The sequence below is a fragment of the Cnephaeus nilssonii genome, assembly GCF_951640355.1.
Source record: "Cnephaeus nilssonii genome assembly, chromosome: 11".
NCBI lineage: Eukaryota > Metazoa > Chordata > Mammalia > Chiroptera > Vespertilionidae > Cnephaeus > Cnephaeus nilssonii.
The window spans coordinates 41,280,148-41,568,505 of record NC_137082.1 but is presented as its reverse complement, the minus strand read 5'-3'; the positions used below and the strand labels follow the sequence as shown (position 1 = coordinate 41,568,505).

Genomic DNA, 288,358 nt, shown 5'->3' with positions numbered 1-288,358 from the left:
TTTGAATAATTCCTTCAGGTTGTTGCATGTTTTCAGTTTTTTTAATTTATTTTTGCTTAGCTATGTTCCATTGTATGAATATACCACAACTTGTTTATCTATTTGTCTGTCAATGACATTTAGATTGTTCCCAATGGTTGGCACTAATTCAATGGGGAAAGTCTCTTTAACAATATTGCTGGAACAACTGATAAATGTGGGAGAGGGGGATTGAATCTCAGTCCCTACCTCACTCCATATACAAAAGTTAATTCAAAATGGGTCATAGACCTCAATGTAACACACAGACACAAAGCTGCTAGAATAAAGCAACATAACTTCATGGCATCGGGATAGGTGAAAGAGTCCATGGACAGAGTATAAAAAGCACTAACTATTAAGAAAAATAAGTTGGATGTCATCAAAATTTAAAATTTCAGCTCCTGAAAAGATACCATCGAGAAAATTAATAGACAAACCATGGACTGGGAAAAAATACAAAACATATATCTGACAAAGAACTTGTATCCAGACTACATAACAAATGCTGACAAATGAACAATAAAAAGACAAACATGGTGGCGGAAGACTTGAACAGACACTTCACAAAAGATGCATGAATGGCCAACAAATCCACAAAAAAAAGGTGTTAAAAATCTTCAGTTATCCAATTTTTAAAAATTATTGTGTGAAATTCATTGGGTCAGTCATTCAAAGTGTTTCTTATTCCTTCTATTACACTGTAATGACTAGATATAAATGCTAAACGAAAGTGGATTTTGTATTTGAAGACTCAGTCCCCCAACCCTCTCAGACTACGTGTTTTCTGCTTAGTAATTACAAAGCACTTTCTACAATTGCCGGGTGAACATGCCTGCAGCTGCCAGAGTCCTTCTTGTTGTGGCTTAGTGCAATAGAAGGTAAAAACTCAGAGAGCTCGCAGCCCCATCTCATGATTTTTTTTACCCAAAATGCTACTATTCTTTAAACTGTCATTTTGTGACTTAAAAAATATGTTTCTCTGCTTGGTTATCTTGGGTACATGCTGAGCTGCTTTTTCTGCATATTATTTATTTGCTTTAGTGGCAGCTTCTATTTTTCCTGTAACTCTGGGATGGGTATGTCATCTCACTCCGCCTCTCTGTCCCCCCATGTTCCTCCTAGGGACAGTCCCAGAGGTAAGGACAGTGGAGCTAAAACAGATGCCATCTGCCTTTCCCACACCTGCCAGATAGAATCCTCCAGAGTGCTTATTAGGGACCAAGGTTATCAGTACTGGCAAAAATTTTTAGCATTTCATCATTTTAGTTGGAAAACTTTCCAAGATGAAATAATACTCTAAGTCTGCATGAAATTTTACAATTGACAAGATATATTTGAGCCTGACCTTTTTTGATCCTTAAAACAACCTTCAGAGGTACTCTCTTGTCATGTAAGGAAACTGAGAATAGGTGGCTATGGGTGAGTTGCCTGATGTCACATAGCTAGGAAGAGGTGGATATACTTTTGAACATAGGTCTTCTGATTCCAAGCATCTCTCAAGTGTTTAAGCCCAACAATTCATAATTAGAGATTGTTTCCAGCAAATGCTCAAATGATATTGGCTCCAATCCTATCTTTCTAATTGTCAAGAATTAGCACCCCTTGCCTGGCTGGTGTGGCTCAGTGGTTGAGCGTCGACCTGTGTACTGGAAGGTCACAGTTCGATGCCAGGTTGGGGCATATGCCCTGGTTGCAGGCTTGATCCCTAGTGTGAGGCATGCAGGAAATGCCTATCAATGATTCTTTCTCATCAGTAATGTTTCTATTTCTCTCTCCCTCTTCCTTCCATCTCTGAAATCAACAAAAATATATTTTAAAAAAAGAATTAGCACCCCTCAATGCGTCTCCCAGAGAGTTCTGTGAGCGCCCTGGTGCTGTTTCCCACGTGCCAAGGTGCAGGCCCACCCCCCCTCCCCCCAAGCTTCCATCCTGCCTGTCTTGGGGGGAACCTGCCTTTACCTGTCACCACCTCAAAGAGCTCATTGCTCCACTGCATACCTCTGCCCTCTGCTGGTAACCCCTTATCATAGCACCTCTCTGGGCACGTTTGCAGCTTCATTTCAGTGTGGGACTCATACCTTCTCTACTCTCCCCAAAACATCTCATGGGCTAGGTGACCACTTTCAACCAAACTTTACAGAAGTGTTGTTCAGGGAACAGGAAAATATCCAACCCAAAGAACAACCGATAACTTCAAGTAGATGTGGCTACAGGCTGAGCTTCTAGCTTAGACCCATCCTGAATTCCTTGCTTGGTTCTCTACCTGCTTCCAAATATAAGTGCCAGCTCCCGCACTGCTATGCAGGAGGTCTAGAAAAACTAACATACACGTGCAGAGCAAAAAGGGGACATTTCCTCCTCCCTTTGTCTGAAGTTCATCTTCAGATCCTCATTTTTTGACCAAGTATCAGGCTAGTGGGACTGACAGCGAAAAGGGTCACCCCTCTCAGGAAAATCCCTCTTCCTCCACAACAGCTTTGCATTGTGGCCTTGAAAGGGACAAATGATATTACACTGGAAAGTGGTGACCCCACATCTCTGTGTCTGGGGTATTCAGACTTAAATGATGCTGCATCCAAGACATATCCACTTCCTTTGCACAGTCTTTGCTTTCATCTAAGGTCAAGTTTAAGTCTGCAGAGCCTTCCTCTTCCCGCAGAAACTCAGACCTGCATCCCCTGCTTGTTCAAGAATATACACAACTCCCAAGACATGCAATAGCTTACAAACAGAGAGCAATCTAATCGCTGCTGAGGAAAACAAAATCTCCTCTAAGAAAATAACAAACCTCTGCTTTACAAAGACACTTTATTTGCAAAACCAAGAAAAGGCTTAACTTCACAGTCTGAGAAATCTGTATTTGTACCAGTCCAGGGCTTGTCCCTGAAGAAGTCTGTGCTCCACTAGCTTGGTGTCTGCCACGCCCTCGGCGGGGGGAAGAGGGGAAGTGGGGGAAGGGGGGCGGGCTTTCTCTGACAAAAAGACAGCCTGCCCCAAGGAGAAATTTAATATCCACCTCATAGGAAGTAGAAACCGCTTCTAGGCTTAAAGTGATGCTTTTACGAGCTACTAAACCCATCAAGGTTTTCAAAAAACAGATCGCGGTTCTGGTCAGAGCACCTGCTTTACCCCATGTGAGGCGAGTCCTGGCTCTTCCCCGTACTCTGCCCCCTGAAACAGCCTCAGCGTAGACGGAACAGAACCTCACTTCTGTGGGATGACTCAGCATCATTATGAACATCAATTACCACACTGCTCTAATACAATGATGCCTTCAGGGAAACGGGGCTGGGCGGTCAGTGCGCCCTGGTATTAAATGGCCCAGACAACTCTCCTGGAGTTCTGTCTCCCGCTGTGTGGGGTTTATATTTCTTACTCTGCATTCCAGCTGTCACATCTTTCCTTCTTGCTGCTGTTGGTGAAGCTGCTTCTGAGAGCGCCTCTTCTCATTCTTGCTGCAGGCTGAGAACCCTGACACCAAGCTTAGTAGACTGTTTCTAAATTAAGAGTGAATGTAATTCTGAGTAAAGATCTCAGGGTCTCCCATCTGAGTACCAGTAAGAATCATGTTTAGCTTCTGAATTTGTTTCTTCTTCTTCATTTTTTTTTTTTTTTAGTTCTGTTGCTGGTGTTCATTCATCAATCCATTCATGCAACATGTTTATTAAGTGGTTACTACGTGTTAGGTGCTCACACGATGGTTGTCAGCCTTGGCTGCACATTGGAGGCACCTGGAGAGCTTTAACAACCCCCCTGCTGGGCTTTCGGCTGCAGATGATTCTGCTGTAACTGGTCCTGAGTATGACTTGGACATCGGGAGTTTTAGAAGCTCCCTGGGTGATTCTTTTAAGCCAGGCTTAGGGAACACAGCTCCCAAGGCTAAGCCACCTCTCAGAGTTCCTGAGTGTCAGCACCCTGCGTGAACCCATCCGCTTCCTCCCGGGGCACTTGACAGGCACACCCACCTCCAGGAGGGTCTTCAATGCTTTCCTTTGTCTATGCTTTTAGCTGTTTGGCATATTTGAGTCTTTAAATAAGCATGTTCTTTTTTACCTTTATTTTTTGAGTAATGTCCTATAGAATATATTAGAAGAAAGATTAAATCCTTGGATGAGAATCCAGTATTATTGTACTTTGACTGGTCATTGACTTATAATCAAATCATGGTATTTAAGAAATCTAAGCCTCTTCCTAGAACAGAATTTTATCTTGAGCCATAGAGGGCACAATCGGCTCTAATCACTGCTTTCTTCTTCATCTTCTAGAATTGAAACTTGGGATTCCTCTTCAGCACAGGGATCTGATCTAGGAGCCCAAAGACAAGCATCACAAGCTTACTGTGTGCCCGTGGGTAAGCCACTTAACCACCCTGGGCTTTAGATGCCTCATTTTTTAAAAAAATGTTTTTTATTGAGTTTAGAGAGAGAGGAAGGGAGAAGGAAAGAGAGAAACATTGATCAGCTGCCTCCTTTACTTTCCCCACCAGGGATCAAAGCTGCGACCTTTTGGGGCATGTGACGACGCTGAGCCAACTGAGCCACACCGGCCAGGGCTATGTGGTGCTTTCAATTGACTAATGGATCCAAGGTGCAATTATTTGATATGAAGATATCTTCCAGGACAGCCAAAATTGGGTTGCTATTTTTGGAAACATCTCTGTGAGTACCCTGCACGTGGTTAAGTCCCCATTAAATATTTGTTAATGTATTGGTGTTCCCACTAGGGAAAGAAGGGTTTCAGCCAAGCAATGCATTTTTAACTTTGGGTAGATGGTGGATTCTCTTGATTCCGTCCTGACGTTTGCTGCACTAAGAGCCCTGTAAACTTATTTCAGGCAGCTTCACATTGCGTTTGGATTAGCACTGGACTCTTTTAAACCAACACAGATGGTGAATAAAAGGTTTTCTCTGGGTTTTAAGAGCATCTTCTCTATCCATTTGTGGTTTTAACTCCATTCTGAGTCAATCGAATAATTTAAATAAATGACTCAATGCTTTCTTCTTTACTAATCTTTTTTCTCAACCATTTTAAGCCATTTTCTTATTATCCACTCCCCCCTCTCTATACCTCTACCTCTCTATTCCTCTCTCTCTCTCTCTCTCTCTCTCTCTCTCTCTCTCTCTCTCTCACACACACACACACACACACATGCGCGCACGCACACACACAGAGTATGTGCCTGTCCCTCATAATTTGGTGCCAGCTGCAATATGACTAATAAGCAATTACAGTTTCCTCTTGAGAGTCAATGGAATATTAAATATTAAGAGTCTTCTGACGGTGCAAGTGTTTGGGTAATGATTCTAATCATGTTGGAACTGAAAAAAAGTAGTGACCTACTATCATCCTCCCAGAACAGAATCCAACCCAAGGGCTCTCCTGATTGTGCAGGGAGTGCAGGGTCCAACTCCAGGCCTGGCTCTGGCACTAATTCACTGTGTGACTTCTCTGCCCACAGGACTTACCCCAGCTGTTCTCTCTGCCTGGAGCTTTGAGCCTCATCTTTCTACCAGACTATTCTCACTGAGCTCAGCATTAGGTCCAGACTTCATGGCATTCCTCTGGGGATATCTTCCCTGCCCTGAGTCCAGTGTAGAGTCTGCTGCTTCATTCCCCCGGCCTTATCACCCATCATCCATTTATTCATTATCTGTGCCAAGCAATGTGCTAGACGCTGGGCATGCAGTGTGAAAAGAAGAATGCCTGCCCTCATGGAGCTCACAGCACCGAGTGGGGAGGGAATGAAGGGACAGACACACTTGCACTCTGTAGAGTTCAACCATGGTAAGTGCAGCAAATGAAAAGAGTGGAGTATGATGAGAAATTCACCGAAGGACATAAAGATGCTGACCTCAGACCTCAGGTCCCGCCTGAAGGGGTGAGAGCCCTGTGACCATTCTTGCCCAGGGGCCTGCCCCACTGCTCTTGTTCTGAATCTTTTCTTAAAAACTATGCATGAGGCCTGCCGAGTGCCAGCATGTGACTTGGCTCTTCTCCCAGCCCTGGGCCTTGCCAGTCCTAGACACTGCCTAGCTTATGGTGGGCACCTGCTTTGCATTAAGATAGGACACTTCTGGGAATTTAGGAGATTTCTTGACAGGGACCCAAAAAAGGCAGAATGAGGGTAATTAGTGAGAGTAGACTCTGATGAGTGACCAAGGAATCAACTAAGAAGCTGAGGCGGGGACAGGAACCTAAGTAAAGGAAAGGTCTGTGTGTGAACATAAATTGTGGTGGGTTCCTAGTTTCCCTTTCAACAACTACTGAGAAATGGTGGCCAGTGGCCATGCCTGTGCTCCTCAGCTCTGTCCCCCTGGACACAGCTAATAAAACTACAGCTATCAGAGACAGTTAGGCTAGCTTATTGTCTTCTGGCCACAGTGGATTGAGTCAGAGGGAGGACCCATCCCAAAATGGACCAATCAGAGTGTCCCTCCAAGGTTTTCCAAATTGGAGCTAAAGGTAAGATCCAATAGTCAGGTAAGCACCAGCCATGTGGAGGAAGCCAGTCTGCAGTAGGAGAAAGTAGGAGAGAAGGAAGTTGTGCAAAAAAAAAAAAAAAGAAGTACAGGTAGAATTGAAAGAGAGATTGAGACTGAGTGATTATTCCTGGTGTTATTCTAGCTGTTTCTGAGGCCTAGAAGGACCCCCCCCCCACACACACACACACCCCTTACCTTTATTATGGGTTGGTTGTTCAAGTTCTTAAGAAATAAAATCCTTCCTTTCTCTAATCTGGATTCAGTTAGGTATTTGTTACTTAATATCTCAAAAAGTCCAGATATGCATAGATTATTTGCTACAGGGCAAGAGATAAGGCCAGCTCCAGGCAATTAACCAGGACTCAACGACACTATTCAGCAGTCTCTCCTACTTCCGCAATTATTATTTCAGAGAAAGTATTTGAAGATATTATTTTGAAAAACTACCATCTCACAGATATCTGAAGTTAGCCTTACTTATTTTTATTGTAATATTAAGTCAACGTAATTTAGCAAATACTTAGCATCTAGAACATAATCTAGTTCTAGAGATCTGAGAGAAGACCATGACCAAAAAAAAGACAAAAAATCTCTATCGCACCCTGACCAGTTTGGCTTAGTGGATAGAGCATCGGCCTGCGGACTCAAGGGTCCCAGGTTCGATTTCGGTCAAGGGGATGTACCTTGGTTGCGGGCACATACCCAGTAGGGAGTGTGCAGGAGGCAGCTGATCGATGTTTCTCTCTCATCGATGTTTCTAACTCTCTATCCCTCTCCCTTCCTCTCTGTAAAAAAATCAATAAAATATATATTTTTTAAAAATCTCTATCACCCATTCTAGTTGGACATAAATAAACCTGAATATGTACAAACGCATATCTATATGCGATCTCCTTTATCTCCTTTAGCTTTTGGCTCTTACGTAAACTGCATGTAAGCTGTAAAATCAAAATGCATTTACAAATTTTCTAAAGACTATAAAATTGGTCAAATTCAAATTAACACATTTTCATGTGGCAAATGATAGTGTTCTAAAATTAAATTGCTTTCATTGGGTTTAATTATAGAAAGATATAGCTTGGAGTCTGGTTCTATATTTAATTTTTTCTGTGTTTTATTCTCAGGAATGTTAATGATTTAAGAGTATTTTAAAGAATTGTATAAATATGTTCAAGACTTTGCTAGTTTTGAAAATAAGACTACATACATATACCAAGTCTTCTTCCAAGCAGAATCCAAAGGCCTGTTTTCATCATGAGCCACCTGATTACTCTGTAAAATTATCTTGTTCATTTGAACATAGGCTACCTAGTTTGACTGTTAAACTCAGCATTGAATGGGTAGCTATTCTATATAGTCCTGGTACTAAGAACAGAAGAATGTTCTCTTTGCCTAGCTACTACCACAGTTATTCCTGATGGACTGCTTTGACAATTAGTATGAACAGAGAAGCATAAGCATTTTCACTTGTAATTAAAACAGTTATTAGTACTTAATAAGTACCAGGAGCTATTCTAAATACTTTATGGGGATCAACTCAATCAAGCCCCCAAATCAGGAGGTTGCTGGTCTCACTTACAGATGAGGGGAAGCTGAGACACAGAAAGGTTAGGTAGGTAACTTCCTAAGGTCAGACCAGAGGAAGTGGCAGAGCTGGGATTTGAACCCAGGCAAGTCCGGCTCCAAAGCCTCTTGTCTAAATCCCCCAAGGATGCCGAAACCGGTTTGGCTCAGTGGATAGAGCATCCGTCTGTGGACTGAAAGGTCCCAGGTTCGATTCCGGTCAAGGGCATGTACGTTGGTTGGGGGCACATCCCCGGTAGGGGGTGTGCAGGAGGCAGCTGGTCAATGTTTCTCTCTCATCGATGTTTCTAGCTCTCTATCCCTCTCCCTTCCTCTCTGTAAAAAATCAATAAAATATATTTAAAAAAAAATAAATCCCCCAAGGACACTGCTGTAGAAGGTGGTGCCAACTATCACAACATATTTTCTTTATCAACTGGAGCAAGGATTCTCCTGGGTGCCCTGCCATGACTTCATTCCCCCACCAATTTTCTCTCCTGGAACTATTGAGAAACATTCATTTACCCATCAAAGTTTTATGTCACTTGGCTTCCATTGGGCTAGAATTGATTAAAAATGCAGTTGCACATTTTGGCACTAAATTTACATACATCAGGAATTGACAAATATGGCCCATGAGCCAAATCCTGCCTGCTGCCTGGTTTTGTAAGTAGAGTTTTATTGTGAACACAGCCACACCCATTCATTTGTCATATGTGTATGGTCTATGGCTGCTTTTGGATTACAGAGCTGAGTGATGCAATTGCAACAGAAACCACATGGCCCAGACGAGCTTAAAATATTTACTATCTGGCCCTTTGCATACAATGTTTGATGGCATGTAATCTAGATGAAATAAACCGAGTTCATATTATTTTTTATAGCATATTATCAAGATGAGAAAACATAGTTTCTCAGAGAGAACTCTGGGGGCTTGAATGCCAGTCTGAGAAATATTTTAGAAGTTATTTATGAGAAATACAGATTTTGAGTATTTTAGTGGCTTTCAAAGGCGGAGGAAAGCAATGCATTCCGATTTCCTTAGAAGAATTTGTGAACTGAATGCATGCACCAGCTCTGGGGGTTCTGAGTAGCCCTTCACACATAGCAGGCATCACCTCCCCCCATGTAGGGCTGTATTTCCTAACCTCCTTGTGGGTGAACGAGGCCATGTGACTCATTCTGGTCAATGAGCCAAAGAGCAAAAGTGATGTGTCTGCCTTTCTGAGCCAGAGCATTTACTTATCAGTGCAAGGCCTCCTAGCCGTCTATCTTTCTAGCACAACTGGTGACATTCAAGATGGTGGCTGCCCCGTGAGCCTGGGTTCCTGAGTGACCATCATTTGCAAAGCCTTCTCACCAGTCCCCAATGGATACATAACATGAGCAAGAAATAAGCCTTTGTATTAGTTTGTTAGGGCTACTATAACAAAGCACCACAGAGTGAGTGGCTTAACCAACAGAAAAATGCATTTTCTCCCAAGTCTGGAGGTCAGAAGTCTGACAGCAAAGCACAGCAGCATTGGTTTGCTCCGAGGGCTGTGAGGGAGGAATCTGCTTCAAGCCTTTCTCCTTGGCTTGTAGATGGCCATCTTCTCTCTCGTATTGTCTTCCTTCTGTGTGTCCCTGCGTCCAAATTTCCTCTTCTTCTAAGGGACACCGGTCCTATTGGATTAGAGCCCATCCTAATGAGCTCATTTTAATTTAATGACCTCTTAAAGACCCTATCTCCAAATACGATCACATGCTGAGGTACTGAGAGTTAGGACTTCAACATAGGAATTGGGGGGTAAGGGCACTGTTTAGCCCATAACAACCCTTATTATTTTAAGATAATAAGATGTGGGGATTATCTGTTACCACAGCATAACCCAGACTACCCTGCCTGATACAAAGGAGCAATCGCATGTAAAGTCAAAACAACAGCTTCTCCGAGTTGTCTGTGCATATTTATTAAAAGCCACACCAGGGCTTTTTATTTATTTTTTTATTTTATTAGTTACATGTGTCACAGCCATAAATAAATTAGCTCACAGCAATATTCTTAGAGCTGGAACATTATTTCCCGCCCCATTTTAGGAAGTTGAGTGCCAGAGAAGATAAATGTTTCCTCCCAGCAGACAGGAAAGCGCCAGGCCCAGGATGACTGCCAGTCATGTGCCCATTCCAGCTGCCCAGTCACCTTCCCGCCTCCCTGGCACCCAGGCTGGCCACGCCTGTCACCCGGCGGCACTCTTCCCCTCAGGCCAGCCCTGTCCGTGACGGTTATGAACTCGGGATGCCTCTTGCTTACTTAGATGTTATCATCCGACTTGTGACAGATTAATTCCTTAATCACCTGTTTGGGTTTTTTCACTTAATGTGAAGCCTCACATCCTATTTCCTCACGATTATGAAACCATCAGAGATCTAAGAGGTGGTTTATTTCCCAGGGGGACATCCTCCAGACTCTGAAAGGGGCTCACCAGGGAAGGAAATGCCCTCTGCATTAGCTTCCTGTGGCTGCTGTGACTGTTTGTCACAGACTTGGTGAATGGAAACCAAAGAAAGGTTCTCTCGCAGTTCTAGAGCTCAGAAGCCTACAATCTAGGTGTCATCGAGGCCACGTGTCCTCCGGAAGTTCTCGGGGAGACCCCTTCCAGCCTCTTCCCGCTCCCGGGGCTCCTGGCGGGCCTCGGCTTCCTGGGCCGTCACTCCCAGCCCTGCCTCTGTCTTCGCGGGGCCTTGTCCTGTTGAGTCTCCAGTCTCCTCCGCCTGTCTCCTATGGGACGCTTGTCATTGGATTTAAGGTCCACCTGGGTAATCCGGGATGATCTAACCTCACCTATTTACATCAGCAAAGACCCTTTTCCCAAATTAGGTCACACCCACAACTTCCAAGGGTTAGGACAGGGCTTTCTCCTTTGGGGGCCGCTGTGGAACACATCCTCTCTGTGGAGCATCATAAAAACGTAATCACTTGAACCTTCACAAGAACCTTCTGGAAAGTCCATGTGCCCCTTTACAGATAAGAAAATCATGGCAATGAGAGCTTAAGCAACCTATTTGAGGTCTAATAGCTAAGTTAATGTCAAGGCCAGCCTTCTCCCCAGGAAGGTCTAATTCCACTCTATCCCCATCAAGAGGGAGAAAGCAACGTGATTTGTTACGCTTCACACCAGAAGATAAATGTGGGAACAAGGGGCCACCATTGCAGGAAGGCAGAGCGTTGGCTCGATCTAAGGCAGAATTCTGTAACAGTTAAAGGTGCCCGGTAACCAGCAGGCTGCGTGGCTCCCCGAGGCTCCCTTCACTGAGCATCCAACCACAAGCTGACAGCCATCTGCCATGATGTATGAAGGAATCCCGCCCTGGAAGGAAGGTTGTTGGGCCAGGGGAGCTTGATGGGCCATACATGTGCTGTGTTCAATGGAGCACGAACCGATTTTAGGCAGTTCTATAAAAGTCTGGCATTCTGTGATTTGCAATATTAAATCCATAACAGTCCATGTCTTCGTAATCTTACCATTTAGATAAAAGAAAAGCAGTATTTGACCATGTTCATTTCCCAGGCTGCTTTTTATATTATGTTCTCTCTCTTTTTTAGGATTAATTTTATACTCTACTTTTTCTTTCATACGCCGAAGAACAATAGCTCTTATATTCTCTTTAGAGCATTCCTGAGACATGAATGCGGCCTGAATTCTCCATTCCTTGTATGAATTACTCCATGTGTGCCAAATATCAATCCGTATACTTTTTTCTACAAGTTTTTAGTTTCTTGTGCTGTATGTTAGAGAATCTGGTGTAAGGACTTCCTGGCAGCCTCTCTTTGATTATGATTCTCCATTTGCCAAGGTTTGAATGTCTTCATTCTGAAGGCCCGAGAACCCTGACACAGGAGAGGGGCAATGAATTCAACAGTAACAACATAACAACCACGGACCTTCCCTAGTGCTTACTGTGCACCAGGTCCCTGAGTACTTGGAGCACATTAACTCATTTAACTATCGTGGCAAGCCCATGCAGTAGGTACTATTCTAATTATCCCCGTTCAAAAGATGAGGAAACAGAGGCATGAGAAGTTAAGTAATTTGCAAGGAGCAGGGCCAGGATTCAAATCCAGACAGTTGGGCTCTATGATCCCCATCCTTAACCACACTGTCCTGCCTTGTGTTGCAGGCCTGTTGATGGCCAAGGGACCCTGGGTGAGTTGTCCACTTCCCTGGGCAGTGGCTTCCTCGTCTGCGAAATAAAGGACTGACCCAGTGCTCCATCTCTGAGGTTCTAGGAGGCAGCATTTCCAGGTGATGACACTGTGTCCACAGGAGGCTCTGGGTTACACCCGTGAACCAGCGTAGAACCCTCCATTCACCTCATAGGAAAGGCTCCTGGTCTGTTTTGCAAAGCTCTCTGTGCATGAAAATAACCTCACTTGACTCAGAAATCCCTTCCCTTTGTAGCTGTCTCCTTTTCTGTGCAAACTGCAACCCATTTCCCTCACTTACTGCAATGTGCCACTGGAGAACCGGTGCTCAGCATGCATTCAAACACCCTCTGCATCCTTAGTTATTAGTATTCCCTAACTTCCTTTTGGCAAAATATACTATTCATCATATACACTAGATTCACTTACTTATTCACTCTATACACATTTATTGAGTGTCTAAGATGTGCCAGGCACTGTGATAGGCTCTGTGTTTATATTTACATTTCAGTTAAATCAGATTTTGGTGGTTGTATTAGGGTTAGGCTAGCTGCTATAACAGATAAGTCTCCCTATTTTAATGGCTTAACAGGTAAAAGTTTATTTCCTATTCAGATAAATGCAAAACTGGTCTGACCCAGGTTCTTTCCCTCCCATGGCTCCACCCTCCCCTGGGGCGTGGGAGTGATTTACACTCAGCAGCCTGCTGGGAAATGAGCCAGAGTAGAGAAGGAACACCTTTTCTCCCAGTCACCTTTGCCCAGAAGTGCCACTCACATTGTGTGATGTGCTGCCTGGTCTGGGGTGGGTGGAGAGAGGTGGGGTGCTGAGATGTCACCCTAGCTTGTCAGCCTCTTCCCAAAGGGCAGCCTCTCTTGTAGGTGGCAGCCAGTGTGGCCGATCTTTTTTTTACCAGAATGCACCTATGCAGACTGCTGGACTCTAGTGGAGTTTTTCCAGGCAGATGTGCCCTACGTCAGTGACACTGACGTTGCTCAGCACACCTTTGGCAGCCATTCTTGGGAAGTTACTTTGAAAGCAATTCAGGAACAAAAGCTCTTTCTTTGTAAATCTTTGTGACATTATGCATTCTTTGTGGGCTGATTTAATTCTTGCAAATTAGTCATGAGTCCAGTCTGGAGCTTAACGCAGAGGCTCAGTCATGCTGTTTTGAATCAGAGTCAAAATGTATCAATAAAGAGATGGATTCTCCTGTGTGCCCACTGAACTGGCTCTGAAAGCAATTCCCCGAGAGGAGGGGAGCTCCCCGTGTTTTGAGCAAAGGTAGGACTATTTGATTAAGGCGACAGGAGCAAGAAAGCTGTTCCAGGTGTCAGAGGATTTGAATGTTAAATGTGTAACCCGGGACCAACCCCGGGAACCCTCTCTGGGCCTTGTTTCCTCATCTGTAAATTGAGGAGAGAGGAAGGGGATTCGATTACCTCTCACCTTCCCTGGAGCTCTGACATTTGGGATTCTAAGCTAAAGCTTTCAAATACAACCTCTCATCTTCATAGGTGAGTTCCCGGCGGTTTGTTTAAATACAGCCTCGTTATTACTAAAACCCAGCCTTGTATTTCGAGTTATGTACACGCTGTAAGTTCTAGAATCGGAGAAGCCCAGGCTGGAAGACCAGCCGTCAGGGTGCTTGTGGGTCACATGTAACACCAAGTACGACCCAGATCCTAGCACAGTGCCTGGTACTGGAGAGCCCCAGTCAGTACTTGCTGTCAGAACTGGGTTATTTTGATTATTTCTGTCCCCCATCCATTCCCGGGCCTGCTCTGTCCCATTCCTGCCAGTGGATGGGACCCCTTGTCATGTCCCTCAAAAGAGGACTCACTGCTTCCCTCTTTGGGTAGTGCTGTTTTTAATGTTTTGTTTTATAAAAAGTAATAAGTAATAATAATAGCTATTAACTCCTATTCTCTATTCCCAGCTTCCCTTTTCAGAGCCTGCTGTAAAAATAAGTCTCTTCCTTGAGACAGCCCTCACACGCCGAATGCCGGGCACAAACTCCCCACGGTCTCTCCAGAATCCGTAGGTTTGTCTGTTCTGAGTTGTTCCTCTTATAAAGATGAGTTCTTGTTCTTTCACAATGCGGACTCCTCCTCCAACAGGCACCAGCTGGTCTTTATTTCCCTTCGATGGGGCACCTGGGTGAACCGGAGGTGTGACTGGGCCTGAGCCAAGCGGAACAGGACAGTCTCAGGGTCTCAACCTGGGCTGGGCTGGGCCTTAGAATCACCTGGGAAGCTTTTTAACATCCTGATGTCCAGGCCACGCCCCAGACCATTTACATGGGATTCTCCCCAAGTTTGATATCAATATATATTTTTTATTATTGATTTCTTTACAGAGAGGAAGGGAGAGGGATAGAGAGTTAGAAACATCAATGAGAGAGAAACATCGATCAGCTGCCTCCTGCACACCCCCTACTGGGGATGTGCCCACAACCAAGGTACATGCCCTTGACTGGAATCGAACCTGGGACCTTTCAGTCCGTAGGCCGATGCTCTATCCACTGAGCCAAATGGGTTAAGGCTGATGTCAATATATCTTAAAGCTTCTGGGTTATTCCAGTGCACAGCCAAGATGGGAGCAGCACTGTTCTAGATGCTCATTCCTATTAATATGAGCCAATGTTACCATCGGTGTCTGCTAGTCTCATTCATCTCAAAGCTGAGTCACATTTAATCTACTGTTAAGAAAAATCACAACTGTTTTTATGAAGCCATAGGTCCCCAATTCTTTATTGTGTACTTGATTTTTTTTATACACCAATACAAATATTTCATGCAGTTGAAATCTTTTCTGGTTAAATCTGGCCCTTTTGGATAACCCAAAAGGCAGCATACATTTCTGAAAAGGACCAGCTGGTAAATATTTTAGCCTGAGATCCATAGTCTCTGGAGCAACTAATCAAGTCTGCCGTGGTAGCCTGAAAGCAGCCATAGGCAATGTGTAAACAATAGATGTGGCTGTGCACTACCTAAACTTTATTTACAGAAACAGGCAGTGGGCCAGGTTGGCCTATGCTATGGGCGGTTGTTTGCCAACCCCTGGTATAAGTGATCAATTTTATTTTGGTTTCCAATTCTGTCACATAACACATCAGCTATGCTTTCCACCTTCTGTTGATTTACAAGTCAGAAAAGCACCCTTTCTTTACTTCCATCTAAATTACAGATAAAATGAATGAAACTAGTTCCAATCAGAGCTTGTCCAAATGACATTAGGATAGCTATTATTTAAATAAATAAATAAATAAATAAATAAATAAATAAATACCTAAAACAACAGATGTTGATGAGGATGTGGAATGGAAGCCTTATGCATTGTTGGTGGGAATGTAAGAATGGTCTATCTGCAGTGAAAAACAGTATAGTAGTTCCTAAAACAAAAAAAGTTAAACTTCGAATCTCCATATGATCCAGCAATTCCAATCTTAGTATATGCCCAAAGGAATCGAAAGCAGATACTTCAACAGATATTTGTACACCCATGTTCATAGCAGCATTGTTCACAACAGCTAAAACATGGAACAACCCAAGTGTCCATCAGTGGATAAATGGATAAGTGAAATGTGGCCTATACCCACAATGGAATATTATTCAGCATTAAAAAGGAAGGAGAACCCTAGCTGGTTTGTCTCAGTGGATAAAGCATCGGCCTGCGGACCAAAGGGTTTGATTAAGGATCAACGGCACGTATGTTGGTGGCAGGCTCCTCCCCAGCTCGGGCCCTGGTCAGGGCTCATGCAGGAGGTAACCAAGTGATGTGTTTCTCTCATCAATATTTCTCTTTGTCTTTCCCTTTCTCTTCCACTCTCTCTAAAAATCAATGGTAAAATATCCTTGGGTAAGGATTTAAAAAAAGCAAGGAGATTCAGACACATGTTACATGGATGAACCTTAAAGACAATATGCTAAGTGAAATAAACCAGACACAAAAGGACAAATACTGTATGGTTCCACTTATGTGGGTACCTAGAATAAGGCAATTTTAAAAAGACAGAAAGTAGGCTAGAGGTTACCAGGGCCTGGGGGAAGTAGGGAGGGGTGAGTTAGTGGTTAACATTACAGAGTTTCAGTTTAGGATGATGAAAAAGCTCTGGAGATGAATGGTGGTGATGGTTGCACAACAATGTAAATGTGTTTAATGCACTAAACTGTGCACTTAAAAATAATTAAAGTGGTAAATTTTGTTATTTATATTTTACAACAAGTTAAAAAAAAGAAACAGCCTGCGGGCCAGCCCCTGAGGACCTCCCTCCAGCTCTCATCAATGCCTGAGTTGGTACACTTTGCATATAACCATTCAGTCTGTAGCATAGAGCAGGCGATAGAAATTTGTGAATAGAAATAAGTGAAATGATCAGATGTCAATCTCTCATCAACATCATTCTCCTCTTATCGATACGATCATAATAGAGCTCATAAATGCCTTAGTATGTTCACTAATCTATTAGTATATCTATTAATTACAGCTCAGTCACCTGTGAAGGAATTGGCGTGGGCTTTTCATTCTAAAAAGGAACAGCTGGTAAAAGGCGTCAGGAACAGGGTGCCCAACCCTCCGTGTTGAGAAGTTTCCTCTGGGGTCGGCGACAGCCTCCCGACCTGAACAGACACCTGGAAGGGTCTGCCGGGCCCCTTATGACAAATGGAACAATGTACTCCTCTTCCGTGTTTTTGCTTATCTCTGTGTATATAATGCAAAATATCCACAAGGGAGCCGAGTATACAATAGCGGGTTCGGATAGTGAAGGGAGACGGCTTCGTGGTGTGTAGCTCCCTCTAGTGTTGGACGAGGGGAAAGGGCAGACAAATAGCTGTCTGTAGTACCTATTACATTCTAATGGGAACTTTCACGTGTTTATATTAAAACATTTAGGACTACTTAAATTAACTGTCCACAAAAAAAGAAAGGAAAGAAGGACGTTTTTATTTTAGTTCTGTTCCCCAAAACAGTGTTCTATGGTGGTAAAAATCCTCTTATGACATAGGATATATTAAGGAGCAAAACCAATTCCCATTTGTCCCTTAAGCCATTATCCTTTCGCCATGATCCCACAGAGTTCCATAATACTTCTGGTATTGCCACTCACTTACAGGGGCCTCCCTCTTACAGTAAAAGTGGATAAGCCCAATAACAGATCTGCTCTGAAGGCAGAGTTCTCACCACCCAGACAGACCCTTCTCCTCTAAGGTTTGATTTGGTTATTTTTCTCTTGAAAATAAGTTGTCCACTCTTAATATTTTTGAGGTCACAAACTCTTGAGGAATAATGAAAGCCATAGACCCAACCCCCTTCTATGCCCCTCAAATGCACACACACATACAAACTGCACACACAAGTCCAGGAGAGCCAGTCTCCCTAAAGTCTAGTCATGGGCCCTGGATTCCAGGTTAAGAATCCAAAAGGGCCCTTAGCCAGGTAGCTCAGTTGGTTGAAGTGTCATCGCCATATGCCAGCGTTGTGGGTTTGATTCTTGGTAAGAGTGCATACAAGAGTCAACCAATGAAGGCATACATAAGTGGAACAACAAAATTGATCTCTCCCTCCTCCTCCTCCTCCTCCTCCTCCTCCTCCTCCTCCTCCTCCTCCTCCTCCCTCTCTCTCCCCTCCCTCTTCCTTTCTTCTCTCTCTAAAAAAAAAATCAATAAAAATTTTTTTTTAAGAATCCAAAAGGGGCTGACATTCCCTTCATCTGGGAGTGTGGAGTCCATTGAGAACAGAGCTCCATCCTTCCCTCAGGTGCCTGCAGCCAATGTGAGCTAGAGTTGTAATAAACGCCACATGTCAGGGCACTGGCCGTTTTCAGAGTAGCTCACAAGTGTTATCCCGTGATCCCTCACAGCCCTCTGGTGGGATCAGTAAGGGCAGAAGCACTCAATGCAGGGTGACAGCCACCAAGGGAAATATTAGAGAAATGCAGAGAGAAAATAGGGACTAGGTCATTATCATAACCAAATCTTTATCAAATATCTGACCCTCTTCTCCATACCCATGATGCCATCTGCTGGCAGCCACAGTGAAGAGAAACAAGGGTAGGTGATTGCAGTGCCTTGGGAAGGTGACATCCACGGAGGCCGTGCTCAGTCAGTGGGTAGCTGAGCTATACTTACTGAGGTGTTTGTGGGGTCACCTAAGAGGCCTATCACTGAACAAATGGGTGTGTTTTCAGCTGGTGGGATACCCAGCCTGCTGAAAGTGTCATTATCTTCCCACCACCGCTAAGGATGCCCGAGCCCCACCGTGTCTGGGACTGCTATGCTGCAGTGATCAGCTATGCATCTTTATCTCACAGGTTCTCCTGTGGGCTAGGCACCATGTTTACTTCTTAGGCTAGCATAGCACAGTGCCTGACACATAATCTCAGTTTCAAACTCTACTCAAGAACCATCACCTTCTGTATCTGTCTACGTCCTCCAAGAAGCAGGTGCCAAGATGGGATTAAATGTGCAAGGATTTGAACAGGGGAAGTGTCTATGTGAGAAAAAATAGGGAGGGAGATGGGTAGGGCTGGGAGAGCTGTGGAACATGGTTCAAGTCTAAGATGAGTGAAAGAGAATGGGAGAGAAGCTTGGGTGGAAGATCCTGGGATTGTCATGCCATTAAAGGAAGGTCCATCAAAGTTGTGGGGGGTAGGGTCCTTGAGCCAAAGTCAGCCATCTAAGGAATATGTGCCCCTGCGTAGACCAACCTTAATGACCCCGCCACACTTATCAGTTGGCAGTAGCAGCAGTGTGGTCTTGGTGCAAACAGAACCCTTGGTCAGTGACACACCCTGTAGTTGGAGATCTGTGAGTACATTATATGGCCCCCACACCATCTATCTCACCAGCTCGCTTCAATTCTCCAGCCTCATGGAGATCATTATTTTGCTAACCTTGCTTTTCCACTAGCCATCATTCCGTTGTGTCTGTTCCCCTTCTCACACAATTTGGATTTCAGGGCCCAGCCTTAGACTCTCTCCTTTGTAAACACCCTTAATTCTGCTGACTCCTTCTCACTCTGAGATGCTCATTTGGTCTATTTCCACTCCCTCCTTCCTAACAGAACCCTCATTGTGTTAATGGTACTCACCATACTATCCTCAGCCAGTGCTCCTCACATGTCAGAATCACCTGAAAGGCTTGTGAAAGCACAGACTACCAGGCCACACACCATTCCAATTCAAGAAGTCTCAATGGAAGCCCAGGAATTTTATTTATTTATTTATTTATTTATTTATTTATTTATTTATTCATTAATTTTCTTTTTAAAAATCAATTAACTTATTTTTATATGCTTTTATTGATTTTTGAGAGAGAGAGAAACATTGATCAGTTGCCTCTGGTATGAACCCTGACCAGGGACCAAACCTGCCCCCCAACCCCCCCGGGCAAGTACCCTGACGGGGAGTCAAACCATGACCTCCCTGTTCATAGGTGGGCATTCAACCACTGAGCCACACTGGCCAGGCAGAAATTTATTTTTTAAATAAGTTCTCAGGCAATGCTAATGCTGCTGGTTCAAAAACCCTATGTTGAGAACCACTAGTCTAAATCCACCCTCGTAATCCCGTGGCCTCCTGCTGGAGGTCTGACTGAAGCCAAGCAGCACATGGCATTTCCACAGTAGTTTTCGGGATCTGAGGGAAAGCCCTGCACTGCCTGGCTGGTGAAACATTTCTTTCTCTCCCGCTCTGCATGAATGAGCAAGCAAGTAGGCCTATTTGCCACTAGCGGTCATGTCACAAGCAAGACACATGCCATAAGGAGAAACCGATACATGGACAATGGAGTCAAAAAGAAAAGAACCTGGGTCCTTGACGAAATCATTGAGTCGTGGAATCAACCAACCTTGGAGCTTGACCTACCCCTGAACTTCCCTTTAAGTTAAATAATTTATTGTGTTGTTTAAGCTGGTTTGAGGGAGGTTTTCTGTTACTTGTAATCAAAAATATCCTAGCTGATACACCTAGAGAAAAAAAACAAACCCTTGCTTAACCCAACTGTTCCTTGACTATACACTTACCCCTAAACAGCTGAATACATTGTTTTAATCGCACAAACCAGATTGAATTGATTTACTTTAAAACTATGAACATCGCTCTCATGTGGCACCTAGGAATGTCTGTCAATCTTTTTACAATTCCTGAAAACATTCCTTTCCTTGCTGTCTGTGATGGTTATTTCACCCTTTCTCCTCTCTCTTCTAATCACCCTCATTGTTCCCCCTTACCTCATTCAGTGGTATTTTCCCCATATTTCATAGAAAGGTAGAGGTGCCCAGCCGGCGTGGCTCAGTGGTTGAGTGTCAACCAATGAACCAGGAGGTCATGGTTCGATTCCCGGTCAGGGCACATGCCTGGTTTGTGGGCTCCATCCCCGGTGTGGGGTATGCAGGAGGCAGCCAATCAATGATTCTCTCTCATCATTGATGTTTCTATCTCTCTCTCCCTCTCCCTTCCTCTCTGAAATCAATAAAAATATATTTTTTTAAAAAAAGGAAGGTAGAAGCAGTCTGAAAAGAATTGCTTCATCTGTACTACCAAGTCTATCACCTTACCTGTGTTTCTACCTATAAACTTCACCTTGCCTCCTGTTAGAGATGAGGAAGGCTTCCTGCTCTTACTGGAGGCCAAGCCCTCCACTTGTGTTTTAGATTTCAATGCCTTTCTGTTTCAAGGACTCTACTCTTGCAATTATCTATCCCTTTCCCTCAGAGCGATTTGTGCCTCAACCAGACCATTCCCATTGGCAAATAAACATGATAGGGTATCATGGTCTTTCAGAAAATGTTCTCTCTTGACTCCAGGTCCCACTCCAACTACTTCATCTCTTGCCTGCTACCTTTCCCACCTCCTATTAGCTCTTGAACCTGTCCCAATTGGGTTTTCTCAGTGTCTGCCATTTTAGGGAAATGGCCCTTCTCAAGGTCGTCATCATGTTGTACGTCAAAGACAATAGTCAGTTCTCAATCTTCATCTAACTAGAATCTAGTTACTAGATCTTTCAGCGGCAATTGACACAGTTGACTCCCCTTTTATCTCAAAATACTTTTAGGCTCTGTGAATCTCTTCCCACTGTACTGACCTCTCCTATGCCGGTTCTTCCTGAGCTCCCAACTCCAAGTATTGATGTTTATATAGACTTGGTCTTCTTCTCTGTCCTTCTCTGTATCTATACTCCCTCTCTAAGTGGTCTCCTCTGGCCCTGGGACTTTATATATACAAATACATACATTAAATAGATTATTGTTCAACTCATAGATGCCTCTCCCTCAAGTGCCAGACTCACTGTCTACTTGATATTGCCACTTGCATGTCTACTATGCATTCCATCTTTACTTGGTAGGGCCTTTTCCTCTGTGGAATTCCAGCTCCTTCGTTGCCTTGCAACATCAGTTGTGTGAAGTGCTTAAGAAAAGTTATAATGCTGTCATTTACCCAGCTTTCTCTTATTATCAGGGTGAGAGCAATGCTCTTTCCAGCTTTCCATATCCTTGGTGGGAGGAGAGTCATCACACAGAGGAATTGCAAATCCAAATGAAGAAAAATAAGTGCGGTCACTTATTAGATTCTACAGTCTTCATAAAAATGAAAATTATTACATTTATACAGGGCAGCAGGCAAAATCTGTAGCAATGCACCATGATTTGTAACATCAAGCAAACAAACAATGAAAACAATAAAAATGTGTGTCAACCACAGAGTAGATGAAGTGTGATGTGGCCACACTGTAGAATGCTACACAATGGGATGAACACATAATTATACTCACTGATGCTATTGAACATAAGAAACATGTGAGGCTAAGGAAGCCAGGCACAAAAGAGTACTGAGTATGATTCCATTTATAGAAAGTTCAAACATGCAAAAAATAAAAAAAATATATATGTTCAGGTATATCATATATGATAAGCTATAATGAGAAGCAAGACAATTACTAACACAAATTGCAGAATAGTGGTCAATATATTTTAAAATTGGTTAAAAAAAAACACACACACCAAGAACAATTTAGAATTTTTGTTTCCTCATTATCCTCACTGCTTTATGGCACTTTAAGGAAGGTCAGATGTAATAACTGATGATGTGTTGGTCTGATTAAACATTAATTTTCTAGCTCTGGAGATGCAGCCTGAATTAGATCCTTTTCTTGGCGGATGTGAGGACTTTACTCAGTGACAGTGACTCACAAAAAATGTGAGCTTCATTGCCACCTCTTGTTGTCTTGACCCAGAAGGTTAGACATGAAGAATCTCTGTTAAAAGAGGGCATTAAAGGTTCAAGTGTTTCTGAATCTAGGCAAGGTGTGGTATGTGCTGACTGCAGAAAAGGGAGGGGGTGTGATGTAATATAACAGTTTAGGGGGTCCCCCCAAAAAGCTGGGTCCCCTCTTGTCTCATTGAAGGAAGACTAGCCCCTTAGTCAGTGGATAGAAGAGCAGCACACCATTTAGTGACACAATAAAGAAAGTCACATTTCAAAATGTCATGTATTTTGACAGGGTTTAATCCACAGTCCCTCTAAGAGTCATCAAAGACTCCTTGTCAAGACAATCAGAAAGTGCTGTAAAAAGCATTTAATAAAGCATTTACCTATCATTTACTAAATGCCAGACACTATTCTAGGTTCATTATACATATTAACCCATTTAATCCTCATAACAACCCTAAGAGGTGGGTGATATTATTATCCCCATTTTATAGAGAAGAAAACTTTCCCGAGGTAGCCCAGAGAGTCAATGGGGGCTGGAACGTGGGCCCAGCATCTGGGATCTTCCAGTCATAGCTCACGTCACACATTGGTCCAGGCCACCCAGGTCTGCAGCAGCTCTCACAATGCCTGTGGCTGATCTAAGGCTCAGGAGTTGCAAAGTTACCTGTTTGAATAGGCAGAGGAAGGCCTTGCCCTACTTCCTCTGCTAGTGTGTGGATGTGGACTTGTTTTCATAGAATTTAACTACTGGCCTGGAGCCAGTAGCCGAATTTACATGGCCCAGAGGCCAGCGCCATGCCAAAGCCTCTGGTGGCCCTCAAAGCTAGCAGGATTGTCTCTCCTCCTTCAGACTCTCAACAACAGCCGTGGGGCCAAAACTGAAGTACAAGAGACAGGGTTAAAGTTTGCATTGAACTGATAAATTGGAAGAATGATCTAATGAGTCTGGTAGATCAAAGGTCAACAAGAAACTGCTCTCAGCCTTGACCATCTGTAACCGTCTTCCCAGATCTTCACTTGTGAAATGAAAAGCTGGACCAGGAGTTTCCAAATATGGCTATGCCTCGGAATTCCCAAAAACTATGAAAGAATACAAGCTTCTCCTCCCACACCCCAACCCCCACATTTCAATTCAACACAGAAAGCTAGGCACAATTCTGGCGCAATTCTTTGTACCATGACTCAAGATAATCAAGTTTTTAGCATATGTCAGTCTCATAAAAAAGACAGAGGTCTGCATTTTATTTTCATTAATTACAGAATAAAAAATACTTCCAACCAAAATGTCAGCAACTCCAATACCTGTTGATGTGACAAAGTTGGTTAGAGATAAATAGAAGCTTAATCCCCATATCTTATAAAAATATATTATTTTAAATTTTGAATGGGAAGCAAAAGGAGTGTTGTTTAGCTTTTCTAGTCATAGCTCACGTCACACACTGGTACAGGCACTCTTATTGGAACTGCATAACAGCCCTCTGTTATGTTCCGTCATCTTCATTTTACAAGTGAAAAGTGAGATTAGGAAACACATGAATGTTTTCCCAATGATCACAAAGCTCGTAAAGGTCTACCAGACACTGAATAAGTATATTTCCATACAAGCTTTCCATATATTTCCATATACCATTATGCATATTCTTGTATATATTCCATATAGTTATTCATTCATTCGACAAATATTTACTAAGTCATTTGCTTTCCTTAATTCTGAGAACACAAGAATGGATCAAGTAAACTCATAGAGAAGTTATCTTCTTGCTTGATTACTATCCTATTTCAAAACATCCCCAGTTTTTTTTTTCAAAATTAGAAACCCTGCCCAGCTGGTGTGGCTCAGTGGTTTGGCATCAACTCATACACCAAGAGGTCACTGGTTCAATTCCCAGTCAGGGCACACCCCCAGTGTGAGGCATGCAGAAGGCAGCCAATGGATGATTCTCTCTCATCATTGATGTTTCTATCTCCCTCTCCCTTCCTCTCTGAAATCAATAAAAAATATATTTTTAAAAAACTACAATGAGATACCATCTTACACCTGTGAGAATGGCTTTTATCAACAAGACAAGTAATAAAAAGTGATGGGGGCACATGCCTGGGTTGCAGGCTCGGTCCCCAGTGGCGGGGGGTGGGGGGGGTGGGGGTGGAGGCGGTGCAGGAGGCAGCCATGACCAATGGTCATTTTGGAAGCAATTTATTAACAGCCATCTGACAAATATTGAAATCTAGTCAATTCACTCCTTCAGTGAAGCAATTTGGTGAAATACCTTAGAAATGTCTATGCACTTTGATCATCGATGTTTCTGTCTCTCTTTCCCTCTCTCTCCCTTCCTCTCTCTCTAAAGTCAATAAAGACATTAAAAAAAAAAAAAGGAACCCTGAGAAGAAGGGAAAAGATGCAAACTCTTCCCAAATGAACTGCGATGAATCCTTGACTCTCTACTAATAAAATCTTAATTCTGCATTTTAAGAGCACCTATTTTCTTTCTACAATCAATACAAATTTTATTTGACAGTTTTTAAAGAATATTAATAGGGATAATATTGGAAAATGGTCCCCGGAATAACAAAGTTCAGCTTTAAGAGAGTGAATAATAACAGGCATCTATGTGTTTAATAAGATTTTTTCCCTCAAAAAGGCATTAATGATATTGGGCTCCAATCATAGTTAATGAATAACAGGAGTATACACTGCTCAGTCTCTTTCCTTATACACTGCGTATGGGGCTGGGGCACCCTGGTTTTGCATTGTCCAGCTAAACCACTGCCATTTTACTTTGTTTAAGTATTTATTATTAAGACAACTTTTAGGACAATAGATAATTTAAATTATTTTCACCTACACTTTTATTGCCCAACATAAAGACTTTCCATTGCTTCATGTTTCTTTAGCATATTGAATGGTAAGAGCTGGTGTGCAGATCTAGGTAGGCAGGTTTGGGATGCCGCCACAGAATCTAGTCTAACTTTTAAAAACTCTTTGAATGGTTCTGATGGTAAACCCTTATGTAGACCAAATCCACCTAGGGTGGAAGTCACTTCTCATGCAGAGAGGAGCCCCAGAAGACCAGGTAGGGAGGTCTTCAACATTTCCCATGACAGGGAGCTTGAGAGTTTCTGAAAATAAACACCACCGCCCCCCGCCCCATTGAAAAATATTTATCTTTCATTCTAGTTTAGCCATGACCCATGGTTGTTTGGGAAGCAATTTACTAACAGCCATCTTACAAATATTGAAATCTAGTTATTTTACTCCTTTAGTGAAGCAGTTTGGTGAAATGCCTTAGAAATATCTAAGAGATCCTATCCTAAGGAAATAATCTAAAATATTTTTGAAAAGAAATCCTTTGTGAACCAAGATGTTTATTGCACCATTATTCCTAATAGAGAAAAACAGAACAGCTTGAGAAAAGAATGGTTAAGCAAACTATGGCAAATCAACTCAATAAAATATGATGTAACCATTTAAAGGCATACTAACAGAGTTTGAAATCATGTGGAAAATTCCTTTAGTTATACTGTGTGTGTATTTTTTAAAGCAGGATATAAATTTGAAAATAACATGTGACAGCAACTATATAAAACAAAATACATCTTCATAATGATAGCATGTTTAAAGGAAAGAAATAAAAATGTAAGTTGTTGGGCAGGGATACAGGAAATTAATTTTTATCTTCAAGGTTTTTTTTCAAGTTTACTTAATAACCATTTCTTGGATAACAGGAATTATATAATAAACTCAATTAAAGTTTCCATTGGCTCAGTATTGCCAGTGGAAATAATCTGAAATAATTCAAACACAGTCCAGAGGCTTATCACATCAAGGTCCAAGAAAGAGGCAATAGTCAACAGGTTGCAATGCTTCTGATTTGTCGCTAAGGTCAGGATTTGGTGGAGTCAAACACCTAAGTGGCGTAGGTACAAGAGAGAATGGGAGGACAAGACAGGAAGTGTGACGAGTGTGGGGAAGGGGAAACGTTCTCTTTCCCTCTGGATGAATAATCATATCAACAGGAGACAGATTGACAAGAGAAAATTAAATTTAATCTCATGTGCACAGGAACCCCACATACATGAGAGTCAGAGACAGAAAGGGGGTCGAGGTCTATAAGACATCCTGAGCTAGGGATGAGGTCATGCACCTGTGGGTTCAAAGGGTCCCTGCAGGATGATGAGAGCAGCTGTTTAGTAAATGGAAGCTGCCCTGCCACACAGGGTCAGAAAGAGGTTATGCATGATAATCTCTTATTATGGGCAAGTTCTTCTAGGTAGTTGAAAGCAGGGGGCGGTGGGGAGTTTCTCTTGAGACTGAGGCTGAAATTTCCTCTAGCTTAAAATAATCCATGTACCGCAGAGGCACACTGTGGGCTGGCTCCTTCTGAACTCCCACAGTCTTTGGAGAAGTTTTGATGCGAAGGGGATTAGTCAAATGAAACATAGGTGGAGTCAGAGTTGAGAATTGTTTGTTTACCTAGGATAAAAAAAAAAATCCATGCCCTGACTGGTTTGGCTCAGTGGATAGAGCGTCGGCCTGCGGACTCGGGGGTCCTGGCTTCGATTCTGGTCAAGGGCATGTACCTTGGTTTCGGGCACATCCCCGGAGGGGAGTGTGCAGGAGGCAGCTGATCGATGTTTCTCTCTCATCGATGTTTCTAACTCTTTATCATTCTCCCTTCCTCTCTGTAAAAAATCAATAAAATATATTTTTTAAAAATCCAGGAGGAAGAGGGAATTAATGACTCGGGAGAAAATAAAAGGGAAATTACATATCAAAGCCTGGATTTCAGCTCTTTGGTTCAGAAAAGGAGCTCACCGTTTTTTGTTTTGTTTTGTTTTAGCTCCATCATGTTTCCATGATACTTTGATTGCCCCCTTCCAGTTATTCCTTTTTAAAGAATTCTTTTTGATATAGGATTTAATCAATTCACACATCAGTAAATTAGTTTGGGTTATTTACCATCATAAATCAGGTGGCATTTCAAAAGTAACCATAAGATCAAAGCGGGGAAAGAAGAGAGTGATTTTTACTAGTATGTATGCCTCTGGGAAACTAATGGATTTTGTTAACTCTATCCAGGATTCTTGGTTGCAGTGGCATATCTGATGCTGGTCTCAATAGTCCATTAAAACAAGCAACAGGCATTCAGAAGATTCCTTTCCAGGCTCAACCAGAAAAGGCTAGACAATTTTCTGATCCTAACTATTTTCATGGCTCCAATCTTGTTACAGAACCAAGGATTTCATTGTCCCGGCTTCCAGCTCTTTTGTCACCTTCTCTGGTCCCTTAGTGGGAAAATCTCTACTTGTCCAAATCTGGCCGTTAGCAATTGCAAATTTTATTCTGAGAGAGGGCTGCTTATAGAGAACGGAGCAATTTGCAGTCCATTTATGGTACCCTTCATTCTTTAAAAAATTTTAGACCATTTGCTTTGATCCTCATTGTTGAAAGTGAATTGGCCGTGAGCGGGAGAATATTAGCTGCTAAATTGAATCTGTTGTAGATTTTTCTCAAAGACCATTAGCTTTTCATGGTTGGGGAGGGTATTTACTATTTATTGTCTATTTAAACTGCATGTATTTCCCCCACAGGCTGTAAAAGCTTTAAACGCACTGAGACGAGGTTTTTAAAGCCATATGAAATGTACTAGCAGAATGGAGATGGTTTGTGAATAGGAGGAAGAGCTGATAGCCGGGGCTTTATTTTACTCATGATCAGACTGACTTATCTGCCTCCTCACTTGGTATATTATTCCCCTTCCTCTGAGCTTCAGAGTTAATCATAAATAACCGTGCATCAATTCATTTCACCCTGAATGCAAATATCAATCCTGGAACAAATATTTAAATAGCGCCAATCAGAGCCTTTTATGTTCTTTTATCAAACCCCAAAGTAAACACGGCTTCTGAAATGACTCTTTCCTGTGAATACTATTCTGAAATCTAGCTCACAGGTTACAGAGTTTGAACTTAGCCGCTGGCTTTACCATGAAGGAAAGAAAGGCGCAGGGAAGTTGTTGGGACCTGCTCAAGGAGACCTGCGGTAGCATTGGGAATAGAACCCAGGCCTCTTAACCCCCAGCCCCGAGCTCCCCAACCCCCAGCCCCAAGCTCCCCAACCCCCAGCCCCAAGCTCCCCAACCCTTCCTTTCCAAGTGCAGCCACTCACTTTAGAGGGGGGCGGAGGGATGGGGGTTACAGTCAGGCTTGCACCTGCCCTCTCCTGGCTGATGCTCTTGCAGAGAAAGGGGAATTAAAGGAGGAAAAGGAATCTCCTCTCAGAGAGAGAGAGAGAGAGAGAGAGAGAGAGAGAGAGAGAGAGAGAGAGAGAAAGAGTGAGGAGCTTGTCTGTCCCTTGCTCAGGAGGAAGGGACAAAGTCTTTTGGTTTCCAGGAGTGGCACAGAGTCAGGGTTCTTGTCTCTTGAATACTATCGGGTGGGGAGAAGAGGAAGAATCCCTTCTTACAGAAGAATGGAGAGGGGGAGATCACTTTCTACTAAAGCACAAATATGTCTGTTATCTGTCCACTTCTCTATGACATGCCCTGCCCCAGTCCAGACCACCATCACTTCTTACCTGGTCTGTGGCAACAGTCTCCCAGCCTCTAGGGGTGCCCTCTAATCCAGCACCCACAGAACAGCCCATGAACTTCCGGAAATGCAGGTCTGGGACTCCCTTCAGGGGATCCTCTTCTGTGGCAGGCTGAACCCCGAACTCACAGCAGGACTTACCTGGTTGGTGATCTCAACCTGTTGCTTCTTCAGCCTTGTCTCTACCCTCTCCTCAACAGAACCCTCCAGTAGACACACGCTCCCCCGCCAGGGCTCTGCCCCTGATGGTCCTGCTGACTGGTCCTCCTCTCCTGGACCCGGTATCCGTATAATTATTCCTTTAGTGTTTGTCTCCCCAATACATTGCAAGTCCCACAAGGGCAAGGTTACATCTCTCCCTGTCATTGTTGTATTCCTAGATTTAGCATCATTCCTCAGATTTAAAAGGCCATGATAAACATATGAAAATTAAGTGAACAAGTAAGTGAAATTCTGCATGTCTTTCCAAGTTCATAATGGGAGGTTCCCCATGATTCTCAAAGTCCAGACCAGGGATTTTCAACCTTTTTCATCCTATGGCACACATAAACTAATTACTAAAATTCTGCAGCACACCAAAAACTGTTATATTTTTTGCTGATCTGACAAACAATAGGTATAATTTTGATGCATTCACACTGAACAGCTATTGCTGTGTTGGCTGTTGTTTTGTTTTTGACAATCTAAGGGAAAAGAAGTCAGTGTCCCTGACTAAATAGTCAGGTATTGCATGTTTTATAAGTTCTTGTAGCTCGCCAGTTGAAAATCGCTAGACTAGAAGGTACCGACCAAGGTGCTCCCACCAGATCTCACAGCACCATATGGCATGCCCCACACTAAGAGCAATTGCCCATCTTCCTGTCTCCCCCTGGGCCAGCCGCTGAGCTCCGGCCTTCCCAAGGGCCTATCCCACTACCCCGTCCAGGACCCCCCACACAATTCATGCTCAGTATTTGTCAAATGAATGACTCCATGGCTGACTTTTCTTATTCCTAAATTTAAACCAATACATTGCTTTCAAGAAGAGTAGGAAACAATGGTATCAGTATCCTCACCATCCATTTATGGTTTGTTTTGTGTAGGGCATTGTGATAAGCACTTTACCCGCATCCTCAGGTACATTGTCAGGTACATCAGCTTGTACATCCCACTGAGGACACTTGTCTCATTACTACCCGAATTATCATGACCTCGGACATCCACGTCTACAAATACCAATGTCTGGTGACAAGAGCTCTTCCTTTTCTGGTTTGTGAATCTTCCTAATATCTCTCTCTCTCTCTCTCTCTCTCTCTCTCTCTCTTTTTCTCTCCTCTCTCTGTTTTTCTCTGCTCCTTTATGTAAAGCTAATATTCCAGCTGGATGACTTGGGGTAAATGACTCAACTTTTTCTTCTATAACCATAAGTTGGAAATAATAACATACCTCACTGGGGTAGTGTGAGAATTAAAGACCACCACTCAGGGAAGGACTTAGAACAGTGTCCTCCACATGGGAAGCTATGCCATAGACTGCTGTGCTGTGGGCATGTAGACCTGCCAATCATGCCTGCCCCAAGCCAGCTTACATCCCTGACAAGAAGCACTCAGCAAAGACAGTCACCTCTCTGCCCGATTCCAAACTCCCAGGAAAGCCAGCCCAGGCCAGGCACTTAATCAGCTATGGTGTGGGTCTGAGGGGGAGGAGATATGTGCAGGATTATGTTACCTGCTCCCCCCTAAACACACACACACACACACACACACACACACACACACACACACACACACACACATTTATATGTTGAAGCTCTAACCCAAATGTGACTGTATTTAAAGGTAGGGCCTTTGAGGAGGTAAATACGATAATTGAGGTCACCTGGGTGGGACTCTAATCCAGTAGGACTGGTGTCCTTATAAGAAGAGGAAGGAAGACCACGGATGGGCACACGCAGAGGGAAGGCCCTGTGAGGGCACAGGCAGGGGAGGTCACCTGCCAGCCCAGGAGAGAGGCCTCAGGAGAAACCAACCCGTGCACACCTTGAAGTCACACTTCTCGCCTCCAGGTGGTGAGCGCTTTATTTCTGCCCTTTGAGCCCCCCGACCAGCGGTCATTTGTTTGGCGCCCTAGCACAGTAATAGATTACCCAGAGACAGCTGTTGGCCCTGCTTTTTATTTTTGCAAGAGTGATTCTCAGGATGTAGATGACAGAGGAAAAAAATCCCTCTAAACATAATGCCTGGGACAGAGCGAGTTGTTGTGTGGTGGTCTTGCTGTCACTGTTTTTGGAGGTGGTGGTCACGTTGCTGATTTTCTGTTCCTTGTTGAGAGGAGGGACAGCTCACACCACTTCAGACCCAGGAGGCTCAGAGACCTTCAAGGAAAAGGCAAAAGGAACTATGTTCTGCACACACAAGATTTTTTATTGAGGTATAATTGACATAGAACATTGTATTGGTTTCAGGTGTACAACGTGATTCAATATTCGTATGTATTGTGAAATGATCACCACAATAAATCTAGTTTACAGGTGTCACCATACATGGTTACAAAATTATTTTATTGTGCTGAGAACTTTTAAAACTGACTCTTTTAGTCACTTTCAAATAGGCAGTACAGTATTACTATAGTCACCACGCTGTACATCACATCTCCTGAGCTTGCTTATTCTATAACTAGAAATTTGTATTTCTTGCCCCCCTCCCTTCACTCATTTTGCCCACTTCCCCACCCATCAATCTGTTCTCCCTAACCCTACTCTTATCCCTCACCCCTGCCTTTGGCAATCTGAAAAGCTCAGGTTTTCTTTGGGGGGTGGGGTTAGGTTTTACACATAAGTGATATCATATGGTATTTGTCGTTGTCTGATTTATTTCTCTTAGCACAATGTCCTCAAGGTCTATTCATGTTGTCACAAGTGGCAGGATTCTGTCTTTTTGTGGCTAAATAATATTCCATTGTGTACATACACTACAATTTCTTTATCCATTCATCTGTTGGTGGACACGTAGGCTGTTTTCATGTCTTGGCTAAGTACATAATGCTGCAGTGAACATGAGGTTGGATATATTTTAGTGTTTTCATTTCCTTGGCGTAAACACCCAGAAGTGGAATTGCTGGATCATGTGGTAGTTCTATTTTTATTTTCTGGAGGAATCTTCATACTGTTTTGCATGGTGACTGCACCAATTTACATTCTCACCAATAGGCACAAGGGTTTCCTTTTTTTCCACATTCTCGCCAGCACTTATTTCTTGTCTTTTTGATAATAGCTGTTCTAACAGGTGTGAGGTAATATCTCTTTGTGGTTTTGATTTGGGTTTTCCTTATAATTAGTGATGTTGAGCACTTTTTCATGTACCTGTTGGTCATTTGTGTATCATCTTCGGAAAAATGCCTACCTATTTAGACCCTCTGTCCATTTTTTAAATTGGGTTGTTTGTTTATTGCTATTGAGTTGTATGAGTTCTTCATATGATTTAGATATTATCCCCTTACCAGATATATGATTTACAAATATTGTATTCCATTCAGTAAGTTGCCTTTCACTTTAAAATTTTCTATTTATTTACTTTATTATTATTTTGCTGTGCAGAAGCTTTTTATTTTAATTTTAATTCTTTAAAACATTTTTATTGCTTTGTTTTGAGAGTGAGAGATGAAGAAGGAAAGAGAGAGAAACATCAATGTGAGAGTGAAACATCAGTTGGCTGCCTCATGCACAACTCCCACCAGGGATAGAGCCTGTAACCTGGGCATGTGCTCTGACCAAGAATCAAACAGGCAGCCTTTCTGTGTGCAGGACAATGCTCAACCAACTGAGCCACACTGGCCAGGGATGTGCAGAGGCTTTTTTAGTTTGATCTAGTCCCACACCAATTTTTTAATCTTGAAATTCCAATAGATGGAATTAAAGGTATTCTAGTTGAGTTCAAAGTCAGGGTTGACAGTAATCAAGATAGTAAAAAATGGGGAAAACATTGAAAATATCAAAAGCAAGATGGAAATTGTGAAATAATGTGAGAGGGAAAGGCTATACAACCAACATTAATGAAACGAATAAGAAGGAATAAAATCATTTAGGTAAATAATTGATAAAAGTTTATTCCACTATTAATTTATCCTATCAGTGTAACAAAATACTTTCTGTACAAACTTTTCTTTTGAGTCAAAGGGAAGGTCCGTCCCTTTTCCTTTCCGTGTGAGAAAGCACTGGTGGTTCTCTGAGTCGCCCTCAACTACAGGGACTTACTTCCTTTGTCTGCCTCAGAATCTTGCCATCATTTTTATGTTGTTCTATAGGAAAACTGCGTTTTGCATTCCAAATAAAAAACGGGATTACAGCATGTCTATAAACCAGACCAGCTGATTTCCAGTTTAAACGAGGCTGTGGTTCCTGCCAACGCTCAGATCGGTATTTCACACCCCATCTGAGAAAAAACTACCCTATCACAGCAGAGTTGAAGTTCATTCCCTGCCTCTTGGAATGGAAGGCTAACTCCACCCATGTTAAACTCCAATGTATGCATTTGTAAACTTTCCTCTTTAACGCTTTTTTAGAAACAAGAGAAAGAGAGGAGAAAGAGAGACTCTGGAGTTTCCTTTCATGTGATTGTTAAAAAAAAAAAAAAAATCATTAAATTTGAAAAAATTCCATTTAGCACTGAGAAGATTTCATTTGGCCCTGCCTCTCCGGAGCACTGCCACACACTCCCTTTGTGATGTTCTGAGTTTATCTTTGGGTAGGAGATTGCCGAAGAACAGTGAGGAGGGCAGGTGTCCTTTATTTGCACTGAACCTCATAAACTTCAACTTATTCTTTGCCACCTGTTACCAACAACACCTGCATGATGGACTGAGGACAACAAAAGAGGCATTCAGGGGCAGAAAATTATAGTTACACAATTCCAAAGTCAAGGTTGCATTTTTGTTGAGTCCACCCAGATACCTGTGGATCTTTTTTTTTTTTTTTTCCTCAACGACTCACATAGTTCCTGGATTTTCTCTTTTTTAAAAAATTAAATTTAACAGCGAGTCTTAGAAATCTCCTCATCAGTACACAGAAAATTCCTTCTTTTTAAAAAATAGTTTACTAACTTTTAGAGAGAGAGGGAGGGAGAGGGAGAGAGAGAGATACATTGATGGGAGAGTGCAACATCATTAGCTGCCTCCTGCAAGCCTCCTAGTGTGGGATCGAGCCCGAAACTCAGACAATGTGCCCTGACCAGGAATCGAACCGGCAACCTACTGGAGCACAGGATGATGCCCAACCAACTGAGCCATACCAGCCAGGGCACATAGTTCCTGAATTTAAAAATATGAAATGCTTTACAGTGGACATTTTTTGGGGTCTCCTGTCTGTGTGGTTTTCATCTCTGTGCTCTCACCCATCACCAATGACTTCTTTCCATTTCAGGTACATTCTTCCAGAATTTCTTTAGGCAAATACAAGTGTTTATGACCGCATATAATGTTTTAAACTGTGGGTTATTTTTTTTAAAAAAACACCATATCTAGTGGAAGTGGTCTTCTTCCAGGATTTTTTCCCTTTCTTTGGGTGTAAGAAAATTATTACAGTGAACCGTACGTATTTGGTTTTAATTTATAGCAGTAGTAGAGATAGCCAGGCCTACTAACCAGTGCTGGGCTAGGTGTCAATAGATATGCTATTAGTTTAACATTTAACTCTAAACTATAATTCTTTGTGCTTCAGTTGAGGAGAATGTGCATCTGTAACTGTGAAGGTAAAATGGGAACATAGATGTATCAGTGCTGAAAAGTAGCAGCTCCCAGGCATAAAGTGGACTATGGCAGCTCCTAATCTTCCTATGATGATAAATGAACAGCCTTAATCTATTAAACTAGATTTGCAAAGCAAGACATTGCTATCAGATACAATTGCTATAATGAACTCATCAACCGACCTTCTTTATTGCTTGCAAATGTCACTACCATTAGCTAAAGTTTACTGACCCTCCATAATGTGCTGTCTACCATCCAGAGGGAGACAGCTGAGTTGGGAGAGATCTCTGGACGTCTAGAATGTCTAAAAGCGTAGTTGGTACCCAGCCATAGAAGAGATTGCTGGGAATTGGCTAAGGAGGCGATGGCCGTCTACCCTCTTTCTTTCAACATATCTGAGGACACTGGTTTAACTGAACAGGATTTACTATCTGGCCCAGGAGAGTGCATAAAGCATATATGAGTGGTTTTAACCACAGGTTGCTTTAAACATATGAAGCATGTACTTTTCTGTGTGCAGGTGTTGCTAGGACTGTAGGGCAATACAATCCTTAACGGCTATTTGTAAGCTTCCCACCAAAGGAGGACAAAAGACCAGGCAAACCTCCCTGGACACTAGGAGTCAGACCATACAAGGAATGGAAACTGTCCTGAAGGCACCTGAGCACACACCTGCATTCCATCTGTATTTCAAGCCCACCAGCTCAGCCCCAAACCCCCGACGACAAAAGTTTCCCGCCAGTGACTGCACAGAAGGATGAAACTCCAGCTCCCGGGTGCTGCCGTCATGGACCCAGTGCTGTGCAGCTCAGTGCTGGGCAGCCCTTCCCTGTGGATATCCCATCCCTCATCCCCTCTCCTTAAATAAATTCAATTTTTCTTAAGTCATCATCTGAGATGGCTATTTAGCCTGCCCGCACACCCCATCCATCATGTTCACCTTTCAGGTGTATTTCACATTATGTATTAAAGAGAAAAATGAGAAGAAAAGAAAAAGTAAATGGAATTGGTTCCTAATATAGTTAATAGATTTTGTAATCTTTCTTTTTTTTAAAGACACCCTCTGAGGATCAGATTCAAGGATTATTTGGTATAATTAACTAAAACTATGCAAAAGTAGATTTATTATAAAGAAATGGGGTCCCAAGGAACTCAATTGAGCTTCAGGATTGGGAATAGCAACTCTTCTCTTCTTTCTCCCCCCGCCCCCCACCTCCATAGCATTTCATCTTTACCTCTGTCCCCAAGTCTTGTTGGTCTTCTACTCTGCTCGAAGTTTACTCAGTCTGCAGTAACCTGGCAGGTAGGAGGAGCTCCGACCAGCCTATGGGAAGGGAAGCATTTCTAATAAGGGATTGTGTATGGGGAGCCATGATTTTATATATCTAACAAATAGGAAAGGAAGTAGGCTGAACATGGTATAGGGGCAATACACAGATAGGGGTGACTGGTAGATGTTGAAAGATATTGCTGGACCCCTTTAAAGTGTGTAGGAAAATTAAATAGCAATTCCTATTGAAAGAATTGATAAATACTTTTTAAGCTTTTGAAATAAGAGGCTGAATTTGAGGACAGGATGGAAGAGAATGGTGAAATTGCTAGAAAATGTAAGCAAGCAAATTAGGGGAGAGACAGAAAGAAAGGTAAAAACAATGGCATTGAACAAAAGCCTTTGAATAAGATTGGTTTACAAACAAGCACTTGCTTATTTGTCAAATTATATATCAAAATTATATATATTTGTCAAATTATATATCAAAATAGTAGTCTTGGGAGGCCTGCATCTATGATAAATGTGCTGGAAATCAGAATATATTGACTCTTGCTGCAGGTGGTGTGGTGGGCTCTTCACATATGCAAAGCAGAAATCAGCTACAATACCTGGCACTTTGAGATGCAAATGGAATCAGCTGGAACTCTGTCCCCCTTGGGCACTTGTAGGGTGTGGGGAGGGGATGTGGCTATGCAGCTTTTCCAGTGCCTCTCTTTGCAATTTGCAGCCTGGTTTAATCAGTTCCTTTGATGGCCCCACTGTGACTCCCCAGGTCAGAACGTGTTTCCTTCAGCCCACCCCCACCCCCAGCAATATTGCACAATACACTCGTGTGTCACAATTGTTACCAACAGTTGAGGAAATGAGTGTCCAGTGGCCCTCACGTTGGGATATTTATTACAGCTCCATAGGCTAATAGCCCAATACTGAGCAATGGACAGCCCTCACTTTTCTTTAATTGATTTCAAAGAGAGGACGTGAGAAGAAGAGCGAGATAGAAACATAGTGATGAGAATCATGGATTGACTGCCTCCCACATGCCCCCTACTGGGGATCAAGCCCACAACCTGGGCAAGTGCACCAACTGGGGATCGAAACCTAATCACCTGCTTCAGGGGTTGATACTCAACCACTGAGCCACACCAGCCAGGCCAGCCCTCACCTTGGGTTTTTAAAGTCTTGTGGCCATCTTCACCCCAGGTGGACTTTCCCTGAAAGGTTACAAGGCTTCCACCACATTGCTCTGACCTCGCTCACCACCCCCAACCCCAGACTCTATCCCTTGTTTCTGGACCACCTTTCCTGAATCTTTGCTTAATTCAACTGGACTTACTTCATTGTGCAAAATACTTAAAGTCACACCTCAACACAGTTTCCTTCATGGGCTGTTCTTGACCCTTCACTTCACAAGGGAACAGGCAAGGCTTTGACACCGTTCCTCCCCACTGTCCACTGTGACCCCCTAGACTCCAGTGAGAGAGGAGGACATCACAGAGTCCTATGTAACACGCCCCTCCAAATGATTCATGCTCAGCCTCTTAAAAGGCACAGTTGACTGGCTAGATTCCACTGAGGTCTTAAATGACAATAGTGTTCTTCCTGTGTAAGTGTGCAGATTAATGCTTAGAACGCTTAGGCCGCTCACCCAAAGGGAGCAGGTGGGGAGGCAGGATCCTAACCCAGGCCCCAGGTTTCAGATCTGGTGTTCCTTACCAGAGGCCATGACGCTTTGTCTGACGGTGTGTTTGAAACTTGACTTTTAGCCATATCACCTCTTAGTCCCAACTATTTGATCTGATTCAATCATCCATCTAATTTAAGAGACTTGACTCAGGCTTCTGTTTTCTTAATATTTCTATTTGCCAACATAAAATGCTAGAAAAAGATACATTATACTGGGTTAAATAGTGTCCCCCCCAAAATTCACACTCATCTAGTGCTCGCTTCGGCAGCACATATACTAAAAATTGGAACGATACAGAGAAGATTAGCATGGCCCCTGCGCAAGGATGACACCCTGCGCACACTCATCTGGAGCCTCAGAATGTGACTGTTGGGACTGGGGAACTGGTTCCCTTATCCTGTTAGTTTTTCTGTTTGAATAATTCAAAAAACATATAGCAGATTAACAGGACATGCCCATGAGGAATTCATTCTATATAATAAAGAGGTAATATGCAAATTGACCATCACTCCAACACACAATATGATCGCCCCCATGTGGTCAAAGATGGCCACCCCCATGTGGACACAAGATGGCTGCCACAAGATGGCCAGCAGGGGAGGGCAGTTGGGAGGGACCAGGCCTGCAAGGGAGGGCAGTTGCTAGGGGGGGCCAGGCCATCGGAGAGGGCAGTTGGGGGTGACCAGGCCAGCAGGGGAGGGCAGTTAGGGGTGACCAGGCCAGCAGAGGAGGGCAGTTAAGGGCAATCGGGCCAGCAGGGGAGGGCAGTTTGGGGGGACCAGGCCTGCAGGGGAGGGCAGTTGGGGTGACCAGGCCTGCAGAGGAGGGCAGTTAAGGGCAATCGGGCCAGCAGGGGAGGGCAGTTTGGGGGGACCAGGCCAGCAGGAGAGGGCAGTTAGGGGCGACCAGGCCTGCAGGGGAGGGCAGTTAAGGGCAATCGGGCCTGCAGGGGAGGGCAGTTAGGGGTGATCAGGCCAGCAGGGTAGGGCAGTTGGGGGTGACCAGGCCTGCAGGGGAGGACAGTTAGGGGCGACCAGGCTGGCAGGGGAGGGCAGTTAAGGGCAATAGGTCCAGCAGGGGAGCAGTTAGGCATCGATCAGGCTGGCAGGGGAGTGGTTAGAGGGTGATCAGGCTGGCAGGCAGAAGTGGTTGGGAGCCAGCAGTCCTGGATTGTGAGAGGGATGTCCCAGATTGGAGAGGGTGCAGGCTGGGCTGAGGGACATCCCTCTCCCCCATGCATGAATTTCGTGCACTGGGCCTCTAGTAGAAGATAAAAATGCCTAAGACAGAGAGGCAACCTTAGGTATATAAGACATTTTTGGACAAAGGAGAAAATGGGGGACAGAGTATTACATTTCAGAAGTGAGAATGGGCAATTTCCAGGTAGTTAAGGAAGAGCAGACACACATGGTAGGCAAATTCATGCTAAGCAACCCAGAAACAATGGGACACGAGGGGAAAAATCTACTAAACAAACTTGGAGTCTTCCTGACTAATGCGAGGGTGTAAGTTCTTAAGGTGATTAAGTGGAGGGGCCCTTCCTAAAGCACATTTTTCTATCTGAATCTCTTCAAGGAAAAGGGGGAGTAAAACTTCTTCCTGAGTTTGCTGGGCTTTCATTGATTTTCATTTAAAATAATGTACATGCCAGAATGACACATTTTGGGGACACTTGCTCCTGACCTCCACGTGACCTTATTTGGAAAAAAGGTGTAATTAGTTAAGATGAGGTCCTCCCACTGGGTTAGAGTGGGTCCAAATCCAATGACGGGTGTGCTTATAAGGAGGCCGTGGGAGACGGCACAGACCGGAGTAATACAACACAAACCACGGAGCGCCAAGGATTGCCCACAACCATTATAAACCAGGAAAAAGGCATGAAGCAGATTCTCCCTAAGAGAGTCCAGAAAGAACCAGCCCTGCCCATACTTTGATTTTGGATTTCTGACCTCCTAAAATTTGAGAAAACAAATTTCTATTTGTTTTAAGACACCTCATTTGTGGTACTATGTTTGTACTGCCCTAGCAACTAATACACTGATTAAAGGAAAACCGCACATTAATGGTAAAATAAATAAATAAAAGAAAAGCCACGGGAAAATCCACCTCTGATTTGCAGTCACCACTTGGCATTGTGGTGGGCTTCCTTCCAATCATTTTGCTGTACACAAGATATTACACATAACCACACACTATTTTGCTTCCTGATTTTCGTTTAGTGTTATAAGCATTCATCCAGACTCACATGTCATTTTTGAAAACATAATTTCAATTCTTATATAATGTTTCATCAAGAAAATGCAGAATGGGGGGATGAGGACAAATATGTGATACCTTAATCAATAAAGAAATTTTTTAAAAATTCATCATGGTTACTCAATTTATTCCTGGGTTCATATTTATTTATTTATCTTTCAAATTTGAGGGCTTTTTAATAATTAAAAAATTATGGTAAAATACACATAAAATTTACCATCTTAGCCATTTTTTGTTTGTTTTTCAATTACAGTTTACATTTAATATTATTTTGTATTAGTTTCCGGTGTACAGCATAGTGGTTAGGTAGTCATATACTTTACAAAGTGGTCCCCCCAATATTTCAAGTACTGTCTGGCAATGTAGTTATTACAATACTAGAGGCCTGATGCACAAAATTCGTGCAAGGGCCTTGGCTCTGGCTCCCACCTGCTGCAGCCGTGGCCAGGGGGGGCCTCTGCCACAGCCCCTGCGGCTTTGTCTGGAAGGAAGGACGTCCGGTCTAATTAGCATATTACCCTTTTATTATAATAGACTAGAGACCCATTGCAGGAATATTTCCTGCAAGACTTCTGGCGGCGGGCTTCCCTCCCGCCCCCGCACCTCTCCCGCTGCGGTGGGCGGGGCGGGGCAGGCCGAATGGGCGGGGCGCCTCCCGCCCGTCCCGCCCACCCAACCCAGCCCACCTCGCCCCGCACTCCCGACCCTCTGCACCCGCTGACGCAGCTGCCTCTGTGGCCTTGCACTGCCGCCGCCTCTGATCACCCCGACCCCGCTGCGCACGCTGCCGCTCCTCAGCCCCGCGAGCTGCTGCTGCACGCCCCACCCGCCCACCCCGCCCCACCACGCACCACCCGCCTCGCCACGCCCCGCCTGCAGCCACCACCGCCTCCAAGGCCACCAGGGCCTCACACACCACCCGCCATGCCCCGCCTGCCGCCTCCACTGTGCGCCCCGCCCACCGCCGCCACCAATGTGGCCGCGTCGCCGCCGCTCACACTGCCCACCACCGCCTCAGAGGCCACCATGGCCGCATCCTCCACAGCTGCGCCGCCGCCCACCCGCGCAGCCGCCATGCTTTCTGCTTTCTTCACTCCTCCCTCCCTCAGCATATGCAAATTAACCGCCATCTTATTCGCTCTGATTGGCTGTGGGCATAGCGAAGGTACGGTCAATTTGCATATTACTGTTTTATTAGATAGGATTATTGACTATACTAGTGAAATTCATGCACATTAAAAGGGAATTAATTAGAGGAAATATTTTAATATTGCTATTTGCCCTTCCTCTATAATAGAAGTGTCAGAGATGAAAGAAAATTAGTAAAATGTATATGAAAATCTTCCTCCTGTCAGTCTGGGGCGTGCTGAGGGACCCAAAGTAAAGTCCCCACCGACCCGCGTGTGCCTCGAAATTGTGCGAGACCCAGACCCGGCCAGCCCCACCCCCTTTGGGTGAGGTGCAGATCTGGCCGGCCCCACCCCTGTCAAGCCCCGCTGGGTGGGGGGGGCACAGCCTCAGGTCCCCCAGCCCGGCGCTGGGGCAGGGGGTATGGCCTGAGGTCCCAGAGCCAGCACCGGGGCAGGGGGCATGGCCTGGCCTGAGGTACCCCATCAAGCCCTGCTAGGCAGGGGGCACAGCCTCAGGTCACCCGCTCTGGCCCGGTGCCACTGAGCCTCAGGTCCCTGCTGATTGCTCGTTATGGGAACCCCACCTTCGCTGTGGGCGCAGCCATCTTGTGTTACGGGAACCCACCTCCACTGTGGGCACAGCCATTTGTGATGGCGTGAGGGTTAATTTGCATATTACCTCTTTATTATATAGGATTCCCTATGCTGTACTTTACATCCCCATGACTATTTTGTAACTGCCAATTTGTATTTATTAATACCTTCACTTTTTTTACCCAGCCCTCCAACTCTCCTCCTCTCTGGCAACCATCAGTCTGATCTCTGTATATATGAGTCTGTTTCTATTATGTTTGTTTATTTTGCTTTTTATATTCTACATATAAGTAAAATAATATGGTATTTATCTTTCTCTGTCTGACTTATTTTACTTAGCATAATACTCTCCAGATCCATCCATGCTGTCCCAAGTGATGAGATTTCATTCTTCTATATGGCCGAGTAATATTTCATTGTATGTATATACATACCACAACTTTTTTATCCACTTGTCTATTGATGGATGCATGAGTTGCTTCCATAGTTTGGCTGTTGTAAATAATACTGCAAAAAACATACAGGTGCATATATATTTTTTGAATTAGTGTTTTGGGATTCTTTGGCTATGTACCCAGAAGTGGAATTGCTGGATCCTAAGGCAGTCCCATTTTTAATTTTTTGAGGACCCTCCATACTGTTTCCACAGTGGCTGTACCAATCTGCATTCCTGACACGAGGGTTCTTTGTCTCTACTAACACTTGTTTGTGGATTTATTGGTGATAGCCATCCTGACAGGTATGAGGTGATATCTCACTGTGGCTTTAATTTACATCTATCTGATGATTAGTGATGTTGAGCATCTTTTCATATGTCTCTTGGCCTTCTGTATATACTCTTTGGAGAAGTGTCTATTCAGGTCCTCTGCCCTATTTTAATTGGATTGTTTGGTCTTTTGGTGTTGAGTTGTATGAATTCTTTATAAAATTTGGATATTAATCCCTTATCAGTGCATAGTTGGTGATTATGTTCTCCCATTCAGTAAGTTGTCTTTTTGTTTGGTTGATGGTTTCTTTAGCTGTGCAAAAACTTTTTAGTTTGATGTAGTCCCATTTGTTTAATTTTTCCTTTGTTTCCCTTTGATATGTTAGAAAAAATGTTGCTAAGAGAAATGTCAGAGATTTTACTACCTACGTTTTCTTCTAGAAGTTTTATGGTTTCAAATATTACATTTAAGTCTTTAATTCGTTTTGAGTTTATTTTTGTATATGGTGTGAGAAGGTGGTCTAGTTTCATATTTTGCATGTATCTGTCCAATTTTCCCAACACTACAGTATTTATTGAACAGACTATCTTTACCCATTGCATGTTCTTGCCTCCTTTGTCATATATATATTTTTAAATATATTTTTATTGATTTCAGAGAGGAAGGGAGAGGGAGAGAGAGATAGAAACATCAATTATGAGAGAGAATCATTGATTGGCTGCCTCCTGCACGTCCCCTACTAGGGATTGAGCCCGAAACTCAGACCAGAATTGAACCTGGGACCCTTCAGTCCACAGGCCAACACTCTATCCACTGAGCCAAACCAGCTAGGGCTCTTTTGTCATGTATTAATAGACCATATAGGCATGGGTTTATTTCTGGGCTCTCTATTCTATTTCCTTGGTCTGTGTGTCTGTTTTAATGCTAGTACCATGCTGCTTGATTACTATGGCCTTATAGTACAGTTTTATATCAGGTAGCATGATTCCTCCATCTTTGTTCCTTCTTTCTCAAGATTGCTGTGACTATTGGGGTTTTTGTGGTTCCTGGGTTCATATTTATTTAATTAAAATGTATAAACACTCTGTGTTTGCTCGTGCTGGAGAAGCAATTAAGAGTCTAGAGTTGCCCTAGCCAGTTTTGCTCAGAGGATAAAGCATTGGCCTGTGAACTGAAGGGTCCCAGGTTCGATTCCGGTCAAGGGCACATGCCCAGTTGCAGGCTTAATCCCCAGTAGGGGGTGTGCAAGAGACAGCCGATCAATGATTCTCTCTCATCATTGATGTTTCTTTCTCTTTCTCTCCCCCTTCCTCTCTGAAATCAATAAAAATATATATTTTTTAAAAAGAGTCTAGAGTTGAAAGCGAGGTTGCCTAACTTTCCATCTTATTTTATCTCCCTAGCTGTGTGACCTGGGGAAAATTACTTATCCTCTCTGCGCCTCAAGTTTCCCCATTCATAAAATGTATAAAAGGGGAAGGAAAACCTATTTTATAGGGTTGTTTTGAGATTCTGAATAAGTTAATATCTCTAGAGTGCTGCTTTTGGTAAGTACTATATAAGGTTTAGACAGGTTATAAAATGTGTAAATAAAATATATGCAGAACATCTACTATGTGCTAGGTTCTTTGTAAGAGACCAAAGTAAATAAGATAAACTTTATGCCCCAAAAGAGTCAACATGTTTTAAAAATGCATGCAACAAATCAGAACAGAGGTAAAACGTTACAGTAAATTGGGGGTTCCAGCACATTCTGTAGGCAGTGGACTGGGTTTCCATTTCCTTCCATTAGATATTTGCTGCAGTGGATAACACTTTGGATCGACCTTTAAAAACATGGGATACATGCCCAGAAGTGGAACGACTCATTATAAGATATGAATATTTTTAAAGTTCTGGACATACTAGTACACTACATTGCCAAATTGCTTTCCAAAAAGTTGTAGCCATGCTTACTGTCCACAGCAATGCAGACAGTTCCTGCCTCTCAGCATTCTTGCAGGTATTGGAGATGACGTTCTCTAACCAGACAAACGGAAATACTATCTGATTATTTCAATTTGTGCTGAATCACTTTTGATTACAGATAGATAAAGGTGGGTGGATGGATGGATGGGTGGGTGGGTGGATGGATGGATGGATGGATGGATGGATGGATGGAAGGATGGATGGATGGATGGATGGATGGCTACATGGATATGTAGGTAGGTAGGTAGGTAGGTAGGTAGGTAGGTAGGTAGGTAGATAATTCTAAACTTTAAAAGGTGAAAATTTCCACAGCTGGGAGTAGTCAAAAGAATGTGCCACAGAGTCAAAAAAAAAAAAAAAAAAAAACAGCCCCAGAGGGGAGTTTCAGCAGCGCTGTGCGCAACAGCAACATTGCTAGAATAACAGTGTTCACGGATGATGTGTTCACATAAATAACTTCTCATGTTTGTGTTTTAAGAAAAGAAGATGTTTTCATTGCATTAGGGCGAGTCCTAAATAAGATAATATATGCAAAACAACTGGCACATAACAGGAGATCAGAGGGTATTGTGTGCTTTTAAAAAGCCACATTATTTTAAAGACATACCTCAAATGTATCAGATGTATTAGCAAATATGGAAAGTGCAATCAAGATTGAGTTCAGGAAGTGACAGTCATGAAAAACTCTCATAACCCCTTACCCCCCACCCCCAGGGCCCAGCCAGGTAACTACCACCACTAGAAACCACAGAATCTCAGGTGCTCCAGCCAGGTTTACCATGAGGTGTTTACAGAAGTAACCACAGCTCAAACCAGTTGATCCAGTTACTGCCTACATATCTAGATTCCTCTAGCAAAAATCTAGAAAGTCATAAAACAGTCCATGACTGTCATACCAATAGAGCTGTTTAACACTATATTTAGCAGAGCAGGACCAGGAAACTGAATGGCAGGATCAATTCATAAGTAGATATACCTCTCAAAGCAAATTAGTATCTATAACAATCTATAATAATAAAAGCATAATATGCTAATTAGACCTGACAGCCGAACAACCTTCCAGACATCATTCTGGATGAAGCCACGGCGGCAAGGGCTGAGGCAGAGGTGGTTAGGGGCGATCAGGCAGGCAGGCAGGAGAGAGGTTAGGAGCCAGCAGTCCCGGGTTGCAAGGGGGATGTCCGACTGCTGGTTTAGGCCCAATCCCTGCACTCCAGGGAGCAGGCCTAAGCCATCGGTTGGACATCCCCTGAGGGCTCCCAGACTGCGAGAGGGCACAGGCCAGCCCCCCCCACCCCCCCACCCCCGTGCTAGTTTAGTGGTTGCCAACCAGTGGTCCGTGGATCACTGGTGGTCCATGAGGTTCGAAAGGTCTGCGACCGCTGCTCTAGTTAGTTCTATAAATGTTTATGAATACCCTAAGGTGATTTTAAATTAAAAAATTCTTTTATACCCAAATGCAGTTTTAAAATTTTTTATTTTGAGATAACGATGGATTCACAAGGAGTTGCAGGAGAAATAAATAAGTACAGGAAAGCCAGCCAGTGTTGCTCAGTGGTTGAGTGTCGATCTATGAACCAGGAGGTCATGGTTTGATTTCCGATCAGGACACAGGCACTGGTTGCTGGCTCTATCCCCAGTGTGAGGTGTGCAGGAGGTAGCTGACCAATGATTCTCATTGATGTATCTATCTCTTTACCTTTCCCTTCCTTTCTGAAATCAATAAAAATAAATTAAAAAGTACAGGGAAGTCCAGTGTACCCTTTGCCCAGGCTCTCCCTGTGGTAACTTCTATGGTACAATATCAAAACCAGAAAACTGACACTGATATGACCCACAGAGCTTTTTCAGATTTCAGCAATTCTACAAGCACTCGTGTGTTTCCATGCAATTTTATCCCAGGTTTAGCTTCATGTAATCACCAATACAACTAAGATACAGAACTGTTCCATCACCACAAGGCTGCCTCATGTTGCCCTTATACTAGTACTAGAGGCCCAGTGCACGAAATTTGTGCACTGAGGGGGGGGGGTCCCTCGGCCCAGCCTGCGCCCTCTCGCAGTCTGGGACCCCTCGCTCCTTACCACCCACCTGCTCACTGCTCCTTAACGCTCGGCTGGCTGCTCCTTAGCGCTGCCGCAGAGGCGGGAGAGGCTCCTGCCACCGCCACTGCGCTCACCAGCCGTGAGCCTGGCTTCTGGCTGAGCAGTGCTCCCCCTGTGGGAGCACACTGACCACCAGGGGTCAGCTCCTGCATTGAGCATCTGCCCCCTGGTGGTTAGTGCACATCATAGCGACTGGTCGTTCTGGTCATTCCGCTGTAACGGTCGCTTAGGCTTTTATTATATAGACTAGTGGCCCGGTGCATGAAATTTGTGCATTGGGGGGGTGGGTATTCCTCAGCCCAGCCTGCACCCTCTCCAATCTGGGACTCCTCGAAGGATGTCCTACTGCCGGTTACAGGGATCAGGCCTAAACCGGAAGTTGGACATCCCTCTCATAATCCGGGACTGCTGGCTCCTAACCACTCACCTGCCTGCCTGCCTGCCTGATTGCCCCTAACCCCTCTGCCTGCCTGCCTGCTCGCCCCCAACTGCCCCCCGCCTCCGGCCTGTTCACCCCAAATGCCCCCCCAGCCTGATCACCCCCAACTGCCCCCTGTGCCAGCCTGCTCACTCCCAAATGCCCCCCCTGCTGGTCTGCTCACTCCAAACTGCTCCCCCATCCTGATCACCTCCAACTGACCCCCACTGACGGCCTGCTCGCCCCCAACTGGCCCCCCTGCTGGTCTGCTTACCCTCAATGGCCCTGCCCCCCACCAGCCTGATCACCCACAACTGCTGTCCCATCCTGGCCTGATCACCCACAACTGCTGTCCCATTCTCCCCTCTTGGCCTCTAACTGCCTCTACCTCGGCCCCACCACCATGGCTTTGTCCAGAAGAACGTCCGGAAGGTCTCCTGGAAGGTCTCCCAGTCTAATTAGCATATTACCGTTTTATTAGTATAGAAAGAGGCCTGGTGCACAGGTGGGCGCAAGCTGGTTTGCCCTGAAGGGTGTCCCGGATCAGGGTGGGGGTTCCCTTGGGGTGTGGGGCGGCCTGGGCGAGGAGCCTGTGGTGGTTTGCAGGCCGGCCACAGCCCCATGGGGTGAGGGTTCCCGCTGGGGGGGCATGGCCAGCCTGGGTGAGGGGCTGATGGAGGTTTGCAGGTTGGCCACAGCCCTTCAGGGTGGGGGTTCCCACTGGGGTGCCTGGCCAGCCTAGGTGAGAGGCTGATGGCTGTTTGCAGGCGACCCAAGCTCCCAGCCTCTCCTTTTTTACTTTTTTTCTTTTTTTTTCAGTGCCTCCTTGAGCAGAGGCCAGGGCTGGCTGGAAGCAAGTATCTGGGATTTATTTATCTTCTATAATTGAAACTTTGTAGCCTTGAGCGAAGACCAGGGCCAGCCAGTACGGGCGGGAAGATTGGCTTCCTCCATCGCCTGGGGCAACCCAAGCCTCCTGCTTGCTCCAGCTTCGTGGCATCCCCCATATTTGTTGGGTTAATTTGCATACTCACTCTGATTGGCGGGTGGGTGTAGCAGAGGTACGGTCAATTTGCATGCTTCTTTTTTATTAGATAGTATATGCCCCCTACTCCCATCCTTAATTTATTCTCCATATCTATAATTTTGTCACTACAAGAGTGTAATAGAAATGAAATCATACAGTATATAATATTTAAGAATGGCTTTGAGATCTATCTAACTTGTGTGTATCAATAACAAAATTCCTTGTTATTGCTGGGTAGTGTCCCATAACACGGCCGCTCTACAGTTTACTTAACCATTCACCTATTGAAGGGCATCTTGGCTCTTTCCAGTTTGGGTCTATTATGAATAAAGCTGCCTTGAACATTTGTGTACAGGTCTTACATAAACATAGCTTTCATTTCTTGGGATAAACGCCAGGGAGGAAAATTGCTGAGTCATATGGTAAGTGTATGTTTAGTTTTTTAAGAGAATAACAAACTATTTTCCAGAGTGGCTGTACCATTTTATATTCCCACCAGCAAGTTATAAGAGAGCCAGTGATTCCATATCTTTCCCAGCATTTTGTGTTGGCATTAATTTTTATTTTGTTATGGGTGTGTTGTGTGATCTCATAGTGGTTTTAATTTGCATTTCCATACTGGCTAATAATGTTAACCATCATTTTGTGTGCTTTATTTATCATTTGTATATGCTTTCTAGTGAAATGCCTATTTATTTTTTAATTAGATTGTTTGGGTCATGGTTTTTTAGCTGTTGAGTATTGAGAGCTTTTTATATGTTCTACATAAAATCCTATGTCAGATATGTGGTTTTCAAATACAGGAGTGGGCAAAAGTAGGCTTACAATTGTTCATATGAAAAATAATATAATAAAAATAATATAAGAATAAACTCTGTGTTTCGTGTACTCACAACTGTAAACCTACTTTGGCCCACCCTTGTATTTTCTCCCTAGCTTGCCTTTTCATCTTTTGCAAAGCGAAAGTTCCTAATTTTGATGAGGTCCAATTTATCAAATTTGCCTTTTATAGACTGTGTTGGTTTTTTGTTGTTGTTATTTTGCTAATCCTCACCTGAGAACATTTTTCTCCAATGATTTGTAGAGAGAGTGGAGAGAAGTGGTGGGGAGTGGAAGGGGGAGAAACATAGATGTGAAAAAGACACATTGATTAGTTGCCTCTGGGGATCGAACCTGCAACCCAGGTATGTGCCCTTGACTGGGAATCAAACCCATGGCCCTTTGGTGCGTGGGACAACATTCTAACCATTGAGCCACCTGGCAAGGGCCTGGCTGGATTTTTTAAATGGTAATTAACATGACAAATGTTACGCCTCTATTTCCATGACTGAGTACATTGAAGTAAAAGAAATGAAACAATGCACTGTAGGTCACTATGAGAAATGCCCTGCTTTTGAACTTTGTCATTTCTTTCAGGGAGACGTTTTTTCTGGCACTTGTTGGGAGGAAACATACAACTCCTTCCTTTCCTATCCCACACGCAGAAAGATGCTCCTGGACTTAGGTAAAAGAGCATGAGTCATCATTTTTCTTTATCACTTACCATGGTAAAAGGAGCAACCCACACAGACACCGTGGGGCCAAATGATGGAAACGGAGACCCCCTTCCCCCATGCAGCCCAGGGTTCCTGAAGATACCTGAATAAAGTAACTTCTAAGTCGTGAGATCATGTTTAAAACACCCAGTGAGAATGCACCCTTTAAAATGATGTTGTTTCATCAAACTAAATCCCTTGATTTATTTGTTTGGTAACTTCTGGGGGCGGGGGGTTGTTTTAATTTTTTAACTATATTTTTATTGATTTTTAGCGAGAGAGGAAGAGAGAGAGAGAGAGAGAAATATCAATCGGCTGCCTCCTGCAAGCCCTCCACTGGGGATCGAGCCTGCAAGCCCGGGCATGTGTCCTGACCAGGAATTGAACCGGTGGCGACCTTTTGATTCATAGGTCGATGCTCAACCACTGAGCAACACCAGCTGGGCACTCCTGTGTTTTGTTTTTGTCTACTGGGTTTCTCGGTAGCGGAATATAACTGTGTTTATGCACAAACTTTTCAATCATTATCTTGATGTTTACATTATCCTCCATGTTTTTAAGTGCTTATGCCTTCAGTCATACCACCTTCAATCCATTAAACCTTCAATCATATCCCTTTAATACACTTAGGAATCCCATCTCTTTTTAAGACATTGGAATTATGAGAGGGCAGTACAAAGAACTGACCTTCTTGCCAATACCACATCAAACAAATTGTATGACTTGAACACAGGGAAAAGGAAGATTACTATTTTTGTCTGAAATGTTCTTGTGAATAAAACTGATGATTCCAGACTCCAAAGGATGGTGGTCTAATGGTTCAGTGGGTGGAAGAAGGTTCCAATCACTGCAAATGCTATCCTGTAAGAGTAGGTGAGCCTGAGCATCCCTGGTTCTCACAAGCTCCCTGGCGATGCTGCTGCTGCTGCTGATTCAGGGACCACTCTCGGAGTAACACGGCTGGAGACAGTAAATAGCATGCTCCATGACGGTGCAACGAATGAACAACTGGAAGAAAAATAGGCAAGACTTCTTTTTTTTAAATCTTCAAACACATATTTTTATTGTAGTAAAATATGTAAAATCTAAAATTTATGACTTGAACTATTTTCAGCTGTGCAGTTCAGTGGCCTTAAGTACCTTCACGTTGTTTTTGCAACTATCACTACCATTCATTTTCAGAACTTTTCCATCTTCCCAAACTGAGACTGTACCGATCAAACACTCACTTCTCATTCCCCCTTCTCCCCTTAGCCATTCTATTTTCTGTCTCTATGAACTTGACTACCCTGGGAATGTCCATAAATGGAATCATATAATATTCATCCATTGGTGACTGGCTTACTTCACTTAGCATAATGTCCTCAAGGTTCATTCATGTAGCATGTGTCAGAATTTCCTTCCTTTTGAAGGCTGAATGATATTCTATTGTCTGTACAGAGACATTACTTTTTGGTAAATGTATCTCTGTGGGAAGCAGACAGACCAGTGGTTTTGATTACAGGAGAACATACGGGGCGTGCTTCAGGACAAAGGGAAACGTCATTAAGTAAGGCAAACGTCACTCCCCTACATGGGCTGTCATTGTGAAATGACAGTGACGTATTGCCAGGAGCCTGGACCGACCATCCTTTTCCCATGTATCATTAATTGAGAAATCCCTGGTTTGAAAAAGAATTAGTAATGACCTAACCATGTTAGCAAGAAGTCAGCCACCCTCACTGTGATGACAGAGCTCACAGCTGCTGGACCAGGGCCAGAGGATGAGATCACCCATGAGCCTTGGCTCACGTGCTCTGAGGCCACCTCAGAGTGACGGAGAAACTTTCGGGGGAAATGCTTCAGTGACAATTATGCAAAAGCAGCCAATCTCTGGGGACTGCTGTGGTAGCTAGTGTTTCCTGGTAGAGGTACTGCCTCCCTAAATAAAGAAAAGAAATCCCCCCAAAGGAAACGAACAGTTGAGTTCTTTGCTGGACTGAAATGAAAAGGGTAACACCCAAGATTAAAACAATGTAAGAAAATTCCAAAGGAAATACTCCGTCTCCATTTAGATGCGTAGGAAGGGACTTTAAGCAAACCAATTAGAATGAAACTGACCAACCGTGGGGAGGTCCTTCTTATGAGTCTCCAGTATTGGGAAGCTTCTCTGAAGGCCCCATCCTGATACAATCTCTGGTGACCTCTGCAACCCTTGGTTTATGCTTTCCTTGAGCACAGACTTTTGCCCCATTGCTCCTTTTCTGTGTTTAACAGATATTTGGAAACAGGGGCTTATCTGATAACTGTTGAATGGAAGACATTTGTGCTATTGATTCCAGAAACAGTCTGGTAGTAGTGGAAAGATCTGAGAACTGAGAATTCAATAGGCCCAGGATAAAATCCTCCTCTTGCCAAAATGACAGTCTGGGCTCCTCTTGCCAGCTTTGGGCAAGTTATGTGTTTATACTTTCCCAGCTTCATTGATCTCATTGGTACAATGAAGCTGACAGTACCTTCCCCACAGGATTATTATAGGGATTTCATGAGCCAGTGTTTGTAAGCATCCAGTTATGGGGTCACTCCATAAATGTTGGTACCTACATGCTTTCTGTATTTATAACATAGATACTGTTAGGTAGAGGGGATCTATTGTGAGCAAAACCAGACAATGGCCCACCCTCAAAGAGTTTCAGTCTAGAGGGGAGGCAGATCTTAATCAAACACTCACAGATGTCCAGTTGAACTGGGTTAAGCTTGGTGACAAAGGAAAGACAGAGTGCTATATGAGTTATGAGGAGTGTGAACATGACCACCTTGAAACTGGCCTGGGATCTGAAGAATAATCAGGCACTAGGGGAAGAGATGGAAGGCTTCCAGGTGGGAAAAGGGGGGAGTGGGTGGCAGAGAAACCACAACAAGTAAGAGGGCTTGAGAGAAGATGGGGACAGATGGAGCCAAAAGGTAGAAGATGCGATCGGTGTTGAGGAGACCAGACTGGAGGAATGCTGTTGGCCACACCCAGGACTTCAGTCTTTATTTGGAGACCAAGGGAAAACATTGAAGGAGGGAGGTCACTGTTGGCTAACATCCCTGGTCCAGGAGGCAGATGATGGTGGTGATGGAGATGGAGACACGGAGATGAGTTAGAAAGCTTTTGGGGACATAAAACTGTAGGCATCACATGGCATTTGTTCTATTCATGTTTGTAGCACAAGCTGATAATCAGTGGCATATTTTTATGTATAGGACTGATGATTAGCCCAGATGCCAACCTGAAGCACATGAAAAATGATAGATGTGTATAACTTGGCTATAAAAAGGAACAAACACATGCACTACAACACAGACAAACCTTGGAAACATTATGCAAACTGGAGAAGCCAGTCATAAAAACACGTATTATATGATTCCATTAACATTTGATTGATTGATTGATTTTTTTTTTTAAGAGAGAGAGAACTGATGGGTTGATTCCTACATGTGCCCTGACAGGGGATTGAACCTGCAACCTGGTGCATCAGGACAATGCTCCAACCAAATGAGCCACCCGGCCAGGGCTACAATTCCATATTTATGAAATGTTAAGAATAGGGAAAAGCTGTAGAGACAAAGTAGATTAGTGGCTGCCAGGAGCTGAGGGGAGTTGGGGAATTGAAGGTGATAGCTAAAGGGTATGGGACTTCTTTTTGAGGTGATGAAAATGTCCTAAAATTGAATGTGGAGGTGGTTGAACAACTCCATGAATACACTAAAACCTATTAAACTGTACATTTAAAATGGGTGAATTATAGGTTTTTAAATTATATCCCAATAAAGACACACACACACACACACACACACACACACACACACACACACACTTAACAGCTGATAGCTCAATTGATGCTTTTTCCTTTTCAGATTTAACCCATTGGAATGAATAATTATTCAAAGTGTGTGTACATTGTTTGGGGACATCCTGCCTGCATATCCCAGTCATAAACACTGTTGCCAGAGCAGGCCAATGGGCATGACTCCAAGGTGCCAAGGTTGGCATTTCCTGACCCAGCATCCTCAGAGGAGGAAAACAACCCGGGCCCTTAGCCCCTCTCTTGACCCTGGTTTCTGATTTCTTCCGGAGGAAATGAGATGGTACTGTCTGCAGACTTCAAGGAAAGGAAGAAAAAAGGTATTTTATTTTTCTAACCACCTCCTTGCTACCTACTTCACTCATTGAAACTGGAGTAAAGAAATGTCGGGTAACAGCAGTGACTAAAGGGAGGACAGAAACCCCTACTCATCTTCCACATCTCTATTTCGATATCGCCTTCTTCCAGAAGCCTCATGTGACTTCTAAGAATGAGTCAGGGGCCCCTCCTTTCTTCCCATGTGCCTTTCCCCTCGGGGGCACTCACCTCCTGGGTGCTGATTGCTGTTGTACCCCAGGTCTCCTCTGGGGGCTGGCACATAGGTGGTGCTCAGTGAGTCCTTAGTGCAAAAATGAGACAAACACAGCCCTGAATCCCTTCACAGAGAAGATGAAATCCCAGCTTTCCAACGATGGCTCAGGAACTCTTAGACCAGGGAAGATTTTGCAGGCGCAGCAGCAGAAACAGAAATTGGTCTGAGGGAGGAACCGGGATGCCAGATCCTCCAGGAGCAAAAGAACATGAATCATCACATCCAGATGACCTCATGCTTCCCCAGAGCAGGAATGGTGTTCTCGCTGCTCATGCTTTGGGAATCTCCTTTCCTTCCAAAACAAGTCCAGGTTGTAACATGGGTGACACGTGACTGACCACCTTATCTTCTGCCCTGTGAGGGAGAAGCAATATCCACCAATGCTGAGAGGAAGGTGTGTCCATTTTTTACCTTTTTCCTTTAGATACACAGTCTGAGTTTCTGAGATTCGGGGTTTAAAGGAAGATCTCCTTGAGTAGATCCCAATAAAACATTATCTGGAAAAATGGATATATACTAACTTACTTTTGGCTTCTTTAAAGCTACAAGTGTTCAAAATACCCACTATCAGTGACAAAGTGTCATTTGGCATTATTGCTAATAGCTAAAAAGCTATTAATTGAATTGGAACCAATCACACCTACCTGTACATTAAAAAGGGAAAGTGGGCTGTGCAGGGCCCATTGAATCTGTCCATTTTCTTGGGCTCTGCCACACCCTGCCCTCGGGCTTCGGTTTCTTCTGTAAAATAGGTGATTGGTTGAGTTTTAAGGTTCATTTTAGCTCTCATAGATTACATTATATTTTTACTTACTGACTTGACTCTTTAAAATGTGAAGTCTTACCATTTAGTGTTACCTCAACCACAGTGAGAAACTGTATTCAGCCATGAGTGAGAGAACTGAACAGTAGTGGCTTAAACACACAAAACTTTATTTTTTCACATAAAGTAAATCCATCAGGAGGCTGGGATGTTAGTGGCCCCAAGGGAAGGTGTGGCAGAGCCAAACAAAATTAGCAGTCTCAATTAACCTAAACAATTGTGTTAGTACGAATGCCATTCCCAGTGAGATGAAGTTCCCTGGGTCCAAGTTGACACGGCTCTTGTACCTCTGTTGGTCTATTGCTTCCAGAACAATGGTCAGTGACCCCTTCTGACTTGAGGGGTTTGAAAAAAAATGCCTGCTTCAAAAGTGCAAGAAGGATCTCTCAGACTTGACTGCCTAACATTTCACCGTTAAGACTTATGTCACTGAGATAAAACATTAACGTCTATTTTTAAATGAAGAAAACCAGAGAGACATGACTTCACTCAAAACAGCATCAGCCCAGCATGGCTCAGTGGTTGAGTGGCGACCTATGAACCAGGAGGTCACGGTTCGATTCCAGTCAGGGCACAAGTCCAGGTTGCAGGCTCAATCCGCAGTGTGGGGTGTACAGGAGGCAGCTGATCAATGATGCTCTCATCATTGATCTCTCTCTCAATCAATCTCTCTCTCTCTCTTAAGATAAAATAAAATGACAATACCTTTGGGAGGGTAAACGTGTATAGTTATAAGCTGTCACTTCTGTCCACTGACATCTAGGGGAGAGGAGAGATTGAATGTGGGGAAGAGAGAGTTGCCCAACAGGATCACTGAAGTCCTTGCTTGGAGAAGGTGGGCCTGGGCAGAGCTGGGCAGGGCCCTGGGTGGAGCTGGGCAGGGCCCTGGGTGGAGCTGGCAGGGCCTGAGCAGGGCCCCAGATGTCAGCAGGGCAGCGTGAAGTTTTCCAGCATCCTGGGAATGAAGAACAAGTGCAGGAATGGGAGCTGTCATGAGAGAATATAGGAAGTGGCTCCAGTGGACCTTGTCAAAGGTTTTCATTTTCAAAGGGAATTCAGTGACCTGGTCACACACCCGTTTTATAGATGACAAAACAAAGTCTGAGAAAGGTCAAATGACCCAAAGGAGGCACAACAATGGCTCAGAGCCATTTGTTTCATCGCAGGGAATTAGAGCTCCATGGAGAGGGGCTCAGAGGAGAGGGAGGGGAGAGGCTCTGGAACTCTGCTAGGAGTAGGACCAGGTTTCATGGGGCCTAAAGTTTCTTCAATTGGTGGAAGGGTATGCTCTTTAAAAAAAAAAAAAAATACAAAATTAAAACTACAAATTTAGGCACAGGCCTTGAAGGCACTCCCTGAAGCTTAAGGTGATTAGCTTCATGGTAAACCTGTCCCACCACTGATGCAAGCAGATCAGCTCCTCCAACTGCCATTTTCCACGTGATACTCCTGCTTTAAGGCCTTATGGTTAAAAAACAAAACACTTTGCACAAAGGACTGAAAATCACTGCTCCCATTTGCTGTCACTCGGCATTGCTTGGAGCTAGCCAGCATAGCCTATGCCAGCATTTAACTGTCACCATTTTTGAGAAATTAAATGATTTCAGTGAGTCACAGGGCACATGCTTGTACAGGACGTAGGTGCTGGCACTCAGGGAAGCACCGTAGCCTTCAGCTCACGAGATGGAATGTGAATATTTCCTAATCAGGGACCACGAAATCAGATGTCATTGATTGTTCAGGCTTTAATACATGTGGATTTAAAAAACGGCTTTCAAATGAGTCACACCTTAAAAAGCCGTGCATTTTTTGGCGTGTGTTTTAAATGCTGGCATTTATTTCCGTTAGTGGATCGATCCGGGAAGGAGAGTCCGCTAGAATTCTCAGTGCCTGGGAATGGGAGGAACATCTTGGGAAGATCCTCATCCCAAGGAAAGGGGGATTGGAGCGTCAAGCTTTATGCACTATCAGATTTTTAATAATCTAGAGGACAGAGTTGTCCTGCGTGTAACATTGTCTTGTTGATTAGCTCTCCCCCTTGTCCTATGGGTAGGTCTTGGGTTCTGAAAATGCTGCAAGATTCTGGAGTCCACATACAAGTGTTCTGGACCCCACTGAGAATATAACCAGACTCCACACCCGCCCCCCCCCCCCCCCCCCCGCCCATCCCCTCTGTAATTACATTTCTCTTTCTTCTCCCACAGCCCCAGGACAGTTTTCCTTGCTTTGAAACTCGTCTCGGGGCAGGGGCGGGGGGGGGGGGGGGGGGGGGGCGGGGGGGCGGAGGGCGGGGGGGGTGCGGGAAGTGCCTGATAGAAGACAGTGGTTCTTGGTGGATGCGGCATATTTGGAGCCAGTGGTGACTGCAGGAAAGTACTGGGTTGGGGGTGCCGGCTCCTGGCTCTTAGGCGACCTGTCTGTGAGCTCCCTCCTGAGCTGGCCTCTGGGGACTGCCTGTCTTATTGGAGGAATTTGTGGGAACCATGACACAGGGTTATACAGCAGGGGATGCCTCAAGGGGGGAAGCCAAACTGATAAATTATGGGTTTGCCTCTCCTGAGAGAAGCTTGGGGGTTATGTGAGAAATCTGGGGACTTAATTAATGGTAGGAACATGGTATATGGTGGTGGTGGTGGGGAGAACGAGGGGCAATTATTAACTTCAGATCACAAACTTTCTGCGTGAGGAAATAGAATTAGAACATTCCACATGGCTTAGCTGCAAACAATATTTCCATAGTCAGAATAATGTACCCACTGAATATGATTTAGCCATAAATGGAAATCTAATTATGATGAGAGAATGGAGGGAGAGTGAGAGTGTGCGGGCATGCACAGGTGGCTGGATTGGGATGCATAAGAGTTAAAGAGTCTTCACCCATAACAGGACGTCACTAGATAATGTGTAAGACAGCAAAACATAAAAAAATGGCAATACAACCATGTTGTTAGTGATATATATATATATATATATATATATATATATAATGTAAGAACCAACTAAAAGTTAAAAAAATGATTGTCTGCCCTCACTGGGTGACCTAGTTGGCTGGAGTAGTTGGTTGGAGTGTCATCCTGATGGATGCACCAAGGTTGTGACTTTGGTCCAGGTCAGGGCACATGCAGGAGTCAACCAATGAATGCATGAATGGGTGGAGCAGCAGATCTGTGTTGTTCTCTTCTCTCTCTCTCTCTCTCTCTCTCTCTCTCTCTCTCTCTCTTCTCTCTCTCTCTCCCTCCCTCCCTTCCCCCCCCCCCCTCGAAAATCACTAAATTAAAAAAAAAAAAGGTTTTTAATTATTGTCTTTGGGGAATAGAGTGTGAGATGTTGTGGGTGGGGAATTTGTCTTTCATTAGAAACTTTGTAGAGCTACCTGAGTTTTTAAACTACATATATGTGTTACTTTGACCAAAATAAGAAATTAAAACTTATATAGAACACAGTAAAAAAATATTCAGCTATATAAAGACATTTGTAAAAAGTTAGTCTCCATCCATGGAGATAAGGATTTTTTTAAACCAATTTCTTGTGTATCTTTTCAGTTTATCTATCTCATATAAATATACAATACATATTTATTATTTATCTGTTACACAAATGGAGACAATCTACACATACTTTATTTATACACACACACACACACACACACACACACACACACCCTCTTCTGTGCTTTGAATTCCCATGTAATAATATGTCTTGGAAAGGTTCTGAACAACAACATAACTGGATCTCTGTAAATTTTTTTAAATGGCTGAGTGTTATCCCATTGTATAGATGTGACCTCTATTAATCGACGTGGAGGCCACTGCTGGTCTTTGTAGTGAAAAACATGCCACATTGAATATTTATGCACACTCACCTTTGTGTAATATATCTTTAGGATAAATTCTTAGACATGAATTTTTGAGGTACAAGGCATGTGCGTTTAAAATTTTTTTATGTGTTTCTGAATTTTTTCCAAAGAAGTTGCACAATTTGCACATCGACAGACAGCAGATGAGTGCCTGTAACACATATAACAGACTTTTTCTCTTTAACAATGTGATAAGTGAAAAATTGTTTCTCATTTTTTATGCACTTAACTAGAGGCCCAGTGCACGAAATTCATGCACAAGTAGGGTCCCTAGTGGCTGCTAGCTGCTGGCTGCTGGCCAGGGCCTCCCTTCCCCCGGCTGACCAGTCGTCCCCACCCCTGGTCATACTCCCAGTTGAACTCCCATTTGAGGGGACAATTTGCATATTAGGCTTTTATTATATAGGATTTGCTTTTCTTTAATTGGGAGAGATGACCATTTATGTTAGCTATCTCGCTATCTATATATATAAAAGCCTAACCGACCATCACAACAGAAACAACTGAATGGATGACCGAACAGGCTGTGTGGGGTGACCAGGCCAGCAGGGGGGGCAGTTAGGGCTGACCAGGTTGGCGAGGGGAACAGTTGATGGCAGCCAGGCTGGCGGGGGGGGGGGGGGGCAGTAAGGGGCGACCAAGCCAGTGGGGGGGGGGGAATTAGGGGAAACCAGGCTGGCGGGGGGGGCAGTTGGGGTGACCAAGCCATCAGGGGGGGCAGTTAGGGGTGATCAGGCAGGCAAGCAGGTGAGCAGTTAGGAGCCAGTGGTCCTGGATTGTGAGAGGAATGTCCCGGATTGGAGAGGGTGCAGGCTGGGCTGAGGGGACCCCTCCCCCCCATGCACAAATTTCATGCACTGGGCCTCTAGTGTATCTATAATATATAAATATTTTAACATACACACATATTTATATGTTACATAAATAGAGACATCCTATAAACATCACACAAATATGTTTTGTTTACACAAACATATATAAGTCAGAAGGAATTTGGAAAATTATTTGTGCAGAGACAATATATCATCTGTATCTATTTTAAATACCACTTAAAAGAAAGTGGGGCAGACTAGTGCAAGCTTCTAATTTTACTTATGCAAAGACAGGCTCATGTAAGAGGTGCCTCCTTATCATGTTTACAGGTCTGGGGCTAGTCTAGACAATGGCTGTGAAGAATTCACCTTCCAACTGAGTTAATCTTGACTGCCAAGCAGGGGTTACAATAACACCTGGTGAGGCGCGACTACCTTTCCATTGGCATTAAATGCTTTAGCTTAAATGACCAGTGAGTTTAGCAAAGATCTGAATGCAGGCAGTATCACCTCCCTTTAAACATATCTTTTATCCCTTAGCTCTTATCTTGCAGACAATTCTAGAAAATAAATTTTCAGTAAAATTGAGCTATTTCTCTTGGCAAATTTCTCAGCTTTTCTACCCATATCATGGAAATGCACAGGAGTGTTGCCAAAAAAGGAAAAACAAAAACAAACAACAACAACAACAACAACAAAAAACAGAGGAAATGACAAACTACAAAAGCTGAAAAGCAAGCATGATCACCTTTTTTTTAGTGTGTGTGTGTGTGTGTGTGTGTGTGTGTGTGTGTTTAGAGGTAGAGGAAGGGGGAGGGAAAAACATCGATCCTCCTGCATGCACCCACTTGGGATCAAGACTATAATCTGAGCACGTGCCCTGACCAGGAATCGAACCAGCAACCTTTCGGTGCACAGGATGACACCATTGAGGCACACTGGCCAGGGCACACTGTCACCCTTTTAGAAATGACTGTTTCTGTTAAGTTTAATTATTTCCTCCAGCAGTGGCTTCTAAACAAAACCAAAGCAATCCCATCTGAGAATGCAGACAGAGTATCTGGGGCTGGTGGGATCAGGGCTGCTGCCTGGAGAAAGCAGCCATCTCTCCAGTGACTCATGTCAGACACATTTCAGTACCAATCTTTGCTGCATGCATGATACACGTTCAATGATTGACCTGGCAAGGCACCCTGAAATTTGGCACAGTTCTTTCAGGAAGGACAAGGGTCAGAACTTCCAGGTAAGCTACTTCTTTTATCAGCAACATCACCTGACATGCTCTGAGAGTCTCTTTTCAACGACCAAGAAGGTACAGAGGCTTGGTGAGGGAAATGTGCCAGGACAAGGTTTGAACATGCTCTTTTCTGGTGAGATGGGGTTGCAAAGAATTTCTCTCACCAAGGGTGAAACCCCTTCACTTTCTTGCAAGTCTTTCCCAAATGCAAATCTTCATGAAAACTTCTCTGACCACATAATTTAAAATTGCAACTCAAGCTCTGGACTGTGTGGCTCAGTTGGTTAAGCATTGTCCTATACACTGAAAGGTCACCAGTTCGATTCCTGGTCAGGACACATGCCCAGGTTGTGGATTCAATCCCCAGAGTGGGTGCCTATGGGAGGCAAGTGATCAATGTTTCTCTCTCTCTCACTCTCCATTTCTCTCTCTCCAAAATCAATACAAACATTTTTTTTTAAAAAAAAAAACTGCAACTCATTCTCCCACTCCTTTTTTAACCCTGCTCTACTTTTCTTATTTTATAGTCTAGAAATCTCAAGGGTATAGGTTGATGAATTCTCTTATATATGTATAGCCTCACAGAAGCACCACCCAAGTCAAGACAGAGAACTCTTACAGCACCTTGAAGTCTCCCTCTGGGGCTTCCTCCCAGTCAGTCCTGCTTTATTTTTCTCAAAGCATTTATCACCTTTTAAGATACAATTTGCCTGATAAGTTCACTGATGTATCTAAGCAAGTACAACAGTGCCTAGCACATAGTAGGCACTTAATAAATACTTGTTAATATTGAAATAATACCCACAGTTTCCCTTTGTCCACACTTTTCCCCTCCATTGGTCTATAAGAGAAGCAAACTAGCTTGAAGTCTCATTGTCTACACATGAGTGTTAAATGATTGGGCAAGGGGCCCTGGCCAGTGTGGTTCAGTTGGTTGAGTGTTGTCTCATGCACTGAAAGGTGGCCAGTTCAATTCCCAGTCAGGGCACATGCCCAGGTTGTGAGCTCAATCCCCAGTGCTGTGCAGGAGGCAACCAATACTCTCATCACTGTTTCATCTCTCCCTCTCCCTTACTCTCTAAAATCAATAAAAACATATCTTCCTATATAATAAAAGCCTAATGTGCAAATTGTTCTACTGGGAGTTCGACTGCTTGCTATGACATGCACGACCACCAGGGGGCGGTGCACAAAATGGAAGTCGTCGGTGATGTGGCAGTGGCGTGGAGGCGCTGCCAGCCCTGATGGGCCCTGACGAGAGCAGGGCCGCAGCAGGATGGTGGAACAGGTGAGTGGGCAGCGCCAGGCCAAGGTGGGTGTGAGCAGGGGCCGATCCCCCTGATTGCCCTGCAGACTGTGACCAGTGGCGGTGATGGGGGGTGGGGCCACCGCCTGGCTCCCAGGCACTGAGGGAGCCAGGCGGGGTGCAAGGGAGGGGAAGGGGGCCGCCCCTGATTGATCGCCCCGCAGGTGGGATAGTGGAGCAGGTGAGATGGTGGAGGAGGTGAGGGGGTGGTGCCAGGCCATGGAGGGGTGCCAGGCGGGACTGCAGGGCTGCGAGGCTGGGGGTGTGAGCTGGGGCCCAATCCGTGCAAGCCACCCCGAGGGACCCTACTCGTGCACAAATTCATGCACCAAGGCCTCTAGTTTAAAAATAAAATTTTAAAAATGTGAGGGTAGGTGTGGATTGGATGTGTCTTAGTATAGTCTCTCGTCTAGGCAGTGTTTTCCTGGACAGATTGAGCACTTGCTGGTTGATCTACATGAAGAGGAATCCTTCCTTTAGTCGAGTCATTGCTTGATTCCTAGGTTTACAGAGCCCTCCTCAATGGCCTCCCTCCTCCTGACTCTGCTGTTCCTACTAATGCCATCACCCAATCTGCTGAACTTGGCTCACCATCCATGCTTCTGTCTGCCAGTCAGTTGCAAGTTCTGACCACTCGGTGTCTTTGCCATTCTCCCAAGCTGTCCCTGGAAGTGCATCTGTCTTTTCACTTCCACCGTCTATTTTTCTCAAAGCATTTGTCACGTTTTCAGATACAATTTGCCTGATTGGTTCACTGATGCATCCAAGCAAGTAGAACAGTGCCTAGCACATAGTAGGCACTTAATAAATGCTTGTTAATTTTGAAACAATACCCAACTCCTTCAGGCCCACCTTTTGTTACTGTATTAGCCCCCTGAGAGGTACTTCAGTCTTATCCTCTTCCAGACTATCCCCACTACTTTCCCTAAACACAACCTTGATCACATCACTGTCGTGGTCATAAATTTTCAATGGTTTGTAGGTGCTGCTTGCATTCAAGGGCTTCCAAACTCCAACTCCCTCAGTAGCCTTATGCAGTACCATTGCATTGCCAGCCAACTGGTCTACCCCACTGTCATTAAACAGGCCCTGTCTCCAGGCCTCTGTACCTCTGCTTTGTTGTTGGGCTCAGAAAATAAGCCCTGGAGGGAACCATTTCAGATCATCTGGTCCAGTGTCATTTTACAAATGAGGAAACTGAGTCCTAGAGAAATTAAATGATGAGCACTACCTAGACAAAGATCAAGTGTGACGAATGAACAAGAAAACCAGGGCAGTCTAGGGTCTAACTGTATCAGTTGAATCTTTCATATACCTTAAGATTATATGGTGGAATACCCTCTCCATGCAACTCTGATCCCTAAAAGTGTGCATCTTTGAGTCCCGCCTCAAGCATAGCCTCCTCAATGAAGTCTTCCTTCAGCCCCCAGTTGTGAGCCTGAACCCTCAGGTCAATAACCTAAGCCTGTGACCTGCAGGGAACTAGAGTCCTATCTCCCTTACTACATTTTAAGCAACCTCTGATTCATCTTCCACTTTCCTTCATTCTTATCCCAGAGACTTGTCCATTGCAGCTGAGCAGTAAAATTCTGCTGAAGGGGGAGCTTCTGGCGTGTGGAGGAGCATAGTGTGCTGTCATGCCAGGAAGGTGCGGATCACAGGCCGGGTCACCAGCTGTCAACCACGCCTGCGAATCCAACATTTCCAACGACACCGCGCCATTCAAATGCCGCATCTTGGCTCCCATTGACCCCAAACTTGTAAAGGTGAGGAAGTTTGGTCTCGGCAAAAGAGCCTACTTGCTGCAATTACAGGATATGTTTCTCGAAGTCTTTTGGCACCGTCTCTTTCCCCACCCTCCGCGCGACTTGTATTCAGCGACCTGTCCCGGAACGTGACTTGGCATGGAGAGAGTACAGCTCCCCTTACCGAGGGAGCTCAGGTCCCGGGCGAGCCGTGACCGAGACAGCTTTCCGGGCTGGCGCGGTCACCGACCCCGGGCGGCGGCCAGGGCAGCCGAGGGCAGCGGAAAAGGGACGCGGGGCTGGTGGGGCGGGGTGGCGAGCGCGGCCCCCAGGGAGGCGGAAGCATCTGGGAGCCGAGAGCGGCCGCAGCTACCGGGTCGCGGAACTGGCGAGGCGCAGGCCACCCCCAGGGCGCCCGCCTGCCGCGGGGGAACACCGAGGGCGCGGGGCTCTACCCGGGCCGCGTCTGTCAGCCCAGGGTTTCGCTGTCTAGCTCCGCTCAGCCCCCGGGAGGGACAGAGGGAGGGCCGACGGCTGGGCCCGCCCCCAGCCCTTGCCGTGCGCCGCGGCCGTGGCTGCCGGAGGGAGACGGGAGGCACCTACCCGGAGCGGAGAAACCAGTTTGGCCGGTCGCTGGGAGCGGAGAGAAAAAGGGCGGCCGCGGAGGGAGGGCGCGCGGACGCGGGGCGGGGATCGGCGAGGAGCCATTGGTGAGCCGCGAGAGCCGGAGGAGCCGCCGCCAACTGGACGAGCTTCCCGGGGCCCCGGGCCAGCCCCGTGCGCCATGAAGCGCTAACTCGGCGGCCAGAGCTGGGGCCGGGCGGGCGGCAGCGGCGGCCAGGTGCGCAGCGATCGCGCGGAGAGGCGCGCACCCGGCGGATGCCCCAACCGGGGCCCAGCGAGCGCCAGGTACGTAGGGGCGCGGCGTCGGGGGCCTCCGACCTCTCCCCACCCCGGCGCCCCCGTGGGTCTTCTGTCTGTCCCGGGGCCGGCGTTCTCTGGGGATCCGGGATGCGGTGGCAGCAGCTGTCCGCGAGCCTCGGGCTCCGGAGTCCTCTCGCGTGGGACTTGGGTGAGGGGACGGGAGCCTTCGCGGCCTCGGAGATGGGGAGGCACAGCTGGACGGGCAGACGGCACTGTGGAGAGGTCCATGGGGTTTTCACCTGTTGGGAAGAGAGGGAACTCGCGCGAAGTGTTTGGGTCCTTCGCTCACTGGTAACACATGCCCAGGGTTAAGCTCGGAGGGTCAAGCTTGGTGGGGCTTGCGGGTCCCTGGGACGTGCCGCTGGCTTCCCTGCCGTGTCTGCTGCCCCTCCGGAGGTTCTGCTGGAGCCGCCTTTGGGAACCGATGTCAACGCGTCCAAACACTCCTTAGGGCCCTATGTACCTGGCCGCACCTGCGGAGAAGGATGGCGAGGGCGCCTGCACCGCGCCTGCTGCTGGACCAGGCGCCCACCCGACACGTTCCGTGCGCCTTTACGCAGGCTGGGAGGTGGTGGGGGAAAAGTCACTTTTCCCGGTGATTGTAGGGTGGTATCCGCCGGCTCGCATGACCCCACTACAGCCCATCTACTTTTCCCAGTTTGGTGCCCAGTCGTGTCACCTCGTTTTAGGTGTGCGGAGGGACAACTTGTTGCGGGGGGGGGGGGGGGGGGCTTGCAGAGAATGGCGAGTGTTTTCACTTCCCCGGTCCCCACTCCTCCCCAAGCGAAAGAAAAGCTTGAATAGTCCGGACAACTTATCCCAGGGGGTGTGCGCTCAGGGTCCCCGCGGGGAGGACACTCAAAATGCAGATCCGTGACAGCTGTAGACGGGGAACAGAACGGGGGAGCGGGATTGACAAGCGCAAGTAAGGGGAAGCTGGCCACATTTCCACCCAGTGAGCCCCCCTCGACCCGACCCGACCCTCTCCGCCTGCCCGCGCCGTCCCTGCGGGCTACAAGCACTTGGGTAGCTCCGGACGCCCCCGAGTTCCCTTCCCGGAAACCGCCCGCCCTGTTGGCTGGAGAAGAGATTCTCTCCCCTCTTCCTGGCTCCATTGCCTTCCAAGGTCTGTCTCACTCCTTGAGAATGAAAGGACACACCACAGGCGAAGTGCTTGAATATCGCCCGCCACGCAGTAGGTTATGGGCCAAGGGGAGCTGTTTTTAGGAGCAAAAACGAAAAAGTGACGTGTGATCAAGTCTGCAGTGATAGTAAATACAAGCGCCTATAAAAAGAGGAAACAACACAAAACCTGAAGTAGAAGTTCTCATTTTCACTCTCAAGAGTCCTTTTGTGTTAGAACTAAAATGCCATTCATGAACTCTGGGCTATTGTTGCAGGCCTTATTAAAACCCATTATAACTGTATATACTGTGCAAAGGATGATGAATCGTTACTTGCTGGTTACTGTCTGGCCTGCCTGCAATAACCCCTTTGAATTCTCCTAGTGGTTTTCACTAGGTAGTGGAGGCTTTCTTCATTTAAGTGTCCCAGTGGTTGGTGCTTTGGTGCGTTTTAGTGATTCTTTGTGTCTGTTATTAAGGGTCAAACAAGATTCAGGCAGCTCAATACTCTCTCACAAGTGCCATCTGTGTGAGAGCAGGGGTGGCTACCTTCAACGTTCAAGCTTTCCACCTGGTTTTATTTTCAGGAAAATGCATACAGGTGTGTACTTATTACCTGTTGGTTACTGATAGAATTAGAAGGAGGTGGTGGTTGTTGTTGTTTTTAAATATATTTTTATTGATTTCAAAGAGGAAGGGAGAGGGAGAGAAATAGAAAGATCAATGATGAGAGAAGCATTCATCGGCTGCTTCCTGCACTCCCTGTACTGGGGATTGAAACTGTGACTGCCTGGTTCATAGGTGGACACTCAACCACTGCGCAACACCGGCTGGCCGGGCTTGTTTTGTTTTTAAACTGAGGCTTTAAAATAATGATTTGGTAAGGCAAATGGCTCACCAAAAAGAAGCCTGCAGGTGTAAGCCAAGTTTAGGATTAGTTCCATGTGTTACCTGGATTTCAGGCTCTGGGATCTTAGTGCTAATGGCAGTGACCATTACTTTCCCTGTCTGTCTGCAATCCTTTCTTTCCTTTTTCCTTCCTTCTCAAGCAAGGAATAGTGGAAAGCATGTGGATTTAAATTCCCGCAGATTTTGATTCTTTTCCTTACTTTAAGTTGTATTTAATTTTTACAATTTATTTTTAATATATTTATTTACTTTCAAAATTGTATAACCTTAGGTGAATTCCTAAATTTTCTGGACCTCAGTTTACTCATTTGCTGAGGTAAAAAAAGATAGCAAGGTGTTTGGGTAATTGAGAAAATTAAATGAGAGAACAGGTGAAAGTCTCTTGTACATGGTAGAGGTTCGAATGTTGTTTTCTTATTTTCTTTATTAAACATGTGTTTGTAAGTAGTGTGATGCCCAGGTATTTGGGGGTATTTTTAATGATTTATTGCCTTATAAATATGAATTCCATTTTGTTTTTCATAAACAACACTCACGGAATCCAGATGATCCTTATAATCTGCCCCAGAGATATTTTAATCTACTAGTTACCTTTGCTCTCCAGTTTCAATCATTATAAAAGAAGCCTATGCTCTTATGAATGCAGAGGAACTTGCTTTTTAGGCACCAGAACAAGTTTTATGGGGTTCATTCATAACCTGTGTCTCTAAAGAGATGTGCCGTTAAAGTTTCTTAAACAATTTTAGAATTTGCTTCTAGATTAATCTCCTGGGAAGTTTTAACTTATGGTATCTTTAGGTATCTCGTGAGTTTTAAAGCCTGTTTGTTGGCAACATTCAATTAGATTAATTGTAGTCATGCCTGTAGGTGTCATGTTACTTATTAAGATAAGAAAAAAATTAATTTGCTGCCAGAAGAGTTTTAATAACACAAAAAAAGATAGCTTGTCCTTTTTTATTCTGTTAACTGTGTTATTCCTGAATTCCCATCCCTGTCCTAGCTAAAAATAATGCCCAGTCTAAGATCTTTGAGGTCCTGTGTCCCTGAAGACCTGGCATTATGGAGTACACACACACACACACACACACACACGTACACACGTGCACACTCGTGCCTTATTTCTCATTTTTATTCTTAGAAGACAAAGAAAGTTTTACTATCTGGTCATTTAGGAACACATAAGTACTGTTCCTAGTACTTCTAAAATACACTGCACTTTTATTTTTACTTTTTAATTTTTTATTATTATTAATCCTCACCTGAGGACATACTCAGAGAAGAGAGAGAGAGAGAGAGAGAGAGAGAGAGAAAGAGAGAGAGAGAGAGAGAGAGAGATCCACCGGTTGCCTTTCGTGCATACCCCATCTGGGGATTGAACCCACAACCCAGGTATGTGCCCTGACCCGGCATGGAACTAGCAACCTTTCGGTGCACTGGATGATGCTCAACCAGCTGAGCCACTCCATCTGGGCAATGCATTGTACTTTTAAATAAATTGTTGCCAAAACCATGCCCAATGGGGGCTAGATGTTTGATAACTGGTTGCAGTGTGTACTGAGCCCAGAGGCAGTGGTAAATACAGGTGGGTCACACACTCTGGATTCCTTTGACCTAGCCTGGAATACAGGTCTCATCAAAACCTAGAGTAAGTCACTTAATCCCTCCCTCTGGCTACAGTTTCCTTACCTGTAACATGGAACAGCAGCCTCACATGGTTGTATGATGAGTTCCAAATGAAAGAATTAATCAAAAAGGTTTAGCACACAGCTCAATAAAGAGTAGGCATTACTGTTGTGTTGTTATTATCACTCAGTAAATATTTATTGCTCAGTTATCAATTCCCTTTCTCCTACACTGTGAGGAACCAGGAATCACTCTGTTAGTCTTTATTTAGCAAACATAGGTGCTTATTGCTCTCACCCTAGAGTAGGGGCGAGGTTCTGGAGCACGGGCGTCCCAGGGTGACACAAAGGCCCAGGGTGCTCCATGACCTAGGGACATGCCCACCCAGTCAGAGGCACGTGGTCCCTGGTTGCTCTCACCTGGGTGCTCCTCCTCCACAGTGGAGGCCCTTGGGGCTCCTGAGTACTGCTGTGTCTCCTTTGTCCCCTACTTCCTATCTGTCTTTCTTCTCCCTCAGCCTCTGTGCTCATTTAAAAATATATATCTATTCTTCCCTTAAAAATATATATAAATTCAGAATTTCTAAACCTTGAGTGTTTTTATAGGATCTGTGCTCTCCATGTGGTTTCTTAGTGATGGTGCCTGGTGAGTGTTGCTAATGACAGGGACCCTTGGTTCTATCCCATTCATTCAGTCATTAGTTTTTAAAATGACTTGAGCATCTTCTCCAGGCACTACACTATGGATTACCTCCCTGCTTCATGGAAGCCTGTGAGGTTTTCAGAAGGTCTGAGTTGTGTGTTCTTGTTCTTCTTCGGCAGGAAAGTGGATCAGATGTTCTCTCTCTCCCTGCCCTGGACTTTGTTCCTGCATGGAGAGAGGGTTGCCTTAGACCCTGGAGGATGGCCCAAGCCACTTCCAGCTCTGAGCTCTGTTTCACGACCAGTTTCCAAATCTAGTGAATTTGCATCTACTAAGGGAGGGCTGGGCCTGGAAGCCGTGGAGGGTCAAGGTGGGAAGCCCACTGACTTCGGAGGGGACAGAAGTCCCCCTTGTTCTGGGGAAGTCCTTCAGTGGTGACAGCCACCTGCCCAGCGGGACTGAGAAGCCTGGCACTTCTGCATTGAGTGCATGTGTCACCTGACCTTTGGATGGTAGCTCAGGTCGTTATTTACAGGGCTGTCGTTTATGGCTTTGTCTCTTTGCTGAGTGGCTTTTGTTCACCAGAGTTGAGGTTTGTTTGATTAAGCGCAGGCCGTGTTTGAAATCAGTTTTTTAACCTTTACTCATATTGAGTTGAGCTGGAATATCCTCATTGGAACTTCTCAGGCACCCAGCATTCCCCTCACGCAGTCCCCGGAAGCTTCCATGGGTTGGGTGCCTATTGATTTTATAAAGTGCAATGTGACTTGTACACAAACCCTTCCTCTGTCTTCTTGGGACACAGTGAACTCACCCCATTCTCTGAGATCTGTATATGATTGGTGGACCCAGAAAAAAAAAATGTTCAGTGTTCTCTATCAGAAAACAGATCACCATTGGAGGTGGGTGGTTTAAAATGAGGATATGGATGGGTCAGGTTTCCTATGGACACAAACGTGAGGGCCTTTAAGCCAGGCACTGAGAACTTGTGTGGGACTCTAAGCCTCTATAATTTGTGACGAACAAGGAGAATAGTGTGTGGGTTTTATCAGAGTGCAGAAATTGTGAGAATTAAGTGAAAATCTATCCTCTGTTTTTGGGATCAGAACAACTCTGGGAGGAGAGGAGATTCCTCATGATCTCACCTTAGGGCAGAAATTTATTTTATGGGAGTTGTGTTCGTTGTGGTAAAATGTTTATGAAATTTGCCATGTTAAAGTGTGAATTCAGTGGCATTAAGCCCATTCACAGTATCATGCAATTATTGCCACTATCCATCTCCAGAACTTTTTCATCATCCCCACCTGAAACTCTGTAACCATTCAACAGTAACTCCCTCTTTCTCCTTCCCCACCACCCCTGATAACCTCTGTTCTGTTTGTCTCTGTGAATTTGGCTATTCTAAGGTACCATATACCGGTCTAAGTGGCATCATGCAATGCGGATATTTGTCTTTTGTGACTGGCTCATTTCGCTCAGCATCATGTCCTCAAGGTTCATCCATGTCGTAGGCTATGTCAGAATTTCCTTCCACTTTTCCAGGCTAACATTCCACTGTATATACATGGTACTTTTTGTTTACCTGTTCATTGTCGATGAACACTTGGGGTGTTGTCTACCTTTTGGCTATTGTGAATAGTGCTGCTATGAACATGGGCATACGAGTCTCTGTTCACAGTGGTAGTTGAGATCTTATCCGGTTTTGTGAGACTTATCTTTCATAGAAAGTAGTTAAGATGGGCAGAGACATGTGGTGTATAACATCACATTTCAAAACATCCTAGAGATAAGAACTCAGGAAGCTTCGGGAGGATGGGGGTGTGAAGACACGTGTAAGGCAGCCACACGCTTCTCCTTTTCCCTGGCAGCTGCTCTTACGAAGCCGGTAGTCCTTTGGCATGCCATCACCCAATTGCCCGCGGTGTGGCTGCCACTGTGCTCGGTGCCAGTGTGGGCATGAAGCTCGGGAGACCTCTGCAGACCACAGCTGTGCCTTCTAGGAAGGACATTCTGTAGTGGAGGGGAAAAATCCTTCACTTTCCTCCAGAAATAACTTGAATTTTTTAAAAATTATTTTGGTGGTGGTGGTGGGATGGTTTAGAATGTGAGGAAAACTGATATTTAAATGTTTGAAAAATTGAATAATTAAAAGTCAGGTTTTTCTACCTTAAGGGCAGAACCCATGGTTTTCAAAATCAGCTGTAAGGTCAAAGGTCAGTCACAGACTGTAGGATGGCTGTATGAGAAGGTGCTTGTATGCATAGCAGAATGAACCAGAGGCCTTTCTTTAATGATGGGATGTCAGTCTGCGTTAAAGACATCTTTGAATTTTCTTTTCTTTTTTTTTAAAATATATTTTATTGATTTTTTACAGAGAGGAAGAGAGAGGGATAGAGAGTTAGAAATATCGATGAGAGAGAAACATCGATCAGCTGCCTCCTGCACACCCCCTACTGGGGATGTGCCTGCAACCAAGGTACATGCCCTTGACCGGAATCGAACCCGGGACCTTTCAGTCCGCAGGCCGACGCTCTGTCCACTGAGCCAAACCGGTTTCGGCACATCTTTGAATTTTCTAGAGAACAATAGACTCTCATCTGAGTTTATGCTCAGACCGAGCCCTGAAAATTAGCCAACATAAGGATTTGCATGTTTAATATTAGCAAACACCACCATCCTTGGCTATTATTCCACCTTCCTATCCTACGCCAGTCACAGCCACAAAAAAGGATGTTGGGGCTGACATGGCTCATCTCTCGGCTTTGATACTTTGTCTAGCTCAGCTTGATTAAGATCATTGAAATTTTTTAGCAGTCTTGGGCTCTTCCCATTACATAGAAAAACATGGTGATAATTCCAATGTGTCTTTGAGGTTACTCGGACCAACACTCTTCTGAAAGCTGAAGAAAGTTTGCCCAGGCCCTAACTCTTAGTTAACTATTGGTCTCATTTCCTGAGTTCTGTCTTGAATGGCTAAAGAAATAAACTCATGGCTTCTCCTAGAGAACTTCAAGTTTCTCCAGTCAGTCCACATTGGAGACCCTCCTCCTCAGCCTTACAAATTCTGAAACAAGCAGGCCCCACTTCCCCAGCCAGCTAGACAGCCAGCAGATACTTAGAAAGCACATCCTGTGTGTCAGGCACTTGGTGCCTTAGTGAGTCAAGCTTGAAGAGCCTGCCCTCGGGGAGCTCACAGTCTAGAGAGGGGAGAATAAAGATAATAGGTAGATTAGAGGGTGCTTGAAGATAAGTGCTTCAGGGATAAAAAGATACAGCTGAGGAGGGTAAAGGGGATTGGGAGGAGGCCGAGGGAGCGGGATGTAGTTGTAGAGTGGAGGCCGTGGTGTGTGAGCGAAGACTGCACCAGGAAGAGGGTGAATCATGAAGGTTTCCCGGAAGGTGTCCCTGGCAGAGGGGACAGATCTTGGTGCAGAGGCCCCAACATGGGAGTGCCTGGCTCCTCTGATGAAGTCTGATGCTGGTCCTGGTGCCTCTGAGCTGGGAGGGGAGGGAGAAGAAAAGACCAGAGCAGAGAGGTAGGGAGCCCCCTCTGCAGGGCTGCCTAGTGAGGAAGGACTTTGGCTTTGACTTTATGCAAAGTGTGGGGGGGGGGGGGCGGGGGGAGAATCAGTGCAGGACATTGCCCATTGGAGCAGCGTGATCTGTGATCTGACTTGCATTTTCAAAGGGTGCTTCTGGTTGCTAGGTGGAGATCAGGCCGGGGGAGGGCTCCCAGGTAAACTGCCATTCGGGAGGTTTGGACTCACCTGGGTGAGGTGTCTGAGAGAGAAGGTTGTGGATGTATATATTTAAAGGTAGAGCCAACAAAATTTCCAGACAGCTTGGATATGGGATGTGAGAGAAAGAAAAACTAAAGATAACTTTCTTGGCAGAGCCTGGGCTGTACACGGAAATCTGAGTTTGTAAATTCAATGGGCAGCGTTCAGATCACTCATAGTAGGTTACAAAGAGGCTCGTCAGAAATGCGTATATTTATATAAGGTTTTGGGTGGTTCAGAGAACTTAAACTGTGTTTATCATCAGAGCATGTCTTCCTACTGTGGTGAGGATGGAGATGGTGTACATGAAGCAGCGGCCTCTACTTGTATTGGAGGGAAGATGGTTTAGAGGATGGTCTAGCAGGGGCCCTCATACTTTTTAAACAGGGGGCCAGTTCACTGTCCCTCAGACTGTTGGAGGGCCGGACTATAGTTTAAAAAAAAAACTATGAACAAATTCCTATGCACACTGCACATATCTTATTTTGAAGTAAAAAAACAAACGGCAAAAACACCCGCATGTGGCCCGCGGGCCGTAGTTTGAGGACGCCTGGCAGGTGCTGGCTGGGCCCTGCTCCCTTCCTCGCCTGCTGTGCATGCGTTGAGAAGGCAAACTTCCCAACTATCAAACAGGTAGCCCCCCATATTTACAGAGATATAGTTCATATTCCATACAATTCATCTTTTTTAAAGAGTACAAGTCCATGGTTTTTAGTACATTTACAGAGTTGTACAACCATCACCAGAATGTATTTTAGGAAATTTTCATCACCCCCCAAAAGATATCCTGTGCCCATTAGCCTTCACCCGTGTTCTGTTCTGCCCTCAGCTCCTGGCATCCTCTCCTCTGCTCTCTGACTCTATGGATCTGCCTGTTCTGGACATTTTATGTAAATGGCATCATACAATATGTGGTCTTTTGTGTTTGCCCAGCTTAGCATAATGTTTTCAAGGTTCATTCATGTTGTAGCATTAATCAGTACCTCCTTGATTTCTCTATATGGCCGAATATGCAAGTTACTTTTGCACATGATGCATTCTGGGAAAGAACGCAGGCAATGGAGCTGTGTGCCCGTCACAAATAGACTGACTTCCATGTTACAAAGGCAGTTGGTGGTGCCCAGAGAACTAAAGGTGTCTGTGCATGTGTGTGCACGCATTAATTTGTTCTCTTTCACAGTTGAATACAAAGTCCATGGAATTTGCCAGGGAACATAGGCTGGTGGCTTTCTGGTGGCCTAATGATTTTCTTTCATTCAATGATTCAACAATTATTTATTAATTACCTATTACACTCCAGGCCATGTCGGGAACTGGTGATTAATACAGGGATGAACAAAACAGACATGCTCCTCCCCACTGTGGAACTTACAAGGCTGTTAGGAGTGGGGTGATAGGAGTAGATAATAAACAAAATGTTGAACAAAAGAGGTATGAAACAAGCGGATATTAGAATTGTGATCTATGAGAAGCACTGAAAAGAAAATGAGACATTACTAAGATACTAACAAGAGCTTACTTTAAAATGCTCTGAGAGAAATGAGATGGCCTTTGAGCGGTAAATAGATAAACAAATTGTCGGGTATCCATACAATGGAATATTATTTAGTCTTTAAAAAGAAGGAAATTCTGTCCCAGCACGGATGAACCTTGAAAACAATGCTGAGTGAAATAAGCTAGGTACAAGAAGACAAATATTATATAATTCCACTAATGTGAGGTACTTAGAATAGTCAAATTTACAGAGCCAGCCCTAGCTGGTTTGGCTCAGTGGATAGAGCGTCAGTCTGTGAACGGAAGGGTCCCAGGTTTGATTCCGATCAAGGGCACATGCCCTGATTGCAGGCTCGATCCCCAGTGTGGGGTGTACAGGAGGCAGCCAATCAATAATTCTCTCTCATCATTGGTATTTCTATCTCTCCCTCTCCCTTCCTCTCCGAAATCAATAAAAAAATATATATTTTAAAAATTTACAGAGACAAAAAGTAGAATAGGGATTACCAGGGGCCCAGAGGAGGAGGGATGGAGAATTAATGTTTCATGGGCACAGAGTTTCAGTTTGGGATGATGAAAAAGTTCTGGAGATGGATGGTGGTGATGGTTGCATGACAATGTGAATTTCTTATTACCACTGACTGTACACTGAAAATGTTTTGAAATGGTAAATTTCATTATATATATATATCTTACTACACACACACGAAGCTCAGGAGGGTCTCTTGGAGGAAATTATACTTAAGTTGAGACCTGAAGGATGAGAAGGTACCAGTCAGGGGTTCCCTGGTCCAGCCAATGGGAACAGCATGTGCAGAGACCCTGTGGACAGAGCTCAGTGCTGTGACCTTGGAACTGTGAGAAGGAGTGATTGTGGGGCCAAGAAGCCTGGGGTGTAGGCAGGGACCAACCTGATGGGGAGGCATTAATATAGTTTTTAAGCAGTGGGACCAGATGTGATTTCTGGTTTCAGTGGATAACTCAGCAATGATGTGGAATGGTTGGGGGCAAGGCCAAGACCATCAGGTGACTACTGTGCCCATGAGAGATGATGGGGGTTGGGCCAGGGTGACAGGAGTGGAGTAAGAAATGGAGGGTAGAAGCTGCATTTTAGAATTAGAATGGGAATCTTGGTCTTGGAGATACATCAGATTGAGAACCTCAGGGAAGGGAAGTATCAAGTGATTTCCAAATTTCTAACACAAGCAGCTAAAGATAATGGTGTCAGAGACAGAGGTTGAGACTGGAGGATTAAGAATTTAGCTTTGGTCACATTCAGTTCCAATTGCTGGACACCTAGAAGTGGCCAGAGGTCAAGCTTGGACAGATTCAGAAGTCTTGGCTGGAGACATGAAACCTCACAGAGTATTGGTTTGAGGAACTCTATAGGGACAGCCTTTAAATTTTGACTATTTTTGTGAAATCACACATTCAACTATTTTTGAGCAATAAAGCGTTTACATTTGAACCATAAAAGCATTTGTGCAAATGCATAAGCCCTACTTTCTGGATGAAGAGGACAATGGAGAGCTGGTTCGGGGTCGTCCTATAGGCAGGCCCACCATACACCGAGCAAAATGCTTATCAGATTCAGGAGACAGCCAGTTTGTATTCAATGGGAACTCTCTTAAGTTAGGGAATTTCTCGTGGGAAATAGGGTACTTGAATTGGCTTGTGTGGCCTCACTTAAAAACCAAAGTGCTCTTTCTAATAGTGTATATAGGGTGATACGACAAAATGGTGTTGCCTTTGTTAGCGGAATACTGTCCTTTCCACATGTAGCATTTACCCACTCAGTCCTGTGGTATTTGTTGGCCTCTTCTTGTAAGTGAAGGAACTAGAACTTGCCTGAGGTCTCAGAACTAGTAATTAATAAAACCAGAAATTGAACTCAGGTTTCTACACTCTCAAGGTGAGGGTTCTTTCCAGAACCTCACAGCAGATGGTTATTAAAACAGTACAGATGATCCAGAAATAGATTAGCAAATAAAAATAGAGGGCAGTTAAATTTGAATCTCAGATAAACAAATACTGTTTTAACATAAGTATGTCCCATGCCGTACTTGGGACATACTTACACTAAAGTTATGTATTATTTATTGAAAATTCAAATTTACCTGTGTGTCCTGTATTTCATTTGGCAACACTACTCAGGAATGAACATCTGGAACATAGGGCTGTGTATTTAAGCTCCACTTGACCACTCCTGGATCGTTCATGCAAGTTTTTGAAATTTGGGAATGGGGTGGAAGGAGGATTGATTTTCCTAGTCTCTCAAAATGACTGTATGGGGTTATTCTCCTGCTCTTGAATGAATATTTATGATTTGTAATAAACAGTGGCCTGGTATTGGGGAACAGGGCGTGGGTTCAGAGATGTCAAATCTGGCCAACTCATTCTCCAGTTCTCTGGCCTTGGCTGGTAATAACAATGCTTATTGTTGATAGGCCACTTTAAATTTTTCTCATCTGGGAGCAATTAGGACAGATATTATCCCCATGGAACAGATGAGGAACCCAAGGGGAAGCAGGGTGTGGGTGGGTGGTCAGTGGCCTGGATTGGGCTCGAACACTCCCAAAATTCACTTCAGTGATCATCTTCAGTTCATTTTCTAAGCTCCCATTTCTTTGTGCTTCAGATCAAGGCCCTGTTGTCTTACAGGTTACCCTTCTGATGTAATTCCATGACTTTTTGTGGTCTCGTTGGCCATAAGATTCCAGTTTTAAATGTACGTGATGTAAATTTCAAGCATTGCAGGCTAAGAAGGCAATGAAACATATGCTTTTCTGATGGCAGATAAATACAATAGGTTCTGTTTTGATCATTCCATATACTCACATTTAGAAAGTATTTTTATGTTGATACGATGAATACTACAGGTTCCTTTCGGAGGTTTATAAAATTTCAAATGAGGCCTTTTTACTATAAAGGTTTCCCCCCCTCCATTTTGAGAGATTCTAAATCTTTAGAAAAAATAAAACCAACATTCATGTTCCTGATCATGGAGGTTTGACAAAATTTAGGGCATTTTTAAGTGACAAGACTCCTTTTTTTAAAGTTGAAAATTCGTAAAGCTGTGCAATCAATAAGGCACTAAAAGCCAGTTTTGGAAAAGAAACTCATGGCAAAGACCAAGGGAGAATAAGAAGAGGAAATCCACACTGTGCCCCGGCTGCCCAGCCTCAGTGCTCAGGACCGGCTCTTAATCCTCACTTGATGAAGTTATGTCTTCTTACATGTAAGTTCCTCTGCATGTGACGTAAGGAAACCAGTAAGTATAATATGGCTTTAATTGCACTTGGCACAGGACAAGGCAATATAAAGGTTACAAGAACTGAAGTGCATTTTGCTTGCTAGTAAAATTTTGTTTGCTACGTTGTCTTAGGCATTGTGCAATGATCTCCCGTCCAGAGTACCCTTTGAATTTAATATGAATGTCATAACATTTATTGTCTTCAAAGTTTTATATTTGAATGCTTCACATCTTTTAAGAATTATTTCTCCTCTGACTTCCTGTTGGCAGACTTTGTATTCTTTAGAATGTGTCTGACTAAGCTCTAAGTTGTTACAGATCATTTTTCTGTTCCAATGTGTTCAAAGGCAATGTTATCGTCCATATCTGGCTGTATTTTAACCTTTCTTACTAGACAGAGATGATAGTATCTCTCCTTTGTACTCAAGCAACTCTTGATTTTTTAAAACTTCCTTTAACATGTGGGGGGTTCCTATTTTTCATGAACCTTTAGAACACATTCCATTATTGAAAGGAAGGGACTGAGTTTAGAAGATAATCAGCAAAATTCCCAGCTCTAACATCACTCTTTATGTCCAGTTTGCTGGATCCTTCCCTCTGTCCCAATCAGTTTCTATTTAAAAGGTGATCCTGAGATTTTTTATTTCTTTGTTCATTTTCTGGACTGTTGCAGGCACCATCTTTAGGCTAACTGAGCACCCCACATTTGCACATATTCTTAGTAGTGATATTCAGATGTCAGGGTTATTATTATTTCATAATCCTGGCATTGGGATTCACTCTTCTAAAGCTCGGGCTATTGTATAAGGAGGCAAGCATTCGGTACAAAAGGAAGAAGGATGACAATGAAATACTGTCATCCTTGGTATCTGCAGGGAATTGGTTCCAGGACCCCCAAAATTTGTAGAAGGTCCAGTCCCTTGTATACAATGATGTGGTATGTTTGTATAGGTTACAGCAGGGTGTGTCTACAGGTCACTTCATTCACTTCATTGGAGTGGATTCAGCGTTACTGCTTGGCACAAGGCAAATTCAAGGTTTGCTTTTTGGAACTTGCTGGAATGTTTTCCCCCCAAATATTTTCAATCAGTGGTTGGTTGAATCCAAGGATACAAAACCCATGGGTATGGAGGGTCGACTATCTTTGGTCATTAAAATGCTTTCAATAGAAGGAATGTTTTTATTCCTGACGCAGTTGCTTTTGCTAACCTTGCCTGAGATCTTAGAATTCTATTGGGACAGGGTCTGTTCCCTCTGTCTCGGAGCATTGGCTCTCCTTCCCCACCCCCCTCTATCTGCTGACCAGGTGCTGCCTCCCCCTGGAAGATGTCCTGTTCTTTCAGCTTTACTCATCCTCCCTCCCTCAGTCTCTCCCTCCTTCAGTCCCTTCCTCCCACCCTCCCTCCCAGGTCAAAGTGAGGGGCCCCTCCCTTGTTCTGGTACCTGTCTGTCCCATCCCCGTCCCAGCTCGGATGGTGCCATTCCAGAAACAGTAGCCAGCTTTTATCTCGTGTGCCACCTCGGCCTGAGTATTAATAGTGGCCTAGACACTGGTTTTCCTGGACCAGCAGCATGGGCATAACTGGGGCCCCATCGAGACTCACCGAATCAGAAACTGCGGGTAGGACCCAGCAATCTGGGTCTGAATGCACCTTCCAGGGGCCTCTGATGCCGGCTCCAGGTTGAGAGACACGGGCCTAGAGGTTTTTTTGATGAGAAGGATTCCAAGGTAGTGTCAGGCCACTGCAGGGAAAGGTGTGTTAGGATTCCTTAGTGACCTCACCCAAAGGAGGTGAGAAGCAGGACAGATGTGGGTCCAGGGGATGCCATTCCTAAACTGCGTTGTCATTGCTGGTCTGTTTGTCTGTTTAGACTAGACTAGGCTGTGACCTTGGTGAGAAGAGCAGCTTTTTAAGGTCTGCTAAAACAGCCCTGGCCCCAGGCAGTGCTTAAAGTGTAGTAGCTGTTCTACAGAGTAAGCCAGGGAGCCAGAAGCATGCCTTCCCCACACTTCCAGGCACCGGCTTTAGCTGCCATTATTAAAAGACTAGAGGCCGGGTGCATGGGATTCATGCACTGGTGGGGGGCGTGGCATGCGGGGATCAGCCCGCTGTGGGAGCACTGCTCATCCTGGTCAGCCAAGCAGCTGTGGACCTGCCCTCTGAGCAGCTGTTCCATGGTCTGGCATCTTCCTTGGAGCCGGACCACTCACCTGTCCAGGAGACCCGGTTCGGGTCCAGGCCCAGGGACAATAGCACTGAGAGGCAGCAGAGTAGGCCTCAGTCCCGCAGCAGCCACGAACCCACCTCCCAGCCTCCAGGGTCAGCTCTGCGAGCCCGGCAGCACTGCGTGGCCTGTGGGCGTCTGGAGGAGGCAGCAGGGAGCGAGGAGGAGGACCCTGGGGTGAGGAGGCTACAATCGCAGCCTGGTTCCTTCCCATTGGTCCGGGGCTCGCAGCGGGAGCAGCCGCTCATCCTGGTCAGCCAAGAAGCGCTTCCACTCTGGTAGTGCACTGACCACCAGGATGTTGAGCATCTGCCCTCTGGTGGTCAGTGTGCATCATAGCGACTGGTCAACTGGTCATTCTTGTTGTTCTGCCTTTTGGTCACTGGGCTTTTATTATATAGGATGATCTATGAGAGAAGGCTTCGAAGTTGGCTGTATTTGATAAAAAGAACCCACCTTGGCCTGATCACATAAACTCAAAGACTTTTGTTCCTTCAGTAAGATACCAGAAGAGAATAAGCAAGTTCTTGGACCTTGTTACTTAGTAAAAGTGGGTGAGTGAATGAATGGGGACGAGCCTGAAGCCGTGAGGCTCTGGGAACACAGAGAAGGAAGTTACTAACTCAGTTTGGGGTGTTCAGGAAGCTTTCCAAGAAGGCGTTGCATTGGAGTGCAAGCTTGAAGAATGATTTGGGGTTCTTCAGACTTGGGAAATAATAAGATGTTCCAACTGGGGTGGGGGAAATACTTGAAATTAAAGAAAATCTGGCCTCTGATCATGCCCCCATATGGATGCCAGGGACCTTCCAGAAAGTGGCTCCTCCCACAGTGTCCCCAGTCCCTTCTCAAACAAAATTGCATGGGAATCTCCTGAGGGATCCTGTGAAAATGTAGACCCCGGGTTTCGCAGGGGGTGATGTTTTGTAATTCTCACAAGCTCTCGATGCTATACATGCTGCTGGTCTGCAGACCTCACTTTGTGTAGCAAAGACACAGGACATGGAAGACCAGCCATGCTGTTGAAAGGACATCAGCTCTGTCATCACCTGCCCTTTGATATGTGGTCAAGGAAATGGCTTCTGTCTGTTCCTCAATATTTAATTTTCTTTTACACTTTCTTTTGTGAATCATGTAAGCAAGAATTTTATGACTTCATTTTAGGCAGCACCTACCAGGCATATTTGATATCTTTATTTTTTTTAATAGATTTTTTTTTTTAAATTTTAGAGAGAGGAAGGGAGAAGGGTAGAGAAACAGAAACATAGATGAGAGAGAAACATCGATTGGCTGCCTGCTGTATGCTGTCTACTAGGGATCAACCCCACAACCCGGGCATGTGCCCTGACTGGGAATCAAACCTCGACCTCCAGGTTCATGGGCCAATGCTCAACCACTGACCTACACCAGCCAGGCTATTTGTTATCTTTAAAGTTATTATTTTACACTAGAGGCCCGATGCACAAAATTTGTGCTTAGGAGGGGGGCGTCCCTCAGCCCAGCCTGCACCCTCTCATAATCCAGGACCCCTCGGGGGATGTCCGACTGCCAGTTTAGGCCCAATCCAGTGGGACATCCCTGTCACAATCCGGGACTCCTGGCTCCTAATTGCTGGCCTGCCTGCCTGCCTGATCACCTCTAACCACTCTGCCTGCCTACCTGATTGCCCCTTACCACTCACCTGCCTGCCTGATCACCCCTAACCACTCTGCCTGCCTGCCTAATTGCCCCTAACTACTCTGCCTGCCTGCCTGATCACCCCTAACCACTCTGCCTGCCTGCCTAATTGCCCCTAACCACTCTGCCTGCCTGCCTGATCACCCATAATCACTCTGCCTGCCTGCCTGCCTGATTGCCCATAACCACTCTGCCTGCCTGCCTGATTGCCCATAACCACTCTGCCTGCCTGCCTGATCGCCCCTAACCCCTCTGCCTCAGCCCCTGCCACTGCAGCTTCGTCCGGAATGACATCTGGAAGGTCATCCCGCTGTTAGCATATTACGCTTTTATTATTATAGATGGGTCCTCTATTAAAGGAAATGGAAACATAAAAAATAGAGTTGTTGCCCTGGCAGGTTTGGCACAATGGTGAGAGTATTGGCTCAGGACCAATGGAGCATTTGATTCTCGGTCAAGGGCATGAACCTCAGTTGTAGGCTCCATCCCTGGCCCAGGGTGGGTGGGCACGGGAGGCAACCAATCGATATGTCTCCCTCACATCAATGTTTCTCTCTCTCTCACTCTCCCTTTTCCCTCCACTGTCTCTCAAAAAAAAAAAATCAATGGAAAAAATATTTTTGAGTGAGGATAAAAAAGAGTTGTTTTTGAGTCCTCCCTATTGCATGCCTGTCATCACTTTCAAAGGACCACAAGAAGCTGTTAGTATTTTCATTAAACAGAAATCCACCTCAGTATCATCTTAGCCATCCTGCCTGCATTCCTTCAGGTGCACCCTCTCTCCTAGAAACTGCATATTATCTATTTTATGGCCTCTCTGCAGAGCATTTTTAGTCTGGACAGTCTGTTCTCTTGTCATACTTCTGGGCAACCCCCACTCGCTATCAGCCTGAATTTCTTCAGAAAAGACAGCATAATATTCATCCAGGCCAGTCATCATTCAGGGGATAAATCTGTTTTCCTAAAAGAACCATAGTACAGTCTAGACTGAAGACACATGGATCTCATGTTGCCTGGAGGCTTCTTTAAGATGTATAAACCAGAGGGGACAGAGGAATTTCCTGTATGTGGGAGTGTGTAGCCCCTTCTTGGCTTTGCAATAAATGAGGTTCTCAAACTTGGCTTCACATGAGAAATACTTGGGCAGCATCAAATATACTCATGCCTGAGCCCCCACCTGGAGATTCTGTACCCAACAGGGGTACATCTGGGGTGAGTCAAGGCAGAGAACTACTCTTTGGAAGGTAGAAATCGGACCTCTTTGGGATGCCTTTAGTGTATCAAAAATTCACTTGGGTTTAGGGAAATGTCTGGATCTGAACATATGGGAGAAGTGATTTAAATGAATGAGTGGTGTAACTCAGACATTGGACTGGAGTCTGTAATGCATTGGCTGTAGGTGGCCTTGATCAAGTCACTTAACCTCATGCTCACATCTGTGCAGGGATTTGCCGATTACAAAGCACCATCACACGAAATATCTTATTACCACAAGAATTCCAAAGAGAGAGGGCAGGCACCTTTGCCCCTTCTGCCCTTTCTCCAGGGAACACAATTCTTCATTGTTTGGATTTAACATCCTTCTGGCCTGGAGTGCCTCCCCAGCTCTTCCCGTACGGCTTCTCCAAATTTCCACCGAAGCGGGAACACATCACCCTTTCCTGGCACTTACCATATTGAACTGTGATAATCCTGTGTTACGGGTTCTCTCCCCGTGAGAAGAGGGCCGTCATATTTTATTCATCCCAAGCATCTGTTACCTAGTGGGCATTCAATAACTGTTTGATGATTGAATTACTACAATAATCACTACTTTACAGATGGGGATGCTGAGGCACAGGCCTCACATTCACCTCACCTATCCTTTCTGAGCTCCAGATTCTTCTTGTGAAAATGAAGAATTTGGAAATTTTCTCTAACAATCCTCAGAGCTCTCAAATAGGGGCTGTTCTAGTCTACATGGTAGTATTATCAAAAGTCACAAAGCTCTCCAGACCGGTGTGGGACAGTCTCAAGAATAAAGAGTAAAGAAATATGATCAGAGTAACCTGTTTATTGGCAAGAACAGAAATTCATATTTCCACTTCAGCCTAGACCAGTAACCCAATTACTGCTATGCTTCTCATTCACCTCAAGAGAATGAGAAAGTAGAGACTCCTGTGTTAGTCCCTTTGGTTTCTCTGTAGTTCCCCCAAAAGATTGTGATGTAGACTGACCAGCAGTTAAGGCCTACTTTCTGGTGTTCTGGAGATTGCTCACATCTGACCAACAGTGGTTCTGCTTTTATGGATTTTAAACAGCTGGCTGATGCAAACACAGCCCTGTTTGACAGCTAGCGTTGGCCAGCCACACATATACACGAATTGTTGAGACGAGGATGTTGTCTTCTGTCCAAATGAAAATGGAATCAGGGACCTTGCTGCTGAGCCTGATTCCTGACCACTTAGAAACCATTTCCTAATTGGCTAGGGTGAGGAGCAGGCGTGGGTGTTCTGGAATACAGAAGGAAAAAGGAAGTGTGAGACCTCATCTTCTTTCTCAGGGTAAAACTGTTCACAGAAGAAATATGTTTTTCACAAATTGTGGACTTTATTATTTCCATCAGGCAGCCCCTCAGCCAAAGCCAATTAGGAGATTATTAGGGCCTGGCTGGTGTGGCTTAGTGGTTGAGCCTTGACCTATAACCAGGAGATCATGGTTCAATTCCTGGTGAGGGCACATGCTTGGGTGGTGGGTTTGATCCCCAGTGAGGGGCATGCAGAAGATAGCAATTGATGTTTTACTCTCATTAATATTTCTATCTCTTCCTCTCCCTTCCCCTCTCTAAAATCAATAAAAACTATTTTTTTAAAAAAAATTTTTAGGGCTGCAAAATGTAAGGATTAGGCAAGTATATCTGATTATTGATTTTTTTTGTTTTAATTAAAAATAATTTTTTTGAGAGAGAATGCATTATTTATGCATTCATTGATTGATTCTGACCTTGGCATATCAGGATAACGCTCTAAACTACTGAGCTGCCCATCAGGCCCAGTGTATCTGAGAATTTAAATTAAATAATTTCTCTGGCCGGGAGTAGGATTGCTAAACTATTGAAAATCCATATTCAGATGTAATTGCGACCATCACACACACACACACACACACACACACACACACACACATATTTTCTGAGGAGTTTTCTTTTTCTTGGTCTCCCACCAACCCAGCCCTGAATTGGAAGCCAGCCTACCATAGTTCAGCGGATGATAAGATCTGACACTTTTAATTGTTAAGTTCCCGAAGCTGTTACTATATGCAAACATACAGCAGGATGTCCTTACAGCTGCAGTGAGGACTTGGGAGCCAGGCCAGAGGGAGTCATGCACAGGGCGAATCCTGTCAAACCTTCCTCATGTTCAGAGTAAATGTGAACTCTTGCATTTTTGTTTTCAAAGGACTTTTTAAAGAAACGGACCAGTTGAATATTTCTTAATCCTTTTAAGGATTTACGTATGTGAGTAAAGATGAGAAAATACCTTGTTTGCTTTACCTTTCCAACTTCAGATTAAAAAATTTTTTTTCTATGTTTATTGACGTCTCCAAGACAGTTTTACTTATACAGTTTTTTATACACTTGTGAATTTGAAATTCATAAGGATCAAACAGGAGGATCAGCAATGTGGCCTTCAAGGTCAGTTGCTTTATTCAGCGTTTGAACTCTAACATTTATATGCCACAGTGATCTACATGGGCTTAGCAAAAAGACAATGCTTAACATTATTCCTGAGTGTTTCATTTCTCTCTTATTACATAATACAAGAATTGATATTTAATCATTAAAAAAATAAGATAGAAACATCATGTCTAGTGTTGCTAAAATTTAAAAAGTGGGCATAACAGATCAACTTTGATTTTAAAAGTTAACTTGGAATTTTCTTTTTGCCTTCCCTGGATGCCTCCAGCTCCGTCCCTGAGTGCTCATGATGTCTGGCATCTGCTGATGCTGTGTTGTTGTTTTTTTAATATATAAATATATTTTTATTGATTTCAGAGAGGAAAGGAGAGGGAGAGAGAGATAGAAACATCAATGATGAGAGAGAATCATCTATCGACTGCCTCCTGCACGCTCCACCCTGGGGATCCAGCCCACAACCCGGGCATGTGCCCTGACCGGGAATGGAACTGTGACCTCCTGGTTCACAGGTTGACACTCAACCACTGAGCCACACCGGGCCGATGCTGTCTTGCGTGAAGTCAGGTCTCTCTGGTTTTCATTTACCACTAGACCTCTCATGCTTGTTCCATATGACTTTTCAAATGGAACATTCTCAAATGACTTTTACCATATTTGGGATCCTGTTAAATGTCAGGATTCTCGTTAAGTGTAATTTTTGGCTGCTTCTGTTTCTGGGTATCCTTTCTCCTGGAGTATGGCTGGACCTGGAGATGCGTTCTGATGAATAGAATGTGGCAAATTGGAGGGGAAGTCACTTCCAAGGCAAGCGTGCTCTAAGCGAAGCCAGTTGCCGTATATGAGCTGCCCCGTGGAGAAACATGCATGGCCAGGAACCCAACAGCCCAAGGGAACCGAATCCTGCCCGCAGCCCTGTGAGTGAGCTTGGAAGCTGAGCCTTCCCGAGGGAACCTTCCTTCAGATGCTGAAGCCTTTTTTTTTTCTTAAATATTTTTGTTGATTTTAGACAGGAAGGGAGAGGGAGAGAGAGAGAGAAAAACATCCATGATGAGAGAGAATCATGGATCAGCTGCCTCCTGCACGATCCCTGCTGGGGATTGAGCCCGCAACCCTGGGCATGTGCCGTTGACCGGGAATCAAACCCGGGACCCTTCAGTCCGCAGGCTGATTCTCTATCCACCAAGCCAAACCGGGTAAGGCCAGATGCTGCAGCCTTGGCTGACACCGGACTGTGGCCCTGAGAGAGACCCCCAGCCACTGAAACTGAGATCACGCTTATGTTTTAAGCTGCTAAATTTGGGGTAATTTATTATGCAGCGATACATAACTAATGCAGGGACAGAGACTTAAGGCAAGGGCTCCCTGCTTGGGGAGCTCACCATCTACCTTGTAAGCTCCATGGTTGTCTAGCATCACGGGTAAACCAAGATGTGGAATCGTCAATTGTTATTTTTGTATGAAGGGCTCCAACAAAAATAGCTTCCAAGCTTCAGTTTTGTTTCACATATTTTTTCTTTGTTTTTCAGTTGAATTTTATGAATAAGTAATACATGCAAATGATACAACCTTCAAAAGGTACAAAAGGATATAAGTGTATAGTAAATGTAACTGCTCCCTTTCACCTTAGTACTGTTTCCCTTTCCAAAGGCAACAGCCATTACCAGTTTATTGGTTAACCTTCTAGCATTCAACTTTTCATTTACAAATGTGTACATACATGCATACCACCCCACCCACCGCCAAAACAAAGCAGAACAGAACAAATGGCAGTGGAATTTCACTTTCAAGTTCGACTTGAAATCAGGAGGATGGTTGATACACAACAGATTGAAATCTTACATAATTTCTGCCAATGGATTCTACTCTCAACTTAATAGGTAATTACCTTGAAGAAACCGTTGGAAACCTTTGAGAGAAAGGAAGATATCATGTCGCCTAACGGTAGGGCTGGAGTGGGATCTAAGAAGCCATCTGGTTTGTCCACTTGCCTTGGGGCAGGACAGTATTTACAACATCAGGGAGGGCTGCTTTTGAGAGGCTCCTCGGTGAAGTGCCTTGTTGATCTTTGGGGAAGGAGGTAGGGAGAGATGAACATACACTCCCGATCAGAAAATGTCCTAGACGATTGTCCCAGCTGATCAACTTCTCCCTCACTTCATGCTGTGAACTATTAGGGGTGTCTGTGATTTGCTTCTGATCACTTTAGGGAACTAAGCTGACTCCTGGTTAGAAGTGGGATGAGCCCTGAGAACAGGTATGAAGAGGGAAGGGAGGGCATAATCTTACGGCTTTTCTAGTTCTTTCTATTGCCCCAGTGGTGGAGACTGGGTAACCGTTGGTAACTGTGTGGGTGGTGTCCCAGGCTTGCCGAACAGGACTTGCCTCCTTCCCCGCTGGCCCTGAGACCTTGGCCACACATCTTAACCTGTTCACGTCTCCGTTTCCCGCCTGCAAGGTGAAGGCGCTGGAACCAGATGGCGAAATACTTTCAACAATGGTGGAGGTCTAATTATCATGGTGTACCAAGACTAATTAATGCTCTAGAAGAAAGGCTCTGTATGAATATGAGGTGATATTATTATTACAGTCATTACCTTTAAAGATTATAGGCCGCATGCCAAGCAAGTTGCAATGGAGGTAAAAGAGTAATTGGCCAGAATTCAACTGAACACAGATGTTAGTTTTGTTTCCTTAGTGTGTAGTATCGACTTCAGATTGAACTGAGTCATAGAGTGCGTTCACCTGGCTTGTTAAGCCAAATCACAAGATTAGCCAATCCTTTGAATTTATTATTCAGAGAACTGCAGAAGAAAGCAGCCAGAAATAATGATAATAATTATTATTCAGTGACTTATGATTCTTTTGATTAGAATCCAGGGTATTGTTTATTCCTTGTCCTTTCATCATGACTAGATATACACACCCCCCCTTTATTTTTTACTAAAGGAACTCGTGAATGGATCAATTTTAAATGAATACCTACTTATTTCATTGCTTCCTGACAGAATGTCTTTTGTACCAGAAGAACCAATTGTTTCTTTCTTTTAAGCCACTCATCTGTGACCCGGATGATATGGAGTGAGAATTTCTTTGACCCTCCCCCCTACCCTTCCCTCCTGCCTCTCCCCCTCCTCCCTCTCTCTTCCTTCCTTCCACTCACTTACCAAACATGTAGATTCTGTTTCCAGAATCTAAAACCTCTCGCTACCTACCAACTGCCTCCTATAGTGCCAGGCACTGTTCTAGGTGCTCTGGATACAGCCAGGAGAAAAACAGTGGGGGAGGAACAAACTTTCCTCTACCCCAAGGTCCTTCTGGCTGGTCTAATAACCAACTAGACATGAGGCTGCTTAGCAAGAGAAAACCAAATTTAATGCATATGTATAGGAACTCCCGCATGCATGAGAGAGTCAGAGGTTCAGAGACAGAAAGGGGGTCAAGATATACTAGTATCTGACATCCTGAGCTAGGGATGAGGTCATGCTCCTTGGGGGCTTCACAGGGTCACTGAGGAAGATGAAGGCAGATGTTCAGTAAATGAAAGTTTGCCCGGCCCCATTGGTGGGCCAGAAGGGTTATCGCTGACAATCTCTTATTATGGGCAAGGGCCCTAGTTCTTCCAGGTAGTGAAAGGGAGGCGCAGGGGTTTCTCTTGAGCCTGAAGCTAAAATTGCCTTTAGCTTAAAATAACCCACATACCACAGAGGCACATCTTGGGGTGGCTCGTTCTGAACCCCACATGACAAAGTCCCTGCCTTCCTGGAGCTTACTCACATGCTCACATGGAGAGACAGAGAATGAGGCCTCTAACAAGCAGTGTGTCGGTTGGTGATAAACGCAGTGGAAAAAAATCAGCCTGTACACAGGGAGGCCTCGTTAACAAGGTGACCTGTCATCCAATCACAGTATCTCTAACATACTACTGTATGTAGAGCTCTGCTCTCGGTGCTGGGAGTATATCTGAACAAAAACCCCAGGAAGCATGCGTGCTGGCGGGGAGAGACAGGTGGTACATGAACACATTTTGGAGTCTGTTAGGAGGTGAGGGTGTGGGATGGTGTAAAGGAGGGTGAGGGGTATCAGGAAGGTGGGACTGCACAGGTCAAGTACAGAGGTCGTTGGGCAAGTCCCCTAAAACGGTGACATTTGAGCTATGGCAAGGACGAGATGAGGGGCTGAGCTTTGCTGTGACTACAGGAGAGTGTTCCAGGCACAGGGAACAGACACTGCCTGGCCCCCAGAGGCCCAGGGCCAGGAGGGGCAGTGTGGCTGGAGCAGAGTGGGTAAGGGTGGTGGAGGTGAGGCTGAGAGGTTAAATGGTACACGGATGTTGGGTTTTGCTCTGAGAGAAATGAGAATCCATAGCAGGCGTTTGAGCAGAGAAGTCACATGATCTAAATTACCTTTTGATAGAATCAGTCTGCCTTCTGTGCTGAAATTAGGCTGACATGGAGGAAGGACAGAAGAAGCAGGACAGGACGATGGTGGCTCAGCCAGGTGGCCAGCATGGAGGTGGTGAGGTTTTAGATTCTGGAAACATCTGGAAGGGTTTGCTGATGGCTTAGGGACAGGGTGTGGGGAAAGAGCAGAGTCGAGCAGGACTCCAGGTGTTTGTCCTGAGCACCTGGAAGGATGGAGTCGCTTTTTTACTGAAACGAGGAAGACTGGGCAAGAGTGGGTTTCAGAGAGAAAGTGAGGGGTTCCGCTTTGGTTAGGTTTGGTTTAGGTTCTAAATTTAGCTTCCTCTGGAAATGTGGAAACCAACTTCCTCTTGAGCAAAATGCTAGGCCCATTAAAATGCTGTTGCTGAAGGGTCTCTCAATGAGAGGGTAAAACTAAGACTATTTCCCATTCGAGCCGCTTGCTCTGCCTCGGGTGACAGCAGCAGCTACCTGAGCTAGAAGCCCCGAATCTTCCTTGATGTTTGTCCTCCCTGAGCCCTTGCCCCAACCAGGTGAGCTGTGAACCGCTGCTGCCTCTCCCTCTGAGAGGTTCCATGGCCTCCTCTCCGCCTGCACTGCCTTCGCCCCTGTCTCTATCGTCCAGAGGTCAGAGGACCGAGGAACTTCCTGCAGCCTTGTCTTGCCCACAGATTAGCATCGTCTCTCTCTGGTGTGCGTGGTCAGGGTCATTTCCAAAATGCAGGTCTGATCAGACCAGTTCCTGTTGAAGAGGCTGCCGGCCCTTTGCACAGTTCCTACAGCTGTGCTCCCTCTCTTCTGTCACCCTGCGTATGCTTCAAATTCCAGGGTGACCTCTGTGCCCTTACTTCTGTGGGACACATCCCTGCCTGTGTCTTCCCTTTAAGCTGCGGAAGGACAGGAGCCATGCCTCGCCCAGCAGCAGCTACCTGAGTACCTGTCCTGTGGTTTGGAGACAATTGTTTTCAAAGCTTAAGCCTCTCGTGGCCTGTGCTTACTTAGCACACAAGTTCCGAACGCCTCTAACCTGCGAGGCTTCAGTCCACACCTCTGCAGCCCCTTCTGCCAACCATCTCCTCCTGCGCCCGCCTCCACCTCAATAACTCAATGAAGCCTGTGTCCTGTTGTGCCTTAGAACTTTCACTTCCATGGTTTCCTCTCCTGAGAGGCCATTCTCCTCTCTCTCTTCCAATCTCCCAACTGGACCTTCAAGGCTCACCTCAAAGAACTTCCCTCTTCCCTCTGCCTTCTCTACAGTCCCAGCTCATCAAGTATAATTGACAGCTGTCTCCTGTGGATTCTCCTTCTAGCATCTGTCACACCGAATTATGGTGGGCATTTGCCAACCGTGAGCATACGAGGACCAGGCCGTATTTCATCTCTCTCTATACTTATATATACTTCCTATACTATATGTCTTTATATGTCTTTATATACGTTATATGTAACTAATAATTAGTTTATTGCATTGGTTTTGGGGTTAATAGAAAAAAACAGTGGAATTTTACACTTTAGGAGGCATGTTCCTTATGAGGAATCGTAACTCTTTTGTAAAGCACGGATGTAAGCAACAGAATCACAGGTCGGACCTCAGAGAGCACAGGAAGGATTTTGTGGTGGGAACCTGGGGCTCTCCATCTGGTTTATTTGTCTCAAAACTAAAGGTACAGCCTGCCTATTCCCTGCCAGCTATTTTATCACCAGTTTCCAGCCTCAGGCTGTGTTGCCTCCTGTGTTTTTTCCTGGTTGTTTCAAGAAAAGTGCTGAGAATGGCCCTTAATGTGATTAGAACACTAACTTGTCTCTTTGATACCATTCAAATCTTCATCATTATTACTTTTTTGTTAATCCTCACCAAGGATATTTTTCCATTGATATTTTAGAGAGATTGGAAGGGAGGGGAAGAAACAGAGAGAGAAACATCAATGTAAGAGAGACACATCGATTAGTTGCCTCCCACATGTATCCCAATCAGGGCCAGGGATTGAGCCTGCAACTCAGGACCCTTCAATCCAAGAGCCAAACTGGTTAGGACATTCAAATCTTTAGAGACTGCATTATGATCAGCTCACTGGTTTTTATCAGCAGGAATTCCGGTAAACTGTAGACCTGGGAGCCTGAGAGCAGACTGCCTTTAAGGGTGCCCTGAGTGAATCACGAGCCCCTGACAGCTCATCATCACTTATCACAAAGGAAGCTCCACAATCAACTTAAAGTGCTGATGCCTAAGAATGACTCCTCGCTGATTTTCAGAAGCTTAAGTAAGGGAAAGCTGATTATCTCAGATCATTCAGGAATTACAAAAATGAATTGAAGGGTCGGAAGTAAGGCAGAATTAGAACCTGGAGCACATTTTCCTGTAGAAATAAAAAACTTTTACCAGGAGCCTTTTTGAACATGCTCCATGTTTAAATTGGTTCTGTCTGTCCACGTAGAGTTGAGTGAGCCCGAGCAGAGAAGAGTAAAATGCTAGTTTCCCAAGGGGGATGTAGGGCTTTCTTCCTTTGGAACTCAATGAACTGTTCTATCACTTTGTACGCAGAGATGGGGAACCTTCTTTCTGTCAAGGGCCATTTGGATATTTATAACATCATTCATGGGCCAGACAAAAATATCAACTTAAAAATTAGCCTGCTATATTTGGTCAAACATTTAAATAACGCGTTCCTGATGCCTTGGCAGGGCCAGACCAAATGATTTCCAGGGTCTTATGTGGCCCGCGGGCCAGACATTCCACACCCCTGAGACTAACTTCACCTATGTGTTCCTTAGACACAAAATGAACTTTGAGAGTTTTCTAAAAAAGGAAGAAAATGAAGAAGTAAGGCAGAGAACAGAATTGTCTGAAATATGAGATTGCCAAACACAGTGCTGAGGAGTGGACTAGATCATGCTCAGTAAATCGTGTGAGCGGGTGAAGGACTGCTAACCTATCCTCTAAAGTAGGTAGGTACTTTGTCTCCCACAGAAATAGCTCTATTTTGATTTTATGAGGTGGATGTGCTAAAAGATTGACCATCTTAACTCCCCCATCAGTTGTATCAGCACTGAGTCGAAATTTCCTCCTGACAAAAATAAAAGTCCATATCCCTAGTAGAGCAGAGACACTAAATAACCCATGTCTGACGGTCCTCTTTCTGTCCTTCTACCTCTCTTTAGCAGCAGGGCATGTCGGATGTCTTCACCTAAAGGTATATTGCCATGAACTTGAAATCTGCTGCAGCTGACAGGCTCGATGTACCTGTTTCTTACTCCTGGTTTGCCCTAATTTCTCCTCCACATCCCCTCTCGACCGCCTACTTCAGGCCCTCCTTGGCTGTTTCCTGACACTGGAGATAAAGCACATACTGCCTGCTTCTTGCTTTACCCTGGCACGCCCAGTGAGTCTTACCATTCCTGATTTTAACCAAGCCAGCAATTGGTAAATACGTGATCTTCCATTCTTGGCGGTTTGGAGTATAAAAGCCGATGGGCATTCTTAGAAAGGCTCTAGAGAAATAGTTTTAACCTGAGGAAGGATTCTATCCACAGGGCATGGAAGAGGAAGCCAAATAGATCTTGATGTTCATCTCCTCAAAGGGCAGATCCAGGCAGAGATATGGGGCATGGGAGCAAGAGGTGGCTGAGTGGAAGTCTGCATCTCAGCCTCTCCTCCTCTAGCCTCTCTCATTGAAGCTCTTGTCTCCGTGGTTTGGCTCTGGGGCATCCTATTCTCAGAGTAGGCTGTTGGGAGCCAGTGGAAGGAGCCTCGTGTCTCATGAGGGTCATGGGGTGAGGAAGATGAGTGGAGAGGAGGCTCTGGCATTGCAAACTGAACATTATTGCACCTGGTGACTAAGTTTGATGGTGCCATTTGGTGTAGAACCTCTCAAGGCAAAGGAACATTCTGTGGGCTACTCTGGAAATATCCCGTCCAATTCTAAAATCTGGGGTTGCAGTTTCTACTGGCAGCTTGGGTGAGCGGGGCCCCTGGGAAGGCCTGCTGGGCTGAGGTCTTTCTGAAGCCTGAGAGCAAGCTGAAGGAGTCCCAGGCATGACGGTTTTGTGTGCAGGATGCTAGGACCAGGATGCTGGGAATCTGAGCTCTACTGTGTACTGGTTGTGAGATCCTGAGGAAGTTTCTTGGCCTTCATTTCTTCATCTGTAAAACGGGAATAACAGAACCTACCTCACTGGGTCTTTGTGAGCTTTAAATGCATGTATATGTATTAAGTGTTTGGAACAGTAACTGGCACAAAGTATTAGCTCCATAAATGCTGACTAGTGTTACCATTAATCCATTATTAAATCTGAATTACAAGTAAACAATTCTTGGAGGACCCCTGCCATGTACTGTGCATGGGGAATGCACAGATGCCCGTTCCTCCTGAGTTCACTTTCTCCTCCAAATCCCATCTCGACTATCCACTTCAGGCCCTCCCTGGCTGTTTCCTGACACTGGAGATAAAGCACACGCTGCCGCTTCTTGCTTTACCCTGGCACGCCCAGTGAGTCTTACCATTCCTGATTTTAACCAAGCCAGCAATTGGTAAATACGTGATCTTCCATTCTTGGCGTTTGAGTATAAAAGCCGATGGGCATTCTTAGAAAGGTTCTAGAGAAATAGTTTTAACCTGAGGAAGGATTCTATCCACAGGGCATGGAAGAGGAAGCCAAATAGATCTTGATGTTCATCTCCTCAAAGGGCAGATCCAGGCAGAGATGGAGCATAGGAGCAAGGGGTTCCCCTGAGGGCAGGCAGAAAACGGAGCTGGGGGAGTGGGGCGGGGCCGTGGGAGGGAAGTTGGGGGGAAGCTGGGGAAGAGGCAGGATGCCTAGGCTCTCCTGGGCCTGTCTGTGGTTTTGAGCAATGCAGACACACAGCTCTTGTTTCTTTCTAAGATACCCCTCCTTTAACATGCCTGGACTCTCAGAATGCTGAACAAAGCCTACATGTGGTCTGTCTGGGTACTTCCCAAAGCCACCTGTGCCTTGGCCTGGGAGGCCAAGGCAACCTGGGAGGACCATCTAACCATTGGGAACTCACCTACCAGATTCTTCATGGAGGCTTGGGGCTGGGCTCTTGGGCGTTGCCTCTCTACTCCTGGCTGGTCAGTTACTTCCTGAGCAGCTGGGAAAATAAAAACACCTCTGGCTTCAGAAATCATCACCCACCTCTGGCTTCTTAGTTTGTTAGCTAACTTAAAATGAAGGGTTAAACTTTTCTCCTGGGCGTGGGTCTCATTTCACAGCATAACTCATTTCCTCCCTGCATCAATTTCCATTTCTGTCCTTGGCTTCAGATCTGTTACCCACTTGGAATGCAATATGTCTTGCCTTTTATTTTTGGAACTTAGAGTAAGAATTGGCACTGTAATAATATGAATCCTACCAATTGAAATACAAGAGAGGAAAAGCCTTAAAAGCTTAGCTTTTTTGGCTCATAAGCAGTCAAAATGGCCTTTTATAGTTTTAATCCAGGGTGTATTATCCTTCCTCAATTCCTTTGGCTAATTATTTTGAGGATTTAGAAATGGCTTTGGAGAATGAGTGTGATTCTAGGATTCTTCTTAGTGGCCTGGAAAAAATATGCCTTTTATCTCCTTATGTAAGTGATATCTTAGAATATTTGTAGCTTGAATATATATTGTGAGGGACTGCCAGTTGTCCGGATTTTTACTCTGTAATTTAAAAAATTGATTTAGAGCTGTGTGTGTGTGTGTGTGTGTGTGTGTGTGTGTGTGTGTGTTCATGAATGACGCCCAACTCAGTTGCATGCTGGTTTAATGCAGTAAAGCCAAGATGCCTGGCAAGTCTTAGATCCAATCCTGCTTATATATCCTGGACCACTGCTGTCCATTAGAACTTTCTATGATGAGATAAAGGTGCTACCAGCCACATGTAGCTATCGAGCACTTGAATGTGGCTAATGCAATGGAGGAACTGGCTTTTAATATCATTTTATTTAATTAAATTGAAATAGCCTCACATCACTAGTGGCTACCTGCATGGGACCTCACAGGGGACTGGACTATTCTTACCTGAAGCACCCTGTAACTCAGGCATCAGTTAGCTTTCTGAAGAGCTAGAGATTCTATAGGGGGTCAGCTGGGGTGACTAGAATTAGAGGGACACGAGACACAGGCCACTGCCCACTCCCCAACTCTCCAGGCAGTGTCTCTGCTGGACGGAAGCAGTCCCTGAGACAGGATGATCTAGCCTTAGCTCTTAGAGTATAAATCCTTTAATGCTGAAAGCCCTTGGAAGCTTCCTGCTGCTCTGAGGATAAACTCTAGGCTCCTTAATGCTCTGGGTTATCTGCTCACCTCTCACTTCCTTGCTCATCACTTTCGCTGTCACCCTCTGACTTTCCGTCACATGGACAGAGTTGCATCCGTCGCATGGACAGGCTGTGTGCCTTCTCACCTCGAGTCCTTTGCAGATACTGTGCTCTCTCTCAGATATTAGTATGACCTTTCCCTTCCCCTCACCTAGCTCACTCCTACATGGCTTACTGGTCTCTGTTTAGATGTCAATTTTTATGGTATCTCCTCCGGGAAAAGCTTTCTTGACAACTCCTAAGACAAACAGGTGCCCCGGGTGATATATATCCTAGGTGGATCCCCAACGTAGCACCCACCACACTTGATTGGAATCATAGGGTATTTGTCCTTTTGTGACTGGCTTCTTCCTTTCTTCCTTCCTTCCTTCCTTCCTTCCTTCCTTCCTTCCTTCCTTCCTTCCTTCCTTCCTTCCTTCCTTCCTTTCTTTCCTTCCTTTCTTTCCTTTCTTTTCTCTCTCTCTCTCTCTCTCTTTCTTTTGTTGATTTTTAGAGAGAGAAAGGGAGAGGGAGCAAGAGAAACACCGATGGGAGGCAAAACATAGATCAGCTGCCTCCTGCATGCCCCCTACTGGAAGTCAAACCTGCAATTCAGGCATGTGCCCTGACTGGGAATTGAACCAGCGACCTTTAGTGTGCACAGGATGATGCCCAACCAACTGAGCCACACCAGCCAGGGCATGACTTGGTTTTTCACTTAACATAATGTCCTTGAGGTTCACAGTATCGCAGCATGTGTCAGAATTTCCTTTTAAGGCAAAATATTCCACTGTGTGATATATATATCTTGATTATCTATTCACCCATCAATGGACACTTGGGTTGTTTCCACTTTGGCTGTTGTGGATAATGCTGCTTTGAACATGGTGTTCATAGATGGCACCGTTTCCCCAGTCTCTTTAAAAACAGTAACAACAACAAACACAACTGGAGGTCATTCAGCCTTTTTGGCTGGATTAGTCCTCTATTTTCTCTTGTTTCAAGAAAATCCTTTTCTGCAAGCTGCCTATCTGGGAAAGTGAAGCTATTTTTATGACGTCATCCCCTTTTAGTAATAGAGGTGCTCCGTGATTACCGACTCTCGAGCATGTTATTTCAGTCAGACATACTGACCCTTTTAAATATTTTCTGTAGAACAGAAGCAGTTTTTAATTGGAGAGGAAACATTAAGTTAGAATCCATTGGATACAACTTTTGGTGTGTGAATTAGATCTATTTCTATTATGTTTTATTTTTTTTGGGGGGGGGAAGAACTTTGGGCCTTTTAACGTTGGTCTTTGAGGGTCCTAATTTATGGTGACAGGAGAAGATTTTACTGTGGGTACATGGTGGGCACATGGTGCAATATAGAGATCTTATAACATAGAATTCCATACCTGAAACCCATATGTTCATGTTGACCAATGTCACCCCAATAAAATTAATTTTTAAAAAGTTTGTTTTTACATCTTGGTGAACAAAGAGGATAGCTAGCATATGACCATCCTTCCTGGTCAGAAATTTCATGAAGGGGAAAAGATTTTACTGCAGGCCTAGGATTGAACTCCAGGATGTGGTTTCCTCAGGGGCTGTATCTTGTGAAAGCCACTGATTTCTCTTTACCTCCAGGGTTCAGTTCGGGGAAAGTGAGAGAGAAGAGGTGAAGGTGGAGGTGGGCTGGCCATGGGGGAGGCCTCAGGCACCACTAGAGCTGGCTCTGCCCAGCCTCATATTCCCAGCCATTGCATTTTGTGGACAGGACTCTCACTCAACCAGATAGGACAGGGACTGAGGCTCAGCCCCTCAGATATTCCATCCATCCTTAGCCTTATCCGACAGAGATTGTGTTTGTGACATATTAATCCCCTGAGACTTTTAATTTTGACATTAGTATACCTTCTTCCTTTGTGGCTTTCTTCCCTTTATATTTCTGTATGCTCACTAAAATCACTATGGTGGGAATCATGTTTAGTCATTCTTTTTTCTCCTTGACTTTGTATATTGGAGAGATTGGCCAAGTTGGAAAAGCCAAGTACCACAATACTAACCACCTTCTTGTTGGTGAGTAGAGTTTGGAATGCAAGCCCTCTCCAGGGCCTTTGAGTTTGGGTGTGGGCCACAAAGTGGGTAAACTCCTAGCAGCTCTCCTTCTTGGTGGGGAGGATGGGAGGAGTCACGGAACATTAGCCTTGAACTGCAGTTGGCTTGCCAAGGGCAGGGCTGGGAGTGAGTTTTCCAGCAGTGGTGCTGGGTTTGTTTTGAGTCACCCTAATACCTTCTCTTCTTTCCTGGTTCCTTTTATGGCCACTGGACACAACTGCCAGCTATCTGTCAGGGTTTAAAGGTTCGCAGAGTATCTTTCCTTTTTATTCCCTATGCGTGAATATTTACTTAGTTGCTACTATTGGGGCCACCATTTTAGATAAAAATTTTGCCAGTCCTAAGTCCCTGGAAAGTTGTAAGTATCTTACCTGGAGATTAAGAAATTCACTGTAGCCCTGACCTGTGCTCTGTGCACTGCAAGGTCGGCGGTTTGATTTCCACGTCAGGGCACATACCTGGGTTGTAGGTTCGATCCATGTGCAGGAGACAACTGATCGATGTATCTCTCTCACATTGATGTTTCTCTCTTCCTTCCCCCCCCCCCCCCCCCCGCTCTCTACAAAAAAAAAAAAAAAATCACTCTAGCCCTGCTGAAGTTGGGCCCCTAAAGGCAAGCCGGACCTTAGGACATGGAGTGGTGGATGATGACTCCTGTCTTAGAGAACAGAGAGCAGAAAGGGAGCAAAGCACAGTGGAATCTATAAATTTCCTTACAAAGTTTTCCATGCCAATGATTTAGACACATATTATAATGTTTCTGTACTTTGTTTGTAATCAGTATCTGAAAAGTGAATTTTAATGATTTCCAGGAGATTCTAAGTTAGAAAAACAAAGTTCAAAGGAGCATATATATTCAACTTGTGTATAAGAAAGATAAAAATATATATCTGTTTATCTTTATAAAAAGAATAAACAGATCACAGTGAAGCTGATTACCAACCAGAGGTGGGTGGGGACAAGAAGGGGCTATGTGAGGAAGAGCCACTTGGCTAAGTACCTTTTAGCAGTGTTTTGACTGAGGAGCATATTAATGTTCTACATACTCAAAAAATAAATTCTAATCAATAAAACGTGACGGTGGGGGAAAACCCTAAAACTGAAAGCAAAATAAAATGAATGAACCCAATTGCATTTCAAATGAGTAAAACAAGCACAATGAAGAGGGGAAGAAGGAGAAAAAAAATCCAAGGAACAATGGAACTATTTTACTACAAATGCTCAGTCTTAGACAAAGTGTGGGAGAAAGGCAAAAATAAATAAATAAATAAAAATAAAAAAATCCTAAAATATTTTAGTATGTTTTTCATAGTGATATTGGCAGAGCAATTCTGAAAAAATTTTGGATGTATGTTAGCATTAAGCAAATGAATAAATGTATTGATATGGGGAGCCAGGCTTCTCACTAAGGAAGAAGGGACCTACTGGTAATATGGAATGGGAGAAAGTGTGGGGATCAATTGGAATTGGAAGTATTGGTATGAACTCATTTCTGAAATATGTGCATGCAGAAGCATTCTCATGTAACATATATGCATGTATATGTGTTTGTATGTTTAAGATATCTGCATATACATGTCCACCAACGGACCAAGAACTCAAGCCACTCCAGTAGCAATGAGCACTCTGGTGCCCAGATCTTGGTCTCTAATATCATTCCCCACTAGAACTAACAGGACTGGGCAGAAGAGATGCAATGAGCCTGGAGCATGTTGTTCCTGCCGCAAAGTATATAGAAATGCTCAAAGAATGTTGTGGACCTGTCACAAGGATATATGTGCCAGCTTGAAGGGACTCCCACTGGCCCAGCCTGGGACAAGTTGAACAGGAAAGTAATTATGGACAACAAGGTATTAAAAACCATTAGGAAAAATAGAGTGTATGCATTCATACTGAGAACCAATGGATAAGTAGACAAATTAAAGGGAATAAGGGAGACACTCCTTACAGTGAAATGCTCAAGCGACTAATACATGCAGAGGGAATGCTGGAGCTGGGGTGTCATCCTGGCATAGACATCGTAACAATGGGATCAGGCAATATCCTCAGTGGATGCCACATCTAAGAGGGAGTTTTGATAAGGAGCAGGATATTGGCATTGTCTCCCCACAGATTGCAAATTAAAAAAAATGCAGTGGAGAAATCAGATGAAAATTAAAACACCGGTGAGGAGTGGAGGATGTCTGTGCCTCCAGATGTGATGTCCTGGGAAGGATGCAGCATCACCTGTGCAGTTTCCAGCAAGGATGCATCGCCTGGATTCAATCATGAGGAAGCATCAAAGCTCAAATGAGGAACATTCTGTTTTGTTTGTTTCTTTTTAAAAATGGTGGGGTGGGTGGGGGGGGGGTAGGTGGGAACTGTACTCTTTAAAAATGTCAGTGACATCAATGACAAAAAAAAAATAGGTTATAGGAATGTTCCAGATTAAAGGAACTGGCCATTGAAAGTAATTCCTGATTCTAGACTGGATTCTGTCAGGAGGCAAAATCCTATAAAATAAAAGGCTAATATGCAAATAGACCAAACGGTGGAACCACCGGTCACTATAACACACACTGACCACCAAGGGGCAGACGCTCAACGCAGGAGCTGCCCCCTGGTGGTCAGTGCGCTCCCACAGGGGGAGCGCTGCTCAGCCAGAAGCCAGGCTCACAGCTGGCAAGCACAGCGGCAGCGGTGGCGGGAGCCTCTCCCGCCTCCATGGCAGCGCTCAGGATGGCTGTCTGCCAGCTTAGGCCCACATCCCCCAAGGGCTCCCAGACTGCAAGAGGGCACAGGCCAGGCTGAGGGACTCCCTGCCCCCAAAAGCAGGAATTTCATGCACCGGGCCTCTAGTAATACTATAAAAGACATTGTTGGGTCAATGATAAAAGACTATTAGATAGCCTATTAATGGTAAATTGTCTTATGTCGCTAACTTATGATTATGGCTATGTAAGGAAATGTAAGAGACTACCCCTGAAGGATTTAGGGTAGGGAATGTGCTGTAACTTATCCTCAAATGGTTTGGAGGGAAATTCACACACATGCACGAAAGTGACCTAAGATTAAAGCAAATGGTGTAAAATGTTAACAGGTGAATCTGGGTCAACCAAAAAAAAAAAACACAAAAAAACCAAGAACGATTCCTGTTGTAGAAATGGTCCATGGTTCCACAGATGGTATTTTTCTTTGAACATTTAAAGACGTTTATGACAAATTTGTGGCTATCTTATTATTCTAATTCAGATCACCCTATATTGATTAACTGAGAGGGTGCCTTTGGCAAATAAAGAATTTGAAAATTACCCAGATCTATCTATCCTGCCGGTTGACATTCTTGGTCCTTTGCTAAAAGGGGACAAGTGAGCAAGAGTGTGTGAGTTAAAAACACCAATTGAGAGCAAAACAGACTTTGAATGCAATTCCAGCTTGCCACTTGCTAGTTGTATGATATTGAGGGAATCACTTAGCCTTCTCTAAGCCTCAGTTTCTTTTTTGGTAAAACAGGAGTAGTAAGAGTATTTGAGGGGTCCCAATTCAGTTCCTGAAAGGGCTAGGGAGGGGTCCAGGCTGGCTGGGTGGGGAGTGTGGCACTCAAAAGGGGCAGTTACTACCCAGCCCCCATAGATAGTCGTCTTGCTCAAGTGTTGCCAGATTTATCAATTTAAGACAATTTCAGAAATCTGGATTTCATGCGAATCAACAGATTTTTAAATGCACCGAACTACAGTTTAAGTAAACAAGAAACTCCAGTGAGCCAGACAACACACAGCTGCAGGTTGCCTTCAGCTGCCACGTATTGGTTTCTGCTCCAACTCCAGTGGACACGTGGCGGGCCCCACGTGTGTCCCGGGAAGTCCGGCTCCCGTATGATGGTCGGGGGTTGTTGGCATTGGAAGAACCACTGAGGCTGTGCTCTTTTCATTCAAACAGGTTTTTCAGATGACGGGGCAGAACATTGAATTTAAGGCCTGGAAATGATTGGGGCAGTGACCACTTTGGCCCATTCTTTCAACAGTTAAAAGTGAAAAACTCCCTGTGGGAGCTTGCCTGTGTAAACAGGTGAGGCCATCAGGTGATCAGGAAGGGAGGCCAGCCTGGGACCCACAGATAGTGAAGCAATCAATCGTTAAACATGCAGATAATCAAGGATTAACTTGATGAAGCAGTCCATGTGAAGTTGCCAAAAACCATAGGAAATTTTATCAAGGATGTTTGTCTCGGTAGGAAACAAAATGGGAAGATTTCGTCTCTGTTATCATCTTCGTCTCATCCCAAATGTTGATGTGGTTTTTGTAATGCACAGAATTGTACTTTTACATTCCGATGCGATCATAGGAACCATTTAATAAAGCAATTTCGATAGGAGTGTAACGTGTGACTATAAGAATCCATTCGGCTCGGGTTCTCCAATGTACAATTACACATTGTTGATAAACAGCCTGCGACTATTTTGGGCTGCCTGGTGTAGTATGTCTCTTGTTGGCAAGACGTACACCGTATATTGTGGCAGAGGTGTCGGGTGTGGACAGTTTCTGTTTCTGAAAATAACACTTTCTCTTCCTGAAAAATCCCACTTTTATTCATTCTGCAAAGATAGGGACTGTGAGGCGTTGGGTGTAGACAGTATTTTACATTCTGGAGTGTGGGTTTTGTAACGCTTTTCCCCTTTACTCGGGAGATCTGACGAGGAGGTAATGGATACACCCCAAGCTGCTTTGTTGAGAGCAGCTGGGAGAGTAAAATATTTAATGTCTCTCTCACTACTAGGGTGACATTTTCCTGCGGCCCAAGCATAACAGGTTACGAGCCGGGTATTCCCCTGGCTATCAATGATTCAACAAACGAAGGTACATTTGAGCCTCGGCATGAGCTGGAGTACTTCTCAGCTGTTCCCGAAGTGAAGGTCTGCTCACACATTTCCTCTCCCAGGAGAACAACAACGACCAGTGTTTATTGTGCTCTTCCTTTGCGTCTGGTTCTGTTTCAGGAGCTTTCTATATATCCGCTCATTTCATCCTCACAGCAGCCCTAAGAGGCAGGTGCTATTATTTTACCCATTTTACAGATGAGCAAACCAAGGAACAGCAATGTTATTAAATGAGCTTTCTTGAGGTCTCCCAGCTGGCAGTAAGTGTGGCTCCAGGACCCACACTCTTTGCCACTAGAATGAACTGTGGACAGGCTGAGGATGCCGGATCACTGCACAGTGAAATGACCTTGACAATTGGAGACTTGGGACTTGGCTCCAGTTTCAGCCCTATGGCAACCCACTTTGTGACCTTGGGCACTCCATACAACCTTTCTCAGCCTCAGTTTGCTCATCCTTGAAATGGGGATAATGACAATATTTTACTCACACTTTGGGGGAGGAAAAAAATGTGATAAAGGGTGGGAATGGTATTTGAGCTAAAAAGGATTCAAAGAAAAGAGTTAAAATGCACAAAAACAAGTTCTTAGTGATTCAAAGAGCAAGTATGCCTCCTCAGGTACCATACAGGTGAGGCTGCCCTAATTTATACATTGTTGGAACTCTGACATTTTTACTTCATGAACTATTTAGTGAAATTCCCTTTTTACTTCATTAAATATTAAATATTCAGTTTTCTTTAAAAAGATTCTCCTTTTAGCTATGAAAAGACTTGTTATTTAATATCTGAGGTCTTAAGATGGGCCAGTGGCCACACAAAGCACATGGTACCTTCTGAACCTATATTGTGAATTAGGGTATATGTGCTACATAAGAGGGTGACTTAGTGTTAATACATTGGTTTATTTTAAGACTGGTTTTTTGTTTCTTACTTTTTAAATATTTTTCATTGATTTCAGAGAAGAAGGGAGAGGGAGCAAGAGAGAGAAACATCAGTGATGAGAGAGAATCATTGATCAGCTGCCTTCTGTGTGCTACCTACTGGGGATTGAGCTGGCAACCCAGGCATGTGCCCTGACCAAGAATCAAATCATGACCTCTTGGTTCATAGGTAGACGCTTAACCACTGAGCCTTGCCGGCTGGGCTTGTTTCCTTTTTGTTTTAATTGAGGAAGATTTTAAACATATATAAAAACAGGCCTGGCCGGTGTGGCTCAGCAGTTGAGTGTAGACCCAGAAACCAAGAGGTCACAGATCAATTCTGGTCAGGGCACATGTCCCAGCCACTGTTACAGGCTCAATGCCTAGTAGGGAACATGCAGGAGGCAGCTGATAGATGATGTTTCTCTCTCTCTCTCTCTCCCTTCCTCTCTTTAAAATCAATTATATATATATATATATATATATATATATATATATATATATATATATATATATATATATATTTAAAAAGCATATAAAAACAAACAATTGTATAATGAACCCCTCTTGTGCATGGCCATGGCCCTCTGTCTCCCTCCCCCATATTATTTCAAAGCAAACACAGCCATTGCATCTTTTCATTCAAACTGGTTTTTCAATTTGAGTTTGTTTCACGTGGTCATACCAGGATTAAGATTGTTTGCTATGCGGACTTTGAGGAAAGCAAAAATCTGCATTGCAGTTTGAGTAATTAGATCACTAACTATACCTCCCCCGGATGACACACAGCGATAGTTTTGTTGGTTTGTTTTCATTGGGGTCCACTTTTACCCGGTCTTGGAGCTATTATCATCTAGAAAATATATGGTTCTCTGGAACCTGACCCCAGTGGCAAGAGACAGGGCGGTGGAGGGGAAGGGTTGCAGGACTTGGACTCAGAGGATGAGACCTGATTCTAGTCCTCTCCCTGTTGAACTCGGAGAACCTGGATACAGTGTTGACCTTGAAGCTTGATGCTTCATTTATAACGTCCATTCACTTAGTAATTCTTTATGCAAGGTCTGCTGTGTGTCAGCCACTGTTCTGAGCCTTGAAGATATCAGAGAACAAAACAAAAAGAATCTACTCTTCAGTGCCATTGTATGGATCAAGTACATTGACCTATATGTGAAAATGTTTTGCAAATTCTGAAATAAAATATCCAGGTTACTATTACACTTATTTTCTTACTCTGCTTTTCACTTGAAAACTTCAGTTCCCAAGTATTCTAGGCTTATAACAATCTCTCTATATAAAAGCTGAAGTTACCGTTCGACCGTTCAACCAGTAGCTATGATGTGCATTGACCACCAGGGGGCAGACGCTCTACACACAGACATGGAAACATGGAACAGACTGATAAATCTCAGAGGGAAGGTGGGAGGGGGAAGGAGAAGAGATTAACCAAAGATCTTATATGCATACTAGAGGCACGGTACATGGATTCATGCACCAGTGGGGTCCCTAGGCCTGGCCTATGGGGATTGGGCCAAAACTGGCCCAGTGGTTCACAGATTTCTGCACCGGTAGGGTCCCTTGGCCTGGCCTGTGCCCTCTCACAATCTGGGACCCCTTGGGGGATGTCAGACTGCCGGTTTCGGCCTGATCCCCGTCAGCCAGGCTGAGGGACCCCACTGGTGCACGAATCTGTGCACCAGGCCTCTAGTTTATAATAAACTAAGTTTCATTGAGGAGAAAGATATCACTCATTTGATCATATCTACGCTGTCTTGCTGCATTTCTGATGAAATAGATCATGAAGTTGTTCACATGGTGGATGGATACTTGAATCCCAGTACTGAGCACTCTGGTTTGACATAATATCAAAACTGAGCTTCACAGGACCCTACAAAGTAGGCATTATCCTCATTTAATAAGTGAAGGGTCTTAGTGAGGATATTTGTCCCAAAGTCCTATAGGCTGTAAGTGGTAGAGCTGGGATTTTAGCCCTATCTTGTTGTCTGTCTTCAGACAGGGAGCCCTTAACCATTTCCTGGTTCTGCCTCACTTGGGAAATAAGAGAAACAGGGCTTGGTCCTGAGCCTTTGAAATTTACACTCTATTGAAGACAAAAAAATTAAAAACACACAATACAAGGCAGAATACAAAGAATGGGCAGGGCAGAAAGTAACTTGTTCAAGTGCAAATGAAAAGCCATTACTTGGGGATTTGAGGATCTGGAAAAGAATGAGAGTGCCTGTGGCCTTTGTGTGCCCCTGGGTGGAGGTGGGAGGTGGATGGAGGAGGAGGAGCCGGTGGTGGGTGAGGCCAGAGCAGGTACCCTAACCCTCTAATTTCTAATATAGATGTGAAACTCCAATAATTTCCATAATGAAGCACGTCCGAAATCATCTGTCACCAGCTTTTGAAGACAACCGAGTAATCTCACGGATTTTCTTCCTGACCTACAACCCCACTTGAGTGTCATTGATTCATTTCAGAATATATTGAACATTAATTGTATTTGTACCTGTTCTAGAGAGCAAAACATACGTCCCATTCAAATAATTCTTCACTTATTGATAGTCTAAGTATTTAGAACCTGACAAGCTTGAGTAATATGTAAATCCTCCTGTGATATCTGCAAACATCCTTAGGACGACATTGTTTTCTGTGCATGGGGTTTGGACTTTAGGAAGCTAAGCTGCGAATTCACCATAGTCAGATCTCCTGGGTGAAGGAGGAAGAGAGAGCTGAGGCCTCTGAGCATCGGTTGGGCTGGTAGCCAGTGTTGAGCCCAGGGACCCCCTTGCTGGGGCAGGTCTGGCTGAGGAAACTTAGACACTCCTGATAATTGACTTGTTCAAAATCTGACAGCCAGAACAGTTAGCATTGTGACTGTCTGTAGGAAACCTGGAGACTATATGAGCCAAATGCAAGTGCTTCCAAGGGACATATACAATATTAATCACATGTTTGCTCTATGGTCTTGGTCCAAAACTCCAGGTGTGAATTCACCTATCTGGGAAGAGTTTGCAATCTAAGTTGAGTCCTCTAAGCTGACTAAATACAGCCGAGAGGAGAGTGTTAAGCATCAGATGTGGCCTTTGTCCCTAAACTTCTGGGACCCAGAGTTTATGAAGGTGTTAACTTCCAAATGGAATGAGAAATAAGGCTCTATGACCAATCAGAGGTGTTTATGAGACCATGGCAGTGTCTAGAAAAGATCTAGAAGTTGTCCTAAGTATACTCGATATGCCATTCAGACATGGTGCCATGTAGACCTTGAAAGGTATTTACCCATGAATATTTGAAAAAAACCTGCCGCATGGAGGTTTAGTGAAAGTCAATGCTTGTCCTCTAAGAGCCACTCTGACCTGTACGGGCACATAGTACAGGTAAGAGCGGATCTTAGAGGACAAGACAGATGCAGACTGGACTGTAGGCACCTCATGAGCTTGAGGAGAGAATTGGAATCTGAGGTGTACGGATGGACTGGGAAAGAGCGATGATACAAAGGACAAAAATTGGTATGTTTCATCTCTCCTGCTCTGCCTGACATGCAAACCATCCCATCTCTGCGCTCAGAGATGGCCTCTGGGTGAAACGGGCCAGCTTTCATGCTACTGTTTTTGGTTTTGCAGTCACTTGCAAAGAGATGGGGTGATAGCAAATCAAGTGTGGGTGAGCATGGCGGTAAAGACATTAATACCCCGATACAACTCTTCTTCCCCCTTGAAACCGCTCTGTGACAAGTTTTAAGGGAGTTGGGGGCAAACAGAACTGGTTGAAACTTCACTGTATGACCCTGGAGAAGTCACCTGACCTCTATAGGGCCCACAAAACGAGGCTAATCCTTCCTTTTGGGAATGTTGTAAGGATTCCATAAAGTAAGCTCAGCATGTAAGTGACTGTTCAGTAGTCTTCAACAAGGAGTGGGGAGTTATCACCAACTGTTGATTATTTTGGAATGAGAAACACACATTGGATCTCTTCTTTCAGAGCAAAAATTCAGTTCTAAAGTATGCACACATATTATCTACAGAGCTGCAGTAATAGGACCCCATTCTGTCTTTCCCCCTTTTCATATTAATATTGTTTCTATGACTGTTGATAGATGAACATCATCATTTATAAAACCATTATCCTGTTAGACTCTCAGGTGACTTTTATTCCTGCTTTTTAAGCTAACAATGACAATCAAACATTTTGCATGAATAGTTATTTCACTGTTTATTTCTGTTGGAGGGATTTCTGTAGATTGTTGGGTCAGACGTTACAAATATCTGTAGTGTTCTTGGTACATAAAGTGTTGCTCTACTGTTTTCTAAAGGAAAGAAGCAGCTTCCATGTCAGCAGCAGTGTGTATGTGTCTGTGTGTGTGAACACTCATTCTGCTTGGCCACCGCCAGCATTTGATGCCGTCACTGAATATTGTTAACCTAAAGGGCGTAAAAAGGGATCGGATGCTTTCATCAGTCTGCCTTTCTTTGATTACTAGGGAAAGTAATCTTTCCCATATGTGTTCATGGTTTCCATTTACTCATCACATCTGCCCCTCCTACTACCCATTTATTCCGACCAGCGCTGCTGTTGAATCTGAATGGGGCATATAAGTGGTCACTCTGTAGGTTGAAAATTTCCAGGTTCATGTTCAGGTCTGGAGAACTATGCAGATTCCTGTGTTTTCCTGTAGTGTCATCTGCGTTAAATGCATCTAGCAATACCTTGGTTACTCTTCAAACATTAAAATTAATTCAATTTGAATTGTTTTACCTTGGAGGTTCTGCTTCCAGGCAGCTGTCCCTTGTAAAACCCCTATGATTTTATATCATTTAAGCATGAATAAAATTTATAAGCCTAATCAGGGAGGCAGGAGTGATGAAGTAAAAATGGAGCCATTGTCCCTAACAAGTAAGCATGAAGCTTGAATGTGAAAATAACAATGCTTTTCTCCTGGTAACTTTCAGTGTTTCTTATAAAAAATAATTGTGGATTGAGGCTGAGTCTCCAAAATAAACATCTGGGGAATTCTGGCATTATTATCCTATGGGAACCAGTTCCAGTCTTTTGTTTACTTCTTTTCTTAGTTTTCCAGACAAAAGAAGGGCAGCCCCACCCGGTCTTCATTTTATACACATTTTCCTGGTTGCCACCACCCTAACTCAGGTCTGTGTTCCTTCTTGCTGCAGCTGCGCCCACTGAGTGTTGCTGCCGGCCCCGCTGCAGAGCTGCTAGGTTCTGTAGATGACACAATGGTGACTGGGAGACTCAGGGTCCACTGTGACCTCTGGACGGTCTCCCTGCCTAGCTCTCACCTTCCTGGCCTCCCGCACTCCCTCCTCTATCAGGTTCATCTTCCTGAAGCACCTTTTGGATCGTATTTCTTTCCTTGCAGACGCCTTCAGTGGTTCCTCCGGCTGCTGGAACAAAGCCTTGCCAAGGCCTCATGGACCAGGGAAAGAGACTCCGGTCAGCCTCCACCAGCTCATGTACCCCTAAATCTCAGCTGGGCGGGTGACTCGTATCCTGCTGCTCCTATGTCTTGTCTGAAAAGCTCTCTCTCATTCCCCCGGAATTCTTGCTCACACCTGTGACTACTATATGACCCAGCTCAAAACACCTAAGAAATGATTATTGACTTATGTACGCTCTATCGTGATAGAAATTGGGAAGCATTTATGATTTGGGTGCTCGTAGGAGGGACCTGTCTGTAGATTACAAAGGTAGCTTTATTTTGCTTGTCAGTTTCTCCATTTCCTTTGCTTAGGTTTTTTTTTTTTTTTTGTGACTAATGGGGCTTTAAGTTGGTATGGAGAGGGGACAGCAGTTGACACTAGCAGTTGTGGAGCAGGCCCTGATGCCCCCAGACAGAGCTCGAGTTCTAGGATGAATCCTATGCGTTCACTGTGCCACATCTGGACAGACTTGGCTCTGCAGTGAAGCGCCCGCATCTAATCCCAAACAATCTTGGGGCTTAACTCCTTTCCTGTTCCCATTGGTAACATGGCCATGATAGTGCTTGGCCACACATCTCAGAATAATTCCATGATAATGGTGAAAAATACTTAGAGAACTGTTAAGGGCTGCCTGACATTGATGGGAAATGTCATCAGCTTTAGTAGGATGTGATGGGGAGCCCACAGAAGAGGTAGACCACATTACCCAGAAATCCTTTCAATTTAACAGTTTGAAACTCTCCTGTTCCTTCCAGTGATAACCATGGAAGCTGTGAGAAGTGAAATGGTGGTCAGTCTTCTCTGTGGCTGAGGGTTCCGGTGTGGACTTTCGGAGGAATAGAGGATGGAACTGTGGACCCAGAGGAACCTTTTCTCTCATGAGTAAAGGTCTGGGCTTAGTTCACGTTAGTTACCCCAGGCTTCTAAGTTTTCTAGGCTTCAGTTTGGGAGGAAATAAAATATATAACCCTCTTTGTCCTGGGAACAGTAATCATGTTGTTTCTATAACAGTATAAAGTTTAAATTTAATCTAGATCCTAGATATGTTTTATTACTATTGCTTCATGAGATTCTTTGTCTAATTACAACTGTCATCAAGCTTGTCAGATTATGCTCTCGAGAGTATTGGGCAGATTCCAAACAGGGTGTGGCGTGTGTCCGGGTAACAGGTTCCCGCTGCTTCTTAGGTGGGGCTGTTCTTCAGAATATGTTTGAAACAATAGTGGCCATAGAATTATTATTACCATGGAGTTATTATTATTTATGATTAATGATATGTGTATTAGTTATCTGTTGCTACATAACGAGTTACTTCAAAACATGGCAGCTGAAAACGACCCACATTTGTTATCTCATAGTTGCCATTGATCAGGAATCTGAGCACTGTTTAATTGGGTTCTCTGCTTCAGGGTCTTTCCCACAGTTACAATTAAGGTGTCAGCCCAGGTTGGGATCTCATCTGAAGGCTGGAGTGAGGAAGGGCCCATGTGGTTGGTGGCAAAATTCATTTTCTTTTTTTCTTTAAAAAATATTTATTTTTTTCTAAGTTTTATTGAGATATAATCTACACTAATAAATAGAAAGATGCAAATTGACCGTATCTCCACGACACCCACAAGCCAATCAGGAGCGAATATGCAAATTAACCCACCAAAATGGCGGGTTAATTTGCATATGCAGGCACAGAGCAAAGACTGAAGGCTCCGCCCAAGTGAAGACTGAAGACTGAAGACTGAAGGCTCTGCTGTGGCCGGAGCCAAGCCTGAAGGCTGAAGGCTTGGCTCCGCTGAAGGCTGAAGGCTTGGCTCTGCTGAAGGCTGAAGGCTTGACTCCCCTGCGGCCGGAGCCAAGCCTGAAGGCTGAAGGCTTGACTCCCCTGCGGCTGGAGCCAAGCCTGAAGGCTGAAGGCTTGACTCTGCTGTGGCCAAAGCCAACCCTGAAGGCTGAAGGCTTGGCTCCGCTGCGGCCTAAGCCAAGCCTGAAGGCTGAAGGCTTGGCTCCACTGCGGCCCGGGTCCCAGATGCCAGAGGAAAACCAGTGCTGGCAGCCAGGGGAAGGAAGGTCTATTGCACGAATCTTCATGCAATGGGCCTCTAGTTACTAATAAAAGGGAAATATGCAAATTGGTCAGGATGCCCTCACAGTAACAACTGAACAGCAGGCTGCATGGGGTGACAAGGCTGGCAGGAGGGTTAGTGAGGGACAACCAAACGACTGAACAGCAGGCTGCATGGGGCAACCAGGACGGCAGGGGGGTTAGTGAGATACAGTCAAATGACTGAACAGCAGGCTGCGTGGGGCGACCAGACTGGTGGGGTGGGGGGCAGTGAGGGGCGACCAGGCCAGCAGAGGAAGGCAGTAAGGGGCAACCAGGCAGGCAAGGGGGGCAGTTTGGGGCAACAAGGCCAGTGGGAGGGGGGGCAGATGGGGGCAACCAGGCCAACAGGGGGGGCCACAAAGGGTGACCAGGCCAGCGGGGGGGGGGGGGGCAGTTGGGGCAGCCAGGTGGGCAGGGGGGCAGTGAGGGGCGACCAGGCCAGCAGAGGAAGGCAGTAAGGGGCAACCAGGCAGGCAAGGGGGGCAGTTTGGGGCAACAAGGCCAGTGGGAGGGGGGGCAGATGGGGGCAACCAGGCCAACAGGGGGGGCCACAAAGGGTGACCAGGCCAGCGGGGGGGGGGGGGCAGTTGGGGCAGCCAGGTGGGCAGGGGGGCAGTGAGGGGTGACCAGGCCAGCAAGGGGGGTAATTGGGGGAACCAGGCAGGCGGGGGGGGGGGGGCAGTTAGGGGTGATCAGGCCAACAGGCAGAGGCAGTTAGGGGCAATCAGGTAGGCAGGCAGGTGAGCAGTTAGGAGCCAGCGATCCCAGATTGTGAGAGGGATGTCCGACTGCCGATCGGGCCTAAACCAGCAGTTGGACATCCCCCGAGGGGTCCCAGATTGGAGAGGGTGCAGGCTGGGCTGAGGAGACTCCCCCCCACCCCCATGCATGAATTTTGTGCACCGGGCCTCTAGTCTATAATTATAAAAGCATAATATGCTAATTAGACCAGACAGCTGAATGACCTCCTGGACATAATTCTGGATGTAATTCCAGATATCCTTCCGGACAAACGACAGTGGCAGGGGCCGAGGCAGAGGCAATTGGGGCAATCAAGCAGGCAGGCAGAGGGGTTAGGGGCAATCAGGCAGGCAGGTGAGTGGTTAAGGGCAATTAGGCAGGAGAGTGGTTAGGGCTGATCAGACAGGCAGGGAGGTGAGCTATTAGGAGCCAGCGGTCCCGGATTGTGAGAGGGATGTCCAACTGCCAGTTTAGGCCCGATCCCTAAACCGGCAGTTGGACATCCCTCAAGGGGTCCCAGATTGCGAGAGGGTACAGGCGGGGCCGAGGGACACCCCCCCTATGCACGAATTTCGTGCAATGGGCCTTTAGTCTATATATATAAAAGCCTACTATGCAAAGTGTCCTCTCGGGTGTTCGACCAAATGAGATTTTGATCGCTTGCTATGACATGGGCTGACTACCAGGGGGAGGCATGGAATGAAGGAAGGCCCCGGCTGGCAGCCGGCGACCAGGGAAGGGAGGCCATGGCTGGTGGCCGACAGCAGCTAGGGACCCTACCCATGCACAAAGTTCATGCACTGAGCCTCTAGCCAATATCTATACTAATAAAAGCCTATGTGGTGGTCACGCCCTCATGCCATGATGCCCTCATGCCATAATAATCCATCACCAGGAGGCTGCGTGTGCAGCAGGTGCGCACGGGTGGATGGGGACTTGACGCTGCTTGCACAGTGCGGAGGCAGGTCCTGGCGGCTCCGCACCACAACGCCAGGGATCCCAGTCCAGGCAGTGCCGCACAGTAATGCTGGGGGCAGGTCCTGGCAGCTCTGGCCTACCTCTTTGGGGCAATCCATCGAGGAGCCCCGGATGGGTGGGCGGGGCCTACCTCTTAGGAGAGATCAATCGTGGGGCTCCCGCACTGTGAGAGGGCACAGGCCAGGCTGGGGAACCCCCTGCCAAGTGCACAAATTTCGTGCACCAGGCCTCTAGTATACTAGTATGTGTATTAGTTTAAGGTGTACAACATAATGATTTGACATTTGCATAAAGTGCAAAATGATCACTATAAGTTTAGTTAACATACATCACCTCACATAGTTACACATTTTTTTTCTTGTGAGAACTTTTAAGATCGACTCTCTTAGCAACTTTCAAATGTACAATACAGCATTGCCAGCTATGGTCACCATGCTGTATGTGTACAAAGTTCATTTCCTTGAGAGTTGTTGGACTGAACACCCTCAGTTCCTTGCTGCCTGGTGGCTGGATGCTCACTTCATTTCTTGCCATATGAGTCTCTCCATAGAGCAGCTTCTTTCTCAGAGTCAAGAAGGAGAGAGAGCTGGCTGCCAAGAAGGAAGTTACAGCCTCCTGTAACCTAATCATGGAGGAGACATCCCCTTTTCTGTTGGATGAAAGCAAGGCATTATGTCTAGCCTCCTCTCATGGGGAGGGGTTACACAGAAAGAGGTGGGATCAGTGGAGGTGTCTTAAATTCTGCCTGCTAGAGCTGTAACTTATTATATTTAGTATAGAGCATATAATAAAAAGCATACAGAGTCTAGAAAATATAAAAATATAATATACAAATTTATTATATCATGTGTGTTATATATTTGTATTATCTTTAATAATAATAAGCAAATGAAATGAAGAAAACACATTCCAGCCCTAGCTAGTTTGGCTCAGTGGATAGAGCGTAGGCCTGTGGACTGAAGGGTCCCGGGTTTGATTCCAATCAAGGGCACATGCCTGGGTTGTGGGCTCGATCCCCAGTAGGGGGTGTGTGCAGGAGGCAGCCAATCAATTATTCTCTCTCATCACTGATGTTTCTGTCTCTCCTTCTTCCTTCCTCTCTGAAATCAATAAAAATATTTTTTTAAAAAAATAAAAGAAAAACACATTTCAGAAATATCTTTTCTTGTTGAGGACTTTAAAAGCTGTAAAAAAAAAAAAAAGATGACAAAGAATGAACAAAAATGAATACTGTGAACTTACTTCCTGTCTAAGCTTGGGTCTCCCTGGACACAAATCAAGTTACACAACAAAGATATCATTGATCGGGGATTCTCTCCCGGCCCAAGTTCTCGTTGTTGCTGTGTATGCACACAGATCATATCCCAGCAGTGACAAAACTCAACTATTTTTGTCCCCATTTTCCCTTTATTTGAACCTGGAAACCTGTGTTAGCAAAGAAAGTTTGAGCTCTCATTCCTTCTAACTTCAGAATTTTATTGCAAAGGCAGAAAGGTTATTCCTTTTGCCTGGATTCCCTTTTTCTCCCTCCTTCAACACCTCCTCCCCCACAAAGGGGACAGAGGATTTCAAGTATTTGAAGATGACAAATGATGGATGTTAGGGGTTCAAGTTTGGAAATCCTGCTGTTTACCCCTCCTGTCTTCTGGAGTTCATGACTAAGAGGGCTGAATACTATAGGAGGCAGGATGGGAAATGAGGAACTGCTGTATTAAAGTCTGGAAAAACCCCTAATCGAGCTCTGGTGTAAATAAGGCCTATTCTTCCCTCTGTTTCTTCCCCACCCCAGACTCGTTTTAGAAAGCCTGTAGAAAGGTCTAGAGTCCACTACCCAGACAGCTGCATGGTGGGGGACAGAACAGAGAGGAGGGGGACACTGGGGTTACTACTAGAAGGCAGACCCCATCCTGGGGTGTTGCCCACATGGAGATGTCAGGGGGAAATAGCCCACACAGCAGCCTGAACAGGAGATAGAGTAACATGACCCCCTTAGGGCTGCAAGCTCGGGGCCCTCCCTTAGGGAGGAGCAGGTAAGGGGTGGACAGGAGGGCTGAAAGGTTTTGTCTGCCTTGGGGAATGGTCTTTGAGGCTTTATTTTGAAAATCTGTGTCTTTCCTGAGCACTGAGAAGGAGGGGTGGGAACCAGCCTGCAGGGAATGGCAGGGCTCTGGTGGCCTCGTGGAAGGTCATCGCAGGAAGTCCAGTTAGAGAACACTTGTAGCGTTTTAGGAGAGAGAGGATGGTTGTCTGCATTAGGGTGCTGGCTGTGGAAATAGAAAGGGAATGGATGGGAGGGGTGTATTTGGGGAGAAGTGACTATGTCTCATAGCTGTCAGGCATTGTTCATTTATCTGTACTCCTCCATAGCCTAGAACCGTGGTTGGCAAACTGCGGCTCGCGAGCCACATGAGGCTCTTTGGCCCCTTGAGTGTGGCTCTTCCACAAAATACCACGGCCTGGGCGAGTCTATTTTGAAGAAGTGGCGTTAGAAGAAGTTTAAGTTTAAAAAATAATTGGCTCTCAAAAGAAATTTCAATCGTTGTACTGTTGATATTTGGCTCTGTTGACTAATGAGTTTGCCGACCACTGGCCTAGAAGAAGTCTCTAGGGCAAACATGTCAGACTCGCAGCCCACAGGCTGCATGCCTTGTTGATTTGGCCTGTGTTAGCCTTTGAGTTTGACATGCTTGCTCTAAGGCAGTGGTTGGCAAATGCATTAGTCAACAGAGCCAAATATCAACAGTACAACGATTGAAATTTCTTTTGAGAGCCGAAAACTGACTTCTGTGCATGGGCCACGAAGTTTTAGTCGCACTGTACGTCTGCGCCCGCACGTGGTATTTTGTGGAAGAGCCACACTCAAGGGGCCAAAGAGCCGCATGTGGCTCGCGAGCCGCAGTTTGCCAACCACGGCTCTAAGGGGTCTGTTCCCAGGGCCTAGTGTAATAGCCTCACCAAGCAGGTGCTTAAAGGAGGCTGAGGAAACACAGGTGTCTGCAGTGTGCTGCAGTGGTGGTGAGAATGTTACAGTTTCCAAAGCCAGGGTGTACATAGTGCCTGCCTTGTAGGGATCATGGTTTGGACCTGGAAAGCTTTGGCTAGGGTTTCAAAGAAATTATTTCTTCCTTATTTTTCTTTCATTGCCCTCAAGTGACAGAGCTACAGTAGCCCCGTGTGTGGCTGAGTCTGGACTGCACACACATGCAGACATCAGAGAACTTCCCACGCAGCTTTAAGCTCCCTGCCCATGCCTGCTGGGTCACCTGCACAGATCTGGCCTGCGTGCCTGCTCTGGTGGGGAGCTGGTTGGTTATGCAAGGCCTTGCTTACTTTGGATCACATACTTGTGGTTGTCAAATCCCTTTCTTTTTGTGTGTGTCTCCTCCCCCACCTCAAGGACTGGACTCAGTCTTAATATGCAAAATAAGCAAGGATTTGCTTAGAAGTGATATGTTTGCTTACAAAATATATCTATAGAATGCGTTTAATGCCACTGACCTGTGCACTTAACAATGGTTTAAGTGGTGAATTTTACGTTGTGTATGCTTTACTACAATAAAAAACTGTTTGTATAAAGTGCTCTCAGACTTTATGATATTTTATATGCCCCTATAATGGAGAGATTAGATCTTGATCCTGCTACTTACCAGCTGAGCCTCAGTCTACTTACCTGTAAGATGGGATGATAATATCTACCTCCCAGGGTTGTCCTGCTTGACATAGTAAGTGCTTACTTAGTAAGTGGTAACCACTTTATTATTTGTGTTCTGAAAGACTTCTGGTGTAAGTTTTGCCTCTCAGAGTTTGGGAATTTTAAAAAGAGAATGTATTAAATTTAAATATTAGCTAAAGCCGTGGTCGGCAAACTGTGGCTCGCGAGCCACATGCGGCTCTTTGGCCCCTTGAGTGTGGCTCTTCCACAAAATACCACAGCCTGGGCAAGTCTATTTTGAAGAAGTGGCGTTAGAGAAGTTTAAGTTTAAAAAATTTGGCTCTCAAAAGAAATTTCAATCGTTGTACTGTTGATATTTGGCTCTGTTGACTAATGAGTTTGCCCACCACTGAGCTAAAGCATTGATGCCACTATATTACAAAACCACCAAAAGGCAATTAAATGCTTGTGAAGTCCCAAGAAATATCCATTTACAAACCCACAGACAGTTGGGAAAGAGGGAAAACGTTTCACTCTGCAATTAAGAGGTTTTATAGCTGAATATATCTGTGCTTAAGTAGACTCATATTTTATAACTAGAGGCTCAGTGCACGAATTCGTGCAAGGGTGGGGTCCCTTGGGGTGGCCTGCGGGAATTTGGCCGAAATCCTCAATCCAATGCCACCTGCCGCTCCTGCCTACCGCTCCTGCTCATCCCGGCCCCACTGCGCCTGCTGTGGGCTTGGGCCCAGTCAGTCCCGATTGGGAGAGGCTCGCGCCGCTTCAACAGCGCTCACCAGCCATGAGCCCTGTGCCTGGTGCCCATCCTGTGCCAGCCCGGGATCCAGATCCATCCCGCTGACATTCGTGCTAGTTGTCGGGAGCCACCTGGTGACCACTTTTATATCGTTTCTTCCTTGCAGAGCGTCTAGGGAGGGGAAGCAACCATGGTGCGCAAGGCCAACTTCCAGGAGGCTGGCAGCGCTGTCGGGATTGTGCCAGTGGCACCGGTCCGGCGGTGCCTGGCCCGTTCTCCGGAGATTGGACCTACAGGACTACTGAGGGAGGGAGTGGCTGCTGCCGGGCTGGTGGGCCGCTGGGACGGGTCAGTCAGCTGATTGGCGCTCCCGCTGTGGGAGCGCACTGACTACTAGGGGGCAGCTCCTGCATTGAGCGTCTGCACCCTGGTGGTCAGTTTGCATCATAGTGACCGGTCAACTGGTCGTTTGGTCGCTTAGGCTTTTATATAGATAGATAGCCTAATATTTTTATTCCCAATGATGGGTAGGTGCATTTTAGAAATGATCTTTGGAGATGGAAAAGCCTAAAGGGATAGATCCCCATATGGTCCCATTTATTATTGTAAATAACTTTTTTTTATAATTATGGGAATAATAGTTAACAATAACAATGGCTAACGTTTGAGTACTTACAGTAGGCTAAACCCTGAATCAAGCAATTCATGCATCATCTCATTTAAAATCATGCATGCCAGCTGTTGGAATTCCAGAAAATGAATAAATGTGTGTGTGAATAACTGGGACTGTGCTGTACATAGGGATTATAACTCACTTTTCTTTTTTTAATATATTTTTTTATTGATTTCAGAGAGGAAGGGAGAGGAAGAGAGAGATAGAAACATCAATGATGAGAGGGAATCATTGATTGGCTGCCTCCTGCACGTTGGACCAAGCCTGTGACCCAGGCATGTGCCCTTAACTGGAATCGAACCTGGGACCCTCCAGTTCGCAGGCCGACTCTCTATCCACTGAGCCAAATCAGCCAGGGCTGTAACTCACTTTTCAACTTAATGTGTTTAGACGTTTACAATGTTATTAAAAACTCTTATGATCACTATCTAAATAACTAGTTTAGATCTGTCCCCATAGTATGAAGAGGCCACAATTTATGTGCCATTTTAAATAACACTGGACAAAAGCCTCATAAATATTTGAACAGTTCCTGGATGTACACTTGTGACTATAAAAATGTACATGTCCAAGAGGCTAGATTTGGTATAAAGCCACGCAGTCAGCTAAATAGTTACACACAAGGCAACTAACACTCCATTAAAATATATAACAAATTACAACATAAAAAAGTGGAATAGAGAAAATCTCGCTTTGGGAAGCAGATGATTTTGCTGCAAATTTTTAATAATTATCATGCAAGTTATTCAACCTCACAGAATTTAGGCTTTCTTCTCTGTTGAGTAGGAATAACAATAATACCTTCACCAGGGTAGTATGGGAAGTTTCAAAGGTCAGTGCCTATAATGCATGTAGGCAGGGCCTGGTGTGCTGGTAACACTAAATAAATGTGAGGTGCTATTGACAATACTGAGTACATAGCAGTGTGATGCTTATGTAAATATTGCCCGGCTGTATGTCGATCCTGAAGTATTTGTGTAAATATTTTCCTAATATAAATGTAACTAAGGTTGTCTTTGTTACTTGTGGACAGTCATTTTATACAGTGGCATATACACAAATACAAAATGGAGATACAGCAGTGGGTGGTGGCAGTTAGGAAAATGGGCTAGGGAGTGCTCCCAGGAAGTCGTTAGCAGAATTTGAGGACTTAAGCTTGTATTTAATGTATCGGAGTAAAGACTCAAAATATTAGTGTTAGCAGAAACCAGATATCTTAGGGCAATGGGTTTTAAATTTTGCGAGCAATACACAGTACAAAATTCAGTTCCATGAAGACTCACGATGCAAATAAATGTGTGTAAGCATTGTTTTATAAAACTGTCTCACCAACAATACTAACTCTTACTGTGTGTGCTGTACTCTGAAATTTTAGAATCGGTTTCACTTTCTTTTAATGTTGGTTGTGAACCAGTTAAGTTGATTTTGCTGGGTAGAGACCCACAATTTGAAATAAAACCTTAAAGTTTGCCTATCCTTCCTCTTTAAAGAAAAAAATAATTACAGCACCATTTTTTGTTGTTAATTCTCACCCAAGCATTTCACCAATAATGAATGGTTTGGTTCTTATTTGCATAAGACTTTGAACTTTGGGGTCATTATTCAGACATATTTATGTTAGTAAGATACTATTCTATTAAAAGGGCATTGTAACCAGAGGTAGACAGAATTCTACCAAAAACTGGGCACGGGTCATAATTCACTCTGGTTTTCCTTTCTCTTAAACCAGGTAGTTCCAATTTGCCAGCAGAATGAGTACAGAAAGAGACTCAGAAACGACATTTGAGGAGGATTCTCATCCCAATGATGAAGTGGTTCCGTACAGTGACGATGAAACAGAAGATGAACTTGAGGACCAGGGGCCTGAGGTTGAACCGGCACAGAATCGAGTCAACAGAGAAGTGGAGGAAAGACGGGAGACATTAAGAAAAGGTAACTGCTCTGGGACTGGAGACCAGGTACCATCCTTGTCATCCTCACCTGAGCAGTGGCACTGGCTGCAAAGGATGGATGGCCCGTGTTAGATAGTCCAGGAGTTACCTTCCTTCTCTTATCTCAGGATGCAACTGGGAGAGTGGCTTGGTCAAGTGCACGGCGTCCTCAGTATATAGGGCCGGTCTACCTTATCTGACGAGTTCTACCAAGAAGCAGGAGGTCTTCAGTGTTCCTTCATGTCTGTATTTTTAGAAGGGGGTTGTATGTGAAGAATTTGCTTGTTACTGAGCCCAGGGACCTTTGAGTTACCATAGCTTTTGTTCAGTCATTAGTGACTATGAAATGGTTTTGGCTCTCTATTTCTCTAGGAAAATTTTTATGGGTTCTCTGACTGCCACGTGGGGCCTGTTATACAGCAGCTTCAAGGCCGTGTCTAGACCAGGTTTGGCAAATTTCTTCTGGTAGTGGCTTTTCTATTTCATTTCCTGCTGGTTCTCCCACCCTGGCGAATAAATGTGGCCTTTTCCTTAGCTCTTCTGCTCCACGAGGAAGCTGATCCTTTTCTCTTTGGACCCCAGATTTGCTCCAGGTTGAAACCGTTTCCTCCAGGTTCCTAAATTCCAGCGAAAGGTCTGTGGTTTCCTAGTCACAGAAATCTCCATGAAATTGATCTGTTTCTGACTCTCCAGACACACCTCTCCACAGCCTCTATCAGAATGACCTCTGGTTTTATCTGGTTTCTCCAAAGGCTCCATCACCACCAGTCTGCCTTTTCAAGGTCTCCCAGAAGCCTGCGTCCCTCCTGTCACCCTTTGCCCCCTCATCTCTCCTTCCAGCGTTCTGCTGCCTGTTAAACTGGTCTTTTTTCAAAGTTTTCACCCAGAGGAAAAAGTGGCACGGCATGAAATCCCTCACACTTCTGCCATGATTCCTCCTGGTCAGACGGTGCCTCTGCTCTTCTGTGTGGGGAGGCTCTCAGTGTGAGGGGGAGGCGTATGTCCACGCAGGGCCCTCCCACCGCAGCTCTGAAACCTGGGAGGCCATCAATATGTGTATATCGCTTGCCTGTTTCTCAGCTTTCCACATCAAACTTATAGCCCGGCCGGTGTGGCTCCGTGGTTGAGTGCTGACCTATGAACCAGGAGGCCACGTTTAGATTCCTGGTCAGGGCTCCATCCCCAGTGGGGGGTGTGCAGGAGCCAGCCAATTAATGATTCTCTCTCATCATTGATGTTTCTATCTCTCCCTCTCCCTTCCTCTCTGAAATCAATAAAAATTATTATTATTTTTTAATTTCTTTATTGATTAAGGTATCACATATTTGTCCTCATCCCCCCATTCCCATCCCACACCCCTCCCCACACATGCCCCCACCCCCCTGAAAATTATTATTTTTTAAAGTATACTTTTTAGACTTTCTCGTGGACTTCTGGCTGATATTGAGTATCAAGCTTACGTGCTTTCTGCCTCTAAGTAGAAGTCATGACAGTTGAGCTAAATGAAAATGGAACCACTGCCAAGCTGAACAGGAATGTGGCTTCTGTCATAACAGGTCCAGGCTGGGTAGAGTTCAGATGGGGAAAGTTAGCGAGGAGTTCTAGCTGGTTGCCCAAATAGTGCACAACCTGTTTCTTCCTCATTCCTTTCCCGCTGCACTTCTAAGTTGCATATCACAACCTTGGAATCTCTACCGTATAGAGATATCTGGTGAGCTGGCTCCACGGGTAAAGGGTGAACTTGGCTGCTGGTGCTTGGTGTCACGCTATCAGATTTGTGGTTGAGGACACAGCAAAGGGCCTGGGGTTGGGTGCCTGCAGAAATGTCAGACAAGCACGTAGTGGGTGGCAACTCTCACCCCTGGTTTTTTCCAACTCTGCCTTCACATGCTGGTGCTCCGGGCTCTTTCCTGATGGCTGAGTTGGCAGGTCTTATTTCTTGTCGATTTCTATCCTCAGAATATAGGCATTGAGGGGGTTCGGCTTGATCTGGTCTCTTCATAGTCTTTTCCAATGGGGGCTTATATTTCTAGAAGAATTTGGTGGTTCTCATTTCTCAAAACCCCTGTTGAATAACTTTGCTTGTGACTTTTAAAAATATTATTATTCTGACACTTCTGTCTGCCCTTCCAAACACAGAGAGGACATTTAGTAAGTGCTAGACCTCTTCCCCCATTCCTTTCTCCTTCTGCCTGGCATTTGTCCCCAACCACTCTGCTTCCTATTCTCCCCTTCTCCCCTTCTCTCTCCCTCTCTTCTTCCCCTGCATCCCTCTTTACCCCTTTCTTAACTCTGCTTCCCTCCCTATTCTCACTTGGGCATGAACACTCTCTTTTCATGATGAACAAACACACTAGCACAGAACAGTATTAGCTAGAATGTGTTCTGGGAAACACCAGTCCCACCGAATACTCCGGGGCACTGAGTTTCTGTGGTCCTGTAACCAGAAACTCAGAATTCTTGATCTTTGTCTTGGAGTTTAAGGTTGTCCATTGGCATAAAGGGATCCAGGAAGGTTGTGCTTTAAAGAAACCAGTTTAATTCTATTCAGCCACAGCTTCCTTAAATTCCTTGACGCTAGAATGCTGGGTCTTTTTGTTTGTTTGTTCTCTGGTTTACCATCCTGGTGTTACTAGGTTAGCTCCCTGGGTGACCCTGTGCCAGTTGGGAACCAGCTTCGAGAGGAAGTCCTTGGGAAGAAATAGTGCTCCGGAGGGGATCCCTGGATGAGTACAAATTGGCCCTTTCTTCTGAGCCTGGGACGGAATGGAAAAGCTGTCTCCTGCCTCCTTGGCAGCATTGCTTTAATGAACTCTCCCATCTTCTCGCTCTGGCTGGCTTACAGATACACCCACAGCTTCCCGTCTATAGCAGATTCTTACCTGAATCTTGCTTTCTGCCTCAGGCCGGTGTCCTGTCTCCTGTTCTCATGGCCATGCTTCTGGAAACCCGTTTATCTACCTCCACATCCTCCTCTTCTCTCAGGTTCTTCCCCTCCGTGGGCTGCCTGTGGATAGCACTTTCTGAAAGGTCACCAAGAACCCCAGTGCCAAGTCCGGTGAGCTTTGTATCACTCACCTATTTCCAACCTCTGTTTTCTCTGACTGCTTGACCTTTTCAACAGCCTCTCCTTCAGGAAGCGCTGACCTCCTTGGCAGGTGATACCCTCCTGTCCCAGCACTCCTGTTTCTCCTCTCCCCCCACCTTTAAAATGTTCACATTTCCGTTCATCCTCTGTTCTCTCTCCACAGGCCTTCCTTTGGCAAGCTAATCACTTTAATCTGCTTCAGGCACCACACCTCTATGCGTGACTCAAAGACAGAACACGTGTGATGGTGAGGAGGGAGGACCCTGGATGGAGATTGTGGCATAAAATGGCGATTTCATGATGTTCACAGATTCTGAGTCAGGGGTTCAGACAGGACACAGTGGGGGTGGCTTGTGTCTGCTCTCGGGTATCTGGGACTTCAGCTGTGAAGACTTGAACCATTGGGGTCTGGAATCATCTGGAAGCTTCTTCATTCCTATGTCCGGCCCTTGAGCTGGATAGCTCAAATGCTCAACTGGGCCTTTGGATGGAAGCACCCCCAGCATCTTGGGCTTCTCCTGGCATGGTGCTGGGCTGCCATGGGAGTGTCCTAAGCGGGATCATCGTACCAAGAGATCAAAGCAGAAGCCGGTTGTAGAATTCAGGCAGCATCATGAGTGCTACGTTCTCTTGGTTATAAGAGAGCCACTGAGGCCAGCCCTGATTCAAGGGGAGGGAAATTAGATGCTACTTCTTGATAAGGGGGTCACAAGGTCACATTGCAGGATGGGAGATACGGCTGTGGCCACCTTTGGAAAGTGCCTTCTGCCTCATTGGATAACAGAGACATCTGTGGGGATGAGTAATGGGGGGGGGGGTCAAGGAGAGGGTTGTTGTTTTGAACCTGACCACTTGGAGATATTTATGGGACAGCCACTTGTGTTGCTGGCTGGCAATTAGAAGTTTAGGATGAACTAGTAAGAAACGAACAAGAATGGTGCAGCCTTGTACCTGGAAAGTGACAGAATTTTAAACGCTTAACCACAATGTAATAAACAGCTTTGAGCTTTAGTTTCCAGAATGCAGTCCTTAGAGGAGTCGGCTGACTTTGGGGTTTTGCTGTGCCCATGTAAGTCACATATTCTTAGGGAGAGGGAGAGCCAGGTAAGGGCTTTAGGAGAGGAACCCCTTCCGTGAGTTCCTGCCCCCGGTCCTTCCATAAGTGCGCCCACCCCCTACTCCCCATCCACACATGCTTCACATTTGCATACATTCTAAGAGGTGTGACTACTGCGTATTAGAACTGACTGATTCTGACTATACAACTTGGAACTGGAGGTGATTCACACAAAAGCTTCAACATCATTCATTCATTCATTTTAACCTAAATGATAGTGTACAGGGAGTCCCCCAAGTCCTTTCTTCTTGACTGTGTTGGGTTGCTCTCTGTACTTTAAAATAGAAAATTGCATTTCTTTTAAAGCCTTTTCCAACTCAGAATTTTGTGTAGGGGTGAATTTTGTGTTGTGTTGCTTGACTGTTTAGGATGGAATGTTCAATCATGAGGGGTTAAAGGTATCACCAAGAGAGCATCAGGACACAGGGAGGAAGTGTGCTGCGTGTGACTTCAGACTGGGTGTGGCATCAACAGAACAAGAACAGCTGCAAACCCCACGGAAATGCTGTCTTCAGAGAAGAATGGGAATGAAGGGTGTGGCTCTCTAGAGTATCTATGAATTCTCTTCTATCTGGAATCAGAAAACAGACTAAGCTAGCCCATTGAAATATGTGAATCCTAGGAAATCCTTGGAGCATGCTGAGGATCAATGTTTTCTACTCAATCAGATTCGTTTTCAGTTTTTGACACCTAACATGTGGAAATTCCACTCTGATTACTTAATTTCTTTCTCTAATTGGCCGTAAACTGCCTGCCTGTTCTTTAGCCTTAAGACACTACAGTAACTGGCAGCTTGTAAAATAAAGGGTGTGTGAGCGAGGGGGTGGGGATATTCCTGTGCCAATGATTTGTAATGGGGGAGGGGGTGGTGAGACTGTGCCACCTCCTTCTCTGGAACTTGGTTCTGAGTGGTGTCATTCATGACTGAAGCTTAGGAGAGGAGCTTTTGCTCATGGAGACCTAACACGGCTTGTGCTTTTCTTACTGCCTGCTTGGATTCTGAGTCTCTCTCCCCACTCTTCTCTCATTCTCTCTCTCCCCCTCTCCCTAACTGGGGGTGCTCAGTCTCACTGGTGCATCAGAATCACATTGTGGAGCTTTTAAAACCCTGTGGGTGCCTGGGCCCAGTCCCTGGAGATGCCGATAGAGTAGGTCTGGAGTGAGACAAGGAGAGAATCCATATTAAAATGAATTCACCAGTTTCTACCTCGAATCGGTAGAATAATGCATCTCATCCCTACTTAGCACACCTGCTCCTCAGAGCCTAGTGGTCACCAACTAGCATCACTGGGTGCTTGTTAAATGCAGAACCTCCAGCTCCTCCCAGACCAGCCAATCAGAATCTGTTAATAAGATCCCCATTAAGGGTGAGGCTACTTTATTTCAAAAGGCAGTTGAGCCCCCAAAGTCCTGCTTTGCTCCAACCCTGCAGTGTGTTGCTTAGTGACAACGTATATTGCTGGGAGGGTTGTCACTGTCAGGTGTGATGGAGGCAGGAGAAAGGCTGAGGAATGCTGCTTTTGAGCAGTGGATTACGTCACCTGCAAATTAGGGTCACCCGGGACCTTTACTGGGCTCACCCAGACTAAAGCAGAAGGGGTGGACAAGGCTTTGGGAAGTGATTAAAAAAAAAAAAAACACCTTAGGGATTCCATTAGGATCAAGAGCAACTAATCCCACAGCCACGGTGCACAGGAATCCATCTGAGATCTTGTGAAAATACCGATTCTGGTGCCCAAGGTCTGCGTGTGACCTGAAGAGTCTGCATTTCTAACCAGATCTCAGGCGATGCAGGTTGTCCATACTTTGTATAGAAAGGGCCAGAAACAAGGAGTGAAGTTGTTGTTGTTGTTGTTGTTGTTGTTGTTGTTGTTGTTTTTGGCAACAGAGCTGAATGCTCCAAAAGCACACAATCAAGCAGCCATGATAAATTCTTGACTCCAACCTCTGACCTCCTTTCCCATTTTCTCAAAAGCTGGTCAGACCTTCACACTCCCTGTAGGTGCCCACTTTGAGCCACCTCATGCGCTATCCCTTGAGAAACTCAAGGCCCTACATACCCTCCCTCACTCATCCTTCTCTACCCCTCACCCCAGGGGAGAAGCCCTCCCTCTCACCTCCTCTACACTCCCCTCCATCAGCCATCCCCTTGTCTTCCTATCTTCTAACCATCACCCCTCCTGGTTCCTTCAGGCTCCCCATCCTAAAAACACTTAATGAGCTACCCCTTAGTTTCTTATCCAGAAGAAACTTCTCAGTGAGGGCTGAACCAGCTGCAGGCCCCTTGGACATGACAAAAGGAAACAAGTTTGGAGCAGCCCAAGGGGCAGTAGCCACAGCCCCACCACAAAGGATCCTAGGACATACCACAAATCAGAGAGGGGCCCCTCTCCTGCTATATCAGGTTCTGGAAGTAAGAGACCCACTATGAGTTATCCCTTTCCAAAAAGCCAGCCCTACCACAAAACAGTAGTCACTATGAGGTAGAGAGGTAGGTGTTGTGTCTAAAGCCATGGAGGACACCGTAGAGAGGACAGAGGGTGTCCAGGGAACTGGGTCATGTCACTACTGCAAGCTGAGTCCCCAGTCTTCAGTCAGGCTACCCACCTCACATTCATGCTCGTCAGAGCTGTATGAGGGCACTGCCCTGCCTCAGTCCTTCCTGGCTTTGGTTCCCCAAGGCTGTAGCTGAAAGTACCACCACCACCACCACCACCACCTTCCTCTCCTCTTCTTTCTCTCCCCCTCAATGATGACTGAACTCATATCCCTTCAGGGGACGTTCAAGAGAGGGAGAAAGGGTGCATCAAGATTCATGGGCAACCAAAAGATGAAAGTCATCATCTAGACTTAGCAATTCCACTCCTAAATAGATACCTGGGGAAAAATCTTACGAGTTCCAGGAGACAACCACAAGAATGTTTATAGCGAAATAATCTGTACTAGCCAAACACCCCAATCGCATTAACAGAGATTTGATAAATTGTGGTATGTGCATATGATGGGATACTAGGGAACAGTGGAAATGAATAACAGTTCTTCACCTGAATGAAACTCACATAATGTTGAGGGATAAAAAGCAATTCACAGAAGAATGCACATGATATAGCTCAAGAACTGGCCTGAATAATATATTGTTTGGGGCTCTTGTTTGGTAAACGTGTATGAAAAAACAAGAGGATGAGTGGTACACATGTTAGGAATGTGGTTGGTTGAAGGGTAGAAAGGAGGAAAATGTGAGGGGGGAACACACAGAAGATTTCCACAGAGTTGAGAAATGTTCTGTTAAACCAGGAAACATCTTCTATATATATATATATATATATATATATATTTCAGAGAGGAAGGGAAAGGGATAGAGAGATAGAAACATCAATGATGAGAGAGAATCATTGATTGGCTGCCTCCTGCACACCCCTTACTAGGGGATCGAGCTGGAATCGGTAACCCTTGAGTCCACAGGCTAAGGCTCTATCCACTGAGTCAAACTGGCTAGGGCTGAACTTTCTGAAGTGCCCCGGAATTAAGATGTGGTGACTGAATGGTAGATGAGATGTTAAGTACGTAAAATGAACTTATAAAGATGACAGATACTTCAGATCCGGATAAAGCAGTGCATAACACTAACCTATGATCAGAACTCAAAAGTTTGAGTTTGTTGTTTATGCCTTTTTTCTTTGATTTATTCATTCACTAAATATTTAATGGGTTATAAATTAGTTTCCTAGGCCTACTATAACAGAGTACCACAAACTGGGTGGTTTAAAGATAAGTAAATGAGTTCGAAAAAAATAATTTAATTTAGCTGTGACCTTCTGGGGCTCTGGGATTTTTTGTTTGATTATTTAAACAAAGTTTGCTCTTTTAGGACCCTGATGTTCTATGGACAAGTTACAATATGTTAATTAGTGTGCCATAAACTGGGTAACTTCAACAGCAGAAGTTTCTTGTCTCACAAGAAGTTCATGTCCAAGGTGTTGACAATGTTCATTCTTTCAGGGAAGAATTTGTTCCAGGCCTTTTTCCTTGGTTTCTTGGTCTTTCCCCGTGACTTCACATCATCTCCCCTCTATGTGTATCTCTGTGTCCAAATTTACTTTTTTTTATAAGGATATTAGTCATGTTGGGTCAAAGGCCATTCTAATGACCTCACTTTAAATTGATTCCATCTGCTATGATCCTATTTCCAAATAAGGTCATATTCTGAGGTAGGGGTGGAGGGTAAGATTTTGGCAAGTGAATCTGGGAAGGACACAAATCAACCCATAACAACATGCTAGTTGTCTACATCATGGATTTTTCTCTTCTTTCTTTTTTAAAGATTGTTCATGGCAAGTCAAAGCAAATGACCGAAGCTTCCACGAACAGCCCCATTTTATGAACACCAAGTTCTTTTGTATCAAGGAGAGCAAATATGCAGTAAGTTGATTTTAACTGCCTACATTGTCTTCACTAAAAGCCAGTTTTCTCCAATACCCAACCTGCTTGCCAGCTTCATGTGACACCTGCCTTCTAGATAACCCCTGGCCTAGGGCCATGACAGTCATTATTAGTTCTATAGAATGTCATAGCTGTAAGTTTAGCTGCCCTGAGGCTGTCTAAGGGTGGCTTGAAACAAAACAAAACTATGTAGATTGAAAATTTTTCTATGTATTTGCAAAATTCTCTTTACCGTGTCTTATGAAAGAATATACAGTCATATCACAGAAGCCTTATGTTCGAAAGTAAGAAAAAATTGAAAGGAATCTTAACTTATCTCTCCCTTTCCTGCCTATGATAGATTTAGAGATTTTGGAGATATTTTCACCTCAAAAATGCTTATTATCTTTGAAATATGCTAAAGGACACCTGTGCAGCATGGGCTGAAATGTTGTCTGTTAGCTCTCTAGGAGTGCTGCAAGGAAGGACCGTACACTGGTGGTTGAAGACAACAGAAAGCCATTGTCTTACAGTTTCAGAGACCAGAATCCCAAAGGAGGGTGTTGGCAGGGTTGGTTCCTTCGGGAGGATCTGAGGAATGGTCTGTTGCAAGCACCTGTCCAGCTTCTGGCAGCAGCTGACCGTTCTCACCATTCCTTGGCTTGTAGGAGCATCCCTCTCGTCTGTGTCTGTCTTCACATGGACTTCTCCCTTGTTTCTCTGTGTCCCAATTCTCCTTTTTCTAAGGCCTTCAGAATTGGATTAGGGCCCACCTTAATCCAGAATGACTCATTGTAACTTGATTACATCGGCAAAGATCCTATTTTCAAATGAGGTGACAGGCACATGTATCAGGGGTAAGACTTGAGTGTAACTTTTGGGGCACATAGTTCAGCCCACAACGGTGTCTGTTACTCTTTCTCACATAGCAGCCTCCATCCCCCCTTAAACAGAAAGTGTTCCTTCCCCTCCTGCTTTGCCTCCCATGTTGACATCTCCCTTTGTCCTGTTTTCTAAGAGGCTCTAAGGGGTCAAGGATATAGCGGGGCCCGTTTGGTCACGGTTGGATTTGCCAGAGACTTCTGGGTGAAATGTCTGCATCTTGATACCATCTCTGATTTAGGCCTCCAAGGAGTCATTTTGAGACCTGATTAGAATTAGAAGCTTAAAGGAAATCTCAGTATCTTTCTTTGGGATAAATGACGTCTCTGTGTCACTGTTGGCTATGGGACTGAGTGCTTTCGCAGATGTGTGTACAGTGTGATAAATGGGTGGGCGTGATTTAGAATGACTTTCTCCTTTTCTCCAACAGGGCAATGCAATCAAAACGTACAAGTATAATGCCTTCACCTTTCTACCAATGAATTTGTTCGAGCAGTTTAAGAGAGCAGCCAATTTCTATTTCCTGGTCCTTCTTATCTTACAGGTAATGCCCTTTGATATCTTAAAATCTGTTTTGAATCATGGTGACTCAGTAACATTTATGTTGTGGATGCGTATAACTCGACTGATCTTGAAAGTTTTTATATTAACAGCAGGGTGATGCTCGTACAGGAGTATGCTTTATGCACAGAACTGGCTCCATCGGTGCTAAATGAACAGGGAAAGGGAGCAAATGGAAATGTTATTTTAATTCTGTATTTTTAAAAATTCCATTTAATACTGATGTGAATGTTAAAACTGGCTTCCCTGATGTGAATCCAGTTAAAATCTTCACATTGTAAAATTATTTTGGTGCCTTAAAATTAAATCTATTGTTTATACTTCTCCTTTATTTTTTACTTAAATGCCTAATTTCCCCAAGTATATTATTGATTTCCATTCATATTTTAGTCATAAATCTCAATAAATTATTTGTGTGATGTTGGAAAAGGCCAATTTTTTTCCTGAGTTTTAATTTTTTCTTTATTGTGACCAAAAAAATCACTTATCTGGAGAGCATTAATTTTATCTGTTTAGGAGCTGTTATAATCACAGGAACTCTACCACTGGGAGTGTCATCCGTTAGCATCTCATATACAGGTTACAGAGGATGACACATCCTCTTGGTTTTATCACATTCTTTATACCGAGCATTGGATCTCGAAAATAGTCTCAGCTGCTGGGATTCACCCAGGAAGGTTTTGTGAGAATGGTAGCATGTGTGACTGAGTGGGGATGGAGATGCATGGAGTGGAGAGGAGAGAGAGAGAGAGAATGGGGGAGAGAGAAACAGAGAGAGAAAAAAATCACACACACACACACACAGAAACACACACAGAGAGAAATAGATACTCATCAGATTTAGTGGAATGTAAGACCTGCTGACTCCACAGTGCAGGATGGTCACGTTATCACGAGGGACCTTTGAGATAGGCTTGGAGAGATAAACTATAAATTATAAAGTCCCACTGTTATGAGTCGGGACTTTCCTCTTACTTCCTTCTAGCAGGGAAAGGGGAGTTACACCTATTGACAATAATGTGGAAAATGATCTTTGTCTCCTCCAATGGCTCCAGTTTCTGTCAAGTACAGCAATCCAATGTGGGTAATAGGAACAGCCCGAGACAGCCCTTTCCTTGCACTGTTACCTCACTTGCTTCTTGTGCTCTGAGTTGAGTACTACCGTAACCTGCATTTTGCAGAGAACTGAGGCCTGGCAAGACAAAGGAACTTGGTCCAAGTCTGGTGGCCCATAAGTGGTAGAACTGGGCAGGACTTGGGTCCAGGAGCTTGACTGTAAGGCCTGCCATTTTAACCAGTACGCATGGCCCAGTGATCAATTAGATGGTAACAAAAGATCTTCACTAAATTTTGTTTCCAATATTTTATTCCAATTTGTATGCCATCTTGATGGACGCCTGGCTTCCTGCAAGGCCAGCCTTTTTTTTTGCCTGGACCAATAGCAATGACACTGAAGGAAGTGCTTTCTTCTAGTGCCCCCAAAGATGGCCCATCCAATCATTAGCTTTCAGAGCCAGCCACTGCCCACTGCCGTCTTTGCCTGCACCCGAGCCCCCAGGCTCAGCCCCGAGCAGTGAAGAGCCTGCTGTATGCATTCCCTCAAAGTAAAAGGACTCCTTCCACCCACACCCCATGCTATCCCCCCCCCCCCCCCCCCCCAGTTAATTGGGATTTTCGCACAAAAATTGGAGCACTTCTCCTCTACGGTCATGTTACAAAGACTCCTTGGTGTTCAGTTAAGGTCACAATGAGACAATTTCAGGAGCCACTGTTCTCTGGGCTCTGTTCCGGGAGGCTAGAGAGAAGGCAGATAGATGGTAAGAGGACGATTGGCTGGATGTATAGATGCCTTTTCTCTGTTTTCTGCAGGATGCACACTTGGGTGGGTGATGACGGAGATTAGACTTCGAATTAGTAAGCTTAGAATTAGCAGTTACCTGTGAGTTTGCCTTCATGGGCACACATGTATGCCTTTTTGTCTCTTCCAGGCCATCCCTCAGATCACAACCCTGGCGTGGTACACCACGCTGGTGCCCTTGCTTCTGGTGCTGGGCATCACGGCGATCAAAGACCTGGTGGATGATGTGGTAAGGATTTCCCATGAGACTCTCCCCTCATGGCTGCAAGCTTATTTTTTAGTTTGGCATTAACACTTTACACTTTGAGATTATTAAAATAACCTTTCTCCATCTCTCTTCTAAAGGCTCGCCATAAAATGGATAACGAAGTCAACAACAGGACATGTGAAGTCATTAAGGATGGCAGGTACTGTCTGTCAATGGTGACCTACTTACAAGGCTCTACTGCATAAATATGTCTAGAAACAGAGTTGGAGATAACCATCGGAAAAGTCTAGCGGCGCGTTCACCCTCTAACATTCCTGAGGCTTTGTACTCCCTTTGTGACCTGGAGGCTCTACCCAAATTGCATTATGGGAGGTTGCCGATTGGGCTGCGTGATTGGCCTTATGTTTACACAACTTCTTCAGTCTGGAATGTGCTGCTCCCCATCTCTGCTGGGGACAAAAGATGAGACGCCCACACAAATAATTCAAATAAGATTCAGATCTTAATGAGAAAGATGAAAACAAGATGTTCTGAAAGTTCAGTGAAGGAAGGAATCGCTTTAGCTGGTGTCAGGCATCTGAGCAAAGCCCTGCACAGCAGAAGTTAGGGAACAGCAGCAGAGATGGGGAGGCAACAAGGGCCTCCTAAGGGGACCCGAACATCCCATTGGGAGAGTCCAATGGGATTGCCTCTATCGCCTGCAAAGAGCTGTGGCAAGAAGGTGCTAACTTGTTTAGTTATCATTAGAGACCCATGTGCAAATTGCTAATTTACAGTTTTAGAGATATTGAAATGTAAACTAATTACAATTTCATTTATTGAAAGCCAATTTTAAAAAATGCTGGGCTTACAAATTGTGTGATAAATCCTTGTAAAATTAGGGAAACGAGCATGTTAGCATGTATCTAAAATGTATTGTAATTCTCTAGATCTTTTTTATCCATAAATTCATGGAGGACAAGCATAGTAATTGAATTCCTGCCTCCAAAACGTTAAGTTTATTCATTGTATAGGTTCATAATATCTATTGGGAATATCTTTTTTATATGTGAAAAACCTTTAAAACAGACTATATTTTAAAACTTTTAAAAATGTTTGTCAGAAATTTAAATGGGTATTGCCTATGCAGTTTGATGCTGAAGGTAGTCATCGTTTTATTTATTTTACATTTTATCAATACCCTTATTAGACTTATTATGTAAGTGATACAAACCCATTTAAAAAGGTAATTTAAACTTTAAAGTTCCATGAGGATTCCAGGTGGCCCATGTGGGAGTCATAATGTGTTGTTGTCCTGGGACCACCCAGACCTGCAGCTGAGGAGGTAATGGATAATGGAGAGACAGGAGAGCCCTGGCCGGGTGGCTTAGTTGGTTGGAGCATTGTCCCTTGCACCAAAACGTGGCGTGTTCGATTCCTGGTCAGGACACATACCTAGGTTGTAGGTTCAATCCCCGGTAGGGGTGTATACAGGAGGCATCCAATCAATGTTTCTCTTGCACATCGATGTTTTTCTCTCTCTCTCCCTCCCTCCCTCTCTCGAAAATCAATAATAAAAAAAAATAGTTTCACCCTAGCCAGTTTGGCTCAGTAGATAGAGTGTAGGCCTGTGGACCAAAGAGTCCCGGGTTTGATTCTCGTCAAGGGCATATACCTTGGTTGCAGGTTCCTCCCCAGCCCAGGCCCTGTGTTTCTCTCACATCAATGTTTCTCTCTGTCTTTCCCTCTCTCTTCCACTCTCCCTAAAAATCAATGGAAAAATATCCAACAACAAAAAATAGTTTCTCTTAAAAAAATAAAAATAAAAAGAGGACAGGAGTGGTGGGAACACAGGACGTGAGCAAAACCAAAAACGGGTGGCATGTGTCTCTGGCCACATGTTTAAGTAGCCCCCCCTTAACCCTTCATTATACGACGGGAGAGGGAAAGAAGACAATCACCATCATCACCGTCATCACCATCATCACCGTCATCGTTGCTTCCTTCAGAGGATAACACCTTTCTCATGACCACTTAATGGGGCTACGTCATTAAATGGCTGAACTTTTTGCCAAACTTTTCCTGTGATTTTCATGTTCTCCCAGAACCTTTGGCTTCCTGAAAGAATAATGCCAGATTTCTTGTCAGTAACTTTTTTTAAAACACCCATAACATACCTGTATTTTTAATATTTAGATTCAAAGTTACCAAGTGGAAGGAGATTCAAGTTGGAGATGTCATTCGTCTGAAGAAAAATGATTTTATTCCAGTAAGTGAATAAGCTCGCATCTCATTCCTCGTTCTCCCATCTGACTTGGCGCTCGGTCTGGCCTGGGGTCTCCGTGTCACTGGTGTGTTTTGTTTCGAACAGGCTGACATCTTACTGCTGTCCAGCTCCGAACCGAACAGCCTCTGCTATGTCGAAACGGCTGAACTGGATGGGTAAGTGGGTCTCAGGTGGGCCTGCGTTAAAGCTCCCCTTGGAAGGCTCAGTCTGCTATGTTGAAAGCCGTGCCTGGAATGGAAGCCCTGAGAGCTGGCCTGGCCTCTACCACGTGCTCTCTGGCCAGCAGTGTCCCTAATCGACCAGCCTCCCTGTCTGATTCCATTTATAAAGTGGCGCTGTCACACCTGCCTTCCCCACCTTTCGAGCCCTGCCCTTTGTGAACTGCTGAGCAGTGTTCAGACACGTCCGAATGATATTAATATAATCTGTTTTAGAAAAAAAGAACAGATTGTCAAAGTCTTTGCCAGTAGAAGACAGTTTTGAATTCTCCCTTCATTGGTCTTGATTATTGTGCTTCCACTTGAAAGAGAGTAAAGGCCTGTTTTTGACTCGTTTTCAGTACATTTATTGAGTGCCTACTCGGTTACATTAGATTAATGGTTTAGCTCCTTTAATCTCCTCAACAACGATCTGAGACAAGTAATATTATTACCTTGACATTACCCATGAGGAAACTGAGGCCAGGAGGTGAAGTAGCCTGTCCGAGGTCACACAGTGTAAGTTTCAGAGTTGGGACGCCGCTGGTGTAAACCCCTTTCATTACAGCCTAGCGTGCATAGGCCTCTTTAAGGAGAGCTGAAATCACCAAGTAAAACCTAGATCTTCCTCTGTTCTATAAGGCAGTCGGAGGATGTTCCATCTTAATTATGAAACAGCTGTTATTCCCATGAGTGAGAATAGTGAGCGGGTGGGACATGCCAAGATTTGGGATTGGAAAGAGAGGATTATCTTTTAAAGACATGGGATCTACTTCTTCACTCTGGAAAACAATAAGTTGACAGTCTAGACACTTTCTGTAAAAAAATATATGTCTTGTAGAATCTCCTTAGTGTGATGAAATATTAGAAGCTAAGTTGTTAAACGGCAGTTTGATAGTTTAGGCTGGTGTAAGAGTTTAGTTAGAAGCAGGAAGGAGCATTTCTGGGTGCCTCTGTCTGGCAGGAATGTTGGCAACATTTCCCAGGTCAGGAGTTTTTCTTTCCAAATCTGAAGTTCCAAGATGATCAGAGAGTTTGAAAATAAAAAAATAAAATAAAATAAAAAGCTAATTATTTAGTTTTTGCTTCTAGGATTGCCTAATGTTACTTTGAACAATTTTCTTTATATTCCCGTTTGAACTCTAAAATTTGTCTGTTTAATTCTTCCCCCTCTCTCTAGAGAAACCAACTTGAAGTTCAAAATGGCACTTGAAACCACACACCAATATCTCCAAAAAGAAAATTCATTGGCAACATTTGATGGTTTGTGAAAACACGTCTTCCTTTGTTTTAAATCTTAGTTGCTTGATTCGTTCCCTATTCGTTAAAGTTAGAAAATCTTGCATGAGTATTTATGTGAATCTTATCTCTTTTAAAGGTTTTGTTGAATGCGAAGAACCCAATAACCGACTAGATAAGTTTACAGGGACGCTCTTTTGGAGAAACACAAGTTTTTCTTTGGATGCTGATAAAATTTTGTTACGTGGCTGTGTAATTAGGAACACCGATTTCTGTCATGGATTGGTCATTTTTGCAGGTACTTTCGAGGTTTCTTGGGAAATTGATATGATAGGTACTTTCAAAATTTAAAGGAGGGGATTGCTCTTCTGTTCTTTCTCCATTGAAACCAAAGGAAGAGTAATTTTATCCACAGGCCAGTGCATTGACTTCTCCAATTATTGATCATACTGAATTTTCCATTTCTAGGTGCCGACACTAAAATAATGAAGAATAGTGGGAAAACCAGATTTAAAAGAACTAAAATTGATTACTTGATGAACTACATGGTTTATACGGTATTTATTTTCTTTTTCTGTGGGTGAGAGGCTAGATTTCTATCTTGTGTTCTAATTTTGTTGTATGTTTTTCTAACACAAAGAAATCTTACTTCTGTAGGCCAGGTAGAAACGGGCATAAGTCACTTCAAGGTTGGAGTGGGGAGAGAGGCTTCCCTCACTTTTTCTCAGAAAGGCCACATTCTAAACCAGGGGCTAGATAAGTTGGTGGGGCTGGGCTCCTGAAGTCAAGGTAGGGTTGATTTCATGGTTAGTTTCCCATACGGGTAGTTCTGTTAAAAGCAAACTTTTTCCCAACATACACTGTATAAGTCCAAATACAAGGCAAGCCTAAATCTAAGGTGTGTTGAGAATCCACAAGACATGCCCCCAGGTTTGATGACTCACAAAGAGGACTCCCAGAATTCAGCATAAAGTTGTACTCCCAGCTCTGACTTATTATAACTTATTACTCTAAGATCAGCAAAGGCAAAAGGCTCCTGGAGCAAAGTCTGGAGGAAGCCAGGCACAAACTTCCAGAGTCCTCTCCCAGTTGAGTCACACGCACGACACAGTTAATTCCCCCAGCAACAATTGGTGACAGCCCATGTTAAATGTTGCCTCTACCAGAGACGCTCATTAGAGACTCCGTGCCTGGGGCTTTACTGGGGTCTGGTCACGTAGGCACTGTCAGCCTGGGATCACCAGACTTCCAGGTTCCCCGAAGGAGAGCGGTGGTCAGCATAAAACATACACCAAGAGGCATAAGGAGCCATTCTTAGCAGAGCATAAGAAATAAGGAGTCAGGCCCGACCGGTGTGGCTTAGTGGCTGAGCATCAACCCATGCACCCAGGAGATCTGGTTAGATTCCCAGTCAGGGTATATGCCTAGATTGTGGGCCCGATCCCCATTAGGGGGCATGCAGGAGGCAGCCGATCCATGTACTCTTTCATGGATGTTTCTGTCTCTCTCTCCCTCTCCCTTTCTCTCGCTCCCTAAAATCAATTTTTTTTTATTTAAAAAAAAGAAAGAATTAAGGAATCAGTAAACTTCCTCAAAATCTAAGTTCCCAGATGCCAGCTAAGGCCAAGCTTGCAAGCAGGCCTGCTAAGGATAGCAGTCTCAGGCCTGCTCCTTAGGGTAGCCCCACATACTCAGTGCTCCTCCAGGTTCCCAAAGAGAACTAATTTTTTTAAAGTATTTTGTTTAATTTGAATATACTGTATATACTTATAGGGAGGATATAATACTTTACTTGCATATACATATTTAAAATCATAAAAATAATGTATTAATTTAAGAAACAATTCTTTTTCCCTGCTCTCACATTTCATGAAAACTTAATTTGAGTTTTTCATGTGCATCTTCACTGTCTTGCCTTGACTAAGGCTGGAGCACTCACAATGAGCCCATCATCTCTCCTTCTGTGGCAATTTGTTTTGAGATACAGGACTTGGTGAATCTGTCCAGAAATTTAAATCTGTCCCTGGAAATTTTATTACTACCACAAGTATCCAAAAACTACTAAACAGTTGACTTTTTATTTAGCCCTTAAGTATATAATCATAATTTCTACAACAGAATACTTACTATATTTTTTCTTAAATGATCTTAAACATGAAGTGATCATTAAACTTTCAAGAATAATTACCCACATATGTAATACCTTAATCAATAAAGAAAAAAAATTACCCAAATCTGGGTGAAATTTCCTTGCCTTAAAAAAAAAAGTCATTTCCATTAAACATTATCTATAAGCATCCCATTAAACGTTTGAAATCCTTTCATACGAAGGTAAGGTATCTTCCCCAAACAGTGTGTTATTGTTTAAAATAAAAGTAACTGAGAGAATGTGGTACAATATGAGGGTGTTTAAGGATTTGAATGTAAGACACTAGCTGCTCTTCAGAAATATAATTTTGGAATAAAACCTCACCTCATAATGGAATGTAGGATAAGTCAATCATCATAGAAATCAAATAGACTTTCAAAGCATTCTTATGGCACTGTTTCTATTTTAATTGTGTTGTTTTAACAGGCTACTAAATTATCAGAAATGTGTAAAGTAGTTAGTATCTATGAAATGCACCGAGTGGGCAATCCTGCAGAATGCTACACTTCAATGTTGTATTTCTTCTAGATCTTTGTTCTTCTAAGCCTGATTTCTGCTGGTCTTGCCATTGGCCATGCTTACTGGGAAGCTCAAGTTGGCAATTATTCTTGGTACCTTTATGATGGAAAAGACTCTAGCCCCTCCTGCCGTGGGTTCCTCAATTTCTGGGGATACATCATTGTTCTGAACACTATGGTGCCCATCTCTCTCTATGTCAGGTAAGGCTGTCTATACTTGGTCCTTTGCTTTAAAGGAAGAACACAGTACATTTTCGCAACTTGTGCCTTTTCTAGCAATAATTGTTTCAAAGGTCATAACTAACAAATAAGAAAATAACTTTCATTTCAGAATTGGGGGGAATGCAGCGAAAGGAAGTGAACAGTTGATTGCTCTGTGCCAGGCTCAGCTTGTATCTCAGCCTGTTTACCGATAAGACTACTAGAGGTCAGAGATCGAACCCTCCTCCTGTAATCACTCGCTTAGTAAGATCCCTTCTCTGTGCGCTCCAAAACCCAAGCTTCAGAAAGAGCCTGGGAGAAAGTGAAGATTTAGGATGTCATAGGAAAATTTAATTGCTTCCTTTTTAGGAGCCTTTCTAACGTCTTATCTGCCTCTTCCTTATTACCCTCCCCTCCCCCATTGCCGCTGCCACTTCTGTTCCTTGTAAAACTCATTGGACTTCCCAGCCACAAACTTCCCATGGGAATGCCACTCTCCCTGTCCCCCTTAAGCCTCTCAAAATGTTTTGTTCCTAATCTCAATCACAACCACAATAAGGGACAGACTCACGCCTCTGACAAATGGTTTCCTCCTGGTTTTGTGCTATTTCTTCCTTTTTTACTTTTTCTTTCTTTTGTTTGTTAATCCTCACCCAAGGATATTTTTCCCATTGTTGTTTTAGAGAGAGTGGAAGGGAGGGAGGGACTGGGATGGGGGGAGAGCGAGAAAAGAGAGTGGAAGAGAGAGAGAGAGAGAAAGAGAGAGAGAGAAAGAAAGAGAAAGAGAAAGAAAGAAACATCGATTTGAGAGAGACACCCGGATTGGTTGCCTTCTGCACATGCCCTGACTGGGGTACTGGGGTCGGGGATCAAACCTGCAATCCAGATACATGTCCTTGACCAGGAATGGAACCAGCAGCCCTTTGGTGTGTGGGCTAGTGCTCTAACCACTGAGCAATGCCATCGAGGGCTACTTTTTCCTTCTTTAATATCCAAGTTCATTGTCACTGGTCAGTTGGATTTTAGACCTTGGGGAGAGGGATTGTGTCTTGAAATGTACTCAGCAGCCAGAGTCTGCTTTTAGTTCCAGTAGATAATAACCCAGAGGCACACAGGGTCAGATACACACCTGTAATTAGAAGCATTTATTTTATTTTAATTTTATTACATGTGCATTTGTGTGTTTTTTAATTTTATTACATGTAGTTATTGTTGTTCTTTTAACATGAAGTAAAGCCCAGGGGAGCCATCTGTTTGCAGATGGCTTTAAGAAACTCTGCGATGAGTTTTACCTTTGTCAAGGGAGCTCGTACACAGATTATTTTGTCTAAAACTGTAAATGTAATTTATAAAATAAACTGTATGTGTATTATTGTTTTTAAAAAAGTCATGTCATGTGACTACTGGGATTTCTTTATTTCTCTTAGAAATAAAGGCTCTTTTAAGGCATGAGTCAGATCAGGTCATTCCAGATAGTATCTCTGCTTTGTGTTCAACCTGCAGTAGCTCTGTTACCTTTAGAACAAACTTAGTGAGGCCACATCATAACCCACAGGCCCAGCCGATCTGAGGCTCTGCCCTCCTTCACCTCCAACTGAAACCTCCTGGGCTTCCACCACTCTCCCTCCTTTATATGCTCCGGAGTGCCAGCACCTTCATGCCTGCTCTTATGGAACACCCTTCACTACATATCTACATAATTGCTCTTTCATTTCCTTCAGCTCTCTGCTCATCTTATCACCACCTGATCACTTGGCCTTTCCACCCACTCTATCTTAAATGTCACTTCTGTTTCCTGTTGGTCTCCATCTCTCCTTACCCTGCTTTGATTTTTCTCCAGAGAAATTTCACCACCTGATATGTGTTTACTTGTCTTTTTATTTATCTGACTAGAGGCCCGGTGCATGAAATTTGTGCACAGGGGACGGATGTCCCTCAGCCCAGCCTGCACCCTCTCCAATCTGGGACCCCTCAAGGGATGTCCGACTGCCCGTTTAGGCCCGATCCTCTCCAATCTGGGACCCCTCAAGGGATGTCCGACTGCCCGTTTAGGCCCGATCGGACCTAAACGGGCAGTTGGACATGCCTCTCACAATCCAGGACTGCTGGCTCCCAACTGCTCACCTGCCTGCCTTCCTGATTGCCCCTAACTGCTTCTGCCTGCCAGCCTGATCACCCCCTAACCACTCCCCTGCCAGCCTAATTGATGCCTAACTGCTCCCCTGCCAGCCTGTTTGCCCCTAACTGCCCTCCCCTGCAGGCCTGGTCACCCCTAACTGCCCTCCCCTGCAGGCCTGGTCACCCCTAACTGCCCTCTCCTGCAGGCCTGGACCCCCCCAACTGCTCTCCCCTTCAGGCCTGGGTCCCCCCCCCCCCACAACTGCCCTTCCCTGCAGGCCTGGTTGCCCTCAACTTCCCTCCTCTGCCAGTCTGGTCACCCCTAACTGCCCTCCCTTGCAGGCCTGGTCCCTCCCAACTGCCCTCCTCTGCTGGACATCTTGTGGCGGCCATCTTGTGTCCACATGGAGGCAGCCATTTTTGACAACATAGGGGCAGCCATCTTGTGTGTTGGAGTGATGGTCAATTTGCATATTACTCTTTTATTAGATAGGCTAGAGGCCTGGTGCATGGGGGGGGGGGGGCAGATGGTTTGCCCTGAAGGATGTCCCGGATCAGGGTGGGGGTTCCCTGAGGCAACCTGTGCAAGGGGCCTGTGGTGGTTTGCAGGCCAGCCACGCCCCCTGGTGACCCAAGCAGAGGCCCTGGTATCTGGGATTTATTTATCTTCTATAATTGAAACTTTGTAGCCTTGAGCAGAGCCAAGCCTCCTACTTGCTCCTTGGCCGCAGCCATCTTGGTTGGGTTAATTTGCATACTCGCTCCTGATTGGCTGGTGGGCTGGCTTGTGGGTGTAGCAGAGTGATGGTTAATTTGCAGATTACTCTTTTATTAGATAGGATTCCATTAGAAGGTAACCTCCTTGAGAGTGGGGAGTTTTTCTGCTTTATTTACTAATGTGTCCCCTGTACCTAGAATGGTGTCTGGTCAGAGCAGGCACTCAGGAAGCATATATGGAAGGAGGAAGGGAGTTATCCTTCCATCTGTTGAACATGTTATAAGGCATCTTTGCCCACTTAACATTAGCTGGATATATAAACAGTTTCCTTATAACTGGAAATATGTAGTCATTTAGGGTTTTAGAATTGAGATGATCCTCTTAGAATATCTTATTTTGGACATTCAATAGCCCTGTAAGAATTTAGGGGGAAACTGTGCTTTTTCAGAGAGTGGAATCACAGTTTAGGAGTTACTTGCCAAGATCCCTTTTCCCTTCTGGAGAGTGTGCAGGGTCTGTAACCTTGGTGAACTTGCCCTAGAATTGGGGTGATGGTGAACATGGCCATTCCAGTTGTGCCCAAGTACAGTGGAGAATGAGAGAAAAGAGAGTGAGAATAGCCACATGGTGCCCTCCGCATGCCACCAGGTCACCCGTCCCAATGGGCTGTGTTGGAACATGGGGCACTGTGGCCATGGCTGGATGTGCTCAGGAGTGAGTGGGAATGAGAAGAACACTTTGGCCCTAAACCTAGAGAAAGGTATGTTTGGTCAGGAGAATCCAGAAGCTGGGCACTTGGGCTACCGCCTGGCTTGTGTCTTTGTAGGTAAGCAGCTCACTCCTGTACGTACAAGTGAGGATAAAATCCACCATCTGCCAACTCGCGTCTGAGAATTCTGTTGAAAGTAATCTTCTGTCTTCCTAGTGTGGAAGTGATCCGTCTTGGACAGAGCTACTTCATAAACTGGGACCTGCAGATGTACTACTTTGAGAAGGACACGCCCGCAAAGGCAAGAACCACGACGCTGAATGAGCAGCTTGGGCAGATCCATTACATTTTCTCTGATAAAACAGGGACTCTCACACAAAATATCATGACCTTTAAAAAGTGCTGCATCAATGGGCAAATATATGGTGAGTGGAAGCCATTCCTCAGCCTCTGGGCATGTGTGACCAAAGCCTACCTTCCCAGCATTGCTAGTACCTCCCAATGCAGAGCCCGGTGCTCATCCTGGGCTGAATCCTGAAGCCAGAGCACTGGTGGCATCAGGAACACATGGTGGGAGGGGTCAGCCATCAGAAGTAGGCACACATCCCTCAAAAAATTAAACTCAAAATTGCCATGTGACCCAACAATCCCACTTTTTGGATATACACCCAAAAGAATCGAAAGCAGGGATTGATGCAGAGAGATATTTGCACACTGATGTTCATGGGAGCATTATCCACGGTAGTTAAAGCGTGGAAGTAACCCAAGTGTCAGTTGATGGACAAAAAGATAAAGAGTGCTATATATACACAATGGAACATTTAGTTTTAAAAAGGAAGAAATTCTGACGCATGCTTCAATATGGATGAACCTTGAGGACATTATACTCAGTGAAAAGAGCCAGTCACAAAAGAACAAATACTGTATGGTTTCACTTATATGTGGTATCTTATCTAGAGTAGTCAAATTTCTAGAGACAAAAAGTTGAATGGTGGTTGCTGGGGAGAGAGAGTTATTATTCAGTGAGAACTGAGTTTAAGTTTTACCAGATGAAGAGTTATGCAGATGGATGGTGGTGATGGTTGCACAACAGTGAGTTTACCACTTAATACCACAAACTGTACGCTTAACAATGGTTAAAATGGTAAATTTTATGTTATGTGTATTTCACCACAATTATTTCTACGTTGATTTCCATTTTAATATTTTGAAATGTGCTGTATACTTATAAAAATATTAAGGCTAATACTATATTCAATTAGAGTGCTCTTTTATTTAATACAAAAAAATTTTTTTTAAAAAAAAGCTTTAAGAACACTGTATGCTTTCCACTTGTAGCAAACTTTATACTAGGAATGTGTTCTTACTAACGAATATCCATGAGAAAGGTGGGATACCGGAGGGGCTAAGGAAGTGACTATCGTGTGCCCACTGACAGTGCCTTCTGAGCTGGGGGAGGTAAAGAGCTTCAAAGGACATGGTCTGGGCCCAGAGGACATTGCAGCATAGAGGACACAGGCACCCTGTTTGAACCTCCAGGAGTTATCAAGCTTTTTCTATAAAGAGCCAGATAGGAGATATCTTAGCCTTTGCAGGCCATATGCAGACTATATCAAATATTTTTCTTTGTTTATTTTTAAAATTCTTGAAAAATATAAGTAAAAACCATTTTTGACTCAAGGGTTGTCCAGAAATAGGCTATGAAACCCATAGAACCACCACCAACATAGACCCAAAGCAGGGTGAGGAGGGAACTCTGGACACAGGCGGAGACTCAGCTGGTTTTGTCCTATTTGCTTTTCAGGAGACCATCGGGATGCTTCTCAACACAATCATAGCAAAATAGAGGTGAGTCCTTTAACTTAAGGAATCGGTTGTGGTGCGAATTTACTTCCTGGGGCTGCTCTAACAAATTACCACAAAATGGATAGCTTACAACAACAGAAATGTCTTCTCTCACAGCTCTGGAGGCCAGAAATCTGAAAGCAAGGTGTCCACAGGGCCACACTCCCTCAGAAGGCTCTAGGGAAGAACACTTCCTTGCCTCTTCCACCTTCTGATAGGTGCCTACAATCCCTTGTCTTCCTTGGGTTGCAAATGTCTGCCTCTGTCATCATATGGTGTTATCCTGTGTGTGTCCCAATGTGCCTCCTTTGGATTGGGTCCACCATAATGCAGTATAACCTCATTTTAACTGGATTACATCTGTGAAGACCTTCTTTCCAAATAAGGTCATTCCCAAGTAGCAGGGGCTATGACGTCAACATAGCTTTTGGGAGCCATAGTTCCAACCCACAAGGTATCTTTTAGCTTTAAGACAGGTGTGAACCTTTTGACAATTAAGAATATGTTGAAATCCTACAGTGATTTTTGCATAAAGACTTAGCTTCAAATAAAAGTTCATATCATTTGCTAAGCCCAAATTGTTGGGTTTTTTAAATCACATTTTCTTTTCCTTTTCCACTTCTTTCTTTTAGCAAGTTGATTTTAGCTGGAACCCATATGCAGATGGGAAGCTTGCCTTTTATGACCATTATCTCATCGAGCAAATCCAGTCAGGGAAGGAGCCGGAAGTGCGACAGTTCTTCTTCCTGCTTGCAATCTGCCACACCGTCATGGTGGATAGAATTGATGGTGGGTGTTTTCTTTGTACCTCCGATATTAAAGACCAGTTTTTTAGTTTACAGGTAACACGTGCTTTTGGGACTCAAATGTGTATGAAGCAGTTTGAGAAGTTTGTCTCACACTTGAGCAGTGAGCACTCAGGGGCACCTGCCGCTACATGGTAGATGGGGTAGCAAAGCATGAAACAAGGTCACGGCCTCTGAGAACTGGTATCTTCTCCACAGCTGTAGCTCCAGTTGCGCTTATCACTTTGAAAATGAAATCTTATCACTGGAAGAAATGGTTGACTCTTGAATTATAATAGGAGGATCAAAATCCTTCCAGCTGTATTATTACTTACATGGTTTATTGAGAATGAAGAGTCAAACCTTATCTGGATCATAAGTGGACTTTAAACATGGATAATCTTTCTACAAGATAATTTCAGACACAGGCTTTTCTAGATTCAGATATGTTTAGGGTTTGAAACATAATACCAGTAAAAGCCCCTCTCTAAGGTGCCTGTTTCTCATTTGAAAGAGCATAATGAATCTGCATTTGCCCGGGAACAAGCAAAGCTGACTTTAGGCTCCTTTACAGAATTATTATTATTCTTTTATTTTCTGTAGTCTTTTATTTTTCCATGATCATTATGTTACCTTTGTATAGTAACAAAAGAAAGAAGTATCCTGTGTTCCCCCAAAATATTTAATTTAACCTGATGCCAATTTTTGTTTTTATGCACTAAATTGAAGAAGCAACAGTTTTTTGGTCTACATTAAGAATTCAAACATATACTTAAAGATATTTACCTACAAAATTGTTGCAAATATAGTTAGAAAAACAGTTAAATAGTGTCTAAGAGTCTAAACACAATTTCTTAACACTGCTTGTATTTACATTTTTTAAATTAAAGGGCCTATTTCTATTTCATATTGGTAAGATACATACAGAGAAAAAAAAGTATTCCAAGTGAATGTTGACTATAATATTCTATTTGTACATCCTTAATGGAATCTATTCTAAGAACAAAAATTACTGCAAAGAAATCTTAAAACTTTACTAGTTAATTTTATTGCTGATAGTATTACTGGTATTAGAATTAATCAGGACCCAAGATTTTCACTTCCAGTAAAAAAAAGTTCAGAAAGATCCCTGTAATATTAAACATAAATTATAAATCCTTTGCAGAATTCTGAAATGCAACTTGTGCCAGCTTTGTCTCAGCAAGTTTATCCAGAATCTAAGAAAATTGTTCATTTTCTCACATGTGAATGTATGACAAATTATCTGGAAAGACATGCACATTATAGAAAGAGCAAAAGGAACCCTTTGGCATGTCTGCCTGTCAACTCTCCACTTTTCATCAGCGCAGCATAGGACGGTCCCTTCCTGCTTTCTGGCCCTGGGGTTTCGTATGTAGCAGGTATTAAAATTCCAGAGAAGGAATATGCATTAAAGACTAAATGTGTAGAAGCCATTTGTAATATCTTTCAGTAAGTTTCAAAGGAACCCATTCTCCAAGGATGAATCTAATAGGGCAATAAAGAGAGATAACAGTAGAATTCAAATTGGGGTAGATTCATGGAAGGGGCTATTAGCAGGCAAAGTGGGGTAGATAAAGAGGGATGACATCCGGTGACCAAAGCACAGGTCGAAGTCTGTTTGACTAGCCAAGCACATTTCACTCCTATAATGGGGATCAACTATGATATTGTTAAGCAGCTTGGTTCTCTGAGGGTGTTTTTTTTTGTTGTTGTTGTTTTGAGTGTGTGATGGTGTCATTTTCAGCGCTAACTCAGGCAACCAGCCAACTTAGGCAACTGTGCATTAATCTTACTTCTCTATTTTCTTCTCCTCTCCTCCTTCCCCTCCCCCTGGGATATGATGGGAAGAGTCCTGGACTGTGTGCTGGAGATGGGCCTTCCCAGTTTGGGTTCCTGTCATAACACTTAGTACAGAGAGGGACTCTGTCTGAGCACCAGCTTCCTCTGTGTTGCAGGAAGAAGGCAGGAGTTCAAAGTTTCTTCCCACCTAACACTGTGCAGCTCTTTGTCCCACTTTCCGCTAAGGCAAAGTGTTTTACATCCTGAGGAATCCTTCCTCACACAGTAGATGATAGGCACATGCTCTAGCCACTGAGAATGGAGAAAGCTGGATTTCCAGAAGGTTAAAAGAATAATTAGTTTGGCATTGATACCTTGAAAGGTTCCCTTGGAAGGGATCTTGGGGGCACTCCTCCAAATTTTATAGGGAATGAAATTCAGACCCAGAAAGTACAGGGAACTGCCTGAGCACCTACCCATTATTCTAGTTGAGTCCTCTTTGAATTTCGCTATGCTGGTGTGTCTGTGGTCTTTTGCTGCTGTTTTCTCTCTTTTATAAGAATAATAGAGATTGGTTAGCCTTTATTATACATAACGTCAACAAGAGGAAGGAGGAAACCCATATATATATATGTTACCACAATATCTGACTAGTTCGGCAGAGTTTGTGTGACCCTAGTGTTGAACACGTGTGGGGCACAATGGGAGCGAAGTGTGGAGAGGCTGCATTGGTGTTTTATTGCTCTGTAATGAATTGGCATAACTCAACTCATTAGCTCACAGTTCTTTAGGTTAGAAATCTGGGCATGGAAGAACTAGGTTTTCTGCTCAGGATCTCATTAAAATCAAGGTCAGGCCATGTTCTCATCTGGAGCTCAGTGTCCTCTTCCAAGCTGTATGTAACAGGCATTTGTTCTAGTTACTGAGAATGGAGACAAGTTGGATTTCCAAGTGTAGGAGGTTAAAAGAGGTGAGCTTGTGGCAGAATTCAGTTCCTGTGGTTGTTGGACTGAGGCTTCCATTTCCTTTCTGGCTGTCAGGGCTGTTCTCTGCTCCTAGAGGTCTCCCTCCCCCCATCTTCAAAGCTAGCAGTGAGGTGTCTCCCTTCCATCAAACCCCTTTATGTTTTGAATCTCTCACTAGGAAGAGCTCTAGTTTATTTTTTAATGATCTGAGAGAGAGAGAGAGAGAAACATCTATCAATTGCCTTCCACACGTGCCCCAGCCAGGGATAGAACCCACAACCTGGGTATGTGCCCTGACCAAGAATCAAACCTGAAACCTTTTGGTATACTGGACAACACTCCAACCAACTGAGCCACAATGGCTGGGAGCCCTGTCACTTTTAATGATTGACCTCATTGGGTTGGGAATACCCAGGTAATCTTCCTATCTTGAGGTCAACTGATTTTATCTTAATTATACCTGCAAAATCCATTCCCGGCAGTACCTGCATTAGTGTTTGCTTGAATAATTGGAAGAAGATGTGTGGAACCTTGGGGCTATCTTACACTCCTACCTCCCTCAGAGGCCACATGAGAGCAGCGAGTGAAAGAATTGGAGGCCTTTCCTTACCCACCAGGATTAGACAGCTATGTTTTTAGGAGATTGGATGGGGAGATGTGGGAAGTTGATGCACAAGTTGAGGGCCTGGGTTAGTGTGGGGCTTTGAGAAAGATGAGAAAGCCATGACAGTGGGGGATACTCTACAAGTGATTTGAAGAGAGGCGTATTATTGAGGGGAAAGAGTCGTCTGAAAGGTGACTGGTTTCAAGGCTGGTGACCAGAAGACTGTGGGTGCTGTTACTAACCAGAGGAAGCTATGAAATCAGTGTCATGAGAAATGGGATTTGTGTAGTGTAAGCATTTTTTTTTTATTTCAATCAGTTTCATCTTTAAAAGTTCTGGCGATTGGATTCCTGGTCGGGGCACATGCCCAGGTTGCCGGCTCAATCCTGAGAGGGGGGCGTGCAGGAGGCAGCCAATCAATAATTCTCCCTCATGATTGATGTTTCTAACTCTCTCTCCCTCTCCCTTCCTCTCTGAAATCAATAAAAAACATTTATTTTAAAAGAAAAGTTCTTTCTGGTTGACTCTGAGTGTCCAGTAAATAGTTTTCAGAAATGGTTTCAGAGGATCATTTTTTAGTCCTGGTTGCTTCCTGCAAACATAAAATTGGAATTTGGACCAGGTCTCTGAAGTTCCTCCCATTTCTTAGTCTGTAATTCTGTGGTTCCATTGCTAGAACAAAATGGAAGGGTTTTCTTTAATGATAAAAATATCAGTGTTTGCTCCAGATATGATTCTTACTCTTGGGAACTTTACCACCTTTTATCATTGTGTTTCTTTCCTCTGTTGGAAATAAGTTTGCCATCTGTATGATGCAATATTCATATCTCGTTCCTGTTACTCTTGGTGGAGGAGCTGGGGGCGGTGCTGTGTTCTCACTGCTGCTTGTTTAGCTCTGGTTAAATATTTTGCCCTCTGGCGTGTGTGTGTGTTTGTAGAATGGCTGGATTTAGTAAGTGGCATTCGTCACTCCTGCTGTATGACTTTCTCAGTGAACAAATAGAGAGGGAGAGAACCTAAAGTATCATTTCTTAATTACTAATTAGGAAGCGATTAACACTGACTTAATTAGAAGGAACCATCTGTGCAGCATTGAGAAGGAAGTGGGGAGGGAAGAGGTGTTCAGCTCTACCTCCAGCCCTTCACGCCCCAGCCTCCTCCCCTTCCACGTGGAATGATGGTGGGGAACGCTGCCCATCCACCCATGGCTTGCATCCTGGGCAAACCTTGGTGGAAGACCAAATGCCTTTTTCTGTAAAATTCATCTGACCACAGAAATACTTTTTTCCTGCTTTGAGGCAGAAGAACTTGAGTAGAAAACTAGGGGGTGGAGGCAGGTGAAAAGGGTATTGAGGGTGGGAAGTGGTGATGGAAGGAGGCTTGACTCTGGTGGTGAACACACAATATAATATACAGATGATGTGCTATAGAATTGTACACCTGAAACCTGTGTAATTTTATTACCCAATGTCACCCCAATAAATTCAATGGAAAAAAAGGCAAAAAAAAAAAAAAAAGAGTAGAAAAATAGAAAATCTTGGATAGGCAGAGTGGTTGTTTTGTGTTGTTTTTTTAACTTTTTACTTAAGTGCAACATGTATACAGAGACAAGCATGTATAGCTCAACGAAATTTCACAAACTGAATACTCTTTTGTCACAAATACTTAAGATTTTTTAAAACAGAACGTTATCACTCCCCTAGAAGTTCCTTTTGTGTTCCCTTCCGGTCATTGCCCCTCCAAGGGTAACTACTGAACTACCGTCCTCACTTTGAATAGCACAGGTGAGCCTGGTCAGTTTTGTGGTCTGTATACATGGGACCAGATAGTACACACTTGCACTCCACATGGGGAGACTGACTTCTATTATTGAAATGTGTGGTGACTATAAGGCGGTTTTCCATTATGTAGCTTTAAAAAAAAAATCCTCACCCAAGGATTTGCTTATTGATTTGAGGGAGAGGGAAAGAAATATCAATGTGAGAGAGAACATAGATTGGCTGCCTTCCATATGTGCCGCAACTGGGGATTGAGCCCACAACTTTTCAGTGTACTGGACGATGCTTCAACCAACTGAGCCACAGTGGCCGGAGCGCCATTATGTAACTTTTAAAACATAAAGATACCAAAAATATTGGTGAATTGTGAGGTGTTGTTTTTTTTTTCCAATATGAGAGTATAGCTAAAGTGAAATAAATACACTCTTCTAGAGGGGAAGATAAATGTGAACAACACTTTTGGAAAACAAATGAGTCATATATACTAATAGGCTTAAAAATTATCAAGATTCTCTAACTTAGTATTTTGCTAAGAAATACTAAGTGTGGCTCAGTTAAAATATAAAGCCAGAGGTTTTATGCACATATACAGAAGGTTATTACAGTGTTATTTTTGAGAAGAAAAAAATTTTGAAAGTAAACTAAGTACCTGAAATAAGAATATGGTGACATGTTAACTTTCACTAAAACAATGTTTAGAACAAATTTTTAAAGCTATGGTAACATACTCAAATATAATGTTAAAATATTCAGGATATAAGTGTATATTTAGAATGATAGAAGCTGTTACAGAAATAGGCTTTTTCACCTTGTATGCATATATGCATAACCCATGGACTCAGACAGTGGGGTGGGGTGGTGAGGGCCTGGGGTCGGGGAGGGGGGTTTGGGGGGGTCGGCCGGGGTGGGTTAGAGGGGGTCGATGGGGGAAAAAAGGTGACATATGTAATACTTTCAACAATAAAGATTTTTAAAAATATAATAATAGTAATAATAAAACAAACAAAAAAAGGAAAGAAATAGGCTTTTTCAAAAGGACTGGAAGGAATTGTAACAAAATGTCAGTGTTGTTATTCCTCTAATTTAAGTGTGATGATGGGAATATTTTTCCTATTCTTGGCCAATTTTTTTAAACTTCTAGTTTATGTTACTGTTTATAGTTAGAAATAAACCATGAAAGTTTAACAAGTATTAACATTGGCACACTCCTTTCTTGGGGAATGTTGGGCTCTGCAGCTTGTCCTCACCCCCACATGCACCTCAGGGTGAACTGTTGGCGGTAAACTCTGCGTTGGGTCTGAAAGCTTGTCTGGTTTTCTCCCTGCTCCTCTGTTAGGTCAGCTCAACTACCAGGCGGCCTCTCCTGATGAGGGCGCTCTGGTAAGCGCCGCCAGAGACTTTGGCTTTGCCTTCCTCGCCCGGACCCAGAACACCATCACCATCAGTGAGATGGGCACCGAGAGGACCTACACGGTTCTTGCCATTTTAGACTTCAACAGTGACCGGAAGCGGATGTCTATAATTGGTAGGTCTCTCTCAAGGGTATGACTGTGAATCTCTCATTTAGATGCTGCCTGTCACACATTTGCTTTAGGACATCAGGAGAAAGCAGCCAATGAATGAATGACGAGGCTCCTGGAAGATTTCCACAGACTTACTGAAGCCAGTGTTTTTTCCTTCATTCTGCTGATGTCTATTGCCCAAGAGACAATTGCAGTAGATCTGAATCTTGCAAGTGTTGATTGACACTCTTTGATGATGCGGGCTGGCAGCTGCTGAATCTGGGCTGGCAGGTGCAGCGTGCTCAGAGTGGCAGCTGCAAAGCTGGCAGCATGGCCCACATGTGCTTTTACCGTGTGAGCCGCTCCAAAGCCCTCTGGTCTACACTTGATGTCAGAGGAGGAAGAACTCAGCAGGAGAGGAGTTCTGAGTACAGCAAGGATGTGCTTAGGGATAAAAAAAAATTGTACCTCCAGTCCAGGCACATTACAATAGGCTGTCAAATGGAGATGAAACTTGCTTTCTAATAGTGACATTTTTTAAGTCATGATTTGAAATAATTTCAAACTTATAGGAAAATTATAAGAATGGTTAAAGAACTCCTTTATGCTCTTCCATATTCACCAACTGCTAGCATTGGCCACATTTTCCGTCATTTTCATTTTACAGAGGTTCTTATTTTCTGAACCATTTGAGAGCAAATTGCAGCTCTAATGCCTTTTGCCCTAAATACTTATGTAGGTATCTCCTAAGGACAAGAACCGTCACTCATATATCCAGTAGTGATCAGAATCAGAAAATTTCATGTAATACCATATTATTATCTAATCTATGGAATGTTTTAAAATTTTACCAGAAATGTTCCTCATTCCATTACCCTTATCCCCTTTTTCCTCCCTCCCTTTCTTCCTTCCTTTCTTTTGTCTTTCTGTCTTTTGTATTCAAGATCCAACCCAAGATCACATTAGGTGATTGTTACTCTGGTTTCCTTTCACCTAGAGCAGTTGCTCAGCCTTTTTTTATCTTTCATACACTGACAGTTTTGAAAAGTACAGGCTCGTTATTTGTAGAAAGCCCCTCAATTTGGGTTTGTCCGATATTCCCCCATGATTGGATTCAGCTTACACATCGTTGGCAGGATGAATATATAGATGATGCTGTGTCCTTCCCAGCATATCATATCAGAAGGCACATAATTATTGGTGATGTTAGCTTTTGATCACTCTGTAAGGTGGTGTCCACAAGATTTCTCCATTATGAGACTGAATTTGCAACCAAGAAAAGATACAGAGCTGCCTACTGAACTCTGACTAGGCATACATTGCTGAGTACTTTCTGTGTGCCTAGCACTGATTTGGGCTGATGAACATGCCTGGCATTTACCTTGGAGAACTTAAAATCTAGTTAACTGTGAGGCACGTGCTATAGTTAAAAAATTACTTTAATCTATGCAGTAATTTAATAGTTACAGCCCTGGCTGGTGTGCTAAGTGGTTAGAGCACTGGCCCACACACTGAAGGGTCCCGGGTTCGATTCCCAGTCAAGGGCATGTAATTGAGTTACAGGTTTGATCCCCAGTCTCTTTGGGGTGTATGCAGGAGACAACCAATCAATGTTTCTCTCTCTCTCTCTCTCTCTCCTTCCCTCCCTCCCTCCCTCCCTCCCTCTCTCTCTCTCCCTCTCCCTCCCTCCCTCTCTCTCCATCCTTCCCTCCCCCTTTCCCTCTCCCTCTCCCCTCCTTTTTTCTCTTCCACTCTAAAAATCAATGGAAAACAATATCCTTGGGTGAGGATTAACAACAAAAAAAGGTCATGAGGAGTCATATCATGGTCTGAGTATCAAAGGCAGTAAGAATTTACAGGCAAGAAAGAGCCCTATTGGTTAGCATGGACAAATAAGGTTCTATGGAAGAAACTAGCACAGGGCATGGAGTCAGTAAGTATTTGCTGAAAGAATAAGTAAGGATATGGAAAATTAAGTGACCAAAGGAATCTTTTCATATTTACTTCATTAGTACATTCTATGTAGGTAGTGGCTTACCCACTTTCTTGAGAGCAACATTTTTCCAGGTGCATTGATGAGTTTAAACTAATAGGGCATTATTAGCACAGTGATAGTCAAATTAACTTTATCAATGTAGTTTTCTATTAAGAAATCAAACCTAACTTTATTCTTTGCTTTTCCTTTCCTTGCTGCTAGTAAGAACCCCTGAAGGCAATATCAGGCTTTACTGTAAAGGTGCTGACACTGTGATTTATGAGCGGTTACATCCAATGAATCCTACCAAACAGGAGACGCAGGACGCCCTGGATGTAAGTCTCACCTTCACTCTTTATGCCACAGGTTCCAAACTCACTCTCTGCTACTGTTTCTTAAGCGGGAGTGAGAGCTGTATGTTAACTGTTGATCCTTCCTAGTCTTGGTGTGGTTGAGTGGAAAGAACACCAAAGGAGGAACATTTGGTGGCTCCTGCTCTGCCCCTGCTGCTGACTTCCTAGTAAATGACCATGGACCATGCCCTTTCCCAACATCCAGGTCAGCAGGAACGGCAGGATTGGCCCACAGGAATGACTGGTCTCTCTTCCAGTGGCCTTGAACAAGCTACACAACCACACTGAGCTGGAGTCTTAATATCTGTGTGGATCCTAAGAACTCCACCAGCCTCCTAGTATATACCGAAGGAAAGAAAGCATTCATGTATGACAAGGCATGACAAAGCCATGTGTTGGATAACTGAGTTCTGATACCTTGGTTAGGGAATTGGTTTGGTTCTCATTCCTTCAAACTTGTTATCTAAGAGGACTATGTACTTAGTCCAGTGATAATGCGATTGTTCAGAATGCTTCTGGAAATTTCTCTTGTGGAATTGCCTACCAATCCTCATGTTGTTTTGGTTTTATATAAGGATGGCAATGAAGTATGGAGGATTTCCGTCAGACCTGGTGTTCCAGTTCTTTCTCTTTACTTGTTTTGTGTCCTTGGGGAAAGAAAGGGGTTGATGTCTCAGATGAATCATTCTTTGTCGAATGAAAGAGGCAGAGGATAATTCCTACTACCATGGAGGGTTGTTGCAAGGGAAAGTATCTTGCACAGTTCCCAGCACTTAGTAAGTGCTTAATAAAGGGTAGTTTCTTCCCTTTACTTTAAGGCCCAGTTTGAAAGCCACCCAGAGGTCCTTCAGAAAGAAGCCTGATGAATATGTTGTTTACTAATTGGGGTCACATTTTAAGATTAGATATGCTGTTGCCTGGCTGGTGTGGCACAGTGGTTGAGTGTCGACCTATGAACCAGGAGGTCAAGGTTCGATTCCTGGTCAGGGCACATGCCCGGGTTGTGGGATTGATCCCCAGTGGGGGGCATGCAGGAGGCAAGCAGTCAATGATTCTCTCTCATCATTGATGTTTCTATCTCTCTCTTCCTCTCTGAAATCAATAAAAATAAGGGGAAAAAAGATTAGATATGCTGTTAAAGCAGTTACAGTGGGTAATTATTTCTCATGAGGATATAAATTTAATCAAACAAATGCAGAACCTTCCAGAGAACCTTAGAAAGCAAACACTTAGTTGGCTGAACCAGCTCTGCCATCTTGGCTAGACTCATGTTAGTGTGAAATAATGAAACATTTTTACTGGCTCATATACTGTATAAACCATTTAAAATAGCTTAAATCTGCTCTCTATGGTTACATTTTCAGACACTCTTTTTCATTAAAATGTTTCATGTTAGCTTTAACAGTGGCTCATGTATTTCAGAATTGGTTTGAGGGAATAACACTTGAGAGCTCATAGTTGATTGGGCCTGTAACACAGTTTGTGGGAACAGATTATAAAGTTGTCAGTTCTGTGTTTACATCATTAACACCCGCAAGGCATCTTTCTTTGGCTGTTATTTTCTTAGTCATGAAGAGAAAAGGTTGTTTTTTTTTACTCTAGTGACTTGATTTAGAAGAAAGGTTTACATTTCCCTTTAACTAATTTGGGAACTAGAAATAAATAACTAATTTAGGGTCTTAAAGATACTTGGAAAAACAAAGTATTTGTTTAATCTCCTCTATAAAGTATATTTGTCCGAATCCATCATTTTTTTTTCATGGCCTCTTTTTAAACTCTCTTATTGTATTACTTAAGTAAGATTTTGAACTTGATCTTGAATTACACAAAGTTAACTATTCTTTGTGTGGATGGTTGTCTTCTAAATAAAACAGGTCTTTGCAAATGAGACTCTTAGAACCCTGTGCCTTTGCTACAAGGAAATTGAAGAAAAGGAATTTGAAGAATGGAATAAAAAGTTCATGGCTGCCAGTGTGGCCTCAACCAACCGGGATGAAGCTCTGGATAAAGTGTATGAGGAGATTGAAAAAGACTTAATTGTGAGTTTTAACCTTAAAAAATTTTCCCCTTGATATTCTAAACAAAATTGGAAATTTTAATTAAGTTTTGATTTCATTCTTGAAAAATAATTCTAACTTCAGCATTTGAAACTGGTACAATGAAATTAGGTCATTTGAGGGTTTTTTTACTCAGCAAGCAAAATACAAGTTGCCATTATGAGAAACAGAAAACATTAAAACAGGTTCTATTCTGATTATTATATCACTTATTAAAATTATGATTTTTACACAGTAACAAGCCAGACTATACTTAGTACATAGTGAGAATTACTGAAATGATTTCTATTTTGCAAACTCTTGAAACAAGAAAAAAATACCATTTGTAAATTAAATTTTCAGAGTTAAACATTGTCTGTACAGTTTAGATTAATGGAAAATGTTCAGCAAACAGTAATGACCTTTAGCAAGAATTGGCTTATGTCTGTTTAAAGTAACATATACATAATGAAAGTGTGTTTTTATTGGCCTTGATTTTGTTCTTGCATTTTTGACTTGGTCAATTACTTTAGGAAAAACGATTTTGGTTATTTTGGTTTGGGGTGTGCAACACAGCAACCCTCCCTGCTAATGCCAGCCATCCACCCCAGTAGAGAACCGACTAGGGTACATAATTAGCCCTTCTTCTCTATGTAGGTTGGCAAATGGTTATTACAGAACATATTGCTTATTTGCTAATTCATTGTTGTTGTTGTTTTTAATGTTTATTCCAGCTATTGGGAGCTACAGCTATTGAAGACAAGCTTCAGGACGGAGTCCCAGAAACCATTTCAAAACTTGCAAAAGCGGACATTAAGATCTGGGTGCTTACTGGAGACAAAAAGGGTAATTCATTGTGTAGGGAAGCATGTCTGTTAACTCGCAGATATTCAGAGTTCCTGTTTCCATGCCCGAGATGACCTTCTCAGACTTTCCATCCTGCACAGACACTGGCCTTTCTTTGGAACATCCACGCTTTCCCTAAGAAACCTTTCTCCGTTATTCCGGCCCCCCCTGTGTCCTTCCCCATACTCCCTCCTTTATTCCTTGTACTTGAGCTTCTGGTTGTGGTCAGTCTTATCTCTCCAGCCAGACAGGCTTGCTGTCCTGAGGGGCCGTCCTTTGTGTCCCTTCTGTCCGTCCCAGCACTGCCATTTGTTGGCATGGGTTAGAACAACAAACAGTGAACAACTATTATTTTCTTGCCCGTTTTATTGCTTGAAAATAAATTATAATTAACATTTTATACCCAAGGGAAGATTTTAATTTTTAAATTTAGAAATGAACGGAGTTGGTTGGGGTTGATGCTTTAATCCACGGCATTCCACAGGAAACCAGATAATTTCTCTTGCCTTGATTTACATCAGCAGTGGGTCCCACACTCTGCTAGGCTCAGGGAAGTACAGTCCCAACCTTAAAAAAATTACCAATGGATGGTAATGCAAAAGGGGGGAAAGTCTTCAATAGGAGCCTCGTGTGAATGAAGGTTGATGGAACTTGTTATCTCCTCACCCCCCCCCACCCAATAATAGAATGATTAAACCACATGAACTGAATGTGTTTAGGATTGCAGTGAACACTGATTTATTAAATAATCAGTTAATATATTTGATGCTATAGCACATTTTATTATTGAAAAGATTTCAAACCAGACTTTGAGTTATACTTACTTTATTACAGAAAGAGGGATTTTTTAAAATGTGATTTCTATACATTGTTATGGAAAAACAGCATAGTTGATTGAATCTGCCTATTTTATTAATTGAAAAAAATCATTATTCCTAGGTAAAGTTGATTATTAAGTTCATCAGTAGGAATGACATCTGACTTCATTTTTTTCTGCTGTAGAGACTGCTGAAAATATAGGATTTGCCTGTGAACTTCTTACTGAAGAAACTACTATCTGCTATGGGGAAGATATAAAGTAAGTAACGAGCCTACAGGATAAGAATAATGTCTCATTTTTATAAACACAAGACTAGGTGTAGAAGACACAGATATGGAGAGATGAGAGCTAGACTGTCACTTCGGGCAGCTTCCTCTGTTTACATGAAACAAGAGAACAACAGGCAGCTCCGAGTTACCATGGTTGTACCATAGGGCCTTATGTTGTAGGGAAACTTGGGGCCTTTATTTGCCCTTCCAGGGGCCATCGGTCCCCTTTCCTTAGAAGTTCTTGGGACTTGTCTGCTGATACAAATTAATGTGAATTACATTCATGTACTATCTTTTCTAGGAATTTTACCTTTTCAAGGGAAAATAGAAGCCCCCACAATCCTGCCTGGAGGAAAATTTTGGGGTTGGTTACATCTGTAGTCTTGTCTAGTTGGGCAGGCCTGATAGTTCAAAGGTGAAATATCTCATTGGCCCTAAATAAGAGTGCAGCGGACCTGGAAATGTATAAGGACAAAGCCCTGACTTGTTATGAAGCTACACATGTGCTGTACACAGTTACCAGGATGTGTTTGCCGCTGACTTGAGACTTAGTTCCTTTTATTCCTCAAGACTTTTCCTTACGATGCCTCAAGGCCAATTAACTAAGCCAGTGGTCGGCAAACTGTGGCTCGTGAGCCGCGGTTTGCCGCTCTGTTGACTAATGAGTTTGCCGACCACTGTATATACTACCCTTTACCTCTTTGCACACAATATGCCACAATTGCCTAATCCTCACAGCTTCCAACTACATGGTAACATTTAGTTAGTCCAGTGGTCGGCAAACTCATTAGTCAACAGAGCTGCAAACCGCCGCTCGCGAGCCGCATGTGGCTTGCGAGCCGTGGTTTGCCGACCACTGGCCTAGTCTGTTAAGATAATGAGGGAGTTGATGGTTGTTATTAGTCTTCCTTCTAATGATGATGATAGAGTTTCTGAGTTTTTTTCAGTGTATTAGGCACACTGCTAAATTAGACAAACAAAACCAGTAGCCTTATAATCTAAGTAGATCAGTTCTGTTTGAATAGAGGTATATAAATCATGCCTCTTTGTGCTTTTAGGATTTGAAAAATAGCAATGGACAAATAAATACTAATATGTTAACTTAAGTAGTTTCTTGATTTCAAGTAACCTGACTAATTACCATATGTTTTTGTTTATTTCTTGTAGATAGGAGACTTAATATATTTCTTTTTTTTAATATATATTTTATTGATTTTTTTATAGAGAGGAAGGGAGAGGGATGGAGAGTTAGAAACATCGATGAGAGAGAAACATCGATCAGTTGCCTCTTGCATGCCCCCTACTGGGGATGTGCCTGCAACCCAGGTACATGCCCTTGACCGGAATTGAACCTGGGACCCTTCAGTCCGCAGGCCGACGCTCAATCCACTGAGCCAAACCGGCCAGGGCGACTTAATATATTTCTGTTCTCTTTTTTTGAAAGTGTTGAAAGTTGGGCTCTGAGCTAAATTAGAAGAAAAAGTGAATGCAAGTAGCAGATTTTATGATCATGTTCTTAGCTCAATTTACCTTTAAGAAATGAATCATCTTGCTAGATGGGCCATCCTGTAGAATAGTTTGAATGGGTAACTTCATATTTTTCTCTTCCAGCCTTTTAGGGATCACTCCTTATTTCAACTTGAAAATAAAAATTAAATTAATGTGGAAAAATTAGTAGATAACCAATCCTTTAGAGCAGTCGTTCTCAGTGGGAGGCAAGTTTGCCTTCTATGGAACATCTGGCAATGTCTGGAGTCAGGTTGTCACAAAGGGGTGCTCGAAACATCCTACAATCCAATGGATAGCCACATTCAACAAAGAATGATCTGGCCTGAGACTGCAATCGTGTCAAGGTTGAGAAAGCTGTTCTTGAAGGTGCAAAATAATGGCTCAGTGTGTGTAATGAGGAAAGCCCTGGGCTGAGAGTTAGGGGACCTGAGTCTTCATTCTCGTTTTTCCATCAACCTGCTGCAGACAAATCACATCATCTCTGCCAGGCTTCATTTTCTTATTTGTAACATGAAGAGATTGGATAAGATCATTACAGTCTCTTCCACTCCAAAATCCTGTGCTCATTTTGTTATCACATGAATGTGTTAATGTGGTCTTCTAAATAATGTGTTGATAGAAAGCACTGAGCATTTCTCTAAACCAGACTTTATGTGGAAATAAGTTTCTTTCTGCCAAACAGCCCCCATTTATAATACAGTAGGGTTCACCCCAGTATTATAGTTCAGATTAAGATTGCCTTCCTTCTGTTTTGTGTGTGTGTGTGTGTGTGTGTGAATATATTTTCAATTTTATCTTTCTTGTGCTGTTTTTGGCAAATGATGAAGTACCAAGAACATGGTGCCCCCATAGTGGAGGAATTAAGACTTAGTTAGGTTGTATATCACTCATTTAAAAATGGGCAAAGGACTTGAATCGACATTTCTCCGAAGAGGATATAAAAATGGCCAACAAGCATGTGAAATGATGTTCAACATCACTAATTATGAGGGAAATGCAAATTAAAAGTACAATAAGATATCACTTCACATCATTAGGATAGCTATTATATATATTGAGTGTGGGCAAGGATATGGAGCAATTGGGACTCTTTGTTCACTGCTAGTAGGAATGTAAAATGGTGCAGTCACTATGGAAATGGTAGGGTGGTTCCTCGAAAAAATTAAAAATGAAGTTACCATATGATCCAGCAATCCCACCTCTGGGTATTATCCCAAAGAACTAAAAGCAGGGACTCAAAGAGAATATTTGCACACCCATGTTTATAGCAGCACTATTTACAATTGCCAAGAGTAGAAGCAAGCCAAATGTCCATCATTGTATGAATGGATACACAAAATGTTGTTCACCCTTAAAAAAGAAAGGAAATTCTGACAAATGCTACAACATAGATGAATCTTGAGGATATTATGCTAAGTGAAATAAGCCAGACACAAAAAGAGAAATACTGTATGATTTCATTTTATATGAGTTATCTAGAGTGGTCAAATTTATAGAAACAAAGTAGAATGGTGAGTAGCAGGGGTTGGGGGAAGGAGGATTGGGGAGCTGTTTAATGGGTATAGAGTTTCAGTTTTGAGAGATGAAAAAGTTCTGGATATTGGTTCTACAACAATGTGAATATACTTAACACTATTGAACTGTACACTTAGAAATAGTTAATGATAAATTTTATGTTATTTTTTTTAACCAAAATGTTAAAAAAAGATTATACTAGTATGCCAAAATTATCTCACAGTCAAGGGCCTGTTTACAGCCCTGTACTTTAAACACTTCAATTTCTTTTCCCCAGTGCTCTTCTTAACACAAGAATAGAAAACCAGAGGAATAAAGGTGGAGTATATGCAAAATTTGTACCCCAGGTGCAGGAACCTTTTTTTCCACCCGGCGGAAACCGTGCCTTAATAATCACTGGCTCTTGGTTGGTACGTATATCATTAGGGTGTCTGTGCCTTTGGCTCAAACTAAAGCAGTTCATTATGGACCAATTTTAGATGGTTTGCCATATTAACTACCAACCCAAAAATCTTTTAGCCAATAAATGAAAATGCAATTTCCCAAGTTTGAAACTTAATGTTCTAAGGTACATGAAAGGAATTACACCAAACTGGTAATAGTGGTTATACCTGATTTATCAATTAATGGTATGGTTATTTTAAATTTTCTTCTTTGTACATTTTTCTATTTCCTAATTTTTATAGTAAATTTTATATAAATAGAACAATGTAATCAATGCTATAATACAGTGGTCGGCAAACTCATTAGTCAACAGAGCCAAATATCAACAGTACAACGATTGAAATTTCTTTTGAGAGCCAAATTTTTTAAACTTAAACTATATAGGTAGGTACATTGTTATTAACTTAATTAGGGTACTCCTAAGCTGGCCTTTGCTAAAAACTCCAGGGGCCAAAGAGCCGCATGTGACTCGCGAGCCAGTTTGCCGACCACTGCTATAATCCAAAAATTATCCTTTCCCATCATCAAAATCTTGGGAAATGGGACTTTTTTTTAATAAGAATAGTTTATTGAGTTTTAGAGAGAGTGGGAGAGAGAGAACCATCAATTGGCTACCTCCTGCATGTCCCTTAGCAGGGATCAAGCCTGCAACCCAGGCATGTATCCTGACCGGAATCAAACCGGCAACCTTTTGGTGCATGGGATAATGCCCAACCAACTGAGCTACCTGGCCAGGGCGGGAAATGGGACTCTTGATATAAAAACTAAAATGGTAGTAATTCTTTCCCTCTGTGATTTCACAGAATGAAATTCTTCTAGAGAAAAAGACCAAGACAGGTAATATTCTGAAGCTGAAGTTCCCAAGGACAGAAGAAGAAAGACGAATGCGGACGCAAAGCAAAAGGAGGCTGGAAGCCAAAAAAGAGCAGAGGCAGAAGAACTTTGTTGACTTGGCCTGCGAGTGCAGTGCGGTCATCTGCTGCCGGGTCACCCCCAAGCAGAAGGCCATGGTGGTGGACCTGGTGAAGAGGTACAAGAAAGCCATCACGTTGGCGATTGGAGACGGAGCCAATGATGTAAACATGATCAAAAGTGAGTCTTACACGGACAGCCAATGCAACCCGAATTACTAAATTGATGGCAGGATCAGTTTTGAGGGTAGTTTTTTCCAATCTTATTGCTCGGGCTTTCCTAAAGCACATATTTAATAAAGGTGCCCTACCGGGAGGGCTACACCTGTGACCCTGCCCTCGGGTAGTTTACAGCCCATCCGGTAGGAGAGAGCAGGCATGACAGTGCTCCCCACAGAATGCCAACTAGAAAACGAGTTCCATATGGTTGAATTTATCCTTGTTTCCTTCTTTTATGTGTTTGGATTTTTTTTTTCCTCTCCTTCAGCTTCTCCCATGTTTCTTTGGGGCTTATTAAAAGTCCTGCTATGTGATCAGTTTTGTGACGCTTGGTATAATTGTTGAACTCTTTCTGGTATTTGTTTTGAGATTATTCTCCCTCCCCTAAGCATTATTTTCTGGGGCTTTCTTCTTGCCTTTGATAAATCTGTTAGAACTTCACCATTGGGAGACCTGCAGTGAGCTCAGAGTAACACATTTGGCATTGAAGCAAAGCTCCGAAATAGTCTCACCTATTTCTTGACCTCCCTGAAAGACTGCCGAGGGTCCTTCATACAGAGAAACACAGTCGTGTGGGTATTAAAGGATGTAGAACCAAACCTCATCGACACGTCTGAATCCTGGTCCTTTTTCCCTCCCTATATTACTTAAGGGTGATCTTGTAATGAAAATACCCAAAGTAGGGAGACTTGAATACCTCTCATCCTACTGCCAACATGCTCATCTGAAAACAAGAAAATTATCTCCGATGTCACCTCCAGCTTTGTGATGTTATTAGGATGAACGATTATATGACTACATGTGTATATGCATATCCTGTTGTGCTAGGTATCTTAATGCATTATGTATAACTAGATTTTATATTCAGCCTCTGTTGTGACTCATGCATCTGTCTTTCTTTTCTTAGAGTCTCTTCTCCTCCTTGACATATACTAAGAGTATTCCAACTTTATCTTCTTCAACAGGAGTCAGCTGTATGATGTACGTCTTCTTGCTTTTTTATTATGTGTATCTATCGCCACTACCAGTTTAATTCCTCTGTACTGTGTTTTGCATGTGCTTGTGCTACCATGCAAATGGCATTTCTTGCTCTGAATTAGATCTATTTCCTCTGTACCTAGCTCTTTCTCTCCCATCATATATCATTAACTCAACTAGCTGTGCCAAAAAGAGCAAGGAACTCAAACATGATCTGTATTCAGTTATACTGCAGACTCCTAGATGTCTGGGGAGGCGGGGAGGGTTACCTTACAGATTTACCCTCTGGTTTACGATTTAGACTTGAAAATGTTTTGTTCCTCTGAGTTCACCAACTGAGAGCAAAGGGATCACAGAAGTCAACATAGATCTTAGAGACTTGTTTTTCTTAAGTTGTCTTACCAATTTTATTAAGCTGTTAGGGCAGGTGCTTTTATATATAACCTATGGAGCATCCATTTGCGACAAAAATCAAGGAAACTCTGAGGTCTCCTTGGAAGTCAGTAGCTTTATCCAAGTATTTTTAGTGCCTTTTTGTACTTTTCAAAAAAACTAATTTCTTTCAGCTGCATCAAGAACAATGTACAGTGGTGAGGGGGATATTTGTTGTTTATAAAAAAGTAGAGTGAAATTTAAATGTCAGAAAAAAAATCTGACCATTGGCTAACAGATTTCATGTTTAGCAGTACAGTAGAAGTAGAGGAAATTGCAACCCACCATGTTCCTTCCCCTAGCAAGGATCCTAGGATTCTCATAAGCTGCCCTCTCCCTCTTGTGCCTAAAGATGTCTACTGACTGGTGGGTGGTTTTTCTAAGACCCCGAGAATGAACAAGCTTGAGGAAATGATCTGTTTGTTAAGGAATTATGGAGTCTTTTGAAGAGGCATTTAAAACCATATTTGGAACTTCAGAAAAATCTATATTTAGATTTTAGGGAGAAAGCCAGTGTGGCCTTATGAAGTGCATCTGTTCAGTTGCCTTGAATCACCCTGTGAATCATTTCACACACTGTCCTTGGTCTGCTCAGCAGAAAGTTTGGCAGGAACTTCTTCGGCCTCAGCTCCAACATAATCTCAACATTTCCCTCTGTGGCTTGTTCAGGAAAGGAAGCCGTGGTTGGATAGGAAAGAGGAGTTGGTCATCATGATCAGTCAGGTGAACTATTTGTGTGCGTTGAAAGAGGTCATAAATATTGAATGAGATGCAATTTATTCTATTTTTTAGAATTGTATAATATTGTCGGAAACCTTGGTTTGCACAAGTGGCTCCATTTTGAATTTGCCAGACCTCGTGTTCTGCAAATGGGGGAGGGTTTTTGAAGCTTCTTTTAGTTGGAAACCCTGCTGGGTTGGCAGTCACTTCTCAGGGTCTGAGTAATAGGTTGTGTTCTCCAAACACATGTTCTCTTGAATGATCTCACTGTCTGTCTTTCCTCTCATGACTTCTGAGACCTAGAAAAAAATGTGCAATTCTCTACATTGAATATGCAATTTAATGACTATTGGAACGATGGATAAAATGCTGACTCGTTTTTTATCTATTCCGGAAACCTTCCCCACTACATAAAAAAAAAAAGAGTGTCTTAAGGTAATGGTAGGCTATAAATAAGTTTTTGAAAGTTTAATAGTAACTTAATTAAAACTGTTTTGATTACTTGTGTTGGGGAATAACTAACACTAGCTTAAGACAAAAGATATTTATTTTAAAAGATACAAAGTTGTCTCATGCTGCCCAAGAAGGCCAGGCCTCAGAAGATGTTGGAGCCAGGACCTGGGGCTTCCCCAGGAATCCCATGTCTGTCTGTCTCTCCCTCTCTCTAAATGACATTTCTCTGCCTTCAGAACCCCTCAGAAATATATCCATCCCACACCTTAAGAATTTACATGTTTAAGTTTTAAACGTAAACACATCCAAATCCTAATTCCAAATGCCCAGAGACTGATTGGCCCAGCTTATGTCTTCTGTCAGTCAGAGCACAGGACAGGAAACAGACACCTTGAGGTCCTTTAAGCAGAAAGTGATTAATACAGGGGCCAGGGTACTCAAAACAGCTCTGGATGGACTGAAAAAGCTGGTTTTAGGCTGCGCATCTAACATCTAGTATTCCTCACTAGAGGAGATTCTACTGTGAGGGTCCTCTGCAAAGCTTTTCAAGTAAGAAGCCTCTGCAGCTTTCAATGAACCTAAGGCAGTGTCTCTGATTGTCCAAACCTCTTTCAGTCAACATTTGACAGCCGGAGAATGGACATGAACTCTGTTGTAGAAATGCCAAAATAGGAAGTGATGCTGGGCTTCGATTCACTTCTCCCAAGTATTAAGGGGATCAAAACAGTGGAACTTAATTCACAAAGAACCTAGCGGTAAGGGAATCTGGGCAATGTAGGGTTTTTATTGGCATCCCCATCTTCAATTAGAACAGGATGGAATGAAGCTTGAGAGAGTCAATTCATAGTATCCACCTCAGATTATGTGTCTGCCCACAGCTGACTCAGCTGTGGTGGGGAGTCAGAGACACATTAGGGCTCACCCTTTGGGTGAGAAGGATGGTTTATGAGCTGGGCAGATAATCTGACTGGAATTCCGCATTCACCTGAGATCCTTTCACAAATGTTCATGAAGGCACAACCATGTGCACTATTTGGCAACTACTACCTCTGACTTTGAAATTAATTCAGAAGCTGGAGTGGAGGCTAGAGAGCAAGAATTTTCATATTTATTATTCCATGAATGTCTCTTTTTTTTTTTTTTTGCCATGGAAACATTATCACCTCAATGTTTTGCCTTCAAATAGGCTTACGACTAACAGTATCTTCTCCCTCTGCCCCATAGCTGCCCACATCGGTGTTGGAATAAGTGGACAAGAAGGCATGCAAGCTGTGATGTCCAGTGACTATTCCTTTGCTCAGTTCAGATACCTGCAGAGACTGCTATTGGTGCATGGCCGGTGGTCTTACATCAGGATGTGCAAGTTCCTACGATACTTCTTTTACAAAAACTTTGCATTTACTTTGGTTCATTTCTGGTACTCCTTCTTCAATGGGTACTCTGCACAGGTAATATTTATTTATTTGATTGGCAGTTTTTGGTGTTCTGTCTCTTAATAGCTGAGGCACAGATTAAGATATGGATTACTTTTCTAAAGTGTTTCTGGTGCTTTAACAATGTCTTATTTTGCCTTTAAAGGGGTAGGGTTTTTTCCTGGTCTGTTGACTTTTTTTTCTGTCAGTCAGCGCGCAGGACAGGTCCTTTAGGCGGGAAGTGATTAATACAGTGATGAATGCCTTCACCCTAAATGTTTTTTCTAAGTTACCTTGCCATTAAAGAACAGTGATAACAAATTGTTCAACTTTGCTAATATAAAAAAGTATATCGTGACCAAGGCTAAAGGCATTATGCAAATTTTAGATGACCATAGATGACCATATTATGTCTCCGTTTGTTTGGACTTTTAGTTTTTGCTGTAACAGTAATGGTGGGCATATGTAATATGTCAAAATGGTGATACAGCAGTTAAATATCATTAGTGAAAAATGAACCTAAGCCAGTGTCTCTGATTGTCCAAACCTCTTTGATGCTATGTCACAGACAAATGGTTATCAGAACAGCCTCAGGAACCCGGGCCAGGAGTGACCTTGAGCAGGGCTGGCGCCTTCTTCCTGTTCCCATGCAGGACTGTATATACAACTGCTGGTGCTGAGTAAGCCCGTTTCCTCTGCCCCACCCCGAGGATGGGTGTGTGCACAGCCTTACTTATCCCTTTCAGAAGCATAGTTCTTATATTCAGCCGAATTCTGTTTTAGGAAGTGTTTGAATGGCCATACTGGACTTGCAAGATAAAAGTAAAGAAGATTTGAATGGTATTTGTGCGCTTTTGAATGGGTTTTATGTATTCTCATTCATTAAGGGACATAAAAAGGATTCAAACACTGACTCGGTTTCTAACTTTATTAAAATAGAATAGACTCCTTTCCCCAAATGTGTTGGGGTACATCACCCCACTCATTTAGGGGGAAGTTAGTTTCTGTGGAATGGTTTTCTATTCTGCCCATTACATAGAAACAGACTCATGCCGTCTGCAGGTGCAGAGATAGGGCAGAAGTCCCACTCAACATGGGACATCCTTGCTTTGACAGAGCAGATGAATGCATGTTGACTAGGCTGCCAGTGTTTCCTGGTTGGTGACACACTCTGTAATCTCCTCCCAGACTGCGTATGAAGACTGGTTCATCACCCTCTACAACGTGCTGTACTCCAGCCTGCCCGTGCTCCTCATGGGGCTGCTCGACCAGGTAGGGGCCTTGTGCTGACAGGGACACTCTGTACACCTCTTAAAGAAGGTCAATGCAAATTTTTTTTAAATATATTTTTATTGATTTCAGAGAGGAAGGGAAAGAGAGGTAGAGATAGAAACATCAGTGATAAGAGAGAATCAAAGCAAATATTTTGATGCATTCTTTTGGTTTTCACTTGGTTCTGAGTAAACCCTATTATAGTTCTGGTGTCCAGCAACAAGAGTAACTGCTGTGCTTCTTGTTGAATGGTAAGAAAAGAGAAGTTCTGTGCCTGGGTTGAATCACTGACCGGAGTTGATAATCTTCCTTTGGACACTAAGACTTTCTTGATAAGACACTTGACAGTATAGTATGTCTCTATAATAACCTATTCATTTTAAAATAAATTATTTTACAACTTTCTAAGTCTTATGTGTTTAATTCCCAGATTACTACATTATACATTTTATCTAGTAGTAATTCTTAAAGAAAGTGCTTTAATGAATAAAAAGAATAATTTGGAATGAGCTCATCAACTTGTGTATGAAAATACTTCCCCAAATAATTAGAAACAATATATTTTCTGAGGAAGGAAAAATAGCCTCCCTACATTTTTTTACATTACTGATTTATTTTCTTTCCATAAATAGCAAATTACTTCCTTAGACTAATGTAATGATGTTGATCTCTGTACAGTGAAACTATTCATAAGTTATCTTGTTTAATTTTTGCCTTCATAAAACCTAAGTTGGTTAGAGTGTTGTCCCCATATGCCAAGGTTATGGGTGGATCTCCAGTCACAGGGCACATACAAGAAGCAACCAATGAATGCATAAATTAGTGAAACAAATCAATATTTCTTTCTCTCTCTCCCCCCCCCCTTCCTCTCTCTAATTCAAATAAATAAATACCTTGTGACATGTAAGCATGTAAGTTTTCTCTGAGCTCTTTGATTCTTCGTGGACAGTACACAACTCTTCTTGTGTTTCCCCCTTAAGGATGTGAGTGACAAACTGAGTCTCCGATTCCCTGGACTATATGTAGTGGGACAAAGAGATTTATTATTCAACTATAAGAAATTCTTCGTAAGCTTACTGCATGGGGTTTTAACATCGATGATCCTCTTCTTCATACCGCTGGGAGCTTATCTACAAACCGTGGGACAGGATGGAGAGGCGCCTTCAGATTACCAATCTTTTGCTGTCACAATCGCCTCTGCTCTCGTGATAACAGTCAATTTCCAGGTGCGTGGTTTTAGTCACCTGTTTTCAGTATCTGTTGGTGCCTGTATTTCCATACAGACCAGTGTGCGCATCCAGCGGGCTCTCCCTCTCCCTCCAACTGAGCCTCTGCCGTTTTACACAATATGACTGCTGTTTTCACTCCTGATAACCAAACACATTTCCTACTTCTTGCTTGAGCCAAGGATAGTTTGATTGGTCAGTATTCCAGCCAAATCATGCCTACGTTACTGAATTCTGTTTTTCAGAGTCCTTAGCTCCTTTATTTCTTGCTACCTCCCCAAAGTGAATGCTCTGTTTTTCTCTGGTTTCCCAACAGATTGGCTTGGATACTTCTTACTGGACTTTTGTGAATGCTTTTTCAATTTTTGGAAGCATTGCACTTTACTTTGGCATCATGTTTGACTTACATAGTGCTGGAATACATGTTCTCTTTCCATCTGCATTTAAATTTACAGGTTGGTATTTTCTTTCTAAATTCCAAAAATAAATGTACAGAAAATTTTCAAATTATAAATTATTGCTAGGGAAAACTAATATCCTGAGAAGAAATTGAGTGGTGGTAGTTTGGAAGAGTGGTAATGTAATGTGAGGAAAGCAAATTAAAATAAACTTAAGATATAATTGTGTATCTGTTAAGTTAGATAAAAGCCCGCCCCCATAAAACCTAATATTGGTAGCTTATTGGGGAACAGAATACATGTATTGCTGGTAGCACAATAATACAGTTTACTTATTCCAAAACACTATCTGGAAAAAAAAATGAACTATTCAATTATTTGTACACTTTGAGAAGTATTTCCACTTGGGGAAAATACTTTAAGGTAAAACACATCAAATTTTGGAAAGGTAATCTGTACAAACATTGTATCACAACATTTCTAATTATGTTTTGAAAATGGAAATAACCCAAAGGCCTAAGAATATAAAATTATCTAATCCAAGTATGAATTCCATACCATAGAATTCCAGAACTCAAAAGTGGGCTACATTGCCCGGCTGGTGTTGCTCAGTGGTTGAGTGTTGACCTATGAACCAGGAGGTCACAGTTCAATTCCCAGTTAGGGCACATGCCCAGGTTTCGGGCTCAGTCTCCAGTGAGGGGTGTGCAGAAGGTAGGCAATTGGTGATTCTCTTTCATCATTGATGTTTCTATCTCTCCCTCTCCTTTTCTTGCTGAAAAAAAATTTTTTTAATTTTTTAAATATATTTTTATTTCAGAGAGGAATGGAGAGGAAGAGAGAGAAACATCAATGATGAGAGAGAATCATTGATCGGCTGCCTCCTGCACGCCCCCCACTGGGGATAGAGCCCACAACCCGGGCATGTGCCCTTGACCAGAATAGAACCCGGGACCTTTCAGTCCATAGGCCGACGCTCCATCCACTGAGCCAATCCAGCTAGGGCTATAAAAAAAAATTGTTTTAAGTGGACTACATTGGAGATATGTTTTCAGAGCAATAAATACAGTTACAGAAAACACAATAGTTTACAACTGTGTAAAATATAGGACAAATTGACAAATGCTGGAATGAATTTGAGTTTATAAATATAAATATTATAAATAACTATCATGAATTGGAAATTATGAACTTCTTATTTTGGATAGAGTATCTTGGACTTACAATGGCAAAAAATCCCCATAAACTCCGTTTCCTGTAAAAGATGAATTGTTTCTTTTTTTACAACCAGTTTTGGCTTGTAAAAGATGGTTGCTGTGGTAACCCTTTTCTTCTTGGGATTGAGATCATTTTTTAAAATTACATTTTTCTTTAGTGACTTGGTTTTAAAATTTAGTGACTTAGACTATTCCTATAGATATTGGTTTTTAAACCCAGACACATTTATCAATGTAGAAACCACATTTTAAAAACTATACCTGAAACCTATATAATTTTATTAACCAATGTCACCCCAATACATGCAATAAAAAATAAAATCTAAAAAAAGACCATTATTTTTAGAAACTTACAGTATAAATACAATGTTGTGTAAAAAATTTGGCTCTAGTTTTAAAATTGAGTAGTATCTGTGATGATCCGATTGTATTATAGAAATGAATGGTTACTTCCTCTGACATCAACTAGAAGCCGAATTGCAGTGGGAAATGCCTGTCTCTCGTTAGTCCGATGTGGGTCTTAATTAGGGAGTTGCCATAGCATGACTCAATTCCCTTCCATGGCAAAGAGGGAATACTCATCTCTCAGAACTGATTACATGGCATGATCTGTGTCAGACACCTACTACAAAGCCTAGCACACAAATGGCAATATTAGTATTTGGAGTTTCAAACCAAAACTATGAATAGGAAAGAGCTGTTTTAAGTTCCTGAAAAAAGTCAGATTGCCTACTTCTGTATTTTTAATCAATGCATCCTGTCAACAAATGCACTTTTTTCCCCCTTATTTGTTCACTTATGCACATTGGTCTTGTTCCAGAGACTTTAAGCAAAGCAAAATTTGGAAGGTAATCTGATTTTAAAATGTTGATTCCGTAAGCAGTGACGGGATGTTTTGGAAGGGTAATCTGCTTCTTGTAAAACTTCCACAGAGAATCCAATTATGGACAATGGAACAGGAACTGTGTCCCTAGGATGGAAGGACCCCTGTGACCCTTTCTCCACATTTCTTACAGGCACAGCTTCAAATGCTCTGAGACAGCCATACATTTGGTTGACCATCATTTTGACTGTTGCAGTGTGCTTACTGCCCGTCGTTGCCATCCGCTTCCTGTCCATGACCATATGGCCATCAGAAAGTGATAAGGTACAGAAAAAATACTCTTTGTCCTAGCTCTGCGTGCCCCTCACAAAAATCAAAAGAGCATTTCCTACTCTGGCTGGTTTTGCTGAGTGGTTAGAGGGTCAGCCTACAGACAGAAGGGTCTTGGGTTCAATTCTAGGTCAAGGGCACATACATCGGTTGCAAGTTAGATCTCAGGCCCCAGTTGGGGCACGAGCAGGAGGCAATCAACAGATGTGTCTCTCTCACATCGATGTTTCTCTCTCTCCCTCTCCTCCCTCTCTTCCACTCTCTCTAAAAAAAAATCTATGGAAAAAATATTACTGGGTGAGGATTAAAAGAAAAAAGCTTAAAAACAGCTTTCCTGCACATGTCTAAGCTTTTGGGAAGTTTGGTGTGAACATTTTTTTATGACTACTTCTCTTTCGTTAGCTCCATCTTGCAAATAAGTCATTTGGGGTAAGCATTTTTGTTTGCTCACTTTTTGTTACAAAAATTATCAAACCTAAAAGGGAGAATGGTATAGAACCCCCATATATCTATCTTCTCGATTTAACAATTACACTAATAGCATTCTGCCATGCAGATAGGTTCGCGTTTCTTTCTTCATTTAAAGAAAAATGTCACCTTGTAGCTGGATCCTTTGAGATACAAGAAAGCTGTAGCTGAGCAATAATGTGGCTGAACAACTCACAAAATAATTAGCAGGCTTTGGGCTCTGTTGATGAGCAATTTAATGCCATCAAAAAGTACTGGGGTTCTTTTCATCTCTCCCCTCTGCTATTTTCATCTTGAAGTGAAAGGATGGATCCTCAGCAGTTCCAGCATCGCTGCATCCTGACATGTCTATATCCAGGGAATTACTCTATCATTTTCCCTTTAGGAGCCTGGAGACTTCCTGGAAGGGCCAGACCCACTTCCCTCCAGTCTCATTGGCCAGAATTAAGTCACATGCTCATTCCTGGCCTAGTACTGAGCAAGGGAAATCAATCAGTCCCAGCCCTGGGAGTGGCATCCAGGTCCCAGGAGGAATGCGACTGTATGGAGCACAGGGTACCGGAATAAATTCAGTGTCCATCAGAGAGTAGGTGCTAGGTAGGCCACCTGCAGTAACCGCTGGATCTCCCTTTTCCACTGACAAGTGTATGCAGTAGCAACGAGGGAAAGAATTTTCTCCTGAACCCCAATCAGTCTGATTTAGGAATTGGAAAGAGTACGAACTTAGGAGCTTAGGTTCCCCATCTTCTAGCTCCAAGATCTAAACTTCACATCCTCACATAACACTTCCTCCCCATCTCTCTCTCTCTCTCTCTCTCTCTCTCTCTCTCTCACACACACACACACACACACACACACACACACACACACACAATCTCTCTCCCCCTCCCTCCCTCCCCATTTTCTCATCTATAAAGTGAGGGTGGTGATGCCCGCCTCAGCATGTTGTGGGAAAGCCTGGTATAGGTCCTCCATTGACATTTTTTTTTTAATTTCTTTATTGATTAAGGTATCACATATTTGTCCTTGTCCCCCCATTCCCATCCCACACCCCTCCCCACACATGCCCCCACCCCCCTGTTGTCCTTAACCGCTGGTTAGGCTCATATGCCTGCACGCAAGTCCTTTGGTTGATCTCCCCCTTTACCCCCACCCTTCCCTACCCTCCCCCTGAGGCCCGACAGTCTGATCCATGCCTCCTTGTTTCTGGTTCTGTTCTTGTTCATCAGTCTATGTTGTTCATTATTTCCCCTAGATGAGTGAGATCATGTGCTATTAGAAATACACTTATAAGAACCGAAAATGAGACAAGCAATAATGGTTATGGTGACAGGCAAATGAATCAGTGTGTAGTGAGTTTCTTTCTGGGCCAACAGTTCTTTTGAGACCCAATTTCAATGTCCAACAGTTCCTTATGTGTACATGTCGGCACTGACTTTTCAGTTCTGGATGGTGGACAAATGGTGGTAATGCAGGTCCGACTCTGTCCGGTTTGGTCCTGGGCAATCTGCAGTGATGCACAGCTGCTAACTGCTAGTATCCTGTCCCCGTCCTGTTGGCCAGGCTTCTTCTGCCTTCACCTCCATTCCGTCAGCCCGTTCCTTTTAGCCTTGACCCCTCTCTCTCCCTCTGTAGATTCAGAAGCATCGCAAACGATTAAAAGCAGAAGAGCAGTGGAAGCGGCGGCCATACGTGTTCCGTCGTGGCATGTCCTCCAGGCGCTCGGCCTATGCCTTCTCCCACCAGCGGGGTTACGCGGACCTCATCTCCACGGGGCGCAGCATCCGCAAGAAGCGCTCGCCCCTGGACGCAATAATCGCTGATGGGACCGCGGAGTACAGGCGAACTGTGGAGAGTTGATGCACCAGCCTCAAACTGCCCGGAGCAAAACAATCATCCAGAGGAAATGTCTTTTTTTTTTTTTTTTTTTTTTTTTTTGTATGAAACTCTCAGGACTAGTTTTAAAAAAACTGAACTTGTCACAAGGATTTTGAAGACATAATCTTGTTGACAAACTACTTGGGTTGGACTATTAAGCAATAGCAAATCCAAGAATATACCTTTTTAAAAGTCCTATTGTTCAATTGTTTATGTTTATTAGGATTCAAAGGGAAATTTGTAAGCCAGTCTCAATCTAGAACAGAATTAGAAAATGTCTTGTATTTCAATTCAAATGGTATTGCATTATAAAATTTGAATTCGATATTGCAGTCTGGGATCTTCAATGAGATTTTCCCTGAGGCTCATATATATACACATACCACCTTTTAACCAAGATCTTTCATTTATGATGGTAGTGACAAAAGATTCATGAATGTTCATCACCTGGAGCTCAGTGGTCCAATGCTTTTTCAGGGTTGTAATGGTTTCATGTTCTCAAATTGGTTTAATAATTCAATCAAGGAAAATTACTTCAGATTTTGTAAGTACAAGGTTTTAGTCTGTTTTAGTTTACTACGAGGTTAAAATAGCACATTGCATACCTTTACTCTTACTATTCCATATTACTTTAGCCACTTTATGTAGTTCTGGGTGAGTTTGTTCCCTACTTTCTTAAAAAAAAAGGATTTAAATATGTATGGGCTTTTTAAAAAAAGTTTTAAAAAACTGAGGATATCAGTGATAAGTTGCAAAATATTTTGCAAAGCTTTCTTTTGAAAAGCAAACTTTGTGCCTACCTATATGTAAAGTATTTTATAAGAGACTTTACTATATGTAAAGTATTTAACAGAGACCTCATTCTTTTACACTTGTTAGACCTTGAGAGAAAAGGGCTGTTGGTAGCTACATTTCTAAGACTGAGAGGCAAAAGTTATTTTTCCAGAAGCTTTTCTCATTCTGTTTTTCACGGTTTCCATATTTTAGTGAAGATGCAGAAGTGTTTTCAATAATTCTGTTCTTTAGGCTGTGAACATTCACAGTATCTGTCCCATTGAATTGCTATGAGGAAATCTCAGCATGTACATAGTTCATTTTCTAGGTATGATAAAAGAATGTATGGCTCTTTATGAAAGCAAATTTCTGAAAGTTTACAACTTCTCTTTATCTTGTAAATTTAAAAAAATTGTAAGTTGTTTTGTGTGTGTTTGTAAAGAAAAGTTAGCTTGTGTAATTCTGTTTCAGATTTCTCTCCCATTTTGTGAATTGTGGGAAAGTTCGAGAATGCAAATGTGTCAAAGACTTATGTTGCGGGGTGCAATATTAACAATTTTAAAATTGCTTTGGATAAATTATTTCTACATTCTGTAAATCTGAGATTTAATGTATATTTTTGTTTAAAAAAATAAATGATTTAGTAAAATCTTTGGAAAATATAATCTTTTAAAATATCTTTTAAGTTGGGTTATTTATTTTACAGTTGTATAGATGACATAAGAATCTAAGCCTGCAAGGTTCCTAAAGGAACTAAGGGGTCCTCAGGTGGTGAGGAAGAAGCAGAGTACTATGTGTTAGGGGAGAAGTGACTGAGAAAAGGTGATCAGACTTGTAAAGTCTCAGGGTATGGGTTCCAATGGCAGAGTTGAGAGGATTAACTCCCATTGTAAAAGAAATTTTACTGTGGGTCTAATGCTAATGATAAGGAGAAATCTCTCATGAAAGAGTCAATAGATGTGGTACCCAACCTTCAACAACCGCCCTGATTACTCAGCAGCCCTCAACCTGGAGGCAAGAGCTCCACCGCAAGCAACTCGCTGACGGCTCAGAGGATGGTAAGCTTTCTCTTAGCAACATGTTTAAGTTTAGGTATGTGCATTGTTTTGTTTTTAGGTGTAATACTACTGCGCACTTAATGGACTACGTTATAGTGTAAACATAACTTTTATGTGCACTGGGAAACCAATAAATTAGTGTGACTTGCTTTATTGTAACACTCTCTTTATTACAGTGCTCTGGAACCAAACCTGCACTATCAACAAGGGAGGCCTGCGTATCATTTACTTCAAAGGAAGCTGCAGAGAGAGAGAGAGAGAAAAGTGGGTAGTGAGACTTTTAAAAATTGAATTTTCTTTTTAAACTTTTTTAGTTTTGAACCATATGAATAGATTATCCACGCCAAAAATTAAATAACAATATAAATGGTTATTAAGCCAAAAAAATGGTAGTTTGAGTTGGTATTTTTCCCACTGAACATTACAAATCCTCTCAAACTTAGAATCTCCCTAGCCCACAAATTTCTAGACCAGCAACCCATAGCTCTCTACTTTGCCCCTTTGGGTGACCTGGGAAGCATCCTGTTCATGGTTATAGACTGAGCAGTGGGCTTTGTTAGGCCATTTATATGCAAACAGGTTTTCTTTGCCTTCAGAAAAGCCTGGGTAACATTTTTTTAAAAATATATTTTTATTGATTTCAGAGAGTGAGAGTGAGAGAGAGATAGAAACATCAATGATGAGAGAGAATCTGATTGCCTGCCTCCTGCAGGCCCTCTACTGGGGATGGAGCCCCACAACGCCAGTATATGCCCTGACCAGGAATCGAACCGTGACCTTCTGAGCCACGCCAGCTGGGCCTCTCTCTCTCTCTCTCTCTCTCTCTCTCTCTCTCTCTCTCTCTCTCTCTCTCTCTCTCCATATATATATATATATATATATATATATATATATATATATATATGCGCCAAATTCAGGATATGGGCTACTCACTCCAGATAACCTGTTCAGGATCTCCAGTTGGAGAGATTACCCATGTTCCTTTTGGCCCTGATACTGTTAAGCAGTATCACCCTGTAAGTGCTGTCATAAACCCTGGAACGTCTCCCTGTGTCTTTTCCACCCAGGGATTAAAGATATTGGATCTGGCTTGTGAGGCCAACATGGGAGAGATCTTTAGTCCAGCATTTCTCATCAGGAATCAATTCTCCTAGGTGCTCAACCTTTAGAAAAGAGGTTGATTTGCCCACTGGGAGTCGTCTTGCAGTTTCATTCTAAAGTGGTTCTGCTGAGCCAAGGTGCATAATGAATAAGCCAGTCTATGGAAATCCTATAGGAGGTTTGGGGTTACCATCCGCTTTGGGATTCCACCTACCTTCAGCTTCCTTAGTTAAACTTTGTGTGACCAACATGAAAATACATGCTTATTGGAGTGTAATACAGTATCACTAAGGACTATTTCTAAAGGTAGAGTTTTGGTTCCAATTCCTGGAAAACTTGTATCAGGATTTTATCCTTGCAAACATCGTGAATAAAGGCAGACCAAGAAGAGCTCTTTTCAATTGTCTGCGTATGTTCAAGACGGGGACATTTCTTAGCATTTTGTGACTTGGGGTGACCTGCTCCAACAGCAAAAAGCCTCTTAAATCAAGAAAGCAGCAGCAGGGCCTCGGAGACAACCTCGGGGCCTCATCTCTTGCTAAACTGATGCAATGATTGTGCTCTTCATTGCTCAGAGGACGCAACTCCTCCATTTTGACTGCCCTCAACTTTCTTGAAGGTCATCCCAAATCCCACATTGCACCCAGGATAATGCAGTGAAGAAATTAGCTCAGGCTGATGGTAATTGTGTTTTCAGAAAGCAATGACTTGCCAGGGCACATGCAGCCTGCTGAGCATGTAGGGAAATTGGGGTGGATCCCGAGAGCAAAAGGAAGTCATGGGAGGTTGCCAGCTGGAGGATGGAATGGTTGGGTTTGTGTCTGTAAGTGTTCGCCCTGGTTGGAGTGTAGAGATTAGACTGGAGAGAAGAGAGGGATCCGGAACACAGGAGGGAGGATACTACTTGCATTGTAATAGAAAGGATGGGTGTTGAAGCAGGAAAGTTTGACGGTTTTAAGGGAGGGCTGTCAGAGAGCTCCTATTTAACGGCATGATGGAGGAGACAGGTCACTTGCTGAGAGCTGGAGCAGAGGGAAAGATTGCAAAATCTTAAGACATTCTGATTCTGGCCAGAATTCTCCAAGGTGAAGGGGTGGGGTGAGGGTGGGGAATGGGGGCCGGTGCACCAGCAGCCCTCAGCAGTTTGGTTGAAGGCTTAAAGGTTTGATTCATGCAGGAACAAAAGAATAACAGTAATTTGTTATACCATTTATATCCTAACCAGAGACCCGATGCACGAATTCATGCACCAGTGGGGGTCCCTTGGTCCGGTCTGTAGGATCAGGCTGAAACCGGCTCTCCAACATCCCCTGAGGGTCCCAGATTGCAAGAGGGCACAGGCCAGGCCGAGGGACTCCACCAGTGCACCATCGGGGCTGGGGAGAGACATGGGAGGGCTCTAGGGCATATCCGGCCCATTTTGCTCAGTCCCAATTGGCCCGACCCCAGCAGCAAGCTAACCTATCTGTCGGAGAGCTTGCCCCCTGGTGGTCAGGGCACGTCATAGTGACTGGTCGACTGGTCGACTGCCCCCTGGTGGTCGGTACACATCATAGGAAGTGGTTGAGTGGCCTTAGCATATCATTAGTATATTACCCTTTGATTGGTTGAATGGCCAACAGGTCGACTGGACACTTAGCATATTAGGCTTTTATTATATAGAATTCAGAAGGCTCGCTAGATGCCAAGTACATACTAGGCATTTTTGCATACCTAATCTCTTATCAACCTCACAGCAACCTTTCCAAAGAATTATTATCATTTTACAGTAAAAAAAAAAAAAAAAAGTCTGTGGCGCCCTTCCAGTATGGCTCAGTGGTTGAGCATCAACCTATGCACCAGGAGGTCACTATAAGATTCTGGTCAGGGCACATATTGGGGTTGTGGGCTCAATCCCCAGTGTGGGGCGTTCAGGAGGCAACCAATCAACGATTCTCTCTCATCATTGATGTTTCCATCTCTCTCTCTCCCTCTCCCTTCCTCTCTGAAATCAATAAAAATATATTTTAAAAAAATAATTCTGTGCCTTAGGTTAAGGAACCCAACCAGGGTTCAAGGAGTCCTGTGTCCTATGGTTATACACAGGCATACTTTAGGGATGTTGTGGGTTCTGTTCCAGATCAATACAGTGAATATCACAATAAAGCTGGTCTTAATCTTTTTGCGGGGGGTGGGGGGGTGGGGGGGAGGGAGGTGAGGAGGGTCTTGCCTTCAATTTGTTTAAAAACAGCAACATCTGTGGAGCGCAATAAAGCCAAGTGCAATAAAACGAGGTAGCTTGATGATAAGCCCAGCTGAAAAGAATTATTATTCAACCTCCCTAATGGGTGGGCAGGTAGCAGCACCTGACCATCTCATTCATCCTTATTTTTTAGGAAAAGATTCTAGGCAACTCTAGGAAAAGATTCTACACAAACATAAAGGAGCCCAGAATCACGGAAATAAATTAACCAGCAAACCTGGGTGCTTACAATGACCTCTACGGCAGGGAAGAAAGTTACGTTTTCAATTCCTTAAATTAATAGTTACCTCGTTATTGTAAGTCCCACTTTTGTTTGCTGTCTCAAGCCGGGTTTAAATATTACTGAGATTTTTGGACATTTGGACGTCTTCGCTAATTAAGCGAACACTAGGCTTTCCCCCACCGCACCCCCGTTCCCGGCCCTGGGGATACAGAGGAGCCCTCGAGGCACTTAGTGATTTTGGCCTCTTCTGTCTCCAAAGACTGTTTCGAGGTGCAAATAACTGAAAAGCTTAAAGACATCTGTTGATTTGCTAAGAGATGGTGCCGAGAGCCGTGTTCCGGCGACCAGCGCAGCCTGAGGATTCCCTCCTCACCGGCAGGTGGACCCGGCAGCCGGAAAGGCAGGACCGGGAGGGAAGCGCGGAAGTGGCCCAGAGAAAATACGGCGGCGGCAGCATCGCGCAACCTGAGCTCTCCGGGAGTCAATACACTTTTAGGACGGCGATTCGGCGATTCGCATCCAGCGCCAGCTGGAGCGAAAGGGGCATCCACCCAGAGGCTCGGACCACCCTGAGTGGGCGGGGAAGTGGAGCACAAAGGAGCGCGGGAAGAGGGCGCCCCGAGGTGGCTAGACTCGGAGGAGGAGACAGAAGAGCAATAGCTATTCACTCAGTTCATTCCATTTATTCATCAGCACCAACAAACTTCAGTTTGTTCTTGGAAGTGACCCTTTTAACGACGCCGTAAGGAAAGTTCTGCTTCCCGAGGGAGGTTGGACTAAAGGAGACTAAAAGGTAGTTATCAATCGCTTGCTGAGTGCGAGGCTCTGTGCTAAATGCCCTGGAAGGATGCCAGGAACGCATTTTACCTACTATCCAGTGGGGACATGTAAGGTGCCTACCAGATCCAGTGAGCACAGGCAAGTACATGCGGGATGTGGGCAGATAAGGAGAGAATCCCACTGGGAAAGAGGCGGTGCAGCCTCACCACTTTTTATTTATTACAGAGGGAGCAGGGGAGGGTAAAGACTGAGGGTGGTGAGGAGAGGAGATGGTCTGCAGGAGCTGTGTTCCCTAAAGATTCCTGCCTCTTAGTTTCAGGGCAGGTCAAAGACATCGCAGTTATTTTATGTCCATGAAATACCTGGAGACTTCTTTGAAACCGATAGACATACTAAAAAATAATAATATGCATCCCACTATGGGGGAGATTGCACTTTGCATTGGCTACTGGTTTAAGGCATAGATGGCACTCGTTGAATGTCATAACTTAAAATAACAGCAGCTATTCTTTTAAGCCAACTGCTTCTGGGTAACGGGGCATGTGTCCGTCTATTGTTGCAACGATAAGGCTGTGTAACAAAATGCTGCAAAACTCAGAGGCAGCACAGCAATCATTTTTTCTCACTCATGCATCTAGGGGTCAGTTGGTCTGGGCTGAGTTCAGTTGGGTTTGGCTCAAGCTGCAGATTCTCACCTTCCTTGGACCAGTGGGTCGATTGGGGTATGTTCTCATGATGATGGCGGAAGCAAGAAAAGTTCAACTGGACAAGCACAGTTGAAAGCTTTCATTGCATCACATATCCTACGGTCAAAGACAATCCACATAGCCAAACACTACATAAATGAAGCAGGGAAGTATATTTCTCCCATAAAGAAAGGGGAGCATGTGTGAACATTTAAAACAATAACCTAATTTAACACAAGGCCCATAATTAGACCAGTGAACTCCACAGGTGTGAGCCCATCGTCACACTTCGACTCACTAAAATGTGTTCCCTGGCTGGAGAAGATACTATGTACATGGAGATGGGCTCAGCATTCTGTAAGTTCACAGGTGTTGGTGCGGGCACACCTCTACGTGGACTATGTACTCGAGAGGCATATTGTTGCCTCCTCCTCTAGGGGTCTAATGTAAAAAATCGACCTGCCACCAGGTGGCCACCTGGTTCCCCCAAAGATTGGTGTCCTATCAGGTCCTCAAAGTTGGCTTCCGCTGTTGGCGGGCTGGGTGCTCTGCAGTGGCAGCAGCCAGCCAGATCAGCCTGATGAAGGGCAGTCCATGAGGTCAGAGCCATGCATAACCTCCATCCTGTTACTATAGCCACTTTGCACGTGGTTTCTTTGAGCAAACACTGGGGTGTTTGGGGGCAAAGGCCAATGTCCACAGATTACAGAGACCTGCTCCATGTTGAATGCCTTCTAATGGACATTTACATGGGACAATACATCCAATTTTGTGGATCAGGTAAAACTAAATTCATGAAGGGCCGTTCGAATGCCAGTCTTTTATTGCTACCTGACAGGAGCTGCAGCCAGCCTGCCACGAGGGAGCTGGGGTAATATGTACCGACTTCCCCACCTCCCTCTACTCTTCCCCCAGTGCTCCCATGGGTTGTATGGGACCAAACCCAGAGAGCCCACTGATGTGGTCCCCAGAAGTCAGCCTCTAGAGGCCCAGAACAGGATGGAGAGGAGAAATGCATCTGGATGGGCTATGGTAGGCAGCCTCTAAGATGGTTCCCACTGAGCTCTACCTCCTGGTATTCACCCCTGTGTAGTCCTTTGTCGTGTTGCACTAGGGTTGGTCTTTGTGGCCAGTAGACTATAGCAGAAATGATGAAATGCCACTTTACCTTTTAGGTTGCTGTAGTAGGCAGCTAAGGTGGCCCCCATGATCCCTGCCTCCTAATATGCATGCCCTGGTTTAAAACCCTTTCTTGGAGTGTTGGCTGGACCAAGTGACTTCATTCTAATGAAGAGGACATGGTAAAGTGATGGGATATCACTTCTAAGAGTTGGCTGCAAGAGACCGACTTCCATCTTGATTGCACTCTCTCTTGCTGTCTTGCTTGCTCTGATGACGCAAGCTGCACTGTGGAGAACCCCACATAGCAAGGGACTGAGGGAGACCTCTGGCTAACAGCCCATAAGGAACTGATTCCTGTCAACACCCACTTGAGTGAGCATGGAAAAAGGTGAGACTTAAGAATCTTACTACATTTCAATGACTGCAACCCCAGCTGACACCTTGATCACAGTCTTTTGAGAGACCCTGAGCCAGAACCTCCAACTAAGCCACTCCTGAATTCCTGACTCTCTGAAAGTATGTGAGGTCATAAATGTTTGTTGTTTTAAGGTCCTAAAGTTTGGGGTAATTGTTTTGTAGTAATAGATAACTAATATGTGAACAAGAAAAAAAAAATTCAGGAAGGATGGAAGGGAAAAAAATCTATGAAATCAAGTGCAATATTATTGAAGAAAAGTATTTGGTTCATATTCTTAATAGACTCTGAACCTGTGTATGGAGTTATTTTTAGACTTTTTTATGAGAAAAATGTTTTCCTTTGACTCAAGGACAAACTCTGGTATTTCAATAAGTTGAGAATATTAAAAGGCAGAACCAGAATTTCAACCAGGTTTGAAGCCCTAGTTCTTTTCACATTATTATGCCTACCTATAGTGATCCTTATAACTTTATTTATTTTTCTTTTTAAAAAAATATATTTTATTGATTTTTTACAGAGAGGAAGGGAGAGGGACAGAGAGTTAGAAGCATCAATGAGAGAGAAGCATCGATTAGCTGCCTCCTGCACACCTCCCACTGGGGATGTGCCCGCAACCAAGGCACATGCCCTTGACTGGAATCGAACCTGGGAACCTTCACAGGCCGATGCTCTATCCACTGAGCCAAGCTGTTGCAGAAGACCAAAGAAAACCAAGGACGCTTCTGAGAAAAAAAGGAGGGACACTGTTTAATACGCCAGCAGACTCAGGGAACAGCCTTCCAAATCTGAGTTAAGGAACATGCATGGGGCCCTCCCTTATATCTCCCTGTGGTCCTTGTCCCGCAAACATGGATTATGCTTCCGGTCCTTTTCTTGGGCCTTGCAAGGCCCCCAGGTGTTGGGGGTCTCCAGGCCGTATCTGATGGTCTGGCCTGGCGTCAGCGTTAATAACCCTCCCTCTGTGCACTGCACTGTCCACAGCCCAACGGCCTCTGAAACCGGTTCTGCAAGACCAGTATCTGGGAAAGAGGTAGTGACTTAATTATAGGTTATCAGGAATGTACACTGAGCTTGCTGGCATGGATTCAGATCACTAGCCTCCAAATATCAGGGTTTCATTGGAATTAGCCCTTTTAGCCTCCTCAAAACCGGTTAGGCGGTCCTTATAACTTTAAATAAAAATATACCACAGCCCTGGCTGGTGAAGCTCAGATGGTATATATATATACCATATGTGTGTGTGTGTGTGTGTGTGTATGTGTGTGTGTGTATCTCTGAACGCATAATAATCTGGCCACTCAGTATGTATATATATATATATATTAGAGGCCCGGTGCATGAATTCGTGCATGGGCGGGGTCCGGCCAGCCTGGCCAGGGGGAGGGGACATGGGCAGTTGGCTGGCCTGCCTACTGGTCGAACTCCTGGTCGAGGGGACAATTTGCACATTAGCCTTTTATTGTATAGGATATACACTGAGTGGCCAGATTATTATGCGTTCAAATATACCATTGTCCAAATTATAAATACAGAAGTATGTTCATTAATTTAAGTTAGGAAGTTAAAGTGTCATATTTCAAAACAGGCAATGCACGTGAGCAAGGACTACTCTCATCTATGTTCCTCACGCCCACCCCCACCCCCACCTCATTGCTGGTGCTCAATACATCTAATAAGGAAGAAACTGAGGGTTCCTGTGATTTTGATTAAATTCAGTTTTAAATCCTAACTCTAAAAATCCTCTCTCTACCCCTCAGAGACCCAGACTTTCCCCCAGATAATCAGCAACCCGGAGGCAGCAGAAGACAGGAGCTGGGACTTGAGTATTGGTCACACAGTCCAGACCTCTGGCAGCCTAAAGATAACATCTTGTTTCCGGAGCCTTAAGGTGGAACAACCCCCTGGCTACTTTCTCATGAGACCAGACAGAGGGACCCTGGAAAGGTCCTCAGTGATGTCCTCAAGACCCGAAGAAGTGATTCATCACCCCTCCTTCACCTCCCACCCATCATCTCCTAACATGACCCCAAATCCCTGGCTCACGGTGTCTTGTGATTTCGCCCTACAGCCATCGAGTGTGGCTTTGAGCATTAGCTTCCCGCCTCCGTATGGGTCAAATCAATATTAAACTGTATTTTCTTTTTATACTGCAAACTCCTGCTCGTGCATTTCTTTGGGCCAGTAGGTGCCGGCAGGCAGGCTCAAGGAAAAACCACTGACGTTCTGGTAACAAAGACACTAATTCCACAAGCAAGCGCACGTCTGGGGATATGGACCGGAACCTGCGTCTGTTTCCCAGAGGGCCCTGGAGCCCACCGCTGGGGGCAGAATTGTAAAATTCGCCGGAGAAAGTAGAAAGTAGGAGACGGAAGGGAACGACGTGCCGCCCCAGGTGAGTCCGACGGTCCAGGAGTCCCCGGGTCAGGGATAACCCGGAAGTCGGAGTACACGGGGCGGGGCGAGTCAGGGGGCGGGGCGCCGGGCGGACCGGAAGTTGCCTCTGCCCGGCCCAAAGATGGCGGCTGCAGCCACGCTCGCCCTTGTCGCCTAACCTCTTGTAACCAATGGCGCCGCGATGCTCGGGTGACTCATCGGGGCGACCTAGGCACGACGTTATATGATGCAACGTTGGAGCCGAGGAAGCCGCCGGTGCACGTTGCGGTGACAAGGCGGCGGCGTGTTGGGAGCTGATGTCCTTGGAGGTGACTCGGGCGACCGCAGGGATGGTGCTAGGTGAGTGCGGCTTCTGGGACCCCCGGGTGTGTAAGGTGGCGCGTTGCCTCTGCCCGGGGCAGGAGCCTCGCTCAGACCGGTTACCAGCCCTTGCTGGTGGCCTGGCGCTGAGGGGGCGTGCCCCCACTCCTCAGACGTGAACGATGGCTGGGAGGGTGTGCAGGCCCTGGGCCCGCCGGGCCGGGCTGCTGGGCTCGCCCCGGCCTCCCTCCAGCCCTCTAGGCCCCGGGCCTGGTGTGGCGGCCGCTCCCGCCCTGCCCCCCGAAAATCCCGGGGTGCGGCTGAGGTAGGCACTGTCGGACCTCAGGGTACCCTTCATCGACGTCACTCTTCCAAGTGATCGTCAGGAAAGGCCTTTAGAATTGGAACGCTCTTTCTCAGTCCTCACTTGTGCTGAGGTGCCCCGGCCCTCCATACGGAGCAGTGGAAACGGGAAAAGCAGACCTGGTTCCCTAGCAGACTTCCTAGTCGCGAGGCCTTCTGCAACGTGTTTCACCGCAGAGCTTCGGTGTCCTTTAGAGACCAGAAGGAACCGGTATTTATTTGACATCTGGGCACTGACACTGGGGTACCTGATTTGTATGTGTGACTTTATTTCGTCCTCAGTGCAGCCTACAAGGTGGGCGTTGTTTCCCCTATTTTATAGTCAAGGAAATACGCTTGGGAAGTTAAGTGAATTCCCCGGGGCCACCCTTGCTGTGAAGGCGCAACATCCCAGGATTCCAGGCTGGTCTAGCCAACCTCAAAGCCCCTCTTTATTCCTGGGAACTCGAGGAGATGGAAGCAGGGTCACAGATTATTCAAGTGATCAAAGTTCATGAGATGGATGTCATTGAAATAGGGGCCTGGGAAAATCATTGCGGTACATTTTCTTTTGGGCTGTGGCAGTTTTTTACTATCGTAAATCAGCTGCTGGTTCTGTTCACAGAAATAAAGAATGGATGAAGTAGTTGCAGTATGAGATGACGGATAATTATTGTCCAAATATGTAACTTATTCTCACTTTGTAAAACAGCAGAGCTATACGTCTCGGATCGAGAGGGAAATGATGCGACGGGTGATGGAACCAAGGAGAAACCTTTTAAAACCGGTCTAAAGGTAGTGTCTCCTCTCACAGCAGAACAGCTTTGCATTTATGAATGACTTACGTCAATTATTACGTGTCTTGTCAATAATTTATTTCAAGCACTAGGTTTTGAAGAGAGTTTTCAGAAAAAGGAAAAAGATTGTGTATAGAAATGTAGCTTTAACAGTATTAGATCTAAGTCTAAACTTATTTGAACATTTTAAAAATGTCTTCTTTTTTCCTTACGTGGCATTGCATCTTGGAATGTGTCTCTCCAATGAGTCAGATGGCCAGTTTTTTCAGTTCTTGTTGAAATAATATTCAGCTTCAGGTTAAGGTGTGGGTCAAGACATCTCTCCTTAAGTAGCCGTGGGTTTGCCTGTTGAACTGAAATGTTTGCACCTGCCAGGTAATGAAATGTTAAAGCTCCCTCCTTGGACGCGCTAGGAAAAGCTCTGCCCTGACACTTTTTCTGTGTCCATACCTGGCCAATCACCCTTTGTGTTACCTATGTTACAACACTTATTTAGGTTATTATCAAGTGTTCCTCTCCTGGGAGCATTCTCTCTAGTTATGCTTTGGTGTGTCATACATAGTTCTTACTTTTTAACTCTTAGGGGGAAATATTTCTCTCATTTCTGGGCTGTTGGGGTGACTTGAGTTCCCCAAACTAACAACACTGTTTAGGTGAATGTTTGCAGAATGTCGCTGTTAGCAAAAGCATGCCATTCTGATTTGGGGAATTACAGTTTGGCTCCTTCAATTTCAGTGATACAAAAGGAGTGATCAGTAGAGAGTGTCAGGTATTAAGTGAATTCCTAATGATTTGCAAACATCCCTACGAAGTCTGATGGTTAAAAACATGAGTTCTTGGGTGTTTTTTAAAAGGGCCAGGTTTCCCCCTCCTCTGTACCAGTCATTGAGTTGGAACTGCTGTTAAAACCAGAGGAAGGGTGTTTTTTAGGTTTGGAAACTATACTTTTAGAAAGCTTTTTGTAAGATTTAGATCTTATGATTGGAGAGAGTAATTCCTTACAATTATTTCTTGATTGACTTAACAACTTGGGAGAAAATTTGAAGTAGTTAATAAAACATTTATCTTTTACATACTTTAAACTACTTTTTAAAAAAAGAATATATGAATTATAAAATCCTATATAATAAAAGGCTAATATGCAAATTGTCAACCCAGAGTTCGACCAGGGGGCTAAGCCCGCTGGCCAGCTGCCCATGGCCCCTCCACCTGGCCGGCCCCCACCCATGCATGAATTCGTGCACTGGGCCTCTAGTATTCAATAACAGCAAAGCTGATGTGTCCTAGTATTAGTGAAAGAGGTATTCTACCTAAGAGTAATTTTTAAAATTAAATGAAACTTAGCCCTTTGTGTTCTTAGCCATTATTTTGTTGCTAGAGTTTCAGAATTGTCTTATCTGTTCCTTAGCCAGGATTAATCATTTAGATGTGAGTTGTAACTGGCTTTTGCTATCATCTGTCTCCTCTGTTGTCAGCATGACTCCCTCTGGCCTCTATGCCACTTAAAATCTGTTGCTTCTAGTCCACTTGTGGCTGGGAAACTATACTATGTAACTGAGCTTGCTAGAATTTTGCAAAAGGACCCGAAAGGTAAAAAAAAAAAAAAAGTACTTAGTACTTCAACCAGTCAATATATATCAATATTGACTTTCAACTCTTAGGATCTCTTCTTGGCTCTTGATTATGTCCTAGACAGTTGAAGTTGCCTCATAATTAAGGTGTTATTTTGATCTTAAATATTGTACAATGTTAAGCTATTTTCTTTTTCTCTCTCTCCATCCAAGGCTTTGATGACAGTGGGAAAAGAACCATTTCCTACCATTTACGTAGATTCACAAAAAGAAAATGAGGTAGGGTGAACGAAAACCTGTACAGAATTTTATTTTCAGAATATTCATCAGAACATAGAAGTCTTGAAAAACTAAATGTCTGTTCTTCTCTCTAGCGGTGGGATGTTATTTCTAAATCACAGATGAAGAACATTAGGAAAATGTGGCATAGGGAACAAATGAAGAGTGAATCCCGGGAAAAGAAAGAGGTGAGCAATGAATTCTTGACGGAGAACATTTGAAAAGTTAGAACACTAGGAACCGTGTTAACAAACTGCTTTATCATTAAAATTAGGCAGAAGACAATTTGAGAAGAGAAAAGAACCTGGAAGAAGCAAAGAAGATTACCATTGAGAACAATCCAAGTCTTCCAGAGCCGAAATGTGTAAGTGTGACATATATTGTCACAAACACGGCAAACTGTTATTTCTGTGTCTGAGGGCCCTCCCGCGAGGTTTGTTCCTTTGCATTGTCGGTCTTTCCTTTCCTTTATTTAGAAGAAGGGATAGAGAGAAGTAATGTTTTAGAGTTTTGCGGCTGGTGGTTCTTTTGGGGTTCATTTTCTTTTTATTTTTAAATATTTTTATTGATTTCAGAGAGGAAGGGAGAGGGAGAGAGAGATAGAAACTTCAATGATGAGAGAGAATTATTGACCGGCTGACTCCTGCAAGCCCCACACTAGGAATCGAGCCCACAACCTGGGCATGTGCCCTGACCAGGAATGGAACTGTGACCTGGTTCATAGGTTGATGCTCAACGATTAAGCCATGCCAGTCGGACAGGATTTTTTAAAACAAAATTTTGTGATTTTATGAAATTGGATTCCTTCTCTATTCTTTCTAGAACAGAATGCTGGCCTGTGAGTGGGCATGTGTAGATTTCAGATAGTTCTGATTGCTGATGAACTGCCATATTTTCCCTGTTTTTTTTAGTGAGGAAGCTGTTTTCTTGGTTGTATTCACTATCCCCTTTACTCATCTTCTCTACTCTCCTTCATCCCCCAAACAAAAAGCTAGCTAGCCTTTGTTAACTTCTACCTCCCAGAATGTCTGGAGGGACCGTGAGGTCAGGAAAAGGGCTCTGTGTGGATTTGGGTTTTTGCTATTGTGAGTTCATTTACTCGCTGATTTTCTGTAGCCATAGCTGAAATTCTGGATGTTTCTCACAGTTGGTTTTGCACTAAGAGAAAGAAGACTCGGATTTTTTTTAGCCACTCAGTATGGTGAAATTTTCTGGTTCTAACCTTGCAGTAGAGTTACTAATCTGTAATTTTGCACCATTTTTGAAATTTTAATGCTTTACTGTCATCCATCTAATATTAGTGAAAAATTGGTATGTGATAAATGACACAGTTAGTGAAATGTTATTTATTTTAATTTGACAGGTGAAGATTCATGCATTAGAAGGATATAGAGGCCAAAGAGTTAAAGTGTTTGGCTGGGTCCATCGGCTGCGAAGGCAAGGTAAATGGCATAGCTTTCCTTTTCTCTCTTTTATTTTTAATTATAAATAATGGTCTTAGATGAAGAGTAATGTAAAAACATTACTTGGAAATATTTTGATTTTTGGATGCTAGCTTTTTAAAGGAGATAGTTACTTATATCCTAAATTTGTTCTTATCAATATGACTATTAAAAGTTTAAAAAAAATTTTAAATGCTATTTAACTGTAAGCAATCACAGTGATCAGAAGATGTCCAATAAATATTTGTGTAGTTGAACTTAGTTTTTAATGAAAAGCAGGAAGTAGAGAGCCAAATCTGAAACTTACTGATGGTAGTACTCATGACACTTATGATTAGTATATTTGCATTCTGCTTCTCCTGATATTTTGCTTTCTCTTTCTCTATTTTTTTTAAATATATTTTATTTTTTCCCCCCAATATATTTTATTGATTTTTTACAGAGAGGAAGGGAGAGGGAGAGAGAGCCAGAAACATGAATGAGAGAGAAACATCAATCAGCTGCCTCCCGCACGCCCCCTACTGGGGATGTGCCTGCAACCAAGGTACATGCCCTTGACTGGAATCGAACCTGGGACCATGAGTCTGCAGACCGACGCTCCATCCACTGAGCCAAACCGGCCAGGGCTCTTTCTCTTTTTATTACTTTATTACATGTGTTTTATTGTAAGTGGTTATCAAATCCTTAGTAAAAAGAAATGGGACATTTGCCCTGGCCGGGTGGCTCAATTGGTTGAGCGTCTCCTGAAAACTAAAAGGTTGCGGGTTGATTCCTGATGGGCACATACCTGGGTTGCAGGTTCAATCCCTAGTCCGAGCGCGTAGGGGAGGCAACTGATCAATGTTCTCACATTGATGCTTTTCTCTCTTTTTCTCTCTCTAAAAACATATCCTCGGGTGAAGATTCATTTAAAAAGGGAGAGACATAAATAAGAAAAAATGATTCTCTACCACAGTCTTTCTGCACCTCACACCGAGTGCAGAGTCTTTTAGTCATTGCTGGGGCATCAGCGGCTAATAGGACTAATCCCTCATCTCATGTTGCTTACTGTCTGCTTTCCCATGGTCGAGTGGGTCATGAGGATCACATCGAATTTGAAAGTACAATTAAGAAGATAACGTGCTTTACAAACACTGAGTAGTGATAGAACCAGTGACACTTCAGAGGAAGGGCAGCCCCTGGGAGGTCTGAACTTTCAATACATTTCTCTTTCTCACTTTCAGGAAAGAACTTAATGTTTCTGGTGTTGCGGGATGGTACAGGGTATCTTCAGTGTGTCTTGTCAGATGATTTGGTAAATATTTTCTCTTGTGGCTAAAATTTCAATTTTTTCAGTAGCTTCCTTTATTGTTAGTTTTTGGAATTTTAACTATTATTATGGAAAACATTTATTTGTTGGGGAAAAACTGGTTGTTTGTCCTGTGGAATTTCTCTGAATTTGGTCAATTGTATAAGCTGGATGTTAAGTCTACTCATATATCTACATATATAATTTATGTATATGTTGTGTATATAGATATATAGATATCTGGCACCACTATTTCATGGCAGAGCTCTTCCAATTGCATATTGTGAAACACATAATGTCTGGTTGGTGTTTTTTTGTGTGTGTGAGTATGTATGTGTGTGTGTGTGTGTGTGATTGTTTTTTTTTTAATTGTGGACTCGGGTGTTGATAGCCTGGTCCCTCCCTCCATTATAAAGTTCTCCATTACTTGTCTTCTAATGATTTTAACAAGTATTGGTTTCATAGCTCATATTGACTCTGTATTATTTTAACAGTCTGAATTCAAATAAAAATGAATTTTTCAAATATTTTTAAGAGATGTGGGTTAGTGTCATTTATGCCTATGTATGTACGTAAAGTATCTATTTACATAAATGTGTATATTTATATAGAGATAAATATTTTATAAAAATAGCTATTTTTTATTAATATTAAAAATTGATGGCCATCTTATTTTATTAGTTTTGGACCAGATAATTTGTTTGTAAATAATCCCCTTTGCTTTCTATACGTTAGAATATTTTCATGTAAATGTGAATAACTAAGTTTGAACTTGATCTTTTTATAGTGTCAGTGTTACAATGGAGTAGTCTTGTCCACTGAGAGTAGTGTTGCAGTGTACGGAATGCTAAATCTTACCCCAAAGGGCAAGCAGGTGAGTGGATTGACTTTCTCACTGGGTGAATAGCTGTTTGCTTGTTTTCCAATTTGTACTTTTGGTACTTGGCATATAAATACACAAATATGATGCAGTTGCTAAATTTAGTATGCCTTTTCCAGTGAAATCCTACTGTACAGCTCATAAGATGTGACAAACTCAGGGATTTCCAACCTTATAGAATTCCTGAATAATCCTCATAGACCATAATGTAACCACTTTGCTGTGGGTGTGTGAATAACTTTTCAGCTAGGTGGAAAAAAACTTAATCCAAGAAATTTCAGGAAAGAACAGTAATCTAAATCTGAAATTTTCTGAATAGAATTTGAGAACCTCTTTAAAAAGTTAAATATAACTGATATGCAAAAAGATGTTTGTTTCCTAGCTAACAGGCACATAACCTGTACCAGTTAGTTATTTGTTAGTAATTGTTGCTCAAATAACTACCACTGCAGTTATATTCCTTGGCTGGGAAAGAAAACAAAGGTGACATACTAACCACCAGGGTCTACCTAATAGACTAGAAATACTGATAAAAGAGAGTCAGAGCACATGTAAAAGAAGAACCTGTATTGAGAGTGAATATCTGATCCAAGTTCCCTGGATTTTCCTTGGAATTAATGTGATTGGGAAATGGAGTGATTGTTGTGATGTTACTTGCTGTCCAGTGTTTGGCATGAAGAAAGTTATGTATTCCATAATTGGTGGCTTCTAAAATGAATTGTTTTTAATGGAATTGTCAGGGAGAATTTGAACTTTTACTATATATATGTTCCAAGGAGAAACAGCTTGTAGTAAAATCTTTGCATTTAAGGAGTTTTTCAATGTGAGTATTGTGTTACTTTCAATTACTGGTAAAGGCTAGAAAGATATACCAAAATATTAATAGTAGTTAGTAGTTACTCCAAGTTGTTGGATTGTAGTTTTATTTTTTACTTTGTGCTTTCTAATTTTTTAAAAACTTGTATATGAATTAACTCTGAAAGGAATATTAAATATATCAATATAAAAGTGAATTATTGGGTCTGATAGAAGGGAGGCTAATAATGATGATATTTTTAGAAATATCAGCTTACCAAAAATTTTTGTAATCAAGTAAAAACTCAAAGTGTTCGCTGCACAACAGCCAGTAAGTTGAGTGAGACGGAATTGGGGTAAGGAAAGCAACTTTATTCAGAAGCCAGCAAGCAGAGGAGAAGGCAGACTAGCGTCCTAAAGAACCGTCTTGAGAAAGTACAGAATTCAGTCGTCTTTTATGTCAGGGGACAGGGGAAAACAGGAGGGGTTTAAAGTCAAGAGGTTATTAATGACCACAGACGTCTGGTCCAAGGGGGTGGTGAAAATTCTTTGCTTTTGTTCAACAAACTCCAGTTGTCTTGGTCCCAGTTACAAGATTCCTATAAAATTTTTAAAAATATTTTTGTGTGGGTTTTTTAAAAATATATTTTTATTGATTTCAGAGAGGAAGTAAGAGGGAGAGAGAGACAGAAACATCCTTGTTGAGAGAGAATCATTGATCAGCTGCCTCCTGCAAGTCCCCCACTGTGATTGAGCCCACAACCTGGGCATGTGCCTTTGACCGCAATCAAACCTGGGACCTTTCAGTTCGCAGGCCAACACTCTATCCACTAAGCCAAACCGGCTAGGGCGCCTATAAATTTTTTTTTTTTTTTACATACCTTCCTTATCTCTTTGGGGAAGTCGTGGTGAGCGGGGAGGTTGTTTCAGTAATTTCTAGACTACAGGTTAGATCCTTGAATGATTAGCATATCTGTGTGCAGGACTAAGCAGAAGATTCTAATCTACATGTCATAGGACCTGGCAGGTTGGAGCAATGTGGAGTCAGAAAGATAATTTGAATCTATTACATTTTGACATAAAATCTTTACTACTACTGTACATTTTTTGTTTCATTCTCCTTCCCTTTCATCCCTCCCCTCCTTTTTTAAAAATGTAGGCTCCTGGGGGCCATGAGCTGAGTTGTGACTTCTGGGAACTGATCGGCTTGGCCCCTGCTGGAGGAGCTGATAACTTGATCAACGAAGAGTCTGATGTTGATGTCCAGCTCAACAACAGACACATGATGATCCGAGGAGAAAACATGTCCAAAATCCTGAAAGCACGCTCCGTGGTCACCAGGTGCTTTAGAGATCACTTCTTTGATAGGGGGTACTGTGAAGTAAGTGTGCACTCATCTCTTGCAAATGATACCTTGGGCCATTCTTCAGCTTGAATAGAGGTGCTCACAGTAGGCTTTCTTTACTCCTTTCCATTTGAACAGGTTACTCCTCCAACATTAGTGCAAACTCAAGTAGAAGGTGGTGCTACACTCTTCAAACTTGACTATTTTGGAGAAGAGGCATTTTTGACTCAGTCCTCTCAGTTGTACCTGGAGACCTGCATTCCAGCTCTGGGAGATGTTTTTTGTATTGCACAGTCATACAGGGCAGAACAATCCAGAACAAGAAGGCACCTGGCTGAGTATGAATTGTCTTTTTATTTTTGTTTTAAAAAATGTAAAAATAATTGTTTAGAAAAGCAATTTTTATGTAGTCAAACGATGCCTATGTCAATGTGTTGGTATATTAAGAGTATATATATGAAGAGCAGTTGAATAAATTAATTGAAACCATGTAAGAAGTTTTGCCTCTTAGACCATAGCTAGCTAAGGCCTTTTACTTAACCTTGATCCTTTATGTGTTAAGGAATAAACAAAAATTCATTATTTAAAGGAGCAAGGTAGGTGTGTGCTAAAACTAATTTGCAGAGTTAGCAAGGTTGGAATTTTACTTTTCTGGACAATTTCCCAATGTTAAAATCCTTGAATGAGAGAAACTTAGTAGAAACGAAGAGCAGCTCTGAGCTAGTGTCTCGTTCTTCAGATACACTCACGTGGAGGCAGAGTGTCCTTTCCTGACCTTTGAGGATCTCCTGAACCGGTTGGAGGACTTGGTTTGTGACGTGGTAGATAGAGTCTTGAAATCACCCGCAGCAAGCATAGTGTATGACCTCAATCCGGTAGGTCTAGTGTTCTATGGAAATACAAAATTATGATTTCTGGAAGGCAATGTTGTTTTCACCCTCAGTATTTATAGATTAAATGGGTTGGCAAGCTTTGAAATAAGTGACTAATAATTGCCATTTCTCCACGCTACTTCAAAAGGCAACTAACCAAGAATGTGCGAACAGCTTCAAACATACATGTACATACACAAAGAAGAGATAAGATCATCTGTGGCTTTGTTTTTGTTAGGGACACATTAACTGGACTATGTAATAGCAAGATAGTTGGTGCTCAGTGACTGCTGCATTTCGGTAAAAGTGGAATCGCCTTTGGAAATAACAACAATATATAATTTCACACCAATGGTTCAGGGAATAATGAGTTGGCTGGAGTTAGTTTATACTCTCACATGTATTACCACAAAGCTTCCAGTTATGTAATCACCAGTAGTCAGTTCCACTCACCTCCCCCTCAATCAGAGCCCTGCAGAACGTTTGAAACCTCTTTTATCTAATGCTTTTTTGACATCCCTTTCAGGGGAGTACTTTAAAAGTGGAAGCATTTAAAATTAAAGTATTTTTATATTCATGCATTAAAAAAATAATTGTCAGTAATTTCATAACATTTTAACTTAGGAGGAAGTTCATATGTTTTTGTTTTTAGGAATATCCACATTGATTTTTAGTCTGAAATAATATTTTACAATGATACTAAGTAGTTTTTCTTAAAATGGAAATTTTAGTGTTAATGGTTTCTTTATATACACTGTATTTTTCCTTCTGTAGAATTTCAAGCCCCCCAAACGGCCTTTCAAACGGATGAACTATTCAGATGCTATTGTGTGGCTCAAAGAACACAATATAAAGAAAGAAGATGGAACTTTCTATGAATTTGGAGAGGTATGTATTCCTTTCTAATCATTGTTTCAAAGGCGGGCATTGTGCTTAAGTGGATTGCTACTTCTGCTTAATTAACCAGAGATGCAGGAGGCATCTGCTTGCCATCAAATCAATGGTAACTGAACCTTCTAGGATGGCTGAGGGTTCCTTGACTTAAGAGATGTAGAGTAAAAAAAAAGAGAGAGAGAGAGAGAGAGAGAGATGTAGAGTAAGCCTTAGAACAGTGCCTTACTGTAGCGTTCAACAAATATTAGCAAGTTTTTCGCCTTCACACCTCATCCGTTGCCTCTTTTCTCTTCTTCCATGGTCAGTCATAAGCTTGGTTGTAATTCTCTAGGCTGCCAGGATGCCTCAGAAAGTTGAAAACTGTAAAATTAGGTGCAGAATGTTAGCATGTGTATATATTTGTTTTGTTTGTCTGGAGAAAGTATCTGGCTTTGCAAAAAGGATCCCTCCCCTCAAAACAGTAAATCAAAACTCCTGCGTGTGGAGGGGATTCAAAGAAGAAAATAGCTGCTTGTTAAAATGCAAAACCAAGAGAAGCCTTGATAAGGAAGGTGGCCTGGGGCCCCAGGTAAACTGAGTGGGTATCTGTTTGGGGTGTAGATTATTTGCTAAATTTTTTATTTATTGATTTGAGAGAGACATCAATTTGTTGTTCCATTTATTTATGAATTCATTGGTTGATTCTTGTATGTGCCCTGATTGGGATTGAACCCACAACTTTGGCATATCAGGATAGCGCTCTAACCAACAGCTGCCAGGATGGGGGTATAAATTGTTAACACAATTCTCAGCCCTCTTCCCTGTGCATTTAACCATTCCTTGCATAATATTTGCAAATCCAACTATTCTACAGACGAAATGTAATTACTGCTAGCTAGAGGTTTGTTTTGTTTTTAGAAGGAATTTACAGAGAGGACAAACTTATGGTATGAAATGGACCATGTCTGCTTCAGAGCTAGATAAAACTAGCCATTGACAAAAATGACTGAGCAATATCTAGTCACAGTGATAATGACTTGGGTGGGGCTTTTTTGTTTGTTTGGGGGGTTTCATTCCTCAAGCAGCATGGCATGTGAGATATATTGTAGAAGGATGCAGATCATTTTATAGTTTATTTAATAACTGGGTTTTTAAAATATATATATATATTTTTTAAAGAAATTGTCCCTTACCCTATGTGTCTGGGTGATAGTGGGTATGTTGCATTAAGAAGAGGAAGGTTAGCTACTGGGTGAAAGAGCTGCTTCTGTCTTGTTACATTTAGAGCTGTAAATGTTAATAAAGTCTTGTTGAACCTCAGGATATCCCTGAAGCTCCTGAGAGACTGATGACGGACACCATTAATGAGCCCATCTTGCTGTGTCGATTTCCTGTGGAGATCAAGTCCTTCTATATGCAGCGCTGTCCTGAGGATTCCCGCCTCACCGAATCTGTCAGTTGTGATTCTAATAGTATTAATGATTTTGCTTTTTAAGGGGGTGGAGACTGTTATTGGGATAATATACAGCTCATGGCAAATACTTCATTATAAATCTAGAATGACATTTTTTTTTAAGAATTTTTTTTGTTCTCTAATAAATTTACTTTGTTAACTTACAGAATTTGAATATTTGCATTTTGCATGATCATAGTACTCCTTTAGCTATAGGAGCTTAATTGTGATTTTCTTTTTTTATAATATATTTTTATTGATTTTAGAGAGGAATGGAGAGGAAGAGAGAGATAGAAACATCAATGATGAGAGAGAATCATTGATCGGCTGCCTCCTGCATGCCCCCTACTGGGGATCGAGCCCACAACCCGGGCATGTGCCCTTGACCAGAATTGAACCCAGGACCCTTCAGTCCACAGGCCAACACTCTATTCACTGAGCCAAACCGGCTAGGGCTTAATTGTGATTTTCATTTAAACTATAGAGCAATGTCATGCATGACTGGTAGCCTGTCGTAACTGCATTTGATTTACTTGTTGTTAAAGGTCGACGTGTTGATGCCCAATGTTGGCGAGATTGTGGGAGGCTCAATGCGTATCTGGGATAGTGAAGAAATGCTGGCAGGTTATAAAAGGGAAGGAATTGATCCCACACCCTATTACTGGTACACAGATCAGGTAGAAACAATTTTTTAAATACTCTTTACATTTTTTTATTGTAATAGTTTTGTATAAATTGAAATTTAAAAGGTGATGATTTAGGATGGGACTTTGGTATTTAAAGAGCTGTATTCAGTTTCATGATTATAATAATGTGTCATGTGAATATTGCTAGTTTTGGCTTTGGCTAATAATATGTTAACTTCATTTAAAACCCTATTGAACTGCTGGCCTTGCTCATCGCTGCTGAATTTTTAAACATTTGTCATTGGATCCAACCAAATATCTAGTGCTATCTTTCATTTTCCTCTTATAACCAATGACATTGACTTGGTTTTAAAGTTTGAAATCTCTTCTTTCCAAAGTAGCACTTAATCCCTGGTTGTTGTTTTTTCATACCAAATTATTTCTTCACATTTGTTCCATGAAGGTATTTAGATTAAGGGTTGAATTCTTAACCACAATAAGCTAACTCATTTCACAGTAGAAAAATTTAACTATGTTAGGAAAAACTGTAAACTAAGCATATTCCTCTCTCTTTTTTTTAAACAGAGAAAATATGGCACCTGTCCTCATGGAGGCTATGGCTTGGGCTTGGAACGATTCTTGACCTGGATTCTGAATAGGTATCACATCCGAGATGTATGCTTATACCCTCGCTTTGTCCAGCGCTGCAAGCCATAACCGGTGCCTCCTGAAGCACGAAGGCCAGCACACGGTTCCTGAGAGCAACAGACTGCCTCGTCCAAAAGAACAAAAAACCAAGATCTTCCCTTTTGTATTCTATGGGGATGTGTCTGGTTCTGTTTTCTCCTTTTGTTTTTTGTTTTCTATTCCTGCTACCACAGAAAGCAATCCCAAACACTGGAACATAAAGTGACATTGATGTTGCCATTTTAAGAAAAAATATCCATTACAAAATTTGGGAGAAATACGTGGCATGTAACTGCTATTATGAATATATTTCAGCAATTTATGTAATTATAGGTTATAATCTTTGCACATATATACCATATATATAATTAAACAGGTTTTAATTGTGGTCTAAGACATTCCAATTAAACTTTCTGTCCTTTTAATTATAACTGAAATTCTTTAATTTGTATCATTTTATTGTATCAATGGGTTAAACATCTTGGGAAGATTGACACTATGATGTAAAAATTTGCTAGTATTACAACAGAGTACAATTTAACAGTAGATGCTGGGATCAAATGAATAGTCTCTTGTATCATTGTTAATCTTTTCTAAATCCGTGTAGTTGCTTGTAATTCTGAGGTACACGGATGGATATGGAAGAACTTGTAAAAATGGAACTGTCTTAATTTGAAGAGCAAAAATTTTTTTTCAATGCTTCAGTGCACAGCATCCTTCCTAGCATTGATTTAAATTAAAGGCAGACTGGTCTTCCCTCTTTCCTGGTAGTTCCTACATAACTAAGAAGTTCCCAAAGAATTTGCACATAGAATCTTACTAACAGCTGTTAAGTGACTGAGTCATCCCTAGATCTTATCTGTACTCCCTTACTAACTCAGCAGGCTTTTTGAATGGCTTTGTTTCAGATTTGGTTAATTTCTCCCCCAAAATGCATGTCATGTATTCTCAGGTTGTATTCTCAGCAATCAATAAATGGACACATGTAAAAACTGTTTGCGGGCTTCATTTTTTTTAAGCTGAACATTTCTGTCTCACATTAGTTAATGTTTGCATTTTTTATCTTTTATTTTTCGTGTGTATATAATTTTATGATATCAACTTAGATATTACTAAATTTAGTAGGTATTACTAACATTTGCAGTAATGAAAAGGAATGATTTTTAAAAATTAGATGTAGGTCCTAGCTACATCTTTTTGTAATTTTTTTGTGCATTATTTTTGAACACATTAAATTATATCCAATTCTGCAATAAGTAAAATGACAAGGAAATGGGGCATTTGTAGTGTATTTGGCCTATATTGTTAAATAAAAAATACTTGTAAGAATGTGAATAATTGGATTCAAGTAGGCAATTCATTTGATCACAATTTAGGTGGAGGGGTTAGATTCAATTATCCTAAATTTTAATTGTGTAAATTAATTGATAATTATAAATACTGAGGGAGAGGCGTGGGGTTAGATAGGGTAGGAAGTCAAGGTCATGGCGACATCAGGCCCAGTGAGCAGCAAATCTCACAGAGGTGGGCTTTATTTCCCTTCACTGTGTAGTTGTGGTCTAAGTGTCACGACTCCCACATCCCTGCTGAGTGTCGAGCAAACAGACACCCTGGTTCTGAGCCCCTGCTCTCATGGCACTCTCCTCTCACTGAGCTTTTATTTCTCAACTAGAGGCCCGGTGCATGAAATTCGTGCACGGGGGAGGGGGGTGTCCCTCAGCCCAGCCTGCACCCTCTCCAATCTGGGACATCCCTCTCACAATCCAGGACTGCTGGCTCCCAACTGCTCACCTGCCTGCCTTCCTGATTACCCCTAACCACTTCTGCCTGCCAGCCTGATCACCCGCTAACCACTCCCCTGCCAGCCTGATTGATGTCTAACTGCTCCCCTGCCAGCCTGTTTGCCCCCAACTTCCCTCCTCTGCCGGCCTGGTCACCCCTAACTGCCCTCCCCTGCAGGCTTGACCGCCCCCAACTGCCCTCCCCTGCTGGCCATCTTGTGGTGGCCATCTTGTGTCCATCCACATGGGGGCAGCCATCTTGTGTATTGGAGTGATGGTCAATCTGCATATTACTCTTTTATTAGATAAGATAGAGGCCTGGTGCATGGGTGGGGGCCAGCTGGTTTGCCCTGAAGGGTGTCCTGGATCAGGGTGGGGGTTCCCTTGGGGCGTGGGGCGGCCTGGGCAAGGTGCCTGTGGTGGTTTGCAGGCCAGCCACAACCCCCGGCAACCTAAGCGGAGGCCCTGGTATCTGGGAAATACTTATCTTCTACAATTGAAACTTTGTAGCCTGGAGCGGAGCCAAGCCTTCTGCTCGCTCCGTGGCGGCAGCCATTTCTGTTGGGGTTTATTCACCTTCTATAATTGAAACTTTGTAGCCTTGAGTGGAGGCCTAGGCCGGCCAGGGCAGGTGGAAAGCTTGGCTTTCTCCATCACCAGGGGCAACCCTAGCCTGCTCTCTCCAGCTCCATGGCTACCGCCATTTTTCTTGGGATTTATCTTCTATAATTGAAACTTTGTAGCCTTATGTGGAGGCCTGGGCCGGCCAGGGTGTGCGGAAAGCTTGGCTTCCTCCATCACCAGGGAAACCCAAGCCTCCCTCTTGCTCTCTCCACGGCCGCAGTCATCTTGGTTGGGTTAATTTGCATAATCGTTCCTGATTGGCTGGTGGGAGTTGCTGGTGGGCATGGCTTGTGGGTGTAGTGGAGTGATGGTTAATTTGCATATTGCTCTTTTATTAGATAGTACTAGAGGCCCAGTGCACGAAATTCGTGCACAGCGGGGGTGGGGGGTGTCCCTCAGGGCAGCCTGCACCCTCTCCAATCTGGGACCCTTCGGGGGATGTCCGACTGCCTGGTGGGATCGGGCCTAAATGGGCAGTCGGACATCCCTCTCACAATCCAGGACTGCTGGCTCCCAACTGCTCGCCTGCCTGCCTTCCTGAGTGCCCCTAACTGCTTCTGCCTGCCAGCCTGATTGATCATCCCCTAACCACTCCCCTGCTAGCATGATTGATGCCTAACTGCTCCCCTGCCAGCGTGTTTGCCCCTAACTGCCCTCCCCTTCAGGCCTGGTCCCCCCCAACTTCTCTCCCCTGCAGGCCTGGGTCCCACCCAACTGCCCTTCCCTGCAGGCCCGGTCACCCCCAACTTCCCTCCTCTGCCAGCCTGGTCACCCCTAAATGCCCTCCCCTGCGGGCTTGATCGCCCCCAACTGCCCTCCCTTGCAGGCCTGGTCCCTCCCAACTGCCCTCCTCTGCTGGCCATCTTGTGCCGGCCATCTTGTGTCCACATGGGGGCAGGATCTTTGACCACATGGGGGCAGCCATCTTGTGTGTTGGAGTGATGGTCAATCTGCATATTACTCTTTTATTAGATAGGATTAGAGGCCTGGTGCACGAATTCATGCAGGGGTGAGGCCCTCGGCCTGGCCAGCCTGGCCAGGTTCGGGGTCGATTGGGGCCGACAGAGAAGGGGAGAGGGGAGGAGGGACTGCAGGAGGTTGGCTGTGGAGTGCACTGACCACCAGGGGGCAGCTTCTGCATTGACCACCCCTGGTAGTCAGTGCATGACATAGCGACCAGTCATTCAGTCGGCTTTTATATATACTAGTATAAATTCTGCTCCCTGAAGCAGGATATGGCCCTTTAAGTTGTCACACAAAACCCTCTCCACCTTCGGTGCTTATGTAGCAGACTTGCTCCAAGTTTCAGACAGACAGGAGGCTAATACTGTAGCAATTCAAGTGACAAGTATTCACTTTCCCTCTGCAGTGTCCTGCAGCCATGGCCACATCCCAGTTTACTCCATGTTGTTTTTTCTGTTTGTTTGGGTCTCTGTTCTTGTTAGAGGATTTCTTCTGATGTCAGGTGGTGCTTGGTTATTTGCTGAGAATTCCAAATAGGAGATTAAAGTGCTCAAAATGTGTGGGTAAGAGATGTGTACCTCTTTCCAGCGAGCTGCCTGGGCCATTTAGTCAGGGAGGCCCCACTCAATATCAAAGTCCTTAGGTCTCCTTGGGCTGGTCGGGTTCCAGACTCATCCCAGTTTCTGTGGGGAAAAGGAGAAGAGGGCTGGGTCCCTGCACCTTCGGGAAGTCTAGTTCTTTTCAGTGGTTCTCTGCTGTGAACTGTGCCTGGTCTCTTCAGTCCAGAGCCCTCTGTTTCCTCTCCAGGAAGCAAACCTCCAGGCTGCTCCTGGATAGGTCGGCAAACTGCGGCTCGCGAGCCACATGCGGCGCTTTGGCCCCTTGAGTGTGGCTCTTCCACAAAATACCACGGCCTGGGCAAGTCTACTTTGAAGAAGTGGCGTTAGAAGAAGTTTAAGTTTAAAAAATTTGGCTCTCAAAAGAAATTTCAATCGTTGTACTGTTGAATTTGGCTCTGTTGACTAATGAGTTTGCCGACTACTGAGTGAGGGCAGTCGCCCACTGCAGTGGGGAAACCTGACTACTTCTTTAACAGGTTTTCAATCCATCTCATTCTAGCATCTCCTCTCTCATCCCCACTTCCAGAGGTGCCTGGTGCTGCCAACCATGAACCACATATCGATTCTATCATGTAAATCTGGATGGTTCTTGTCTTAGGATGGCCAGCTTAGCACTCAGTTTTCTTGTGTCTGCTAAATCATGAACTATTTAACCATCTCCCAGCTTCCAAAATTATGTTCCTATGGTTCCCTTCCCGCCCCCCCCCCCCGCCCCAATCCTTTTAAGTTTGAGGTTGAAAACACCAATAACAACAACAAACCTCTGTTTACATTTATGTCGGGTCTGGGGGAGGGAGTGAAGTTATATCCATGTTTTGGAATCCCTGTCTTTACCCAAAGGTCTTTACTCTGTATTTGAAGAAAAATCAAAAGGGAGTGGACATAAGCAAAAAGGGGGGAAAGGGCAATTATTAGCAATTGGGAAGGATAAATTAGTGAGGGGAGTGATAACTTCTCTGGAAATTGTTTTGTAAAAGAATGAATGCATGCTCAGTTTTCTATAGATGACCCCTCAGACTTCCTGTTGGGTAGCTTACCTGTTCTTCCTACAACATAAAACACTTGGGTAAAGCTCTAACTGGGTTGGCTCAGTGGATAGAGCATTGGCCTGTGGACTGAAGGGTCTCAGGTTCAATTCAGGTGCACATGCCCGGGTTGCAGGCTTGATTCTGGGTTAGGGGCTTGCAGGAGACAGCTAATCGATTATTCTCTCTCATCAATTCTATCTCTCCCTCTCTGAAATCAATAAAAATATATTTATAAATAAATAAAAATAAAACAGGTAAAAACAAAACAGTATAAAAACAACAGACTTTAGAGGGGCATGGCCCTGTTGATACCTTGATTTCAACTTCACAACTGGAAGACAATAATTTCTGTTGTTTTAAGCCCCCTGGTTGTTTGCAGTACATTATTCCAGCAGCCCTAGGAAACTAATTCAAGTCTCAAATGCGTACCCACACTTGGTTCCTTCGCTTCCACAGAGGGTTTACCTCACTCCCCACAGGTTCTGCTCAAATCCCACCTTTGCAGAGGCCACATCCTGCTATGCCACTGAAACTAGTAGTTCCTGCCTCTCTCCACTCGTTGGCCTCTTTTATTTTTATTTGTGGTTCCTTAGCCATACCTGATATTATATTGTACTAGAGGTCCAGCACGCGAAATTGTGCGAGACCTAGACCCACTGCGCCGGTGGGACCCCAGACCCGCCCTGCGTGAGCCGCGGGCCCCGCGTGAGCCCCACTGGCCCTGCGCAAGGGCTGCCAGCCCTGCCTCACTGCACTGCAAGTCCCGGCCCGAGAGAGGTGCTCCATGCATCTCTTGGTGACGGGTTGTTTGGTCGTTCCGCCATTTTGGAATTCCGCCACAGGCCTTTTATGATATAGATAGCTTTTGTTTATTGTCTGCCTGGCCTTCTAGAATGTAAGTGTCATGAAAGGCTAATTCAGCCCAGCCGGTGTGGCTCAGTGGTTGAATGTCGACCTATAAACTAGGAGGTCACAGTTCAATTCCTGGTCAAGGGCACATGCCCGGGTTTCAGGCTGGATCTCCAGTGTAGGGTGTGCAGGAGGCAGCCGATCAATGATTCTCTCTCATCATTGATGTTTCTATCTCTCTCCCTCCCCTTACTCTCTGAAATGAATAAAAATAAAAAAAGAAAGAAAGGAAGTCTAATTCATGGCTGTAGGCTCAGTGCCTACCATGTGCCTGATATAGGTAGGCTCTCCACACACACTGTATTTGTTTCATAAATGAATGAAATACTTGACAGTCTGGTTTACGTTTTGCTTTTTTTTAATAGCCTTTACATTGCCCTGCTCATAGTAGACTCTCAGTAAATGTGAGCAGATGCACCAAAAAGCCCATCACCATTAGTGGGCATAAGGCTCTGTAGGGTTAAGGGAGGAGTAAAAATGTGTAACACATTGGCCTGGTCAGGTGGCCTCTTTGCTATAAAACAACTGTGGGGACAATCGATCAGAATTCCCCGAGTAATCATTTGTTTGCCGCACTCAGCCACTGTTTCTCTTGCATTGAACATCACCCGCACTTGCCCTATTTTTCTGATTAAGGAAACAGAATTGAGTAATCTAAATTTAGTGTGTGTAGCTCAGAGGTGCCAATCAGGGCACATAATGAATTAGGTGATTCCTCTCACCCCCCTTCCCTGAAGCATTGAGCTGAAACCAACAAACTCATTTCATTTAGGCCCACGGGCTGAACTGGGAGTGCTGTCTGTGACAGGACAGCGCTTTCTTCACTAATTAAGTCACCAGCTCAGACAGCCTCCACGAGGCGGGGGTGCCGCTTATCTGAGTTGGCCCAGTGACTGCTTTGGGCCCTCTGTTTGCGAAGGGAAGTGGTGTATAATTTTGTTACAAATACGTAAGCCAGAAAAGAAATGCACTTATGTAACATAAATATGTAAATAAAATGTACACACACACACACACACACACACACACATATAAATCTCATATAAATTTGTAAATGTCTTTAGTCTTTCAAGGGCCTTCTTTTCTAGTTTTCTTAGGTAACCCCTATTTAGAATTCACAATTTCTGGGTAAAGGGCTGTTTTCTAATCAGTTTTGAAAAGAGCCGATATAAAGCATATTCTATGTGCTTTCATTTCATAAAAACATAAAAAAGTACTCGTTGGAAAGCTGTTATATTTGATATTTGTAAGAAATAAGTCATAGGTTAGAAATACCAATTGTTATGGCACTCTCTGTAGGGGAAAAATAAGGAAGTTCTGTTTCCATTTATAACCTCTGAGTCTTTATATGCACACCAGGTTTTATTTACTTATTTGGAATTTCTCAATGTGTACTCTTTGTGTAGAACTTCTCTCTCTGCATAATGATTCATCACATTTCGCTTGTATCAGTACTTCCTTAAAACATTTATTTCCAATTACAATTTACATTCAATATGATTTTGTATTGGTTTCAGGTGTACAGCATAGTGGTCAGGTCAGACAATCATATACTTTACAAAGTGTTCCCACCAATATTTCCACTACCCACTTGGTACCCTACATAGTTATTACAATATTATTATTTATATATTTTTAATATATTTTTATTGACTTCAGAGAGGAAGGGAGAGGGAGAGAGAGAGATAGAAACATCAATGATGAGAGGGAATCATTGATTGGCTGCCTCATGCATGCCCTGCACTGGGGATCGAGCCCACAACCTGGCATGTGCCCTGACCAGGAATCAAATTGTGACCTCCTGGTTCATAGGTCGACTCTCAACCACTGGGCCACACCAGCTGGGTTATTACAATATTATTGATTATATTTCCTATGTTGTACTTTACATGGCCATCAACCAAGAGGTTTTACACATGAGGAATTTTGACTGGGCTTTTTAAGTCAGTAAAAATGAAAATGCAAGATGTGAATAAAATGTATGAAATGGTGCAAATTCATTTTTTAAAATGTTATTATGTTGATATATTTAATAAAGTATGTTTTGCGAGCTTCTTTCTCCTTTCTGGTCAGATACAAAGTTAGCCCCTCCCAACTGTTGATGATGTGAGGTGTGGCACCTTCATGCCTTGTCACTAATCACCAGCATTCGCCTGGGAGGGGCCAGAAGACCCTGGTTATCTGCACCTGGCAGGAGGGGTGCAGCATTCGGATGGAGGGGTGGCTTATCCAGACTCCCAGAGGTGGTTTGAGAAGAGCCCATGTAGCTCAGACATCTGAAACCCGTGGCCTTTTCCAGTTCTCTGGTGTTGTCTACAGTGTTTTTCCAGAACAGCATTTCAAAATGTAGAGTCTTTTTGTGTAGTTTGTTTAATAGAAATAGATTTAGGGTTTAGGTAGAGAAGTATATTATCTATAAATATCACCTCTGTAAAGGGCAAATTAAACTAATGTTTGTTATGAGAGTAGAGCTAGCAAAATGTATATATAGGAAAGCAGTTGATACTTGGAGCAAGTTTTACTGTCTGCTTTTCAAGAAACATCTCTTGCTTGGATTTGAAGATCATGTAGGTAATAGGAAAGGCAATAATGAGATGTTTTACACTGGTCTCATACCATAAGGAAGGGTAACTTCAATAATAAACTAAACCAATCAAGAGCACTTGTTTTAACTACAGGGAATTAGTTTCAACCCAATCTAGACTTCATCTTGTGGATTGTTCCACGTGGCTTGCCCCCTTACTTTGCCCACATGTTATCAAGGACTTCTCTGACCTATTTCAGATTACATCAGCCTTCCCTCCCCCATCTCTCTATGCCGCTTACTTTTTCTTTCTAATGCTCATCATCATCCAAAATAGTACATATTATTATTATTTTGTCTCTCCCCTAAATCCCATGTAAATCCCTTATCTGTTCTGTTCACTGCTGTTTACTCAGTGTACATAGTAAGTTGCTCAATAATTGTTCAGTGAATGAATGAATGAATGAATGATGCCTGAGACCTTTCTGTTATAAGGGTTGGTCTCGTTCTACACGATGCGCTGAACATCTGGGCACGGTTGGGGGTCGGAGGTGTGGGAGTGTAGGAATGGCTAGAAATGAGGAGGTTTTGCTCCCTGCGCAAACCATTCCTCTAAGAACTGCATTTGCCTTACTGGCTTTCACTTTTCCTAATGTTCCCATGTTAGCAGCGTGATCTTGACATTGAATAATTATGTCATGAGTCTCTAGTATAAAATAATTCCTTTTTCCTATTCTGAAAACAAAGCAAAACAAAACCATGCCGACACAGTTGTGCTGTAACTGGGCAAGCAAACTGGAGAACGGAGACAAAGCATCCTAATACCTAAGTAACAGTGATGGAAATATCTAGGAAGTCCTTGGCTGTGGCTCTGGTTCCTGCCTTCGTCAGGTTGGCACGTGCAACCAGGGCATTGGTCCAGGACCACCGGGAATCTAGCGGACTGTAGTACACGGACCTGTGGTGGAGGCGGGGCCCACGAGCGCAGCCCTGAACCTGGGGGCGGGGCTGGCCCCGGACGGGCTCCCTGCGAGGGGCGTGGCTTCGTCTTGCCCCGCCCCCAATGCCGGGTAGCGAAGGTGGCGGCGCGCCACGGGGGCGCGGGGAGACGCGAGCGAGATCAGGTGCGGGCGGCGGAGGGGCGCCCTGGGCTCGGTGCTGTGGCCCCGCTGAGCGCGCCGCCGCGGCAGGAACCCAGGGCCGGCGGAGGCCGCCCCGGGAATGCTCTCACTCCGCCTAAACATGGCTGCGGCCTTGCGAACCGCGGGCGCTCTGCTCCGCGATCGAAGTAAGTGGGGCTGTCTTGGCAGCAGCCGACGCCGGGGTCCCTGCGACGGTGGGGACAGCGGGCAGCTCCCCGTCTCCCGTCCCCCTGCCTGGGGGCTTCCGGGAGCCGCGCGCTCTGCACAGGAAGCTGCGCGGGTGGGGCAAGGGGCGGAGAAGGGGCTGGAAGGGACCCTCCCCTGGCAGGGTCCAGAAGGGTCCCGGGGTCACCTAGAGGCCCTGGGAGGCTGTGGGGAGGGAGCATGTGGCCCCACCGGTCAGCTGGGTGACTGTCAGTAATGGCAGACCCTTGTAACATTCAACAGTTATTTTTTATTTATTTTCTTTTTAAAAATCCTCACCATTGATCTTAGAGAGGGTAGAGGGAAACATGACATGATCTTAGAGAGAAACATGACAGATTGCCTCCTGATATGCACCCCCTGGTATTGAACCTGCAACCAGGGCATGTGCCCTGACCCAGAATCCAACTGGTGACCTTTTGGTGATCGGAAGGTTCTCAACCAACTGAGCCACACTGGCCAGGCCCATAGTCCTAGCTCTTATCTGTAGAATCAGAATAACCACAGTGACAGTATGGTTGTGAGGATTACTGTGGGACATAAGTTAAGGGCCTGCCATTGGGAGGACTGTATTGAGGGCATTGTCCACCCAGCTCAAAAGACTAGGGAGTCTAGAAATAGATGACACAGTTTAACTTAAGGATCTTAGGGTTTGCAAAGAGGAAACACAGTTAGGCAATACCAAGAGTGTTCCAAAGGAGAAAGAAAAGTTTGAGAATTTTATAGCAGGAAGTACATGTTTGAAAAAAGTTCAGCCCTAGCTGGTTTGGCTCAGTATATAGAGCGTCAGCCTGCGGACTGAAGGGTCCGGGGTTCGATTCCAGTCAAGGGCACATGCCAGGATTGCAGGCTTGATCCCCAGTAGAGGGTGTGCAGGAGGTAGATAATCTATGATCCTCGCTCATCATTGATGTTTCTATCTCTCTCTCCCTTTCCCTTCCCCTTTGAAATAAATAAAAAAATATTTTTTAAAAAATTCAGTCCTGCATTCTTAGCCATTAGGTTGGCTCAAGATGGTAATCTTCCAGATGCCCAGTGCTGTGAATAATGGAACATTTTCTTCTTGAGGTCTTTAAGGTGGTTCACTGAAGGTTTGATGTATGTCCAGACATTGATGCATAAAGAACTAATGTGCATCCAGGTTCTGGCGAAGGATTGGAAAGGTCAGAAATTTAAGTTCCCAGGCTAGTTAAGGCAAGAATAGAATTGTTTCCTTATGCCTCAGCTTACTTTCTTTCAATAATTTAGCAGCTTGACCATAGTGACTCCATTTTATTTCTTCATTCTATTCTTCAACATCATCATCATCATGGGCGTCTACTCTTGGCTTCTCTCCCTGGTGATGGAAGGAAAATGTGCCCACTGCTTCTCTGCACTAGCCCCTGGCTTCATCCGGTGCTCACTTGTCCTTGGCAGCAGGACCCACTAGCCTGGGCTAGTGTTTTCTAGAGATATTTGGAAAACAAAGATGACCCATTGACCACGCCACACATTTCTGATGCAAACCCTTTGAATGTAGGTTGTGTCTACGGGATGAACTCTGGGTCAGACACACTCGGTTGGGACACAAGCTCTGCACCATTCTTTTTTTTAAAAAATATATTTTATTGATTTTTTACAGAGAGGAAGGGAGAGGGATAGAGAGCTAGAAACATCGATGAGAGAGAAACATCGACCAGCTGCCTCCTGCACACCCCCTACCAGGGATGTGCCCGCAACCAATGTACATGCCCTTGACCGGAATCGAACCTGGGACCCTTCAGTCCGCAGACCGACGCTCTATCCACCGAGCCAAACCGGTTTTGGCTCTGCACCATTCTTAACTGTGACCCCTTGAGCAAGACACTGAGCCTGGCATGAGCTTTAGTAAACGTGAAAGGAGTAAGGTAGTACCTCATGGCTTGCCATGAAGATAAGCTGGATACACACTATCCTAGCACGTAATACATACATGGAGACCCTCAAAATGTTCATTATGTAAAAGTCCGCCACATACTAAGATGCTTAATTAATGCATTTGAACCGTGACTGGACACAACTGACTTATTTTTCTAAGAAATTTCTTAATTGGTCAGTCTGGCATCTACTGAGAGGGAATGGAGAGAATCCACTCTGAACCTCCATATCTTATTACAGGTGCCTTTGTTAGGAAAATAGTAAGAACCCAGAAGTACAATGAGGATCAGGTCAGTAAGGGCACTGGGTGACAAAAGGCATGATCATTTAAGAAGAGGAAGCACAGTGGCAGTAATGGGGCCGAAAGAAGTATTAGGGCGGAAAGATTTGACATCTAGTTGTATTACAGACTCTGATGTTAAGATGTAGTTATAATACTGTCATTAACTTGTTTGATCTGAAGGGTTAACATTATCTGGATTAGAAAAAATTGAGTAGTATTTCTGAAAATGAATTCTGAAAGTAAGAGTGGAAAAGCAAAGTTTTACATTCTGTTTTTAGCATGTGGCTCCCTGGTTTCATTGTATGTTGCTTCGCTTAAAGTCGTAGAACCTATTGATGTTAAGTGAGGATTTACTGCATTCTTACCTCTTGCTTAACCACATGCAGCGTGCCTGGTACTGTTCTTGGGGCTGGACGGAGAATGCTTTGTTCCCCTAATCTTATTAACAGCTCTGCACGATTGACCTTATCACCATTTTACAGACAAGAAAAGTGAGACGTGGAGTAACTCACTGAGTTGCCCAAGCACTGCCCTGCAGCTTGTTGGTCCTATCAGGGGTTTCTGCTCAGATCTCTCAGGCTCCAGAACACGTACTCTCTATACACAGTGCTGCCTGTGCCTTTGGCTTGCTCTTCAGCTGTGAGCTGAGTATATTCAGGGCCTCAGTTGGCCCTTCGAATGATCACTTTAAACTCCTTTAGCTAGATGAACACTACCCTGTTAGTAGGAGACACTCTTTGTTTCTCTAGAACCTTCAGATCATTAGGGGAGAGGTGTGTTTTAGAGAAGTCTTTGAGAGGTGGGTATATGAACTCTTAAGTCCTGAGCAGACAGGATCCATGATTAGTAACACCCTCTTTCTCTGAGACTTTTTTCAACCATAGAGAAGAGAATTTTGTAAGTAGAGGGCATTACAATAGCCTGGCAGCTCCAATAGCTCCCAGCTCCCAAGTTGTTCTAGGTACTAGTGGGAGGCTCTTGTCTCACCCTACCCCTTTTTAAGGTTCACAGGAGGAAATTTTATTTCATTACCAGCAGGCATATTATGGGATGCCAAAGTTCTGTTCTCATACTCCATGGAATCTGATAAAATCTCATTCATATGAGGGATTGCAGACATTGTGGCATGATTGAGAATCTGGTTAAATCTCATCATGCAGTTCAGAATTTAGCGTGTCTAAAATAAGGAGATGTGGGTTGATTTGAGACTTCATTTGAGCAGAATTGAACTGCTTTGTGTCAATTGTTGCACTTCCACTTTGAGTTAGTAAGGATTATTGAGCACAACTCATGTAATTGGCTCTGCTGGGAATGGTCACAATCTGGATAGCTGGTTCTCTCAATAGCCTGGAGATACCATTCTCCTGTATTTTATAGACATTCTAGGTGATAAAAATCAGCAGGTGTAGTCCCTATGCTCTAGACACTTACAGATGAAACTAACGCCAGCATTAATCATACGTAGCAGACCCCTTGCAGAATGCTTCACTGAACTTATCTGCTATAATCCTCACAAGGATCCCCATAGCAATGTCATCATTTTACACGCAGGGAAAGTAAGGCTTGGAAATGTAACCCGGCCCTAGTCACATTACTAAAAAGAGGCAGAACTGGATTCAGAGTCAGATGACTCATAAGTAGGAGGAGGAAGGAGACTGGTCTCAAGCTGGTTTCAAATTTGTTGGTTTAAGAATATGAAAGGGAGGTCATGTGTCCCGTGTGAGACTACCGTCGAGTACGGCCCAGGGACGCCTCAATTCAGGTGGGTTCTCCAAGCCCACCACTAACTCTTGTGGGGCCCAGGGCAGGAGTACAAATGGATTGCCGTATATGTGGGACAGCAAGCTAACAAATGTGCCATATATTCTATTTTTTCTACACTGATAAATAGACCTTCGTAACAACCTGGAAGGGTGAACTCCCGAACTCTTCTGAGTTCCTGCAGAAATGTGGAGGCTTTGGGAGACATGCCACTGGCCTGCAGGCCTCCCTGCTCCTCCCGCTGCTGGCTCTGTGCGTACACATGTGTGGACTTTCCAGTTTGTATGTTCAAGCTCCCTTCTTGCCCCTGCAAACAGCCACCCCTTGGGCACCCGACATCATGCTTACATTGATTGCATGATCAGCTCTCCGGAGGGTGGACCTAGAAAAGGGACCTGGGCAGAGCCTGGAAGTGGGTGTGGGACTTTGGGGGTATGGAATTCGGGGTTGTGGGAATGTGGGGTTTGGACTCTGGGGGTCAATTAATCATTGGCCATGCAGACTACACACCCCATGGAGTGGGGTGCAGCAGGGAGAGTGCCAGCATGGGGCCTCTAAAGCGAGGTCCCCCTTGTCAGGGCCCAAGGGCACTGTGGGGCCCTCAGCACTGGTGCTTTATTGGAGAAGGCTTGTGGGCAGATGTGAGGTCTGTGCAACGGGTGGGAAACTGGCCCAGCTTCCACTTCTTAAGTCAGTGGCTCTTACCCTCTTCTGCAGGCTTCTCAGCTTTCATATGAGCAGCATGTTGCCATCAGTAACTTTTAGGAGGTGCAGTGATTCTCACGAGGGATCCTGTCAAATCTGCGGCCAAGGCAGGGAGGGGAGGTGTGTGGTTTCTAAAAAGGCTCCCTACAAGTTCTGATGAGCCATCCTAGGGGGCACCACCATGTCCCCTTGGAGACGCCTTAAGTGCCTTCACCCTCCTGCAGAGAAATAAGGAAGCGGGCGAGGGGGTGGGGCACGGGGGGGGGGGGGTCACCGCTGCTATTACATCTCTTCAAATTTTAAATCTAGGAATTATGCCCTGAGGACCACTTCAAAAGAAATTACTTTCCAGCTAGATTTCATGCTTCCACTTTAATTTTGTCACAGTGGTGCCTGGCAGCTCAAGGGCCCGACAGCCATGGAGGTGCCAATCAGATGCAGCAGCCGCAGCAGTAGCCACCACAGAAACGGCCCAAAGTGCCAGAAGCCCAAACCCTCAAGTTCAACCGGGGAAGAGGTATGAGTCTAATTTTAGGTACTAATAAGGATTCCTCTTTATGATGCAAACACCAGTAGATACAAGCAAGCTCCCCAGGAAAAAAGGTGCTGAGAAAATCCAGTCTATAAGGAGCGGGATGTTATATTCTTGACTTCCTTTCAATAGCTGTCAAATTATTAAACAGATTTCACTCACCCCCTTAGGTCTTTAAAATAAAAAAAATTTTTTTTTACGGATTTTTATATCATTAATTTATTTATTTTTCAGCTTTGTTGAGGTACCGTTCCCACAGGGCTTTTGTTAAAGGACACAGAGTTGAGTACAAGCAGTCTACAAATCATGTAGGAATTTTGTTCTGGAATATGTCACATAACACAAATTATATGTATGCTGGAAATGTATTTATGAACCTAACATAATTATACCTATGAAATGTATGTCCTGTTCAGGATAAAGAATAACTAATCTACCAAGAATTTCTGTAGTGAGCGCTACCATTGTTTTTCATTGCTTAACACAGTGAACATAATTGTAAGTGATGTAATATGGTTTATAATTTATTAAGGAAATAAAGTACATGTTTCATACCTCACCTCTGCTGTTTGCGGACGGATGTCAGTAGGCATAGCATTGTTGCTGGGTATCCTCTTTCATAACAGAAACCACAGCTGTTCTCAAGTTTTATTTTGGTACAGACTATAAAGACAATTATTTAAATGAGTACATAGATAGAATACTGCACTTGAACACTAAGCACAGTGAAAGCAAGTAGTGTGAACTATTTAACCCCTTGATCTTTCTGGTAGACCTGATATTCTATGAAAGTTATACAGCTGTGAAAATATAATAGTCTTTTTTGTGTGTTTTTGTTATTTTTCTTTTTTTTTAGATTTTTAAAATTGATTTTTTAAGGAGAGGGAGAGAGCGAGAAACATCAATGTGAGAGAGCTAAATATCAATAGGCTGCCTCCTGTATGCCCCCTACTGGGGATCGAGCACGCAACTCAGGTATGGGCCCTGACCAAGAATTGAACCAGCAACCCTTTGGTGCACAGGATGATGCCCAACCAATTGAACCACACCAGGCAGGGCATGTTTGTTAATTTTCTTTGTGTGAGCAGGGATACATTGAGTAAACTGAGATTTGTAGAGGATAGAGCATTAGGCGTGGGGCCCCAAATCATCTCCTTTCAACTCTCTGGTTTCCTAAAAGTTTGAGTCTGGTGAGGAAGCACAGCTACTCTCTGTTCTGGCGTGCTGAGCAGGGTCCCATTCTGCCTGGCTACCCATGGTCCCTCTTCTCACCTCAGCCATAGTACAAAGTACTTTAAGTCCTTAGGGTACTTGGTGTAACCTGAAGAACTGATTCGATGTGGAGCCCTGGAAAGAAATTATTTCATTATTGTGTTATTTCAGTGGCAAAAGTCAATAATATAACTGGCCTTCATATGAATTTATTAACATTTAACAAAAATATTAAAAAATAGAAATTCTATTAAATAACTTATTTAATAATTTACTCATTTATGCAAAAGAAATGGGTTCATTTTAGGAACTACAGACAGGTTAAAAAAAAAAGATACAAAATTAGCAGTAATCTCACCATCAGTATTTTGTCTCTATATCTGTGTCTATTACTATTCACTCAGTATATATTTACAAAAATGTGACAATACTGTACATATTATTTTTATAACTTCCTCTTTTTATTTATTTATTTATTTAATTAAAAAATATATTTCCCTATTGATCTCAGAGAGGAAGGGAGGAGGGAGAGAGATAGGAACATCAATAATGAGAGAGAACCATTGATCGGCTCCCTCCTGCATGCCCCCTACGGGGGATCAAGCCCGCAACCCAGGCATATGCCCTTGGCCAGAATCGAACCTGAGACCCTTCAGTTGCAGGCTGACACTTTATCCACTGAGCCAAGCTGGCTAGGGCTCCTCTTTTTATTTAATAACTAGAGGCCCAGTGCACGAAATTCGTGCATGGAGGGTGTGGGGGGTGGTCCTTCAGCCTGACCTGTACCTTCTCCATCCAGGAGCCCTCAGGGAATGCCCTGCTGACGGCTTAGGCCCGCTCCCCATGGTTCTCTGTGGGGCCTGCCTGCTCCACACCACGGCGATGGGCAAGCAGGCCCTGCTGGGTGCTGTCTGCGGGCCGCGCTTGCCTGCTCGCAGGTCGCCGCGGGGATGGCCAAGCAGGCCTTGCTGGGTGCTGCCTGCGGGCTGCACTTGCCTGCTCCTGGGTTGCCCTGGTGATAGCCAAGCAGGCCCTGCTGAGTGCTGCCTGCAGGCCCGCTTGCCTGCTTGCGGGTCGCCGCGGCTATGGCAAAGCAGGCCCTGCGGTCTGCTGTCTGCTGTCAAGTTGCGCGGCTGCCCTCGCCTCCCGGGGCCAGCGATGGTCCCAGGAGCCTGCGGGTGTGGCGCCCGTCCCTGAGACCCAGGCCACTTGGCGCCACCCCGCCCCCGGCTGCTTGGTGCCTGTGTATGCAAATTAACCTTCCATCTTTGTTGGATTAATTTGCATACTCACTCCTGATTGGCTGGCGGGCGTTGCGGGGTTATGGTCAATTTGCATCTTACTCTTTTATTAGTGTAGATATGTCACCATGTAAATATAAACATTGTACATTATTTTAATAATATAGGGTTTTGAATAATAATTTATATATCCAGTCACATATTATGGGGCATGTAGATTATTTCTAGTTTTTAGATATTGGAAATGATGAAGTAATGAGTGTCTTTCTGATGCCAGACATTGTGAAGCCATTGTGCTGCTTAGTGCTTAGACTAGACTAGGCTAGACAATCCTAGACTAACACTCTACTAGACCAAGAGTCAGCAACCTTACCTGTAAGGGGCTAGATAGTAAATGTTTTAAGCTTTGTGGGCCATTTGGTCTCTTTTGCTGCTATTCAACTCTGTTGTTGTCATGTGAGAGCAGTCATAGATAATATGTAAATAAATGAGCTGCATTTCAATAAAACTTTATTTAAAAAACAAGCGGGGGGGGGGGGCGGGCAGGTTGCAGGTTTGATGCATGGATTTTAGTTTGCCACACCCTGTCCTAGAGGCAGCATGGACCTTCAGGCCAGTTACATCTTGTGGGTTGACTACATATAGTAGAGTAGAATTCTATTTATTAACTGATGAGCTAAGTTTCTGTCATGTACTATTAATAGTTCAAAGGAAAACTCTCATATTTTGAGAGTCTCAGAATATGAAAATGGCAAAATGTTGATACCTTTTCAAGTGAGAAGTTTTAAATATATTTTGCTCCATACATTTTTACATTCAAACAAAGGGAACTTGGCTATTCAGATCTTGTTCTCAAATGTGCTCTGTCTGGAGGGGCGAAGAGACAGAGACCCTTGACTAAAGCTTTGTACTTCACATTCTGGAAAAGGGGTGTGGGGCCAGGGCTTACTAATGCACCATTCGTTATGCACAACACAGTTTTGAATTAAGTGCATGTATATAAGGTATTTTCAGATCATGTGCATCTCTTTCATGTGTAAGATCAACATGCTTTACAAAATAAGGGTTTGCAGGGCAGGGTAACGTCCCATTTAAAGCCACTCTCGTTCTGAGCTCAGGTGTAGATGAAAAACAGTTCTAAATCCCATTTGTACATTGATACCCTCCATGGCTTAGGTAAGTCGCTTAGCCTGGGGTTTCTTAACCACTAATCTGTTAACTGGCAGCAATCCATGGAAAAATGCACTTAATTTATTGTGAGTCACAGATTTTGAAAGTGAGAGACAGAATCCCAGGAGAACACTGGTGGTCTAAGTAGAAAGATTAGGGGAATATTACAATTGCACAATATAATGAAGCTGGAATTTTCAGGTATCAAGAAATGAAAACTAAGCACGTTTGTTAATTCGTTGAGAGGACTTCTGGTCAGAGGGGGTGGAAAAGTTACAGAATGATGATGTCTTCAGTGTAGTTGTGTGGTTTAATAAGAAGGAAATTAAACACCCTTGCTCTAATAACAGTGGTCCCAACTAAGGGTTGAGGTATACTTGGTTGTTACAGCTGGGATGGGGTAGTGCTTTTGCCATCTACTAAGTAGAGGCCAGGGATGCACAAAACAGCCCTCCACAACCAAGTGTTATCCAGCCCCAAATGTCAGTAGTGCCAAGGCTGAGAGAAGACAAGGAGGTGAAAAGTGAATTTAGAGAATCTTTATAATGGGGTCTAAACAGGAAAATCCCTGACTCCATTATGATGCAACATTTTCCTTTTCCCAGGAACGGGTTCTGATTTTGAAAATTCAGGCTGTGAATTTAGATTTCTACCTCATTCACCTACGGTATGCTTGATCAAGAAAAGAGTTTCCACCTGTGTGTAAATGTGACACACTCCGCTGTCCACCATTGCCAAATGGTGTTAACAGTTGTTTAGCAGTTGCAAATGAAATGTCACCATGATGTCATTAGCTTCGGAGCACATCAAGGCCGGGCTTCCAAACGAGAGCCCTCTCAGCAGGACTGGCTTAGTCACTGTGGTTGCTAGCAGTGGTCCTGATGTAGGAGATGGAGACGGTGCACTCGTAATAATGGTGTTTTAGGTAAACCTAGGACTGGTTATTTCTCAGCTGCTTTATCAAAAGTGACTGGAGAGTGCATCTCTACAATGGAGTATTAGCCATGAAAAGGAAAGAAGTACTGGTGAATGCTACAACATAGTTGAATCTTGAAAATTTTATGCAAAGTGAAAGAAGCAGGACACAAAAGGCCACATATTATATGATTCTGTTCCTATGAAATATCCTAAATAGACAAACCCATAGACCCAGAAAGTAGATTAGTGGGAGTGGCTCTAATGGGTCCAAGGCTTTTTTTTTTTTTGGGGGGGGGGGTGATGAAATGTTCAGGAATTAGGTACTTGTGATAGTCACATAACTTTGTGAATATATTAAAAGCCACTGAATTGTACCAGTTTAAAATGGTAAATTTTGTAGAATGTGAATTATATCTAAGTTTTTTAAATGAGACAACAGGAATGGAAGATGTACTCCTGTGTTTCCTTTAGTTTACCCACTTGCAGACTCTCTTACTGTCATCACATAGCTCCCCGTTCCTGGGGACACACAGGCCTCCAGGTCATGGTCCTGCCTCAGGCCCTGACCTCATAGTTCCCAGTCTCTGTCATGGTCTCAGGGGGCTTCCAGAAGCCTCCTGGGAGCACGGGGCCCTGTTCTGGCTCCACCGTGCCCCTGGCAGGTTTCTGGCCTGGCTCACTTCAGACTGTGTAGGCTCCAGGCTTGCTCTGGATTTTAGAAGTTTGCATCTTGCATAGGTCTTTTGTGGTTTTGATTTCTCAGATGCTGCTTGACTTAAAACTTTTTTAATATATGTTCTTATTGATTTCAGAGAGAGGAAGGGAGAGGGTGAAGGCTGGAAACATCAATGATGAGAGAGAATCACCGATCAGCTGCCTCTTGCGCACCCCCTTCTGGGGATCGAGCCCACAACCCGGGCATGTGCTCTGACAGGGAATCGAATCTTGACCTCCTGGTTCATGGGTTGATGCTCAGCTGGATTTGACTTAAAACTTTCATTACAGAGTTTTGCTTTCTTTTTGCTCCTCCTTGCTCATCCAGTGCTTAATTCTTTAGGCTGGAACTGATTTGAATAAATTAGACAGTCTTTTACAGGAATTACCTAAAGCAGTAAAGGTAGGTGCTGGAGAAGGAAGCAGGGTAGCAAGAAATAATTTACGTCAGTATTCATTTCATTTAATAACGGATAAAGAGAAGGTATCAGAGTGAGACATGGGCTGGTAGACAATTGTAGGGGAACCCAAGGCTTCTCTGTGTCCAATAGAACTTTCTGTGTGCACCAGTCATGCTAAGTGACTGAGCACATTCTCCATTTAATTCTCAAAATATCCGTTTGAGGCAGGTGGTAGTCTCTCTATTTACAGACGAGGAACCTGAAGTTTGGAGAGATCAGGTAACCTGTGTGTTCATAAGGCATTCACTTGAACAGGTGCTTCTGCCCAGGACAATTTTACATCACAGCTTGACTCAGTCCCCAAAGCAGGGGATCTTTGTTCAGGGCTGACAGTTTAACAGAGAAACATTTTGAGCCTGGTGAGGACCAGTGCCATGGATGGAGCTCCGAGATGAAGGTCAGAGTCTGAGCTGGGACCGCACGGACCTGGAGGCCCCGTGCGCTCCGGGACAGGTAGCCGTGGGATGGCAGCGCACAGGTCTGCAGCTTTTTACCTCGGCATCGAACAGATTCGATGAGAGTTTGCTAGCTGAGCCAAGATTCCTCCGTGGAGGGAATAGGAGTACACATCAACCACTGCATTTTCTCTTACGCAGGAAGCCGAAGACTGGAATACTGATGCTAAACATGGGGGGCCCTGAAACCCTCGCAGACGTTCACGACTTCCTCCTGAGGCTCTTCTTGGACCGAGACCTAATGACACTTCCTATTCAAAAGTAAGCTCCCCGGGAACACCTGTCCTTATTCATAACGTGTCCCGTGCATTTTACCTTACGTGCATCTCAGCTCTATAGTCTCAAAAAGTAAACGTTTTTAATACATGTCTGGTAGTGGCTAGAGCAGCAGCACGATTTTCTATTAGATTTGAGAAGGCTGTGATATTGCAGGAGAGAGACAGCAGGTCCGTGAGTGTTCTTGAGCCTGTCCCGCCCAGAGCTCTAGAGAGCAGGTGTCTGACACAGCCGAGGCCCCGTTAGAGATCTGCAGAGATGGGTTTGTTCCTGGTAGCGAGCAGCTGGTTATTCGTTGGTGCTGCGGGTGTAAAATTTATACATGTGTACAATAACAATGCCAGAGTATAAAGGTGTTTACAGTAAAAAGCAGGTGTCCCTTTTACCTTGGACTCCAGCCTCCCAGTGAGCCACCCTGGAGGTGAGCACTGTTACATCCAGAAATAGTCCATGCATATCCAAGCAGATGTGTGTATACACATATATATCCCCCCTTTTCTTTACACAGATGTGAATGTAATTATGTATATTATTAGGTATGTCACTATTTTTTTCCCTTCAAATTTAATGTGTCTTGGAGATTGTTCCCTAACAGATTATATAGACCTGGCTCATTTTTTTCATGAATGTAAAGAATTGGTTGGGCCTTAATTCATTTAGCCAGTGCCTCATGGATAGACATTTAGGTTGTTTACACCATTATAATGAACATTCTTATGCATACACCTTTGCTCACATATGCAAGTATATCTATAGGATTAATATGCATTTTCTTACATTGAGAGGGATATGTAAGAAAATGCATATTAATTCTGTCTTATACATTGCAGTTCCTGCTAGGTGCAGGACCAGGAGGTGTTAAGATCATAGCTAGCACGCGTTCAGGTTCTCTGCCCACTTGTTTGGGGCCTGAATCTTCAGGATGCCAGGACAACTGCGGGGCAGAGGTGGCTGTTCCTCCGAGAGTGTCCAGTTTTCTCCGTAATCTAGGCTGAGACAGCTGGCGCTTGTCAGTGACTTCCAGCTCCCGTTTTCAAAGGCTTGACCTTCTTAGACTCCTTTTAAAATTCTGCTTATCTTTTTGTTATTGAGTAGAAAATGTTTCTTGAGTTGCTAAGGTCGACTAGAATTCACTCGCCTTCATGTTAAATGATTTAGTAGGCTGGCACCAATCATCGCCAAACGTCGAACCCCCAAAATCCAGGAGCAGTACCGCAGGATTGGCGGTGGATCCCCCATCAAGATGTGGACTTCCAAGCAAGGAGAAGGCATGGTGAAGCTGCTGGACAAGATGTCCCCACACACAGGTAGCGTGTTTCTTAATGAACATCTCACTAGCAGTTATGAAATTCAAAACACTACTGCATGCCACGTGCAGTCTGCGTCCCGGCACCTCTCGCTTTGTGGGGGTTCCTGTGTGACGCACGGTCACTTAGTTCTCCAGGGCTTTTCCCTTGTCCTCGGCTGTATGCCCTTTCCCGTTACTTCCTTACGTGACAAATTAAAAAGCTGAGGATTTGGAACAGTAGTTTCAAAAGGTAGTTTGAGGTGCGCATTAAGTTGAGCTAGATTATAAGGAAGAGGCGATTCACACTGACTCAGCCAAGGTCCCGTTAAAGGTCTGTAGAGATGGGTTTGAATAAAAGACGCACATGTCATTGCTCTGGGAAGAAAGCTTTGGGGAATGGCTTGAGGCTGCTGTGATTGCCTTTTCTTCCTGTGTGGATAGCTAATTATCAGATCAACAAGTAGAGCCAAGTTAGCTCACTGTCGCTGCAGCCATGAGACGAAGCAGCTCTCAGCAACTGCTTGCAGCTCTCGGCAGTACCACCATCGTGAGGCATCTGTGCGCCTCGTCAGACGTGGCACTGACAAGAGGATCGTGCCTGGCTGGGTGGCTCAGTTGGTTGGTGCATCATCCCCATGCACTGAAAGGTGGCAGGGACAATTTCGGGTCAATGCACATACCCAGGTTGTAGGTTCCATCCTCGGTTGGGGCATGTACAGGAGGCAACCGATCAATGTTTCTCTCTCACGTCAATGTTTCGCTCTCTTCCCCTTCCTCCCTTCCTCTCTCTAAAATCAATTAAAAATAAATAAATAAAAATAAAAGGAGGACCACACACCTCTGGCAACTGTCCTCTGAAAACCTCTAACGGAATAATAATGTACAGAATGAAATACTACTCAGATGAACTATAAGTACCATATTTAATCCCATTTAAGATGCCATTGACTGTAGGATATACCATTGTTTTTATGTAATACTGAGACACACAAAACAACTCTGCCAGCTGTCCAGGAGTAGGGAGGGGGAGGAACCTTATTTGTTCTTCCCAGGGTATTTCACTCTCTCTCACTTCAAAATGCAGCCACCACCCTGCCTTTATCTGTGAGGGCAGCCTCTCCCCGCTCCTAGTCTGCAGTATTGAGGAACTCCACACCCTAGGCATTTAGGCTGCAACGTTTCACCGGTGGAGAGGAAACGTGAGAAGCTGGTGGACCTGCAGCATCGGGGATCTTACTATGCCAACCTGATGGTAGTGTGTCTCAACATAGGTTAGAAAGCCAGTGCCACTTCCACTGCACCTCAGGTCGCCAGGCGCGCCTTAAACATGGACTTGACGACACCGTGGAGGTTGGCACTTTTAGGATGAGCCACATAACCTTTGAGCAATCAGTCATCCGTCGTTTGCTTACAGGGTCATGTCCTCTGGTGTGTTTTTAGTCCCAGTTCACCATATTTTATGCAAGAGAACATAAGATGGGTGGCTTAGAAGGACAGATAGCTGAACATGGTTTCGTTTATACCCTTTCCTTCCTCTTTCTGTGGTCCCCAACCAGCCTATCTCGAGTCAGACCCTCTTTCCCACGCACAGACATGCTTCTCTGTTTTTTTTCCTATTCTGCACCTATCCTTGGTAACATGCTCCATTGATCCATGGTTTCTTGGGTCACATAATTGAGGAGTATTTATAATGTGTTTATCTTTTCCTCAAGGTAACCTAAATGTTTCTTATGTGGCAATTTAGTGTCATTCTTTTTTTAAATCCTCACCCAAGGATATCTTTCCATTGATTTTTAGAGAGAGTGGAAGGAAGAGGGAGAGACACACACAGAGAGAGAAATATTGATATCAATGTGAGAGAAATACATTGATTGGTTGCCTCCCCTCGTGCCCCGACCAGGGCTCGGAGCCTCCAACTAAGGTATGTGCTCTTGACTGGAATCGAACTCGAGACCCTTCCATCTGCAAGCCGATGGACGCTCTATCCACTGAGCCAAATGGGTTAGGGCTAGTGTCATATTCTTAGTTTTAGTCCCTGCTATTGGTTGGATAGTAACATTATCTTGGGTTTATTTATTACTACTTAATGTTTATGTGGTGTATTCTCATATTATCCCTGAGCACAAGTTAGGTGTAATCCTATGAAATGACAGGGAAATAAGTCTGGGTAACTTTAGGAAATTCTGAATTACATGATTTATAAATGCCTAAGAATTGTGTGGTTGTCGATGATTTTAAAATGCAGGGAAAAATATTTAGGAGGACAAGGGAAGATTTAGAAGAGGGAACTGATAAAGCTGTGGAGGAAGGAACACAAAGATATGGCTGATGTGGGCCCTTAGGTGCTTAGGTGCCAAGAACAATGATTTGAAATCTCATTTGGTACCTCCAATTTAAGCATAGTTGTTGGGTGTTTTTCCTATATTAATACAGAAGAATCATTTCAGTCATTTGTTATCAGTGAACTTGTATTGAGTATCCCAAAGCTTTTATATACACTAGGTGAGCTTGGGCCTGAAGGGTGGAGGCAGAGAAGGAAGGAACATGACCTCTGGGATGGGCAGAGACGGTAAATTTTCAGCTTGAGCATCTGCTGGGTGTGACTTTGGGGCAGGTTCATTGACCTTGGAGAGTCTCCGTTTCCCTATCTGAAAGGTGGGGTTCAAACAAGAGAGAAGAAAAAAGCAAAGTGTCTGGTACTTGAGAGGAGGTTCCTAGTTCTTTTCTCTCTTCTCTTGAGTCTCTCATCTCAGTAAAGAGAAGAGAACGAGGCACAGGTTTTTCGTAATCCTCACCAGAGGTCAGAGAGAGAGAGAGAGAAGCATTGACGTGAGAGAGAAACATTGATTGATTGCCTTCCCCTGACTGGGAGTCGAACTGGCACCTTTCGATACTCAACCAACTGAGCCATGCCAGTGGGCAAGGCTTGAGTTTTAAAAACCTTTGTGCTAAGAAAAGATGTGTGTATATGAGGGGAGAGGTTGGTCCCAGACAAGAATGATTAAAAGTCCATGTTCTAGCTGAAGACTGGATAAGATCCAAGGAATATTCTAAACTTCCCCCCCGTTTATCAGCACCATAGGAAATTAGCTCAACTATTCTTTGTTCTGGACATTGCATTACGTTTGGCGACTCGGAGGAATCTATATAAAGATTAATACTTTCTCCTTTCCACACATGCTTCCTAATAGCCCCTCACAAATACTATATTGGATTCCGGTACGTCCACCCTTTAACAGAAGAAGCAATTGAAGAGATGGAGAGAGATGGGCTTGAAAGGGCTATTGCTTTCACGCAGTACCCACAGTACAGCTGCTCTACCACAGGTAAGGGCTTCTTACAGTGGGAGGGTGGACAGGGCCCTGGCAGAAATAGCCAGGAAACTGAGTGTGGAAGGAAAGGATAAATCCTTTGTGATTTGAATGGCAAATCCAGCCTGTCTGCTTTAAACTCGAGAGTTCAGGTCAGTCCATTTGAAATCTCATGGTTCATCTGTCCCTTGAGTTATTGGCCAATCGGCTCAGAATTACAAATGGTGGTGGAAGGCGGTGGCTGCTAGTGTTCAATGCTTTAATGCAGCGATTTCAACCAGGGTGCTGCAAGAATTTTTAAAACACGCAGTATCTGACTATTTAGTCAAGGGCACTGACCTCTTTTCCCTTAGACTGTAAAAAAAAAGACAACAGCCAGCACAGCAGTAGCAGCAGTAGCAGTCTGGTATGAATGAATCAAAATTATACCTTTTTCTTGTCAGATTGGCAAAATATATATTTTTTAGTGTGCTGCAGAATTTTAGTAATTAGTTTATATGTGCCATGAGGTGAAAAAGGTTGAAAATCACTGGTATAATGGATCAGGATTAAGCACTTTCTATATTTGTATAATAAACTGATAGTTATGGATACCCTAATATTCTTATGAATGTAGCAAAGGTGATCACTGTTTACATTTTAAAAGCCCGTAGAATATTGGGAACAGTGTTATTTGTTGTTGTTGTTGTTGTTATGCTTCAGTTATGGGTTGGTTACTGGTTAAATCAAAGCCCAATTTGAGGTTTCCTCTGCAAACTTAGAATTCTAGATGCATGTCATTTCCTATATTTAATAGGAGCAGGAAAGTAATCTGCATCTGCCAATCCCTGTCTCATCAGTTGTGGGTGAAGCTTCTGCTGTCACCGACACATACCTTTGTTTGTATTCTGTTTCAAGGATTGGGGTCAGCACACTTTTACTCCCAAATTGCTTTTGGATATCAGTGTCTATTATTTTATTACTCTAAGGAGAAGCAGAAGGCCGCTGGAAGACCTGCTGTGTTTAGGCGCCTATGAAAACGCCTGAGCTCTCAGACATCCTCAACAGTTGGCACTGATTTCCTTTGGAAATCTACCTCTCCAGCTTCAGAATGTCTGGTGATACATTATTGGGGAAGGAATCAGATTTTATAAATACCTAAGCCATACTTTTTTTTTTGGCCTTATTTAAAAAATATATCTCAACATGGAAATGCTCTCAAAATTAGACAACTTAAGAAGATCATTACTTATATGATGAAGGATTGACTGTGGGTGTCATTACACGGCTGGCTCTGTTCGTGTGTTTAAAACACCCAGGTCTGTGCAGTTTTTCTCCAGTATATCTCATGTGTAAGGGCACGCACCTCTTCACTTCAGAGATGTGAAAGCCTTCGGGAAGCACATTCATTCCTTGAAGTCACTAGAGTGTCGTTTTTCTATTGCATCTTGTAGACACACGTTGTGGAAGAGCCAGTATATTCTGTATATCAATCACAAGTGATTTTTTTAGTTATACTTTCCTCTTAATTACTACTTCTGGTAGTTCATGGAATGGTTCTGAGTGACCTAGGGCAACTTAGGTGGCTTCCAGAACCTGGAATAGACTCAGCTTGGATTCTCCTAGTTCACTATATTCTACTCAACAAAGTGAACTCATTTGTTTTTTTAAAGTTGAGTCTTAGCCTAAGAATATTCCTTTGATTTAAATATGGCTCTGTCCTGACTAGCATTATAAGTTGGGAACCTAACTGATGAATAGTTCTCATAGTTAGAGAAACCAGTGGATTGGTGTTGGGAAGCATGAAATGTTTTGGAGCTTTTGCTCTACATTAAGATTGAGGAAGAGTCCTTGTGTTAGGATCAGTTTCATAGGATTAAGGCTTGGCCCCAGTTTCAGCTCCCCTAGGCCAGGATAAAATTGTGTTGGGGTGGTACCATTTACCTCCTGTTAGGCTTTAAATTTTCATGATTTCCATCTCTTCCTTAGAAGTATACGTTTTGTTAGATTCACAAGATAAGGTTTTGATGCCCATTTAACTTATTCTAGGGGATGATGATAATGTTGTAAAAGCAGATAAAAAATAGAGTGCTCATAGAAACCTCAATAAGCTGCTGTTTTTTATCAACAAGCCATTAAAAAGGATAGTTATAAAGCTTTTATTATAATGTGGGAAATACTCTTCTCATGGTATTAACTAAAAATGCCCCAAATACTCAGGATGCAAAATTGCATACATATTAAAATTACAACTTTGTAAAACAAGATAGCTAAAAAGAAATATAACTGGAAAGAACTATGATGGCATAAAACAATGATGTGTTAGTAAAATGGGAATAATGGCTGGCTTCTTTCCTTCTCTCCCACCCCCTACATTTGCTGTAATGGGGTTGATTACCTTCATGGTGGGAAAATAATCTCAACAAGCTTTTAATTGTAAAACTTGGTCGCTGCAAATAACGATCACTAATATCTCATAAATCCACTGCCATCGTGTTTCTCACTAGAAATGACGTCCATAATCTTTGAAAGGCGGTTGAAATGGATTGCTTTTTAGTGATCTTCATTTGCAGGGCAGTGAAGTCTGCAATGCATTTTAGAGCATTGGAATGATTGTGATTAGACTGACTCAGTATAGAAGCAGTTGCCAATTTTGAACTTATAATTACTGCCTTTACTAGTCTTGTTATTTTATTTTCACTGTAGTCAATAGGCATCTACTAAGTGGCCCCTGCCTATTTCAGGTAGCAGCTTAAATGCCATTTACAGATACTATAATGAAGTGGGAAAGAAGCCCATGATGAAGTGGAGCACAATTGACAGGTGGCCCACGCATCCCCTCCTCATTCAGGTAAGACAGAACCTACAGCACCCCATCACCCCAGCTTCTGTGTGGCCAGTTTTTTTACAGGTGTCCCTCTGAGCCTCACGGTTCTCTTGCTTAAATTGTATGCTGGGGATTAAAAAAAAGGATTATTGTGACAAGAGAAAATACTTTCAAAGATTAAAGGTTAGACTCTTTTCTTTCTTCAGGTTAATACTGTTAGTCACAAACCATAGCAGAATTACATTTTGAGTTTTTCGTTTCCCAATGACCAGAAGAACATTAAAGATTACGCAAGGTGTTTCTGCTAATGTACATTCATAGACTGAATGGCGGACAAATAAACCCTCTTGTGTTTAGAACCCTCTGTTTTCTAAATTCTTTAAAATATCAAAAATTTTAAAACTTAAAGGTAATATATCTACATGTTCTCAGACATGAAAAGAAATTTAACATTTCAATCAAGAAAGTTTTATATATTAGAAATTTCAAAATTCTTCTATGTAATTTGTATTTATAATATTTATATTAATAGATGACATTAGGAGAACAGTGAAAAGTACAATTCTAAAGCCAATGGCTTTTAAAATTTATTTTATTTTTCAGTTACAATTTACATTCAATATTATTTTATTTTAGTTTCAGGTGTGCAGCATAGAGATTAAATAATCATATACTTTACACAGTGGTCCCCCAATATTTCCAGTACCCACCTGGCACCGTACATAATTATTATATTAGCATTGACTGTATTCCCTATGCCAGTGGTCGCCAACCTTTCGGACTTCACGGACCACCAGTTGGCTACCGCTGCCCTATACTGCACTTTATACCCCTCAGATTATTTTGTGACTAACAATTTGTACTTCTTAATCCCTTCACCTTTTTCAGCCAGATCCCCAACCCTCCTCTTCTCTGGCAACCATCAGTCTGTTCTCTGTATCTATGAGTCTGTATCGGTTTTGTTTGTTTATTTTGTTCGTTAGATTCCACATATAAGTGAAATCATACAATATTTCTTTTTCTCTGTCTGACTTATTTCACTTAACATAGTACTAAGTCCATGCATGCTGTCCCAAATGATAAAATAGCTTTAACTAGCTTTTATTCATTCATTCATTCATTCCTTTTAATATCCTTTTTTGCCCTCTGAATACAAGAGTGTTGCTATATATGCCCTATAGCATACAGATATAGTTTTGTTCTGCCAGTGGAAGTTTCTGCCTTTCAGTTAGTTGAGGTAGGAGAAATATTAAGTGATTCAGATTTCACCCAGTTTATGTTTCATTCCTTGGACATTCTCTGACTGGCAAAATACCAACTTAACATCTTTTTTAAAAGCCTGGAAGCATTTAAAATCTGTAACCGCTAGATGGTGCTAGACATCATTAAAAGCAGGCCAGCTTGTTTCCTTAGGTTTGTAGAAGTCAAGGGTTAACCCTTAGGTTGAAATTCGGTTTTAAATAAGAAGTGAAAAGAAGGCACCTTCCTAGAGATGGGTGTGGTTTTGCTTCTGAGCCCCCACTCGTCTGCTGGTCCAGTCAGTACCACCGGAGCCCCAGGGAGCTGTGACTCTTGCTCTTGGAGGCCTGGACTAGAAACGAGGGGTGTTTCAGGTCAGCACTGACATGTGGTAGGGAACTGCGGGGTCTGCACAGCATCTGCCTGCCCTGATCCAGTGAGTAATTAGATTTGCATTAAAATTCAGCCATTTGAAAAGGGGGGAAGCAGAAAGATGGAAAGGTCTCTTAACTGAGGAAGTCTCCGTTCACAAAATGAAAGGGGATCTCAGAGGCATTTATCTGCCCCCTGGATGCTGTGATTGAAGGCTCTGAGAGCCGCCTGCCTCTTTCATTCTGCTGAGGGATTGCGTGGAGAAAATACCACAGATGGATTCTAGATGATTTAAGTAGCACTTGGACTTGCCCACGGCTCCTCAGTTTTGACGGTGGCTTAGGGTTTGTTGTAAGCCGGAACAAATTGTGTTTGTACTTGCAGGTTTGCAAGATGAGAAAAGGAAAAATATTAAATTTCTTTGGAAACAAAAAAATTGATACATAGATTTTATTCTTAATATTATGTAGATTACATGAGAAGGAGACTGGCTATCTAGCAGAAATAGGAAAAACACACAAACCCAAACCTAGACCCTAAACTAAAACTATAGTTAAAAACTAAAACTAAAAAGGTTAAATCAACATTTCCACTTACTACAGGCAGTAATTACGTAAAATGGTCATTTTAGTACTGTCACCCAGCTGTTGGAATAATTGGAGTAAGTGGATGTTCCGGGCTCCCACGTGAACTTCGCAGTGGGCCTCCTCATCTAGGCTTTTGTCCAGAAATAATCCTTTGTGAGCATCCTTAGTTTCCAAACACTGCAAAGACTACCAGAAAATCCTGTTTTTCTTTGCATCTACTCCTGTCACATCCTATAAGTCAATTATAAATTTTGAAAAGGGAACTCACTCTCTAGGTGCCATTTTGTGCCTTGGGGCATTTATTTACCAATTTTTGAGGTTTCTGTAAAGATTAATAATATCTCAGTATTTATTGAGGAATAATTTGCTCATCCTAAATTGGCATATATCCACATACCAACAAGTATAAATTTACTTGGTTCTGGTAAATTGTCCTTTATAATGTTGTAAAACCTTTTTATTTGGTGGGTCAATGGGAGAAAAAAGGGGGCATATGTAATACTTTCAACAATAAAGATTTAAAACAACAATAAAAAAAAACTTTTTTATTTGGAAATAATTTCAAACGTGCAGAAAAGTCTACTGTTTACCTAGATTCACGTATTATTAATATAAACATTTATCTCTGTGTATGTATATATCTATACATAATTTTTTTCCTGAACCTTTTGAGAATAAATTTTACACATATACATTCATATATAAAATCACTCTATAGCTAAATAGCAGGAAGATTTTCTTCTATAACCATGATACAATATTCAATTTCAGTAAATTTAACATTGATTCATTTATCTAATCCATGTTTATAATAGAATTTTGTCAATTGGCCCGTTAATGTCCTTTGTAGCATTTGCTTTATAAGTGAAATGACAAAGAATGATTAAAGTGTAAGATGAAAGAAAGCCTCCTCAGATCTGGTATTTCAGCACCTATTGATGTGAGTCGGAAAGTGCCAACTAGACGAAGGGAATTAACTGGTCTGGTCGACAGAGGTTTGGGGGAGGAGGCGGGCCTGCGTTCTAGCCCAAGTTCCGCAGATGTGACTGAATGGGCCCCCAAGTCGGCGCATCTTTCCGCCCTCTGTGAATTTAATGGGAGTTTTACAACCTCTCATCTGTTGTTGTGAAGGTTGTTATGAAGATTGACTCAGTGAGGATATTGGGCTCAGAAGGAAAAGGTCATAAAAATAGATGATATTTTCTTATTCCTCTCCTATTTCTGTCTAATGCATTTTAATGCAATATGCCTGAAAGCCAAACTAAGGAGATTTAGAAAGACCCTGTAAGCTGTTTTCCTGCTAACCGAGCAAATGAGAGGTCTTAAAACAACTTCTCCTTCCCATCTGTGTTTCCTTTCCATCTGGAAGTGTGCCCCGCTCCTCCCGAGGGACAGCCGCTCCAGAGCGTTCATTTTCAGTGAGCCATTAGCGAGCGTTAGAAGTTTCCCATCAAATTCCCCAGGCCCCTGAAACCGGTAGGAGCCATTTTGATGATGAACCAAAGCAAGAGAGACCGTACTATTTGCAATTTTTAAAAAAGAGAGTTCCGAGTTTTGAGGGTTGCTCCGACATTTTTGGTGTGGCTCTCATTTTAAAAATACTGTCTTTCCCTTCCACCTCGTTCTTCCCACTTGCTCCTGACCCTCCTTTCTCGGCATTCCTGCAGTGCTTCGCAGACCACATTCGGAAAGAGCTGGACTGTTTTCCACCGGAGAAGAGAAGCGAGGTGGTCATTCTTTTTTCTGCCCACTCACTGCCAATGTCTGTAAGTAAGAACATTTTGTCGGATGACCTCGTGGCAGAGGATTTCTCAGTGTGTAACATGGACCCAAGTTTCTACCATGTCCTGAATTCTAAAATCTCAGACTTAACGTGGTGCTCATTTAACTTGATTCACTTCTTGAGACCTAATAATGATTCATTCCGATTATAATATTTATAATTTATAATACTGTGTAAAAATCATACCAACCTGAAGATATAGTCACATATAAGGATTTTTAGTAAGTGGCACAGTAGACTGCTCTGACCTGCCTGATGTTTTCGTGGCTTGACCGTAGGCCCTCCATTCAGTGGGGGGCTCTCAATCTCTCTCGTTTGTCCTCAAGACTTGACAGGGGTTTTCTGAATTCCAGGAAACGAGTACAGGTTGTTGTTGTTGTTTTATAGTCCTCACCTGAGGATATGTTTTTGTTTTTGTTTTTAAAATTGATTTTAGAGAGAGAGAGGAAGGGGGTGCGGAGAGAGACAGACAGACAGACAGACAGACATCCATCCATTGGTTGCCTCCCATATGTGCCCCCACTGGGAACTGAAGTGGAAAACTTTTTGGTGTAAGGGACGACACTCCAACCAAATGAGCCACCCTGCTGGGCACGATTACAGTTTTTAAGTTGCTAAGACTGAGGACCACGCTTGGGCAAGCGAATACAGAGTGTATAGGAACAAGGATGATCCAGCAGGTGTGCCGTCGTCATACATGGAAGTGCTTGGAATAAGCAGCCAGTTTCATCAGCTCAGAACTAGCATCCTTCCCTACAGACATTGCTTTCAAAGCTGGAGAGGTGGAGAATTTCATCTTCTTGGGTGTTATCAAGGTTTTAATTTCAGGGCTAATGGAGTTAATGAGAGGCTGGGCCACTCTTCTAATTGGTCTTTACTGCCACCTTGTGGTCACCAGGGTCGAGCCCTGAGCCCTTCGCAGCTTTTTCCACTCCTACATCTCAGCTAAGCAGTTGCCCTTTCAGCAGTATGTGGCCCTGGAGATCAATTTCTCTCCCCTGGAAGCCTGCCTGTTTCATTTGAACAGGTTCCTAGTCTCTTTTTCTGGCATTATGCAAATCCTCTTCACATGTCCATCTTCTTTCTCCACCCTCATCCTATTTATAACTGTCCCGGTGTGTTGAGGCCACGTCTGAAGTGCCAGAAGGGAGGCACTTGAACTGGGGAAGGAAGAAACACATTTTTACACATGAACGTTTCCAGGTGCTGCCTTCTGTTCTCTCACCCTCGGCCCCACTTCTCTTCCCCCGCCAGGCCTGGGCGTGCTGCTCCCAGGTTTTTGTGCTTCCCAGGGTTCTGTGTGGGACTGAGGGATGCCATGAAGTTATGAGGATAAGAAAAGGGTGGGGGGAGCGTGGGCTTGCCGAGGAAGAAAATGGATGTAGCAGGCTATTCTTACCCCTACACTCCCCTCACCCCCCATGGTTTTTTTTAAAAACTTATTATTTGAAAACATTTTAGACTTACAGAAAATTCTCAAAAATAGTGCCATATCCCCTTCACGTGGCTGCGCCTGAGGTTGATGCCTCACGTAACCATAGTGCAGTGGTCAGAACAGGAACTGAACCATGGGCAGTACTGCTTGCCGAAGGCCAGGCTCCCCTTGGGGTTCACCACTTCTTCCACCAGGTCCTTTCTCTGGTCCCGACGAAACCCGGGACCCCTCCTCACATTCAGTTGTCCTGTCTCCTCCGTGTCCTCCCATCTGTCTTTGTCTTTCATGACCTTGATAGTTGTGAAGAGTGATTGTGTAGAACGTCAGCTGTTATGTAGCATGCTCTCCTGTTTGGACGTGTCTGGTCTTTCCTCATGATTAGCCTGAGGTTGTGCCTTGGAGGGAAGGATACCCCAGGGGTGACCTGTCCTCAAAGCATCATCTCAGGGTACGTGATGACAGGTGTGCCTTACTGCTGGTGTTATGATCGTTGGTCCTTCGTCAAAGGTGGTGTCTGCTGGATTGTCCATGGTGTAGTTATTCTTTTCCTTTTTGTAATTAAAAATATCTTAGGGGAGAGTCTTTGAGACTACCTAAGTGTCTTTATTTCTCATATTTTTGCCCTGTAATTTAACATTCATCGCTAGATCTTGCCTGTAGCAATTATTTCTGTGCTGTTCTGATGGTGACTTTATATTTCCCTCTTTCCTTCTACATTTATGGCTTTTTGACTAGTTTTTAGTAGATCATAAAATAGTTAATCAGTATTTCATGTCAACAGTATTTATTGAGCACCTACTATATTTCAGGCACTGTTCTATCCACTGTTACAGGATCTGGGAATGAACAAAATAGACATAATTCTTTGCCCCCAGAGAGTGGAGAAAACAGATAATAAACATAATACATAAGAAAATATTGTGGTATATTAGGAGGTAATAAGTGTTACACTGAGGAGAGATACAGCAGGGTAAGAGTGTTAGGGAGTCAGCATGAAACTAAGTAATAAAGCAGTAAAAATACAATTTTATTAAACACTTTCAAGGTATTAAGCTGTTCTGACTATCAGAAGCGTTTATCAGACATTCGCCATACACAAAGCATTCGTCTGTAGTCCATTGCTGTAGGAAGAGGAATTGGAAGGCATAGGTCAAAGAAAAAGAAGACGGAGAAGGAGAAGGAGGAGAAGGAGAAGAAGAAGGCAGCACCAGTCATATCCTTCAGGACCTTGGAATCTGAGACAATGTGCTGCTGCTTTCGTCTCTCTTATTCCACTGGCCTTTACCACTGTTCTTTCCCTGAACCCCATAAACCCAGTTCTATACACTGTCCATACAGTCCTCTTTTGATTCCTTTCACAAGTCAGCCACTCCAGTGACTACCAAGGTAGAAGTCTCATCCCATATTGACTCCTCCTGCCCAGCTCTGTGCCATTCATTCCCCTGTTTCAGATGGGGGCACAGAGAGACCCACCCTCCATCGTTACCCATTGTCAGTTTCCCACGGATAACGTGGGACATAGAATTTGACATTTTCTTAGGGTCCTTAGAGATGATTGACCCTTGGCCAGTGAAGAAGTGGATCCAAGGAAGTTTGGTGATTGAGCTCAGATTGCGTTGTGTTTAGTGCAGAAGACAGAAGGGGAGGACTCTGGTCCAGGGCTTACCTCCTTCAACTGCACAGTCCCAGGCTCTTGGAACCCTTCACAAGGTTGTGACTGAACACCCATGTGTCTCTGCTGCAGGTGGTCAACAGAGGGGACCCCTATCCTCAGGAGGTGGGCGCCACTGTCCAGAAAGTCATGGAGAAGCTGGGTTACTCCAACCCCTACCGGCTGGTTTGGCAGTCCAAGGTGGGTAGCTTCCACACGTTGCGGGCAGTCGGCTCTCTTGAGGACACCTATTTTAGGACTTAGTTATGAAACGGTTAGATTTGGCTCTTTCATACGCACAGGCTGTGTGTAACCTGATCACTTACCATGGGCAGAAAGAACTCTGCCTGCCAGTCTGATGGGAGGGGAAATCGAGTGACCAGCTGAGTTCCATTGACTTACTGTATTATTTCTAGTTGTAGTGACACAACTGGTATTTATAGCCTGCCAATTTCTAGAAGGATTCAAGCTTCAATGTGGAAATACCAAAACCCATTAAAGCAGGTGTAAAGCATGGCCCTAGCTCTCAAGGAAGGTGTGCCTGGGGCAGTGCTGGGCCCGACAGTGGGAGAAGCGGGGCCATTGGGCACGCATCCTCCTTTCTCCTAGGTTGGTCCGATGCCCTGGCTGGGTCCTCAGACAGACGAGACCATCAGAGGGCTTTGCGAGCGGGGGTGGAAGAATATCCTCCTGGTCCCCATAGCGTTTACCAGCGATCACATTGAAACACTATATGAACTGGACATCGAGTACTCTCAAGTTCTAGCTAACGAGGTAATGCTGCTGTCTGCCTTACTAATCCCACTGCAATTGGTTTTAAAGGGAAACTGTCTCTGTCGGGATCTAATTGTGTCTTTCAAAAATAATGCGTGGTATGTGTGTTTGCAGGTACTCTGTCCTTCTTGTTCTGAATAATACTTAATCTGAGTAAGAAATCTGACCACATCAAGTCAGTCCCACTTCCGCGGTGGGGAAGCACTTTTGTGCCGTTCTGAAATTGGGCCCATTGTGGGCAGTGTCGCGGTGTTTAATTTGGGTATTGTACCACTTGAAAGTAATAAACACTACGTTTCCTTAAGAAAAAATAATTGTACTTCTCACCAATCTGGAGGAAAAAGATTTTATTGTTATATAATTCCTTTTCTTCACTTAATAATGTCCCTCGGGTTTCTGAGGCATAGAGGAGTCATTGTCATTTAGGAAAAGAGCATGTAATTTTCTCAACCACTTTTTTTTTTTAATGCACTTAATTAGCTGTTTACTCCTGTGTTGTTATCAATCTGATTATTGAAATGAGAAATACCATGCTTAGTGTCTTGTAATGTAAGATGGATGTGAATTGTTGTTCAGAGTGGAGAAAAACTATGGCTCACCATCTCACGGCTCCTGAGGGTCGGCCTGAAACCTGAGTCCAATTTACAGCATTGTTTCTGTGGGAATTGTGGAGGCGCTAGGACCAAGAAGCCCTCCCCCATCTTCTGCCAGAACTCCTGTCCCTGGTCATCCGGTGTGATTGATGGAGGCCTGGCCTCGAAGGATCCTTCACCCTCTCTGGGACAGGGTGGCAGGTGCAGGGCCGGGTGGAGAGTGGGGTGGAGGCGAGCTTCAGCCAGTACCCAACCCCACAGGTTTTTGTGTACATGCAGGCCATCAATCAAGTGCTGATGAAGTTAGAGGGTGCCTAAATTACGTGTCAGTAGTTCTGATAAAGAATTTATGGGGAAGTTGTAATTGGCTAAAATGAGGTTTCAGGGCTGTCCATGGATTTCATTTAATGATGCCTTCTGTATCCCACCATGACCTAGGCTAACTGTGAGCTCGCTGAAAAGACTTAAGTGCAGTGTGTACTTTTTTGTTTGTATTGAATGATAATTCACATTCATTCATTTTACTAAACTGAGGTCATTCCTTAGTAAACACATCTTAGTAATCCATGGATTATTAGTGACTAATAAATTAGTCCATATGGAGAATAAAGAAAACCATCTAGCTACAACTTATTTTATTATTTTGATGAGAGGATATACTGTTTAAAGCAAATAACTTTTCTTTAAAAAGTAGTTTGAATGTTTTTCTCAAATAGAAATAACTTTACTGCTTTTTGATAATAAAAATAATAGAGCTCAGACAGTTGAGAGAAGTAAAACATTGAGAGTAGAACTCACTCAGAATCCTACCCTTCAGGCATAATATGTTAATGCTTTGGTAAAAATAAGACCCCTTTTTCCTCTATATGTGTATGTGTATTTTACACGTTTAACAAAATGGCATTTTATTCCTAATATTATGTAGCCTTTTTTTTCCTTAAAAATATATTATGGACCCATATCAATAAATAATTATATCTAAGTAGTAATTTTTATCAAATTCTTAATTAGTATACATTAAAGATGTTTCTATTTTTTTTTACTGTCATATACTGCTCTGTGATAAACATTTCCTTTTTTATTTTCCCCATTATTTTCTGAGGATACATTCCTAGAAATGGAATGTAAATGTTGACATATTTTACCTCATTTCCCTACAGAAATGTGTCCTTCAATGCTCCCATCAGCAGTGTCTGAGAACACTTGGCCACCTCTGGTTACCCTGCTGGTACTGACTTCTCCATGAAGTTTTAGACTACAGTCTCTTGTTGAGAACTGTGTGTTTACTAAACCTCAGCATTTTCCCCATACCAGTCTTCTGATGTTAATGCTGACTTAAAAGATAAAGCACCTGAAAAGCCATCAGCATTTTGGAAAGGGAAAGAGAAGATCCTAACTACCTGAATAAATAATAATGAGATATTTCTCACTTATTTGGGGGATAATTAACTAGATATTTTTTTGGAGAGGAGAGCAGGGATGGTACTGAAACAATGCTCAGATTTTTATTTTAGATTTTTTTAAATGTCAGGGTATATTTAAAATCCCATCTCTAAATTGGATCCCATCTAGGTTCAATATACATTAAATTAATTTACCTCTTTCAACACTTGGAATCAAAACAGGTATAAAAATGTCCTTTATCAACATTCTGCTTAGGTAGAGTCTATAAAGGTGTGCATTAGAAAGATACAATAAAAAAAAGAGTGGTAAGCAGACTTAAATTACTTGGGAATTCTATCAAATACACCCTCAAAAAATGGTTTGCAAACAAAGCACCTATGGGAAGGTACTGGGTACGGGGAGGAATAGAAATTGAAGAGCCATTTTATGATAATGGTTGAAAAATCAGCATATGGCTTGGCCCCGTGAATGTTTCATTTCTGAGCAATGTTAGAATTCTTTTGAAGTAAGACTTTGAATTGTGTGTGTGTGCACGTGCATGTGTTCCGTAGCAGTCAGTTTCTTTAAAAAAAAAAAAACATAAGGAAAATAAAACGTGTATGTGTTTTTCCTCCCTTTTCTCATTTGATGCAGTGTGGAGTTGAAAACATCAGAAGATCCGAGTCTCTTAATGGAAATCCATTGTTCTCTGAGGTATCTCTGGAGTTACAACCCTTTTAGTAGAACATATCGGAGAGTAATCCTCTGAGAAACTCGCTCAGAATATTGGTTTTCTCACATATTAGAACATTTTGAGGTCCAATTAATTACAAAAATAAAATCGAAATCCTTATCCTCTCACTCCTTTTTCCTTTAGAGAGCCCCCCTTTTCTGACTTCTATCCACCTACCACTGTCTGATTTAAAATCTGCCTTTCAGAGACCAATGAGGTTTATCGGCCGGGGTAAGAGGCTTTCATTCTCTAAAGTCTCTATTTTAAGTTTTCTCCAAGCTGAGGATGCTTGGGAGAGAAAGATATTACAGAATGTGATTCAAAGGGTTCATAATTCAGATTAAAAGAAACCCCAAGCCATAGTGATTATCAGGACAGATGGGAGAGGAAATGCATGGATGGGGGAGACAGCAGACTTTTTGTTCTGATGAATCTTTGCCTCTTGTCACCCGCCTTGCAGGCCCTGGCCGATTTGGTGCACTCACACATCCAATCAAACGAGCTGTGCTCCAAGCAGCTGGTTCTGAGCTGCCCGCTCTGCGTAAATCCTGTCTGCAGGGAGACTAAATCCTTCTTCACCAACCAGCAGCTGTGACACCCGCCAGAGGACCCCGTGGGATTAGGCAGATGCCAACCTGCAGATACCTCCGACTCGGAGGACGCGGCGGAGGTCGCATTTAGAGACTGAGGGAGGAAGTCACGTTAGAACACGTACAGCCCTGGGGCACACGTCGTGTGATTTCTTGAGGAACGACTCTGAAATCCTTATTGAGGGTTTTCTACTTTATATGCCAACGTAGTAAACACATGTTAGTAAACAAAGTTACTCATTTGGAATGGCCACTGTGCTGCTTAAACACCGAATTTTAAAAATTTATCTTACGAGATGCACACATATTTTAAATATAGATTTTGGTTTTATTGCCCAAAAAACCTGCAAGGGGACGGAGAGTCCTGGCTGTGGGCTGTCAGTGTGGATGAGGTGTGCTTACAGGTTTTCTGCATGTAGTTGTTTTTTTTTGTTTTTGTTTTTAAGTGAACATAGTTGAGCAAATGCAATATAATTTGAAAAAGAAATGCTACCTAATCTTTTCCAGGCCCATGGGTTACAGAATGCGGGTGAGGCTGGTGAGGCTGCTTTTGCCAGTGCTGTGACCTTCCATGGTCATTTGGTTCTAGTGTGTGAACCGCACTTTCTTCACCATCAAACCAAATCACGGCAGATTCCCCAGGCACGCAAGACTAATAAGCGTGTAAAAATCCAACCTTTGTCATCGGTGCCTGGGGGGACTCTGTGCCACGGGAAAGGGGGCTCCTGCTGCCTCTTGTCTCCGAGGACTCGATGCCGGGGAACGCTGATGATGCCACTCACTGTTCAAGCTCCTCCCAGGACCTGTGGACCTTTCCCTCAATCATCTTTGTCTTGGTTGACTGTCTCCTTTCTGCGCAATATTTGAAGAATTATTTTTATAAAGTTAACTGTGTTTTGTAACCTTGACTTTTCTGAATTTACGATTTTAATTACATTATATTACATGCAATAGGAAATTTGAAAAGTAGAGAAAAGAAAAATAACCACTCTAATGCAACAGCTAGTACATCATATTATCTTTCATGTCATTCTTTTCCTGTGGGTGTTTTTGAGGCCATTGTAACCTTGAATTTGAGTGAAAAGTTCTAAAAATGTAGAAATAATATAGGATCAGAGTCTGATCTTCTGTACTTGGATTTGAATGGATTAAAAAAGTCTCTGATAGATCCATAATGAATTTGTAATGATTACTTTGTCTTTCCTCATTGTCCTAAAACTTTGTTCTTCAAAAGAGCATTGCTTTGATTTTGTAAAAATCCTGTTCCTGAAGTGGAAGTATTAATGGAGTCATAGATCTTCTATATTCAGGATTTACTATATTAATCAATATTATGACATTATTAAGGTTTTAACCAGTTTGATTCATGCTCTCTGTTAAATCAAAACTAATCCAAATTAGTTAACAATCAAAATTATTGAATAGGGACTTACTTTGTAATGCTTGTCCACTCTTGTTCATAGTTTGCTCACCCTGATAATGGCTCTGAAATTTAAGTAGCATCTATATATTTTTTCAAATTGGTTTTGCTCTTCATAGATTGTGTTTCCAGAGAAAGTACAAGGTAGTTCTTTAGAATTTTCCTTATCTGTTTCCATCAGCTTTTTGGGGAGTAGGTTCAAAGCAGACTTTGAGTGGCTATCCCACATGAATTGAATTCTCTGGGTTAGTGTCCTGGTACTGAAGGCAGGTTATACTTGTGGCCATTCTCCCTCCTTCAGGAAATTTCCTGAGGGCTTACCTCACTTGGACTGCTTTAGAGTAAAATATATTATTACTAGAAGCCCGATGCATGAACATTTGTGCCAGAATGGGCCTTCCTTTCCCTGGCTGCCGGCACTGCCTTTGCTCTGGCCGGAGCTGCCTTTCTACTATGGCCCAGAGCCGCCGCCTTTCTGCCTTCCTACACTGCTCAGAGTCCAGGAGCAGCCAGGGGTGGTGCGGGACACCTGTGTTGTCGCCGTGGTGATGATGCAAACATCCCGCCTGCCCCCAGCTGCTCGCGGAGCCCACATTTGCAAAATAACCCGCCATCTTTGTTGGGTTAATTTGTATACTCACTCCTGATTGGCTGGTGGGTGTTGCGAAGGTATGGTCAATTAGCATGTTACTCTTTTATTAGGTAGACTAGAGGCCCATTGCAGGAAGATTCCTGCAAGAACAGGGCTCCTGGCGGGCTTCCCTCCCGCCACCACCACCTCTCCCGCCCCCCCCCCCGTGCTTTCCCTGCCGCCTCTGCCCCCCACCCCCCACCCCACGCTTTCCCTCCCGCAGCCGTCGCCCCCCCTGCGCTTTCCCTCCCATCGCCACCGCTGTCCCGCACTTTCCCTCCTGCTGCCGCCTGGTCCTTTCCCTTCCCTCCCGCCGTCTCTGCCCCCCACCCCGCGCTTTCCCTCCCGCAGCCGCCCCCCCCCCCCCGTGCTTTCCCTCCTGCCACCGCTGCCCCGTGCTTTCCCTTCTGCTGCCGCCCCGCACTTTTCTGCCGCCCGCCTCCACCGCTGCCCGCCGCTGCCGCCGCCCGCCTCGCCCGCGCTTTCCCTACCACAGCTGCCTTGCTTTCTGTTTTCCCTCCCTCTTCCTTCTATGCTGTCTTCAGTCTTCACTCCTCCCTCCCTCAGCATATGCAAATTAATCGCCATCTTTGTTGGGTTAATTTGCATACTCACTCTTATTGGCTGTGGGCATAGTGAAGGTACGGTCAATTAGCATTTTTCTCTTTTATTAGTGTAGATAAAGATGTTATAGAAAACTCCAATTCAAGAGCTCTTGAGAGGGTACCTGAGTCCTCTCATTTGCTAAGGAAGCTTCCAAATTATCCTTGAACTATCTGGAGTAATATCATTGATTCTGAGTTGGGACCTGACTGGCCTTTGTAGGAAAAGGCTAAGGGGGATTTATTGGGATAAGTGTCCATGGCATTAGTTGTTCTAAGAAGTGTTACCTTTGACTTATTAACCAAAGGTGGGTCAGGGTCATACGTGAGAGTAGCATTTGATCGGACAAACTCAGCAATTGTTCTTTTTAAAAAATATATATTTTTATTGATTTCAGAGAGGAAGGAAGGAAGGAGAGAGAGAGATAGAAATAGAAACATCAACGATTAGAGAGAATCATTAATTGGCTGCCTCCTGCAGGCCCCACACTGGGAATTGAGCCCGAAACTTGGGCATGTGCCCTTGACTGGAATCGAACCCAGGGACCCTTAAGTCCGCAGGCCAACACTCTATCCACTGACCCAAACCGGCTAGGGCAGCTATTGTTCTTTTTAGAGCTAATAGGCTTTGAGACTTGTTATCCTATTTGTCAACTTTGAAATAAAAATGTTTGTCCTGGTAATTAGCGATGCCCTGTTGGCAGTTTCTTCGAGCTGCACTTAGGTGCAGACCTGGCTTTAACTGATGAACCAACTTCTACAGAAAACTTGCAGGAGCTGCGACGATGAGGCAGTTTAGCTTGCCAGGGTTACGGAAGGCCCAGCCATGTGTACAGCACAGAAAGAAGGAATCTTCTGAAGAACATGCAGTCTGGAACTACTTACCTTTTTAAAATTAAAAGAAATTTCAACACTCAAAACTTGCTTCATATCAGGAGAAATGAAACTTGTTAAAAAAGCCCTTTAAAGGGTGTATAGTGACATGTTATGCTGACTGAGTAGTCAAAATCCAGGACTTTTCCCTGGAGTACACATCCTTGCTCAAGTAATCCCATGCACAGAGTGTAACCTTCCTCTAGGATTCTGATACATCTTTCCTTATGGCTGAAATTATTCAGACAATGATGGCTACGTAGGTATGCAGAGAAAGTGGACTTTCTGCTCCACGATGCCCAAACTAAGCCTGTTAGAAGGTGCATTATATTAGTAATCCTAAATTCATGTCATTTACCTGTTTAGCTGCTCTGTAAAAATAGGTATTTTTTCCCTGGTGAAAATACACTGACTTGGTGAGATGAGTCTCAGAATGAAGTCATTGCACCCCACCACCCTCAGCTAATCTATTCTCATCAATTGGGTATTTAATTCAAGAAACCCTAACTTAAGGTATGCAAGAGAGTGTTTGCTCAATTTGATGCCGCTGTGTTTATCCAAAACATGCTATTCCATCAGGAGGGTGAGCCCACACCACTGAGTAGGACAGCAGGAAGACTACACCCTCCTGAGAGTAGGTAAGCATGTGGGTCCTATTCTTAATACTCTGAAGATCTCCAGGATTCTTTATGCTGATCCCTCCGTATCCCCCCAGGGCCAGGTACCCATTACCCAGCACACCACAGCCTGTCCATGGGAATGGATGGGGTAGGGGTAAGGGGACAACTTGTGTAGCTGGAGGGAAGAGTTTAGAGCTGACCTTAAGGGAAAAAAAAACATCTGTGTGCATGTGTGTGTGTGTGTGTGTGTGTGTGTGTATGTGTGCGTGCACAGGTGCATAAGCCTAGAACCTCTGACCAAGCTCTTTGCCTTGCCTGAAAGACCCCTCTGTCGGAATCCTGACGGTGGCATTAGAAACAGGTTTCCCAACATTAGGTGGAAATGGGAAATCCATTAAGGTGTCACAATCTGGAAAAGAAAATTCTGAGTCGGCCCCAAAATCAGTGCCTTACATTAAAATCATTCAGCGTCTCAGTCTAACCAGCAATGTGGGCAATCCTCAGAGGAGGGCAAAAGCTAATCATTTCTTTGACGATTTATAACAATTATAAAATTAAAACATTTTGTCAAGGTCGTGCCCTAGAAAGGCTTTGCAGATATTATTCCAAGGAATTCCATTCTTAGTGCCCACTAATTGAGATCCCTATGGTACCGAGCTGGCAGTGGGTACCAGTGGGTGCTTGAGAAATGAGTTGATGCTGCCAGTATTTGCTGAATGGCACTTAGGCAATGAGAGATACCAGATGGGGCCGACCCTCTGTGCGGTCCCCGCCCCCTGTGTGAGATGATTGGCCGTGCTCTGGGAAGTGGGTGCCCGCTGGAGAACACAGCCATAATGTTGTAGGGCCCAGGAGAGGAAGAACTGCTGTTGCTTTCACTGTGGGAATCGGATTAAGCCTTTCTACAGGGAAAAGGAAGTGGAAAACAAATGCACCCTGTGATAATCAGTTTCTTACAATAAATATGCTTTGATAGTGCTGGCTTAGTTGTTTTTAGCTGAAATCATTAGCTTCTATTTTTAGTATAACAACTACTGGCTAAATTAGTCTACAGTAAGCCATTAAGATGGATGTTGGAATTAAAAACATTTTTGGAAAAAAGCCTGGTTTGGGCCTTTATTAGGAGCCCTTGGGCAGGAACTGGGTCCGGTGTCAGCCGCTTGAATGCTGTCTCTGACCTTCAGGCATTTGGTCTTAGCAGCCCGCCCCTGAAACGGGAGCCCACAGGCCAACTTTTCTCCTTCCAGTCCACCCGATGGGTTGAAGTTATACTTTCCTAACATGTTGAGAACAAATATCCCTACCTGGTTTGGCTCAGAGGCAACCAATTGATGTATTTCTCTCACATCAATGTTTTTCTCTCTGTGTCTCTCCCCCTCCCTTCCACTCTCTCTAAAAATCAATGGAAACATATCCTTGAGTGAGGATTAACAACAACAACACACAAAACACAAAAAACACATATAAAAACAAAATAAATTAATTTAAAAAAGAAATAATAGATTTTACCCTGAGAATTCATAAATTATTCTGTATTTTTATCTTTTCCTCATGTAAAAAAATTATATATATAGGACACAATAGGCTACACAAACCTACAAGCAGGGGTGTGCTGGATCATGAGAGTCAATTGTTAAATTTTCTGGTTGTGAAACAGCATTCATTAAAAATTCTATAACTTGCAATTAAATTGTATTAAAAACAAAGGTAACATAAATTTCACCACTTTCCAATTACTTTACTATACTTTACCATCTTTGCTGTAGAGATTACATATTTCTATTGGACCTACATGGTGGAAATCTATACATATGAAAGGCTAATATGCAAAGTGTTCCCTCGGGAGTTCGACCAGGAGACTGGGAGTTCAATCACTCCCTATGACATGCACTGACCACCAGGGGGCGGCATGGAATGAAGGAAGGCCCCGGCCAGCAGATGGAAGGCCTTGATCAGCCCTGATGGCTGGCCAGGCCTAGGGACCCTACCCGTGCACGAATCATGCACCAGGCCTCTAGTACTAAATAATGACCAGCTTCTGTGCCTCTTTCCAACTTTAGTGACATCACATTGGTGGCTTGAAATTAGCTGTTATATTGTGGAATTCAGCAAATACTACAAATGAGTACTTGATTGCTTTGTTGATTCTCTAGACTTAAGAAAGTGATGGAAAAATGTTAATAATGCAGATTAGCCGAAACCGGTTTGGCTCAGTGGATAGAGCGTCGGCCTGCGGACTGAAAGGTCCCAGGTTCGATTCCGGTCAAGGGCATGTACCTTGGTTGCGGGCACATCCCCAGTAGGGGGTGTGCAGGAGGCAGCTGATTGATGTTTCTCTCTCATCATCGATGTTTCTAACTCTCTATCCCTCTCCCTTCCTCTCTGTAAAAAATCAATAAAATATATTTAAAAAAAAAAAAATAATGCAGATTAAATGTTGTGTCTAGAGCCATTACATTGTGAATAGCACTAAAACTAGAACCTTCCATTATTTGAAAACTATTTATCTGACTTATCCAATTGGTTTCCACATACAAAGATGTTATTTCACGTTTGCATTATCATTAATGTGAACATTAATATTAATAAAAACATTCATGTCAGTACTACATGGTTGATTGGTTACAACCATAGGTTGGCTACAGATTTGTTGGCTACAAAAATCAACAAAAGCATTCTTTGAGAATCCAGTGACTATATGGAATTCATAGTAAAGAGCATTGTGCTTTATTATTATTTGTGAATTGCGTTTCCAACCTCTTTTATAGGTAAAATTTATAGCAAACATACACCCACACATACATGCATTGGTGGTTTTTTCAGAGAGCTGGCTGGCGACCATTTCCCAGCACACCACCGCCTTACAGGGACCTTTTCTGGGACGATGGAAATGATGTATGTGGACCGCACACTTGTATTGTTCTCCAGATTCATTATAGAGAGAGGGGCAGCTCTCTATACATCACTGTCTATTTAGAGTGGAAGCTAACCCACAGTGACTAGATATTTTAATCTCCTTAGTAAGATTCCAATTGTCTTCCACAGAATTCCGTGGGCCTGCTGCACTCACAGAATCCCTGAGAAGAACCCTCAGATGGCGAAGGTCTGAAGAGCAGGTTTTTTCCCACTTCTCATCTCACTGGGCCGTGGAGACTGTCAGCGAGGGCCCAGGCTCCCGGGGACACGAGTCTCTCCCTCTGACCATCAGCTGTGGTTCTCTGGTCTCACAGGGGTGGTGTCTTCCATCCGTGCCTCCTGTGGGCCAGACCTTATGACACCCGTGACAGCCGGAGAGACTGAGATGGAGCACAGCGCCCAGAGCAGCCCCGCATGCCGCGGGGTGTCCTCACTGAACCCCGCGGCCCTCTCAGGCCAGTGTCAGCATCATACTCTCCCCACCGCTCCGGCTTCATGGTTCCTATTGTTCCTGAAGCAGAGCGATCTTTTCCCTGGGCTGGGCTCTGCAGACGAGCAGTTTTTTATTTGTGTCTTTCTCGTGTCAAGTCCTTGGCAGAAAGAAAACAACACAACCCAAAACTGCGTGGGACAGTGAATTCCAACCTCTTCCTCTGCCTCAGAATGTGACCAAAATAGAGGTGGCTCCTCTCTGCGGCCACTTCCTGCACCCCCACTTGGCTGCCTCTCCTGCTTCTGTGCTGCTTTCTTCTGATTGCAGTCCCAGGTTATCCTTTGCCACAATCCTTTGATCCTCAGGAGCTAGGGAAATCTTCAGGGCTTTATGCTGATCCCTCCGTATCCCCCCAGGGCCAGGTACCCAGCGGAGCCTGCCTCACCTGCCTACGAGCTGCATGTCTCTCCCCGCCTTTGACTGCCACTGAGCGACTCAAGGTAGCATTTCCAGGGTGTGTGGCAGCGCAGTTATCGTCTCTTCTCAAAATAACTGAGCTGGACTTCCCCAGACCAAGGAGACAGGCTACCCCGTGCTTCTGCCTGTTATTTCCGTCCGAGTTAGCACCATCTGGGCCAGATTATCTCCTGATCACGTTTCACTCTCAGCTGAGTCATCCATGAGCCAGTGCAGGTGGAGCAGAGGTGGCTCAGGGAGCCTCTGGAGGGGGCCCAGGGAGCCTCTGGAGGTGAGTCAGGGAGCCCCTGGAGGGGGCCCACGGGCTGGGAGCCAGAGCAGTGGCAAACCAGCTGCCTCCCCCAGGGGTCAGTCTCAGGGCCAAGGCCCTGGAGTTGTCTGACACGGACATGGCGCCTACTCGGCAGACCCTCTTGTTCTAATCCTGGTTTGGGCCCATCAAGTTTAGAAAGCAAAGCACTATATGGTCTTTGGCTCTGAAGAGAACACAGCAAGAGGAAACATTTAAGTGGCCACAAGGAGGGTGAAGAGTAGGCAAATTGTCAAGGTGTGTAAATATTGAAAGTTTTCTGTGTAATATGTTACCATTTTCAAACAACATTCACATCCTGCCTTAGTCTATGCAGGCTTAGTCCTGCTTAAAGCAGGGGTCTGGGAAGATTGACCCTCATTTCAATATATGGATTTCTATTTCTGAGGGTATGCAGTGGTGTGCTGGTAACTGTTTAACAACTGGCTCTCTGGGGAGGGGGAGATAACGTCTGCTGATTTCCATGGTATAAAGACTCTCACCACGGCAGATCCCAAGTTACCATGGTGTGTCACTGATGGCAGAGCTGGGAAGAGACGCCAATAGTTGGCTTTCTGGAACCAGTACAAGCAGCTTCATCCCACTCCTGGCTCTTATGCCAGAGACTGCTTACCATGTATTCTCGAATGTTCCCTCCCCCAGTTCCTGTCCTGAGCAGAATCCTGGAGAACCTAAGCACTCATGGGGGCGGAGAAAGTCAAAGAAAGAGCGAGGCCGATTGCCTTCAGAACCTCCAGTGCAGCAATGGGAGCTGCAATCAGTGGACAGAGAGAGCTGGGAGCCGGCGCCTGTGGCCTGTGAACGCAGCCTGGGCCGGCCCTTCTGCAGAGAGGCCTGCTCCAGGGGAGGGGGGCGGAGGGGCTCTGGGTTCTTTGTACCATCCTCTCTAATTACTTTTGTATATTTGAAGATCTCCAGGATTCTAAAACCTCTGCTCTGTCCACCTGAAAAGGTTGCTGTGGGGATAAGCTAAGACAGTGCATAAAACCATGTTTTAGACAGAAAGGGCTTTGTATCTGTGATGGGCTTATTAAGCTAATTAACATCTAGGACTATTTGGACCTAGTACCTAGGTCAAAATTTAAAAAAATATTTGTCTCATAACAAATTATAAAAAATTAGAAAGTGAGACAAATGGATATAAGGGAAAAATCACCCATAATCTTATGTTGCCCATAATCATCCACAATCTTATAATCGTGATGACGCTTGTCGAACATATTTTATGCTTGTGCATAACATACTCTGAATTTATAAAAATATCCATATCACGCCCTGGCTGGTTTGGCTCAATGGGTGCTTTGAGTGCTTAGATTCTCCAGGATTCTGCTCAGGACAGGAACTGGAGAGGGAACATTCGAGAATTTGACCTCACTGAGAGGTCCCAGGTTCAATTCCAGTCAAGGGCACATGCCTGGGTTGCAGGCTCGATCCCCAGTAGGGGGCGTGCAGGAGACAGCTGGTCAATGATTATCTCTCAATCTCTCATCATTGAGGTTTCTATCTCTCTCTCCCTCACCCTTCCTCTCTGAAATCAATAAAAATATATATTTTTAAAATATCCATATCGTTCCTATTCTTAATACTCTGTATTGCTTGCTGAATATATCATGTGCATATTTTATTTATCAATATATTTTCTTTTACAGCATAGTTTTAAATGGCTGCACAATATTATATTTTATGGAGATGTTGTAATTTGTTTACTCCTTTTGATTATTGGAAGTTTCTATTATTTTCATTTTTTGCTTGTATTCGATAACCATCCTTGTAGACAAAAAAAAAAAAAATCTTTGAATAGCCCAGCTGGTGTGGCTCAATGGTTAACCATTGACCCATAAACCAGGAGATCACAGTTTGATTCTCAGTCAGGGCATATGCCTGGGTTGAGGGACCCATCCCCAGTAGGGTGCATTCAGGAGGCAGCTGATTAATCATTCTTTCTCATTCTCTCCCATCATTAATGTTTCTCTCTCTCTCTCTCTCTCTCCCTCTTCCTGCCTCTCTCTGAAATCAGTAAAAATATACTTTAAAAAAATCTTTGAACTTATCTTTCATCATTTCCATAGGAAACATTTTCAGAAGTGGATTTTCTGGATCAAAGGATATTTTTGCAGATTAAAAAAAGGGATTATATGAGATCACATGCATAATTCATGTAGTACAGTGCTTCTCTCTCTCTCTCTCTCTCTCTCTCTCTCTCTCTCTCTCTCTCTCTCTCTCTCTCTGTGTGTGTGTGTGTTGAAGGTGCAGTATTACTTGTGTTATTCACTTGGTTAGCAGACTATTGCTATACTGTTCTCAGCGGTGACTTTATTCGAGGTGCTGGAACTTTATGTGTTGTTTTTTCGGGGAGTATTATGAAGCAAGTACGGTGGCAGAATAGATGTTATAGAAGTTCAGAGCTCTCACAGAGCCTCTAGGAACCAGGGATCAATTCTCCGGTCCTGCCTTTTATGTTCCTTGTGGCTGTTTACTTTTGGTCACTTGCCCTGAGTGGGTCATGGGTAGAAGGGGGAGAGCCAGACTATAAAGCTGTCAATCCTGATTCATCAATAACTTTGCAGAGTTTGAATGTTGGGAGAAAGCTGAGTTTCAGGTGAAAACAGCCTGGGGGATTATGTATGGATTTCACTTACCCTTTATGGGTCTGCAGGTACCTGAGCACTTACTTGCCTGTGTGTCCCCCACGTTCCCCTGTCCCTGCGTGGCTCTGAGCCGGCTCCCAGAGGGCAGAGGTGTCCATCGGAGTCAGGCAGGCCTCCAGCTCAGGTGACCACTGCATTTGCACAATGGTCCCTTTAAGAAAGGTCAGCAGGGAATGTGTTTCTTCCTGCTTCTATGCTCCTGAAGGTTTTCATGTCGACAGTAATCCACTGCAGGCCTGGGCCCAGGCCAAGTTGCCCATCAATATTTTAAAGTAGTGGTGTTATAAAATTTATGGAAGACGCACAAAGGACAATTCCCTGAAGTGACAAGCCCGCTGAGAAGGGATATTGGCTAAAAGAAGATTTCCCACTTTGAAACAGTGTGAGATCAAGTGCCAAGCTGGGGAGACCCTTTATGTGCATGGGCTCGGAGCTCAGTGGAGAGGTGATCCAACCTGGTTTCAAATCCCACCTACAATTGTTAATTTATTTGGTTATCTATTAACAGTCTCCTGGCAGCTTACTTTTATGTTTAAAATTAAGTGCTTGATTGATTATTTTCTAGGACAGTGATGGGATGTTGTTCTATACTTAAGCCAATCCATTAGCGGGCTCTCATTACTTCCTTTCTTGGTTCATTGTGCGTGTGCTCGCCTGTGGGCACCCACATGTGTGCCCCTGAAGGTGGGGGCAGTTGGAGGCTGGAGGAAAGGAGTCTTTATTCTGAAAGTGGAGGAAAGTTGGGCTTTTATATACATAGTCCTGAAACTACATTTCCGCAAGGATTTCCCATTGTGTCCAAGGAGAGGTGGTTAATTCTCGGCACCATCCAAGCAGCGTCCCAGAGAATTTTTATTATGGTGATTTCATTTTGTAAAAAATCTTAGTATAAGCTTTTATTTTTAAAAACATCTACTCCCCTTTTATCTGCTTTGGAGGTATCTTCAAATATTTTCATTATTTCCAAGATTTGCTTCTGAGGATTGAGAGTCAATTTTAAAAAATTGGGCTTATTCAATATTGAATGGACACAAAAAATAACATATATAAGGCAGAGAGACCCTCCTGACTCTTGGGCTTGGGCTAGTTTTTCATTGTGTTGGTTGCTTATTGGTCCCTCAGCCCTTGGCTTGTCTAGGTGTGGCCTGAGGTGGCCTGACATCCCGGGCAGTTCACTCCTGGCCACCAGGAGCAGGGCTCCTCGAAGCAGCACAAACAAAGCAGGATCTGACCTGTGTTCTACCTGGAAAAGGTTGGGAAAGACTGGGACACAGAGTCTAGGATGACAATCAAAAGAACATCCGTGTCCACAGCACACAGCTTAAGAAGCCGACTGTCATTCCTTTGTTAACCTGCCTTCACCTGGGGTAGGTGGCCTTCCAATTTGTAGACAAGCAGAGTAGGTACAGGGAAGGATGGCTCAGTCCATCAGCGGTGAAGTGAGGAGGAGCATTCGGTCACGTCATTGGTGTGAGCTGTCCCAGAGCCATCTTGTAAGGAAGGCCAGCTCCTCTGTCCTTCGTCTCATAACCCGAAGGCTCAACAGGCAATGCGTACCATGGACCATGCGTCATGTAAGAGGCATGTTTCTAAACATTTCCATGGAAACAGAAGTTTTGTAAGTCTAATGACACTTAACAGACATTTGGGAGGGATGGGGACTGAAAGAAAACCTTCACTGAAGGTAAGAACCCTTCTCCCACACGCTCCCACCCTGAGCATTTGTCAATCCTGATTTTTTTGACTTCAGGCTAGAACACGTCTGGTTTCATTTACCACGTCTTACTAAGAGAAAGAAATGGGATCCCTTAGGCAAAAGGCAGATGGAATAACAGTCCAAAAAACATCCCTGGAAGCTTGATTACAATGGTAAAGAGCATGAAGATGGCAGGTTGAGGTCTGGGCTGGGTGCTAACTTTCCAGGTGGCCTTTATACTCTCATCCTTTCCAGAAGTGTGAAAAGGATGATCACAGAACCTACCGCTTTGGCCTCTGTCCTGACCAGTCCCAACCAGCCATGTGACCTCTGGTGGTGCCACCGCTCTGAGCATCTGGGTAGGTGATGTGGCAGACAGATGGCTGGCTTCCTCTAGACCCACACCATCCCAAAGGAACATGACTCCTCATTCCACCAGGTTTTGGTTTCTTAGGGCTGCTGGAACAAATCACCACCCACCGGGTGGCTAAAAAATAAAGGAAATGTATCCTTTCGCAATTCTGGAGGCCAGAAGTCCAACATCAAGGTGTTGGCAGGGCCATGTTCCCTCTGAAGTTTCTAGAGGTGGATCTCCCTACCACTTCCAGCTTCTGGTGACTCCAGGTTCCTTGGCTTGTGGCAGCATCACTCCCATCTCCTTCATCAGGTGGGCTTTTCTGCATCTGTGTCTTCTCCTCTTCTATCTCTTATTAGGACACTTGCCATTGGATTTAGGGCCCACCCAAAAAATCCAGGATGATCTCACCTTGAGATTCTTTTTTTTTTAAAAAAAGTATTTTATTGATTTTTTTTTTTTTAACAAAGAGGAAGGGAGAAGGATAGAGAGCTAGAAACATTGATGAGAGAGATACATCAATCAGCTGCCTCCTGCACATTTCCCACTGGGGATGTGCCCGCAACCAAGGTACATGCCCTTGACCGGAATTGAACCTGGGACCTTTCAGTCCGCAGGCCGACGCTCTATCCACTGAGCCAAACCGGTTAGGGCTCACCTTGAGATTCTTAATTATATCTACAAAGACCCTTTTCCCAGAATAGGTCACATCACCAGGTTCTGGGGGTTAGGATGTGGACATATTTGGGGGTGGGGGGCACCATCCAACCCCTACACAACCCTTTTTTTCCTTTCTTAGAAACCACTCCACACACTCCTCAGGGTCTGGTAGGCTCACATCTCCCGCTTGTGTGGTCGGAGCATAGACATGGTCTCAGGTCTGAGGTGGTGGTTCTAAGCACAGGCCTGGAATCCGACAGAACCTGGAGCCAATCCTGGCTCCCAGTGTACCACCTGTGACATTAGGAGGGTGGCATCTACCCACAACTTATTGTAAAGATGAATCGACGTGACAGGTAAAAAGCAAATCCTCTGGACCAGGGCAGTCGCTGAGTGTGTAGCCATTATTATGGCTGGGAATGCAGAAACCTGGTCCTGACCAGTCCCAACCAGCCATGTGACCGCTGGTGGTGCCACCGCTCTGAGCATCTCGGGATGTATAAAGAGGCACTGATCTCACAAACTGACTCCCAGCCTTTTCAGCCACAGTGGCCTTGTACCCTCAACCCGGTGGACACTAGGCAGGACACTCTGAGGCTGTGCCAACTCTCACTTAAAAAAAAAAAATTCCTCACCTGAGGATATGTTTTTATTGATTTGAAAGAGAGAAAGGGAGAGTGAGCGAGAAACATCGATGTGAGAGGAAAGCACTGGTTGGCTGACTCCTGCATGCCCCTTACTGGGGATCGAGCCGGCAACCCTGGCAAGTGCCTTGACCCAGAATTGAACTGGTGACCTTTTGGTGCATGGGAGCCACCCCGGCCAACTGAGCCACACTGGCCAGGGCACTTACCTGTGTTTTTGTTTGTTTGTTTGTTTGTTTGAAGAAATAATACTTAAACATAAAAAGAAATTTAAAAAAGAATTAACCTTTTGCACTCGGATGTTGAGTGTGACTCGACACGGTTAGCATCGGTAGCAGCTCGAGAAAAAAGCAAGCGAGTGCAAAGGGTTAAAACTTCAATAGTCATAAAAAATGGGAGCATCTCTTACCCATCTCCCTAACAATTTGAGTAGCATTTTTAATTAATTCAGAAATTAGTCTGTCCTCTGCCCGGGGGCATGTGTGCCAGGTATTAAGGACCGTTGAGGGACAATCTGTGCAGTATGGGAGGTGACATCTGTTCTGCAGAATGTGACCTGCTTTGTGGGGCCAACCTTTCACCTAGTTGACAAGTCCTCATCTTTTTTTCTCAGCTGCCTGCTCCACAGACTTTCAGCCTGCCTCTGAGGACGGTTCTAGTGGCCACAGGGAAAGCACGAGGGCTTTGACGGGCCTCACGTATCTGTCCGTGGCAGCCTCAGCCCCTGGGCAAACCTTTGGAGAGGAAAATGCTTGATTTTCAAATGATGGCGTGGTATTGACCAGTGTGTGTGTGAGTGTGTGTGCTGTGTGTGGACAGGCGCTGGGGGGAGGAGGGGAGGAAACCAATGTATAAATCACATCTTGCAAATCCTTCCATTCTGAGCCGATTGTAAACTCATCGCTGTGCTTTCCTCGAGCTCTGATTTATGTATTGGGATCATGGGGTTTGTGTCCCTTCTTCTGGCTGTGAGTTTGGATTTAGCAGGGTGCTCCATAAAAATGTTTGATGATTTGCATGCTCCAGGCTGATTGAGTTGCATTCTTTATATGACCATTTTTAGATGGATTGTCTCTGTGGGCCTCTGTCCTTTTGTTTTCTGAGGTTCAGAGGTTACATCAAAAACCTCCCTGCCTGCTGCCTGATGTGACCTTTGAACTCCAAAGGGCACAAGATCATGAGGCCATAAAATCAGGCACAAACACTAAAGGTGTCATTCTGATTGTCCTCTGTGGACAGGAGTTTAGGGCTTGATCACATGATTCAGAGGAGAGGAAATCCCGAGAGAGCAAAAAGCAGGGACACCATCCATCTGAATCTCCATCCATAGCCAGAAGAACATTAAAAAGCCTGGGGGTGGGGCGAACATCCGCATTCTGCAAATTGCTAAAAATGTCAGCTGTATTTTTCTGCAGCCATTTCTGGTAGTTCGGACCTGGGAATGTCAAGCATGCCACATCTGGAGACCGGTTAGGTGGAAGATGCTGTTTTTTCTTGTGTCACCCTAATCAGGTCCATTTTGCCGTGTTTTGCCCACCCTGGCGGGCAGGGAGGCAGCAGGAAGTTATCGGGAATAGGGCTAGCTGCTAGCACACGCTGTTCAAACTCTCAGGAAGGACAGCGGCCCAGATGAAATGTGAGAGCCGGGGGCTGGCACAGCTTGGAAGGAAGAGCTCTAGATTAGCTGTTGGTTTTTTAAAAGGGGAAGAAGCCCTGGCTCAGTGTCAAATCTCCCAAGAGTATGTGATTAGAAAGGGGAAAAATCTATTTGGAATAATGATAAAGGTCTCCTTGGTGGCTGGCTAGCATTTCAGGGCAAACCAAAACAAACATGCTGGGGACACGCAGCCGAGCCCTGCAGGGCCCAGGTTGAAAAGTGAAGGCGCAGGCTCCGGATCCTTGACACCAAATAAATTATCCAGAATATTCAAAAACCATAAATGAGCCTTCTACTGGTTCATGCAGAGGTTTCCAAGGTCTTTCAAAAATGCATGTGAGGAGCATTTGCACTCCCCAGAGGCAGGGAAATTGCTCCACAGCAGCAGAAAGGAGTGGAGCCGAGCAGAAAGCCTATGGCTGCAAATAAGCTGCCATCATGGAAAAAAGCCCATGAAAGGGATCAGGAGGAGGGGGAGGGGTCGCCCTTGGAGAGAGGTCAGGATTGCACTGAGAGGGAACCCAGCCACATGACGAAGGGGACCCAGAGATGTCTGTCCCCTCCAATAGGTTTGGGGTTAGATGTTATCTAACCCCAAACCTATTGGAGGGAAGGGATGTTTTTAAAGAAGTGGGTGTGTAGAAATCTGAGCTCCCCTCAAGGTCAAGGAAAGGGGACACTCCTGACCCAAAAGTCCTACTGGAGGCAATGGGTTTGAAGGCTGTAAAGGGCCAGGCAGATATTTGAGAATTTTAGACTAAAAACTTGAGAGTTGACTGTAGCTAAGGAATGAGAGGCCCAGGTAGAGACGGGGAGAGGGAGAATGAGGGGTTGGGGGCAGCCAGAGGGTAGTAGCTCTCACAAGAATGACTGGTTCTTCTCAAGCTGGGGAGGGATGAGATAGACCGGAGGAAGGACGTTTTCTCTGGAATGACTAGGTTTTATACTTGCTCCAGGGCCTGGACATTTAGGGATTTGTTCCCCAGAAATGCTGAGCAACTGAAGCAAAACTCTTGTCTGTCTCTACCTGTTAGAGCAGCTATTTTGAAGGGAAAGCAGGGTTCAACTGTGAATTGACTGGGGAGTTCAAGTGCTTTGACCAGCCGGGGTCTTTGAAAGGTGGCATCTGCCCAGGAGAGCGCCCAGGTCTTCTGTCTTCTCTGATCACCCGCCTTGTCTCCTGACACCTGCTCTAGGAGATGTCAGAGGATCTGCCTGGGTCCTTGCACTTTCTTGGATTTGGATCAGGGACAATTTAAGCCCATGAGTTTCTCTGGTTCTCTTGATGGGTAAGAAGTCACGCTGTGGGGGAAGGAGACAAATCCCAAGGCTGGAGGACAGTAATGAACAGAGGACAATGTAGATTGAGGAGGGCTGCTGAGAGCAGGTTGGGGAGAGTCCTGGGAACACCTGGTGGGGCCGGTTTGGCTCAGTGGGAAAGGGAAGATGCTCCTTCAAGCCCCCACACTGCTGGTAACCCTGGTCTGTGGGCCTGCGGTGGGCTGCCTGCCTTTTCTACCTGTTTGAAGCCCACCTTTCCTCAAAAGACTAAGTTAAACCCCCCACCTCCAGGAAGTCTTCCTGGTCCAGATTTTTCCTTTGTGGTCACGTGGTGTACCATTTGTTCAGCATGTATTTTACTTGGTTTCCTGTTGTCAATCCAACAGCCTGCTCATGTGTATATGTATATATAGAATATACGTACGTCAACATCTGAACCCTTCCACAGCTTGACTTGAGACTCCTCCAGAGCAGAAACTTCATCTTTCCTCTCATTCATCCCCCTCTAAAAGTATGTCTTGGTTAATTAATGTATTGACTTCTTGAGCCCAGCACACATCTTCCCTTGATGGACATTCATTTTATTAGAAGCTCAGTGGGAGAGCGATGATTAAAAATCCTCCCAGTTCCCTACTGCAATGCTCCATGAGTCCATGGGATGTAGAATAGCCACATGAATGACAGCAGAGTCCTATGTCACTGCCACACAGTGGCACTCTCAGAGGGCCTATGGACAAGAGTTCAGTTCTGATGGGTGTTGGGTGAGCCTGGTGGGGAACACAGGCTCTGACACCTGGACCCCACCCTGAGAGATTCTGATGTAAGTGGTCCAAGCTGTGACCCTGGCATAAGTATTTCTTACAAGCTCCTCAGATGGCTCTATTGTATAGCCAGGGTTTGAGATCACTGGTCTATATGATGAAGTAAGACTGTCTCCTGACTCCTGGGTTTACCTGTTACACTTGCACAGATCAGCAGTCTCTGAATCTCAACTATTAGTGGGAGAGGACATTTGATTGGCTAAGCTTGGGACCAGGTGTCCACTTTGGTCCAATTAGCCATGGCTTGGGGGTCGGGGGCAGGGGCTAGCAATGTCATGAACTATAAACCTGGCTATTGCTACTCCTTTCAATTTGGGGTATAATTCCCAAGAGTGGGAGGCTGTGAGCTGGGCAGATATCTCCAAAGGTGACTGGTACAACTCCTTGTGCCATTATGGTATCAAACTCTACTTCAATGGTTTGTTTTGAGGTCTGTGAGCTCTTTAAGGGCAGAGACTGTCATTTTGCGAGACCCCCTATATTAATCATATTTTATGATGCTAACATCTTGGAGCTTTGCAGACCTAGGGAGGGACTGCCCCTCCCAGGGTTAGCTAATTCCTGGAGACAATAAACATCTTGTTTGCAAGCCTGATTTTGATATGCAAACTAACCAATCCTGTATCCATACAACCCATCTCTCTTCTCTCATCAGGCTCTGGCAGTCCAGGACATTTTCCTCCTGCCCCCAACTCCCCAAGGGCCAGGTACTGGACAACTGGGTACTACCCCGAGAGCCCAGAGCCTGCTGAAGTGCTTCCAACTATCCAATCCCAAGCTGTTTACCCCGCCTCTCCCATTCCTTCCTGTGAAATCAGCAATTCAGACTTTGTCCACTCTTTCCCCTCGTTCCTTCTACCTCCTGACTGAGCCTAGTGCTTTCCCGTGTGGCCCCACGAGGTACGGAATGGTGTGCCCCTCCTCTTAGGAACTGTATGTAACAAACTGTCTTTTCTTATAATAACCGTGCAGAACACTTTAGATATCATTTTTAGCCCCAGAAGTTTCCCTTGTACCCCTTCTAAGTCAGAGATAACCACTATATAAGTTTTAGATGTTCTTGAACTTCATATAAATGGGACTCTTTTTGTTGTTGTTGTTTTTTAAAAAATATATTTTATTGCTTTTTTTACAGAGAGGAAGGGAGAGGGATAGAGAGTTAGAAACATCCATGAGAGAAAAACATCGATCAGCTGCCTCCTGCACACCCCCTACTGGGGATGTGCCTGCAACCAAGGTACATGCCTTTGACTGGAATCGAACCTGGGACCCTTCAGTCCGCAGGCCGACGCTCTATCCACTGAGCCAAACCAGTTTCGGCTAGTGGGACTCTTTTTGTATCTGGCTTCTTACACTCCTCATTATGTCTCGGCGATTCATCCATGTTGCTGCATGTATCTGTAGTTTGTTCTTTTTTAATTGCTGTGTAGTATTCCATCACATCAAGACAGACCCTCCAGGACCTGCTGATGGGGTGCAGCTAACTGTCTTTTCAGTGCCATTCATCTCCTGATCTGTTTGTTGGCCTCACCATACTAGAATCAAAACAACATCTCTTGTGCATTTTAAAGCACCCCAGCACCTGGCACAGTGCCAATAGCATAGAAGGCAAATGATAAATACTTGCTGAATAAATTGAATAAATGGATGGATGGATGGATGGATGAGAAGACCCTTGAGCATGTAATGGGGGCCTGGGTGTGACGTTATATGCCTGATCTGGCCCTGGCTGATGGATGCCTCCCAAGTTCCCTCCTCTGTCATAAGAAGAACCACAGGCAATTACAGTGGAATGACAGAATGGAGGGGCCAGATGACTCCCTGAAAATTAGCAATGAGACTGAAGTCCTAGGGCAGAAGGAAAGGAACGGTAGTGTCTGTAGGTAGAAATGAAGCATTAACGTGCTGCGACATTTATGTCACTGAGCTAGGCCTTTCTCTCTCCTTCTCCTCACATTCTCTTTCTGGGACAAAATGTGCCTGGCACCAAGGAACTGTTGTCCCTTCTAGTCAAAACTGGGGGAAACTGACGAACTCCATCCTGGTTCGTTAGACCCCTCGATGAATGATGGGAAATGGAGGGAAATCGTGGAGCACACTTAATGAACTCAGGAACTCCAGTGATGGATGGATGGAAGCGAACATTAATCTATTCTTACTCACGGCAATGATGTCATTTTTAACCAACCGTGAACATCACCAGAAGCCAACCTGGAGACAGAGCAGTGATAATGGGGGTGAGGCTGCCGAGGGACTAACGTTAACCAGATTTCAGAGTCCTGACGGTCAGTCCTGCTATGAGTTCATTTAAATGCTCTGTTTAGCTCTTGAATTAAAACAAGACAGGGCTAAAACTTTAATCAATCCAGTTCAGCCACCACACTCAGGTACGAGCAGAGAATAAAATGAAGGTCACAGAAGTCCAGCAGAGGGAAGCTGACAGTCTGTGCAGATGAATGGGGCTATGCCAAATGGCCTTTGAGATGAAAAGGAGGCCGAGGCCGGCAGTTCATTTAGAACCCGAGTGGCAATCTGTCGCTAGCTGGTGCCAGATTCCTGATCCCTGTTTTTCTAGAGCATGGAGGGGTGTGTGTGTGTGTGTGTGTGTGTGTGTGTGTGTGTGTGTTCACCTACCCACATGGAAAAATAGGTAAGAAGCTTCTGGAAAAAAACTCCTGTTTTATGTTTAGTTAATTACAGACTTATTTATGTTAGCTAGCAACTCATTTCCATGGAAACTTAATTCATATTTTGATGTACATGGTATTTCTTTACATAATCGTATTGCTTTAGGCTGAATTCCTGAGCTCAAGGAAGGGTTGGGGTGGGGGTGGGGGGATTGAAACTGGCACATATACCTGGTAGGCCAGCCTGAGTGTAAGCAGCTAATGAGGGAAAAGCAGGGGAGAAGGGGACGCCAGGGTCTAAAGACCTGCTAGTCCTCTGGACTTTGCTTAGCACCTGCAAGTACCTCCCACAAGATACAGAGAGACTAACTGTCTTCTGTGTGCTTATGAGAGGCCCTGGGTAGGGAGAGGACAGTGTGCAAAGATGTGACTGCAGCCCAGACAATCCCCTCCCTGCCCCTCCCCCCCCGCCCGTGACACCCACCCTCATTGCTTTGGCCTGTCCTACCCTGGGAAAGGAGACGAGAGGCCCTAGTGAGGTAAGGCTGCCTCTGTCCTGTCTGCCCAGGTAGCTCGAATGTGCTACCTCTCACTTTACCTCTCCCACCATCTCTCTCTCTCTTCTCCCTCTCTTACTCCCTCTGCTCTCACCACACTGGCCTCCTTGCAGATCTGTATATGCCAAGACACACTCTGTCTCAGGACCTTTGCACTTTCTGTTCTCACTTCCTAGAATGCTCTAAGCCCGAATATGCTCATGGTTCCCTTTCCACTTCATTGTTTAAATGGCATATTTTCAGAGAGGGCTCCCCTGACACCTTATTTTAAAAAAATCATTATCCAGCCCTAGCTGGTTTGACTCAGTGGATAGAGCATTGGCCTGCAGACTGAAGGGTCCTGGGTTCAATTCCAGTCAAGGGCACATGCCTGGGTTGCAGGCTCGATCCCCAATAGGGGGTGTGCAGGAGGCAGCTGATCAATGATTCTCTCTCATCATTGATGTTTCTATCTCTCTCTCTCTCCCTTCCTCTCTGAAATCAATAAAAATATATTTTAAAAAATAAATAAATAATAGAAGATCATCATCCATTACTCTCTGTCCTGTTTTGTCTTCAGAGCACTTATGTGACATTACATATGTGTGTATATGTTTTCTATATATGTGTGTATATATATATATATATATATATATATATATATGCCTCCCACATATGCATAATATATATTTGTTTATTTTTTCATTTATTGTCTATTTCCCCTGATTAGGATGTCAGCCCCATGAGAGCAAGGAATTGGTTGATTTGTATTCCCGGTGCTCAGAACAGAGCCCTTGCATGAACACTTCCTGAGGAGTGGGCGAATCCACACTGCCCTCTGCACCCTGCTGCTCAGGCACCTGTGCAGCCCCAGGGACTTTGCTTCGATCTGCCCCTCAGGGCTTCTGCGACACACTTCTGCCTGCGGAACCTGCCATTTAAGCCCTCTGTTCCTTCTCTACTTCTTCGCCCCCTCAGCCCAGAGAAACTTTATCTAGCCTGGGGCAGAGCTGTCTAGCTCTGACTGATCACGTATTCTTCCAAATCTATTATTTATGCCTCCACTGTATGCCCTGAGTCCTTCAGGCCTGCGGCTTCTTACGCTCAGAAGTCAGGCTTTGAAACACAGAAAGCTTTCTTCGCCCTTAAAACTATAGTCTCTACTGTGAGTTTCCAAAAGCCTATTTTGTAATGTAGACGTGAAAGCATGATTCCTGTTACTGCAGTTTGCTGTGTCCTCACTTCCCTCATGCAGGACGCGTGGCCATCCCTGTGGCCACCTGGCTCCGAGGGCAGGCCAAAGGGTAAAGACGGAAGGAGGTTGGCAGAGCAAGATATTCTCTGCCACATGCTCTATAGTAGAGGCACTTCCACTAGTTATTGTCAGTATAAATGACCTCAGTAAAACCCTTTCAAAAGCGCCTTCTAATTGGCACCAAATAATTAACAAACATAACAAAAAATAATAAAACCCATTGTTGCTGGGATGTAGGTAAGCATGATGCATTACAGATGCTGCTCTCATCTGTTCCAATATTTCTAGAGAGAATAGTCTGGCAACAATATAATAAGAGCCATGAAATAGTTAATCCCCTGGTAATGCATTGGTAATGCCCCTGGTAATCCCCTCTGGGGAATATATTCAATGCGTGTAAGCCAGAAGGAGCAAATGAAAAACCATAATTTGTTCAAAGATAATCATAGTGTTATTTAGCAACAGTGATAATACCCAAGACAGGAAAGTGGTTAGGAAGAGCGTAATCTGTTAAGATGATGGGACAGGGTAAATCTTTGGGGTCCAGGGTAAGATAATGGCTTTGTAAAACACCACCAAGCCTGAGTGACTTACCAGAGTAAAAATTCATTTCTTGCCCACATCACAATCTAATGTGAGTCAGTTGGGGAAAAGAGTTTTTCTACTCCTTACAGTCATTCAGGGATCCAGGCTCCTGCCATGTAGTGGCTTTGCTATTTTTTCTCTGAATCTGATAGGTGGGTGAGGAAACAGAGGGATAACAGAATACCGCAAGGGAGAGTTCATGAACCAGATCTTGAGGTCTGGAGGCAACATTACATCTACCCACATTCTAGTGGCCCAGAATTTAGTCATCTGGTAACATTGAACTGCAAGGGAGCCTGGGAAATGTAGTCTCACTATGTGCCAGGGAGAAAGGGCAACAGGGTTTGGTGAACACACAGCAGTCAATGACTGCCACATCATTAAAGTGACATGCATGCTGACACATAGGAATTTAAATATTAAATAATGTTAAACAGAAAAAGCAGAACAAAAGTCTAATTACGACTAATCACTAATAACTATGTAATTATAATTACACCGAGTGGCCAGATTATTATGATTTCTGAACACATAATAATCTGGCCACTCAGTGTACTTCTCTTGAGTACCTCATTTATTTGATATCAAAGATACTATAAATCATGCACCTGATCAGTTTTCCCCTTTGCACTGGCTGATAGAAAGCACAGGGCAAATAGGTGGTTGATCTCCAGCAAAAGTCTAGAATACTCTTGGTACCCATTTGAAATACAAATACACTGAGTGGCCAGATTATTATGTGTTCAGAGATCATAATAATCTGGCCACTCAGTGTATACTAGAGGCCCAGTGCATGAAATTTGTGTGTGGGTACGGTTCCAAGGCCTGGCATGCAATCAGGGCCATCTTCCCCAGCTGCCCGCAGCTGGCCCCACCCCCTGCCACCACCCACCCCCAGTTCCCTGTTTGCCACCGGGTGATTGGTGCCTGATGCCCAGGGGAAGGGACCAAGAGGTTGGCTGTTTCCGCCCGCTCGCCGGCCCCGGCCCCGCATCGAGTGCCCATCAGGCGATCAGAGCCTGCCAGCCGGGGAAAGGGACCAAGAGGTGGTCAGTGCGCCTCATAGTGACTGGTCCAATGGTCGTTCTGGTCATTCTGCCGGTAGGGTCAATTTGCATATTACCCTTTTATTATATAGGACTAGAGGCCCGATGCACGAAATTTGTGCAAGAGTAGGCCTTCTTGCCCCCAGCTGCCAGCACCAGCTTCCATCTGGCACCCGGGACCCAGGCTTCCCTCCAGCTGCCAGCAGGCACCCAGGACCCAGGCTTCCCTCTGGCTGCTGGCAGGCACCCGGGACCTGGGCTTCCCTCGCAGTCCCAGCTTCGTCCAGAAGGAAGTCCGGAAGTATGTCCAGTCTAATTAGCATATTATGCTTTTATTATTATAGATATATTCACCAACTTAGAATGGATGTTAGAGTACTGTGGGCTTTGTCAACTTGCGTGGGGTCTTTTTTCCTCCTGTGACATGAAAAAGTGAGATAGGGTGGAAAGAAAAGTGGATATGGAATCATGTGACCACAAGTTGAGTGTCATTATGATGTCTACCTTTTCGAGACTTTTTCATGAAAAACACAGAGGCTTTTCTCAATTATTTTTTTATGGTTCTAAAATAAGTCTCATTCATTGTAGACAATTAGAAATATATTTTTAAAGTGTGTAATCATTTTTCAACTCACTGGTAACCACTTTGACATTGCTTTCCAATCTTTTTTCTAAGCTTATAATTATATATTTGAGATTACACACTATATACTGTTTTGCAGTACACTTAACACTATCTCATAAATATTTCCCCTCGCCACTAAAATTATTCAAACATGTTCATATTTTTATAATATTCCATTTTATAGATTTGCCACTATTTAAACCACTCTCCTATTGTGGGACATTGTTTCCATATTTTACTGGTGTAAATTACTCTCTAAGGAATGTGTTTTCTATACATTTAAGCCCACATTTCTGATTACTTTTTAGGATAGAGTCCTTTAAGTGGAATTACCAGGTCAGAAAATATTACTATTTTCAAGGTTCTTGATTCACATTACCAAAAGGTCTTCCAGAAAGGTCATATAATTTATATTCCTCTCTCACTTCACCTCTGTAGCATCTGGAACTATCAGTCTTTCCAATTATTTCCAATCTGATAAGCAAGAAGCTGTATCTGTGACTTTGTTTTTCATTTCTTTGATTATTTTTTGTGGCTGAATAGCTTTTCTTGTATGTATTGGTCAAGCATTTGTATTTTCTCTTTTGTAAATTGTCTCTTCATAACCTTTACCCATTTTTCTATTTCTTTTTCTTATTGATTTCTATGGATGCCTGATATAGGAAGAATATTAACCTTTTTCCTGTCATGTATGTGGCTAATATTTTCCCAGTTTATTGTTTGCTTTTATTTCTTTTATCTAGACATTTAAAATATTTGTGTGATATAATCTTTTAGTCTTTGTGTGTGTGACTTTCTGCAGTTTTATGCTTGGAGAACTCTTTCATTGTGGTGATGAGAAAAATAAATATTTACCAATATTTTCTTATAATTAAAAAATAATTTAGGGTATTTTAATTTTATTTTTAATTAATTAATTAATTAATTAATTAATTAATTAATTTTTAGAGAGAGAGGAGAGAGATGGGGAGAGGGAAACATCAATCTATTGATTGCCTCCTGTATATACCCTGGCCGGGGACTGAAACTGAAACCTGGGTATGTGCCCTGACTGGGAATCAAACCAGCAACCTTTGGGTGCATAGGACAATGCTCCACCTACTGAGCTACATCAACCAGGGTGAAGGTATTATAATTTTAACATGTCTGGCATTTGTTTTATGATGTGAAATGAGGATTGAGATGTTTTCCACCACCAAGAGAGCCAATTTTTCTAAAATTACATTTGAATAATTGTTTTCTCACTGACTTGTAGTACCTCCTTTATTAGCTACAAAGCTCTTAGAAAAGTGCAGATTTTAGAACCGGTGAAGTGGAAATAATAATCTGTAACTCAGCACCCAGAGTTGTCATGAAAATCGAGTGAGATAATCTATGTGAATGGTTTCTCAAATTCTAAATTATTCTACAAATGCTTTGATGGCTAATAAAACTTAGAAAGAGGCAGAAAAGAGAAAATAGGCACCAAAACACTTAACCATTTTCCTAAAGAAAATGTACATGATGACAAACACTCAACCATTGATTCCCTTGGGTTGAGCCACCCCGAAGGTTCTATATCCTCTTTTCTTAACTTTGTCTCTCTTTGCTTGTACTCACATTTTGCCAAAGCTGAGGAGGAGAAAAGACAGACTTTGTTTTACACATGTCTTATAAAGATGAGGAGGGAATTTTTTTGGGGGGTGGGGAGTGGGAGGTTACAGTACAAGACAATTAAAACAAAACTACATTCAGGCACTGTCTAAAGATTTCAGTTCTCTTTCATTTCCTGTCCCCCATATCTCAGAAGAGAACTATCTGAATCCAACAGTTCAGTTAACTGAGCAGGGATTTATTGAGGTTCTGCCATGAGCACTTCACTAGGTCTTGGTGAGAGAGACACTGAAACGAAACAGACAGTTTCATGTTCAAGGGGAAAAAAGACTGTAACCCACAAAAAAAGCCGAGTGGATGGAGGTCACAGAAGAGCCGATGGGGGTCACAAGTGCCCCTGGTGATGGGAAATAGGCAACCAAAGACCAATAAATCTACACCCCCTTTGTGGGGTGTGTGACAAGTTTAGAAAAGCAGATGAAGAAATGGCAGCGGTAGGCAGGTTCAGAATGCAGAGAAAGATGACCTGAAGCCAAGTTTAGGTCTATTCTCCATTTCCGGAGGGAGAATAGGCACATGGGAGGGGAGGCAGCGGCAAGCCAGGCGACAATGCTGGCCTGGAGGGCGTGGAAATGGGTAGATTTGTTTGTCCGTCCTAGAAAGCTATTTCCCATGAGCAGAACCTTAGGGATGGGGATGGGTTTGTGGGGAGAAGGCTGGAAGAAAAGAAGGAGGAGTAATGGAGCTGTGGCTGGACATTTTGGTGGCATTTTATTTCATCATAGAAACTTTTAGATGAGAGTGGTTTTCAAAAGATTGCATGCTCCCAATGTTTAATCAGCTCTGGGCTGGCATACTCCTAAGGAGCTTGATCTGTGATTTCCTGGAATTTCTGACAGCGCCTCATGAATGGAAAATGACTTGCCCTCTTCCTTTCGTACGGATTTGACCATGTCTGTCCCCGTAGCATCAACCTTGGATCGAGTGCTCCCAGCCTTCCTGCTTTCCCGACGCTTCTCCTTTCATTTCAAAACCAAACAAAGTCAGAGCCCTCGGTATTCAGAAAGCTGTGAGTCTAGACAGGAGATTATTAAGTGGGATTTTTTCTTCTTCATGGAGGACAATGGTGAGAGAGCTAATATCCACTCCACATGGCCCTGGGTAATTTTTTTCTGTCATCTTTAAGGATGATGAACAATGTGTGAATTTGGCCCACAACTGAGGCCTAATTACGGCTCTCCAGTGAGGTGCTGCATTTTGGAGGAAGTCTTAAAAGAGCACTTAAGCAGCAAAGCTTCTGAGCACAGGAGCCACCGCGGGTTTGGAGGGAGCTCTGACTCTGGCCCAGGAGCAGCTCCTCCCACGCTGCTCCCACAAGCACTTTTATCACCAAGTTATGAGACCATTATGGTCCACGATGGTCTTTTACCGCCTTTGATTTTTTTTTTTTCTGTTGTCAGACAGGGGGAAAATGATGTGTAATCTGATCCAAAATGCTCTTGTTTGTTTTCATCTGCTGTTTTAAGATATGATGGCTTCCTGCCATTACCCTTCTCTGGCAGGGGCCTAGGGCTCCTTGGAGACAGGGGGAGCCTGGATTGTGCCAGGCACTTTGGGGCTTTGGTGCAGACTGTGGGCATGTGTATCTCTGCCAGGTGGGGACTCAGAGCTGGAGTGGACCCTGGAGGTCACCGGAAAGAGGCTCTAACAAAACTCAGAGGAAGAGATGGTGGGAAATGTTATAAGATAAATTCCTCCTCTATCAAAGAGAATGGAAATGACTTGCTATTACCCACTGCTGGTAAACCAAGACAGTGAGAGCTAAGCATATTGTTTACAGCTATGGTAGTAACTGATCTGAAGAATAAAAACAAAAGGTTAAAAGGGGTTTCCTCTAAAGTGGGGGAGGTAAGATGGAGAGTTTTACTTTTCACTTAATCCTAGTCTACAGGGTGTCCTAAAAAATGTATACACATTTTGAATGATTATAAAGCCAGTGTTTATTAACGTGTAGTTCATTTTCAAAATTTAAAAGAATCTACAGAGATGAATGTGTATACATTTTGGGGGGACACCTGTTTAAATTTTAACTATATGCTGACCAGGGATCTAACCTGCAGCCTTTTGATGTATAAGATGACACTCCAACCAACTGAGCCTATTATATACGGCTATTATATAATATTTTGAAAATGTCTTTATAAAAAAATTGGTGTTAATGATAGTGTAAAGAAAGCCCTAATTAAATAATTGTTTTCCCTGCTGGTGACATTTGCTAGCTTGGGTCTTTAGCTAATGCTGTATCTACTTGTCCTTTGGGGGTCCCTACTCTGTGGCTGAGTTCCCGTTCTTTACGTTGACACTCTCCATCATTCTAAATCAACGTGTGCACTTAACAGTGCTATTTAAGCCTTAATAAATATTGTATCAACATTAGTGGGGGGTGGTGTGGAGAGAAATGGGAGCTCATGAGGGAGGGACTTATCTTGTCAGGGCCATTGTGTATATATTTGTCAAAGAGATGGACACGGAGAGGAAGCAAATTTTCACTGAGCCTTTGGAAAACTTGATGGAGAAACATACAGCATCCTTATACATTTCCACGGGAATGGGAGAAATGTCAATGGCTCGCTGGGATGTCTGGGGTTTATGGTCCTGGCCCCAAATAAATCTGCCTTAATCGGTCTCCTCCATTTGGCTTGCAGCCCCTGAATGTCCTCAGCAGCATGGTCATTTAAAAGCCACCATGTCTGAGTAGGTCTGCCACGGAGGGTTTGTGGCAGAAAGTAAAGTCCTTGCCTTTCTGCTCTACCAGAAGCTAGCTCTCCCTGACTCAAACCTGAGGCTCAGGGCTCCACTTCCTAATGAAACAGTGCTCACACCAGCTTTCTGCTTCCAGCAGTCCTCAGGAAGAATGTGCTGCTAACACTTGGCTGGTTCCTCACTTCACTTTTCTTGCTTTGTTGTGGGGCTGCTGGCTTTCCTTTCTCCTGAGCCTGACCCTTCTCATTCCTATTGATTCCATTTGTCTCTATATCTCATGCCCCATTGTGTGCAAGATAAGATGCTGGTGACAAAAAAAAAATGAATAAGATTCAGCCCTTGTTTCCAAAGAGCTCCCAGGGCAGTGAGGAAGGTGGAAAGTTGTGGGGTAGGTCTCAGGCCAGTCGGAACACAGGGCAACACAGAAGTACACAGCTGAGACCACCCCACTCCAGACATGTGTCTTAAAAGGTAAGTGGGAGTTCATCAGCCAAAGAAAGGGATTTGAGAAAGAAGGCAGAGTTTCCATAAAGGGCTGAGGGCAAAAAATATATGGATAGAGCCTTTAGGTAGGGACTTTCTAAGATTAGGCTCTAGGGTGGGAGGCTGGATGGTAAGAGGTGAGGCTGAGTCCACACCTGAGTATCCCTTATGTTTGGGTGGTGCTTCAACATGTCCTGAAGCTGTCCATTGGGTGAGCTGGCTCTAGGGCCTTTTGGGAGGTATGGGCCAAGATTTAGCCATTGCCTATGTTCTGCCTGGGGCTACCCGGCATGAGCTACAACATGATCTGCAGATAGGTACTACTAGAGCTGGGCTTGGAGGTGCCCAGGTGAAACCAAGCTGTGGAACCACAGCTGGCTGCCACTAGTGCTGGATCTGCCATTTGGTGAGAGGTACAGGACACACTGAGGCCAGATGATGCTTGTTTGAGAGATTTTAGGAAAGTCTGAAGCATAATCCAAGACAGGCCATTCCTATGGAAAAGCCACTGGAAACAGCTTGGGTGGGCCTGCAAGTTGCATGGGGCGGGGTCTCAGGGAGTCAGCAGGGCGGGAGAACAGTGATAGCCAGGTTGATAGAGATTCAGATATGGCACCAGCCTGCTGGCTCTATAAAGGAAGGGCTCAGAAAAGGACCAATGGCCTCTGCCAGCACTTTGGTCTGAGAGAAAGCTGCCCCTCTAGGTCTCATCCTGATGACAGACAATTCAGTTCCTCCTCATATGTCCCTGGTACCCACTGAGATGCTGCTCAGTGAAGGATCTCAGAAGGAGTGAGTTGTGTGGGCCCTTTAAGAGGAGCTGCCTTAGCCCAGCTTGAGTGGCTCGGTTGGCTGAGCATCATTGTCCTGTGCACTGAAAGGTTGTCGATTCAGTTCCTGGTCAGGGCACATACTAGGGTTGCGGGTTTGATCCCTTGGTCAGGGCATATATGGAAGTCAACTGATCAATGTTTCTCTCTCTGTCTTTCCCTCTTTTTAAGCTTGTCTTCGGGTGAGGATTAATAAAACAAAACAAAACAAAACAAACAAATAACAATAAAAAAGGAATACCTGGGACTCTAGCAGCCCTTTATCTTACTCAGCCTTAACCGCTGGTGCTTTTTACAGCCAGAAGTTATGTGGACTTCTCTTCCTAGCACTGGAACCCTAGGCTGGGGGACCTGGTGTAGGGTTGTGACTCCTTGCCTCTCAGGAGGGATCTCCGCAGCTGAGATATCCCTCCCTATTTTTATCTGTTCTTCATCTCCACCCCTCCTACCAGTCTCATGGGGCTTCATTTTTAAATCCTAGTTGTAGGACTTTCATTTAGCTAAATTTCAGGCAGTTCTGTATGATGGTTGTTCTGTAGTTTAGTTGTAATTTTGATATGAGAATAGATATCTTTTTTTATTGTAGTTTGAAGTCATTCTGAGTTGAATCTGCTGAACGTGGTGAGTGATGAAATAGGAAGCTGTGAGAGTGAAAACAACCACAACAACTAAGTTCTAATGTTGAAGTAGAGAAGTTCATTTTCTTTTGTGGTGGTTAAAACCAGCCCTGGAATGAGCCCTACAAAAGATCCAAACACATTCAGACCTGGGCTGTAGTGTTGAAATGAGTGTTTTTGTCTCTCAAGTTGATTACTCTGGATATGTACATGTGACATGGTGCTTCATCACAAGAAGTACTAGTATGTGCAGTGTTTGGTCTTCTTCCCCTATGGCAGAGCTCCATGGAATTTCCTGAGTGGTGAGAGCTGACTGAGGTGACTGTGTTACTGAGGTGACTTTTGGAAAGCACCTAAGAATGGGGTTAGTTGTCAGGAGAACCAACCAGGTGATTGATTAGAGGGTGAGAACTTTCCTTTCCATCCCCTGGGAGGAGAGAAGGGTAGAGTTCCATCACCAACGGTTAGTGATTTAAGCAATCAGGCCCGTGTGAAGAAGCCTTCGGGAAAACCCACAAGGAGAGGCTCCTGAGAGCTTCTGGGTGGTGAAGTCATGGAGTTTAGGGAGAGCAGCACACTGGAGAGGACGCAAAGACTCTGCACCCCTACGCACCCCTTGCCTTCTGCATCTCTTCCATCTGGCTGTTCCCGAGCCCAGTAAGTAAAATGTTTCTCTAAATTTGGTGAGCCGCTGCAGCAAATTAATTGAACCCAAGGAGGAGGCTGAGACCCTCACATCTATAGCTGGTCAGTCAGCAGTGGGTGAGGGGCAGTCTTGTCGGACTGAAAAGACTGAACCCTTAACCTGTGGAATCTGATGTTATCTTGAGTTAAATTGTAGGACACCTCGCCCTAGAGCCGTGGTCGGCAAACTGCGGCTCGCGAGCCACATGCGGCTCTTTGGCCCCTTGAGTGTGGCTCTTCCACAAAATACCACGGCCTGGGCGAGTCTATTTTGAAGAAGTGGCGTTAGAAGAAGTTTAAGTTCAAAAAATTTAGCTCTCAAAAGAAATTTCAATCGTATTGTTGATATTTGGCTCTGTTGACTAATGAGTTTGCCGACCACTGCCCTAGAGTATTTATTTAAAACGCAGTCACATTACTTGATAATGTTATTTAATCGTATTATTTATGGGCTTTGACTCCCAATTGAGCTTCTGAAGAAAGTGGCTTGTCTTAACAACAGGAAAGTTCTAGGAGGGGGCATATTTTATACTGAATTGCGAATCATTGAACGCAGTCATTGAGATTCAGCTGCGGTGTGCCAGCTCGTTCCAAAGTGGTCTGCTAAAAATGCAAACTGTCTGCTGTCTCCAATGACTTCAGCCCAGTAAAAATAAACCTAGAGGGGAAAATAAACTTCTTTTCCCCTAAAACTTCACACAGGGAGTAAGCAAAACTTGCCAAATTTCTGGGTAATGACTAGCATTTCCAAAATGGAGTTTGATTCGGAATGTGAGAAGCCAAAGGTGCCTGTGAAAATAATGGGGCAACTGGGAAGCACAGGTTGCCTTAATCAGGCTTGAGGGAGAGGCTAGAAGTACAAAGCTAAGCCCTCCTCTGACTGAACAGAAACACTAGAGGCAGAATCCATTTCACTTTCTATAGGTTGAAAGCACAGAGGTAGGTAACTTTCAAAGTTCTCAGGAAATGACCGGTAAATGGATTTAAAAAAATCATTGTTTTTGCCAACCCACCCTCCCTGACTTCTTTCCTGCCCTGAAGGGGGTTTGGGGTCTCCATCCCATCCTTCCTATACCCTGGGTACAGTTTTGCAAGCCCAGCTACTCAGCTTGTGATGGTATCCTGGCTTGGAAGGGTAGGCCAGGATGGGGCTCAGCATGAGGGCCTGGGGGACCTGTGGGGAGAACCCAAAAACACAAGGAAAGGCCATCAAAGATGAATTTCATCTGCCTCAGCATTGTGCAGAGGGCCTGCTTTGCACACACGTGTGTGAATGAGAATGTGTGCATATATGTGTGTTATTGAATGGATGACTGTTTATTTTTTTGTTGGTTTGATTTTTTTTTCTGAGTTGGGGATTAAAGCATATTTAGGGGGTGCTGTATTGCTGTATTAAACCGCTGTGTGGTCTGGGGAGTCCCAAATAAATGGCTGGCCGCTCCATGAAGTTCCATGCCCATGACCTGGATGGAGTTCCCCAAGAGTGAAATGAAGATTTGGAAATGTGAGCAAGCTCTGAGTAGCCATAAACCACAGTATCACAACTGTAAACCCATTTTGTGGAGATGTTGGAGCTGTCTACCTTAACCCCTCCCCCTCTCTGCTTAGAAATCAGGACTTCCTGTTGAAAGAACACAAGCTCTGCCATTAACTGAAGGAAACTACACAAATGAATCAGGCTGCCTAGTGTGGGACCTGTAGCAAGTTACTTGACTTCTCTAAACCCCAGTTCCTTCCTTTGTAATTATAGCACTTGCTTCAAAAGGTAGTTGGGAGAACAAGATGATATAAATCATGTAAAGTGTTTAGCATAATGTCTAGAGCATAGTACATAGTCATATAGAAGTGTTATGAGATGGGTATGAAAAAGATGATTTAATTGCAAAGCACTTGTACACTTTTCCAAAGATCAACTTACTTAGCCAAGTAATAAACTCTTGTTTTACAATTAAAAAAAAGAAGATGATTTAAAGTCTTAGCCCTTAATTATTCAATGGGAATAAGAATAATACCTGCACGACAGAGGAAACTGAGATGAAAAAAATGAATGAATAGAAAAGTATTTTTAAAAATACAAAGTATTATTTATTTAAAAATTAACATACTCTCCAATCTTCTCTGACGTGGGATATAGATAAAACATGAACTTTACCCCCTCCAATATATTTTTATTGATTTCAGAGAGGAAGGGAGAGGAAAAAAGAGATAGAAACATCAGTGATGAGAGCGAATCATTGATCAGCTGCCTCCTCCATACCCCTTCCGACTTAGCGATCAAGCCAAAAACCCGGGCATGTGCCCTGACCGGGAATCAAACTGTGACCTCCTGGTTCATAGGTCAATGCTCAACCACTGAGCCAAACCAACTGGGCTAACATGGACTTTTGTTGTAATGATTGTGACTTATTTTAGCGGATCTTAGCACAGATCGTTCGGTGTAACGTGTGTATCAGTTGTTCAAGCTTCACTCTTGGGTCAGCAAGTTGTCCTAACCAAGGGTGTGTTGGTCTATCTGGAGTGTGTTTAGTGCTCCCAACAGGACAGAGACCTCAGACTGCATTGAGCTCACACAGTACGTGGTTTACATAGTATTTTGTGCCTGACCTGGGAAACAGAATCTGTTATTTCACTTCCTTTAAAATCTGGCCAGCAGTTTGGGGGAAGTAGGTAGCTTTTACCCATCTCAAAGCCTTTGGGTGGCTATTATTAGCTACTGTAAAGAACCTAAATGTTGTGTATGACCTCACACTTAGTTCATGACGATTTTTATGAATAGTCTTTTCAGGGCAAAATAAGCAAGTTTATTTTTCTACTAGTTACACTTCTATTGTCAAGGCTAATTGTTGAGTAATGCCTTATGACTTGGTATTCACAGATAGGCAGTGCCACAAGTGCCATGAAATGGCTCTCTCCCTTGCAATAGGCACTTTAATGTACTTTCAGGTGGGCGTTGAAGCTGCTGATTCTGAGTTTAAATCCTGATTCTGCTACTGTGTTACTTAGGGCAAGTTACTTAACCTCTCTGAGCCTCAGACTTTTAAAAATTTATTTATTTATTAAATGTATTGGGGTAACATTGCTTAATAATAGTATATAAATTCCAGGTATGCAACTTTATAATATGACATCTATATAGTCTATTGTGTGTTCACCATCCAAAGTCTAGTCTCTTTCTGTCTCTAAGTATTTAACCTCCCTTTACCCTCTTTGCCCTCCCACGCCCAGACCCTCCCCATATTGTAACCACCATTCTCAGGTTTCCTTTTTAAAATGGTAGCTATCTTTAATAGTATCACTGTTAAGCCTACTTTTTCTCCATTTTCCCCCACAACCCCAGTCCTTATCTGTGCCAACTCTTTCAAATGCCTTCAATTCAGTGGTGTTTCAAATGCTTGAATTAACTGGTGTTTTACAAATTTACTGAACTCTAGAATCTCTAGGAGAGCTTTCAAAAATAGAAATTATAGTAGTTTGCAAAAAAAAAAAAATTAAAAAAATGGCCATAGTAATTCACTATGGCAACGTGATTGGGCAGTTCTTTCCATTAAGGGTAGAGTTTCTTTCCACTCATGCATCTGTGAATTGGTGCTGAGCCTATAATGGTTTTCTTTGGTCAATGGGATATGGCAGAAGGAACTGTACCAGTTCCATGCCTAGGCCTGAAGGGCTGTCCAAACAAAAGCCATCTTAGATTGGCCAGTCCCCAGGCATCTGGGGAGCTGACTGCAGATGTACCAGTGAGCCCAGCCAAGACCAGAAGAACCACCTGGTTAAGACCAGCCCACACTGATAACCAACAGGATTGTAAGCTATAACCATGGTATTTCTTTTAAGTCGCTATAGTTTAGAGTGGCGTTATATAGCAAAAGCTAACTAATACACAAATGTTTGAGGTCAAATCTGATTGGTTGGATGGGACCTAAGTTTCAGTATATTTTAAAAACTCTCTGGGCCCTAGCCAATTTTGCTCAGTGGATAGAGGGTCAGCCTGCGGACTGAAGGGTCCTGGGATCAAGAGCACGTACCTCATTTGCAGGCTCCATCCCCAGCCGATCCCCAGCCGATCCCCAGCCCTGGTCAGGGTGTGTGGGGGATGCAACCAATTGATGTGTCCCTCTCATATCAATGTTTCTCTCTCTCTGTCTCTCCCCCTCTCTTCCACTCTCTCTAAAAATCAATGGAAAAATATTTTCAGGTGAGGATTAACAACAACAAAAAAGCTCTCTGGGTGAATCTAATGTATATTCAGAATAGAAAACCACTGTCTAGATAAAGGCACTTAGTACTTCATGGACTGAATTATAGGTGGGTCTTTCACTTAGACCAAAATTTACCTAATAGAACTCCTTTGAAGCTTGGGGATATTTAATTTTAAATCAAATAAAAGAATTCTTTAATGCATTAACTTAGAGCAAATAATAAGCCAAGATGTGACCTATACTAAAAATAAAAATATCTTCAAAATGTTTTTTGACAAAAAAATGTAAGGCACTTTAGACATAACCTATCCCAACCTAACCTTGTTGGAGAGACTGAAGCCCAGAGAGTTCAATGACTTACTCAAAGCCATATAACTAATTTGTGGCACAGCTTAGATTCCATGGGAGGCCCCACATTTGTTTGTTTTTCTTGATTATTCCATATGGTGGCAATAGTGTGATCCTCTTTTTGCTTTAGCACATGTGAGCTCATTTGAAATCTGTACAAGAATAATTTTAGGATAAGTTATCTCTAAAGTTTTGATGGATTAAGAAAAAGGCAATCTTATGGGGGACATCCTTAACCATTTGTGATTGTTAACATGAATGAGATATTTGATTATAAAATCTGCCTTGCATACTGGCAGAGGTAAGAGGTTGCAGTCCTACCAAGCAGACAACTTTCCTGTCCTTTAAGGAACCACAGTGGGATACAGTGGGGGGGGGGGGGGCGGTGGGGGGCGGGAAGATGCTTCATCCTTTCCATGAAAAGAGAAAAAAGCCAACTGAGCCATGGTCAATGAATGAAAGCAGTTTATTTGACATTAATTGCAGAATTTACAGCACTACCATTTAATGATAGGAATAAAAATAGAAAGAATCCAGTGTAAGCAGTATTGCAGACAAAATATTAGGGTTGGAATTAAGCAAATTGAAAATGCAATTAACATTCAAAGACATCTTCCCCCCAAATTGGGAGCTTATCAAGGGGTAAGGAGCCCCCCCCCCCCCCCCCCCCTGCTAATGGTATGTGATCCTCATCCCCAGCAGAATTTCAGGGCAGCCACTGAACATATACCTTGTTGACCATCCCTGGGAAATCTTTCAGCACAGTCTGACTTAACATGTCTGAGATGGGGCAAAATCTAGGTTATACTATGCTTTGGAAATTTAGCTCAGGGTGAAAAGAAAATAAGAATGTGGACGAACTAGGGTTTTCTTTTTCAAAACAGAAGCGAATGGCAATTTGAGGGGCGTGTTTTCCTGATTTTAAATATGAGAGGTGATGTCAAAGAGATTGACTAAAAAATGAAAGTTTAAGTCCCCCCTCTGATTTTCTTGGAAATAACATCTGTAAAAGCCAGGAACTGGGACCAGAGCTGTGCATGTGACTCTTTGATCTCTTGTCCCCTTGGAATCTGGATAGAGACCCAGGGAAAGGAGCTGGATTTCTACTAATGGGCTGGGTTTCTGGAAGAACTGACCTAGAAGCCATGTGGTGGAGCATGGGCTGTCACAGGGAAGGTTAACCACCGTGTAGCCATTTCCCTGGGGCTTAAAGGCTCTCTTCTTTCCATTTTAAACTTTAAACAGAGCTGGGGCAAATTCTCTTCTTTCCCTCTTCCTCCCTTCCCTCATTTTAGTCCTCTTTAAAATTATAAAGTTACCACCGGATTGGAAGCAAGGATTCAAGCCCCACAGGCCAGCATGTGAAATAAAAAGGACTGACTCAATCTGGAGAACAACAATCAATGAAAGAAACATGTTCTCCCTTTGGTGGGAGGATGGTTTCTCTAGTAAGAATTCATTGACCAAGAAAGAATGTACAGTTCCTGTACTAAGAAAATGTTAACATGGGAAGAAAGATCAGAAGAGGAAGGATGGAAAAATAAGAAAGGCCAGGCTCTTTCTCTACAGTCCGGAAACACAGCTTCTTTGAGAAAAGCAAAGGGTAAAGAAGAGAACTAACTGAAATGTTGGTCAACCCTGAATTATCTTTGCTTGTGAAATTCTCTGGCATCCTAGCCCAGGGGAGAAGAGACTGGAGTGCTCTAGGATTGGGGGCGGGGGTGGGGAGAGAATAAGATTTGGTGATTGGAGATATGAATTGGAAGAGAAACCAGAACCAAGATTATGCCTGTTGCCCTGGATGGTGTTCTCAGTGGTTAGAGTGTTGGTCTGTGGGCCAAAGGGTCCAGGTTCAATTCTGGGTCAAGGGCATGTGCCTGGGTTGCAGGCTTCATCCCTGGCCCAGGTCAGAGGATGCGCGGTAGGCAGCCAATTGATGTGTCTCTTTCACATCTATGCTTCTCTGTCTCTGTCTCTGTCTCTGTCTCTGTCTCTGTCTCTGTCTCTCGCTCTCTCGCTCTCTCTCCCCCCCCCCCCCCACACTCTCTTTAGAAGTCAATGGAAAAAATATCCTTGGGTAAGGATTAACAACAACAAAAGATTATGCCTGCTACCATCTCAGTCTCTGCCTGCCAAGCTTAGATGTTATCATTTTGTCAGTACGAATGTTGTCTTCTTATTTCAGGAATTCCAATTTGCCAGATGTCATATAGCCTTTCATGATAAGAAGTTTGCTGGTACCATTTAGACTTTTCTAACACAAAATGACATAGTAAAGAAAGGAAATAATTGAGCTTCAAGGAAGTATCTGTTAATGATACAATTACTCAGCCAACAGTCTTTGAATACTTAACCTTTCTCACCAGGTTCCCTGTCATAATCTGAAAACAAAACAAAACAAAACAAAACAAAACAAAACAAAACAAAACAAAACTCCCCCCTGCCCTAGCCAGTCAGGCTCAGTGGAGAGAGCATCGGCCTGCGGACCAAAGGGTCCTGAGTTCGATTCCGATCAAGGGCACATATCTTGGTTGCAGGCTCCTCCCTGGCCTGGGCCTTGGTCGGGGCGTGCAGAAGGCAACCAATTGATGTGTGTCTCTCACATTAATATTTCTCTTTGTCTTTCCCTTCCTCTTCCATTCTCTCTAAAAATCAATGGAAAATAAGCCTCAGGTGAGGATTAAAACAAACGAACAAACAAACAAAAACTCCCCTGGACAGAAAACTGACTCTTAAGCTAAATGCCAAATTGAGACAAAGCAAAGAAAATGGGAAGAAACCCCAAGTTGTATAGCTTTTTGAAGAGGTCTTCAAGCAGCGATAAAGGAGGCATTGACGGGCCATTTTCTTGGCTCAGTGGCTGTGGTCCAGCCTGTCCCCTAAGAAAGATCCACAGCATGCGCAGTGTGCATGGCTCCCGAGAGAGTGGCAAGGCCTGAGCGGCAGTGAGGTCTCCTTTTCCTTCTTGTGTTTTTCCAGATCAAAGCCCTGGGACTAGCTAAGATATGAATTAGAAACAAAATCACAGGAAAACCCATCCATGCCTTTCTTTGTTTTCCAAACAATCCTCTGCACAAATTATAGATGCAATAGCTAAGCCAGAATGCACAGGAAGTGTGATGGGGGTTGGTTTGGAAGAGCCCCCTGGACTGTGGGGACCTGGACCCTTTGCAGTAGTTAAGGGGGAGAAGACACCCTCAGCGATGGTGCAGGTGAAGCCAACAGTTGGCTGCCCACACCTTGGCTGGTGGAGCCCAGCCTGGGGGAAGGTGCCTGCCTGCTGGGCCACAGAGGACTGAGGATTACTGCTTTGTCTTCCTGCCTTTTCTGTAAGAACTGGGGCCTGCCTTCATGCTGGCATGCGCTCAAGGCCAAGGGATTCTGGAGAAGTGCTGGGGCCTAGAGAGAGTGAGGTTGGAAAGTTTGGGCCCAGCTCTCTTTAAAGCGAATAGTTATGGACATCTCCTCCTAGAGCCAACATCGGCCTTCTAGCCCATGACCTTCCATTTCCCAGGCCGGGCCCACATTCCCACCTTGAGAGCAGGAGCGAAATCCAGGCCACACTGAGGTAATCCCACAGTTCTGTGTCTCCAAGGAAAAGGACACCCACGGGCACAAAGCATTGAGTAAAAACCCTTTAATAACAAAATAACATTCACGATGTAGCTACTTCAGTTGTCTGGAAAACTCAGCTTACACTTGATTCAACATATCACTTTCCACAAAGTCTAAAAAAAAAAAAAAAAAAGACACAGGATGGCATAACAAAATATACCTCGAGTTTCATATGACAAGACTTCTTGGCAAATCCTAGCGGACCAGACCCGTGCGTTGCTTATAATAAAAAGGGCAGGGCACCTTCATGTCTCAGACATTCCTCTGTTTACTTTGGATGGAAAATGCATTTGAACCTTGTAGATACTACAATACTTGCATCAAGAGGAATAATTCGTGGGTTTGTGAGTGTGAAAACTTCATTGAAACAAATAATCGATTCGGTTTATTGCGGAAGAACACATAAAGTTTTCTGGAAGATTAAACACGATTACAATCATTAACTGTCTTACAAAAGCCAACTTAAAATTCTTGTATCCATTCCCATCTTTGGCAGGTTAATAAGGGGAAAATAAAAAAAGACTACTATTACAAAGCTTTCATTATCACCATCTACTTTATAAGGCCCCCCCAAAAAAAGTTTCTTTGTGTTATTAATGAAAATGAATTCCCAGCATTGTCTCATCAACAGGAAATATGAATGCTCTACTGTTGGTGGTTTCCAGTGTTTTGCATAGCAGGTTGCTGCTTTCCCAACTCTGGGCTGCACTCTCCTATGCAAAGTGTGCTTGGCAGTTGATTTGGCTTTATGTCAACATTTTGGTTGGGGAAATAGGTATGAAACTGGAGAGTAGGTCTCAGAACCGAAATATAAGAAAGAACAAGTTTTCATTTGCAAATGAAAAATACTTTTTGAGATCTCGAGCCTCAGATAACTAGGGAGTTTAAAGCAAGATGGTTTTCTGAAACAGGAATTCAAAACTTCTTCCACTCCCCATTTAGGATAGATGTCGAATTGTTGGGCAAGAAAGAGCAAGTTAGAGTCCTCTCCGACTCTGGGGGAGAAGAACCACAATATGGCCACACAGGTGATGTTGTAGGGAATGGTCATCTATTTTTGCCCAAATCACTAGAATAGTTGGTGGAGTCGTCCAGGAGAATGGACAAAACAATAAAAAGCCATAGAATAGTTATTGATATAGATGTCATTTGAATTTCTATTGGGAATTTGACCTGACAACAAAATACTAGAAGAAACCAAGCATAATCCAAGTGGCCACTCCCAAACAGAGTCAGGAGAGGTGAGAGCTGGGTGGATTCACATCTCCATGCACATGGCTAGTTAGGTCTGAGGTCATGAACATAAAGCCAAAATGATGCCCTTTTGTGGAGACTGAAAATGCAGAGTTGAGTTGTTTTCAATGCTTGTTTCCAAACCCCTCTTGCACAGCATGAGACAGCTGTGTCACAAGGATCCCAGTTGCGGACAACAAGTTGGCTAACTCAAACTTGGAATGACCGTTCTCATAAAATTTGAACCCAGTTCAACTGACTCATTTTGAGATCCCAACAGATGTAAAGGTATTTTCGAGGTGAGACATCTCCCATGAAAACCAATATTACCACTGCCTGAGGCTGAACTGTGTACATTTTCACAGTTTAATGTATACACAACTGTTCCACAACTGCTAACAAACGATTGGCGCCCATGCATAAATAAAGTCCATTGAACCAAAGGGGAAGGACGTCTAGTTCAAAATGAAATGTTGCTATTAAGACCACAATGCATCACACTGCTAAGTTTTTAGCCTCATGCATAAACTTATAGCACTGATTGGCAGTTGCTAATTATAATACTACACTGTTAACACAGAACAATTAATTGTTCAGACCAAGTAGCACAAATGTAGAAAATAATAATTTTTTTCAACAGAGCAAATGAACACAGATTGTTTCTTCAGCAAAATATGAAACTGTAAACTTTGGGCTCATTCTGCAACTTTCCCCAATCAAGAATAAATAAAATCCAAAGGGGGGAAAAAAAAAGGAACATACATTTTTTTAAGCGCACCTTTTCGTCTATTACAAAAGCACAACCTAAAACATATAAAGCTTTTTTTTTCTTTTTTCTTTTTTTAAATCACAGTTACCAAAAGAAACAGTGAATATTTATTACATACGCTATAATAACATTACTCTAAACACTATTATCTATGAGGTATATCTGAGAAAATTCGGTAAGGAATTGCGCGGTCTGCATTGCCAACATGCCCAGGGTTCATATTAAAGCTTTGGAACCGTGAAGAACTAGAAAAGGGAGAAGGACGGGGAGCAGAAGGAAGAGACAGAGAGAACCTTTGGTATTAGTACAAATCTTGTTCTTTGCAGGGTTGCATTGCAAAGCACCACAGTACAATAAGCCCACCAATTTACTGTATGGAGGCCCAGTTGAAGCTGAGGTATTCACAGGAAGGATTTAAAAAAGCACAGAGAGGTCCAGACTGGCTAAATCGTTGCTTTGGTTCAAGCAAGGCACTCGTCCCGTGGTTATGTCACACTTTGCAAGTGAAGCATGAGGCTGAGGGGAGATTGCTGAGGAGGGGTCTGCCAACTGGGGATGTTTTCTGTGTTCAGGCTGCCATCGCTCTCTCTAGGTTCCCTCTTGCAGGGGCCTGGTGGAAGGAAGGCAGGGAAGGTGGTGTTTGCTTAGAGGGGAGCACTCTGCTGCTGAGCGCTCAGGTCTCTGGTGGGCCTCCCGGGTGTTCTGAGACTTCTATCGCCAGGAGGAATTAGGGAAGAAAACCAATGCAACGTGCTGTTTGGAAGGAAGGCCCTACAAGCCTGCCATGTATAGGGGAAGGTGGAGCTTTCAGCTTGTCTGGATTGGAGGGCACTTTCGCAAATCAGTCTGGTGCTTGGAAACCACAGAAAGGGGATAAGTGAGTCTCCTAAAGGCGGTCATCTGTCTTCTAAATTCCTCTACTAGCTACTCTTTGTCGAGGCATGCGCTGATTGGTCTTTTTCTTTCTTAGCTTCTTTGTCTACATGGTCCCTTTAAAAGCTCAAAGGTAGCTACATCTCTATGTGAAATGCAAAATACTAGTGCTCAATAAAGAGCTGTGCAGATGACAGGTGGGTCTTTGCATATGTCTAAGACCCATTTGCTCAGAAGCTGAGAACGATTCATTGGCCAACATGCAAGTCACTCTAATGAATGGACCTTAATAGTGACTGAATCAGGTAATGCAATAAAATAAAAAAAAGACTAATTTCATGAGTAAGAAGGGAAGAGAGAAGCAACTTTAAGTAATCATTTCTTAACTGGCTTGTCTATTCCTCTGAAATTTTGGGTCATCTGTCATTTACAATAAATAATCCTTGACATAAGGCTCAATGTTCTCTCACTAGAAATGAAATATAAACACACACCTACAATTCAAGAGGAAAAGGCAAAAGCTGAACAGCTTACTCGTAAATGTCACCTGTACAAACGGTGATCAAATTCCTTTTCTCTGATATTAACCTAAAATATCCATAATAATTAAACTCGACAGACCACGAACAAACTCTCTCTTCCCATTGAATGAAAGTGTATGTATAGCACACTTTGTAATGGGGAACTTCAATAGTGATCACATCGGATCAATGTGTACTTCCAAGGCAAAAACCTCTCGACGGGCCCTCATATTTCAAGGCTGGCCACTTTGATAGCAACTGACCATACGTGACTTTCTGTCTGGGTTCTAACTAGACAAACACTGAAATGCCTCTGACTATTTTTACCCACTGAGATGTGAAGTGATAAGGCCGGGCCCTACTCATTGCTAAAGGATTGCCACCCTGCTCTTTGCCAAACGGGTGGCCTGTCTCCTGCAGAGGAAGCGCCGAGCACTGGAGCAGGAGGCCTTTGCCTCTGCGTAGTGTTCAACTCCTCCAGGCCTCCGGGGGAAGGGGAGTGTTGACTAAATGATTTGTAAGCTCCCTTCTAGCTCTACTGTTGAGTGGTTAGAGTTTCTATGGTCCAGTAATTGGAAACCTTTACCGTTTTAGCTCCATAGTAAGGACAAGGTCATGGCTAGGACTGAAGGCCACTTCCAACCAGACTTCTTCACCCATTTGGCATTGGAATGTAAGGAATCCAATGACAGCAGCATCTGGATTTGCATCCTGAACATGTGGCAGGGATGGGGAACAAACGAGAGAAACACAGAAAACATCCCCTCTCACATTAGCAGCCGCCGTCGCACAGATAATTCTTTCTTTGGGGAATCTGAGCTGTGGCTGTACATACCATACACCAGAGAGAATAGTTAAAATTGTAAAAGAGCACAAGCAAAATGCAGACCGCACAGAGAAAGAAATCTTTGGTATCTTTGGTGTCTCAACACGATTAAAATTACAAATGGAGAAAGTCAGTGAGGTAGCCTTCTTTGGTTCTCACTAGAAATAGAAAGTTTTTCCTTTTTTTTTTTCTTTTTTCTGCTTTTTTTTTTTTCCTTTTCTGTTTTGTTGTTTTACACACACACATAGTTCATTCTTGGAAGCAGCTAGTGTAAGGGTTTCTCTCTTTTTGCAGTTATGATTTTTTAAAATGTATTTTTCCAGTTTCTGTATAGAAGCCCCGAAATCCAGGCTGGTGAAGCAGGGTCTCGGCTTATGTTTTCTGAATGCACAGGTTCAAGTTGAATAGTCATTGCTTGTCCACAGACTTTGCTCTGTTGTTCTGACCACAAACAAACTATAGTGCTCTCTGTTGTTTTAAATAAAAAATATAAACTATACAGTGCACCTTTCACAGATGCTGAATAAGTTAAATAAATAAGTTACATTAGGAAGGCTCTGCGGGCCCCAATAATTCAAAGGTGAAGTTTGCCTGGTACCAGGTGAGGCTGCGAACTTAAATTAAATAATTTAATAATTGTTACTTAAACTATCTTCAAAGTTAATTCAAGAAGGAAACATACCTCGATTTCTCTTTTTTTCCTGTAACCTGTACTTCTTCCCTGTCTGTAACAGAATTTCGCTGCTTTATAAAGCAAACTAACCTTCAAGAGATTGGTCTAGATTTTGATAAATAAGCACAAGGAGTAAAATCAAACTAAGGAAGGATGATTAAATAATTACCCACATCCTATACATTTCTGTACTAGAAACTAATTAAATAAATTAATTACATAGCTGGTTGGGTCATAACCCAAAGAGACAAGAAAAAAAAAAAGTTTCTTTTGACTGTCTTCATTTTTTGATGGACAACATTTATTAACCTCTTTCAATAGTGTAAATGAAGTAAAGCAGGAAATTATAACCTCTAAAACTTATGCTCAGAAAGACCATTTAAATGTGACAAGCATGAAAAAATAATCACCACTTCCCCCCCTCTAGCTAGAGCAGCCCCCACAATACCACGTCACCATTGTCTCAACCCTGGGAACCAGAGTCCACTTTTTCCCTATTAGTTTGCGCTTTCTTTTGCTATTTTTTTTTCCTTCTTTTTCTTTGTTTTATTCTTTTTGCCCCTTTTCAGGTCTTTGGATTTAGCTTTAGTTATGAGAGATCCAGAATAAAGCTATTCAACCGAAGTAATCAAGCATATGTATCATTCTTACACAGATGATTAAATAACATCCAAGGTTTCTTGAAAGTTGAGTTTATCTTGGATGTGCCCAAATGAAGGTAATTCCAAGTGCACACAAGGAAGATGTTTCTCCCCCTGAACTTTAGTTCTACACGTTACAATAAATAATGAAAACCATGTACATTGTAGATGTACTACATACATGTTAAATGATCATTTAAAATTTATTGTAACAGATGACAGTAGATGTGTATGAAAATGTCTGTGCGTACGTATCTGTGCACAGTCTAGACACGCATAGGTAATGTGTGTGGCTATAAGGACATCATGAGAATACATGTCGAAAGATGTATCTAAACCTGTATACATCCAAGCTGACAGACTGTGTGAGCTTGAGGCAAACTTATCTACCAAGGTTTATGCTATTTGAAATGTCTGCTGCTAAAGATGGGGCAGAGTGGAAGACTTCCATGGGATGACCAAACTCATGGCAATGTGTTTTTTCCTATGCACATTATCTTGACTAAAAAGGTATTACCTGGCTAATTCCAGTCGGCAAACTCAAACACCTGTAAGGAAAGCTCGGGCTCCAGTTTTAACTTGCCCGAGACTGTCAGAGTCATTTTGGTATCTGAGAACAATGAGTATTTTTCGGTCCTGTGGGATTCATGCAATCGCCCATCAGCTTCTTTTATAAGCTTTGTGTCTACCTACGTGAAACCCTATTTTATTTTAATAATTATTTTTGTATTTTATAGAGCATTCTGAGACTTCCTAAAACAAATAAACAAATCCCCCCTTTCTCCTGCCCCTGGAAAGAAAAATATCAAGGGTAGAAAATTGGCATTGGGACATCCATATTTAAAGCCAACGTCATTAACTTGTGAGATCTTTACAAATTCAGGTGCCCTTTCTTCCTTTAGTAAGGACTTTGTAACCTTCTTGGTAACTAGGATCTCCTGCTCTTTTACAGGTGACTTGGTCTTAGTGAAAGGTACTAAATTATTAAGCTAGTCAGTCTCACAGGTAAATATCAGAAAGTTATAGGCACCAGCTCTCTCCCTTCTGCATCTACCATTTCCCCATTCACTCCTCCTGGTTAGGCTAACAAGTCCAAATCACACAACATCAGCAGCAACAACAACAAAAAATCAGCTCTGATCTGTTAGGAATCGTGATAATTATGTTCCCACTACTTGTGTCTGGGTCTTGGTATAAACTGGGACCATGTGTATCATCTCTTTTTCTCTACTTTTTAATAGAGTTCATTATTCTTTAATAACACTGGAACACAGACTGTTCTTTTCATATTTTTTAAAACTTCTACTATACAACTTCCTGAAAATCCAAGTTCACTGCAAAGTGTATTGTCGTGACACAATGACAATCACACAGACAACTGTGTAATTCTACCAATATTTTCAAAAGTGGGGAAGTGTCCTCCCCACCCTATCCAGGTGGTAATGATTTTTAAAAATCTGTTCAACTTTAATTTATTGGCATTAATAGGTGGGTGCCCAGCATAGATAAGGTAAAATGATTGATCGTTTAAAAGGTATTTATATTTGGCTTTGAAATACATTGTTTGACTTACAAACATGCATGTATATATACATGTGTGTATCAGATTTGCCTTCCTAATTTTTATTTTACTTTAGCTATGAATGAAAATTAGCTTGCATTTTCTCAGTCCATAATTGCCAAGAGCCTGCAGGAAAAGAGAGACTACGGAGCCACTGCTCTCATCTCTCTGGAGAAAGTGTCAGGCTGGGTCCTTCCCGACTCATTCTCGCTGGTACCTGTAAATGGTACAGCCTACACACTATTTTACATTTTGGAAAAGCCTTTATTATCGGGGTTGAGTTTTCATTATTGTTGCTGTTTTCCTTTAAAAAATATTGGCTCTTAATAAAAATTTCCTGGAATGAAAGAATTATATTCCCAGAACCAAAATCACATTGAAAACAAAAGAATAAAGAAAAGTATTTTTCCACTCAATAGCCTTTGGACTTCTGGTGCCTCAAGACTGTGAATTTTGGTTCAGGACTGTCCCTTCACACTGTTTCTCCCATTGCTGATGGCTGAGGCATGCCTGGAATTGTTTTTTGGATTGAAGAAATGGACCCTAAACTATAACATGACCAAACAATTATTTTTTTCCTTAACTTATTAATTTAAAAGTAAGATTTAAAAATGCTTGAGGAAACTCATGGGTCAAATTCTATTACCTTTCAATTTGTAGAGATTCTTTTTTCCTTTTCAGATTTTTAACAAATTGAAATTCGGTAGGGCTTACAATTTTGATACATAAATATATGGATACACACATGTATTCATGTATGTACATAAATAATTTTTTAAAACACACATTTCTCTCTAGTATGACATTATCTGGTGAGATGTTTATGAAAAGTCCTTGGAGGGGAGTTCTTGGTTTTTTACATTATGACCTCTTGCTCAGGTCACCAGGAACACAGAGGGTGTATGTGGCTACCCCTCATTTGGGCCAGTGTTGAAATCTCAGGCCACAAAGGCAGCCTCTTTTGGATTAGACATCTTCCAATGAAGCCAGAGACTGAAATGCTGAGATTAGAGTACCAAAGAATCACTAATCAAACCAAGCGGGCTTGGCTGCTCAATCTACTCTTGATAGAACAACCATTTCCACTGGCCACAAGTCACAAGAAATCATTTGGAAATATGCATGTTGAAATTCATTTTTATCAACCAATATGGAGCGTTCCCCTGCTGAAATAATGCTCTTTTTTGGTCATTTGACAAAGGAGACATGGAGTATGAGCAAGAGACAAAGAGACATGGAAAAGTCAAGGAACAGCCCCAGGTAGGGTGAATGACAGAAGTCCTGGAGAGTCGCAGCTCCATGGCTGCTGCCACTGAGAAGGGAGACCCACATGGTGGGAATGAGAAGTGGGACAAGGGACAATGGGGCTCCCAGGGGCAGGACCCTGCTTTGTATTTTTTTCTCCAGGACTGAGACCCACCCCCACCCCACAACACCACTGCCTTACCCCAGAGCCAGCTGTGGTTATACACAGGCTTGTCTATGCAATTTGGTAATTACCACCCTGAGGAAACCTGATTAACCCACTGCAATGGGAGGTGCTTCCCCTTTGAGAAGTCCCTTTAGTAGATCTACTCACGAGGAGGATCTAGAACACCTGGGACTGGGAAGCTCCTGGAGAACAGATTTCTGGGCTGGCCTCATCTCCGTAACTGGTGGGAATGGACCATGGAGCCTTCCCAGAAGATGAGCACCCCAATGGCCCTGGCCTAGTTCTGGGGCGGGTCTGGGGATGGGCCTCACCACCTTGATCATGGTTGAGGCATAGATTAGCGATGACTCCAAATACAAATAAAACTCATTTTCACCATGGATCCATTTATCAACAGCTTATCAAGCTTGCACTTGACTTTCAAACTTTCCCAGGAATTTTCACAGAAATGTGAATACTCCAAGTCATCCACAGTGGTAAATGAACTCTGGGATGGCATGAGAATGAGCAAAATTCTGAATGGAATACTTAACCAATGAAACACTTGACAAAAACAAGACATGAATTTGGGCAACAATAATTTTGGGGTTATCACCAATGTCAAGTTGAATCTATATATGTGTTCATATATTATATATATATATATATATCTTTCTTTAGAAATGCAACTTTACAGCTGATTTTTAAAAAGCTAATAGAAAAGTAGAAACTGGCAATTATTTTTACATGTTTCCCCCCACCCCCAAATGAAGCCCTGTTAGGATGTAGCAATCAAATGAGGCTGTCAATTCCTCTATAAACTCTTTGGTTCTGTGGCTTGGGCGAGGATGTGTCACCAAGACCCCTAACCCTGACCCTCACTCCCCTCCCCTCCCCTGATGATAAGACTGAACAAAGAAGGAACCTTAAGTCTAAGGGATTAGCAAAGAACATTCAAATGACACTACCATTCCCCACACTCTGCGGAGCAGAGAGAAGAGAGTCGTTCACTATGCCAACATCTTAAACTTGGAGTCCATGGAACCTTTTGAGAGATTCCATATTGGGGTAGAAAGCCATAAAACAAAATGAAAGGGAAACAATAAAATCAAATAAATGACCCTTTCCTTTCGTTGCTCAGAAACAAAATTGATTACCTTTATACAGATCAATGGTACTATTAGTATGTTAGCCAGGCAAGAGGAGATAATGAACTGAAACAAAAGGTGTGAGAAATCCTCATCTTTGGTATTGTAGCTGTTGAGGTTTCTGTTGCTCTGTTCCGTGTTCTTTTGAAAAACTGCATAGGCACAAATTAAAGACAATCTTCAACTTTAAGATTACCGCGTGAGTTGTCAAATGAAGCAGCAGCCACTGAGGCGTTTTCCTTATTTCCATTCTTGTCTCAACCCTTTCTTTAAAATCTGCTTCCAAAAAATGTCCCAAGAGGTCTGTTTGAACACAGTGTGTCTCACTGTATTTTTTTTTTCTGGCGTGCTTCCTTCTTCTTGGTGGTGGTTTTCATTGATTTACATATTTACTTATTCACCTTAATGGGACAGTTTTGTTTGTTGCAGAAGTAGGTGCAGAAAAAGTTTCTTTGGTTTCGATTAAGTAATTCATAAAAAAAAGTCAGTCTCAAGTGTCTGTAAAGAATCATTGCAGCGTTTGGCTTGCTTTGAACACCCCCATGGTGCCCACCTGGGGCCATTCACTGGTAAATATGCACATCGTGACCTTCGCAATCTCCCAGAGTTCTGTGGGCGCTCTCCTGCTTGCTGTTGGAAGGTGACAGCCA

General features: G+C 43.6%; 3 protein-coding genes across 4 annotated transcripts; all 3 read left to right on the top strand.

The window, feature by feature from the left end:
* The first annotated feature begins 64,194 nt into the window (after positions 1 to 64,194).
* On the top strand, positions 64,195 to 175,814 carry ATP8B1 (ATPase phospholipid transporting 8B1). The gene is made up of 28 exons (XM_079783546.1): positions 64,195 to 64,581; positions 119,658 to 119,860; positions 128,386 to 128,483; positions 129,796 to 129,909; positions 131,915 to 132,013; positions 132,130 to 132,191; positions 134,168 to 134,240; positions 134,343 to 134,413; positions 135,636 to 135,718; positions 135,834 to 135,992; positions 136,163 to 136,251; positions 138,372 to 138,562; positions 142,324 to 142,532; positions 143,912 to 143,955; positions 144,585 to 144,741; positions 151,221 to 151,409; positions 153,584 to 153,696; positions 155,589 to 155,753; positions 156,485 to 156,596; positions 157,599 to 157,674; positions 160,987 to 161,119; positions 161,957 to 162,245; positions 166,091 to 166,314; positions 167,467 to 167,550; positions 168,531 to 168,776; positions 169,093 to 169,231; positions 171,408 to 171,538; positions 173,648 to 175,814. The coding sequence occupies exons 2-28, from the start codon at positions 119,680 to 119,682 to the stop codon at positions 173,870 to 173,872; spliced, it is 3,756 nt and encodes a 1,251-aa protein (XP_079639672.1). The 5' UTR covers positions 64,195 to 64,581; positions 119,658 to 119,679; the 3' UTR covers positions 173,873 to 175,814.
* Positions 175,815 to 184,816: 9,002 nt separating this feature from the next.
* NARS1 (asparaginyl-tRNA synthetase 1) lies at positions 184,817 to 199,233 on the top strand. Its single transcript, XM_079784436.1, has 15 exons — positions 184,817 to 185,027; positions 186,043 to 186,125; positions 187,912 to 187,977; positions 188,073 to 188,165; positions 188,252 to 188,341; positions 189,341 to 189,419; positions 190,643 to 190,713; positions 191,495 to 191,581; positions 193,542 to 193,763; positions 193,866 to 194,065; positions 194,467 to 194,602; positions 195,374 to 195,487; positions 196,794 to 196,925; positions 197,471 to 197,602; positions 198,137 to 199,233. Exons 1-15 carry the CDS (start codon positions 184,985 to 184,987, stop codon positions 198,266 to 198,268), a joined length of 1,680 nt encoding a protein of 559 aa, XP_079640562.1. The 5' UTR covers positions 184,817 to 184,984; the 3' UTR covers positions 198,269 to 199,233.
* An 8,518-nt stretch (positions 199,234 to 207,751) lies between these two features.
* FECH (ferrochelatase) lies at positions 207,752 to 240,407 on the top strand. 2 transcript variants are annotated; one of them, XM_079784337.1, is made up of 11 exons: positions 207,752 to 207,975; positions 213,066 to 213,195; positions 219,523 to 219,642; positions 220,819 to 220,964; positions 224,137 to 224,271; positions 226,980 to 227,086; positions 230,928 to 231,026; positions 234,223 to 234,330; positions 234,739 to 234,903; positions 237,534 to 237,593; positions 238,073 to 240,407. In XM_079784337.1, exons 1-11 carry the CDS (start codon positions 207,909 to 207,911, stop codon positions 238,205 to 238,207), a joined length of 1,272 nt encoding a protein of 423 aa, XP_079640463.1. In that variant the 5' UTR covers positions 207,752 to 207,908; the 3' UTR covers positions 238,208 to 240,407. The 2 variants fall into 2 exon arrangements, with proteins under 2 accessions (XP_079640463.1, XP_079640462.1); XM_079784336.1 differs by having other exon boundaries at positions 220,816 to 220,964; positions 238,073 to 240,406.
* The last annotated feature ends 47,951 nt before the right edge of the window (positions 240,408 to 288,358 follow it).

Excerpts from the sequence above, each read along its gene's own strand:
- NARS1 (XM_079784436.1), top strand. The coding sequence starts at position 184,985 with ATGTCCTTGGAGGTGACTCGGGCGACCGCAGGGATGGTGCTAG. Across the intron at positions 186,126-187,911 it reads CTTTTAAAACCGGTCTAAAG|GCTTTGATGACAGTGGGAAA; the intron begins GTAGTGTCTCCT and ends TCTCCATCCAAG. Across the intron at positions 191,582-193,541 it reads TTACCCCAAAGGGCAAGCAG|GCTCCTGGGGGCCATGAGCT; the intron begins GTGAGTGGATTG and ends TTAAAAATGTAG.
- FECH (XM_079784336.1), top strand. The coding sequence starts at position 207,909 with ATGCTCTCACTCCGCCTAAACATGGCTGCGGCCTTGCGAACCGCGGGC. Across the intron at positions 220,965-224,136 it reads CAAGATGTCCCCACACACAG|CCCCTCACAAATACTATATT; the intron begins GTAGCGTGTTTC and ends GCTTCCTAATAG. Across the intron at positions 227,087-230,927 it reads CGCATCCCCTCCTCATTCAG|TGCTTCGCAGACCACATTCG; the intron begins GTAAGACAGAAC and ends GCATTCCTGCAG.
- ATP8B1 (XM_079783546.1), top strand. The coding sequence starts at position 119,680 with ATGAGTACAGAAAGAGACTCAGAAACGACATTTGAGGAGGATTCTCAT. Across the intron at positions 119,861-128,385 it reads ACGGGAGACATTAAGAAAAG|ATTGTTCATGGCAAGTCAAA; the intron begins GTAACTGCTCTG and ends TCTTTTTTAAAG. Across the intron at positions 166,315-167,466 it reads TCAATGGGTACTCTGCACAG|ACTGCGTATGAAGACTGGTT; the intron begins GTAATATTTATT and ends ATCTCCTCCCAG.